Source organism: Syzygium oleosum, unplaced genomic scaffold (assembly GCF_021117445.2).
Source record: "Syzygium oleosum isolate NSW1041296 unplaced genomic scaffold, Sole_v2.1 Sole_v2.24, whole genome shotgun sequence".
In the NCBI taxonomy this organism is placed as follows: domain Eukaryota; kingdom Viridiplantae; phylum Streptophyta; class Magnoliopsida; order Myrtales; family Myrtaceae; genus Syzygium; species Syzygium oleosum.
The window spans coordinates 3,315,441-3,603,798 of record NW_026607508.1 but is presented as its reverse complement, the minus strand read 5'-3'; the positions used below and the strand labels follow the sequence as shown (position 1 = coordinate 3,603,798).

Here is a 288,358-nt window from a genome sequence, read left to right as displayed (position 1 = left end):
AATGGTTTTTTTTTCTTTTTTTTAATTCGTAACGATCAAACTCGTCCTTGGTAGATGAAAGTTTCCATATCCGACTGTTCAGGTAAAGAACTATTTACCTGTGCAGCGCTTTTCACGTCATGCGAATTGTACCGGTAATTCCATTAATTTTAACTGTTGTTGATGTGCTTGACTATGTGGAACACATCAGTATCCATTCAATTGATTGAGAGATTGACTCTCGTTCTCACATTTAAACGCGTGCCCTCCTCTCGATCTGGTAGTAAGAGGTCTTAACTGAGCAAGTAAGGAAGGGAAAGGGCTTGACGAAGGAAGTCCCATCTAGCGCTAGATCTCTCATGAATTGGGTTTTAGAGTAAGTCAGTCCCCGCGGGGTTCCTCATGTTTTTGCCTTTTTTTCGTTTCGCTTTTACCCTTCTTTTTCATTTCTAGAAATCTCGAGATGACTAAATACACAATCAAGAAATGTGTGAATTGGTTGATTTCGTGAAGCGCGTATAGTACGTGTTGATGTAGAGGAATTTAGTCATGCAGAAGCTGCATCTTCTATTGATAAAATAGTAAATGAGTTAAAGGGATAGAAGATATGCAAGACAGATTTTTAGTGATTTGACCTTCCATTTGGCCTACTCCAATCTCCCAACTTTGACAGTCACAAATGATGCTACCATCTACTAAGTAATCCTTTTGATTTAATAGTTTGGAGACAATACTGCTTCTACATGAAGCTCAGTAGATGATCCTACAAACCCAAGCAACTCTCGCAACTCTCTCTCTCTCTCTCTCCCTAAATTACTTGAATTCAGCCCTCAACAGAGAATTACAATAAGAAAACACTCAGTTTTTCACAAGTAAAAGCGAGAGAATATGATGCGATGCAACAAAGTGAGAATGAGAGTTCTTAATATCCGCCAATCTTCCAACCACCTTTAATATATTTAAAAAGAACCCCAATCTTCAGAGTGTCCATTGGAAATTATCACGGAGTCAAAGAGCCTATAGTTTGCCTTCTCTAGCCATAGGCTCCACCTATATAAGCCGGTGGTTCAGCCCAAAACAACGTTATGATAACAATATGCATGCACCCCTCAACGGGTTATAATCATAGCGATTTGAGCATAATCCACTCACATCATTTTCCAATAAACCCACAAATCAAATCCATAATCTAACTCAAAACTCAGGTTCACAAGACTAAATCATATAACATTTCACGATTCAATTCATCAAATTATGGCACCTTTAACAAATCATATTCATAAAATAGGGACTTTTCGTAATTCTTTCATAAAAGGTTTCGCAAACCATTCGGCTGCAATCAGCTCAAACAATAATCAAAAGATATCTTGCCAAATAGACAAAATTGTAGTAAATGGTTAATCCAGTTTTATGCATCCAATATGTCCCAAGCACCACTTTTTCTTTTCAAAGGAATCATACCATGCGATGCCATAGTATATTTAGTTCCTATTATTTTCAAGACATGAGTTTTACAAAACCAAAGAAGAGATAAGTACCACTTACTTGAAAAATTGGAAACTAACTTAAAAAGGTCACTCGAGCCAACAAACTCATATTCCTATCCATTAGTCGAAAAACAATATCAAATTCAAGTAGCAAGCTACCTTGCTACTACTCGACTAAACTAAACTTAATCGCTCACAAAACGATTCCTATGCGCCAACAACACACTTTTTTAAACACAATTATTCAAAGCCATCCGTTACGCGGAGCTTGAGTGCAAACTTCATAAATTTGTTTCAATCAAACTGTAATTTGGAATCGATTTTCGTTAAACCTTACGGTTTCACAACGCCCTAAACTATCATTTCCACAAAACTCCACAACTTAACAAATCCTTATTCAAACCATGCAATTCAAAATTCGTGTAGTTTTGAATTTATGACTTAACTTTGAAAATTACTCCGAGTATATGGACAATGAGTCCAATCAATTACCAAGCGCTGTGAAACGAAACTAATCCGGCTTGTTGTGATATCCGAGGCACATAAGCGTAAATTTCTTTCTTCTCTCTACAGTTTTTTTCTTTCCTTTTTATTTTCTCTTCGGCTAGGACGCTCTCTCAATTTCAAGAATCAATTCTCCTCTATATGCCAAAGGGAGCTCTTTTAAGAAAAACAATGTCTTCAAGCGGTCAACTTAAGCTCAGTCATGATGACGTGTCCAATAGATCAAAATAGTCAACTTTCTCTTTTTCTTGGTTTAGCATGCAAATAGGATTCGTGTCCTATTCCATGCACTAAAGCTAACTTAGATATTATTAGTTTTCTCCTTAGTTTAAGTTTAGTTGCTACAATTCGACTACTAACATTGTACACACCGGTCCTTCTAAACATATTGACATCCTCATGTTCTACAATGTTTTTTGCCTTCTACTGGTTCATCTAGGCTTTAATAAACCCTTGTTCTGCAACTTGTTCAACTTCTACAAAAGGTCTTTCCATTTTAGACACATAATCCGTCCAATATCTTGTTTTCCTTTTGTAGAAGCATAGCATTACCATGCCTTTAGACATCCTATTATAAAATCCGTCGGCATATCTGTGCAACTATATTATACAAATACCCACATTTGTAACTTTTGATTATTTTGTCATGTTCAATTATATGAGATTTTCTCAACACTTGATTCTTGCACATACCTACAACCATTGCACTGCCACCCCCTGCTCCACTGTTGTCATCGAGGAGTCTAGGCACACTTCAACCAATGTCGCACCACCTCTCTCCTTCACCGCCTCTCACATAGATCAGAGGAGCATGCCCTTTGATCTGTGCTTGCCAACTATCGAGAACCTCAAGTTGGAGCAATCGTGGACCTATGATCCGTAGCCATCCTGCACCGGAGAATGTCATATATCAAGGAGGGTGGCATGCAATGGTGCGGCTGTGTAGAGGCAACGCCGGCTGAAAGCTTATCGACGGTGGTGGATTAGGCGATCGGCTACTTGGACCGAGAGGAGGGAGACTCGGCAAATTAGGACTAGATCCTTTTTTATCAGGTGAAACTGGAGTATTGGTTCCATTGCTTGCTAATGTGCTGAATTTCAAATGATAAATGTAAGTTTTAAATTTTTCAAAAAATTAATACCAATACTTTGCAATATATCATGAGAGCAAACGGTTCTCTTTGTTTTTATCCATGCCATGACTAAACACATGTATTCTCAAATGAAGACATTAGTGCTAGCATGGTTCACTGTAGGCTATTTCCACAGCCTTAAAGGCTGGATACACAACTCTTTTTGTTCATCGACCAAAATGTCCTTCAGTTTTTATATTCCAGTTGTAAATAGCACAGGCTTCACAACCTTCTCTATCTGCCCTCTCTCTTTTCAGACTTCCCAAAACTCCTTCCTTCTCACCGATTCTTCGCTTCACTGCACTAGAATCTGAGTGAAAAGCAGCATTGCACTTCGCTGGCGAGACCCAAAACACTGGTTTTTGCGGATCTCTCGAAGCCTGCCTCATCCTCACTGCTGGTCCACCGAGCTCCACGACCGCTTTCATCAACACCGTCACCAGCAACTCTCTCCCACGCCCCCCCACCACCCACACCCCACACACCCCCCAAGCGCACTGTTTAGACCATGACTTAAGAAAACAAAGAAGTCTTGGCAAGAAAAGCAAAAAAAGGTAGCACGGAACATTCCAATAACGCAGGTCTAGTCTCGAAGAGAAAATTTTTGAAGGCTGTTTCACCGGCTGTGCTCCAACCCTTTTTAGGCTATGAAAATAGCATTGCCCTTCACTATACTATCACATCTTTTAATTATATGTAGATCCTCTATGCCTTGTAACGCGAATGAGAGAAAATTTAATACAAATGCTACTACCCTTTATAACAGGCCACTCACATTGTACAGGCATTTGTACGTCATGTGAGAAAATAAACTTCTATAAGAGTTGAAAAGGTTTCTTATATAACAATGACACGGCGTGTAACAAATGCATAAAATGCTTTTATAAAAGGTTTTTTTTTTTTCGTCAAAGCTTTTATAAAAGGTTACGTACCCAGTTTGCTGCTCAGTAATATCTTGTGTTTCAAATAGGGTAACCTGATTAACGACAAATTCTTCGACCCAACCCTTTCGATTGCAGGACATGTATAAAAATTGTTACTGCAACTAACATACACTGAATATTATTCAATCGCTAATTTTTGTGTAAAGTTTATTCTCCGTGCGAAGCTTGAGAAATAAAACATTATCAGTAATCGGTCTATAGTGGAAGATATGCCGAAAGAATCACTAGGCTAAAGAAGGGTGACAAAAAGATGAAGTTCAAGCCAACTATAGGGGGCCTAATTTGGTGCAACGCGAGTAACGAATTCACGTTTGAGCTTCGAGAGAAGCCTCAATTTTCGAAGGACCACTTGCTTGATGGAGAAGCGTAATTTAGAGGGAAGCTGGGGAGGTAGTTCCACAATGACGTGATCCATCATTGGCAGGACCACTTTAGAACTCCCTTCCATGGCCTCAAGATGATTGGCGAATCTTCTTCCCCCTTGTCCTTGTTTTTAAGATTTCATCAGACGAGAAAGGATAAGAAAGGATAAGGAAATATAGAATGGGTTTGGTCCAGATTCGATCATCTAATTTGTTTTGCTTTCTGGTTTCCGTACTTCGACGTGCTCTTTCGATCAAGCTATCTAGCTTGCTTAATTGGTCCAACGTGGTCCTTCCGTCATCTTCTCTCACTCACTCCATCAAATGATCGATGTGGCGGAAACATAGCCGTAATGTTGGAGTGGCGCTTGCGTATCACCATCACAGAGACCAACCAAGAAAAAAAAAGTATGGAAAACAGCCTCAGAGATTGAGCGAGCTAGAGGATGCGATCTATGGTTGAACATGTCCAACGATAACCGATCGACCAGGGTTCATCGGCCATCATGTTGTCGCCGGTGGACCCCCACTTGACCCTTGCTCGTCAATCTCTTATGAGGTTCAGTTAACCATTGTTGTTGTTGCCGATGAGGATCAATAGTCTTCCAATGAGTTTGGTGAGGATCGCCAATAGTCTAAGCCCTAGCGAGGGTCGCTACCGTCGCTGATGGCTCGTCAACGATGGCTTCGGCATCCACCATCATGCTTAACCTGGCTCTCTCTCTCTCTCTCCCTCCCAAACTAAAGGGCTAACTTGTAGGGGTGCCAATTTCTAGTGAATACTGCAATGCCGACAACGTGTTGAATTAGTAAAATCACATATATATAAATATGACTTGAAATGTGTATTGAATGAAGTGTTGTGATTGGAGCGCATCATCATAAAAGTGTGGGAGATCATGGTGGCGGCAAGGATGGTGACTAGTGGCTGTGGGGCGGCGGTCGGTAATATTGGGTGAGGAAGAGCTTAAGGTAGGTTTGTGGATGATTTGATAATTAGGGTTTCTCGAGAAAGCAAAGTAGGAGTTTTATATGACAAACGCAACGGATTACTCACTTATGCTTTGCAGACGATTTGTTCTTATTTGCCCATGGAGATATAGATTATGCCTTTTGCCTTGTAGATGCCCGTGATGAATTTGCAGTTCTCACTAGATTGCGGTTTAATCCTAACCAAAGCCAAATCTTTTTCTCTGGGTTATATGAGAATGAGAAGCTCCTTATACTGGCCCATACACCTTTTTCCATAGGTACTCTCCCTATCATATGCCTGGGTGTTCCCATTGTTATTAGAAAACTCACTTACACAGACTGTAATCAGGAACTTCAATGGATGATTAGGGCAACAAAGGGTAAAGACTTGGCGGCAAGACTCCTCAAGGTATTTTTTCTAGCAATCATTTATAGCCTTTGGATGGAGTGCAACCGTAGACGATTTCAAAACAAATCAACCGAAATCCATATGATTTTGGCTGAGGTGCGTAAAAATATAAGAAGTAGAAGAAAGAATTGAACCTTCCCAGACATATGTTTTATTGTCTACTATGTGAAGATTTCCTACCTCCATCTTTTTGAATTACTAGACTAATGATAGACTGATGAATCGAATATGTGATCTTCGGCTTGCAAGTCAAGTTTTGGATCTCTTGACCAAATGTCAAGCACATATTCAGAATGTATAAATTTCCAGTTTACGCATTTAAAACTATATTTTCCCTTAAACTGTCCATCTGAAATATCGGAGAATCAGTCGACCACTTTAGGTCGATCAGGAATCAAATCAAGAAGATTACTTCAGGCGCAATTCATATTCCTTTGGAATGGATCGGTTCGCCTTTATTTGATTGATCACTTCGTATTTTTTGGGTGCTCATTAAATTAAATGATTTGGTAAAGAGGAAAGTAAATTGCAAGTATCCCGTGTGGACGTCATTTGAATTAGCCGCCCATGATTTAGTCACGAGGTTCATGAGCAAAGACTACCCACCAATTTGACTTGGTTCATGAGAGAGAGAGAGAGAGAGAGAGAGAGAGAGAGAGAGAGAGAGAGAGAGAGAGAGAGAGAGAGTTAAAGGATGCAGATGAGTATATATATCATCATCTTGTTAAAATGTGTGGAAAAAATCAACTTTATGTAATAAGTATTCTCTCATGAGTTTTCCTAAAATATTTCTTAATTAGGAAAAACTTGCACATTAGCCTATGACCTTAACATTTTGGGAAATATGATAGTATCTAGTGGCCTCTCTCCCTTTGCCTTCGTCATGAGAAAAATTACCAAAAAAGTCGTCAACCTATTGCAATTGTGTCCATTCAATCCATCAAGTGCTGACGTGGCAATTTTCTTAAAAAATTTTAAATTTTTCTATTTCTTTTTCTCCACAGTGGCAGGCGAGGCTTGCCAGCCACTGGGCAAAGGCCGCAAAGCCCTCACCCAGCCTTGCATGTGGCCCCCAGGCCTCGCCCAAATCTGGGAAGGCCATGGCCACCTTCACCCGCGTCGCCAGAGCCTCGCTAGCTGGGGGCAAAGGCGGCCATGGCCTCACCAGCCATAGGCAAGGCCGACCACAGGCAAGGCCGACTTCGTTGCCCTCGCCCAGTGGTAGGTTAGGCTCGCCGGCCACCAAGGGAAAAAAAATAAAAATTCAAAAAATTCAAAAAAAATTCAAAAAAATTGTATTAAAAAATTGACATGTCAACGACGGTCGGCATCCACGTCAGCGCCGGCCGGCCAAAATTGGCTTCTTTTTTTTTTTGGTCGAAAAAATTGGCTAGATTGACTTAATTGGCATAAATGCAAAAGGTGAATTAACGCAAAAAAAAAATGTTTAGAACTGAATTTGTACAATTGCAATAAGTTTAGGACTTTTTTTGTAATTTTCACCTCCGTCATGGCTCTCTCTCCATATATATGTGCATGTGCGCATACTGGAATTTATGAACACCATTCGAATCATTACTATACGTTGTGATCTTACATTTACCTTTCAAGCATATGCGATTGTACGTCCACGCGCGCAGATGGACGATAGACCGGTTGTGATCATGGTGGCCGATGGACGTTGGGTGTGGTTGGTGCGACGATAACGGTGGGTGGCCGGTGGGTCGCGGTAAGGATGATTAGGGAAGATGAAGAATAAGAACGGAAAAATATGCAAATGGAAAAAGGAAGAAAAAGAAATAAAGGAATGAAAAAATGGGAGGATAATATATCTCAACCCTTTAAAATAAAATATGTTGGTGTATCCTTCTCTCCAGCTAAGCAAATTGAAGATCCCTACATCTTAAATTCAGAGGAGTCATACCTATTATGATCATCACAATAGCAGCAGGCGAAATCAACACTCTTTTCACACATATGGCTAATATCACGAAAAACTCCAAACTGGTATATCAATAACAAATTTACCCCAAACTAATTTTTTGACCACCAAACTAGTACACTTGTGATAAATTTACCCTTCGTTAGTTTTCGTTAAATTTTACCATCAAATTGCTGAGTTAAATGACAAGTTGTAGTTGACAGGTGTACTAGTTTGAGGTTTTATCCTTCTGTTTGTTGTAGATTTACCAATTTGTATTTTTTCGCGGTTTTCATCCAATTTAACGGAGGGTAAATTTGTTACAATTGTATCAGTTTATGGTTGTTGGTGGTCAAAAAATTGGTTTAGGGAAAATTTCATTTTGGTACCCAAAGTGGGAGCCTTTTCTCAATTTGGTACCAAAAGTGGAGTGCCCATTCAGTCTCAATTTGGTACCTGAGTTCGCCAGCCGGTCAAATGCTCACCGGCCGGCAAGAAATTTACTGTTCCGGCTACCGGAACAGTATATTTTTTTTTACTTTTTTATTTTTTTTTTCCTTTTTCTGTTTTTTTTCTTTTCCTTTTCCTTTTCTTTTTTTTTCCTTCTTCCCTCCGCCGACCATAGCCGTGGTTAGCAGATGTCGCCGGCGTCGGCCCTCGCCGGATCTGGCGAGGGTCGCTCGATGCCGCGACCTCGCCAAGCTACCATCCATCGTCACCCTCCTCAAGTCCCGCAAGAACTCCGCCCACATCCACCGGTTGCACGCCCGGATCATCGTCATGGGGCTCGAGCAGGACCAGTTCGTGGCTTCCCACTTCGTCTGCCTCTCCTACTCCCTCTCTTCTCTCACCTACTGCTCTCGCTTCTTCGCCTGCATCCTCGACCCTCGCCCGGCGCGGGCGGGGCTACCCTCGCCCGGCCCGGGCGAGGCGACCTCGCCCGGCCCGGGCGAGGGCCGCCCTCGCCCGGCGAGGCCGAGGCCGCCTCGCGACTCCGGCAAGGCGACCCTCGCCGAGATCCGGCGATGGCAACCCTCGCCCTCGTCGGATCTGGCGAGGGTCGGCCCTCGCCCGCCTAGGCAAGGGTGGCCCTCACCCGACGCAAGCGAGGGCGACCCTCGCCAGCCCAGGCGAGGGCAACCCTCGCCAGATCCGGCGAGGGTCGGCCCTCGCCCGCCCAGGCGAGGGCGGCCCTCGCCCGACGCCAGCGACCTCCGCCGGCCATGGCTATAGCCGGCAGAGGGAAGAAGGAAAAAAGAAAAGGAAAAGGAAAAGAAAAAAAAATAGAAAAAGGAAAAAAAAATAAAAAAGTAAAAAAAAATACTGTTTCGGTATCCGGAACAGTAAATTTCTTGCCGGCCGGTGAGTATTTGATCGGCCGGCGAACTCAGGTACCAAATTGAGACTGAATGGGCACTTTGGGTACCAATTTGAGACTATGTCCACTTTGGGTACCAAATTGAGAAAAGGCCCCCACTTTGGGTACCAAAATGAAATTTTCCCATTGGTTTATGATAAATTTATCATAGATGTACCAGTTTTGGGTTTCTGCTGGTCAAAAAATTAGTTTAGGGTAAATTTGTCACACATATACCAGTTTAGGGTTTTTCATGGTATTAATCCTTTTACATATATGATACAACACGAGATGCTATTCTGTCAACATATTATTTTCTCTCTTCTTGTACATTTCTATTAATTACTTTCTTATTTGATTGACCTCGCGAAATTTTACCAAGAAAAAAATTTCATGTTTAGACCACAATCAAGATTTCGCTCTTACGTATTCTCACATTGTATATGAATTTAGTGACATATTTCATCTATATAAGGTGACGTTCCATGCAAAAAGAAAATGGTTAATACAATGAAAAACTGCAAACTGGTATACATGTGACAAATTTACCCCAAATTAATTTCTTTACCACTGAAAACTCCAGACTGGCACACCTTTGACAAATTTACCCCAAACTAATTTTTTGACTATCAAAAATCTCAAACTAGTACATTTGTGACAAATTTCCCTTCGTTAATTTCCTTTAAATTAGATTAATACCACGAAAAAATCATAAAATGGTACACCTGTGACAAATAGAGATAAAACCCTAAACTGACACACCCGTCAATTCTCACGTGTCATTTATTTAGTAGTTTAATGGTAAAATTTAACGGAAATTAACAAAGGATAAATTTTTCACAGACATACAAGTTTGAGACTTTTTGTGGAAAAAAAATTAGTTTGGGGTAAATTTGTTACGGGCAAACCAGTTTAAAGTTTTTCTTGGTACTAACACAAAAGAAAGATACCCATTATTAATTTTTTTCAATTATTCAAATGATAATCACGTATTGTCTATATCATCAGTATTTCGCTAATCACCTGTGGATCAAAACAGACCGATCAAGACATATAACTTTGTTGGCTTGGGACCTGCTTAGCTTAACCCATCCACACATAAAATAAATTATAACTTTTGTTCCAGCACATCATATTCACATGCGACCGTTTTTTCTTCAAAGTAATCTATTTCCATTTTTCCAGGGAAAATCTTTTGGTGCTTATCTCCTCGCAAAACCAAATTCGAATATCATATTCAATCACCAGCGACGTTCCCCGAGCTCGTGGGACTTGTCCAAAACAACGCAGTGCGATCTTGGGACTTTCCGAGGGGCATCCATGTGTAGAGCCAAAAACAGTCGACGAGGCCAAACCATCCACACAACTCCAAAACACTTTTCTGATTCGGACACGTTAGGCAATTGTGCCATGCGAGAACGTTCTCAATTTGGACTGCACAAGCAATAGGCACGAATCACACGAGAGGTCGGCGCAACGCACGGCATAAGGGAAGGGTGTCCCGGGGATATATATGGAGGGAATCGAACGGGATACCTGTGGCTTTGCTTGCGTTTTTGCATAAACAAACAACACCGGCCTTTTACGAATGAAGGAAGCGTAGGAATGGAAGGAATCTGTGGACTCGTTTTGTACTGCTAATGAAGTGGACAGAGCCAAATTAGGGCATGAAGACACGATAAAGAGCTCATGCGATGTTGGGGCGAAGTTTTGATCGGGAAAATTGTCCAAAGAGTCTTAAACCTATTGTATGGAGGCTGATTCAATTTTAAACCTTTCGATTATGTCAATTTAGTCCTAAACCTTTTGACGATTTGCCAATTTAATCATAAACCTTTTGAAGATTTGTCAATTCAGTCCATAAACTATTATTTGGATATTTAGCCAGAAGGACTATACTGGTAAATCGCGAAAAGGTTTAGGACTAAATGGTAAATTATCAAAAAGTTTATGACTAAATTGGCACAATTAAAAAGTCTAGAACTAAATTGACAAATCGTCATAAGGTTTATGACTAAATTGGCACAATTAAATGGTTTTAGAATGAATTGACTGCCATACAATAAGTTTTGGACTTTTTAGACAATTATCCTAGTTTTGATCTATACTCTTTCTTGAAATGGGGTTAATTTGGCTTACTGTAATGAGTGATGCATCGTCTTTTGATGTCATGGCATTGTGGTTAGATATCTTGAGATCGATTTCTGCTTCTGTTGACTTATGTGTTTACTTCATTTCCACGGTACGAATTCTTGCGCCCATACATCGTAAGCTCGTACCCTAAATGCTTATGTCATTCTACTGACCTTGCCTAAGATGGGTAATCCAAATTCGTAAAATTTTAAATAATTCGCAAAGTTATGTGACAATGTTTGGTGCTTAAATATTTGTCCCAAATTCTAACATCTCTTATAGTTTCATCTCATCAATTTGTAAACTACTAGCCTTATATTCTTTTTTTTTTGATAATGAGTTTATATTCTTATATTCTTTAATTCACTCTTTTATGAAACAGTGCTAGAAATACAAGGACTGGTAAAATTTTAAATTAAAAAGTTCCATTGAAGAACCCAAAAAGAGTTTATCATCTAAAAATGTTCTATAAAATGTCTTTGTAAAACCTCTTTTGCAGAATCAGTCTTCTTAAGTCTAACGTCATTTATCTCCCGAAAAATTTGTGACACCTGAAAGGAGCTCCCATTGGTCCACGTGGCATCCATGACAACGAATTGGGGATATACTGATATGAAGACACCAACACGTTTTCACCCAAAACCTGTCCTCTCAAAGGGGGGCCTTTGGCCTAATGACATACGGTTCCTCCCCGCATGGGGTGAGTGTCTCTGTGTGTGCAGATGATGGAGTTCCCACCAGCAAGAGCTTCCATCTCCATTACCACACAAGCATCATTACCACCATCTCCATTCTCTCATCACCTTGGTTCACAGATTTTGCTGTTTCGCAGAGCATATCGCACGATTTCGACTGAATCGCGCAGAGCGAACCTCCATGTCTGCCACTTCGGGCGGTACCCTTCCACCCGCTTCTATGCGTCGGGCTTTCGCCTTTCTTCCTTTTTACCGCTATTGATCAAACAGGATGAAAAGTTCCCTTGAATTTTCGCGCACTCTCTCTCTCTGTCTCTGTCTCTGCTCGCGCTCTTTTTCTTTTCCCTCCATAATGAAGCACTAAGTTGCATAACCCAACCAATTTCCTTCATTTTACCTTCATGGGTTTGGGTTTGTCACGTGGGAATCAAGGAAAGCACCTAAAAAGGTTGCCCCTTGCCCGTGTCATCGCTCCTCCACTTTCCCTATATAATCGCTCCGTAGGGACTTAACGACCGAACTCAAAAGTTTCACAGCCTCTACTGTAACCCAACAAAACTTCTTCCAACGGTTTTGTGTTGATGAGTTCCACATGGACAGCGTCGCCCCCGGCAGTTTCTTCTCCAGTGATCTCCTCCCGTCACTCGGAGCTCGAATCAATCAGACCACTAAGCTCCGGAAGTACATCATCTCACCTTATACCCCTCGATATAGGTGCAGATTCTCGCCGTCTCGAAGCATACATTAACTGTCCCCCAAAACCATTACTTCGACCGACTAATGTGTTTGCTGTGATCCTTCTATCCAGGGCATGGGAGATGTCGCTCATTGTTCTGGTCCTTTATTCAGCGTGGATCTGCCCATTTGAGTTCGCGTTTCTGACTTACAAGATCGATGCCCTTTTCATCGTTGATAATATAGTCAACGGGTTCTTCGCCATCGACATTGTTCTGACCTTTTTCGTGGCATACCTCGACAGCCAGTCCTATCTCCTAGTCGATGATCCAAAGAAAATTACTCTCAGGTAATGAAGATTACAACGACTTCAACCACTATTTCAAGACGAGTTTTTACTCTTTTTACAGAGCAAATACCTGAATAACCATTGCATCTAACGTTCAGGTACTTGTCTACCTGGTTCATTTTCGATGTCTGTTCTACTGCACCATTTCAGTCGATTAGCCTCCTCTTCACTAAACATAGCAGCGGGCTTGGTTTCAAGGCGCTCAATATGCTCAGGTTGTGGCGACTACGGCGAGTCAGCGCTCTGTTCGCAAGGTTGCTCATAAAAAAGAAAACGACTTCACTTTCCCACGAAGCTTCCGTGACAAATCCTGATACTCACGAGCCACTTTGCTTGTGTATAGATTGGAAAAGGACATTCGGTTCGACTACTTCTGGACACGGTGCATCAAGCTGATCTCTGTAAGCCATTCTGCAAAACTCTCTTTATCTTTTAGGGCAATAGGAAGATCGATTCGGTCCCCTCAATGCCCGGGTTTCTTTTGCCCTTTGGCTTGTTTAGGTAACTTTCTTTGCCGTGCACTGTGCTGGATGCTTCAACTATTTGATTGCTGATAGATACCCCAACCCGAAGAAAACTTGGATCGGTGCAGTAAACCCGGAGTTCAAAACAGAGAGCCTCCGCGATAGATATGTCGCCTCCATATATTGGTCCATTACCACATTAACCACGACAGGCTACGGAGACTTGCATGCGGAGAACCCCAGGGAGATGTTATTCGACATATTTTACATGCTTTTCAACTTAGGACTGACATCTTACATCATTGGGAACATGACAAATCTCATCGTGCACTGGACCAGCCGCACCAGAAACTTTGTATGGCTCATTCCGTTGTTTCCTTTTCCCCGTCGCAGTCGTATGATAAAATGTTACAGGGACTTATAATTAGGCCTAGGTCAGTCGAAACATTTCCTTATCGGAGAAAGATAAATGTATGCCTTTCGCATACAACAACTAAAATATTCGTGAACCAGGTCGAGAATCATTTCGGTTTTTCATTTGTCGTTTACACTTGATCAGTACAATCAGGTTCTGTTCTTTGTATTTGCTAACCGGAGGACTGCTTTTTCGCCATAGAGGGATACAGTCAGAGCCGCTTCCGAATTTGCTACACGAAATCAGCTCCCCTCGTGTATACAGGACCAAATGCTGTCTCACCTCTGTCTCAAGTTCAAAACCGAAGGCCTGAAGCAACAAGAGACCTTGAACAGCCTGCCTAAAGCCATCCGTTCAAGCATCGCATACCACCTCTTCTTCCCAATTGTTCAGAGTGCCTACCTTTTCCAAGGGGTGTCCCATGACTTTCTTTTCCAGTTGGTAATACTCGAACACATTTCAGACTTGCATTTTGTCATCAATATCTGTTGCCCCTCTTGGGCAACTCTGCTATTATTCATGACTGTCCTATATTTTATGGACGGACTGCTCAAGCCAATTATGCTTTCCTTCGTGCATACTACAAAATTGACATATGTATCTGCTTTTTCATCTAAAAGGTTTCAGAAATAGAGGCCGAGTATTTTCCACCCAAGGAAGATGTGATTTTGGAAAATGAGGCACCTACAGTTCTTTACATACTTGTTTCAGGAACAGCGGTAAGTACACTTATGCCCCTTTCCACGTCCTTTGATCCCAAACGATGCCTAATTTGACATTCCCAGTGCAAAAATCTTGGTTGCAGGATCTGATATCCAGCATCGAAGGACACGATCAAGTGAGAGCATGCGACCTTTAATGAAAGTAACTTCACTCACTCCACGAAGTTTCATGGGATGCTTAATGCGAATTTTGCAGGTCCTTGGGAAGGCGGTCACGGGGGATGTGTTAGGGGAGATCGGAGTTCTGTGCTATAGGCCACAGCCGTTCTCGGTTCGGACAACAGAGGTCTCGCAGATACTAAGGTTAACAAGCACTTCACTGGTGAACATCATGCAGGTGAATAAGGAAGATGGTCATGTCATCATGAACAACCTCTCCATGGTAATCTAGTGTACTCTTGGATACATAACCATATCTTCTTTTGTGAATATAGAGTCTGATTCGGTTTAATTGCATCCGCAGAAATTGAAAGGGTCAGAAAACTTAAGGTTTGCACGCCCACGAGATGATGGACCTATCCATGGCGAATGGCTTGACAGACGACAGCCTGAAGGGGCTTTCGTTTACTCCAAATATGAAGACAACCGACAGGAAGACTCGATAATGCCGGAAACGCGGGAATCAAATCTCATAAAACCAGTCTCCACCAACATCGTGAAACCGAAGAGCTGGGACCCGAGCATTGATGACATCTTAGTTTCTTCTTATGAAGATAAAAAGATACCAGAGGAGCATAGAATCAACTTCACTGGGCCCGAAACAGGAATGAACACAATAGATGCTCAATACAAGCACGGATCCATCGGGGAACCAAAGTTAGTGAGATTCGAGTCGAGAAAGTTGCCCAGAGTGCCCGAACCAAACAAAGAGAGGATCTTATCCAATGGTGTAGTGAAACAATCAACCAAGAAAAGAGTCACCATCCATATGCAGGTCCCAAAATATGGGAGTTCATCATTGAGACAGCCTGCAAAGTTGATAGTCCTGCCAGATTCGATGGAAGATCTGCTAAAAGTTGCTGGTAAGCTTTATTTGAATCATTTGATTTTCGACGATTTCTCGATGACGAACTTCAAAACTCGGTCTCGTAATACGTTTCTCATTACATTCTTCAAATTTGTTGAATCAATTTTTTATAGATGCATAGAAGCTACTATATCAGCAAAATTATGTAATTGTGAATGCATTGCTTGTTCTCTCTGTCTGTTTGTCATCCCGAAAACTTGTTAAAACTGCAGGAGAAAAGTTTGGATGCGACCACCGATCTGCAAAGTTAGTAAATGCAGAGAACGCAGAAATAGATGACATCGAAGTCATTCGAGACCATGATCATTTGTATTTCCTTGAAAACATGGACTATCCAGTGACATGAGAAATTATTGCCAGAGTGTATGCATCGCCATTAGCCTCCAGCTTGTAACCTTTAGGCAATGTGTCTAGTGATCGGTCCACAAAAATTTTACTACCTTCATGTTCGAGTATTGACCGGCCGGGCCAACTAATGTAGAATAATTTAGCCAACTCAATGAGAAGTACGCCCCTCTTCGTCGAGCGCTTCTCGTGTCGCATTCATATCTTGATAAATGGACAAGCATCCACTGCATTCCGAACCAAACTCTCTGTTGGGAGACGAACCAGTTGATTGAGAGAAGTTTCTCCTAATGCGAGTGATTTTGCCTATAGTGTGGTCATAGATGATGGATTATAGAACCAAGGTGAACTTTTGGAGGGTGGTAATATATGCTATCAGACTTTCAGTTAATGAGATAGAATGGTGCAAGAAGCACTTTACCTCGCTTCGTAAAGAAGAAGAAATTGATTGAATCTATCACCCGTTGAACGGGTTTGAACACTCAGTCCAGTACCTCATCCCGGGGATAGATCATCATTCAAAGAGAGTCCAAGACTGAGCCGATTAAGTATTCAGTTATATCATATTTTCACTCAAAATCTTAAGCGGACAATATATTGGCCAACCAGATATAGTAACTAGTACACACTATCGATCTTTTGATGTGGGACTTATTTCTTTTAAGATCCTCAATGGTAAATTTTCTTCTCACTTGTGATCCTTATATGTTTAGGCCCGCTCCCATTTAGTCCAAGTATGTATCTGTCTAACATATCTAAACTTGAATTTCCACATTGTTAGTCTACTGCAACAGAATTATCTCCAACCATCACACCTATAATCAAACATGGACTTGCCTGTGATGACACGACGAACCTGAGACTGCGTTATTACACCATAATAACTACCTTCATTCATGGGTCGTGACCACAAATTTTCATTTAATAATCATTTTGATCTATAAGATACCTTTTTGATAAGTTCACACGAATACACGTTGGGGGCCAACACCCAATTTGGCTTTGATACAATACATTGGAATACGCAGTAGAAGTGCAATACCTTATCCTACTGAAATTATCGAGAGGGAGTCTAAGCCTAAACTCAAGACCAACGACCCATTCGACCCATCTTCACTCAATGGATTATGAACCAACTAATATGTTAGCTGCTCTTTTCCGAGTGAGACTTCTTCTGCTTAGGACCTTTACACATGCACCTTGGTAAAAAAAAAAATAGAATAGTTGCTGGGCAAACTTTGGCGCACTTTGACTAGTAGCAATCTTAATGGCACATTCTCCCATATCGGACTAACAAAGCTTGAATCCAACACAATAAAAAGAGGAGCAAACTTTTTTGCCATCTAGGCCAACACCCTATTTGAGTGTCGCTAGAGTTTAGAAAGATGACATACAGATATTTTATCAATGACTAATAATAATAGATTAAAATCACATTGTGAAAGTAATTATGATGAAAATTAAAATGAAAACCATACATCATTCCAGTATAGTGACGATACTTAGACAAGTTTAATAGAAGTCAATTGATGGAAAAAATCTTAAATATAGAAAAATGGTTCCATAAATAGTCAGTTATGTTTATAATTTAGTCTTTGAGAAACAAAAGAAATTAAAACCTGTGCATCATTAGTAAGAGTCATTTGATTAGAACCAACAAGAATTTTGTTTGATGAGTTCAACTAGTACCTTTCAAATCTTTTTGCCTAGGGTCCAAATTCTTCTCTGGTGGGTTATACACCCACCCTGGCCTCTGCCAGACAATCCCAAGTGTAGAAATGTGCTGAGCTAGCTTTCCTTTGCAACGTCCTTTCCTCGGGATTATTAATACAACATTCCAGGCTCGTCGCCTTCCCATTTCTTTTATCTGATTAATAAGCACATGCGAAAATGTGTACAAACAAACTCCCAAACAAAATAATAGCTGGAAATCAGGGAAATCACAACATACAAAACACACTATTGCCACTTTACATAAACATATTCCACAAGCCCTTTTCTACGAGCCGTTCAACGTACAAACCATATCATAAGCGAAGGCCGAGGTTAATCCTAGCTCCTCTACATTAACCTCCATCTCGACGGATACACCAAAACGAACCAGCACTACAAAAAAACATCTTTTTTCCGACGAAATTTCCAACGAAAAATTTGAAAAAATTCGTTGGAAAACGAATTTCCAACGAATTTTCCAACGAAAAAAAATTCGTTGGTAATTCATCGTCGAAAATTTTTCCAACGAAAAATTTCAATTTTCGTTGGAAATTTGCGACGAAATTTTTTTCGTTGGAAAATTCGTGGCTAAATCCGTTAGAAAAACTACAAAATTTATTTTTTTTTTGGTCGAAAAATTGTGGCAAAATTAGTTGGTAATTATTTGTTGCAAAATTCGTCATGACAAAAATCGTGCGAGCGAGGGCCAGCCTCGCCGCCGGCGAGGGCCGAGCTCTCCATGGCCGGCGAGCTCGAGCTCGTCCAGATCTGGGCGAGTTCTGGGTGACCTCGAGCTCGCCGACCATGGCGAGCTCGGCCCTCGCCATGGCCGGCGAGGGCCAGCCTCGTCGCCCTTCGAGCCGGCCGACCGCCCCGACGACCTGGTCAAATGTTCGAGCCGTCATGACCGGGGATTGGGTGCCGGGCTGATTCATGAAATGGACAAGTTTGTGCATACACTAACTGGTTCACATTACTCACTTGCAAAGTATCTCTTTACACGGATACATAAGAAAATTCAAGAATTCTAGACATTCTTGCGTCCAAATCCATCCCAATTCTCAAGAGTCTTTTCCCTTTTCTTCTTTCAAAGATGCAGAGCGAAGAATCTCCGGCATTGATGATCGATTTCAACTACAGAGTGGGGCAAAGCGGAAGATGGTGAAAATCATTTGATGGGGAGGACCTTGTTGACGATGTCTTGGCTGAGGACGGCGATCTGGGAGTCGAGGGCCTTGATGGTCTGCTCCTTCTGGTTCTCCAGGGTGGCCAGCGCCTACTGCAGCTTCGCGTCCACCTTGCGCCGCCCCTCCAGCAGCTTCTGCTCCAACTCCGCCTGCGTCTCCTTCTTCATCTTGCTCAGCGTCGCCGATATCTCCGCCCGCGCCGCCCGCATCGCCGCCGCTGCCTGCTCCTCCAGCTGCTTCACCTCCGCCGACGTGTCCTTCACGCTGCTCAGCTTCTCCCTGATCGCCGCGTCCCGCTCGTCCATGAAGCGCCCCAGCGGGGAGAAGTAGATCTTGTCCAGCGCGAACATCAGCAGCAGGAACTCGCCCATGATGACGGGCAGCGTCAGGTTGAAGTCGAACAGCGCCGCCTTCTCGATCTCCGCCGCCAGCGCCGACAGCGGCGAGCCAGGAGGGCGGAGGACGCGGCGGCGGCGAGGAGGGGCAGGGATTTCACGGAGAGGGAGGCAAGGGGCTTCGGGAGCCTGAACTTGGGGACGGAGAGGGTGACTTGGGGTTGCTGCTTGGGCTTTGAGGCGAAGAGGGTAGGTGGGATGTGGGTCTTGCAGGAGGAGGAGGAGGCCACGATCATCTTGGCCATGGCTGCGATTCCGAGGACGGCGGCGGCGGCGGCGAGACTTTGTCTCTCTAGCGACGGTTCTTTGCCGACTGCGTTTTGGAGAGAGAAAGAGAGAGGGAGAGATGTTGATAAAAGGGAAGAAGAAGAAGACGAGAAGAAGGAGACGAGACAGATTTTTCGTCGGGAAAATGAAAAATTTTCGTGAGAAAATTTTTTGGAAATTTGCGATGAAAAATTTTTCGTTGGAATTTTCCAACGAATTCAAAAAAACCCGGTATTGTTCGGTATTTTTGAAATTCGTGGGAAAATTTGTTGAAAATTTCCAACGAATTTTCCGACGAATTTCAATTTTCAAGGCAATTATTTTAGTGTATACAATTTTCGTTGGAAAATTCGTTGGAAATTTCCAACGAATTTTCCCACAAAAAATTTTCGTTGGAAATTTCCAACGAATTTTCCAACGAATTAAAAAAAAACCCGGTATTGTTCGGCATTTTTGAAATTCGTGGGAAAATTCGTTGGAAATTTTCAACGAATTTTCCGACGAATTTCAATTTTCAAGGCAATTATTTTAGTGTGTACAATTTTCGTTGGAAAACTCGTTGGAAATTTCCAACGAATTTTCCAACGATTCAAAAAAACCCGGTATTGTTCGGCATTTTTGAAATTCGTGGGAAAATTCGTTGGAAATTTCCAACGAATTTTCATACGAATTTCAATTTTCAAGGCAATTATTTTAGTGTGTACAATTTTCGTTGAAAAATTCGTTGGAAATTTCCAACGAAAAATTTTTCGTTTGAAATTTCCAACGAATTTTCCAACGAATTCAAAAAAACCGGTATTGTTCGGCATTTTTGAAATTCGCGGGAAAATTCATTGGAAATTTCCAACGAATTTTCCGACAAATTTCAATTTTCAAGGCAATTATTTTAGTGTGTACAATTTTCGTTGAAAAATTCGTTGGAAATTTCCAACGAATTCAGAAAAACCCGGTATTGTTCGGCATTTTTGAAATTCGTGGGAAAATTCGTTAGAAATTTCCAACGAATTTTCCCACGAATTTCAATTTTCAAGGCAATTATTTTAGTGTACAATTTTCGCGAAAATTGTTGGAAATTTCCGAAAAATTTTCGTTGGAAATTTTCAACGAATTTTCCGACGAAAATTTTTCGTTGAAATTTCCAACTAATTTTGCCGACGAATTTTTTTTCGATTCCACAATTTTACTTTTCGTTGGAAAATTTGTTGCAAATTTGCGACGAAAATTTTTTCGTCGCAAAAATTCGTGGCAAAAATCCAGTTTTTTTGTAGTGCGGGGGTGCGGAGCTTATCCTAAAAACATGGAGAACAATGGGAGTGAGTTGAAAACTCAATGAGTAAATTCACTAATACTCGTGCAGGATGATGCCTCGTCGTCATACTAACACATACAATTATTTTTCCCGCCTTATGTCGATGGCAAATCAATAACAAAAACTTTGACCTTGCCCTTGCTATATTTACATGAAAGCTCACGTTTATCTGATCACATAAAAATGTACAAGAAAATTGACACGTGAAGCCTCGCAATCAATCGGCATGCAAAAATACCCAAAAATATTCACACGTGAATTCATTTATTTTACAGTCAAAATCCATCAGGGCATTCACCTCGTGGGCGACGAGTCGTCCGGGATCCTTCGGGCATTCGGAAACCTTCGGCTTATCAATAAAAACATAGACCGGGACACATATAAGATTCATTTATTGTCATCTTGGCTCAACCAGGGCATCCCGGCTCAACCGAGGCATCCAGCTTCATGCTAGGCATCCTGGCTCAATCAAGGCATCACGGCTCAACCGAGGCATCCCGGGGTTAGCTTACCGAGGCATCCGGGCTCAAGCTAGGCATCCTAGCTCAACCAGGGCATCCCGGCTCAACCGAGGCATCGCCGCCAACGCTATGTGACGACGGTCTTCTTCTTTCATTTAGTGACAACACATCATGGGTCGCACAATCCGGTTTATTATCCTCTATCTTAACCCACGCACATAAGGTCATAGTTGCTATGTATACATGAAAGGCTTACAAGCTCATAAATCAACAAGCATGGTTAAGAACATCAACATATCACACAAGCTACTGCATCCAAGTGTCATGCAACCATGCACAAGAACAAAACCGTTTCCAAGCAACAATAATTTCCCAAGCCACCTTCCAACCGTGTAACACACCGCCCTATCCAAGTGTTAGGGAATTCACTCACTTGTAAGCACAAGAAAACGTCTACGGGGGTTAAACGGGGAAATGACGGTCGGTGGCGGCAAACAGGCAAGAGAGAGGGAGAGTGGTGTTTGGCGTGAGGGTGAGGGAGAGAGAGGGAGACGTGAGAGTGAGAGATGAGAGAGGAAGAGGAGGTGGTGTGTGTAAACTAAGGGGGCGACTAAGCCTATGTATAGTATGGTCCACACTAAGCTATTCATGAAGAAAAGACAAATGTTATGATGAAATTGCCCCTAAAGTCTAATGCCATCATTATCTTGATCTTGAAAATCTTAGTTATTAATGAAGAAGAGCCAAAAAACCGTGATGAAATGGCCTTGAAAGTCTTAGTCATCATAATGGCTTCTTAAGCAAGATTTAATTCTAGCCACATAATCTTAACTTGAGCTCTAAGTCTCAATCTAGAGTTCATGATAATCTAAAGGAGCAATTAAGATCCTAAAACTTAGTCTTCAAGTTGCAATTGGCCCTCTATCTTTCTCTCTCTTTGGCCAAGAACCTCCAGGGTGAACGTGAGAGGTAGTCTTGGTCCTCAAGACTCAATTATTGAAGTCTTCCACCAGATTTCTATCCCTATTATTGATGGTCTTCTTGGTCAAACTACATTCTAAGGAAGTTGTCAATTATTGGTACTATATTTCAATTATTAGACAACTTCCAGAAGAAGTTGCTGATATGTCCTATAGTCCATTGCCTCTTCCTTGGGCGTGAATCACTTCCTATAGGCCACAATTATTGGCTTATGTAAGACAACTTCATCATTGGGGAAAGGTTCTCTATTATTGACCAACTTGTTCAAGAAGTTGGCAATAATGCATAAATAGACAAGTCACAACATATTTCAGCTTCTACCACCACATGTAAAGCCTCATTTCCCCCTTTGTGTGACCTCCAATCAAAGTTTAGCATATCTCATTTGAAAGCTCAGCATGTGCACATTAAATCACCAGAAGATCTCAAGTCTAAATTCCCAAGGTTTCACGTGAGAAATGGTGCATCTTTGAAATTGGGTAAATCTAGGCAGTTTTGCACAGTAATGGAAATTCCTTCAAAATAAATAATAGATGAACTCTAAAAATTCTAAACTTTGGATATGTTATAAAATACACCTGGATAAACATTTCTCATGGAGGACACGAAATATGAATCTTTCTGTAAACACAAATTTTTGTAACTCAAATACAGACTAAAAATAGTTTGCTGGAATAGAATCATTGCTTCTCAAAGTAAGCTCTTTTATAACCCAAATCATCTCCAAAAATTCCCAAATTTGTATATGTTATAGAGAAATGAGTTCTCAATAACTTTTCTAAAGGAAATTTTTTAAGAATCGTTCTAGAAAAACTCGTGGAAAATCAAAAAGGTGTAAAGGTTACATAAACAGCAACACTGGACGGTTCAAATCCGTTTAGAAAATGGTCTTTCGTACAAAATAAATCATCTTAGAAAAATATAAATTTAAAATATGTTATACTTCAAGATGTTGGGAACAACTTTGATGGAGAAATTTTCTCAAAATTCGGTTCACAAATATATCCACAAAAATAAGAAAACGAGGAGGTACAGAGGACCCGAAACTAGGATTTCCAGAACAAGAGTAAAAATTGGCTCCGATTGGGAAAACCATCAAACTTAACCCATAGCCATTTCCCGGGGACTGAAATTGCGGATGTTACAATTTTCCCCCTCTAAAAAGAATTTCGTCCCTGAAATTTAAAACGTACTCGGGGTTTAGTTTTCTTTTCCTACTTGAAATTCTAAAGGCTTCCGTCGCCTATCCATATAACCTTTTTGGTTTATTTTAGGCAATCCTAAGCCTATTTTCACTTAGCTGCATGGCATCAATCGTAGTTTGGACTAGCTCTGGACCAGTGTCCTTCCTTTTCCCAACCTCGTTTCAACAGACTGGAGTTCTGCAAGCTCGACCATTTAATGCTTTAAATGGAGCCACGCCCATGCTCTACTGGAAACTGTTATTATCGACGAACTTGACGAGATATAAGTGTTCATCCCCATTTCCTCTGAAGCTGATAATACAAACTCATAACATATCTTCTTGATTTCAGGGTTGTCTACGGTAACGCCCAAATGTTCAGAAGCATTTTCGACTTGACCATGCTTCCGCTACGCCACTCTGATAAAATATTCCTCAAAGATAGTTTACTCTTATATTGAGGTCAATGTCGTACAGGGCCAACACGACTAGATTTACTATGCCCTTTTATTTACTTATAACAATCCTACATCATTGGCATTCTATGGTAGACAATACTTCATTCAATGATGACAGTCTTGGAATTTTCTGCTCCCTCTTAAGTGATTGCATAAACCCTTCCCTAAGCTAGCGGACGCTGGAAATTGTCGTGTTGCAGTGCTCCATTTTGCTGCATCGTATGCGGCTGCTGCAACGGCATCATTTGTCGTCTTTGTGGGCAATCTCTGATGATGTGGCCCTGCTAACCATAATAGAAGCAAGCTCCCGATCGAGCCAAACACGGAGCGTTGCCGTGTCGTTTCCCGTAATTGCGGCATACATCACTTGGAGCGAAGGTCGGCCTCAGGGTCTTATTCTTCTTATTGGAAGCAAATAGACGTTCTTCTCCCTGTATCGGCCTCTTGTCACGATACTGATTGACTTGAGAGGCTGAATGATAAGGCCTTCCTTGTTTAGAGGTGGCAGCTTGTTCTAGGGAATCTTTCTCTACCAGCTAGGCTCGTTCGTACAGCTCGTTGTAGTCCTTGAGATTCAGCGGCACCAATTAACTCCAGATGTCTGGTTTTAAACCATTTCAGAATCTTTTTGCCCTTTCCACTGGGTCTTCAATCAATTTAGGGGCGTACCTTGATAGTTCTGCAAACTTGGCTTCATATTGATTAACGGTCATATTCCGTTGCTGGAGTTGCAGAAACTCCGCCATTTTCCGATCACGAGCACACTTGGAAAAGTATTTTCCGTTGAATGCTTCGACAAAAGCATTCCAAGTTACAACAGTGTTTTTTGGAAATACAATTTCCTTCGTCGCCTTCCACTAGTGGTTGGCGTTACCCTATAACTGGTACACCGCCAAAGTCGCATTTTCTTCTTCAGAGCGCCTTAGAAGTGCAAATATCTTCTATAGTTCATCGATCCATGACTCAGCTTCTTCGGGATCTCCTGTCCCGACAAATCTTGGGGGTCGTAACTCCGGAAATTGTTCAACCAACCCATGCATCGTACGGTCATCATTTCCGTTTCCATTTCCATTTGCTACGACATTTCCAGCAGCATGGTTTACTTGCTGCTGAACTTGTTGGCCCATTAATTCTCCAATGGTCATAAGAGCTTGCAAAATTCTATCTAGTCGGGGGTCTTCTTTTGACTTTTCTTTGGAACTCGACTGGCCCTGAGTCGACTTTCCTCTCGTGGCCACCTAGTCCGGAGCACTCATGTTGTCGACTAATAGTACAACCACCGAAATTCTAGGGAAACTTTTCTACAACACAATAAGGGTTGGTGGTTAAGATCTACCACCGAAAAACTAATCAAGTAACAATCACATGCATGGGGTGTTTTTCCTAGCTAACTATCCCATGACTCCCAGCGCACCTTATCATTCTAGGTAATAATCCCCGTTACAAATTTCAGAACCGTTCTCCCCAGTTCAGTGCATAGTTCGATTGGTTCCTCTTTCCCTCGACATCCTAGAAGCCTGCCAGGAGCCGCACCTTATTCAAGTATTTAACCTCAGCGTCCACTCTTGCTAGAAGCCGCACCTTGATCAGGCTTCTTACCCCGTCGTGCACTTCCTAGCCAAGAGCCGCTCCTTGATCAGGTTCTACTCCGGCGACCACTCCCCGCCCTCATAGGACCGGGTTATTTCAGGATTCAACAACCTTTACTTGGCTCAATTTTGAACTATCACTTACTAGAGGGGAACCTGCTCTAATACCAAATCAATATGCAACGACCTTACCTCGGGATTATTAATACAACGTTCCAGGCTCATCGCCGTCCCATTTCTTTTATCTGATTAATAAGCACATGCAAAAATGTGTACAAACAAACTCCCAAACAAAATAATAACTGAAAATCAGGGAAATCACAACAGGAAAAACACACTGTTGCCACTTTACATAAACATATTTTACAAACCCTTTTCTATGGGCCGTTCCACGTACAAACCACATCATAAGCGAAGGCTGAAATTAATCCTAGCTCCTCTACGTTAACCTCCATCTCGACGGATACATCAATACGAACCGGGGGTGCGAAGCTCATCCTAAAAACATGGAAAATAACAGGAGTGAGTTGAAAACTCAATGAGTAAATTCACTAATAATCGTGCAAGATGATACCTCGCCGTCGTACTAACACATACAATTATTTTCCCTGCTTTATGTCGATGGCAAATCAATAGCAAAGACTTTGACATTACCCTTGCTATGTTTACATAAAAGCTCACCTTTATCCGATCACATAAAAATGTACAAGAAAATTTACATGTGAAGCCTCGCAACCAATTGATATGCAAAAATACCCGAAAATATTCACACGTGAATTCATTTATTTTACAGTCGAAATCCATCGGGGCATCGCCTCGTGGGTGACGAGTCCTCCGGGATCCTTCGGGCATCCGGAAACCTTTGGCTTATCTCAATAAACACACAGACCGGCACATATATACGATTCATTTATCGCCATCCCGACTTAACTAGGGCATCCCGACTCAACCGAGGCATCCAGCTTCATGCTAGGCATCCTGGCTCCACCAGGGTATTCCTGCTCAACCGAGGCATCCAGCTTCGTGCTAGGCATCCCGACTCAACCAAGGCATTCCGAATTAACCGAAGCATCTTGGGGCTAGCTTACCGAGGCATCCATGCTCAACCCAGGCATCCTGGCTCAACCAGAGCATCTCAGCTCAACCGAGGCATCGCCGCCAACGCTATGTGACGACGGTCTTCTTCTTTCATTTAGTGACCACACATTATGCGTCGCACAAGCCGATTTATTATCTTCTATCTTAACCCACGCACATAAGGTCCTAGTTGCTATGTACACATGCAAAGCTTACAAACTCAAAAATCAACAATCATTGTTAAGAACATCAACATATCACACAAACTACCGCATCCAAGTGTCATGCAACCATGCACAAGAACAAAACCGTTTCCAATCAACAACAACTTCCCAAGCCACGTTCCAACCACGTAACACATCGCCCTATCTAAGTGCTAGGGAATTCACTCACTTGCAAGCACAAGAAAACGTCTATAGGGGTTGAACGGGGAAACGACGGCTGGCGGCGGCAAATGGGCGAGAGAGAGGAGAGAGGTGCTTGGCGTGAGGGTGAAGGTGAGAGAGAGAGACATGAGAGTGAGAAATGAGAGAGAAAGAGGAGGTGGTGTGTGTAAACTAATGGGGGGACTAAGCCTATTTATAGTATGGTCCACACTAAGCTATTCATAAAGAAAAGACAAATGTTATGATGAAATTGCCCCTAAAGTCTAATGTCATCATTATCTTGATCTTGAAAATCTTGGTTATTAATGAAGAAGAGCCAAAAACCATGATGAAATGGCCTTGAAAGTCTTAGCTATCAATTTGGCTTCTTGAGCAAGATTTAATTCTAGCCACATAATCTTAGCTTGGGCTCTAAGTCTCAATCTAGAGTTCATGATGATCTAAAGGAGCAATTAAGATCCTAAAACTTGGTTTTCAAGTTGCAACTGGCCCTCTATCTTTCCTCTCTTTGGCCGAGACCCTCCAAGGTGAACGTGAGAGGTAGTCTTGGTCCTCAAGACTCAATTATTGAAGTCTTCCACCAGATTTCTATCCCTAATATTGATGGTCTTCTTGGTCAAACTACTTTCTAAAGAAGTTGTCAATTATTGTTGCTATATTTCAATTATTAGATAACTTCCTGAAGAAGTTGCTGATATGTCCTCTAGTCCATTGCCTCTTCCTTGGGCGTGAATCATTTCCTAGAGGCCACAATTATTGGCTTATTTAAGACAACTCCATCATTGGGGAAGGTTTCTCTATTATTGACCAACTTGTTCAAGAAGTTGGCAATAATGCATAAATAGACAAGTCACAACATATTTCAACTTCTACCACCACATGTAAAGCCTCATTTCCCCCTTTGTGTGACCTCCAATCAAAGTTTAGCATATCTCATTTGAAAGAACAGCATGTGCACATTAAATCACCAGAAGATCTCAGTCTAAATTCCCAAGGTTTCACGTGAGAAATGGTGCATCTTTGAAATTGGGTAAATCTGGGCAGTTTTGCACAGTAACGGAAATTCCTTCAAAATAAATAGTAGATGAACTCCGAAAATTCTAAAATTTGGATATGTTATAAAATACACTTGGATAAACATTTCTCATGTAGGACACGAAATCTGAATCTTTCTTTAAGCACAAATTTAGTAACTCAAAGATAGACTAAAACAGTTCGCTGGAATAGAATTCTTGCTTCTCAAAGTAAGCTCTTTCAGAACCCAAATCATCTCAAAAAATTCCCAAATTTGTATATGTTATAGAGAAATGAGTTCTCAACAACTTTTCTCAAGGAAATTTTTTAAGAATCGTTCTAGAAAAACTCGTGGAAAATCAAGAAGGTGTAAAGGTTACAGAAACAGCAACACTGGACAGTTCAAATCTATTTAGAAAATGGTCTTTCGTACATACTAAATCATCTTAGAAAAATCTAAATTTAAAATATGTTATACTTTAAGATGTTGGGAACAACTTTGATGAGAAAGTTTTTTAAAATTCAGTTCACAAAAATCTCCACAAAAATAACAAAACAAGGAGGTACAGAGGACCCGAAACTGGGTTTTCCAGAACAAGAGTAAAAATTGGCTCCGATTGGGAAAACCACCATACTTAACCTATAGCCATTTCCCAGGGACTGAAATTGAGGATGTTACATCCTTCCTGTCCATAGTTGGGTGTTTTAGGAACTTCCTTCAAAGGAATGGAAGCCAGTTTAGTATGTACATAGCCGTCTTTCTTTAAGGACTCCCTTCAGAGAAAGAGAGGAAGTTGTGCTCAACATATGTCAATGAGAGTGCGATTTCTCCTATCAGCAACACCATATTTATTGACAAGTGATCACTTTACTCGTTCATGTAGGGCCTGACTAATAGGAGCAGTGATAAATTGGGTTATTCATCTATTGGGCCACACCTTTGAATCTATTGGGGTTATAAGAGGAGCTCAAGGGAGACGAGGGTAGCCCTACTTTTCTCAATTGATGGGCTGGGCAATTATCATGGCCAGCCCCAAGCTGTATGTCTTTTCTGGCTTTCCTTAGTTTTTCTCTTTAATATTATTTGGTCTCTCTTGTTTTCCTTTTTGTTTTTCTTTTTCACCTCAAGAATCATTCTATAGTATAGGTTCATCTCTAAATCTGGTGTTTATAATTTGTATGGTTGAGAACTCTTGAATATATGAAAGATTTTAGTTTATGTAAGAAAAGTGTATAGAAACTGAGATTGAGATGCTCTAAATTGAACATCCAATGAAAAATGCCCTATTGAGTACTAGACCAACCTAAAAATGATCGTCACCTCGTGTGATTACTCAGAATGCTCCTTTTAGGGTGTAGCCCATGTGAAATAGCTGGGATCATTAAAGATGGCATTGAAGCAAATTCCTCTCCAATAGTTGTGTCGTTTGTGAACAGACTAGGCTCATACCCAATCCGTCAAGTGTGGGGAACGATCGCCTGAGACTGAGATGATATAATGTGCGGCTCTTGGCAAGTTTCTAGAAAGATGGAGGGGGTAGGAATTACTGAACTACATAGTGAATATGGAGAGCATCGTCTAGCTCAAGAACTAGAGCATGTAAACTACTCTAGATCAGAGCTACCTACACAAATCCAAGGTTTGGACCTAACCGATTCATGAGACTTACTTTTTCTTGTAGAAAAATACTCATTATCAAAACGATTCCAATCTTCGTATATTTTCACTGCTTTTTTCACTTTGTGTCCACATATTTATTACTTTTCTCACCATACCATGCAGATTTGTGGGCTCTTTTACTCATATCTGCAAGTCCCATGTGCAAAAGAGAAGGACAAAAGGGTCAAGGATCGGGGTCGTCTTAAGTTTGGAGGATAAATTTACTTGGTAAAATTTCTCATAGAACTAACACTCCGTTCGTTTCGCAAAAAATATGATGTTTCTAGAAAATATTTTCCAAAAAGTCATTTTTCAAGAAAACAACAATAATTTCTGGTGTTTGGCTGAAAGATGAAAATGAACTGGAAAATATTTTTCGTTGTTTGATATGGAATATCGGATTTGCTTTTCCTCCTTACACTCATATTAATAATTTTTTTATTTTTTTATTTTTTAAAAAATTCTAATTTTAATTATTACCTAATTTTTCTTTTCTTTTTCTATTTTTTATTTTTAATTTTAAATTTATTTTCCCTTCTTCTTCGGCCCGTCACCAGCCACGGCGATAGCTGGCAATCGGACGCAAGCGAGCTAGAGCCTCGCCAGATCGGCGAGCTTCGAGCTCGTTAAAGGTTGGCAAGACTCGGGCTCACCTGTGGACGGCGATCAATTGAAGAAGAAGAAAAAAGGAAAAAAAGAAAAAATTAAAAGATTAAAAATTCGAATTTTTAAAAAATAAATAAATAAAAAATAATTAAAAGGAGTGCATGGAGGAAAACGTGCTAACTCTGGGTGAAAGAAAGAGGAGGAAATAATTTTCCCCACTTTTGAATGTGTTTTTTCATTGAAGGAAAATATTTTCCTTGACTCATTTATTTTTCATGAACCGAACGTTGGAGAAAATTATTTTCCGCAAAACGAACGGAGTCTTAGTATATTTTCGTTGAGCAGGCTTAGATCGGGCCTACTTGAGCCTGAACCCGTCCGCCCAGACGGGCCCACGCCGAAACTTACGAATAGGGGTAAGTGCCCAAACCTGTCTATCGGGCCACTTTTTTACATTTTATTCTTTCAAATTTCAGCTAAAAACTTAAATAAGTACGAAAAGAGATTTTAGGGATTTGTGTTGTTTATATTTTATTACTTTATTTTCGAGTTATATAATATTTTCATGCTACTTTAGAAATTTGGGCTTAATTTATATAATGAGTATTTTATGAATTTTAAATGCCAAAGCAAAATCATTAATGAAATGTAATTCTAATTATTTTAATAAATGTATGGGTGTGGCAGACCACGAGGCCCTTGCCTAGGCTCGACTCGCCCACTTATTGGACCTAGAAGTTTTTAGCAGGCATGCTGATCAAGTCTAGTTGTGATACACCTTTTGCAGCTTTTCTTTTAAGGATAAATACAGCGGAAGTCTTAAAATTTGTTGCAAAAGCGCGATTATGTTTTCAAACTTTTAAGTAGTGCAATAAAGTCCTCAAATTTATCAAATTGTCACAGTCGAGTACCTCTGTTTATTTCCTCCTATTTGAGTGATAGAAAATGCCGATGTGGCATTTTTTATTATTTCTCGAAAAAAGAGGCGCTGTGGTAGATACCAAATAAGCCAATTCAAGGGAAAAAAACATATTGGACCTTGTAATTCACTCATTATACTTTTTTGGTCCCAAAGAGACTAAGTCCAACGGCCGACTTCTATTGCACTTGTATTTGTATTTCGTCTGACTCTTGGTATTTTGGGTCATACTTGTACTTCCTTTCGACTCTACGATGGTGAACGATGTAATATCCATGATAATTTTCGAAATATTGTTTGACTTTTTTCTTTTTAGTACTATTTTTTTTCGGTTAAGGTCATCGACAAATGGCTAGTTATTGGCGTTGGCCAATTTATTTTTTCTGAACTTTTTTGGAAAATTCAACAAAGAATCTTATTTAATAGAAGAATGTCTTAGAATATGGAAATTGCAAACTCTTCGACTCTCCACACTCGGCACTCCAATTCAGGAGGATATTGCCGGTGTGAATGATAATTTACTCCATTTAAGTAATCAGCTAAGAAGAAGAAACTTCGACTTGTGGGAATTTTTCGAGATTAAAAAATTATCGAGGGAAAACTGTAGTATAGTTTTGCAAACAATTGTTGGAAAAGTTTTGCCTACAATGTAAAAAGAACTGAAAATATATTCTAAAATCCGGACATTAGTATAATAATGAAAACTTTTGACTTTTTATAAAAAGTTAAGGGACTAGACTTAACAAATTGAAAGTTTAAGAAGCTAAATTTAACATTTAAGAATAGTTCAAGGACCATATTAAATAAATTTAAAATTCAAGATGACATTTTGCATCGGTCGAAAGGATATGGATTATTTATGTCATTTTCTCTTGTTTCGGAGGGGGTTATTCACATCGCTTTTGCATCATTTCCTAGGTTTTTATTTTTTTGGTCCAAACGTCATTTCCTAGTTCAAATCCAGAAAGAAAGTGTTAAGATGCATGTATTGTTTAATATGATATCCGATGCATTATTTCAAGAGTTTCAAGAAGAGAGGATGGTTCGTGCGTTACTGCACCCTCCTCGCAGCACAAGTACGTACACTAAAGACCCCTAACAACGACCCTTCATTAACGGGTCAATCCAAATAAACAACTCTCTCTCCCTGCGATTCTCTCTCTAAACAGTGCCATAGAAACCCTAGTAGTGATCACAATCTCCAACTCTCTTGTTTCCTCCAACCCAATGCATCACCACCCGAAACCCCACATCCTCCTTCGATGGGTCAACAGAAGTTGAACTTCACATCATCTTTCCTCGTCTCGTTGGTCCTATTCTTGATCGTCGCTTTCCCTTCTCTTTCCGGCGGAACCCCATGGTCGACCGCCCCTTCGGGCGCGCCCACACCGGCTCGCCAGCAACAACTACAGGAGTTCCACGTCAAGAACAGGCCCCAACCTTCATTCCTGGACAGAGGACGCTACAAGAAGAGGAAGGCTATGAAGCGGAAAGCGCCTACCAATGATTTAAGGACGAGGCCGTTCTCGGTCATGCTTCCCAAGGGTTTTATCCCTCCTTCCGGTTCATCTCCGTGCCACAACGATGACCCTGTCGATTCAGTCACGGTGTACTGTAGCCTCTCAACCACGAAAAGCTACCGATCGAGGCCATGAGGAAAATCAGATGAGCCAATATGCAGAGAGGAAATAAGGTGGTTCGTATGCTGAACTAATTTTGTTTTATTTTGATGTTAATTGTCATCTTTCTTTTTTCCCCTTGATGCCTTTTTCTTTTTGGGTTCGCTCTTGCTCTTCTTCTCAACACATACTTGTGTAATCAACCCAGGATGGTTGGGTTGTACGTACATTCATCTGATCGAGTTTACAGTTGCTCCAAATGCAAGAAAGGGTTTTTTTCCTTAAGATACGAACAGTGCAATTTCGCCGCTATGATGAGATAATGAACATGAACTGATCGCAGCAAACATTTATGTCAACACTATGCTCTAAAATATGCAACAGGAGTGCAATCAAATTCTCCTTGTCATTCTCTAGTACTTCTAGAATCTCTTCTTGGTTGTCTCTCATCTGTTCTGTTTTGATTCACTTTCTCATTATCTTTTTCTTTTCTTTTCTTTTCTTTTTTTTTTTTTTTGGCTTTAGAACATCTCAACAGTCTCTCTGGACTTATTGAGTGCAAGAGTCCAAGTTTTACTGAGGTTGAATTCAATTTAACCTCACGACATATCTTTTCCTGGGCCAGCAGCTTCCTCTGGTTGACCAACAGTACACCTATTCAAGAAAGGCAAGAAGACCTCTTTCTAGTAGTTGTATTTAAGAGAAGGGTATAAGAGCTTATGTTTTGATACAATTGCACAAAGCTCATTTGGCTAACTAATAGACAAGTTCTCTCTTGGTTTTGCTTCAATATCGAAATTAGATTAGATAAGATTAACGATATCGACATTCAGTCTGCTCGTGTTCTATAACTCTCCAATCTCACGTCTGATGAGAAAGAGTTTGTGATTTGATATTTGAGCATTGAACCACCTTAATGGTCTCCAACTTGAGCAATTCTTTTGGGTCTTTACCCGTCAATATGGTCGCATATTTAAATTTTTATCCACGCATATGACCTCACCTATATATTTCGATTTACCTCTTTTCGACTTATTAAATTCACTTTCTACTTTACTTCCTTTTCCCATTTACCCTAAAATTGAAAAGAAAAGAACATGACATGGAGTTGGATTCTCCACAGTAAGTACAAATAATCCCACGTTTGAGCATCCAATTCAAATTTTGCTCGCACCTTGTCCGGTCCAGACAGTTAAGAAGTTTAGAATTTACCCATCTAAAACGAGTTTTCTCATCATAAAGAAAAAAAATACCAAAAAAAAAAGGCCATGTACCCAGATAAAAACTAGAAACCATATATTGCTAAGACAAGGGCATCGGAAGCAAAGGATTATGACTAATCACAAGGGAGACTGAATTCGTGCGGCGATAGTTTACAACTGGCAAATAAATATTTGTTTGGATATAAACCCTAAATCCCCTTTGAACGAGTCTGTACTCTGTTGAGTTTTCCAAGTCGTACCACGCCCACCGGCCCAGAAAAGAAAAATACGAATTTGAAGTTTTCTATGGAAATCTGACCAAGTCAAATGATAAAATAATTGATAAATAAGGGGATCTCTGCAGTCAAGTTCTTTTGACATTCCTCTTCTTCTCTCGCATTCTTGTTCAAGTCACTGTAATCTTAATGCCACGAAGGATGGGAGAAATCAAGAAAGCCAGCTGAGATGTCTGTTGCTTTTGACTTTCGAGTATCTAGTCTTTCAATAAAGTTCAACAAGTTTGTTGAGCCTGAGTATTAGGCGAGAAATCTGGGAATTAAGCATGTGAATTTGCATCGTCCGTTGGGTTTCTTGTTTCCTTATGAATGGTTCTTTTCGTGGCGTGTACTCAATGCAGGCGATGGGATGGCTCTCTTTGCAATGCTTTTTACACGGTTCACAATGCATCGGATCTATGTACTACGATCGAACCATGTACTCTCAATGTAGAGCATAACCCCCTCTTTCTTTGGCAATACATCAATCTGAGTGCACGTGTGAACACAAAAGAAAAATCTGGCATTTGGAATCAGAAGGAGCAATTGACATCCGATTTCAGTCAAGTTTTTGAGTATTGGACCCTTTTTGGCGCTTCCCCTTTCCACGAGAAGTTGGTATCACAGATGGCGTTTGAAGAGAATTGCTGCCACTGTAAATCGATATTTGAAGAATGGATCGTCACGGTTTGCCATCGACGTGCATTTCGATCCGATGTGGGAGAGAGCATGGAAGTCTGTTACCATAGCTTGAAGATAACTGGAGATTATGGTTAAGATGTGTCGATGCAAAAGAGTATCTTGCTTTTGGTTAAGGGAGAGCTGGTCCAGTTGCAGTGTACTCACACGTGAGGGTTTGATCTTATTAAGAAGAAACCCAAGTTGGATATGTGGAGTAGAAAGGAAAGGAATTAAAAGACAATATCATGAGTAGTAATATTCCTATTTTACTAAACAGGATGACAATTTCACCCTCTTGTATTCACGTCTTCTTCCTTTCTGTTGGGGTTTTTCTTGGTATTTCTGATTAATTTTTGGCTTACTAGTTTGAGAACTAATATATGGATCCACTTGGATATCGCCTTTCTCTTCGTTTTACATAGTAAGACGAAAAAAATAATTAGATCATGATGAAACGAAGTTAGAGAATATGATCAAATTATGCTTTATTATTTCATTGTGAAAATCAATCTCTTCGTTTTGTTTAAGGTATGGTACAAAAACAAATTGGCTTTGTTGGATGACAATTCAAACATAGAAAAGAGAGTCTATTTTGTAATTTGGATTGGCTACATCCATCGAGACAACTTTTAGGGACGGACACGTAGGGTCCGTTTGTTTCACGAAAAACATTTTCCGAGAAAACATTTTCTTCATTTTCCAGCGTTTAGTTCGCTCAAGAAAATGAATTAATGGAAAAGGTTTTTCTATCAAAACTTAGATTCAAGAAAATTATTTTCTCTTTAAAAGAACCGGAAAACGTTTTCCAAAATATGACTAGGTATCGGTATTTGGACACGAAATTCTACGCTTAGGCACAAAAATCCCAACGTTAGTTCTCGGGTCTCGGCATTCAGGACTAAGTTTCCGGCGGCTAGACCTCAGTCCATCGAGGTCGAGCCCAGGACCACGATGCTTCGGCCTAGGCCCCTGACGCCCACATCCGGGGCCATCAAGGCCGGGCCCAAACCCCTAGTACCCGTACCCGATGCTCTGGCACTCGAACTTAGGTCCATGAACGCCGTGCTCGGTCCCGACGCTCGAGCTCTAATCCCAACCTGTAGGCCTGGGTCCATAAAGACCGTGTGCGGGTCCTCGGCAATTAGGTTCCGGTCCTTGGTTAATAGAACATTTATTCCTATAATTTTTTTATTTTTAGTTAGTTTTAATTTTTTAAAATTTAACTTTTTTTTATTTTTAATTTGTCTTTTCTTTTCTTTTCTCTTCTTTCTTTTTCTTTTTTCTTTCCTCTTTCTTCCTTTTGCTTCCTCCTTCTTCCTCAGTCAGCTGCATGCCTCGGCAACAACCTGCAGCTAGGTAACTAACCAAGACGCGAGCAGGCGAGCTCGAGACTCGACCGATCCAGGCGAGCCCGAGCTTCGCTGAGGCAGGTGAACTCGCGGCTCATCAGATCCAAGCAAGCTAGAGCTTGCCAGCCCAAGCTTCGTCAAGGTTGGCGAGCTCGAGGCTCGGCAGATCCAAGCGAGCCGGAGCTCGCCGCTTGCCCAAGGCCGGTGAGCTCGAGCTCGCTAGTGGCCATAGCCGCCAGAGGAAAGGAGACAAGGATAGTGGCAAGGAAGCAAAGAAGCAATTGAGAGCAAGTAAGGAAAAAAGAAAAAGAAAAAGAAAAAGAATAATTTTAAAAATTCGAATTTTTTAGTAATTTTCTTCTGGAAAATCAAATCATATTCTTCACACCAAATAATGAAAAATATTTTCTAATTGATTTTCAGGTTTCAGCCAAAAACTAGAAAATAAAGTCATTTTTTCTGAAAAATGACTTCCTAGAAAATATTTCCTATAAATGGTATATTTTTCGCAAAACAAACAAACCCGTAGAGTTAGAGATTGTTGACACTTTTGGGGACCGTGATGGGGAGCTTTAGGCCATCTATATTGAAATCAGTAAACAAGGGGAAGAACCTGAAGGAGCCATTGGGGATGGGTGTGCAGTCCCTAATGTTGCATAGGGTGAGAATTGAAATTCAAAATGATCTTTCCCAATTCTAATCTAGAAATGGGATGATCAGCTCATTAACATGTTTGGTTAGGGAATTGAAACGCATGAATAGTAATACATTGAATGAAATGTCTCGATTAATCTTCCGATAAAGTATGGTGAGGCAAAGAATAAGATTGGGATAAGATCACCACAAGTGCCATAATTTTTCGTACGTCGCTCACTTGATTGCCATATCTTTTTTTTCGACCACTTAAGTGTCTTAACTTCTAAAACACGTTCACTTTAGTGTCATAACTTTAAATCTCATGATGTCATCTTCCCAAATAAGATTATGGGAAACATTGTTGCGTTGTTAGAACGATCTCTTATGTGTTAAATGATGTCCTTGCAATGGACGAGCCGTGGAACGAACCATCTTTCGCTAGTTAACCCTTTGATGCCTCGTTCACCTATTACTTTGCTTAATTAATTTAATGGGCTCTAAGCTCGCACTTTGAGAAAAGAAAAAGGAATTACACCTACAGACTTTCAATTTTCACCCAAAAAGGTTTGGAATATCAATTTATGGTGCATTTGTTTCACGAAATTAGGTTTGGAAAATATTTTTCGAAAGATGATTAATTACATTGCTTCGAAAAATAATCAATGAAAAATATTTTCATTGTCGATAACATTTACGTTTAATACCACGAAAAATCTCAAACTGGTACACCCGTGATAAATTTACCCTAAACTAATTTTTTTACTACCAAAAACCCCAAACTGGTCCACTTGTGACAAATTTACCTTCCGTTAAATTGAATTAATACCACGAAAAACTACAAACTTGTACACATGTGACAAACGTATGGTAAAACCCCAAACTGGTATACCCGTCAACTGTCACGTGTCATCCAACTCAAAAATTTGACAGTAAAATTTAACGGAAACTAATGGAGGGTGAAATTGTCACTGGTGTACTAGTTTGGAGTTTTTGGTGGACAAAAAATTAGTTTATGGTAAATTTATCATAGGTGTACCAGTTTGGAGTTTTTCGTGATATTAACCCTAACATTTATGCCTAACTATTTTTGTGGGTGATAAAAATATTTTTTATTCATTTATTTTTGTAAGCAATACAAAAGATCATTTTTCGGAAAATGTTTTCAAATCTTGAGTTTCCCGTGAAACAAACGCACCCTTGATATCGAGGTGATTCTTCGGTGAGATTTTCGGTGCTTTGGGAATGCCTCGTAAAGCAGTTTTGGGCCTCCAAAAGGCTTTTTAGTCAAAGCTTTAGTGTTTGGTGACATAATGTCAGAGCTCCTTGTTGTGAATTTTGCTTTAAAAATTAGGGGTAATTGGTTTTAAAGTGAGTAGGTTCCAGAGTTGAAATCTGAAACCTACCCTGTTATAACCGACTCCCAATTTTTGGAACCTGAAATCTACCCTATTTTTCCGGTCCGATTTCAGGGTCTACCCGAGAACCCGTTTTTCTTTTGTTCCTTTTTGTGGTTTCATTTTTCCTAGCGAAATAATATAAGTAGCAATAAAACGATTCAAAGTAAAAATAAATAATAAAAATCACTATCTGCCAAAAGCAACAATCTCAAAGATGAGCAATAAAAATTATTATCCACCAAAAGCAACAATCCAAAATATAGTAATAATATGATCTACGGATTTTTTTTTAACATAAGCTAAAAACCGATTCCAAAACAAGTCCAGGTGAGTCTTCACTTGGAACAAAAAACAGGACCAGTTACAACCGGTTCCCAAAAAATGGAACTGGTTTCTGGACCAGTTCAAACAAGAACTGGTTCCCGGAGTTGTTTTTCGGGTGATCCAGTCCGGCTCCCGAGTAAATCCGATTCGGTTGCACACCCTTATTAAAAATACTCAAAACTCAACACAAACCTCTTTTGATTTGGGTTTGAGATTTTTAAGGAAAACAACTCCCTTGAATTAAACTTTTTTTGTCCACTTTACCCGCATGAAATTTTCACAAATCCCATGTTACCCTCGTCTTTTTATTCAATTTGTAGGAAACGCTAAAAAAAATAACCTAAGGCGACAAAATTTTGTGTGACCTCAGGTACCTAAGGCGACGAAATCATAATTTTGTCACCTGAGGGTTAATCAAAGACAACATTTTATTTTGTCACCTTAAGGTGAACCAAAGGCAACAATTTTTTTACTCTCGCCTTTGGTCATACTCTACGGTCGCCTCAAGTAAAACTTAAGCGACAAAGACCATTGATTCAGTCAAAGATAGGACTTTTTTAAAACTACTGTGACAAATTTGGTAACTGTACTGACATAGTCACGTGAATGATTATGTCACAAATTAACCTCGTCACGGTGGTGATCACATCATGGCCACAGCAGCCATGGTGACAGCTCTAGTCCGGTCTTGGCGGGCTGGTTGCGATCGTGGTGACGACCCTAGTCCAATTTTGGTGTCCATCACTAGTCTTGCTCCTGTCCCAACATCGACCGGCCCGATTAATATCCAAACTTTCAATTATGGCCATTGTTAAAATGTAGATTCTATGCCATGATATATTTTGTGGAGCTATTTCGGATTGGTCTATTCATTGCGTTGTGTTTGTCGGACTTGTCTGTATTACTATATTCTTTGTGATGAACAATCTCGGTAACATGCTATAGTTAGAAATTTGCATGTTCGAGTGTGTTAATTTAAATCATATAGTTTATTTCGTTTATGATTATGCACTATTGAGTTTGATTTTTTGAACTAGCTGCGATTATACTAATATCAATATACTAGGCGTCGATCCCGCGAGTTGTGTCGGGAAAGAATTAATTTCCATGAACTTTTGAAGTATTAAAAAAATTATAGTTTCTAATTAAACATTATTTTATGAATATCTTATTTCTAGTATTCCAATAAAAAAGTATATGTAACACCCAAATTTTAAAAAGTAAGTCAAGAAATAGAGTAAATGATATATGTTGGACGATTCAATCATTTTTTAGAGGAAAGAGAAAAAATTAAATAAATAATGCTATATGCTTTTGCTAATGATGCGTAACAGACAAGTAATGTAAATTAATGCAAAGAAGAAAATCTATTGATTGCCAAATATTTCAAAACAAATGTGAACATTAATATGACGCTTCGAAATAAGGCAACAAAAAAATGTGTCTTAAATTTTGAGGTTATACTTAATTTTCAAACAATAATCTTTGAATAAAGTGGAATAACACAATCATGTTTGTTTCTGATTAAGAGTATGATTAAAAATGGTACTAGACCAAAAACATAAGTACAAATTTGCAAAAAGACGTCAATGAATGACACGATTGATAAAATAAAGAAATAGTCAACGATTTGGTTGACAAATGATAATAAGCCTACCAAGATTAATAAACATAATGCACGAATTGATACAACGAAATAAATCAAACCAAATAAAAGCGAAAGTACTCGTGACGAGATTATCAAATTAAAATTGTTCATGAATAGGTAAACTTGTATTGTCAAAGAGGAAAAATTAAATACATTAAGTAAGAAGGCAACTTATTATATATGAATACAATCACATTAATCAAAGTAATAATGGAGTATCTATTTTTATTTAAACTTTATGCTTATTAACAGTAAATTAGATAACATATATCAAAGTACTAGCGAAGTATCTATTAAGTTCGTTTGTGTTGTTAATATGTGCTAGTTAGCATGATTGTTTGCTTTCGATTTCATACCGTTTGTCGCAACCTCCCCGAAGTGCCTACTAGGGCATTAGGGTTTGAGGCTAATGGATTACTAAGTCTAAACCTGGGACTTAACTCGGACTCTCCTAAGCTCATACCAAATCGCAACTTACGGTATGAGTTTTTCACATGCAAGTCATTTTCATGTAGAAGTCACCACTAATCAATTTAGGGTGGGTCGATTAGATATCCAAGTAAGGCAATGGGAGAATTGCCTTACTTCTACTAACCAGAGATTCAGTGAGTCCGGAGACTTGATTACACTAATTACATAACAGTGCCCTTTCAGTACCTAACCTTTTTCAAATCTAGAAAATGTTTGTCAAGTAGATTTGGATTGATTTTGAACCTATCCACTAATATATGAGATGATCAGACGGGTGCACAATCATTAAACTCACAATTAGCAACCAGCTGTTGACACCTGATTTTTAGCTCATTTTTTTTTTCATATTTTCAAAAATTTCAAAATTAGGATTAGGAATCTTGGCCAAACCTAGAAACCTATTTCTAAACCAAAAATAAATTTTATAACATTTTCTTGAATTTTTCTATAATTTCTTTTAGTCAAAATGAGTGAGAAATTCAAGAAAAATAGCAAATGGAATCAGAAAATTCCATACAAATAGTCATTAGTCTTATTTTAAATCCAATTTCACTAATGCATCATCAATTTTGGAAAATCTCAATCGGGCATGTGTTTTTCCCAAAATTGGGCAAAATCAAATCTGAATTGAACCAAAAATGCAATTAAATATTTTCTAGTCATTTTTAAGTCATGGTGTCTTCACAACAAATGATCCTGGGACCTTGGATTACATAATGGTCGGTCCAATTGCGCAATTTGTCATAAAAATAAAAAATCCCAAAAATTCAATTGAAAATTAGGAATTTTGAGCCCAAATTGGGAATTGTGTCCAATTTGAAATTGTCGAACCATGAGACCATCATTTCTAGGGTTAATCTGATGTGGGTAATTTAATTTTGGCACCAATTTTGCCTAATCAGGTCATTAGAGCATCAAATTGAACAAAACCCCAATAACCCGAATATAAAAAGCTAAAAATTTTGGACATGATTATAACAAAAATTGGGGAAAAACACATATTTGGGTTCAAAATGTGATGAGGAATTCAATTTTGGGGTTTAATTTTGAAATTTGGGTCAAAATCAAGCTTAATTTGTGAATTTAGACCAACCCGAGTCTGCTGGGTCGACTGGGTCAAACCAACGCGACCCGGGTCGGTCTCCTTCTTCGCCCGACTTACCCAGAACACATTAAAACCCAGAAAATTCCAGTTCGTGCCCGAGACTTCATGAACTTATCCCCAGCAATTTAGCACGTGAAAATCAAGTTAGCCAGTTGGAGAATCTCCAGCTGGCGCCATAGAATCATCCCAACCGATTCAAGGTCGGTAAATAACAAACTTTGGGCGGGAAATTGATCAATAAAAAACAAGAAAAAACTGAATGTAGAGAGGAGAACGTGTTCCAGAAAATTTCAGAGAGAGAAAAGAGAGAGAAACAAAGAGAAAGAACGCGAAATTTAGAGAGAGAATAGGGAGTTGAGATCCCCTGATCGAGTGTCCAGCGCCGACGAACGGAACGGCGCCGGCGAATCGATCGTTCAAGGTGGACCTCCTCCTCTGTTGATCTGTGCCGAAGCTGGTCGTGAAGGTCTAAAAATCGAGCTCAGCCGGCGTGTCCAGACGTGCTCTGACGAAGCCGAAGTCACCAAATTGAAGTCCAAGTACTGAGGAAGAGCTTCACGATCGAGGATTGCTCTGGAAACATCATTTGATCACTCAACGAGACAGGTAAATATCGCTCATGATCACTATTTTCCAAAATTTCCAGAATTGAGTTCTAGTTCCAATGTGAATGTTCATGTGACTTCGTTGATGATTTTTTGCACTTTGATGTTTAAAACATGTTCCTGATCACGTTTTATGTCGTTTGATTGCATTTTGGTGGATAAACTTGCATAAATCGAACCGGTTGTCCATGAACCATCTCGCCGGAGCCCGGGAACCCTCACCGGAGAGTCACTGTGGCCACAAGGCCGTCCAAGTTAGCTTCTCCTAACTTTGTTTGATAGATTGATATTCATTTTGAGCGATTTAGATGGCTAAGGCGATTAGAATTAGGATTTGAAATTTGGTCACAAGGCCGTCCAAGTTAGGTTTTTCCGATCAGCTTTTCGCCGGCCGGCGAACGTCCGCCGGTGTTCCGAGTAGGCTAGACTGAAAATAGAACACATGGATATTACAATGGATCAATCGGAATGGGAAAATAGTCGCCGGAAGGTTGTCGGCGACGAGCCAAAACCGGCGGCCTCGAAAACGTTTAATACAGAATCATGCACACCACATGTTCGACCAAATGCCCCAATGAAAAAGGCATTAAACGGCGTCGTTTTGGGCAATGTGCTTGCCGGGGAAGACAATCGGCACCGGCACCGGTACCGGCGCCAGCAAGGCCCCGTTTGGCCAAGCGAAACCGGGTTGAACCGGGCCGATCCGGTTCGTTTCTCGGAGGGAAAAATAAAAAAATAATAATAAAAAAAAATCAATAAAAAAATCAGAAAAATACAAAAAAAAATTCAGAAATTCGGAAAATTTCAGAAAATTAGAAAATTCATAAAAATTCAAAAATTTTCAGAAAATCCATAAAAATCGAGAAAATTCTAAAAATATAAATAAAAAATGTGAAAAATTCGGAAAATCTAAAAAATTAGAAAATTCGAAAATTCATAAAAATTTTCAGAAATTCATAAAAATCAATTCTCGGTTAATGAAATTCTTAGAAATTCAATTTTCGAAAAAAAAATCGAAAATTTCAAAAATTCACAAGATGGTTCAAAAACACTGTGGCCAACCTTGGAAAGTGAAATTTGAATTTTTGGAAGTGCCCAAGTGGTATTTTTAGAAAATCTCAATTCAGGGGTTATAACCCCTAAAAAACCCTAAAAAGACACCAATCATGAAATGAACAAGCCTTTGGGGCTTCATTAGGATTTGGATGTTTTTGGGTGCATTTTCATTTTTAGAGACAATTTAGGATTGTTTGGTTTGATTGGTCTTGATTGATTTTTCTCGCAATTAGAATGGATAGGATTAGTGGGTAAGCCTCGGAAACTTGCATGACATGTTAGACATCGTATCGTTCTTAGGTACCGAAAGGGCGTTAGGGATCTCAATTTGGGATCATTAGCGTAACCAAGTCCCCGTACTCAAAATTTCTAGTTCGTAGAATCGTGGTATTTCTTCCATACCTCGATTAGGTTTCTAGTCAACCTACCAATAATGACTAGTGGCGACTCCAAAATCGAAAACTTAGATCAAATAGGAAATTACCATCCGCTCACGTGAGGTATGGTCTGGGAGAGACCCTTGCACGAAAATACCTCCTTAGCGCGTAAATCCCACAATTCCCAAAAAAGCGCGGCACGACAGGCTTGGCGACTCCACTGGGGAGTTACCTTTTCTAAGTGGACTTAGGCCTAGATAGAACGATACGCTTGTGATTTGTACTTGCAAGGATCCCAGGTACGTCCCGCTGACAATTGTGTTAAATGGTTTTGTAGACGGGAGGTATAAGGGGTGCAGTCTGTGTTAACCTTTGTTTTGCAGGATGGTGTTGGAAATGAATGTGAAATAATTGCTTAAGAAGTGTTGTTTGATTATAAATTGCTATGTGTGCATTTAAATAGTTTTAGCACTACACTATTAGCGCACACCACCCGTGGCCCAACCCCGGCTACAATTAGATCTACCTTTAGGAGGTATATGTTTAGGTGAAACTGTGAGCCGATTGCTCATGGGATCGTTTAAATATAATACCGATCACCGAGATGGAATAATATTCTTTCACTTTAGGCTGATTGCCTATTAGGATGGAATCCCTTATCCATTAAGGTGGTGACCTCAAGCCTTTAGAATACCTTACCCCTTTAGGCGTCAAAACCTCACTGGTTGCATTTGCTTGTCTTTGTGGTTGGTATACCTAAAACCAAACTGAAACATTTTGGTAAGCAAGTATCGCTCCATTTCCTTCTTTTATAATTTTGAAATTAGTTGGCACATTTTCAAAAAATGCCTAAATGGTGATCAATGATTGGTTTAAATGCCCTTTCGTATTAGAATGAATAATTAAGTCGTCGTGCTCCATTATGACCATTCTTTCATTTTTAGATGAAATGTACAGGTCCACGGCATTCAATTGTTTATCCATTCATTTCAATGTATTCGAAATTGTAAACCATAGTTTAGGACTTTATAGTCTAAATGGAGTGTGACGAAATGGACATTTACACCAAACATTGAATTCATCCCTGATTTCAACTATATGCTCTTTTAAGGCATAAACGGATTTAAAGTAACATTTGCATTACTTTTTTAAGTATGCAAGTATATTTTACCTCCATTTTACCTTAAAAGTACATATAATTGAAATAGAGATATTAAAATCAATCGGTAATCCATGGTGAATAATAATCAATTTCTTTTACGTGCTTTAGATCGAAATGGGGAAACTAGACATATAAGTCATTTCGATTCCAAGGAATGAGCTTTTGGCATGGTGGGTAAATATGACAAAAAATAATAAAGCATACGTAAAGGAAAGACTCGGGTATTTGTTCAAGCTCATCAACCTGGACTACCAAGTGAGCTTAATTCAAGCATTATCCCATTTCTGGGAAGTTACCATCGCCACATTTCAATTGGGCAAGCACGAGATGGTACCTACACTAGAAGAATATAAGGCAACAATTAGGATTGATTTTGAGTCAAGAATCGCTTAGTCCCCAATTGGATTAAAGCCCACAAGTGTTATAACCGAATTTTTAAACTTGAAGACCCCTCAAGTGGAAAAGTTGATCAAGTCAAATACTGGGAGATTTCCTCTATCCTACTTGGTGGCCAATTATTCCAAATTGCCAAAAAAAACTGGAAATACTTCCACAAAGGTTTTCATTCTTGCCTTCTTCAGATTCGTCTTATTCCCTACATTAAGGACTGGATTGAATCCTCTCGTTGCAGTGATTGCTAGGCAAGCTTGCCTAAAATGGGACTTCTCCAATATGCTCTTGGTGGAGACCATTATTTCATTGAACAAATACCAAAATCAGTAAAAAGGTATACTTCAAGCCTCAGCTGGGTTACTTTCTGTGTGGTTTATTTCCCATATCCGACCTTGGGAATGTTATATGCGCATTCGAGAGATCGACTCATCTACCAACCCCATTGAGAAGTATTTGAAACTCCAAGACAAATTACCAAAATACTCATTTCATGAGTGGGCAAACCTCATTAGAGCATTAACCCCCTACCAGTTTCAATGGAGAATTCAATGGTCGAAAATAGCGAAAGCTCAGATTACTTCCTAAGAAGGCAATTTGGTGCCTTTGCTTGGATTGAGTGGGGGGACCGCTTATTGCTCACTAAGAGTCGTACGGCAATTCAAAATGATGCAGCAAGTTCCACCTATTTGGCATCCTGAGGAATTCACATTCGAGATACCACAAAGAGCCCTATCGGAAAGGAAAAATAAAGAGTTGCAAACAAGGGTTGATAGGATCGTGAATTCCTTGGAAAAATCAACCGAGCAAATAGTGCAATGGCTTGAAGATTTCGAAGGAGAAATGAAGCTCTTCTTGACATCCAACGAGTACATAAAGTGGTTGAAGGCTAAACGACCAATCGACGTCGAACCATATGTACCCTTGAGTGTTACTACCCATTTCGATGAGCCGTATATTCCAGAATACATTGTGCCAAGCATGCCAGGTGTAGAGCCGTATGTTCCCGAAGAGGTTGTAATCGACGTGGAAGAATGGGAGACACGAGCCAAGGAATATGAAGAGGCTAAAGCTACCTTTGCTAGCAAGAAGCCTAGACTTGTTTAAGCTAGTGTTCCCCTATTCTGATATATAGCATTGTAATAGAAATTTTCAAAATTGAAACAATTGCTTAATGAACAATTGCTTAGTGCAGTTTCAAAGTACATTTTGCAAAAAGTCACCATGGATTACAATTCTTTGAATTGTATGATTATTTGAAAAAGATATCGATAAGAAGTTATATGCAAAGCCAAGGCTTGCATAAAAGCTCTTATCCTTGTTAATCATAAGAAATCATACAATTTAAAGAATGTAGGATTTCATGATTCTTTCACTATGCTAACAATGGGTCTTTTTGTGAAGCAGGTTGTTTAGCAACAGAAGGTAAAAGACCTCAAACTCGCTTGCAAATAAGAACGGCGGAAGAAGAAACTCGTACTCGACTAGCTGAGGTTGAGAACCAAATGACCCAGATGGCCGCCATGATGGCAGAAATGAAGGCTTTTATTCTCGCATCTCGAAGATCTTATCCTACTACTCCAAATGTGGGAACTTCAAATGCTACTGAAATACCGATTGAAGACCCAATCAGAAATAAAGAACCTGTTCAAGAAAATCCTCTAAAGACTATGCATGAGGTGGTAAATTTGGAAGAGGATGATCAGACCAATAAAACATCCAAAACAAAGGATGAAGAAGAGGCCAAGAGATTGGCCAAAATTGAAGAGTGCCTAGCAAGTCAAGGTTATGAACTTCAAAGGTTCGATAAATTCTCACCATATGCGAAGGTGATTATTCCATAAAATTATAAAGAACCGGAATTCGTGAGCAAGTATGATGGCATTGGTTGTCCCAAAAGCCATTTGAAATATTATCTCCGTAAGATGGCGAGATATTCAGATAACACGCCACTTCTTATTAGCACATTTCAAGACAGTTTGAGAGAAGCGGCCCTGGCATGGTACACTGCCCTCGGCATAGAAGACTTCATTGAATGGGACCATTTGGCGGGAGAATTTCTTCGCCAGTACAAGTTTAATGTTGAAGTACTCCCAACTAGAGAAGATCTCGTCAGAACTGAGAAACGGAAGAATGAAGGTTTAGAGCCTATGCTCAGAGAAGGAAAGCTGTTGCCTCACAAGTAAAGCCCGCCATAAGTGAAGATGAACTCATTGAACTCTTTCTAAAATCATTGCCAATTGAGTACTATGATAAGCTTCATGTATCAGGCTATCAAACATTTACCATGTTGGTAAAAGTAGGCGAGAGAATTGAATGGGATTGAAAGAGAAGAAGGCTCAAGAAACGGCAACACGAAGGCCTTACCCCGGGAGAAAAGACAAAGAACCCATCCGAGAAGTGGCTATGGTATCTAGCCCAAATACTCATCAAGCATCATTTCCAAAGCAATCAAAAGTCGCTTGGAAAAACCCAAGGGCTCGAGCCAAAGAAAAGGCCCGTGAGGCAATACACACCGTTGCCCCAACTTCTGTTAAAACTATTACCAATGCTTCCAGAAAGGCATTTGGTAGCCAAAGAAGTGCCAAGGGACAATCTCACAAGATTTTCTTGGTACGTTGAATCAAAAACCTGTACCTATCACATGGGAGAAAGGGGACATGATGTAGATAATTGTCTCACTCTAAAGTACAAGGTTCAATAACTCATTGACAAGAAGATACTGAACTTCCAAGAGCCCGAGCCGAATGTACATCAGAATCCTCTTCCTGAGCACAATATAGTAAACATGATCAAAGACGAAGAAAAATGATCAAGTCTGGCGATGAAGATGAATATGAAGTCAAGATTAAAGCTTCTCGATTAGGAGATGCTCGCTTTCGTCAAGAAGCGCTCCTAAAAGACGAGATTATAGACAACTTAAGAGAAGACTTCGGAAGGTATAACTTCCAAGTGAAATATACCCCACCGCCATGGGCATTCAAAAATGAAGTAATTGTGCCTGATGGCTGGGATGATATGGATGACGAAATAGGTCCTGAGGAGAAAACTCCGTCTAAGAAGGAAATGCTCTAAGATGAAACAGATGAGGATGAAAAGGAGAAAGAAAAAGTCTGACATGGTGAAAGGCGTTTCATCCAGAAATCATCTAGGGAAGGCGAAACCGTAGACTTACTCGGTCAAGACAGCGGTAGATACAATTACCGTGTTAAATATACTCCACCACCATGGGCGTTTAAAAATGAAGACATTATACCTTATTGATGGGGTGGCATGGACGAGGTCCCGATCAGCCAACTAAATCTCGAAAAGAATGAAGATCAAGAAGAGAAAAAGAAGAAAAAGACTCGCCAAGGTGATAGGCGATTTGCTCGCAAAGCATAAAGACAAGGTAAAGTTGTTGATTTTCTAGGTCAAGATAGTAGCCGGTATAATTACCGTGTCAAATATACACCCCTCCGTGGGCATTCAAGAATGAAATGATCACACCTGATGGCTGGGGTGGAATGGATGCTGACGAAGCCAATAAAAACATGGTATCCATGATTACACCATTTCTAATCAATCTTGATGAGGTAAATGAATATAAGGAGGAAGAAGGTTCTGTCGAACCGATCACTATCCAACTTCTCATTGATCAACTAAAGATTGAAAGAGAAGAAACACAGCATGTGATCATCACTGTCCCTCCAAAAGAAGAGTTTGATACTAGGCGTGTACCTTGGGATTACTCTCCTAAAGAAGTTGATTCCATAACCCAATCGGGGAGATGCTATGTCCCGAAAGAAGGTGAGCACGAAAAGAAAGGAGTAACCAAAGGAGATATCAGACAATTGCTTTCAGTCATGAAGACGAGCGAATTTAAGGTAATTGAAAAACTAAGAAAGATGCCGGCACAGATTTCTCTATTGGATCTCTTCAAGACTTTAGAAAGTCACAAAATAGTGCTTATGAAACTTATTAATGAAGTACACGTCCTGGAGACAATTAATGAAGTGCAATTGGAAGACTTTGTTGACAATATTTTTCTGAAAGATCAAATTGCCTTCTCCGATGAAGATTTCCCAATCGACGAGCGTTCCCATAATAAGGCTCTATATATTGCCGTCAAATGCTGGGGCAAAGAGGTATCATGTGTGCTGATTGATAATGGTTCCACACTTAATTTGTGTCCACTAAGCAAACTGTATAGCTTGGAGATTAGCGAAGAGCTCATCAAACCTTCTAAAGTAACTGTGCGCTCGTTTGACGGAATGAAGAAAGACGTTATTGGCGATATGGAGCTCGAGGTGAACATAGGCCTTGTGTCTTTCCTAATTGACTTCCAAGTAGTGGATATTTCGAGGACTTTCAACTTGTTACTCGGAAGATCTTGGATTCATATGGCTCGTGCTACTCCTTCAAGTCTCCATCAGAAGGTCAAGTTCGTCATTAATGGCAAGATGATCACTGTACATGGGGAGACGGATTTCACCACTTACAAACAGAGTGCAATACCGTATGTCAAACCCAAAATGAAAGAAAAATCAAGCTATCATTCCTTTGAAATGATCTCAATGGTGTAAATCCCTGCTGGGTACATCATAAAACCCCCAGAGTTCTCAACATCATCCATTATGTCTGGAAGGGTGCTATGCCAGTATGGATTTACTCCCGGTAATGGTCTCGGATTAAAATCCCAAGGAATCAAGGAACCTATCACTCCGCTTGCCACAAGAATGAAACACGGAGTAGGTTATATTCCAGATAGCTCTAAAGATCACCATGGAGGCCAAGGCCGAGGTCGAAAGAACCATGGAGGCTATGGAAGCTGAGATGATCGCATCATTAATCCATCCGTATGGAAGGGTAAAGCTAAAGAGCTTCCCTATCATCATATTCACATCAAAAAAACTTTTCCTGGACCTTCCAAGCTACTTCAAGAAGAAGACTTACATGCAGAGGAAGAATCTATTCTGCCTGGTTTATTCAAAGAGAATACCATCAACGTCATCATAACCAAAGCAAAAAATACCTACGCACTGGAGCATGAGCATTCGCATATTCATAATAGGTTCTTATGTAGCCCAAATCTTTTTAAGGAGATCGCTTGCGATATTGAAGAAGATAACGAGGATGAGGAATGGGTCAGAAAGGAATGGATTCGTCATGAAGAATCAAAGCCACTCACATTAGAGAAAACGATCACTGTTAATCTGGGCGATAAAGAGAATCCCAAAAAAGTTAAGATTGGAGAAAGTCTTCCCTCAGCAGAAGCAGAAAGAATCATAGATTTGCTCAGAGAATGTCAAAATATATTCGCATGGTCCTATGCTGACATGCCAGGCCTATCAAAGAAGAGTGACCAAATCCTTTAACCGAAAAGTGAAACCAAGGCATTTCAAAACAGAGAATTTAGTAGTGAAGAAAATCATCCTCAATAATTCAGATCCTCGTGGCAAATTCACTTCAAATTATGAAGGTCCATACATTGTCAAGAAAGTCCTTCCTAGAGGAGCATTGATTCTTGTAGATATGGCTGGAACAGAATTGGCCTATCCTGTAAATGCAGATGCTGTCAAGATTTTCTACCCATGAAGTGAAGACAAACATTCAGAAAGAGATTTGGGTCACTTTAAAACATGTGCATATCATGCATACCACGCATTTCATGAACATGTTTATCTGTTTTGCAGAAGAAAGCAAAAGGAGTCTGAACCAGTAGATGGTTTCAGAATCCCCAACGAAGTTGTCAAATAATAGAGGGAAGTATCACTTCTAATTCAATTTTTTCCGTTGATATTCCCTAATGTGCTTTTTTTTTTTATCATCCCCAAGGAGACAAAGAAAAGGGAGCAACAAAAGAAGAATCCCCAGTGGAACCAAAGCAAAAACATGCAAACAAAAGGGATCTTGGTAAGTTGATCAGACAGGAATCCCTAAATCGTGAGTGCATGTGTTAAAGAAGTTCCTTTCTAAGAGAAAATCGAAATTCTTCTTCCCCAAGCGAAATGACACTAAGACTGAGCAAAACAAAACAGATTGTTTTGAAAAGAAAATACCTTAGAAATGTTTAAAATCAAAAGTTTTGAAACACGCTTTCTTTGAGAATGCTTAAGTATCAAAATTCCCTAAAAGGGATAATTTGACAAAAGGCTTTGAAAAATTTCAAAGAAAAAGTTTGGATCAAATCGAATGGAAAGACCTTCAAATGATGAAAGGTAAGTCGTATCCAAACACGTCCCCTATACACTCAAAGTCAAAGTGAAGGAGTGAGTGAGAAAAAACTCATTCAAAGGAAATAGGGGATGTTCGCAATGATTACATGGATTGAAATGATGAAAAGCAGTCATTTTATTATCCCAAACACATGTTTATCCCTTGCAAACCAAATTTGAGCCGAAACAGTGAAGAAGTTTTTCCAAAACAACTCTGTTAAGAACCACCCCATATTAGGGCAAACCAGGAGGTTTGTGGTTGACAGCTATGGAGAATAGGATCAAGAAAGATTCTATTGCATACTCTTGCATCAATCTTTCTGTGATAACTTCAGATGAAGTCATATGAGAGCTCAAGACATCCCAAGAGGAAGAAGAGCACTTCATTTCTTATACCCAAACACATTACCTTTGGCAAAGCCCAATTGAGCTTGAATATTCATTTTAGAACCCTAAATTGGTGATCATCGCTTCACACTGGAGCATGAGCATATGATCCACTTTGAATAGATAAGAAACAAAAGGCATGACGCAGAGTCCTTAGAATTAAAAAAAGTCAAAGGCAAAAGAATTAAGGGCATGAAAAAGCAGTGTACCTAGTAAAAGTAACGCCAAATGCCCAAGAAAAATGAGAAAGAAAAAGAGGGTTCAAAAGAAAGTTCGAAATGACAAAAAAAAAAGTCATGACAAAGCAAAGCCAAGATCATGAGAGATCATAGATCACAATAAGTGAGAATGAGCAAAAGAAAAGAGATCGTAGTAAACGTTTAGGAGACTCTGATGTTCATAAAAAGAAAGATCCCTAGTGAACAAAAGAGGAAAGGGGTGGTGATGCCAAGAAGATCACCAATTTCATAAAAATCCTGAATTCAAACAAATGAGCCTTTTTTGAGCCTACCCAATACCAACAATACAACATCTCCCCAAAGACTCTTTAGATTGGGATGTTGAGAGTAGAAACATGACTTTATGACAAGAAGTCATCGCTCATTGAAGTGTATGCAATAATATCTTGTCTTGTCCTCGAGGTTCTTAACTTGTAAACCTGAAACAAGTTATGATGAAATCCTTTTTCTTGGCCTCAAAATGCCTATCCTTTGAATAGCCATTGACCAAGCCAACATCACAACCTTTTGAAAGACGTTATCGGATCAATTTGATTGTATACATTGCGAACATCTCCGAACACCTGAGGATTGGTTAAGAGAGATAAAATCGAGGGATATCAAACAACTCACATTTCAATCAGATAAAGAAAAGACCAAGTTCATAGATTGAGACAAATCCTTTCTAATAAAGGTCTTCCAAATGATCATTTTAAGCATTTCTTGAAAGATTGCAAGCACTTTGTTTAAATAATTCCTTGAAAAGGAAATTTGATTGTCTGAGATGCATTAATGCAAAGAATGCATGTTTCTAGACCATGTTTCAAAAGTTGTTGGTCAACCTAAAACCAAGTTTTCAAACAGTTTGTGGTAAGCTAAAAAAAAACTACACTTCAAACAGTTTTGATTAATTTCAAAACCACTTTCCAAAATAGTTTTTGGTCAACTAAAAACCATACAAAGGTTAGTGAAACCTTAAAATCACATAGCTCATGGTCAAGGCATTCATTGTTTGAAGCATTCCCAAAGTCCTACTGGCGAGGAGCTACTAGGCAATTCCCAAAGTCCTACTACCGAGGAGCCACTAGGCAAATTTCCAAAGTCCTACTAGCGAGAAGCCACTAGGCAAATTTCCAAAGTCCTACAGACGAGGAGTTACAAGGCAATTCCCAAAATCCTACTGACGAGGAGTCACTAGGCAAATTTTCAAAGTCCTACAAGCGAGGAGCCCCTAGGCAAATTTCCAAAGTCCTACTGGCGAGGAGCCACTAGGCAAATTTCCAAAGTCCTATTGACGAGGAGTCACTAGGCAATTCCCAAAGTCCTACTGACAAGGAGTCACTAGGCAAATTTCCAAAGTCCTACAGACAAGGAGCCCCTAGGAAAATTTCTAAAGTCCTAAAGGCGAGGAGTCCCTAGGCAATTTCCAAAGTCCTACAGGCGAGGAACCTCTAGGCAATTTCCAAAGTCCTACTGACGAGGAGCCACTAGGCAATTTCCAAAGTCCTATTGGCAAGAAGCTACTAGGCAATTCCCAAAGTCCTACTGGCGATGAGCCACTAGGCAATTCGCAAAGTCCTACTGGCGAGAAGCCACTAGGCAAATTTCCAAAGTCATACAGGTGAGGAGCCTCTAAGAAAATTTTCAAAGTCCTACTGGCGAGAAGCCACTAGGCAAATTTTCAAAGTCCTACTGACGAGGAGTCATTAGGCAATTCCCAAAGTCCTACTGACGAGGAGTCACTGGGCAAATTTCCAAAGTCTTACAAGCGAGGAGCCACTAGGCAAATTTCCAAAGTCCTACAAGCGATGAGCCACTAGGCAAATTTCCAAAGTCTTACTAGCGAAGAGCCACTAGGCAAATTTCCAAAGTCCTACTGGCGATGAGCCACTAGGCAATTTCCCAAAGTCCTTCTGGTAAGGAACCACTAGGCAAATTTTCCAAAATCCTACTGGTGAGGAACTACTAGGCATTTCCCAAAGTCCTACTAGCGAGGAGCCACTAGGCAAATTTCCAAAGTCTTACTGAGGAGGAGTCACTAGGCAAATTTCCAAAGCCCTACAAGCAAATCCAAATTGAACCAAAAATGCAATTAAATATTTTCTAGTCATTTTTAAGTCATGGTGTCTTCACAACAAATGATTCTGGGACCTTGAATTACATAATGGTCGGTCCAATTGCACAATTTTTCATAAAAATCAAAAATCCCCAAAATTCATTTGAATATTAGGAATTTTGAGCCCAAATTGGGAATCGTGTCCAATTCGAAATTGTCGAATCATGAGACCAACATTTCTAAGGTTAATCTGATGTGGGTAATTCAATTTTGGCACTAATTTTGCCTAATCAGGTCATTAGGGTATCGAATTGAACAAAACCCCAATAACCCGAATATAAAAAGCTAAAAATCTTGGACATGATTATGACAAAAATTAAGGAAAATCACATATTTTGGTTCAAAATGTGATGAGCAATTCAATTTTGGGGTTTAATTTTGAAAATTGGGCCAAAATCGAGCTTAATTTGAGAATTTAGACCAACTCGGGTCTGCTGGGTCGACCAGGTCAACCCAACCCGACCCGGGTCAGTCTCCTTCTTCGCCCGACTTGCCCAGAACACATTAAAACCCAGAAAATTCCAGTTCGTGCCCGAGACTTCATGAACTTATCCCCAGCAATTTAGCATGTGAAAATCAAGCTAGCCAGCTGGAGAATCTCTAGCTAACGCCATAGAATCATCCCAACCGATTCAAGGTCGGTAAATAACAAACTTTGGGCAGGAAATTGATCAATAAAAAACAAGAAAAAACTTAACGTGGAAAGGAGAACGTGTTGGAGAAAATTCCAGAGAGAGAAAAGAGAGAGACATAGAGAGAGAGCGCGAAATTTAGATAGAGAATAGGGAGTTGAGATCCCCTGATCGAGTGTCCGGCGCCGACGAACCGAACGGCGCCGTCGAATCAATCGTTCAAGGTGGACCTCCTCCTTTGTTGATTTGTGCCGAAGCTGGTCGTGAAGGTCTGAAAATCGAGCTCAGCCGGCGTGTCTAGACATGCTTTGACGAAGCCGAAGTCACCAGATTGAAGTCCAAGTATTGAGGAAGAGCTTCACGATCGAGGATTGCTCTGGAAACATCATTTGATCACTCAACAAGACAGGTAAATATCGCTCATGATCACTAGTTTCCAAAATTTCCAGAATTGAGTTCTAGTTCCAATGTGAATGTTCATGTGACTTCGTTGATGATTTTTTGCACTTTGATGTTTAAGACATGTTCCTAATCACGTTTTATGTCGTTCGATTGCATTTTGGTGGATAAACTTGCATAAACCGAACCGGTTGTCCATGAACCATCTCGCCGGAGCCCGAGAACCCTCACCGGAAAGTCACCGTGGCCATAAGGCCGTCCAAGTTAGCTTCTCCTAACTTTGTTTGACAGATTGATATTCATTTTGGGCGATTTAGATGGTTAAGGCAATTAGAATTAGGATTTGAAGTTTGGTAAAATCAATCTAAGATGATTACAAGTTAGGTTTTTCCGATCAGCTTTTCGCCGGCCGGCGAACGTCCGCCAATGTTCCGCGTAAGCTAAACTGAAAATAGAACACATGGATATTACAATGGATCAATCGGAATGGCAAAATAGTTGCCGGAAGGTCGTCGGCGACGAGCCCAAACCAGCGGCCTCGAAAACGTTCAATACAGAATCATGCACACCATATGTTCGACCAAATGCCCTAATGAAAAAGGCATTAAATGGCGTCGTTTTGGGCGTTGTGCTTGCCGGGGAAGACGATCGGCGCCGGCCCTGGCGAGGTTAGATTCGGCCAAGCCGAACCGGGTTGAACCAGGCCGGTTCGATTCGTTTCTCGGCGGGAAAAATAATAATAAATCTAAAAAAATCAATACAAAAATACAAAAATCAGAAAAATACAAAAAAAAATTCACAAATTCGGAAATTTTCAGAAAAATAGAAAATTCATAAAAATTCAAAAATTTTCAGAAAATCCATAAAAATCCAGAAAATTCTGAAAATATAAATAAAAAATGTGAAAAATTCAGAAAATCTAAAATTTTAATTTTTTTTCCTTTCTCTTTTTTTTTTCCATCACTTCGGCTAGGGGGAGGCTCGCCGGCGAGATGACCTCACTGACCACTCGAGAGGCTCGCCCTCACCGGCACTAGCGAGGTCGGAGCTCACCATGGCTAGGCGGGCTCTCGCCTACAACCATGGCGAGGCTCGACCTTGCCAGATCTGGGCGAGGTCGAGCTCTGCCCTCATCGCTGCTGGGCGAGCTCGACCTCGCCCAGCAACGGCGAGGCTCGCCCTCACTAATGCCGGCGAGGGAGAGCCTCCCTAGTGGCCGGCGAGGTCGACCTCGTCGGCCCTAGCCCCTGGCCGGTGGCCGGACCGGCCAGGGGGAAGAAGGAAAGGCAAAAAAAAAACAGAGAAAGGAAAAAAAAAGTTAAAAATAATAAAAAATAATTAAAAATAATATTTAAAAATTATCACGTTAGCGTTGGCTGGCCGGATGGATTGAATTGGCACAAAAAAAAGTTTATGACTAAATTGACACAATTGCAATAAATTTAGGACTGTTTTGATAATTTTCCCTTTAGATGGGAGGAAAATCGCAACAAGGGAAAAAAGAAGAGAAAAAAGATTCGAATGAAAGAGTTGTAATACTTTCCGACTACTCCCCGGTTGCATCAGCTGTTCATGTCCAAGCACACCACACGTGAAGCGGCGGCACAAGGAGGAGAACACGATTGGCGATGATGTCATGAGGCATCCGTTGGACGGTGAGGCGTGCAAACATTTTAGTCGAGAATTCTGGAGTTTGATGTTGATGCACTCGATGTAAGGTTCGGATTGTCAACTGATGTTCAATTTGTATTGTAACTTACAACATGTGGCCGGTGTTAGTTTATTCGTACAACTTGCCGCCGTAGAAATGCATGAAGGCGCCGCTCCTGGTGGAGATATGGATGTGTATCTTGAACCATTGTTTGATGAATTGAAGGTTCTATTGGAAGAGGGATTGTAACTTGTGGTCAGGATGACACTTATTTGGACACTTCATGACTATCCCCCGTATTGGCAGATCAAATTTAAACATGACAACAAAATTACTTTACAATATTTGAATGCAACAATACACGTCGGATCAAATTCGAAAGATAATGAGATGACATAACATGATAGCATTCGCAATGCAAAATAGCATGGCAAAACGGATTCAATCCTTCAATCATCCAATCATTGAATAATCACATCATTACAACAAATCATTACATCATTCATTCATCAATTGGATTATCAAATCATTTAATCATTAATTGAATCGTCAGTCGGTTAATCCACATGCAAACGGGGAAATTTGGGCATTAAACGAAGACAAACCATCCAAGTTGGAAAATTTGGACATGAGTATAGCCCCTATTGCTTAAGAATTGACTAAAAAGTTTGACATCCATTTCGGAATGCGCATTTTCATAGTTGTATCTTTTGAAAGTTGTTTCATCAGAAATTATCACCCTTGTCCAAGTGTGTTTGGTGTTCGTTCTTAAACTTTCGAGAGAGAATGGATCGTTTTACTACGTGGCACACATCAATTAGAACGGTCCTAGCGAAAAGGATGTAACTAAGGTAAGGCTTTGGGGCTTGAGAAACGAGAAGGGGCACCCTCTTTTACTAGGAATGTATTCTAATGTTGCAAGTCACTAAATCCATCACCTTTTGTCCTCTCCAAACTGCATAGTTCATAGTATCAATGATAGTAGCATGCATTCTAGCTCAATTTTCAGTACAGCCAACATTGTAACGACCTAATTCATATCAAAGATTCAAAACAGTCACTACAACGGCCTAATAACATGCATAATTCTCGCAGTATATCAGCAACATGACAATGTATTTTATGACTTGAGATTCAGCATTTTGATTGTCTTAAAACATGTTTTTTTTTTCACTATTCGAACTAGGGTTGTGCATCCCGGTCCGATTCTACCTAGGAACCGAAGCGGACCACCAATATAAACAAGTTCGGTTCCCGGCGCCAATGGAAACAAGTTCGGCACAATTACAAATTTTTGGAACCGATATTGTGTGGTTAAGTTCTAGGTTCTAGATGTTGAACCTGCCCACCCACCCACTTGGGAACCGGTATTGTGCGGGCAAATTTGCAAATGAAATTTTCCTCACTAGAGTCAGAAATTAGCGGTCTATTCTCTCAATAAGGTTAAGAGTCCATACTAGCTAAATTAATTGTGTACTTGATAAATGCTATATAAATAGTGCAGTTGAAGGTATTGTTGAGAGATCACCTCTAAGTTGTCCTTTGCATTTAGGGTCTGTTTAGTAACGTTTATGTTTCTTTGTTTTTCTGTTTTTTTGTTCCCCGAAACAGAAAAAGAACAAAAATCCGTTTAGAAAAAAACATCTACTTTTTTATTTCTGGAACAAAAAAGTGATCCTGGAATAGATTTGAAACAGAAACAAGAAGCAAAAAAAATCTACTTCTTTGTTTCTGGAACAAAAACAAGAAACGATTTTTTCTGGAATCCTCCAAAAACAAGAAACAATCCATCGGCCGCAACCCGCCACCGCCGCCTCTCGCCGTCCTTTGCCGCCACCTACCTCCCGCCTTCCGCCGCCGTCCACCGCCGGCCTCCTGCCCGCTGGCCGCCTCCGCCCGCCGGCCTCCTCTTGTCGTCGACCACTGTCCTCTACCGCTCAACGCTTATCGCCACCGGCCGCCGTCCTCCACCGCTGGCCGCCGTGCTCCATCGCCCGACCCCGGCCGCAACCCGGCGCTGGACGCCTCCCCCCGCCAACCACCCGACGCCAGTGATCACCCACCACCGGTCGCCGTCCTCCGCCATCGGCGACCACCCACCACCAGCCGCCATCCTCCACCGCCGGCCACTGTGCTCCAACGCTCGACTCCGGCGGTCACCCACCATCGACCGCCGTGCTCCATCAACCGACACTGGCCACCCTCCGCCGCCAGCCACCTCTCGTCGCCGCCCCCCGCTGCCGTCACCGCAGCCCAACGCCACCGTGCTCCGCTGCTGACCGCCGTGCTCCACTGCCTCCCACCGCCGACCGCCATCCTCTACCACCGCCGACCACCGTCCTCCGGCCCCCACCGCCACCTGCCGTCCTCCGCCCCCCACCGCCACCCGCCGTCCTCCGCCGGTAGCCCAGAAATGAGAAACTCGTCCATGGAATATAAATGGATCATTCGCGCCCTAAACACGTTTCTATTCTTTTTCTATTCTAGGAGTAGAAATTTTGTGCAGTTACTAAACGCTATTTTTTGCTCAGAAACTGTTCCAAGAAATAGAAATAGAAAAAACTATTTCTGATCAGAAACTATTTCTGGGAACAGAAACGTTGCTATGCAGACCCTTAATTGCAACTTGAGAATTATTTAAAGAAAATTTGAGCATGCACGGCAAACAAAGAGGAATTTCTGTACAAGCGGTCCTATGTACCATTAATTTGAGAGTTTTAACTATCTGCTCTCTGAGGTCGTCCCTCCCCTGTGGCCGGTCGCCAGCCGTCGACATGGCCGGCCACAGGCCGAAAATAAAGAAAAAAAAAGAAAGAAAAGAAATAGAGAAAAAATATAAAAATAAGTATAATTTCGATTTTTTAAAAAAAAATACATTTTTATAAAGAGGGAGAGAGTGTGTGTGGGCACAATGGGTGGGTTGAAAACAGGGGTGTAAAAAAAACCAGAGCCGACCTGGCCCGACCTGACCGGGCCCGGCCCGACCTGGCCCGGCCCTACCCGAAATTTTAGGGTATTTTGGGGTCAGGTCTTATTTTATCTGGGTATGAATTTTAGATGTGGGTATTTATTAGGAACGGGCCAGGCCAGGCCGGGCTGGGCTTTTTTTACCTGGCACCAAATATAACCCTTCCCCCTCTCTCTCCCCTTCGCTTCTTCTCTCTCTGGCGGCCGTGAACTTCTCTCTCCCCCCTTTCGCTCTCTCTGCTCCTCCTCGCCCTCGAGTTCGAGTTCGTGGCAATGGCAGCCGTGAAGTTTGCGAACATGGCCATGGTGGCTTTCGTCCTCGCCCTCATGGCGCTTGCTGTGATAGCCCAGGTCGAGGCCCCGGTGCCGCAACCTTCTTCTCTTCGCCTCCTTCCTTGGGACTCTCCATCCAGTTCAGCCTCGACCGCAGCAAGAGATCGGAGGACGACCTGATCTTCCTCGCCTCCCACACTACTGTCGGGATAGCAAAGTCATCGATCCCGAAGAGCCCCAGGTTCCGGCATACCCGATTGATCTCGCCCTCGCCCCCCTCGACCCGGAATCTCGTCGGCTCGAATAAGTCCAGCGACCTTGTGTGGAGCGAGGCCAAGGTGGAGGACGAGGAGTCGTTGGGCGAGTGCGACAGCGAGGACGCGTCGTAGTCGTAGTGCTTCGCCGCGTTCCGGCGCTCGAGCCGCCTCTTCGTCGACCCCCAATTCGTCCCTGACCCATCGGCTTCGCTCTAGAGAAGAATCAAGGCATGTGGCAATTGCATAAGGCTTAAGGTTTTGGGACCCTAAACCCGACCCCGGACCGACCCGACCTGACCCTATTCTTGGAGTATATGCTAAACAGGGTCTTGGGTTGGGTCGGGTCGGGTCGAGCGTGACCCTGTATATTTCGGGTCGGGTCGGGTATCATGAAAGCCCGACCCGGCCCGACCCAACCCGACCCATTGACACCCCTAGTTGAAAATGGGTTATAAACTCAACCCATTTAGATCCATTTATTTTAAGCTTTAAAATTTAAAACCCATTTAAGGTGGGCTATTTAAAATCGAAGTAATCCATCTATGAATCTATATTTTTTAAATGGGTCATATATGGGTTTAAGACCCATCTTGACAGGTCTAGCGAGCGGCTAGGCACATGATTAGGTCTACTAATAGTGTACGGGACTCTGCCTAAATCAACCATCATATCCAATTCTACGAGCCATTAAATCAAAAACCTACTAATAGGTACTCATTTTATATTGTAAGATGTTTCACAAAAGTTATTGACATATGTCGATGAAGTCAAAAATGTCTTAAACTGTTAAATATTCCGATAGTTAAATCTTTCACGACATTTTACAAAAGTTTACGATGTTTAGTCTAACACACTTCATAACACCATAAATATTTTGATATTTTTAATTTAGCACGATTTACAAAGGCTTACAGAAATTTATCGTAGCACGGTAGTAGAAGTTCTAAGTATTTAAAATCTTAATTTTTTTATAGCATGTTTTATAAAGGCTTACAACATTTTGTCATAAAATAATCCAAAGTGTCGTAAATATATAAATATCCAATTTTTCATGAAGGCTAATAGCTTTTCGTAGTATTAGACGGCGTGGATATTTTCATACCCTAATTTCCGATATTCTATGTTTTCCATAGGTTTACAACATTCCGTAGCAACGCAGCGCAAAAAATGTCATAAATCTTTAAATGCCCCTTTGTCAATTTTCAGAAAAACTTTAGGCTTCTATCACGTTATCTCCTTTTGTCTCTTGGCTTTGGCCTATAATGATTTGGAATCTATCGTTTTTCATATCAAATACATTGAAGACTTCATCAACCTTTTTATACTAGTATCTGAAACCAATTACAGTCTTGTCACGAGCTCCAAAATTTTTTATTACTTTTTCAAGCAAGAATTTCTTGTTAAGTGTGGAGCCCTTACTATGTTGAAGATGCATCCACATGATTCAAGAAAGCACTCCATTACTTATTTTTTGTGTGGAGATACGACGTTCGGGATGATATGTACTAAATGTTATCCCTCTCTTTAATTGCATGACGAGAAAGCCCACCTTTTAAATCGATTACGGATCAATCAAATATCCTCAAAAACTGCATGCGAGGTAAGATTTGAGCCAAAACTCAAGTTCGTGAACTAAATAATGGGATTTTTTTCTTTTCCAAATTCTCATTATTTATAAAATAATTTTCCCTAAAAGATGGCACTTTCAATCTTATTCACCTGTTAAGAGCATTTTGTGGCTTCGACCAAAAAAAAAGAGCATTTTCTGCATGGATTTTCTTAGTTTTTCAATTTTTACTATCTCACAGAATTTAAAGAAAATCTAGAAACTTACCCTTTTGGATAGAGCAAAAACAAATTTCCCAGCGAAGGTTGCGTATTGGGTATGATCAAACAAAGTTTCCTAATTAATATAATTATTAATCATTAAATCATTATAGTTTACGTTTATAAAATGAATGGATATTAATAAGAGGCCATTGTCTTTGAGACTATTATCAATTATTATTATTGTTAATAACATAACAAAACTATAATTATGTTCAAACAACAGTATGGTCTATAGTTATGAATAATGAATGATTAAATATAATATTATATAATCGTTGTTATTAAATAGGATATTAAATATCTAATGTTGTATTTATCATAAAAAGTAAATTAATATATAACTAATGATATGATAATGTCATATGCATATAGATGTAATATCTAATTTAATAATACCATTAAATTCGCTTGTAGGACAACTTAAATCATGGAATTAGATTAAAATAGCATGATTTTGAGTTTTGAATTTCTTATAGATATCAGTATCAATGTGATTTCAAGATGATAATCTAATATAAAATAAGATGTAGATTTTGATCAATTTGAATTTCATAAGAATTCAAATGAACCATTATAATCTATTAAGTTTACATATTTGTACGTGTATATCATAAATCAACTAGTATTTGTTAAAGATATTTTGACGACTTAAAAACAGGCTACTTTTTTTTTTATTAAAGTATAGATAATGCGTTACAAATATATAAACAAAGAAATATTATAATTATGTCGTCTAAATGTAGCTATAATATCTTATCTTATAGCATAGTAAGAACAATTCATGCCGCATAAAACATCTTGTGTATCATATTATGAAGGATATTGTATTAATCACCATTGCTTTACTTGTAGAGTAGTTGCCTCTTTTCTTTTTTCTTGTTTTTTTTTTTCGGTCGAAAGCTAGTTGCCTCTTTTCAAATTGCGACTTTTTTGAGAATTTTATATGGCTATTGTGTTATTATGAGAAACATTATTTAAGAATGTACAATGCGCTTTTAAATTAAATAATTAATAGTTATATAATTAGGAAGCTTTATTTTATTATACACAATTTTCAACCATAGCCAAAAAAATCCTTTTTTTTTTGCAATCGAAAAAGCAAGTATTATATTTTATCTTAATAAATTGAGATATTAAAAATTGAAAGGTTAAGAAAAGACACATAAATGCTTACAAGGTACAAAGTGCATTCTTTTTTATGTCATAAGGTACAAAGTGCTTTCAATAGGTAAAAGATTGAAATTGCCCTCTTTTAAAGAAAAAAATTGTAAAGTACATGTGTAATTGCCTCCACTTAATAATGTGAGAGTCAAACATGTACCGTACTGTCGAGAAAAATAAAATGATCGACTCTTGATTATTATCAACAAGTAGTAGGATTTGTCGGTGAGAACAAAGCTGGATCAAAGCAAAGGCAATAGATGAACAAAACAATTGACAACTTGAAGGGAATCGATCGCTCGATAAAGTCATCGATAGTAGACATTATATAGAAGGTACCGATGAGGACTTCATTAGTCAACGAGGTTCATCGACAATCATCCATTGCAAATTTTGCCAAGTGTTGGAGCTCAAACACAAAGCAATAGATTTTTTAAATCTTTTTTTCTTTTTTTGTTTTCTTTCTCTTTTTTTGTTTTTCTTTCCTTCTTCTCCTGGCTAGCGAGGGTGAGGTCGAGCCTTACCATGGCTGGGCATGGCTCCTTGCCCATGATAGTGAGGGCGAGCTCGACCTCGCCGGCCCTTGCCTCGGATCAGTCGCCGGACCTCGGTTACCAGCCATAGGAAGAAGGAAATGAAAAAAAAAATAAAGAAAATAAACAAATAATAGAAAAAAATTATGAAAAATTCTCCATGTCAGTGCTGATTGTTGGCCCATGCCACATACGATGGCCGACGGCCATGTCAATGCAGGCTAGCCAAAATTAGCCGGATAGACTGAATTTGCACAAATACAAAAGGATTAGGACTTAATTGGCAAAAAAAAAAGTTTACGATTGAATTGGCATAATTGCAATATGTTTATAACGATTTTGGTAATTTTCCATGTATTTTCGGTAAAACTACCAAGCATAAAATTACCCACTATCATTTCTGGTGGAATTACTATAGTATTGAAAGAACCCCGGATACTTACTCCATTGCCATGTAAAATAAATAATTAAGAAGAAAACTTCTTTTTCTAGACACCAGATTTAAGGACTTGATTACACACTTGATTATTCCTCGCGGGTACGTAAAGCGAAAAGAGGAAAGAAGAATGATGGCGACGAATTCATCAAAGGTGGGGCGGCGTGGAAACCCGTAGAGCCTCAACAAACACTTTAATGGGGAAGCCACCGGTCCTCTTCCAATCGAAGCTGCTCTGTTTCTCCCTGCTCTACCTCTTCGCCACCCTCTTCTTGGCCCTCTACACCTCCCTCTCCCCGGCCAATTGCCTCCTCCGATCCTCCCCCTTCGACCCCCTCCAGTCCCCTCTCTTCTCTTACCCTCCTTCCTACGGGGAGCACAAGTACGCCCTCCCCACCGCTCGCCCCTCCTGCTCCTCCCCCGTCCTCTTCTCAGGTCGCCTCTTCGAAACCCCTTTTCCGGGGGTTGGCCTTTTCCCGATAGGAAACTGCGGTTGTTTCGTCCTCGTCGCCGGCTGATCTCGTGTTTTCTCCCTCTTTGGTGGATCAGATTATTCGGAAGCGGTCAAGGAGATCAATGATTTGTGCGCGAATTCTTCGTGGTCGTCACCTCTGCAGCCGCCTCCCCTGAGGTACAAGCAGGGCGGAGATGATAACTTCGGTGGGACGTTCAGCGACCGAGAGCGGTTTTCTTATTTCGATCATCGGAACGAAAGCGTCGAAGTCCCCTGTGGATTCTTTAAGGAATTCCCAATCGGCATGGACGGTGAGTCTTGGCCAGCAATTATGGGAAATTTTCTTTTCCTCTTTTGTTTTTCTTTTGGTTCTTTGCTCCTCTGTTTTGGTACTCTGTTCCTTCTTGAATTCTGTTGGCTCAGATGCACAAAATGAGGAAAACGGGTTCAGAAAATTCAGTGGATTCTGTTGTGCTGCGTTGTTGGTTTCTACTGCTTCTTTACATCCATTGATATCTGTCTGAATCGTTTCATTCAGAATTTCCAAATCGAAACTGAGTTACCGAATTCTGCAGCAAGAATTGAATTTTATCGGGTTTGAATTGATTCCTTCCTTTTCTTCCTCGTGGAAATTTAGATAGGGAGGCCATGGAGAAATGCGGCGGAGTGGTCGTTGCCTCCGCCATATTCAACGGCCACGATAAGATCCGTCAGCCCAGAGGGCTCGGATCCCAAACCCTCGCCAGCGTATGCTTCTTCATGTTCGTCGACAGCGCCACCACGAAAGTCCTCGAGAACCACAACTTGATCTCACCGAACTCGAGAGCAGCGCGCAGGATCGGAGCGTGGAGGATCGTGGAAGTGGCGGGCGAGCGCCTGTACGGGAACCCGGCGATGAATGGGGTGATCCCGAAACACCTGGTGCACAGGCTGTTCCCGAACTCGAAATTCAGCGTATGGATCGACGCGAAGCTGCAGATGGTGGTCGACCCGGTCCTGCTGGTCCACTCACTGCTCGTGAGGGAGGGCGCGGACATGGCGGTGTCGAAGCATCCGTACTACGTGCACACCATGGAAGAGGCGATGGCCACCGCAAGGTGGAAGAAGTGGTGGGACGTGGATTCGCTGAAGAAGCAAATGGAGACTTACTGCGAGAATGGGCTTCAACCATGGTCGCACATCAAGCTTCCATATACTTCAGGTACATTACCTCCTCCGTTTAATTCACGAAAAATCAATAATTTTAAAAATGAAAAATTCCTAATCTTGATTTTATATAATGTTTAGGAAAATGAATTGGAAATTTTTCCTAATTTTTTTTAAAGAAATTTCCAAGAAGCTTGCTCTAGAAAAGTCCAAGAGAGAGGAATATATTAAAGTCGACAACTGGAAATGGTACTTAGCCAAAAAGCGCTCTGCAAGCCACAGAACTAACTTGTTTCACGATGGGCATCAAGGGTTTGTTTCAAGAAATATTAATAACTTACAAAATATTTTGCAAAATATGATTGTTTGCATGTTTGGAAAAATTAATTAGCGGAATATATATTCACTATCAATGATAATCAATGCCTAGACATTTTCGTCGATGATGACTCGGTGTGTCTACTGTTGTTGAGGTTAACAACGCGACAATTGGGCTAACAATTTCAAAATGAAAGAAGGAAAACAAAATAATGTACTTAGAGGGTCTTGAACGTCTAGTGAGAGTTCAAGTCAAACTAAAATACCCAATTAGAAAACAAGTATGGAAGCAAGCAAGGGTTGCTAGGAGGTGTCATTAGTAATCCCTATTCATAACAAAAAAAAATTATGCACTACGCATGTAGCCAAAAACTGTCTATGTCATAAAAACAAGAAACACAAATTAATGTTATCAGAAATCCTCGATACACTCGTACGTTGAACTCAAGCCATGTTCGCCAGAGCTCATAGCTCTAGCCCGTGATCCTGGCCACCGGAGCTCGGAGCTCGTGGCCATGACCGCCACATCTAGTGTCTCGAGACAAGGGAAGGGGGTTAACGGTAGAGGTGGATAGGCGAGTTAGCCACGGCATTATTCTATAAAGAAAAGAAAAAGTTAGATTGATGTATAGCCAATGCAATTGTACAAGTAGGATTGAACAAACTTGATTTTATAAAAAAAAAAAACTTGCCACATGCATTGCTTCGGAATGAACCTCTTTGATGTGTCGTCCTCAGTTAGTTGCTGGTCTCGGTGTGTTTTAGGATTGTTATCGAACCTACCGGACCGTCACCCTCTAGACCGGTTTGAATGTCTTCACCATCTTTTCTTATTATTTTCTTCATTTGGTCAACGCTGTTGTGCTCTAGAAAAGCCTGGCTTTTGTTTGGAAGCACAAAGTGTGGGAGGTGAAGAAAAACCTTGGTGAAAAATTTCAAGGTGGATTAAAAAAAATTAGGTGAAGAAGGGATTAAGAAATAAAGGGGAAAGTATATTTATGTACAGCGGACAATTTGATCCTCAACTTTTCAATTTAGTAAATTTAGTCATAAATCTTTTGACAATTCGATGTTGCATGGCATAGGACGGTCCCACATCGGTGTTTTTTGGTCAAAATTGGTCAGAAGGATTACATTGGCAAATCGTCCAATAATTTAGATTAAATTGGCGGAATTGAAAAGTTTAGAGGTAAATCCATACAATAGATCTGGGACTTTTTAGACAATCATCCCAGAGAAGATATAAGAACGTAATCTCATCTGATTTAGTAAATTTGAAAACAACCATGTTAATTACACGTGAGCAAAATAATTTATAGTCTCCCTTTTATACACCAAATCTTAAGTAATTTTTTTATTACAAATTATTTTTACTAAGAATGAACATAAGTGTGAAATTTGGGAGTACAAGGGCATTTTTGCAAAACCAGCATATTACACAGCTTTTCTTCTCAGTTTGGGGGGGCAGGACAACAATGGCGGGACCAAGATAATTTGCTTTACACCCCAAATTTTTACCAAATTACTCTCTAGGCCAAATGTGGGGATGCTCGACGTTGTTTTGAAGTTACGTTCTATTGTGCTCTACAAGATGACATGACGTCCCTATCTTGGAATTATCTCGAATTGGAAATGTTCACACTGTTCATTTTGGAATCTACGAAATCTGAATTAGTAGATAAAGAAGTCACTCATTATACAAAAAATAATTACTTAGCTATACTATTATTTTAAAAACAAAGAGGACCTCCTACTTTGAAGGGATCGCAATCTTCATTGTTTTTCCTTGGAATGTCCTCAACTAAGTATTTTATAGATTTTTAATCAACGGGTAAATGTGTAAATTCATAATTCTACCTTGCACATATTCTTTTTTCATTCAACCTCACCAGAAAAAAAAAGGTTAAATGTATTTATCTCTTTCCAGACATTTGCAAATCATTGTACCAGTAGTGCTTCATTCATTGATTAATAAAAAGTTCATAACTTGAAGACATGAAATTCAAATTTGAGTAATGCTAAAGATACAACAATTTTTTACTAAATTTTGTTGACCAAACTGACTTGAGGGTTGGCAAGATTCTATTGAGAACCAACCATTTTAAGGATGGGTCATGCTTGCCTAAAGTTCCAATGGGAATATTGGGAAGCCACTTAATATATAAGTTTCCAAACCAAAAATAAATAAATTTGAGTAAAAAATCTAAGTACCCTTTTATTGATCAAGCAAATTATTCTTGAATAGCCAGGAATAGGCTGTGGGCAGAGAGAGAGTGTCCATGCAATAATTTGTCCTTTCGATGGTCCACCCACATGCAAGTGATTATAGATGTGGACTCTACCATTAGATAATTGGGTAGTTAAACTATCAATTAACCCATTTAATAGCCTCGTGAGTGGTTCAATAATATTTATAGGGACCCATTCGAAAATAGGCATTGGCTGTTTGTAATGTTGGTGCTCTTCTCCCTTATTCACTAATAAATATGAATGATTGCTGGTTTTTCAACTAGTATATGTGTATGTATGTGTGCGCGTCCCTGCGCGCATGCGCAGGTGAAATTGATAAGACGCCTATGATCCTTACAGTCCGAGTCCCTTTAATTCAATTTTTTTTAGTGTATTGCATATATAATTATGAGTCGACTGTTCATGTTTTTACACTCCTCATATGTTAATCACAGATGGACTCATGGAATTTTTTACTTAATGCATATCATTTTTTCTATAAAATTGACGACGCCAATAAATTGATATTGCTCTTGTTATTTTAGAATGAAAAATTACCACACCTTACTATGTTGTGGTCCAACCATGAAAGCGAGAGATAGAATAATATTGGGGTCCTATACAATTTGTCCTTTAGTAGCGTGAAGATGCCAGGAGCCCCTCAAACATCGCATTCGAGTAGGAACAATTATAAGCAAGTCATTTACATTCTTCTGCATTTAGGAGATTGAACCGTAATTATTTTGTACTCTTTGCTCCCGGAATACAAGGCTATTTCCAATTCATGAAACTCTTAACTAAAAGCTCTAGCATTTATTGCAGATGTGCCGGACAGCGCCCTGATTTTGAGGCGACACATTCCGGCCAGCAACCTCTTCTCGTGCCTCTTGTTCAACGAGCTGGACGCATTCAATCCGAGGGATCAACTGGCCTTTGCGTATGTGAGGGACCTCATGAGCCCGAAGCCGAAGCTCCACATGTTCGATGTGGAGGTGTTCGAGCAAGTCGTGCTGGAGTACAGGCACAACCTGAAGCGCGGCAGCGGGGCCACCGGGGGGCCATGGAGGACGAAGAGGGCGGGCTCTCCGGAGTCGTCGGAGAACGGCAGTTTTGGCGGCGGGTGTGAGAAGTATCTGCAGGAGATGTGGGGGTAAATCCCATAGTTGATTCTCTCCAACTGATAACGTAAGAAAACAAACGAAAGGTGATCTGCCCAACCGCATTTCGCACGCGAAAAGCTGCCAGGAGATCACAGGTTGTCAGGCACATTCATGCTGTGCTCGTGCTCTCCTCGTTCTTTCCCCATTCATTGTCGTGCTGGAAAGTCTGGGAACAGGAACGGTGATGCGCCACGTGTCACGAATTGCATGAACTCTATGTTTTCGTCTTTTGGGTTTTGCCCGGTGAAAAAGGGCAAAAAGAGGGTTCAAAGGGAGGGAGGGGAAATTTTGTGCTGTTTGATTTAGAGAGGTATGAAGAATTTATGCTGTTTGATTAGGGATAGTCAAGTTTATACAAAGATCATGTGGTTTCATAAGCATGGTTATCAAATTTGATGTAATCTTTCCCGCGATTTAATAAATAAGATTCGATTCATTTAATTGAAGTCGTCAGCCAAAAAATCAAGGAAATGCAAGTATCTTCCATCTTGATTTTCCATTATTCAAAAAGGTGGATAATAAATGAATGTCCACAAGCAATGGTCCTCTTAAAATTGGACATCACAAAAATCATTTTGCATTTGAAATAATGTAGCATACATTACTACTGTAAAAGTATTTCTCCGCAAGCAATCTTATCCAACCTTGACTTTATGGTTAGTGAACGAGCGAAAAGTTAAAATCTGGAAATTAATGGTGGATAAAATCGTATCTGTAAAGATTATATGCATGTTTAGAAAAATTAGTCAGCGAAATATATTTTCACTGTCAATGACAAATCCATGCCTAGACATTTTCGTTCTTGATGACCCTGATGTGTCTTCTGTTGTTGAGGTTAACGACACAAAAAACTGGGCTAACAATTTCGAAATGAAAGAAGGAAAACAAAATAAAGTACTTAAGAGGATCTTAAACGTCTAGCGAGAGAGTTCAAGTCAAACTAATATACCCAATTAGAAAATAAGTAGGGAAGCAATCAAGGGGTGCTAGGAGGTGTCTTTAGTAATCCCTATTCATAACAAATAAAAATTATGCACCGCGCTTGTAAGAAAACCTATCCACATCATAGGAAAAAACGAAACACAAATTAATGTTGTTAGAAATCCCTAATTCACTCCAACACTGTACTGCAAGCTTAAGCTGGAAAGTTACGGTTGATTGATCATCATGGCCGATCATAGTTGACATCAGAGCGACGAGGGTTATCAACCCGTCTCCTCCCAGCTTGAGCTCGCACCATGGTCGCGCTAGATTTGGCATCTCGCAGCCATGGCCGCACTAAATCTTAGCTCTCACCATGATTGCTGGAGCTCAAAGCTCGAGCTACTGGCCATGGCCATCGGAGCTTGGAGCTCGCGACCATGGACGCCACATACGGCATCTCATGGCGAGGGAAGGGGTTAGCGGTAGTGGCGGAGAGGCGAGTTGACTACGGCGATAGGGAGGGAAGGGGTTAGCAATTATGCAATCACGGTTAACCTAACTTGATTTTATTAAGAAAAACTTGCCACATGCATTGTTTTGGAAAGAACCTACCGGACCGTCACCCTCTAGACCGGCTTGAATGTTTTCACCATTTTTTCTTATTATTATGTTCTTCATTTGGTCAACGCTGTTGTGCTCTAGAAAAGCCTGGCTTTTGTTTGGAAGCGCGTAGTGTAGGAGGTGAAGAAAAACCTTGGTGAAAAATTTCGAGGCGGATTAAAAAAAAAAGTGAAGAAGGGATTAAGAAATATAGGGGAAAGTGTGTATTTTTATATATCGGCCAATTTAATCGTAAACTTTTTAATTTAGTCAATTTAGTCCTAAACCCTTTGACGATCTGACGTGGCTTCGGCCTTCGGATGGTCAACTTCTACATGAGCATTTTTCAGCCAAAATTGACCAGAAGGACTACATTGGCAAATCGTCCAAGGTTTAGGACTGAACTAGCCGAATTGAAAAGTTTAAGACTTAATCGTCCGCGTGCAATAGGTTTAGAACTTTTTGAACAATCATCCCACAGAAAATATAAGTACGTAATCACCTTGGTTTTAATAATTTTGGAAACAACCATGTTAATTACACGTGAGCAAAGTAAATTATAGTCTTCCTTTTATACACCAAATCTTAAGTAAAATTTTTTATTAAAAGTTATCTTTACTAAGAACGAACGTACCTATGGCTATGAAGAAGACAAATAGGTGTGAAATTAGGGAGTACAGGGGCATTTTTGCAAATTCAGCATACAGCTTTTCTTCTCAGTTTTGGGGTGAACAATAGTGACGGGACCCAGATATTTTGTTTTACACCCCAAATCTTTAACAAATTATTCTCTAGGCCAAATTTGTGGAGGCTCCACGTTGCGTTGAAGTTACGTTCTATTGTGCTCTACAAGATGGCATGATGTCCCTATCTTGGAATTATTTCAAATTGGAATTGTAGAGGATTGGAAATTCCCAAACTGTTCTTTTTACTATCTACGAAATCTGAACTAGTAGGTAAAGAAGTCGTTCATTATACAAACACTAATTACTTATCTATACTATTTTTTTTTTTAAAAGTGACCTCCTATTTTTAAGAGATTGCAATCTTTATTTTTTCTTAGAATATCCTCATTTATTTTTATTTTTTTTGGTCGAAAACAAGATCATTTCATTTCATCAAGATAAGCTTCAGCACATACAAGGTTCCAAAGGGTTGCGGGAGGGTTAAAGACCCAATTATAGGGCAAAGATTTGCACCTTTGAGTCTTAACAATCCAGTCTGCCACCTGATTTTCTTCCCTATTACAGTGGGCTAAAAGAACATTAGGTAAATGGACTAGCAGAAGTTTGCATTCGGTAATAAGTGGAGTGGCTTCCCATGGAGAAATATCTAAGCCTAAAAGGCAATTAACCAAAATCAAGTTGTCAGATTCTAGCAGGTATCTCATTTTGTCTTTTTCCCTTCGTGCATGAAGTAGCTTCAGAGTTTCAAGGCAAGCAAGGGTTTCCACATTGAGAGCTGAATTTGCTCTCACCATTTTAGCAAATCCATCCACAATCTTCCCCGAGAAATCACGGCAAATACCAGCTATGGATCCTTCTGTTGAACCTGGAGTGTAGGATCCGTCAATATTCCACTTGAGAACCCCTTTCTCCGGTGGTCGCCACGATTTAAGTGAGTGGCTATCCTTTGAGTTGGTGTTCTTCTCCGGTTTAGTCCATCGGCAAATATTCTGGTGCATGGCCATGGCAGAACTCACCAGGTGTTGCGGATTTGGGGATTGACTTCGAAAAATGAAGTTGTTCCTCCATTTCCATATATACCAGAGAACCACCGCTAGCAAATCAAAGGAGATTGAGGTACTTTTGAAATTTAGTAGCCACTCTTCAATCCTCGTAAGTCCTTGACTAGAGATTTGAATATGCAGGGCCGGGTTCGACCACACCTGATTTGTCCATGGGCAGAGTAGGAATAAGTGCTCGGTTGTCTCAACCTGTTGGTTACACAGACTGCATGTAGGTTCTTGAACAATACTCCTTTTAAATAAATTTTCCTTGGTAGGCAAAGCATTTTGGCACAGTCCCCACAGGAAAAATTTGATTTTTGGAATGGTTCTTGCCTGCCAGATCCTTGTCCATAGTTTTCGAGGGGTCTGATACGAGGTGGACGCTGAAGTTGCGATCTGTTTCTCGGTTTCTCCCCTTAGTTTGTTGTACCCACTCTTAACTGTATAGGACCCTGATCTAGTGTTGTTCCAAACCAACTTATCCTCCGTTAGTTGAGATCGCAGCGGAATTGAGAGGATTTCATTGGAGGTTTGTTCATCAAATAGAGCATGTAGGGTCTGTGTATTCCACGTTGAATCTTGCTTTTGTATCAGATCAGCTACCTTCTCTGGCTCTTCTCTGTTTGGTGGTCCCCCTATAATTCCTCTGGGTAGCCATTTATCCTCTCTAATTCTAATCTTTTCCCCATTTCCAACTGACCACATAATAGAGGGAAGAATAGCATCTCTGCCCATTAGGAGGCTTTGCCACCCCCAAGATGGTCGTGTCCCCTTACCAGCATGTCTGAAATCACAATGAGGGAAGTAGAGTCCTTTAAGTACCTGACTCCACAAAGATGTTGGGTTCTGAGTCATTCTCCAGGCTTGTTTTCTCAACATAGCCTTATTAAAGGTGATGAGGTCTCTAAAGCCCAATCCTCCATTATCCTTTCTAAGTTTTAGCACATTCCAGTTTCTCTAATGCAATCCTGATTTGCTTGCCCCATTTCTCCACCAAAAAGCAGCAATTTTCTGTTCAATAGCACGACAAATGGAGATAGGAACTTTAAAGATGGACATAGCGTACTGTGGGAGAGCTTGAACCACTGCTTTAATGAGGATTTCTTTCCCTGCTTTAGATATCAACTTTTCTTTCCAGCCTTCTAGCTTCATATTGACTCTCGCCATAATCCACGCAAACATTTGCTTCTTTGACTCACCCCAGTCAGAAGGAATTCCCAAATACTTGCCAGTTTTCTCTATAATTGGCACTCGCATCTCCGCAATCATATTCTGTCTCAATCTTTGTGGGCAATCTTTACTAGCAAACAATCCAGATTTATTCAAATTAATAGCTTGACCCGAGGCATAGCAGTATTGATTCAAGATTGCAGCTACACTTTGGCACTCATTAATTGTTCCATCCGGGAAGAAGATTGAGTCATCCGCAAAGAGTAAGTGGGTCAAAGTTGGGCATGATCTATTTAATTGTATTCCTTTGATAATCCCATTCTCCAGTGCATTTTTCATCATAAAGGATAATACATTCACCACAATGATAAATAAATATGGAGAAAGTGGGTCACCTTGGCGAAGACCTCTTGAGGGATGAAAATAGGGCAATGGCTCTCCGTTCAACTTTACACTATAAGACACAGTCGTGATGCATTGCATAACCCATCTAACCCATTGAGCACTGAATCCCATTCTTAGCAAGCAAGCTTCCATAAAATCCCATTCGACTCTGTCAAATGCCTTTTTCATATCAAGTTTAAGGACAACCTAGAACTTCTTCTTTCTCTTTCTAATTCTGAGTTGATGTAGCACTTCCTGGACAATTAAAATGTTATCTTGCATCTGTCTGCCACTTACAAATGCACTCTGCTCTTTCGAGATGAAGTTTGGCATCCATGGTTTCAGTCTATTCGCCAAGACTTTTGAGAAGATTTTATAAGCAAAGTTACATAAGCTAATGGGGCGGTATTGTTCCAGCTTCTCTAGGTTAAGGATCTTTGGGATAAGTGATATGTGCGTTCTATTTAGCTCTGGGTTGAGAATCCCTCAGTTTAGAAAGCTTTGTACTTCTTTGAACACCCCATGTTTTAGATCTTCCCAGTGATGATGGTAGAATTTCCCATGTAGTCCATCATGCCCTGGTGCTTTAGTGGCACCTAGTTGATGAGCAGCTTCTGTAACTTCTTTCATTGTCAATTCTGCAGTTAAGACTTGGTTTATCTCCTCTCCCACTAAGTTAGGAACAAACTCCATTATAGGTTCAAAATGTCGAGGGCCCTCAGAGCTGTACAAAGTTCTGAAGAAATCCATTGTCTGCTGTTTTAGTTGACCTAAGTCACAGATCCAAACCCCTTCTGAGTTACATTGAGATCTTGTTCCGTTGCCTTCTCTGTATTGTAGTGGCATGGAAGTATTTTGTATTTTTATCCCCACACTTTAGCCAGCTGATTCTTGATCGCAAACCCCAGTACATCTCCTCTTGTATCCATATTTTCTCTATTTCCTTTTTTAGGTACCGCACTCTCTCTCCATCAATGAGGACTGTTTTGCTGTTAGTAAGTTCCTGAATTTCTTTCTTCATGGTCTTGATTCCCTTTTTTGCATTTGAGAATTTCCTCCTACTCCACTCTTGCAGAGCTTTTGAAACTATTTGTAGACGTCTGGATAGTTCCTCATTTGCTAGTTCAGAGGAATGCCAACTATTTCTAACAATCTGCTCACATTCAGCATCTTCTAGCCAAAACATCTCAAATCTGAATTCTCTTTTCCTTCTCACTGGTTTAGGAAATAAAGACAGCAATAAAGGACTATGATCTGAGCCAACTGCTGGGAGTGCAAATGCTTCAGCGTTGGGGAAGCTAACCCTCCAATCCATGGTACATAACACCCTATCAAGTTTCTCCTTAACAAAAGCCTCTCCTTCCCTGTGATTAGACCATGTGAAAGCACAACCTTTACTCTCCATATCCATCAACGAGCAAGCATGTAGGAAGTCTCGAAAAGCATTGAGTCTATAATGCTCGGCCATGCGTATCCCAACCTTCTCCCAATGATAAAGAATCTCATTGAAGTCTCCAATGCAAGCCCAGGGGAGGTGTTTCATGAGACTAATGCCATGTAATTTGTCCCATAAGAGAACTCTCTCATTAAACTGCGATGGTGCATGAACGAAGGTAAGTCGCATCTTCTGTTTACTCTCCTCGATCACACACTCTACATCTATAAAAAATTCTGAGTGTGACTCCACTTTTAAAGAAACTTGGTCGTTCCAAAAAATAGCCATACCTCCTGCAATACCCACTGGTTTTACTATGAAGCAATTCTGAAACTGTAGCTGTCTTTTTATTTGATGAAGCATTTGTTCCTGATTTTTAGTTTCCATCAGAAACACCAAATTAGGCCTTTCTTGAGCCACGAGGGCTCTAAGTTCTCGAACTGTCAGTGGTGTGCCCAACCCCTGACAGTTCCAACTTATAAGTTTCACTTGTAACCCAGAGGCTTATTAGGGCTAGCCTCCAAAGCCCATTCACTTGCTTCTGCTACAACATGAATAGGAGTTTCCATCAAATTTGTCTCATCCACGGTATGTTGATTTGCCATCTTGGAATCGTAAGGGCTGTAACGTCGCTGTTTTTTATTGGCCTGAAGCTTTGGTCCCTTACTATTCTTCTTCTGGCTGCCCACTACAGACTGTTCCACAACAGAGATTATGGACTTTTGTACCTGCACAGGAGCTGAAAGTAGAAGTGGTGCCAATGCAGATACATGGTCTTGCTGGTTTAGAGAACTACCTTCCCCTATAAATACACCTTTTCCCTTGCTCTGTTTTTGGGTATTATCCTAAGTTTCAACTTGCTAGTACCCTTGTTAGAAGGCACCAGTAGAGTAGAGCAAACTCGAGTTTCAGGGATAAAATCTTCTGTCATTCTCTCTTCCTCCAATTCCCCGTTAAATATCTTCCAATGTGGACTCCATTCTTTCTCTTCAGCTCTTAGCCAGCTCCCAAAGCGACATTCATCCATCTTTCCCTCATCAAAGGCTACTTCTTGACAAAATTTGGCATAGTGTCCTATCCTTCCACAAGCATAACAGAAGTGGGGAAGCCTCTCATACCTGAAATCTAACCAAAATTTCCTATCTCCATTATCAGTAAGAATTCCAGACTTTAGAGGCTTAGATAAGTTCATAGTTACTCTCGCTTTCCCTGTATTTTGGGAACCAGGACCTTTAGAGAATACTCGAACCTCCGAGACTTGGCCGCTAAATTTTGCTGCTTCATTCACTGCTTCTTCAGATAGCCAATTATACGGGAACCCATGGATTTGTACCCAGAACGAGCAGAAGTTAAACTCATATTCATGTGTTAGCATATTCGGTTCCCAGGGTTTGAGAATTAAAAGATGATTCGCAAAGGACCACGGACCATTATCAAGCACTCTTTTCTTCTCTATTTCGGATTTGAACATTACAGCAAACATACCAGCATCCAGCTCTTGGAAAGTGACAGAATCGGACCTCCATGTCCTTCGCATTGTATTTTGGAAGGCTTGAAAGCTTATGCTCGGATTATTAAAGATTTTCCCAAAAATGGTCAGATTACATTCTTTCAATTTTTCTGGGGAAACTACCCCTTTCATAATAGCAATATCCGAATCTGACCATAATGAACCTAGGCTCTTACAAAGGGCAGCCATTCGAGTTTCTTCATCGTTGATTTTCTCCATTGTTGCTTTATAGGAGCGTCGCACCATGGACAAATTACCACCAGGAGAGAAGCAGTATCAACAGCGAACACACAACAGTCAACCAGACATCAAAGTGTAAGAACCGTTCCCAGATTCTTACACTAATTTCACTCGGGCATATGATCAAACATGTGGCAGGCGTCTTCGTCGATTAGAAGCAATGACGAAGCAAAGATTCGGATCATACCACCACGAAATCATCATGCCTTCCTGTGATTCAGCGAACACCAAGAACAGGAGAGGAGCAGCATCAACAGCGAACACCAAGAACCAGACCTTGTTTGTGTTGTAGGCAAGTTACAGAGCTATTGCGGAGGGGACCGGTGAGTCATTATGCAAGGCTGAGTTGCGAATTTGCCCAACAGACATGGAGAGAGAACAGTCGCTAGAGGGCCCAAATTTGACCTCCAAAGACTCTTCCTCGCTGGTCATCCATCGGTTAGTGGGCATCAGATCCTTTAGAAGGGAATGTGTGTTTCTGGGTTTCTAGATTTCTTTGTGGGTAATGGGAAGAAGTGGGGGTGTGATGTTAGGGTAAAACAGGTTGGGAAGATTTAGGGTTCTGGGGAGGGGAGGGATTTGGGTTAGTTATCACCAATGGGGTAGGGAAGAACTCTTACCGGAGAAGAGAGAGAAGCCCTAACGAGAGAGCAGGGCATTTGCACTTTTCACTCCCTTTTCGGGGTTAAGCCTGTTTGAATGGAGAGAAAAGTTTCCTCATTTATTCTTGAATAGCCAGGAATAGGCCGTAGGCAGAGAGAGTGTCCATGCAATGATTTGTCCTTTTGCTGGTCCGCCCACATGCAAGTGATTATAGATATGGACTCTTACAATAGATTATTGGGTAGTTGAACTATCAATTATGGGTTAACCCATTAAATAGACTGATATATGTGGTTAAAAATATTTATAAAAACCCAATTCAAAAATGGGTATTGGCTGTTTGTAATGTAGGTGCTTTTCTCCCTTAATTACTGATTATATGAATGATTGTTGGTTTTTCAACTAGTATACGTGTACATATGCGTGTGTGTCCGCGCGTGCATCTCTGGGTGAAATTGGTAAGGCACCTATGATCCTTATAGTGCGATCCCCTTCAATTCAATTTTTTAAAAGTGTATCGCACACATAATTATGAGTCAACTGTCCATGTCTTTGCACTCTTATGTGATTCACAAATGAATTCCAGGGGCCGATAATATTTTTAGGAACCCAATTCAAAAATAGGGGGATAAGTACACTAAGAGTACCATAACTTTCGTACAGCGCTCACTTGAGTGCCATAACTTTTTTTTCACTCACTTGAACGCCACAAATTTGAAAAAACGATCATTTAAGTGCTATCAATGATTTGCCTCGCCAGAAAATCCAACATGGATGTCGGTCATCCTACTTAGCATTATCGGTGCTGACGTGAAAATTTAATAAAAAATTCAAAAATAAAAAAATTCCACAACGGAATGCAAAATTAATTAAAAAAAAATCCACGTAAGACGATTTGCCAAGAATGGCACTCAAATGATCGATTTTACTTCGATATGGCACTCCTACTGTCGTTATCCCAAATTTTTTTATTTATGAGTGAAAAGGTTGGGGAAGGCCAATCAATGCAGTTATCCCACTAAATTTTACCATAAGGTTCCCACATAGACAAATGTCTTGCTTTAATTAATTATTTATAAGACATATTAATAGAAGGGGTTAATATCACGAAAAACCCCAAACTGGTACACCTGTGACAATTTTACTCCGAACTAATTTTTTGACCACCAAAAACCCCCGAACTGGTACACTTGTGACAAATTTACCCCGAACTATTTTTTTTTACCACCAAAAACCCTACACTAGTACACTTATGATAATTTTACCCCGAACGAATTTTTTAACCACAAAAAATCCAAAACTAGTATACATGTGACAATTTTACCCCGAAACTAATTTTGTTTACCACTAAAAACCCCAAACTAGTAAATTTGATTAATAGTAAACACCAAAAACCCTCCATTAGTATATGTTAAATTGGATTAATATCACGAAAAATCACAAATTAGTAAACTTATGACAAACAGAGGGGTAAAACCCCAAATCGGTATACCCGTCAACTACCACGTGTCATCAAACTTAGCAATTTGACAATATAATTTAACAAAAATTAACGGAGGGTAAATTTGTCATGGATGTACCAGTTTGGGGATTTTGGTGGTCAAAAAATTAGTTTGAGGTAAAATTATGACAAATGTACCAGTGTGGGGTTTTTGGTGATCAAAAAAATAGTTCGAGGTAAAATTGTCACGGTGTATCAGTTTAAAGTTTTTTGTGTTCCAAAAAAATAGTTTATGATAAATTTGTCACAGGTGTACCAGTTTAGGGTTTTTCATGGTATTAACCCTTAATAGAAGTGGGGACCATATATATAAAAAAAACTAGGTACTTCTCATGAAACAGGCCTATTGCATATAAAATCCAAAATATTTTAAGGGTGTGTTTGTTTGAGGGAAAGTATTTTTCGAGAATACATTTTTCGAACTTTCGCCGAAAATGGTAAGTCAATAGAAAACACTTTCTGGTCAAGGAAAACATTCATGTATAAAATTAGGAAAGTAAATTTCCCAATCTAAGAAAGTGAAAACACTTTCCGGAATTGCTCATCTTGAATTTGTTAATATCTTTTCTTTCTTTTTTTGTTTTCTTTTTTAGGCCGGCAATTGGAAATAATTTAAAATATATAATTTTTTTTTAGAATTTTCACCATCAGATTTTCTTCACCAAACAACTAAAAATACTTTCCAAGTCTTTTATAAGTTTTAACCAAACACTGAAAAATGAACTCATTTTCCTGGAAAATGACTTTCTAGAAAGTATTTTCCGGAAATGGTACATTTTTTGCGAAACAAACACGTCCTAAAATATCATCAAAAAAATTATTATGTACTAGTATTAATTATAAATTACATCATTTGCCTATTATTTTTACGGCCCTTGACTCTAGAAACCCATCATACTCTCTCCTTATTTTACTCGCATCAACTCAAATATAAATAAGTAGGTTAAGTTTAACATTTAAACGAGCAATTATGTGAAAAGGATAAACACATAAAATCCTTTTTCCATCCATTTTTTGACTTCCAACGCCCCCTATTACCTTAAATTGACCATAATATCTCTTCCAGGTCCTAAATTTAAGATTATTTTTTGACTTTCTTTTCTTTTCTTTTCTTTGAAAATTCCGATGCATTTAGAATTGACAAAAAAATATGTATTTGCCAATGGTTTGATTTGATTGTCTTATAATGCAATTACAATTGTCATAATTTTCTTATCAATAGCTAATTTTTCACTTAATCAGCCTCACTATTGAGTTTTATCAAAACAATCCTAAACTTTTGGGCGATATTTCAATATAGTCTTTCTCGCCAATTGCCACAAAAATCGCTGACATGGCGTTTAGTCATCACTGGTCATCCTAAGTGGCATGCTAACGTGGGCAATTTGTTGATTTTCATATCGCAATTTGCAACGGCAATTGGCAGGAAAGACAACATTTAAATATCGTGCAAATGTGTAGCATGATATTGATAAAATTGGGAAGTTAAAGCTGAATTGACATATGTCCAATAAGTTTAGAACTAAATTGATAATTTTCCCAAATATTTAAATAATCACTCCTTCAATGGACACATATATAAGCATTTTTGGGATAAGTATACAAAGAGTGCCACAACTTTCGTATGGCACTCACTTGAGTGCCACAAATTTGAAAAATCGATCACTTAAGTGTCATCGGCGATTTGCCTCACCAGAAAATCCGACGTGTCATCGCCAACGCTAACGTAGACAATTAATAAAAAAATTCAAAAATAAAAAAAAATCCACGTTGGAATGGGAAATTAATAAAAAAAATCCACATAGGATAATTTGCCGGAAATGGCACTCAAATGATCAATTTTACTCCGATGTGGTACTTTAATGAGCGAAAAAAAAGTTATGGTACTCAAGTGAGCGCCGTACGAAAGTTATGATACTCCTATTGTTCTTATCCCTAAAAATAGGTAGTAGTGGTTGCTTGTAATGTTGGTGCTTTTCTCCCTTAATTACTAATTATATGAATGATTGCTGGTTTTTCAACTAGTATATGTGTATGATGTGTGTGCATCCGCGAGGTCAAGCGTGACTGAAATTGATAAGGCACCTATCATTCTTATAGTGCGAGTCCCTTTAATTCGAATTTTTTAGAGTGTATTGCATATATATATGAGTTGACTGTTTATGTTTTTGCACTCCTCATATGTTAATCACAGATGCACTTAGGGGTTTTTCTACTTAATACATATAATTTTTTTTGCAAAAAAAAACGATGGCGAGAAATTGGTATTGATCTTCTTATTTAAGAATGTAAAGTCACCACAAATTACTATAGTTGTGGTCCGACCATGAAAGCAAGATAGAATAATTTTGGGGTTTACACTATTAGTCCTTCCATTGCATCAATATGCCAAGAGCCCCTCAAACATTGCATTCAAATAGGAACAGTTTTTTACATCTAGGAGATTGATTTGTAATTATTTTGTACTCTTTGCTTCCGTAATTTTCAATACATGACTATTTTCTATCCAAGAAACTTTGAATGAAAAGCTCTTGCATTTGTCGTAAATATACCGGATCGAACCATGATTTTGAGGCGGCACACTCCTACCAAGAACCTCTTCTTGTGCCTCTTGTTCAACAAGTTGGACACGTTTAATCCAAAGGATCAATTGGCCTTTGCATACGTGATTGATCTCATGAGCTCGAAGCCCAAGCTCCACATTTTCGACATGGAGGTGTTTGAGCAAGTTGTGTTAGTGTACGGACACAACTTAAAGCGCGATGGGGCGACCTTGGCTCTAAGTGGTAGGGGTGAGCATGGTCCAGGTGGACAGTTCCCACCTTAGTACCGAGAACCGTCCATTAAGGACTGATTCAGAAAAATTAGAGCTGAAAATCGCCCGTTGGTTACATAGATCCACTCGGGAACCGTACCACCAGTTCGATCCGGTTCCCGAATAGGTCTATGGAATCGATCCCCAATCCCTACAAAATTGCATTCATTGATGAATACCATGATTAACCCAGTTTCTATGCATGTACTTTATTGCAAGGGAAAAGGTAATAATAATAAAGAATCTACATGAGGATCTTGCTTATCAAACACGAAATGGATACTCTGATTTGAGGATGAATGCTCACATTTAAACATTTTGTTCCATCTCTTGATTATCAATTGACAGAAAACCAAATGGACTTTGAAGAACCATTTGTTTCAGCTTAAATCTATCATCACAGTCTCAAGTGCTGTGCATATTCTTGCTTTAAATATCAAATTGAGTCAACCAAAATAGAATATACTCATCAATGCTCAGTAGCTATGACTGGATGTTCTAAGAGATGCATTTGTGAGTAAGTGGCAAGGGAGAGAAACAGAGAGGCTCAAATCGAGAAAAGCAGCATCCAAGTAGGAGACATTAATCTCGATGGATACACCTATGAGGGGGGCGAGAAAGACTGTAGGGTAAATAGCAACATCTTGATGTGTATTCCATTTTGAGGATCACGAGACGCAAAGTAGGGTAAATGGCAAAAGACATGCGAGCAAGACTCATTTTCATTGAAAGTGAGTTGGCTTTAATGTTTGAAAGTATGTCCTTTCTTTCCATAATTGTAGAATTCAATGTTTTTGAAGGGTTTTTTAAAGGATTTATTTTTGTCATAACTTTTTTTAATGTTCTGTTTATCTCTCTTTTTATTAAATTTTCTCCTAATCCTTTTAGCTTCATGTTCTGGAGGACATTTGCCTGAACATTTGGATTTTGAGGATTTTTGACATTTTAAAGGATGGGTCATATTGAACACAAAAATCTCCTAATCCTTTGTTAGAGTTCTTTTGTTCCTTTTCGACTTGTTTTTGTAAATATATATATTTATATATACACCGGTCCGGTCCGAATGGGCGGTTTCACGCCTGAAATTAAAAATCGGATTGATCCCCATGAAAATTGCTAATCTTAAACCGGTCCAATCGGATTTCGGACGGTTAAGGTGATTCATGATTTCTCTGTACATTCCTATTAGCCGGGCCGGGGGCCACGGAGGACCCAAAGGGCGGGCTCTCCAGAGTCGTCTAGGAACGGCAGTTTTGGAGGCGAGTGTCAGAAGTATGTGGAGGAGATGGCGGGGGTGAATCCCATAGTGGATTCTCTCGACTGTTAACGTAAGAAAACAAACAAAGGTAAACTGCCCCAACCGCATTTCCCAGGTGAAAAGCTGCCAAAAGATCACAGGTTGTCAGCCACATTCATGCTCTGCTCGTGATTCCTCTCCCCATTCATTGTCGGGCTGGAAAGTTCGGGAATAGGAACGGCGATGCGCCACGTGTCACAATGGCACGAGCTCTTTGTTTTTGTCTTGCAGAGTGGGGACCCACTGGGTTCACACATCCACAAAAAAAAAACAGGAAAAACCAAACAAGTCATGGAGACGGGCAAACCCGGCAAAAAGGGGTGAAAAAAAGAGAGGGAAACTGTAGTGATGGGGGCATATGATGCTGTTTGATTTAGATAGAAAAAGTATATATATGCTGTTTGATGGGTCTATTCAAGGTTATATAAACACCATGTGGTGTGATAAACATGGTCATGAAATTTTATGAAAACATTCCCCGTGATTTGGGAAATATGAGTCAAGTGTGCTTCAATAGTTGCTTCTACATATTTAAGCACCTCTCACAACACTATATAACTCTCTTTCCAAACTACAAGTTTTTACGCCATCAACAGAAATATGCCTGACCATCCTGCCTTCACGGTATGGCAAAACTATTCTGATAGTCTCCAGATTGCTATAAGCAAATGCCAATCTTTGAAATCGGCAACGAGACACATAATTGAATTCATATTAAATTGATAAAGAGTTTGGGTCTTCCTACCAAGATCATAGAGACTCTCGTGTCAACCATCTACATAGTCTGTAGCAAGAGTTGCCTCTAAAAAATAGTCCTTTTTGACTTCTCACAAGTCTTCACTGAGTGGCACGTTCACCTTCTACAAGCAGGTCCTTTCAAGCAAATTGACATCCTCGTGTTCTATAAATCGTTTTCCTTCTATTGGTTAATCCTAGCTTCAATGAGTCGTCGTACTATAGCTTGTTCACATACCACACAGGCCTTTCGGACTTTGACACATTTCACATCCAGTAACTTGTTCTCGTTCTGTAGAAGCAGGGCATAAAAAGTCCCCTCTTTTTTCAATCCTTTTTTCCGGTTTGCCCCCACTCAGTCGCTTGTTTGTTTTTTTCTGTATAGACCCAATGGGCCCCCCTCTGCAAGACAAAACACAGAGTTCATGCCATTTGTGACACGTGGCGCATCACCGTTCCTGTTCCCAGACTTTCCAGCCCGACAATGAATGGAGAGAGAAAAGGGAGGGAGCATGGGCAAAGCATGAACGTGCCTGACAACCTGTGATCTCTTGGCAGCTTTTCACCTGCCGAATGCGGCTGGGCAGTTGACCTTTTGTTTGTTTCTCACGTTATCGGTTGGACAGAATCAATCGTGGGATTCAACCCCACATCTCCTCCAGACACTTCCCACAGCCGCCACCAAAACTGCCGTTCCCGGACAACTCCGGAGAGCCCGCCCTCTTCGTCCTCCGTGACCCCCCAGCAGCCCCACCCGGAGCTGAGGCGGCCCCGCCGCCGCGCTTCAAGTTGTGCCTGTACTCCAGCACGACTTGCTCGAACACCTCCACGTCGAACATGTGGAGCTTCGGCTTCGGGCTCATGAGGTCCCTCACGTACGCAAAGGCCAGTTGGTCCCTCGGATTGAACGCATTCAACTCGTTGAATAAGAGGCACGAGAAGAGGTTGCTGGCCGGAGTGTGCCGCCTCAAAATCAGGGCGCTGTCCGGCACGTCTGCGAGAAATGCAAGAGCTTTTCATTAAAAGTTTTTTGAACCGGAAATAGTCATGTCTTCCGAAAGCAAAGAGTGCAAAATAATTCCGGTTCAATCTCCCAAGTTCCTAGTTGAATGCAACGTTTGACGGGCTCTAGGCATCTTCATGCTACCAAAGGACAAATTGTATAGGAACCCAATATTATTCTATCTCACTTTCATGGTTGGACCACAACTATAATAAGGTGTGGTGATTTTACATTCTTAAATAACAAGGGCAATACCGATTTCTTGCCGTTGGCTTTTTTTCAAAGAAAATCATTTTTATTAATAGAAAAATCCCTAAGTTCATCTTTGATTAACATACGAGGAGGTTACACACATGAACAGTCGACTCATAATTATATATGCAATACACTCTAAAAATTAAAGAGACTCGCACGATAAGGATCACAGGTGCCAAATCAATTTCACCCGCGCATGTGTGCGGGAACGTGCACACATAGTCTAGTTGAAAAACCAGCAATTATTCATATAATTAGTAATTAAGTTAACATTACAAACAGCCATTACCTATTTTTGAATTGGGTCCCTATAAATATTACCACTCACGAGGCTATTAAATGGGTTAATTGATAGTCCAACTACCCAATTATCTAATGGTAGAGTCCATGTCCATAATCACTTGCATGTGGGCGGACCAGCCAAAGGACAAATTATTGCATGGACACTCTCTCTGCCAACAGCCAATTCCTGTCTATTCACGAATAATTTGCTTGATCAATAAAAGGGTACCGAGAATTTGTACTCAAAAGTTATTTATTTTTTGTTTGGAAACTTATTTATCAAGTAGCTTCCCAATATTCCTTAAAATGGTGGGTTCTCTATAGAATCTTGCCAACCCTCAAGTTAGTTTGGTCAACACAATCTAGTAAAAAATTGTTGTATCTTTTTCTTTTTTTTTGGTAAGTTAAAATTGTTGTATCTTTAGCATTACTCAAATTGGAATTTCATATCTTCAAGTTATGAACTTTTTACTAATCAATGAATGAAGCTGCTAGTACGATAATTTACAAATGTCTGGAAAGAGAAAAATAAATTCGACCTTTTTTCTGGTGAGGTTGAATGAAAAAAGAATATATGCAAGGTAGAATTATGAATGACATTTACCCGCTGATTAAAAATCTATAAAATACTTAATTGAGGATATTCTGAGGAAAAAAAAGATAAAGATTGTCATCTCTTGAAAGTTGGATGTCCTCTTTGTTTTTAAAATAATAGTATAGATAAGTAATTATTTTTTGTATAATGAATGACTTGTTTATCAACTGATTCAGATTTTGTAGATACAGAAAAGAATGTGGAAATTTCCAATCTTCGACAATTCCAATTTGAGATAATTCATAGATAGGGACATGTCATCTTGTAGAGCACAATAGAACGTAACTTCAACGCAACGTAGAGCATCCGCAAATTTGGCCTAGAGTGTAATTTGGATAAAATTTTGGGGTGTAAAGCAAATTATCTGGGTCCCCCCATTGGTGTTCACCCCCAAACCGAGAAGAAGAGCTGTGGAATATGCTGATTTTGCAAAAATGCCCTTGTACTCCCAAATTTCAAACCTATGTTCATTCTTAGTAAAAATAATTTTAATAAAAAATATTACTTAAGATGTGGTGCATAAAAAGGAAGACAAAAATTTATATTTCTCACGTGTAATTAACGTGGTTGTTTTTAAAATTATTAGACCGGACGAGATTTCGTGCTTACATCTTCTCTAGGATGAGTGTTCAAAAAGTCCTACACTTTTTGTTCGGCGGCCAATTCAATCCTATACCTTTGGACGATTTGTCACCTTCTGGCCATTTTTGACCGAAAAACGCTAATGTTGACGCCGACTGTCCTACGCCACATTGAATCGTCCACAGGTTTAAGACTAAATTAATTGATCAAATTATAAAGTTTAGGATTTAATTTGTCGTTGCACATAAATATATACGTTCCCCTATATTTCTTAATCCCTTCTTCACCTATTTTATTTTTTTAATCCACCTCGAAATTCTTCACCAAGTTTTTTCTTCACCTCCCACACATTGTGCTCCCAAACAAAAAGCCAGGCTTTTCTAGAGCACAACAGCGTTGACCAAATGAAGAAGAAAATAACAATAAATAAAAAAAGAATGGTGAAGACATTCAAGCCGGTCTAGAGGGTGACGGTCCGGTAGGTTCCATAACACTCCCAAAACACACCGGGACCAGTACACTACTGAGGACGACACATCATAGAGGTTCTTTCCAAAGCAATGCATGTGGCAAGTTTTTTTTTTTTATATAAATAAAATCAAGTTAGGTCAATCCTACTTGTATAATTGCTTTGTCTATATATTAATCTAACTTTTTCTTTACTTTATAGAAGAATAATGTCGTGTGATTCACATAGTCTACAAGCGGTCTTTTTCTTTCACGTAGAAAATTGAGTTTCACGGATGGCGAAGAATTGGAATTGGCCCCCCAAACAGAAAAACATTTGAAGGGAATTTATTATGGTTTTGTTTAGACTCTTCGGGACTACATCGTTGAAGAATAATTTAGGGAAAATACCAAAAGCATGGCTTACTTCTCACGCAATGTCAAAAAACATATCTATGTTTTCTATCTTTAGACAAAATCCCTATTTTGAAAGACGAAGTTGCCCCTTTTGGTATCCTTGAACCACCAAACTCTCCTACAAACCCTAGCCTCCACCACCCGCTAGCACAATCCCATCTCCCTCCACAACACACCAATGTCCGAGGCCGTCTTCGACCTCCTACTCCGCCAGAGCGATCGCTGTAGCCGACTCGCCTCTCCACCTCTACCGTTAACCCCCTGATGTGGCGGCCATGGCCACAAGCTCCGAGCTCCTATGGCCATGATCACGAGCTCGAGCTCTGAGCTCCGGCAAACATGGCTTGAGCTCAGAGTACGGGTGTATGGGGGATTTCTGATAACATTAATTCGTGTTGCTTGTTTTCTAAGAGGTAGATAGTTTTGCTTACATGTGTAGTGCATAATTTTTATTTGTAGGGATTACTAAAGACACCTCCTAGCAGCCCTTGATAGATTCCCCACTTGTTTTCTAATTGGGTATGTTAGTTTGACTTGTACTCATACCGGATGTTTAAGACCTCTATGTGCTTTATTTTGTTTTCCTTCTTTCATTTCGAAATGTTTAGCCCAATTTTCGGGTCATTAACCTCAACAACAGTATTCGACCAAAAACAACAAAACCTCAACAACAGTAGACACACCAAAGTCATCGACGACGAAAATGTCTAGGCATGGATTGTCATTGATAGTGAAAATATATTCCTCTGACTAATTTTTCTAAACATGCCAACAATCATTTTTAGCCAAATGTTTCATAAATTATTGATTTTTATTGAAACCAACCCTTGATGCTCGTCGTGAAACAAGTTAGTTCTGCGGCTTGCAGGGCCCTTTTTGGCTAAGTACCATTTTCCAGTTGTTGCCTTTAATATATTCCTCTCTCTTGAACTTTTCTGGAGCGAACTTTTCGGGAATTTCTTTAAAAAAATTAGGAAATTTTTCCAATTCATTTTCCTTAACATTATACAAAATCACAATTAGCAATTTTTCATTTTTGTAATTGTTGATTCTTCGTGAATTAAACGGAGGTGGTAATGTACCTGAAGTATATGGAAGCTTGCTGTGCGACCATGGTTGAAGCCCGTTCTCGCAGTACGTCTCCATTTGCTTCCTCAGCGAATCCACGTCCCACCACTTCTTCCACCTTGCGGTGGCCATCGCCTCTTCCATGGTGTGCACGTAGTACGGATGCTTTGACACCGCCATGTCCGCGCCCTCCCTCACGAGCAGCGAATGGACTAGCAGGACGGGGTCGACCACCATCTGCAGCTTCGCGTCGATCCACACGCTGAATTTCGAGTTCGGGAACAGCCTGTGCACCAGGTGTTTCGGGATCACCCCGTTCATGGCCGGGTTCCCGTACAGGCGCTCGCCCGCCACTTCCACAATTCTCCACGCTCCGATCCTGCGCGCTGCTCTCGAGTTCGGTGAGATCAAGTTGTGGTTCTCGAGGACTTTCGTGGTGGCGCTGTCGACAAACATGAAGAAGCATACGCTGGCGAGGGTTTGGGATCCGAGCCCTCTGGGCTGACGGATCTTGTCGTGGTCGTTGAATATGGCGGAGGCAACGACGACTCCGCCGCATTTCTCCATGGCCTCCCTATCTAAATTCCCACGCGAGACAAAAGAAAGGAAATCAATTCGAACCCGATAAAATTCGATTCTTGCTGCAGAATTCGGTAACTCAGTTTCGATTTGGAAATTATGAATGAAACGATTCGGACCGATATCAATGGATGTAAAGAAGCACTAGAAACCAACAACACAGCACAACAGAATTCATTGAATTTTCTGAACCCGTTTTCCTCATTTTGTGCATCTGAGCCAACAGAATTCAAGAAGGAACAGAGTACCAAAACAGAGGAGCAAAGAACCAAAAGAAAAACGAAAGAGGAAAGAAAATTTCCCATAATTGATGGCCAAGACTCACCGTCCATGCCGATTGGGAATTCCTTAAAGAATCCACAGGGGACTTCCACGCTTTCGTTCCGATGATCGAAATAAGAAAACCGCTCTCGGTCGCTGAACGTCCCACCGAAGTTATCATCTCCGCCCTGCTTGTACCTCAGGGGAGGCGGCTGCAGAGGCGACGACCACGAAGAATTCGCGCACAAATCTCCGATCTCCTTGACCGCTGCCGAATAATCTGACCCACCAAAGAGGGAGAAAACACGAGATCAGCCGGCGACGAGGACGATACAACCGCAGTTTCCTATGGGAAAAGGCCAAAACCCGGAAAAGGGTTTCGAAGAGGCGACCTGAGAAGAGAACAGGGGAGGAGCAGGAGGGGCGGGCGGTGGGGAGGGCGTACTTGTGCTCGCCGTAGGAAGGAGGGTAAGAGAAGAGAGGGGACTGGAGGGGGTCGAAGGGGGAGGATCGGAGGAGGCATTTGGCCGGGGAGAGAGAGGTGTAGAGGGCCAGGAAGAGGGTGGCGAAGAGGTAAAGCAGGGAGAAACAGAGCAGCTTCGATTGGAAGAGGACCGGTGGCTTCCCCATTAAAAGTGTTTGTTGAGGCTCTATGGGTTTCCACGCCGCCCCCCCTTCTTTGATGAACTCGTCGCAATCATTCTCTTTCCTCTTTTCGCTTTACGTACCCGGAAGGAATAATCGAGTGTGTGATCAAGTCCTTGATTGTGTGGTGCCCAGAAAAAGAGTTTTTTCTTAAGTGTATATTTTATATGGCAGTGGAGTAAATCTCCGAGACTCTTTCAATAATATAGTAATTCCACCGGATATGATGGTGGGTAATTTTATGCTTGGTAATTTTACCAAAAAATTTAAAGAAAATTACCAAAACAGTCATAAATCTATTACAATTATATCAATTCAGTCATAAACATTTTTTTTTGTTGCCAATTGAAAACTCAAAATTTTGTATTTGTGCCAATTTAATCCATCCAGCCAATTTTGGCCGGCCCGCGTTGACATGGAATGGCCATCCTACGTGGTGTAGCCGGCACTCACATAGAGAATTTTTAATAATATTTTAATATTTTTTTCTCATTTTTTAAATTTTTTTTCTTTTTTTTTTTTTTTTGTCTTTCCTTCTCCCGATGGCCGGTCTCCGAGGTCCGTCGACCGATCTAAGGCAAGGGCCGACGAGGTCAAGCCTCGCCCTCACCGTTGTGGGCAAGGAGCCATGCCTAGCCACGGTGAGGCTTGACCTCGCTCTCGCCCTCACTGGCCAAGAGAAGAAGGAAATAGAAAAAAAAAAAAAAAAGAGAGAGAGAGAAAGAGAAAGAAAATTAAAAAAAAAGATAAAAAAATTGGAAAATATTATTAAAAAAATATCCACATCAGCATTATCCTAACGGATGGCGTCCATGTGAGCGCCGGCCATCCAAAATTGGGTGGATAGACTGAATTGGTACAATTGCAAAAGATTTAGGATTGAATTAGTAAAAAAAAAGGTTGATAACTGAATTAGCATAATTACAATAGGTTTAAGATTTTTTTGGTAATCTTCGTCGGAAATACATAGATGGTTATAGGATAATGTGCAAATATAATGATTTAAACCCATATTTTGGTTATCATTTGATAAATAAAAGGAAAATCCGTAATATGTTCTGACTTGTAAATGAACAAAGAAACGAAAGGGGGTTTCATAACTTGTCTATCGATTGGTCTCCCAACCCACTGCAATGCTACATGTTTCACCAGAAAAGTGAAAAATCTTTTAAAAGATTAACAAAATGGATGAAGTTTATGAGAAGGGTGTAAGACAGAAAATAAATTCATAAACAAGACTGCTTTTATTTAGGACTGCGCTATTTCCACCCCTGATTGGATCTAACACCCCCTATCACATTGAATTGACTACTTTATTATTTACAAGTCTCACTCTTAATTTAAGATGATTTGTGACCTTTTTTTGTCTTCTTTTTCTTTTGTTTCAATTTTACTAGAGACAAAATTACCCATGATCCTCTCAAATAACATATAAATTAATGTTAAATGTGGGGCCTACTTTTGATTTAAGATTATTTCTTGCCTTCTTTTCTTCATTTTTGGTTTTTTTCTTTTCTTTCTCCATTTGGAACAAAATTGGTGTCCCTCTTTTTTTAAAATAGTTTATTAGTAGATAGCTAACTAATTATTATGTTAATGAGTTGTATATTCTCTGTTTTTGCACTAGGAAACTATTTAAAAATAATAATATAAGCACAAGTAAGAGTAACAAAAACCATCTACCAGTTTTGGTAGGCCTTTCATTTACCTATAACTTATATATGTGTCATTACGTTGTAATCTATGTATTTTAACTGCTTTACTTTTATTTTATTAAGTGAATCTAATAGTCTAATTTTTAAGAATTTTTCATGCCATCATTGCATGATATATCATACATACTTTCAGAAAAAATAAAAAATATGACAAAGTTAACATAAAAAATTCTAAACATCCATTATTATCATGCAAATGTAAAAGAAAATGCTCCCTAAAACATTATTACATATAATACTATCTTTGCCTTGATTACAATGGTATAATTAACAGTTGACAAGAAACAATGGCAATTGTAATGGCATTATAAGACAATCCATTCAAACCATTTGCAAACACATTTTTGTCAATTCTAAATGCATGATGATTTTCATAGAATTATTAATGAAAAGAAAATTATCCTCAAAATACAAATGTGCTAAAAAATGACACTTAACAAAAGATATTGTCCGCTCAACTGGTTAGCTCCCCTAAAAAAGGTTACTCTCTCAAAAAAATATTTTACCTGATGAGACAAAAAAAAATTAATTACATTAATAAGAAAGTCATTATTCAGTTAAAACAATATATATCGAGGAATAATTTTAATGTGATAGTGCAAGAAGCTCCAAATGAACTTGTTGACATGATTGATTGATGCTCTCCGTTTGCAATTTTATCATCAAAAGATTCATTTAAGCCGTTTGGTTCATCTTCGATATTGTCATTCATAGTGACTCCCCTACGAAAATAATACAATGAAAGAAGAGTAAATTATGTAATTCATTCCTGAACCACAATATTCAATATTTGAGTAAATTCTTGTAAATTTGTACTGAAAATAGAAGTTGAAAAATTAACCATTATGAGGATTATTTGGGGAAATAAAATTAATAATTGGCAGAATAAGTTTAAAAGCGGACAAACATGAAGGACATTAAAATGTAGTAGTTGTGGAAGAAGCAACTAGAGTGAAAAAAAAAAAAAAAAAAGTTGTTCAAAAGGGATGTTAGTAGTTTTGTCTTTTAAAAAAATTGAAACATAAGAAAAAAAAAAGGTAAGAAATAATCTTAAATTAAGAGTGGAATCCTCAAGGAATAATGTAGTCAAATCAATGTAATAAAGAGTGTCAGGAGTCAATAAAAGGGTGAAAATAGCGCGAGCCTTTATTTGTTATGCAAGAGAGTATACAAAGACAACGTTGTGGACTTTTATATCCCATTTACAATAGTTATCACAAATGGTCATGAATTTTGTCCTTACTTCCGAGTGCTATCTATAGTTATTGATAAAAGTTGCACATTCTTAGATTCTAGCTAGCTACGTTCATCCACAAGGAGTTATAAATCCCAGGGTCATAGGCATAATAACCACGTAGGCTTGCATTTGTGTCGATCTACTTCTTTGTCTCTGAGCTCCAACACTTAGCAAAATTTGCAAAAATTTGCAATAAATGACTGTCGATAAACCTAGTTGATTAATGAATTAAGTCCTCACCGATACCTTCTATAATGTCCGTCGTCAATGACTTCATCAAGTTATCGAATCCCTTCGAGTTGTCGATTGTTTTTTTCATTGATTGCTTTTGTTTTGACTCACAAATCCTGTCACTTGTCGATAATAATCGAGAGTTGTTTAATTTTTTTGTGTCACAGTACAATACATGATTAATATACAATATCCTTCATAATATGATACACAAGATGTTTTGTGTGGCATGAATTGTTCTTACTATGCTAGTATAAGATAAGATATCATAGCTACATTTAGACGACATAATTATAATATTTATTTGTTTATATATTTGTAATGCATTATATATACTTCCATAAAAGGAAGTAGGTTCCTGTTTTTAAGTCGTCAAAATATCTTTAACAAATAGTAGTTGATTTATGATATACACGTACATATAATAGATTATAATGGTTCATTTGAATTCATATGAAATTCAGATTGATCAAAAGCTATATCTTATCATATTTTAGATTATCATCTTTAAATCTCATTGATATTGATATCTATAAGAAAATCACAACTCAAAAGCATGCAATTTTTCAACCAAAACAAAAAACAAAACCATGCAATTTTTATCTACTTCCATGATTTAAGTTGTCCTACAAGCTAATTTAATGGTATTATTAAATTAGATATTACATCTATATGCATATAATATGACCATATCATTATTTAAATAATAATTTACTTTTTATGAAATACAACATTAGACGTTTAATATGCTATTTAACAACAACGCTTATATGACATGATTATAGAAATTAATCATTCATTATTCATAACTACATATCATGCTATTATTCTAACATAATTATTGGTTTGTTATGTTATTAGCAACAATAATAATAATAATTGACAATAGTCTTAAAGACATTTGCCTCTTTTAAATATCCATTCATTTTAGAAACTTAAACTATAATAATTTAATAATTAATAATTATGTTAATTAGGAAACTTTGTTTTATCATACACAATACTCAACCTTTGCTGGGAAATATTTTCTTTTGCTCTATCCATAAGGACAAGTTTCAAGATTTTCTTTTAATTCAGTGAGATACTAAAAATTGAAAAATCAAGAAAAGCCTTGTAGACGCTTACATGGCACCAAATGCTCATTTAGGTAAAAAACAGTTTATAAATAATGAGGGTTCGGAAAACAGAAAATCCCTTTATCTAGTTCATCGACTTGAGTTTTAACTCAAATTTTACCTCGCATGCGGCTATCAAGGATATTTGATTGATCCGTAATTGATCTAAAAGGTGGTCTTTCTCGTTATGCAACTAAAAAAGGAGATAATATTTGGGACATATCGTTCCGTATGGTGTATCTTCACATGAAAATAAAGTCAAGTAGCACTTTCTTGAATCATGTGGATGCATCCTAAACCCCATAGTAAGGTTATATATGGGGGGAATTAACAAAATTCTTGCTTGAAAAAGTAATAAAAAAATTTTGGAACTCGTGACAAGATTGTAATTGGTTGCACTTGCAGATTCTAGTGTAAAATGCTAACGAAGTCTTCAATGTATTTGATATGAAAAAAGATAGATTCCAAATCATTAAAGGCCAAAAGTCAAAAGACGAAAGGAGATAACGTGATTGAAGCCTCAAGTTTTTTCTGAAAATTGACAAAGGGGCATTTAAAGATTTATGACATTTTTTGGGCTGCGTTTTAGTATGAGATATTGTAAGCCTACAGAAAACGAAGAATATAGGAAATTAGGGTATGAAAATATCCACGACGTCTAATACTACGAAAAGTTCTAAGCCTTCATGAAAAATAGGATATTTATATATTTACGACACTTTGAATAATTTTACGACAAAATGTTGTAAGCCCTTATAAAAACATGCTAAAATATAGCAACATTAAGATTTTAAATACTCAAAACTTCCCCTACCATGTTACGATGAATTTCCGTGAGCCTTTGCAAATCGTGCTAAATTGAAAACATCAAAATATTTCTGATGTTATGAGGTGTGTCAGACTAAACATCATAAGCTTTTGTAAAATGTCGTGAATTATTTAAAGATCGGAATATGTAACTGTTTAGGACATTTTGGACTTCATCGACGCCATATGTCAATAATTTTTGTGAAACATCTTAAAATATAAAAATGACTAATTATTAGTAGGTTTTTTATTTAATGGCTCGTATCTTTTGGAATTGGATCTGATGGTTGATTTAGTCGGAGTCCGGTACACTATCAGTAGACCTAATCATGTGCCTGGCCGCCCGCTATGTATCCGCCAACGCCAGCCAGAAAAACAAGAGCCAAAGGAGAACCAATAGTTATGGGCTTGACTGGGCCCAATTGGGCCCAAGTAAAGCCTGCCCGCTTGCCACTTCATTATATATGTTTTTTGCTCATGGGTGGTCTTAGGCCATCATTTTGGCCCGAATTGAGGGGCCTGAACGGCCTAGGCCCGAACAAGGATAACCTCTAACAATTATTTAGAATGGGATAAATGCACTAGAAGTCCTAAAACTTGTCACGAAAGTGCAATTGAGTCCTAAAACTTTCAAAAAGTGCAATCAAATCCTAAAATTTATCACAAAAGTACAATCGAGTCCTAAAACTTTTAAAAAGTGCAATTAAGTCCTAAAATTTATCAAATTGATGCAATTAAGTCTTTCAGTTAACACCATCAATTTATTTAATGAAAAATGCTGACGTAGCATTTTTAAATTATTTTCTCTCTCCTACATGGAATTTTTTATTTTTTTCTTCAAATATGATTTTCATTGGATTAAAAAATTTAATAAAAAAGCTAATTTTATTTAACAAACAAAACTGAAAAAAAAAATGGCATGGCAGGGTAGGGCCTCGCCGGTGGACGTTGCCGCCACCGCCACCCATCGCCGGAGGAGCCGGCGAAGGGCGCCGGCAACCCTCGCTAGGCCCGGGTGAGGGCGAGGCGTCGTTGGCCTCGGGCAAGGCGTCGCCAGCCTCGGGCGAGGGCTGGCAACCCTCGCTAGGCCCGGCGAGGCTTGCCCAGAACTGGATCGAGGGCGCCTAGATCTAGGCGACGACGGCCTTCATTTGGGGCCGGCGAGCCTCACTTGCCCTTGGTGAGGCTGGCGACGCCTCGCCTAGGGCGAGCGATGGTCGCCGGCCCTAGGGGAGGGCTAGCGTTGCCCAGATTTGGGCGCCCTCGCCCGGACCTAGCAATGGTCGCCGGCCCTAGGCAAGGCTGGCCGGTCCTCCTCCAACGATGGGCGGCGGCGGCAGCGCCCACCGGTGAGGCCCAGCCCTGCCTTGCCATTTTCTTCTTTCTTTTCACTTTTGTTTTTTAAAATAAAATTTTAGCTTTTTAATTAAATTTTTTAATCCAATGAAAATCAAATTTGAAGAAAAAAAATATAAAAAATGCCACGTAGGAGAGAGAAAGTAATTTAAAAATACTACGTCAGCATTTTTCATTAAATAAATTGATGGTGATAACTGAATGACTTAATTGCATCAATTTGACAAGTTTTAGAACTTAATTGCACTTTTTAAAAGTTTTAGGACTTAATTGCACTTTCGTGACAAGTTTCAGGACTTGATTGCACTTTTTGAAAGTTTTAGGACTTCTACTACACTTATCCCATTTAGAATTTATGACAAGTTTCCATAAAATGTTTATGAAGTTTTCAACGTGTTTCGTATGAACAAAATTGAATTCCAAATACTAAAAGTTAGAGTTGAAGCCCAAAGTCAAAAAGATGAAAAACAAATGCCAAGGAGATTATAGGATAGAAATATCAATCTCTCTTTATCTTACTGGTGAGGGTAAATGCTTAGCAAAACAAAAGAAATTAGATTGAAAGAAATTCAGTGTTCTTTTTTTACAAGATACTAATGAAGGGTTAATATTTCAGACCAAAAAAAAAAAAGATTAATTTGGAAGGCTCTATCATCAATATTAAAAACAAAATGTGAGGACCAAATTGAAAAACAAAGTTCAAGAGCGGATTGAATTTTGCCACCGGCGGTGCCTTTTATCGCGCTCTGGAGAGTTCGTCTCGGAGGTGTCGAACTGTTCGATTTCCCCCAAATCCCACACGGTGCCGAGCGCACAGAGAGAGAGAGAGAGAGATGGCGGACGAGGAGAGGAAGAAGCGGGTGGTGGTGGTGGAGTCCCTGGGATGGCTTACCGAGTCCTCCATCATGCCCAAGAAGCGCCGCGCCATCGCCGGCGTCGGCGCCTCCTCCATCCTGGAGCTCAAGGCCCAGCTCTACCGCTCCCAGGAGGAGTCCAAGCAGTCCAAGGACCTCTCCTCCGGCGACGCTTCCTACCACCGCGCCAAGATCATCGCCCCCGCCCCCGACTCCTTCTCCCGCAAGAACTCCGGCGTGGATGCTCGCGCTCACAAGTGCGTCTCTCGTCATTGGAGTTTTTTTTTCTCTTTTTCGTTGATTGCGATTGTCCGCTTTTTGGTGCTTCGCGGTTTCTGATCGGTTGATGAGGACCAGGTTTTGGGGTTTGTGGTTTTGTTGGTGTTTCCGAGCCCTAATTTGATCCGTTTCTTCCGTATGCCGAAACGATTTGAAGTATTGCGGCAGCATCCGAATTTCGGTATTAGCGATTGCAATTGTGGTGGGATTGGACTGGAACGTGCAGAGAGAATCTGGTGCTGCAATCTTATTTTACTCAGTTAATTATTGGAAGAGAAATCGATGGAAAGTTCCCTCCTTTCATTTTCTTCGTTTGGTTGGGACATGCATTCATCGTATATCGGATGCATTATGCTGTAAATTGTCCGTGTTTTCAATGAAAACTGGAATCTTTCTGGTGGGTCTGTAGTGATTGTAAATCTAGAGGACCGTTTCCTCAACTTTGAAAGAGAAGCTCCCAGAACAATCTATTATTTTTAGTCCCATTGTTGAAAACCGCAGCTTATGCAATGTTGTACCTGCTATAGAAGGTGATATTCACTTGTGTTTTGTTGATTTTCATTCAGGGACAAGCTTGAGCTGAAAGCTATTAATGATGGTTCGAAAAGCTATGAAGCACTAGAGAGGAAGGCTGCCTTATACGATAAGCTAGTTAAGGGAGAACTCTCTGATGAGGAGGACCAGGAAAAATATTGTGTGGATTTCTTTCGCAAGAACCTCGAGCAGGATGAGTCACATCAGCCACAAGGGCATGACATGCCTTCCTCAGAAGTGCTGGTAGATGGGGATAACGAGGCCGCGGTGTTACCTGAGACGAAGTTTATGGGACCCGGTCGAACAGTTGGAACAATGGATAATGACGAACATAAGCGTTTTGTGAGGTAGGACTCGGCTTTTTTCTCCTTTAACAATACTTTCTGGATTATGGTATTATGCATTCATGGACCTTGTCGATTTTGGGAAATAAAAGCTTGATCAACATATTTGTTAGGTTCATGCATGCATACTTGCTCATTTATCTTGTTCATGATCAATTATAGGGAAGTACATGAAGAGGTGAATCAAGCACGAGAAAAGGTGTCTGAGCTCAAAATGCGCAGACAAATGCAGGCAGATGCTCGGCGTGAGAAACTGAAGCAGGCTTATCTTCGGAAGCAGCTTGACAAATTGAAGGCTGCATCAGGTACAGAACAAGAATGTCCACTTGGAGAAAGACATATCTTGCTCATGCATGTGATAGATCTCCCATTTGCTTATGAAAAAGAAGAATACTTCACAACGATCATTCCAGTGTAGTTTTTGTATTATTTTACTTCTCTACAGATTTGATTTGGTGCCATTGTCTTGTATTATTGTTTCGTCTCATTATCTTTATGGTTACCCATGATGATATAGTAGCATAGGATCCTAATTATGGATAAGACAATTGAGTCCAACTTAGGCCTCCTTGTTGTACTAAGTCCATCCTTGCTTATCTACTGTGCCATACCAATCTCTTGTGAAAATGTTGAATTTAGAGATTGCTGGGTTGAAAATAAGAATACAAATTTCCATCAAACAATATCTTCAGAGTACAATAGCACACTAAATCTTCTTTGCAAGGTCGTATTGCTTGCTTCAAGTTGTTCTATAAACCATGAAAGACTACCTCTATTTATACTAGTTGGAAGTCTAAAGTTCTTGGATAGGAGAGGGCCGCATGGATTGGACACAAACTGGTCACATAGCAATTGAGATGATTAGCTGAAATTTATGGCTTTTGGTGAAAGGCCGATACCTAGAGAGGTTCCTTTCACATTGTGAAGTTCATCTCATCCTTAAGCAAGCCGGTTTGTCTTTGTTAACTCTCCCCTCAACACCAACTTCTTTAAACTTATTACCATGCCAAGTTGTTCTCTAAATGGTTTCAATCATGAAAAAGACATCCTTCGTAAACATGGCAGCAATTTGGCGTACTGTCTCTATAGATGTCATCTTTATTTCTCCCCCAAGCACCTTCTACTGGTCGGTGGACTTCCACATGTTTTATTTGAGCAGAGACACTGCTAAATGTTTAGTCCAATAATTACACAATAGGGCGGTATTGAGTAGTTAATCACTAGTTGTAAATCCCTCGTCATAGTCAAAACGGTACTCAAGTGAGCATTCTTGAGTAGTTAATCACTTGTCATAAGTCTCCCATGAATTGTACAATCCGTACTTTCTTGTTCTGCCATTGCTGCTACTCTGTACTGTACCTAAGTTGTTGATAAGGATAGAGTGACCGTCTTTTGGCACACCCGGATTTTGCTCTTACCCATGGTGAATACGTAAACCATTGATAAGTTGTCAATGTCACAATATCTCACCTGCTGATTCCACTCTTTTTCTGCAGAAAATGCTTAAGTCTAAAGTTCCCTTTGGATACCATAGAGTATGTTGAAATGTTTGCAAGTGAGACTTCTTCGATATTGTTACTTTTGATTCCAATGGCAGAAGAGATATTTGGCTGTGTCAATCGTAAGTACATCAAAATCCACAGTGTTGATAAACACTTCAATTATCCTAATCTTTGCCTTCAGCAGAGGAGAATCTTACATTAAGTTTTGTTAGAGTTTAAAGTGGCATGCATTCTAGGATACAAAATCCCTAGAAAAGCTTGTATTGAGCAGTCACGTTTTGCACTGCACTTTTAAGTATGAGAATTATTGAGCTCCCCGAGCTCCTTCTTTTCAACTTTTTATCGTAATGCATCCCATTTTACTGTGAGAATCTTTGAGCCAACCATTGAGCTTTCTGTCTCTCTATTGACCCATCAGGTTTTGTCTTTATTACGTAAATCTCCATTTACAGAACAGGGGTCTCACATCTTTCTTAGATTGTTTTCCTCTTTGGATTGGATCTCTACATCCAATTGCTCAAGGAGTATATTATGTTGCTTTCTCATGTGTCATCGCTTCCACACTTTCTTCTACAAATATTACGCTGGCATATCTAGGGTTTTATTTGTTTGGTCCAGTGGATATTCTGAAGTTGTGGACCCAATGAATTTTTTTCTAATATTTCCTGTTGACTTGTAATATACTTTGCTGGGATCCTGTATTTGACTTACTTTTTGGGTCCCTGTCATTTGTTTGGTGTTTCTTTTGACTCCAAACCTTGGTTATTCTTTCGCTGGCTTCATCTTTCATTACCTCCACTACATAAATTCCCATTCTTCTTCACTGTGTTTTCTTCTTTTTGACCATAGATCGTGTTGCATTGCCTTTAATAGATTTGTTATTGGATCTGCAACTTCTAGCATAATGGGCTTTCAACTGCAACATTAATCATTCTGTCGTTTGTTTTCTTTGAATTTGTAACTTGATTGCAACAATGTTGAGCTCCCCCTGCATGTAAGCCTTTAAAGGTGGTCTCCCTTTATTTCCTTTTTTGTGTGTTAAAGCTCCTGCTTGTTGGATAGCTTTTCAGACTGCTTTATAGTGCCTCCTCTTCACTTCTCATCAGCCATCTACATTATTCAGATTTTCTTTGTCAGCTAATAGAGTTTCTAAATTTTTGAGTGATGGTGAGATTGGCTACCGTTGGTTGACACTGATAAATCTTGATATTTACTTCTTTAGTCATGAAAGATTATTCTTTTCATTCTGTCATCCTCTAATGCATCTTCAAGCTGCTGTGATTTCATATCAATTTTCTTGGAAAATCAAGAGGCAAGGCTGTCCCAAAGTCTTGTTTTGTGTTGTAGCATAGCCATGTTACAGCGTTCTTTCCTTAATAGTTTCCTTGAAGGCAGCCACAGCTTGAACTTCACATTGCATCTTTTGTTTTCTTCACCATCTACTTTTGGCCCTGCAAGTATGATGTGATTGTTGTTAAACCATTTGATGTTGCCTACAGTTTGGAGATCTTCCGTTGTATATCTGTACTTTTCTGTACAAACATAACCCTGGCCTCTGACCAAGAACAACTAGAATTTGGACCAGACACTTGGTGAAATCCAACTCCAATTCGATATCTTCCGAGGATTGGTCGGTGCCACCTTATATCTACTCCACAGCGCCTGACTATTTTTGGACAAAATTTTTGTCAATGACACCAGACAAGACAGTCCCTAATTGCCTACCTCTCGTACTAATTAGTTGTATTTAGAGATTGGCAGGCATCAAATAAAAAATTGAATTTCCATTGAACTATGGCTTCGGAGGATGACACACTTACAAGATCACTTACACTACAGCACTTTTCTCACATGCACACAAAACTCTATTGGCTTCTCAAAAATGAACTCAGGTTTCTCTCTGAAGGGTTGTTGTTTCTGTTCTGCATTCCAGAAGCTTGCATTATAGTGGGCGGGGATGGATTATATGCTAAGTGGGTGCTGCGAGCTTTAGTGAGGTTTTGTGGGTGTGCAGAAAGTGAAGGTGTAAGCTTATTGAGCACATGAGCTCATTTATAGATAAGTCAAGAGTTTTTGTGCATGAGAAAATGTTGCATTGCAAGTGATGCAAGTGACTTGTGTGTTATTGTAGTATGAACTATTTATAGTGATGGAAATTAATCTTATTTACTGCCTGCTAATATCCGAATTAAGCGAAAAGCAGTTTCACTTTAATTTGAATTTATCCTAGTAGCTCATCCATCGTTTTGGTAATATATGGTGGGCTATCCAATTTTCGATGTATAAGTTGGGAAGAAGCATGGCTCCATGTGTTGGCTCAAGAATCCTGGTTTCGTACTGTCTTGTCTATGAGGCCGTGGATCATTATGAGTGTAGTTCGCTGCATATGTCCATTGATATACTTGCATAACTGATCGTTTGATGACTTAATGACATCAAGAAATAAATAGCCGGAGGGGTTGATGTTTTACAAACAATATTGAAGAAAAAAACCTGCTTCTGTCAGCCTCATCCACCTTATGAGACATATCTCTTCTATTTTGTTCTGTTTTTCTGGGTGTGAGCACACACATGGCAGGCAACAATTGAGAGAGAGAGAGAGAGAGAGAGAGAGAGAGAGAGATCCTTTCCACTTTACAGTACCATTCTAGGTTTATGATTCCCAATTCTGCTTGAACTCTTGTAAAATTGTACTTCTCATTTCTTAACTAAGCTCTTTTACTTTGCTTGTTCTCTGTAGGTGAGGAGAAGAAGGCATAGAAAATTGAGGGATGGGAATAGAGACAAGCAGCTCTCCCCCTTCAAATGAATTGGCTGAATGGACATTGACATCTGTAAGACATCAAGCTCTGGCGGCAATTAGGGAAACTTTCCAAATCCTGGTTTGGCAATTCTGCAGTGTCCCTGGAATGTGAAGTGGATGTCTCGAACAGCTTCAAATAGCTACAAAAAAATTGCATACTCAACATCGGTATTTTACAATTGAAGACACTGGAGTTAATTGCCCCTGCAGCGACAATGGAAAGTGAAGTAATGTGCATTCTCCTTCCATTGACGATCTTGATTTGAAGGAACTGCGTTGAGGTAAAGTGAAATTACCGTTAGGAGCTAAGCATTCTCGATGTAAGCTTCCTCCATGTAAGTTGTGCCCGATGTCAACATTTTCTCTTCCCATTTGTAGGATATATGTTGAGCAATTAGCAGAAAACGATCTCTCTGTCTCTGTCTCTCTCTCTCTCTCTTCCCATTGTAAGGGGATATATGTTGAGCAATTAGCAGAAAACTCTCTCTCTCTCTCTCTCTCTCTCTCTCTCTGTGTTGTAATGGCAAATCATTGAGGGTGACGTTCCGAAAAGATCTATAGGGAGGCTAGGAGACAGAGATCAACGGAAGGAAAGAAAAAACATTCTGTAGACTCCATCCATTGGTGGAATGGGGTTTCAGTGTGGAGGGAGCCTCCAGATCTTGACCATTCGTAGTACTCAAGGTCATCGGTCGGGTCGGAGCTGGGCCGGTTATCCAGAAAAATAGATGAACTTGGCAATTTCAGTCGTTCGCCCTTGAGGTTTGCCCTTAAGAGTCACAGAGAGAGAGAGGGGAGGCCTCTCACCCTGCACCTGCAGGTTTGGTGAAGAAGAGAGGTTAATGACGACTTCCAATCTGACTTTAGCTCGTTTCAGCTTCTCTTCGGACCAAAGTCCTCAACCGCTGTCATGTTAATTTACATTTACTAACTTCTCTGGAAGTCCTCTGGGATACACCAATGACCTAAAACCGTACCCCTAGGCATTCACAGTGCACGAATGTCAGAGCATAGAATACTTAGATATGTCGCTGATGTATTTGCTCGTCAAAGAATACCGACATATTTCTGCACTTTGTAACCAATGTACAATATGTAGCGTCACATACACAGACGTCGCTAGACTAAAGCGGATAATGCCTGAGAAAAATTTCCCTCTCCTGAAATTTATATTTCACCGCTGCTTAACAGAACCAAACAGTTCTTCAAATGAACGCTTGGGAGCATCCTCGCGGGCGACTATCTCGACAACTTTGTAAGAGGATTCCGGATAGTTTAAGGCCTCGACAGCAACTTCTGCAACTTGGTCTCTGGAAATAGAGCCTTCATACAGAGTATCCTGGAAAATAGAAGAGAAAGTAGCAAGCCAACTCATTTTGATCAATTTAAGATTTTGCTTATGGATAAATTTATTTGGCAAACTATTTTCAGTATATTCTTGGCAAGAAACAGCTCTTCAGAACAAACCTACATCTGAAATCAACTCATGTTCTCGATATTTTGACCAAGATGGATTTGAATAGTTGGGAAAACTTATGCAAGACTAATCAATATCTGAGAAAACAATGAACTTTAAACAGGAAAATGACAATGAATGGTACATCTAATCTTTAAATCACAATGTGCCAAAAGCATTTCTTGAATATTGTCAATTCATGGCCTAAAAGACCGGAAATGATCTTCTCCGGAGCAATGGTTATAAACACTTCCAACTGACTGCTGCAAGTACTAAATGAAACCAGAACAAATTGTCTGGGTGGAATTACCTCAGGCTCCATGACAATGTTACCCTTGGGAGGTTCGTTACGCAAACCACCAGGCCTTACTATAGTGTAGTTTATTCCGGATCTCCTGATATGTTGCTCTGCCTGAAGCTTGGCGACTAAGGTGAGACCGAAAACATTGAGGAAGATGTAAGCGGGATTGAGCAACTGCCCCATAGCAGCTCCGTTTACTAAGATAGAACTAATTAAGATGAATCTGTTCACTCCAAGTTTGCGGCAAGCTTCAACAAGATTGACAGTGCCAAAGTTATCAACCTGCAACAACAAAGCTTTCATCATTCCCCTGCTCTATGCAGAGAATCCTCATTATTTTCCTTAGCTAAGGTATGGCATTCAGGATCTGAACCTGGTAAAGATTTGTTCGTGAAGATGCACAAGATGCATACAGATATGGAGCTGTGTAATACTAATCAGATAATGTCATATATAAAAAAAACTCTTTCAATTTAACCTGAATCCATTCAAAAAGATCACTGAGAAATGTATCTTTTAGCATTCAATCAGATGCAGACTTTTGTTTAGGTGTTCTTTTTCCCTGCTTCTTTCTAGCCATGTATTCCATGGAGGCACAGACACAAAAAAACATGATTCCCCAGACTTTTAACTCCTTTCTCTTCCCCATTGTTTTCCTTTCTCCTACTCTGAATATCTTGAATTTCACCATCACAGACTTTTCATCATACAATAACATAACATTCAACATTTCAAGAAAAGCCTAAAATGCGATAGGTGCAGATGTTCAATTCTCAGAGACAAATTGAATTGCATGTCTTAAGTAGTGAACCAATAAAAAGTGTGACGTCATACTAGAAGCATCGCTGAAATTGTATAACACAGCCTTGGTATCAACTCTATAAAGAATAACAGGCGACGGAGGCATCTGCTAGCATTGGTTCTTTGAAACAGTCGAAAGTTCATTTTTCTCCATCGTAACAAGTGAATCTAGAATCAAACACCTAAACCCCATGGAAGATAACATTTGATACAAGAGATGCATTTCTCGCAATCAATGTACCTTTTCCTTTTCTTAGGAAGGAGAAAGAGAAAAAATGAAGTGGAAAAAACAGAAGGGAGCAGTATCTTTCTTTCTTAGCTGGAATGATAAGCAATTGGCCCTTCAACATTCAATTGAAAAGCTCATGACATCAACAGCATCAATGACTAGAAAAACTTCGTCGGCTTAACCGAAGACAAAGTTCAACTCCAAGGGTCGACGGAAATCAATAAGATACCGAAACATCCACGCTCAAATACACTACACGACACTACGGCAGGCAAGAGGAATATCCTGAATGCATAATTGCGACATTATCTTCGACTAACCTTCCAAGGAGCGAACAAATCCCACCCCGGCCTAAACCCAGTGGCACAAATCACAGCCTCGGAGTCACCGCCAATTGCTTCAGCCAGCTTCTCGGACCCTTCCGTCACATCAGCTTTCACCTTCAAATGAACTCATTAGATTACACTCCTCTTACAATTCAACCGACTATGCAACTTAAAATGCTCATAACACCTTCCTACTCGCTTCGTTTATTTCGATATTGCATTCATACTTGCTAGCTGCAACCTAAAAGGACGGCATTGCCTATATCTGAAAACCCAATTTTCGCAGAATGGCACCATAATTTTCCCCTGTACATTCGCTCATTCTTCCAAACCTCAGAAAGAAAGAAAAGGAAAAAGAACCCACAAATCGAGAAGAGCATGCATGACTCACAATTTGAAGGGCTGGATTGTTCTGGGGGAAGGCCGCCCTCGCCCTGCCGACGTCGCGGACCCCGGCCTTGACGGCGAAACCCTTGGCGAGCAGCTGGTCGACGATCCTCTTGCCGGTGCTCCCCGTCGCGCCGGCGACGAACACTCTCCTCGCCGGGCCCGCATTGGCCTCGGCCTTCCCCGCTGCCTCCTCCTCTGTAATCTCATTGCCCTGCTGCATCATCTACCACAGAGACAGAGACAGAGACAGAGAGATGGTGAGAGGAGCTGAGAGCTGGGGGTCTCAAGAACAAGAACAAGAAGAAGGCAGAGAAACTTGAGTGGGGGCACGTACCTTGATGGAGTTGAGGGAGTTTGAGAACGAGGGTGATGATGACTTGGGCTTATTAGCGAGAGAGAACGAGAAGGGAGGAGATGATGGAACAAGAAAGTGAGAGGTGGTCGCTCTGAGACTCAGAATCGAAGGAGTGGCCATTCGGTGGTGATCGTGGGCGATTGTGATATCCCCGCGAAAACCCAAGTAAGAAAAACTGCGACCACAAAAAATTCCCTCCCTCCACTCTGCTTTTGCCAGTTGCCCAGCAGTTGTCACGGTCTTGACTTCCCGTTCGAGTGAAGCTAATGTAATGGACCTGTTAAGGCTGACAGGAGACATGAGCGTCTTGTTTACCGTCCCGGCCGTCGGACAATCTAGAACTCCTCTGCTCTCCCCGTTATTTTTCCTCCCGAGAAGGAGGGAGTATCCCCTACGGGTTTTGACCTTAAGAGATGGAGCATGATGGGAGGATTCGAGATGGATAACGAGCGTAACTAAAGAGAATTTATGCTTGAAATCTGAGTGATGAGAGAAATTTCACGTGGAAGATGTTGGAATGTGAAGTTGGTGACATGCACACAATCGGTTCGTACCGTAACAAATCATAAACTCGCATATACCAATTTGGGCCTCGTCTTTTCTTTCAAAATTTGGGCCCAAACAACCGTTTGAGCGGGTCCAAGCTCCAAAGTCGGGTCGGGTCGGGTCGAGTCGAACGGGGATGTTAACAAATCATAAACTCGCATAAACCAATTTTCAAGCATTTGCAGAGTCGCAGACCTAGACATCCACCGAAAACATCGAAGCATGAAGGGAATGTATAAGAAGCGGTTTGCAAAAATGCTACGAAGACCGAAACACTAAACAAGTGAATGCTCAAATAAATTCCATAGCAAGCAATTCTCAAATGAATCTCTCCCAAAATTATTTCTCGAACTAGATTTCCTTGCTACCCAATCATGCCTGAAGATTGTCTAGTCATCAGCTTTCTGATCTCGGTCACTTTGCGCGCAACCTTTGTGTGTTCCTTAAAAATTGAAGCTGAAGCAACTACTTTGGAAGTAGTAAAAAGGAAAAGCAATGATTGGAATGGGAGGGTCAGAGTTGGAAAGAGGATTCTTCACTTCTTTTCCCACATTGAAAACCTTGCATGTGACTTTCACCTCACACGGTTTTTAAGTGATGTGAGAAAGAACTCATCTTCTTTCTCTATTGATAACCTTCCTCAAGTATACATAAGACCGAATTCATTCGATTTCTAAAAAAGATTATTAATCCTCAACTTTTCAATGGAATCCACCCAATTTCAAAGAACTCGCTCGCATACAATCACAAAGTTTTACTTTATTGATTTATTGCTCCAAAATCTAATCTTTCCATTAATTTTTAATTAAATACAATAAGCTACATATAAAATAGATAATTATTCATGTTTTGAAAATTCAGATTCAAATTAACTTTAAATGAAATGGATGACTTTACCATTACTTTCATAATTATACTACACAGGTCATGTCATTATAAAATGATGCTCAAAAATTTTTTTACCCATAATTTGAATTTAAACTCAAGGAGAGATTACTTTTGTGGTGTAACAATCAGTCTTCTTCTTAGGATTTCATTCTTTATAATAGAGTATTTCTGAAAAATTAAAGTTTGTGAGCAGCGTTAAAATTTACTTTAATTGTTTGATGAAAGTAGAAATGACTAGGATTAGGAGGTTGATCACCAGAAAATCTTTAGGCACGACATGACATTTAGATATCTAGTTTGTAAATTAATTTTTGTACAGATCTATTTTAGGAATCATTTTTCTAGAGAAATATTTTTTTTGCAAAAAGAGGGCAAAAAGTACTCTCTCCAATATCTAAAAAAATTCCTCCTACAGCATTAGCAATCAGATATTTTTTACAACTTATGAGATGCTCCCGACCTGATCTTCCTGCTGTAGATGCTGCGTTTTACCAGGACCGCTTGCTTCTGACGAAGCAGATATTGCTTCGTTAAGTCATGGAAATTAGCATGCCAAGAGTCGACCCAATGACCGAGCATTATGTACTTATCAAAGAAGAAATCGAGCCTAAGTTTTTCCCCTAGCACATCAATGGTCTATCGAGCAAAATGATACAAGACTTCTTTACATCGGCATGCAGGCGTGTGAACCGAAAACATCAATAAATATACCATGACATAGACTCACGACCTTCGTAACTTTCAATTTACAGTGACTGATCTAGGAGGTACCACTCTCAGATGATAGTAACTGCAATGGAAGGATAAATTAATCCACGTACAACCAAAGATAGTACTAGAAGCTCTAAAAGCAGTGTGATGGTAATGAACAAAAGATAAAGGCTCCAACAATATGGCTTTTTGCTATAAAAATGGACCTGGCTGGACAGTAGCTTATGAGCAGCAACTTGCAGATGAAGAGCGATGGTCCATAATTTTGGCACCGCAGATGTTCCTCTCTTAAGAGTCAGCTTATAACCATGTGCACGACATCACCAATTATCATCACTCTATTCTCACCTTCCAGTCGCTGATCAAATGAAAATAATCCATCAATCACAAGACCACACAATAGGGAAATCAGAGGTTAGACTAGGATACAAATGAATTCATGTACAAATGCATGGCATCTGAAGGCCTTCAAACCAATGGATTGGAGATGATTTTTCTCTACCTGCAGAAGTGACAATATCTGTGTACTTGAGTAGGGATTAGTTGCAATGCTGTTGATGATTGTCTCAATTTCCGCAATTGATATGCTCTCCAAGCGGTTCGCTCGCATATGTTGACCGAATATGGTATTAAATGCTTCGATTCTGCACAGAGTCAAAGGGGGCAATATTAAGATCTATGCAAGCAAATAAATCAGCACCCAAAGAAACATCCTTATCAATACCTTTCTTGAGACAGGGTTGCAGGTGGTGCCGGGGGTGCATCATCTACTTCCATGGCGTCAGTTGAGCTAACAAGAAGAAAGGACGAGAGAGTACAGAGAAGATCGTAAGTCCGGCCACATCAGTGGACAGAAGAACACGAGAAAGGAAAGAATCGGTTGAAAGCGAGATGAGAAGAAAATTCAGTTTACTAATGTGGTCAAAGGCTTTACTATTAACCCACTTGGATTTGCAGAGTAGGTCCTTGATCGCTCAGCAAAACAAGAATGAAAAGAAAAACGCAAAACTACTATGAAAGTTGTATTCGGTAGTGAGCTACATTAACTCAATACAGAAGAGACAGCTTACTCTTCTGAATGATGACAACCTAAAATGTATCAGGTGGTAAACAAGGATGAACAATTAGGCAACGTCAGTGACTACTTTCCCCAAATTCACCAAAATCCCCAAAAAAGACTACAATATCGTCAGACTTTCTCAGTGAAAACTGAAGAATCAGGGGCCTTTCAGCATAAAAAATCTCATTAGCTGCATGTTAATATGTCAGTGACGCACAAGAGTGAAGTAACTCGTAGCAGAGAGATGAGGAAACCAATGACGGGACCTAGATATAATAGGCTGCAGACTGCAGTGGCTAAAAATCCTAAAGCAGTTTTTGTCCTTTGGAAATAAAATAATGTGCAGAGTTACTATTGACCCTCCCTTTCACTTACGATTTATTGGAAAACAGAAATCTTAGACCAAATTGGAAGCTTATTAATCCACTCTTTTTGTTGATGGGATCAAATGGTAGGGTCAGATATAAGGGGGTCTTGATGTAACTTAGCAATTCCATTTGATACAAGAGGAAACTCTGCAATGTGGAAATGTTCATGCAGTAGCGGTAGCAAACAAAATAAACCCCGTAAAGAGAAAAGCACACCATGTGTACTTACCCTCCTGCATTGATGGTAGAGCCAAGATCATCTCCATTAGTTTGACCAGCATGTCGATCAGCCTGGCGTTTTCTTCCCAATTCTCTCTCTCTTTCTTGCTCACGCTCTTCCATATCAGTCAATTCTTTGTGATAAATAGCAAAATTTAATACTTTTAGTGCAGCTTCCACATCAGAATTTGTAACCTGATTATACATAAAATGATCCAGTTATTCACATAATAAACCTGCATAATTAATAAAAATGAACAAATTCAAGTACCTTTCTGCTCAATTTAAGCTTGGCATGGGCAGTAGATAGACGTATAATGGTTTCTAAAGTTCTTGCTGTGATCGGCAGAGTTCCTCCAGTCTGCAAATGGTTGGAAACCCAATAAGTCATGAAAATAAATTATTGACTTCCCAAATATGAGATTACTAGAGGTACCTGTGCATTCGAACTGGCATTGCGGAGCTCTGCGTATGCAGTAGCTATGTGTTCAGATGCCTGCAAAACTAAACCGTGAGAATAGCTCCTTACATTTCTGTAATATCAAGTTGGCTAAATACCACGGATAGTTGGTATTCATACAGTTTTCTCAAAGCCACTTTGCTTTCAATTACAATCGATTAACAATAAGAAAAAAAGAAACATCATAACCTCATCTGTCAGCTCTGGCTGAATTCTGTGCTTTGCATAGTGGATGTATTTTTTAAGGAACTTGATGGTGAGAGAGTCATTCTTCTGACGCTTTCCTGTTTTCCTCCCATGAAGCATACGGTTATACTTGACAAAAACAGATGAGTCAGCATCTGCTTCATCCTCCCTCCCATACCGTGAACTTCCATCGACTTCACCTATAATGCAAACATATATCAAGGACTGAAACTCTGAAATCTTAATTTTTACTTGTACAAATTATGACTTTTACCCCCATCAAATGTGGAACGGTATCGGTGTATGCGCAAGACATGGTCAGAGATTTGACGGTCAATATCAGGATCCATTTGATCCAATACAATGAAAAGTAGATCAAAACGGGAAAGAAGAGAATCCGGAAGGCCAATGTTCTTTGTAGGAGTCAAAGATCGATCATACTGCAGGAAAGAAAGCAGCATGAAGTTAGCAGGAGGATGAATTCTCAACATACATCAAATACTACATTGGTGTCGACATCCATCCTATTGAGAATTTAACAACACAAGCACTCTTACAGTTCCGTATATGGGATTGGCAGCAGCTACCACACTGCATCGAGCATTCAATGATGCATGGATACCAGCTTTGGCTATAGTTACAGTCTGCTGCTCCATGACTTCATGTATGGCAACCCGATCTTGGTCATTCATTTTGTCGAACTCATCAATACAGACAACGCCTCTATCAGCAAGAACCATTGCACCAGCTTCTAGCCTTCTTTCCCCTAACAAAAACAAAGGAATAGCATCACTTAACTCATCAAATGATGATATGTATTTGACAAATAGGTCTACCAGATGCACTACCTGTTTCTTGATCAGACGTAACAGCAGCTGTCAAACCAACTCCAGAAGAACCGCGACCTGTTGTTGATATGGCCAATGGTGCAATATTCATGATGGCTCTTAATAGTTGAGATTTAGCAACAGATGGATCACCAACCATCATCATGTTTATGTCACTAGTAGAAAGAAATATGCAAGAGTGACTCAGAAAGCAAGAAGAAGGGAACTAGGGGCCATGTCTATAATTGTAACTAATGCCAAATGTAAATCAGATATTACTCACCCTCGTAGATGGGTACCATTGTTCAAGTTCTTTTCAACTCCACCAAGCATCAGCAATATCACTGCTTTCTTTATCCATGAGTGACCATATATAGAAGGTGCCAGCGAATTGCCAAGTAGATCAAATGTATCATCTCTCCCTGCTATCTTTTTTATGTTTTTCAAGTCCTCTGGAGTGTAGATTGGTGCATTTGCCTCTTTATTGAGAAGGGAAACATTGTTAGCTACCAGGACAGTCCTGCAAAATAATTGCTTAGTCAAGCCTACAGAACACAAGAAAATGGGAGCATCAGCAGGCCAAGGTGGAAAAAGAGTGACAATGAAGCTTGCTTGAACACCTAAGATTACCTGAATACTCCATTTACACTGCCCTTGCTTTTCCCAGGGATGGCTTTGTATATCCCCACAATAGCCACACGGTCTCCAGGCTTGCAAGAATCAACCAAGTCATCTTCCACAATGATATCCACTGTTCGTGGAAGTTGACCAGGGGCAGAATTTTCAGGCATTTCTTGCATTGAGAGGGTCTGGTGATCCTTGTATCGACAGAGTCCATATTCCGTAACCAGTAAATTACCATTCTCATCCTGAAATAACAGTTTCATCATGAAAGGCCCTCTATAAATCATCAATAATAAGTTTTCCAAAAGGTATATATATGCCTTACCCTTGTTGGATAGACAGAACCTGTGGGTAGACCCATGTTGGATGTTATGTCTCGATATTCTCGCGTAGTGAACTTTTCAGTTGAGGGGCAGAAGTGTACGCTCTTTACCACCTTTGGTCTCACAAGAGAACCTGAAAAGAGTATTGAAGTTATCAGCTCTCGCAAATATGCGAAATTGCTGGGAGTGCATCTGACAGCTTGTTCAGATGTGCAATAGAAGTCAGAGAACAGGTTTGTACATTTAACGGCCGAATTCTGGTAAAGCGATTATTAGTATAATGTTGAGCTATTACACAAGAAATTACTTTCACTGGGTAAAACCCAATTGAACATATGAAGTATGCATCCAAAAGTACAGGTCCATACAGTCTTGAGCAGACGTACAACATCCAAAACTATGTATGGATGGACTATTTGATACTGTTAATGCGTTTAGTTCATGAGTAGTTCCATCTTAAATCATCTTTGCACATGTCCAAAACTTCACACGAGTTGCATGGGAAAAGTGTGGAGCACAGTCTAGGTACTGTGGAATTCATGAAGTCAAGTAATAAACAAGGCCAACTTATTAGTGCCAATGTGAAACAATCATATAAAGAAAGGCTACCAAAGTAAAGACTACATAAACAAAGGTTATGTCAATGCCTCAGACGCAGCAAGTCATGATATTAGCTAACCAAGTGAACAACTTATATTCATACCTGAACCTCTAGAATGTCTACTGTTTAGGAAAGCAACTATCAGCTTCAGCTAGGGAACCAAGAAACTTAAATAAATTTCAAGTAATTTCTCGAGTGATATGGGCTCTCAGAACCCCAAGAGGGGTTTGGTATCCCACCCTCAATGAAAGCAACAGTAAAAACAACAGTATTAGCCAAGAGAAGAGAACGTACATTTAGTCACAATGCCCTCGACGCAGACCATAGAGCCGATAAATTCGGAGAGAAGCTCTCGAGGAGTGACACGGCGAGAAACGAAGGGCCCCTCGAAGCCAACAAGGACAGTCTCTCCTTCCTTCAAGTACTTCCCATCGATTCTGTGAACCAGATCAGTAACCGCATCGGAAAATGCTTGCATGTATTCGCCGGGGTTTCTCAAGATCCTGAAAAAAAAAAATTCAATAGATAATCAATTGAATAATCAAGTAAAACAGACATGACCCGATTGAAGTAAGCAAATCAACGTTCTTGAACGATATAGTAGGAAAAGCAAAAACACCCCCCATTGCATCAAGCCCATGCATAACCAACAATTTAAGGATAATGAACACAATTAATTTGAATGAAAACCCTGAAAATGCCAAATCAATTGGATGCATAATGCTGCTTCGCTCACAAAAAGGGATCACGACCAAAACGTAATTAGGCCGTCCGTTCGCATTCACGTTCTATCCATTCCGAAATGGGAATTCGAGCCCGACAAAAAGACAAATCATCCTAATCAGCCCACCACACGGACTACACTCGACAAGCCATCCGCGGCCCCAGCAACGACAGCCTGACTCCCCACGCTCGGAACCTGTCGAAATAGAAGGAACGACCTGCAGGGAAGGGGAAGAGGGGGAAAGACAACAACACGAACCGGGGGGCCAAGTCGCGGAACGAGTGGAGATCGGAGATGTCCACGACGAGGCGGCGGCGCTTGTGGTTGATCATCGTCTTGATGTCGTCCATGTACATCCTCCCCACATCGTTCTCCAGGAAGGCCAGGAGCTCCCGCTTGTGAGCCCCCCTCACTTCCTCGCTGACGTCCATCGATCGTTGCTCGCTCGCTCGCTCGGCGAAGCCCCGTCCGGCGAAGAAGAAGAGCGCGATGGCCACAGAGAGAGAGAGAGAGAGCGAGCGTGCGCGTGTGGTGAACCCTAACTTGGATGCGATTTTGCCCCCCCTTCCCCTTTTCTCTTTCGTCGAGGTCGGAGATGGCGGGAAACAGGAGGGGAGAGCGGGCGATGGCGGGAAAAGCTGGAGAGGCCCTGCCCCGAGGGCCACCTCACGTGCGCGTCACGTGACTTGACCACTCCCCTCGTGCCGAACATCATTTGTCAAAACCGAAAAAAAGAAAGAAAGAAAGAAAGGGATTTCGACCAAAATCACGAAGAACGAGAAATGATGGCTATGTTTCATGTAGGGGGGGGGGGGGGGGGAGTTGGTCATGCTCGATCCGATGGCCGATGCTGACTGAATTTTGATCGGGGCTATCTACGTTGAACCGCCTTAATCCAAGGGTAAAGACACGCGTCGGGATGTTCTCGGACGAGCGTAGAACGGGGCCCATACTTGACCACGCCGCCCATTCTAGTTCATGCATCGAATCCTCGTACACGAAAAGGCCTTTTGGTTTTCCAATTAAAAAATCGATTTGAGTAAAATGCAAGCAATTACGCCACCACAAAAAAAAGAGTTACCCCTTTTCGAAAAAAAATCATCGCCGGTCTCCACTCCCCGCTAGCCCCCGCCATCACCGTCTCACGCGCGTCACGTGACTTATGGATCCATGGAACCGATCTTATGTTCGCCGCATGCTACTTCCACTTTGACCTTAATGCACGTGTACGATGTATCTTCAGTATACAGAACTGTCCTCTGGCATTTGATTTCACCAATTCTTTCTTGTCCAAGTGACAAGTGAGCCTTTCATCTAGAATGGTCCAATGCAGAAGTCACAGCAAAAATGCCTTCAAGATTTTCTCTGCCATCACCCCTTGCTCCTAGTAACCTGCTAGTACGTACAACCCTCCGAATAAGACGCCTAACTACATATCCTCTTCCTATGTTCAACAAGACCACTCCATCCGAGATGAGATATACAATTGCCCGCATATGGTCCCCAATAATCTGCGAAATAAGCACATGTATGAGGATCATCAACACTCGTTGAAGAAAAAGATGATCACCATCCTGATAATTAATTCAAAAGATTGAATGGCACTTAAAAATTGCTACCAATACAAACTTTGAGCTTCGAGTATTGAGTGAGTCATGTGCGTTTAGGGTTTTAGGATTTCTCTTTTTTTTTTTAATTAAAATAAGTAAAATATATAATATATTATTATATTACCGGTCCGGTTCAAGTAAGTGGGTGGGCGGTTCTACACTGAACAGGAACCGGAGGCTCCCTTAGGAACCACCGGTTCGAGCCGGTCCGATCCGGTTCGGGCAATTCCCGGTTCCTTTGCACATTTATATTGTGAACCACCTCCCTCCCGAATTTTTTGTGGGTCGGTTCCTTCTCCTCTAGATTCTAAAGTTCCGTTTGTTTAGCGAAAAAAATGAATAATTTGAAAATTATTTTCCTAAAAAAATTCGGCTGGATTGTTCACAATCGTCCAAGAAAATATTTATACATTAATTGGTATCGATAATGAAAATATTTTTTATTGACTAACTATTTTGGAACCTGGAACACATTGTATACCTTGGAACCTTCCGGGTCGGTTTCAAGGTCTACATGGGTTCTACTTGTATTATTAATTTAACGATTGCACTAAATCATCACCTTTAATGACTATCGCTTGCTGCTAGAATCCACTAACCATAACTTATATTTAGTCACACGAAAAATATGAAACATTAACAGAGTAAAAGTCTCGGTCATAAAATGGAAGTTCAGACTAGTGTCCAGATTATACACTCATCGTCAGACGTCATGAAATACCGTAGGATCATGCGAAGACATAGTCCAAGAAAAACACAAAAACTTGTTTTAGGTTCCAAATAACATCTTCCTAGTATCTGGAACACAAACTGGATGGTTTTTAGACTCCATTTGTTTCAAAAAATTGAATGATTTCGAAAACTTTTTTTTTTTTTAAAACGATCGCTTGAAATAATGGGTCAATAGAAAATATTTTCATTATCGATAAATTTCACAGACGGTGAAAATATTTTTATTTTCGCTCTTTTTTTAAAGAAAATATTTTCCGTGAAATAAGCGCACTCTTAATTAATTAATTTATTTTTTTTCTTTTATATGTTCAGCGAAAATCCAAGTATATGTCGGGAAAAAAAAAACAACCTTCCCGCTAAAAGATTCAAGAGACCCATCGAAGAGTTCGAAACCGCGTTCGAGCCGAAAAGTTCCGAGGCAGCAAGGCCCGAACACGGGACAGAAAGCCGATGATGATCGATTGGCGTTCGCATAACCACGAGATATTTTTAATTTTTTAATTTTAATTTTGTTCTTTTTTGTCAGTTTTTAATTTCATTTGTTATTTTTCTTTCTTTGTTTTTGTTTGTTTGGGGAAGAGTTTTATGATAAGAAGGGAAGGCGTTAATGGCGGAATCTTGGCATCAATGAATTATTTGGAAAATATTGCTTTTAGAAAACGATCGACTGCATCGCTCACAAAGATCAATGAACGAAAAATATTTTCATCGTCCAGGAAAATATTTAGACATGAATTGATGTCGATAATAAAAATATTTTTCATCGACTAACTATTTCAAGCGATATGAATGATTAGTTTTAGGAAAACATTTTCCAAGTTATTTATTTTTTGCGAACCGAAATGATTTTTTTTGGTCGGTTCCTTCTCCCGATTTTAAACCTCCGTTTGTTTCGCGGAAATTGAATGATTTTGAAAACATTTTCCTAAAAACGATTGTCTGTATCGCTCACAAAAATCAATAAATAAAGAATATTTTCATCGTCCACGAAAATATTTAGACTAACGGAGGGTAAATTTGACTATAAAATTTAATAGAGACTAACGGAGGGTAAATTTGTCACAGGCATACCAGTTTTGGGTTTTTGATGGTCGAAAAATTAGTTTAGGGTAAATCTGTCACAAGTGTACCGGTTTGGGATTTTTCGTGGTATTAACCCAATAATCTATTCATGATATTTTCAGTCTTTTATTTACTTAGGATTTTCAAAAACCTGGCGTTCTTCCTAGAAATTTTCGAGCACGATACGAAAATACTATAAATTTCGCAACCATATTATCTCCATCTATACATTACAAATGAAGTGTCATAGGGTACATTTGAAGTTTGTTCTGTTGTTTGTTACGGAACACCTGCGCAAGAAACCGCTAACGAGGTTTTAAGAGGTCAAACGAGTCAAATCCTACCAATTTTGCACCGTTGAAAATCGTCTGTTTCAATAGTTGTCCGATGCTAACAAACAAGAAAACATCAAACAGAAAGAGGAAGAAGATCGAAATTCCAGAACCTCAACGGTCGAATTCCAGTTGCAAACCCTGTGCCTCCGTTTGATCCTGATCAGGCGCATCTTTCCCTTTCGCGACGAAGAGGGTTTCGCTTCCGCGGAAAAGCCTCGCGCCCCAGGAGGTTTCTCCGGGATCGGAGCAGGGTTTTCACGGCGGCATCGCGATGGCGGCGAGCGGGTTCCTGAACAAGACCGGCACCTGTTATGTCGAGAATGTATTGAGCAGCAATGCTATCTGGCGGGAACCGGGCCCCCCCCGGATATCCGTCGGCATGCTCCTCAAACAGATCGGGATCATCATGTTCATGTCGCATGCCCTCTTCTTCGTCCTCAGACCTCTTCGCCAACCTCGGATCGTCTCTGAGATTCTCGTGAGTTCGAGCCCGTGATTAATGCAAAAAAAATGTTTCGCGTGATTTCGCCCTCATTGTTATGATTGTTTGATCCGATCTCATCTCGTCACTGTCATGTAGTGTGGTTTGCTGATCGGTCCGACCGCGTTTAGGAAGACCCCCTTGGCCGCAAAGATTTTTCCGGTGAGGAGTTTCGCAAAGGTCGAGACGATCGGATATTTCGGCCTGATGTACCATCTGTTCCTAGTCGGGCTTCGGTTCGACCCATCTGCATTGGCGTTGATCGGGAAGAAGGCCACCTTGATCGGGCTGGCGGCGTTCTTCCTTCCCGGGATCGTCGGGATAAGCACCTTCTACATAGTGAACAGCCTCAGCGTGCTCAAGAATGGAAATCCGCTCGGCATCGTGTTCTGGTTCCTAGCCCTGACGATCACGGGGTCGCCCGTCCTGTCGGAGATCCTCACGAGCATCAAGCTCCTCCACAGCGACATTGGGAGGACCGCAATGGCCATGGCCGTCATCAGCGACGTCTGCTCGTGGGTCCTCATCATAATACTGATGCCAATCATCCTCGGGGGCGCCGAAAGCTTTCATTTTCCGTTTCTCGCGGCCGTCGGATTCATATCGGTATCCCTTTTCGGAGTCCGTCCAGCTCTCGCGTGGATAATCAAGAAGACTTCCAAGGATAGAGATTACAGCGATCACTACGTGGTGATCATCCTGATGGGGGTCTCGCTTTTCGGGTTGATCACGGACATCATCGGCACGCACGCAGTGGTCGGCGCGTTCGTGTTCGGATTGATCATGCCGAGCGGGGACCTCGGGTCGAAACTGGTGCTGAAGATCGAGGAGTACACGGCCGGCATCCTGTTGCCTTTCTTCTACGTGGTGTGCGGGATCCGCGCGAATCTGTGGGAGCTCGGAAGGCTGGAGGATTGGGCACTGGCTGCTCTCGTGATAGGCATGGCCTGGTCGGCCAAAGTCCTGAGCACGCTGGGCATTGCCATGTTCTTCAACATCCAACCTCGGGAAGGTGCTGTCCTAGGATTGCTCATGAACTGCAAAAGCCTCTTGGGTTTGGCTCTGCTTGACGTGGCTTGGGACAACGCGGTACGATTTAGGTTTTTGGTGCAAACTTTCCATGCCATTTGCTAGTTTCATCGTGCAGATTTCATATACTATCTTGTGATTTAGAACTTGACCGTCCATCAATACACGATCCTGGTGCTGAGTTTCGTGATCATGACGGGATCGGTCGCTCCGCTCATTGACGTAGCCTACGGCCCGACCAAGCGGCTCATGCACTACACGCTCCGATCCGTCCAGGCGACTGGATCTGACACCGACTTCCGCGTACTCTCCTGCATCTACTCGACGCGCCACGTCTCGCCCATCGTCAACCTCCTCGAGATCTCCACGGGGAACATGCGGTCGCCCCTCACCGTGTTTGGGCTTCACCTCGTCGAAGTCACGGGTTGCGCCTCGGCGATGCTTATCATCCACGATCCGCACAAGCCGAGCAGGGCACACCGGCACGACCAAGCCCAGTCTGATCACATCATGAAGTGTTTGGAGAACTTCGGGTGCCAGAACCGGTCCGCGTCGGTCCAGCCCCTGACCATCCTGTCCCCCTACGAAAGCATGTGCGAGGATGTGTGCGGCCTGGCCGAGGACAAGCGCGTCTCGCTCATCATCCTCCCGTTCCACCGCCGGCCCGCGATGTCTGGGGCCATGGAGGACGCGGAGCCTGTGTTCCGGCCCATCAACCAGAGCGTGCTCGCGAACGCGCCCTGCTCCGTGGCCCTCTTTGTCGACCGCGGGCTCGCGGTGGCGGCGATGCGGCGGACGGAGTCGAACCGGGTCGTGGCCCGCCAGGCCGCGATGCTCTTCATCGGGGGCCACGACGACCGCGAAGCCCTCGCCTACGCATGGCGAATGGCGGGCCACCCCTCCATCAGCCTCACGGTGGTGAGGTTCCTCCCCGGCAGCGATGCCGTAGACATCGAGCCCATGGAGCTCCAGGAGCGGCACGGCATCCTGACCATCATCTCCAACATGGAGAGGCAGAGGCGGCTTGATGACGTCTACGTTGCCGAGTTCCGCCGGAACAACTCGGGCAACGAGTCGATAACCTACCGCGAGGTGACGGTAAACAATGGGAGCGAGACCGTGGCGGCCATAAGGGAAATGGACCGCGACTTCGAACTGTACATCGTGGGGCGGAGCGAGCGGTCCCTATCGCCCCTCACGTTCGGGTTGGCGGAGTGGAGCGAGTACCCGGAGCTCGGGGCCATCGGCGACATACTCGTATCGTCGAATTCCAGCACGAATGCTTCAGTTCTGGTGGTGCAACAATATGATCCGGAGTCCACAGCGACAGATGAAGATGGGATTGGGATCTTAGATAGCTTGGCGTATTTCAAGAAGTAGGAACTGCACATCCCATGATGGATGCTCAATTTCAAACATAGTCGAGACGCTAGTGGTTCTTGAATAAGGAAATTCCTGTATCGGTTGAAATTTCTTTTAATTCATTATAGTTTAGAGATAGCTATTATTTATTTCCATATCATCTCGAGGCGTGACGCTCTCTCAATGGACAGAATTTCGTTAATTGGGCGCCCCACGACCACTTGTTAAGCAACCCGATTAAAGGCATTTTGCAATTCTCAATACGCTGATATAGTTCGCATGATATTCAAAATCAACATTCTGAAGTTCGTATGTTTGATCGCTGAGCATGTTTAACAAATGTCTCGAGAGCATTCGCTAACAAGATCCGGTTAATAAAATTTGCTTTTCTATCTGCCCGCAGCCATCATGTTGGACTTTGTAACCCCTCGTAATTACGTGCATTTTTCCGGTACTTTCTATACAAAGTATAGTCTAATGTATAAGAACTCCAAATTTTTTAAATCAATGGCCAAGGTACATTATTTTGTGATCCAATGACTATCTACTCATTAAGGGACCGATTTCTCAAAGAAATTCTAGAAGGCACCTTGTCATCTGACTTATTTTAGAATAATATGAAAAAAAATTAAATTTAGAATCTATGAAACATATTTAAATTAGGGTTAATACCACGAAAAACCCCAAACTAATATACCGATGATAAATTTATCCCAAACTAATTTTTTGACCACGAAAAACTCCAAACTAGTACACCTATGATAAATTTACCCCAAACCAATTTTTTGACCGCCAAAAATCCTAAACTGGTACACCCACGACAATTTTACCCTTCGTTAAATTAGATTAATACCACAAAAAATCACAAACTGGTACACCTGTGACAAACGGAATTTAAAACCCCAAATTGGTACACCCGTCAACTGCTTCATGCCATCCAACTTAGAAATTTGATGATAAAATTTAACGGAAACTAACGGAGGGTAAAATTATCATGTGTGTATCCGTTTGGGGCTTTTAGTGGTCAAAATATTAATTTGGGGTAAATTTGTCAAGGTTGTACTAGTTTGGCATTTTTCGTAGTATCAACCCTTTAAATTATACTGTTATTATGCCAGGAAGTTTAAATTATCATTCTATCCATTATTTCACCGTAATACCAATTTGGATATCTTTGGAGGCTATAAACACATGTACCATATTTATTTTATAAGATAAGAGGTAAATGCGAAACAAGATTTTACTAGGTCACCATGATGTCAACGTGTGGGGCGAGAAGGCACTGAACCGACGACTTCGTGAAAATCATTCTCAACAATCATAGAAAATCTCTTCCTAATAGCTACTTAAATAGGATTTTGTTGTCCCGAAGTAATCACTATATCTAATCAATAGGATCTTGTGGTCGAGTTGTTTCGCCGAGAATGGCCTTGAACGAAAAATCTTTCACCGAAGGGGAAGATCTTCGGTTTTTTGTGAGTAACCGAGTCCTGTGTCGTTTCGGAAAGGAAGCGACGAATTCTACACTAATGGCGAACAAAAGTAAAAGGACGAATAAAAAACTGCGCGATAAAATGTAAATTCACAATAGCGATTGAATCAACAAAATTACAAAAGGTATGCGTTCTGCAGTCAATTTGGCCAAAAGGTTCCTCCTCCTGATTTCTTCGAAGCTAGTTATTGCTATTGCCGATGACTAACTGTCGAGCGGTTACCATCTTGACTCTGGATTATTCAATTTTCTTCCCGATTACCACTCCTTCTATTCTGCGATATTGTCGGCATCAGATATGGTAACTGCTCTTATCTTCATCCCGATGTCCCGAGTGATCATTGATGTCGAGTTCTCGTTATCCCAAATATTGGGTCTTGTGCGACTTCATTACTCAGTTTAATGTTTAGCAATTTGGGCCTGTTGTACGCTTTCTTTCTTCTAGCCAAATCAGCCAAATTTGAGCACCAACACGAGTGCATCACGAGCACTTGTTAAGCAATCGATTAAGGAAATTTTACAATTTTCAATGTACTAATCGGTGTGGCTATTTTATATAACTTCGGCACTCGTTAGACTTCCCGATTGTCATAAAAAGAAAAGCAAGGAGACCATAAATTAGTTCACAGGTGATCTCTAAGCAACCATATGCTTATCTTTATTATCTCCGACATAGGCCTTAATTCTATAGCTTAAGATAATTTCTCTAGAACCTAGAAAAGCCAGGGCTCGAAATTAGGCCTTCAGCTATTTTTGTTTATTTTTCATTTTCCTTTCCATCGTTAAATCGAAATAGTCTCGCCTCGCTGATTCCGGAGGAAGTAATTAAAGTGAAGAACTAATTAATAAATTTGGTGGAAAATGACATAAATAGTCCATGAACTTTGACCTAATATGCAATGTGATTCTTGAACTTTTAATTTGTTCAATGTGGTCCATGAATTTTAACACAATATGCAATGTGGTCCTTAAACATGGTGAGTCACGTAAATGGCACGAGGATTTTCCAAGATTTGGAAAAACAAGGCTTCATTAGCAGATGTTATCAGTGAACAGGGAAAAATATATAATCTGGTTTTAATGAATCATATTATTTGGTTTTAACTAAATCTAGTAACTTCTGGGAAAAAGACATTAAAGGGATACTTTTTTTAAGCAAAAGTTATTTATGGGGAAAATGCGAGATAGCTCGGAAGTAGCAATTCTCTCGATACTTTTTGCACGATAAAATTGTGGAAAAATGGACACCACAGGTGTCGAAACTTTCGTACAATGCCTACTTAGATATTATAGATTTTCAATTGATTACTTGAGTATCGTTAGGAACAAAGCATAAAGGCATTTGGAGGATGGAATTGAAAATAAAATTACAAGTTAAGGACCGAAAAAAATAGAAAAAACTCAACTCGGTAAAACAACTTGCACCCTTTTTTTTTTCTTCCTGACCTGAGGAAATAGGACGGACTCCAACAATCATGAATTCAAGGATTTCTATATTTCTTTTTTTTTGGCCGAAAGCACAATGTACGTTGATTATCCACTTGGCAATAGCCAAGAAAATATCTTCCAATAATTGAATGTTGTCCTAATAACTACTTAAATATCCGATGAGGATACTGTTGATCATTATTTTCAAACACTTATTGAACTTAGTTAATAAACAAATAATTCGATTTTCTTAAAATAACGGGTCGAAACTAAAAATTTTATTTTACTTTAACTACTTGACATGTGTCTCGAAGTACATCTTAATAGAAATCCATGTTCTAAATCAAGAATATATTCCGATGACTCTATAAGTCACAGGAGTTTCAGACAGATAAGGAAACGCTAGAATCTTAGATATACATGTGATCACAATTTAGGGAAATTGAAATTTCCTTATTAGGAAATATTTCACACTTGTTAGGATATCACTCCAAAAACACCAAGAGCAAAACCCAAGCTGTCGTCCTTGTGAGAGAGTAGTCAAGGCCATGGCGGAGGCAAAGAAGCAAACCCCAGGTCGCCGTCGAATCGCATGCAAGATCATCGAGGATAAAGCTGCACGCGAGGTCACGTTCTCCAAGCGACACCAGGGCATGTTCCGGAAGGCGAGCGAGCTTGCCATCCTATGTGGCGCCCAGGTCGCGATCATCGCCTACTCGCCCCACGGCAACCCCTTTGTCTTCGGCCACCCGTCGGCCGATGCTGTCATCGACCGCTATAACTCTGGTGGAGGTGGTGCCCAAGCAAGCGAGGCGGCGACAGCAGCTGCTCTCCGCGCTTTTGATGAGCACAAGAAGCAATACCGAGATGCAGTGTCGAAGCTCGAAGAGGCGAAGAGAGACGCGATCGAAGCCAGAGAGAGAAGAGCTGCTGGTAATTGTTCCGGTCATATGTGGTGGGACGGGCATGTTGATGATGGCGTGGGAGTGGAAGAGTTAGAGCATTATGTAGCTTCCCTGGAGAATTTGATGAAGAGGGTCGCTGATAAATTAGATATTAGAGTTTGTGTGTAAATTATGACTCATCGTTTTTTTTTATCACTTAATTTATTTATAGAAGATTATGAATATAATATTGCTTTGTAAACATTAATTTCATCGATGTATAGTTCTTTTGATGTGTTTTATATGCACGGAACGATTCAAAGTCGAAACCCTAGTTTAACACAAATCACGTTGCGAACCATGAAAGATCATGAGAGATAATTTGAACGAAAGAAAGAATGGAAACGAGGAACAATCCCAAATAAGTGCTCTTCTTTTTGTTTGGGTGTGGTTTATACTCCCCTTCCGACAGGAAGGCACGGGGGTCCTGCTTCCCGATGAGCGAACGACGATCCAGGGGAGTCGCAAGGGCAGTGCCCCCGAGCCGCCAGAGGACTTTTATAGTTTGAACTCATATCTTATTGATAGTTTGGGTTTGGACCCATAAATGACTACTGGGTATATATAATCTTTTTTTCTTGTAATTGAGGGATGTAATTGTGAGGTGCTAATTATAATGGAATCCTCAACTGGACGTAACTCTAATTTAGGGGTGAATCAGGATAAAAACCTTATATCTCGATAGCTTTTTCTTGTTTTTACTCTCCATTTCCTTGTGATTGTGTGCCGAATCCTAACACTTTTTTGGGGTAAGATTTTAACATCTCTTGTTTGCATATAGAAATTCTTGAGTTGCATTTCAGCACATTTGAGTTCACTCAGATCGAGTGGCATCTGTTTCGTCGTAATTTATCCGAATTGTTTGATATCTTGAGGCACTGGATTCTATAATGAAAACCCAAGTGCAAATTCCGCTTTTAGGCTTAAGGATCTATGCAGTTGTAGGTACTACAAACTCCAAACTGTGTTCTTGAGTTTTAACCTCGGGAGCGCATGCTCTTTCTCCTTTTCGATTTTTGTTGATTCAACTACATTGACATATGATCTGCAGGTTACCCGGAGGGCACTAACGAAAAATAAGTCTCAATCTTGGATTAGCGAACGGAAGCACATTCCATTTCCTGTATATTGCGGCTCTCGGCTCTGTTGTAGCTGCTCTTGCTGCTCTCATTCTTCTGACATTGATCCGCTTTCTGTACATTGCACATCGGAGTGAAAAACCGCACCATGTGAAATCTTGACACGAAAGGTGAAAGAAGAAATGTATAGGAAATTGGGAATTTCTTCTGTATTTCACTTATGATACCAATACATTCTTTACATGTATTTATAGTACAATGTATGGATAATAAAAGGAAATAATGAAAAATACAATATCAATTGTAATCACTAATTATCACTAATTGATTCAATCAATAGATCTAAATCCTGGATTGCATCTTCGATATCAAAACATATCTCCAACACTCCCCTCAAGCTGGTGGCTTGTATATGTCTAAGACACCTAGCTTGTTTAAGAGATATGTGTGTTGTCTACGACATAAGGGTTTGGTGAAAATATCTGCAGGCCGTTCTGATGTTCCAATTCCTTTGTCTCAATAATCCCTTCTTGAATTTTGTCCGAGTGAAATGGCAATCAACTTCTATATGTTTTGTTCTTTCATGAACTATAGGATTTGTTGCAAGTTTGAGTGCCGCATCATTATCACAAAACAAGGCGGTTGGTCCCTTAACTTGTACGCCCAAGTCCGAAGTAGACCTCGCATCCAAACTATCTCACATACGATCTTGGCCATGGCTCGTATTCGGCCTTCAGCCGAGGACAATGATACGATCGATTGCTTCTTCGTTTTCCATGAAAGCAATGATTTTCCAAACTTGATACAAAATCCAGTAATGGATCTTCTGGTCATAGGACAGGTTGCATAATCCGTATCACAATAGGCTGTCATCTCCATGTTACATTCTCGAGAGAGAAGTATTCCAAGTCCTGGACATTTCTTCAAGTACTTCACGACTTTCAGTGCTGCATTCATATGAGATTGTTTTGGATTATGCATAAATTGACTGAGTGTTTGTACTGCAAAACATATGTCAGGTCTTGTCATAGTAAGGTAGATGAGCTTTCCTACAAGTCTCTGATAACCGGATGGATCTTTGAGTAATGGGTCATCGCTTTGGGATGTTGTTCCCGCATCATAATCGACAGTTTTGGGAGGTCCTAGATCTTTAATATGAAAAGTAGAATGCAGATAATCTTTGAGATGTTTAATTGCAGATTCATCATTTCCCATAATGAGTATGTCATCGACATATATCATCAGATAGATAGACGACGCACCTTTTGCCCATGTGAAAAGTGCATAATCATCTGTCTCCGTAAACCCTGTGGAAGATCCATGTAGATTTCCTCTTCTAGATCACCATGGAGAAAAGCATTATGAACATCCATTTGGTGTAAATCCCAATAAACGAGCCTTGTAACGTTCAATGGATCCATCCGCTCTATACTTTATTTTGTACACCCATTTGCAACCAATTGGTTTTCGATGTGGTGGTAGGAGTACAATATCCCAAGTCTCATTCTCCATTAATGCATGTAATTCGCTTCCATGGCTTTCCGCCGGTGTGGATCATTGACTCGCTTCATTATAAGAAGATGGTTCGTTCCTCGGAGATACGACTAATGCAACACATATGTTCCAAAGATAGTCGATCAAATGAAACATATCTCTCAGAGTCCATAGATATAATATATTTTCATGGAATACGACATCCCTGCTTACGAAGAAATTCCCCGTTGATTGTTCCAAGACGTAATAACCTTTCGAATAGTCGGATAACCCATGAAGATGCATCGACGGGCACGGGGACCCATTTTGTCCCGAGGCCCAACAAGAGTTGCATAGTATAAGCAACCAAATACTCTCAAATGATGGATATCAGTTTCTTCCCAAAGAGTAACTCAAAAGGAGTTCGCCCGCCGAGAATCTGAAAGTAGGCATGCGATTGATCGGTAAGCCGCCGTGACCACACAATCTCCCAAAAGTTTTCCTCGGAATGGAAGCTTGAATTTGAGGTGCTCAGCGCAACTTCTAAGAGATGACGATGTTTACATTCAACAATTCCATTTTGTTGTGGAGTGTAGGTGCAAGAACGCTCATGAATAATTGGAAGGAACTTGACTCTTGGATTGCATGAGGACCCATGTGGCACGAAAAATCATCCACAATGGTAAGAAAGAAACGAGATCCATCACGATGTGCGGTGTGGTAAGGTCCCCAAACATCAACATGGATTTTTTGAGTTTAATGGAAGGAGTAAGGTCGACTGTGCCAATTTTTGTGACATGGGTGGAATTCCCATTTCAAGGCCTTCATGATTTGCTGGTACTGATCATTAGTGATTTCTTGATTTCCTTTGTCAGTATATTTCCTTGTGACTTGATAGGCCGAGATTTCCTTTTCTTTCTTCCCTTTTTCTCCGGGTCTCCCATGCAATTTCCAGCAAGTTTCTATTGTATGATGCGGGCGTTTACAATAATCACAATATAATTTACCTTTTCCTTTTTGATTTTGCCCATTCCCTTTCTGAAATGGCATGGCTGAAGGCGGTCCACTGGATTTGATGATGGGTGCTAACGTGGCCTCATAGAAGCCGTCAGATTCGGACGTGGGAAATGATGATCGTGAGCCTTTCTTTGAATCCTGGCCATCCATTTGCTGTAATCCAAAGAGGTAAGGCGCTGGCTTTCTTCCTGGACTGCAAGTTGGAAGATTCGGCCAAGTGATGGCATGGGATCCATTGCCAAGATCTGAGAGCGGAAAGGGAGATAAGTTTCATTTACATCTCTTCGCCAGACGTGAGACGCAGTGTACCCATACCCGAGATCCCTAGTTCTGATGCTTGATTCGCATATTGTACTCCAGACCCAGGTGTCGAATTCAGAGAACCTATAGTACCCTCACTGTTTTAGGCTCAGGTTAGCTAGTAAATGCTTTAGTTGTTAGCTTCTTTCTGGATTTCATTCCCTGTGAACTCATTGTAGTTATACTATGTATATGCATCGACTTTTGCCGGGGGGTCGCACTGCCGAGATGTTGAATCCCTTGTCTGTGTTGCAGAAAGATATGTCTGCACCTAGATTCTACATCGCGGCTGCCACTGACAATATGTCTCCAAAAAGCTCCCGTGATGAAGGACTCTCTGATTGATGTGGTAAAGTGCTAGTACCTTGTGCTTTAAGGATATGTCAACTTCATTTCCTGGTCTATGCTGATGATGCTTCTCTGTCATTGCCTTTATAGTTCATATGGCAATTCAATCAACACCATTGTTCTTTCAAAAGATGCTTCAAAACATGGATTTTGCAAATGAAGATTCACATCCAATTTGAGATTTTGATTGTGCCGAGTGACCTTCCTGCTTATGCAATGGGAATGTTGAATGAATTCATTTGTAGGTCATAATAGTGCATTGGCATTGGTAGCGTTTAGGGCAACCTCACATTGAAACAATCCATACCGACAAATTAATTGGATTCAGGTTTGTCTGTTTACTAACGATGATATCCGTCAAAAAATAAAATATTTTTCATTAACTGATTTTCGTAAACAATATAAACAATTAAAATAAAGAAAGCCTTTTCAAATTATCGATTTTAATGAAATAAACGGAGTTTTAGTTTCCTTTTCAATCCCAAGAACCCATGTATCATCGAGCTCGACATATCGCCGCCAAAGCCGGCGTTATAGGCATGAGCACCTCCTGCTTCGGATGCGAATGGGAAGTTCGTCGACAACCGTGGCGCTGCACGGAATTAGCATTTGATGGTTTCCGATCAAGTGGTGATTAGTTTAGTTGTTTAAGGGATTGGTCTTAAAATGCTTTTGACTAAATTGGAAGGAAAGGTGGCTTGTGGGAGCCCAACCAAAAGCCATGAAAAATAAAAGAAAAACAAAGGAACTATCCTTAAAAGCTCCTCCTTCCACCTAACTTTAATCGTTCTAAACCTAAATAATTTAAAAAATAAATTATCTCTACCATAAATATCATTGAAACGCTTACTTTGATTTTCGAAACAACCTAATCACAACTAAATTTTAGTTATATTAAAACATTCAGTCGATCACTTGAGCGCCGTTCCTTCGGAGGAAGAAAAAAACAATCACTTGCGTGTTTCTTTTCGCTAGAGTGTTCGACTACCGCTAATAGAACGAAAACAAAGGGGTTGTTTGGAGGACGGAATTGAAAATAAAAGCACGACTTAAGGACCAAAAAAAAAATAAAACTCAAGCACACGTCGGGCTATACTCCAAACGGACGGTGAAATCAATGCAAGGAACATCAAACTTCAAAGAGCAATTTTTTTTCCTCCTAATCTCTCATATAGGACAGGTTCCAACGATCATGGATTCAAGAATTCGACCTATTTTAGAACATATAAATTATAAAAGCAATTTAAATTTAGAATCAATGAAAGATAATTTTAATTTACATGATTATTATGTCGATAATTAAAATTACCATTTTATCCATTGTAACACCATAATACCAGTTTGGGTATTTATAATATAAACAGAAATGCGAAAACTCTCTCTCTCTCTCTCTCTCTCTCTCTCTCTCTCTCTCTCTCTCTCTCTCTCTCTCTCTCTCTCTCTCTCTCTCTCTCTCTCTCTCTCTCTCTCTCTCTCTCTCTCTCTCTCTCGTTGTGGAAACATGATTGTTCCAATTATTTTCGTAAATCATAGAAAATCTCTTACAATCTTTAAATATTGTTCTCTTATCTACTTAAATACCTAATGAGGACACTGTTAATTATTATTTCACATGCTTCTTAAACATAGTTAAAAATAGATATTTTTATTTTTTAAAATAACAGGTAAAAACTAAAAACTTTCTTTCCTCTAACTCCTTAATAAAACTCTGGAAACACTTCTAAATGGAGAAATCACTGTTCTAGATTAAGAATATATTCCATAGAATCAACAAAATTACAAGAGTTCAGACAAATAAAGAAACATTAGAATATTGGATATATATTTATGGGTGATCACAGTTTGGGATTGGAGACTTTCCTTTATAACTGACACATCATACCCAACGATTTTTCGCAAAGTGATGACGAAAGATCTACTTTGTACAAATCTTTCCATTTTGCAATTCGATCTGATCCATTAATCCGTAGAGCTATTTACACAATCACAAACATTTTTGGAACACCGCTAACGGAGGGAAAGAACTTATGGTCAACCTCTTTCCGATATTAATATGTTTGATTCATAAGGGAAGAACTTGTATCGGTATTTGCCACTACGTACAACCTCTTTCCCTCTATAATACTCTGTCACAATAACGACAACTTTAATTTTGCTTGAGTCACAAATCTACCCCCATTAACCCTCCATCCAAAATTTCTCGTGGACAACTGAGAGCATAAGATGTTCGAGCGTAACGACCACGAGCTCTCCGATCGTGAGAGATGGAACATTCCCAAGCATGAGAGATTGATGAGCGCAAAATCACTAAGGGCAATTTTGACGTAGGGTTAATGGAGAGCAGATTTAGGATTCGAATAAAAGTCGGTGATCTTTTATAAGACAAAAAAAAATTAGAGTGAAATTGAAATTGGACCTGATGCTGGGATTTTTTTATCAGACAAAAAAAAAAGTTTAGGGTATAATTGTTACTAAATCTAAAGTTGAGGGTTTTTTATGAGACCAAAAAGCTGAGGGTGAGGTATTGAGACTATACTTAAAATTGGGATTTTTTTATAGGACAAAAAAAATTTAGGGTAAAATTGAGATATGACCTAAAGTTGGAGGTTTCTTGCGAGAAATTTCATGATATTGGGGCAATTATTTCAGATAAAAAAACACAGAAAAACGGCTGCCCACCATCGTATATCTTCACAATCTCTCTCTCTCTCAAGAACTAATATCCGATTTCAAGAATTCACCCCCCCCCAAAAAAAAAAAGGAAAAAAAGAGAAATAGAAAAAGAAAAAGAAAAAGAAAATCAATTTCAAGAAAACTTGCGCAGACACAAGCAGTTCTCGAGAGCTCTCCTCCGTCCTTTCTCATCTTGCACCTTCCGTCCAGTTCGACGCTCGTCGCCACGTGCGGACAAGAAGAAAAGACGGTTAAACAGAATCTTAACGCTCTCTCTCTCTCTCTAGAGATTCCGAGGAAAGAAGAAGGAAACAAGAATATCTCCGAAAAATATAAAAAAAAAACATCTGCCTATTCTTGATGACGTCACGACGCGTGTATGCCTCCGTATCTATTTCAAGAAAGCTGCGCTCACCGCGTGTTCTTGCGCAGACATAAGCCCAGTTCAAGAGAGAGTCTCTCCTCTTCTCCCCTTCTTCTTCCTCTTCCTCTTCCTCTTTCTGCTCTTCATCTCTCTCTTTCTCTCCGCAATCTCGCTCCAAGAAGAGTGTAAAACACCCTAGAGAAACGCGGTGGTCGCCCGCGATGGAGGAGGCGAAGAGAGGGCCGAAGCGCCCGCGGGTCGAGTGCGGGCTCATCGAGGACGAGAGCGCGCGGGAGGTCACCTTCTCCAAGCGCCACCAGGGCCTGTTCCGCAAGGCGGCCGAGCTCTCCGTCCTCTGCGGGGCGGAGGTCGCCGTCATCGCCTACTCGCCCCACGGCAACCCCTTCGCCTTCGCCCACCCGTCCACCCCCGACGCCCTCATCGACCGCTACCTCTCGGGCGGGGCGGCCGGGCCCGCCGCGGCCGAGGCGGCGGCGGGGGCGGCGCACAGGGAGCGGTACGAGGACGCGGCCGCGAAGCTCGAGGAGGCCAAGAGAGAGGCGGAGAGGATCGCGGCGGAGGCCGGGAAGAGGAATCGGTGGTGGGACGAGGCGGTCGCGGACCGGATGGAGGAGGAAGAGCTGGAGCTGTACGTGGCGTCGCTGGAGGCTTTGAGGAAGTTGGTCGCCGATAGAGTCGAACAGTGCGGTGATTTGGGTTTCTACAGCCGATTGCTGGCGACGGACATGAGCATAAGCATGGACTTGGATACCGCGTTTCTCGCTGAACTGCAGTATTCTTGTTAATGGGGTCTTGATAGAAACCACTTTCTTAGTTCAAATAATTTGGGATTCTATTAAATTCCTCCGTAAATTTCTTCTTCTCTTTGGTTTTGCATAGTCTTGTTGCCTTTAAACTTGGGGCTGAAGTTTCCGGAGATGAGGCATAATGGCGAAGGGGAAATCGTGTTGAATGAATTCTTGTATTTCCTGTTGACAGATATGAATCGATCAAATTCGTTTACGCTCTTTCTTTCCTTCAAATAATCTCTCAAGATCTTTGGCTAGTATCAAATTAGGATTTCGACTTTGAGTCGTTGCATATATTTAAAGACAGATCAAAAGAATTATAGATCGATGAAATTGCTGTTTCTGATTATGTTCATAATTTTATGTCAAATCATTCTACACATAAAGCCTTGAAACTTCGCCAAGTTAAATTGTTGAAGAATGTATTTAAACCCTAGTTTTTTGAAGCAACATTATGGTCATAATTTTCATCAAGCCCTAGTTTTTTAATGTCCTTTAAATTTTCAAGCCATCAACTTTCAAATACTATATTTATTTAACTTGGTGAAGTTTCATGGCTTTATGTCCGGAAACGAACAAGAAACCTCTGGAATTTACAGATAATCAGGCAATAACATATACATTGATGTCCCTTTACAACATATCTGCCATCAACAAATGGATACTGTCCAGCAGATGGTAAATAGTCGCCAAAATCATTACCCACGAAGTTCTTGTTCATACCCGAATTCTGCTTATCATATTAGATTATGAAATCATCTAAAGAATGAGGGAAGGAATCACAAAGATCAGATTTGGATCGAATCTACACAAATGCTTCCCAAACACCCGGAATGCGAAATCAAAACAAATACAGAGGCACAACGTTCACCACATCAACACAACATATCCAATAATTATGTACTTGTAGCCTTTACGGTGTTCGGATAACCACCATATCCTTTTCTAATGACTTACTCAAGCTGAGCCGAATCCAGCCTCTCGAAAGCAAGAACTACCAGGTGCATAATTTGCTGCGTACCTTCCGATGAAATCTATTCAGCCCACCTTATTCCTTGGCAGGAACACTGTTAATAAGTCTGTGCATTTATGCCTCGGCCGCCTCATGATAGTTGCTCTTATTGAATATATGATGCTCTCCGTGTGCAAGACACAACGATATTAAACAACTACATAAGACGACCGACGTACTCAGCCCGGGGGTATTTTCTCCGCAGCTGTGGCCATTGCACGAAAAACTGATCAGCTACTCTTAATTTGTAGAGAAGCAATCCACTTAGAGACGGTCTTCTAACTCTAGCTATGCTCTCCACGTAAAACATAGATGACCATCTGATTCCCGAACCTGCCAAAGCTTCCATTGCTGTCTTTCAGTTCTCATGACAAACAGATCAAGAATGAATTCCTCAACATAATTCCAAGAGAGAGAGAAATCACTAACAGAAAGTGGAATTTCAAACCTTGTATAAGAAGGCAGTACACAGATTGGAATGCACATTCCAGGGCCATTACAGAGGATCTGCACCTCCAATGTTAACGTTATCGTGAAGTTCGCAAAGCAAATTTTATAACCAACAAAAACAAAGAAAAAATTAAACTTTATAGGAAGAAATTACCACTTCGGGTCTAAGTTGAATAATGAGGTATAGCGCATGAGCTGTGGCGACTAAAGTTGTCCAAACGGAAGTTACATAAGATTGATCGACTTCTCTGCTAAGGTATATCTACAATTACTTTGCAGTTTCCCCCACCTTGACCCCAGCCTGCACATGGAGGAGATTTCTCAATAAATTGTGTGATATATTACAAATGTCAGCTACAATCAACAAAAGATAGAATGAGGGATTGACATGGCTCCCGCTAAGCCAGCAGCACACGACTGCACTAATGGGAGCCACATGCTTTCTTACATTTAGGATCACATGCTTGTTCTGTATGTGTGTGTGTGTGTGTTTTCCAACTATACGAGTGATAGCTGTAATTGACACCCAAATCTATCATATAAAATGAAACCATGGAAGATTAAATCCTGCAAAAGAAGTATTCTTCATGTTCTTGTTAAGCAATGATGAGTCATGACAGGAAGATGATGGCACTGAGCCACACATGCTATAGACCTGCACATACAATAGAACAAAATGGAAGATGAAATCTCAAAAGTTTTTCTAGTTTCCTAAGGTTGTTTCAGGAAACTGGATTCTCTCTCCCCCCAACAAAAAGTCGACCATATTTTTTTTTTTTTTTTTTCCTTATTAATTTTTTCCCTACCCCCCCCCCCTAAAGATGATTGGACTCTCGCACAGTCATGCAAATGATCACTTCAGTATAATTTTATCAGACTGAATCCAGAAAATTAGTTGGTAGGGATTATTTCAATGTGAGGTTGCCTCGCTCCGTGAAGTCAGGCTTAGATAGGAGCATGTTATTACAAGAGTCAAAAAGGCAACATAGTTAGCAGTTACCATAAACCAGTTTACGAAGGAATCTTTAGCAAAAGGGCGTCATAAAACTTTGGTTGGATTTTGTGTATGGTTTGAGGGAGTAGTATATGTATCTGTTGACATTTGTTGGAAGTGTAAATATTCTTTTGATCAATCATAGAAACTCTAATATTGTTGGTTATATTTGAGGTTATGTCCTTCAGGTAGAAGTATGCCCACGTCATTCCCCTATTCTCATAGGATTCGGGGTGTGACACTAACTGGGAAGTAGCATGCCTTGGGGAAAATAATCCATCAGCAATTTTAGTGAATAATCGGATTAGAGGGATGACCATAGCCCACATTAAGTAGTTTCAAAAGAAGCCAACGAGACCACCTCAAGCCAAACTCAATAAAGAGAATGTTGAAGAGGTCCACGAGGGTTTACACACATAAAGGGTTTTAGGAGGGAGTAGAAGAATGCCATTAGGGTTGAAGGTGACGTAGGGTTTAGGATTGAACTACCAACAAAGGGTAGAAAGAAAGCTCTACAATCCGAGAGAGGGTAGAGCAAAGGGTTTGAAACAACTAAGATTACTGTTTTGAAACAAAAAAGGATCATTGAAAAATCCTCTTTGTTAAGAGAACGAAACGGTTACATTTGTCAATGTATTAAAGCTCATGAGTTTCGTGCCGATTAATGCATAAGAAGCTGCGAAAGTCAAGTTAAGTAAAAGAGGACAAAAGAGTGATGGCCCTGGTCAATATGGAGTCTCCGTCCCCCCACAATCTCCAATTTTTTCAAGAAAATGACGATCAAGTAGCACCTATTGTTGCAAAACGGTAAAGAATTCCAATGATGAAGAAGAACGCTACAAAAAGAAACCTTCAAACCATAAAGAATACTAATATCAGACTGATTATTTCAGATGACAGATTCTTTTAAATTCCCCAAAATAACACTGAATAATCATCATCTGATACCATCCTGACTATTTAATGCCATTGTGCCCCTAAACATCAAATAACCCTTTCCTAACCGAGCCTCATAGCTAGCTAGCGAGAATAATCGTCCACTCCCACTCTCCAACTCCTTCTCATGCACCACCACCACCACCACCACCACCATGACCACCATGCAAGGCTCTCAAACTCGTCCTCCTTCCCGTGCAAAGTACTTGCGAGACAATGGCATGTCGCAAGCATGCAAAGACTTGCTCTCCTCTCTCCCTTCAGAAGAAGACTGGGTCGCGGCCTCTCTCTGCCCATGTCAGGGCTTCTGGTTCCCGTCTCCGCTCTTGAGCGGCATCCCCGCTTGCCAAAACCACTTCCAAGCTCACACCTCTGACATCCTCCTAGTCAGCAACCCGAAATCTGACACCACCTGGCTAAAGGCCATTCTTTTCGCTCTCTTGAACTGTGCCAAGTACTCCAAGTCCGACTCACAACAATGCCACCCTCTCCTAACCCAAAACCCCCACGACCTCATGCCCTTCTTGGAGCTCTGTGTCGAGCAAGAAAATCCCGATTTTGCTGCTTTCGCCTCCCCGTGGCTCTTCGCCACCCACTTGCCTTATTCCTCGCTTCCACAGTCGGTGAGGGACTCCGAGTGCAAGCTGGTTTACCTGTGTAGGAACCCTAAGGACACCTTCGTCTCGCTGTGGCACTTCTTCGACAAGCTGAGTCCCGAGAAGGGCCAGATTCCTCTCCCGGATTGCCTTGACAACTTCTGTCGAGGGATGAGCTTTTACGGGCCTTACTGGGACCATGTGCTGGGTTACCACAGGACGAGCTCGGAGATGCCCGAGAAGGTGTTGTTCATGATGTACGAGGAGATGAAAGAAGGCCCGCATTCTCACGTGTGGAGGTTGGCCGATTTCATGGGATGTCCATTTAGCGAAGAAGAACTGAGAGACGGGACTGTGGCGGGAATACTGAGGATGTGTAGCTTCGACAATTTGAGCGCATTGGAGGTGAACAAGAGCGGGAAGCTGTCGACTGGACAAGAGAACAAGTTGTTCTTCAGGAGAGGCGAGGTTGGAGATTGGGTGAATCACATGAGTGCTGAGATGGGGGAGAAAATTGACGGTGTCATGGAAGAGAAGTTGCGCGGTTCTGGTTTGAAGCTCTGAAGTTCTATTAAATAGAAGTATCTACAGACCATAGAAGTTGCATGGTCTCGTGGGTTCATCTCATCTCCATAGTGAGATGCTTCAAAGTTATGATTTAAGTCTTCATTTATGTTGTACTATTGGCATTTTGCAGGTGTTTTCTTGCCAACACATAGTTGGCTAATGATGAAAAGCTGCCTTCCTTCTCGCCGGAAGGTTATGGATTTATTTATCTCCTGTTATTCTTTTCAATTCCCCTTTTTTTTCTTTTTGCTATGTGAAGCTTCGTGGCGAATGGTCTACTATACGTGTTGTTGTTGTTTAAAGAGTATTCTAGTTCTTGTTTGTTTGTCGTCAGATGGATTGAGTTGCTAAACAACGTAAATGTGCATTTCAAAGGAAAAAAGAATCTCTGTTTTGTTTCGTTTCGTTTCCAAGCTTTCTGAAAAGGAAAAGGTCAATGATAAAGAAGTAAGTCCCATCAAACAATTGACACATACGGACTGATCCCCGTAAGGTCTGTCAAATGAGTGGGGCAAATCGGATTTAGATTGTAAAACGAGCCTCATCCAAATTCATACGTTTAACGTATATGTACTCCAATCTTAACAATCCATATCCAATCCGAGATCCATCCCATACCCATACTCATCCCAACACAACCTAACATATTCTAAACCTCACCATATCCAATACAAATGGCACCTAACCCTAATCTCTCTCTCTCTCTCTTTTCTTCCTCCCTCCCTTAGCCACCTCCATACTCGACTGCTGCACCTTGGCTGCCCATCATCACAGTCTGCGGGGATAAGAACAGCACAAACTCTATAATTTTCATACGGTGCTCACTGGAGTGCCAAATTTTTTTTTAAATCGTTGACTAGAGTGCCATTGGCGATTTGTGCGGTTTGAAAATCCAACGTGGCATTAATTTATTATAAATAGGCTGACGTGGCTGGCCAAAAATAATCAAATCAATAAAAACTAAATGCAACGACGTTGTTTTGGCCCTATTGATAAAGAAATATAAAAAAAGACCAAAAAAAAAGGGAGCAGATTAATTCTCTATTTCTCTCTGTTCTTCTCCATGGTTGAGCAATGGAGCTTAGTCGGTCAACATTAGTGTACAATTGACGAAGAGAATACACACGAGAATCAAAATTTAAAAAAAGAAGGGTTAATACCACCAAAAACACCAAATTTATTTATCCGTGATAAATTTATCACAATCTAATTTTTTGACCACCAAAAATCCCAAATCGGTACATTTGAGACAATTATCCATCAGTTAGTTTTTGTTAAATTAGATTAATACCACGAAAAATCACAAAATGGTACATATGTGACAAACATAGAGTAAAACCCCAAATTGGTGCACTCGTCAACTGCCACGAGTAATCCAACTCAACAATTTTGATAGTAAAATTTAACTAAAATTAACGGATGGTAAATTTGTCACAAGTGTACCAGTTTATGATTTTTCGTTGTATTAACCCAAAAAATAATGAGTAGATTCGGTGGAGGGGTTTTTTGCAAGCGAAAACCGTGAACTCGGCAAAATTTTCGGAGGAGATGCTCAGGCGAAGAGTTTTAAAAGGGGGAAAACGTGAATTGATGGAGGGAGCAGTCAAAGAAAATCAGAAAGAGGGCTGAACTGGAAACAAGATGAGTCGGCAAAATAGAGGGAAAAATAATATAATAAAAGGATTAATACCACGAAAAACTCCAAACTCAAATTTACCCCGAACTAATTTTTGGACTACCAAAAACCTTAAACTAGTACGCATGTGCCAAATTTTTCCCAAATTAATTTTTTTACCATCAAAAACTCTAAACTGGTACACTTGTGACAAATTTACCCTTCGTTAAATTGGATTAATACGACGAAAAATCACAAATTGGTAAACATATGACAAACAGAGGGGTAAAACCCCAAATGGGAACACCAATCAATCACCACGTGTCATTCAACCCAGCAATTTGACGATAAAATTTAACGGAAACTAACAGAGGGTAAATTTGTTACAAGCGTACCAATTTGGGATTTTTGGTGATAAAAATATTAGTTCGAGGTAAATTTATCACGAGTGTACCGGTTTAGGGTTTTTCGTGGTATTAACTCATAATAAAAAGCGGTATTGGCTAGATGCTGGTGATTTTCCACTAATGCAGCCAATGTGGCATCTCCGTCACCTTATTTCTCTGCGATTTCTTAAATTTCAGCCAATGCAGCCAAGTTGGACTTAAATTTCTTTAAAAAAAGCCACGTCGCGGTAAAAATTTAATTTAAAATGCCACGTGGGACAATTCCCGGAATAGGCACCCAAGCGATCGAAAAAAAAAAGTTATGACACTCAAATGAGTGCCGTACGAAAGTTATGACACTTGTGTTGTCTTTATCCCTTATTTGTGACATCCAAAATTTTCTAAATTAGTTAATAATATTTATAATATAAAGATAATAAATAATTTACGTGGATTTTTGGATGATGTTGTCTAGGTCATCAATTTTATGACGTGTAGAAAATTTAAAAGATAACCCAATCAAATATGTCCAAGTGGACTCCAAAAATAAAATAACAACTATCTTTTTTATATATATATTTTCAACATAACAACTGTCTTACTCTATTTTTTTTTTTTTGCTAAAAACTATCTTACTCGATTAATTATCTGAATAGTTGAGCCAGATCAAGATGACTCATCATGGAGATCCGACAATATTATCCAAGTCCAACAATTCACTAGTATAAGCATAGATGCAAAATAAGATTTAACAAGTCTTAACAAGTCAACATGTCATAGACAATCTCTTCCAATCATTGAATGCTGTCCTAATAACAACTTACATATCTGACGTGAATACTGCTAACCATTGTTTTCCGACAATTATAAAACATACTTAATAAAAAAAAGGGAAAAAACCACCAAAAACCCCAAACTTTGTCACATGTGACACATTTACCCTGAACTTTTTTTTGTGACACCAAAAACCCCAAACTATGCTATTTGTGACACATTTACCCCAATGTACTTTAGTCCATTGGCATTTTTCGTCTTTTTTGTTTTTTCTTTTTTTTTTCCCCTTTTTTTTCCTTTCCGACAAGGGGGGCTCTCATCGGCGCCGGATCTGGCGAGGGCCGCCTCGCCCAGGCGAGGGAGGGCGGCCCTCGCCCGACTCAGGCGAGGGTGACCCTCGCCGGATCTGGCGAGGGCCGCCCTCGCTCGACGCCGACGAGGGCCGCCTCGCCTGGGCAAGCGAGGGCCGCCCTCCCTCGCCTGGGCGAGGCAGCCCTCACCCAACGCCGGCGAGGGCGGCCCTCGCCAGATCCAGTGCCGGCGAGAGCCCCCCTCGCCAGAAAGGAAAAAAAAAGGGGAAAAAAAAAAGAAAAAGCAAAAAAGACGAAAATGCCCATGGACTAAAGTACATTGGGGTAAATGTGTCACAAATAGCATAGTTTGGGGTTATTGGTGTCACAAAAAAAAGTTCATGGTAAATGTGTCACATGTGACAAAGTTTGGGGTTTTTGGTGGTTTTTTCCCTTTTGAAACTAAAAAGTTTTCTTTATATTAACTGCTTAACAAGTGTCTCCATACCCTTCTAAATAGAAATCGCGCTCTAAATCAAGATATATTCCGAAGAATCAATAAATCACGTAAGTTCATACAAATAAGGAAACGTTAAAATTTTAGATATACGTGTGATCCCAGTTTGGGAAATTGATACTTTTGTTATTAGGAAGTATTTTAGACACTTGTTAGGACAAATCACGCTATAAATACACCATGAGCTTTTCTCTATGTTTTTCTCGACTCATGCTTTCAATCTCAACAATACTTCTCACTCCATAAACCCCAAAAGCAAAAACCAAAGCTATCGGTATCGTGAGAGAGTTAGCCAAAGACTCAAGGCCATGGCGGAGGCAAAGAAGCAAACCCTAGGTCACCGTCGAACTGAATGCAAGATCATCGAGAACAAAGCCGCGCGCGAGGTCACGTTCTCCAAGCGCCACCAGGGCATGTTCCGGAAGGCGAGCGAGCTCGTCATCCTGTGCGGCGCCGAGGTGGTGATCATCGCCTACTCGCCCCACGGCAACCCCTTCGTCTTCGGCCACCCGTCTGCCGATGCCGTCATCGAACGCTACATCTCCGGGGGAGCTGGCACCCGAGCGAGCAAGGCGGCGGCTGCTCCGAGCCACGCTCTTGACGAGCACAAGAGGCAATTACAAGACTCGGTGTCGAAGCTCGAAGAGGCAAAAAGGGTCGAGGCCGAAGCCGGAGAGGGAAGAGCTGCCGGGAATTGTTCTGGTCAGATGTGGTGGGATGAGAACGTTGGTGATGGCATTGGAGCGGATGAGTTGGAGCATTATGTGGATTCGCTGGAGAATTTGATGAAGATGGTCGCTGATAGATTAGGTATTCAACCTTGTGTTTGATTTTGAATAGCGACTCATCGTTTGTTTTTTGGTCACTTAATTGTTTTGTTCAATTAACTCGATCGGGATCGATCGGTCCAAGTCATAATTATCGCTTGTTGCTGCAATGTACAATTTTCTTTAATGGTAATAGAATAAACTCGTGATGAAAAAACATTATGTTCATGTACCATGCATATGATTATTTGTGCAGCAGAAGTTATAAAAGATAACACTTAATTCCAAAAAAAAGTGCTAACCTTATCTTGAGTGACAATTTTGATCTAAATTTTTTTGTCTCATGAAAAATCACCAACTTTCACTTAAATCTCAAATGTGGCCCAATTGACTTGGAATCGTTGATTGTCCAACGTGATTATTCCACCTTGGTAATAAATCTACATCGCTTGCTAGCTGGATTTAAAGTACTATTTATTATCTTCTTTTCCAAGTTATAGCTTGAAAAATAACAGTGAAATTGTCCATGGTTTCCTACACTTCACTGGCAAGTAAAAAAGATCTCCTAATTGAATTTTTCCGATTAGCCTCCACCGATTCGTCGTAATCCGAAGTTGTGGACCATCACTCGTCGAGAAATGCCATGGACGAGATCTACCAAGTTATAAACAAGCCCATGCCCTTCCCCTAGAACTTTGAAGTCTACGTCGCATGGACATTAATCAATTTATCTCATTTAATATATCGGGTTCTAGTTATGAACATTAATAAATAGATTTTGTTGGGAAGTAGTAAAGGAGATTACCAAAGTGTTTATAACAATCTATAAGATGTCAAGCTTTGGTTAACGAGGGTCAGATTTGGGACTCGAGTTAAACCCAGTGATTTTTAGCGAGACAAACAAAAATTCGGATCAGAATTGTCACTCGAGGTAAAATTGACGTTTTTTCTTTTTTAAATTAGCCCTAAAACAAAATAGAGAAAGTTGATGAATAAGGTGGTAAAAGAAGGGAAGAAAGATTAAGTTGGGGAGTTGGTAACGTGATGACCGCATGCATGCAGTTTTCTATTCTCTCTGCCGAAGCACAAATCAAACTTCGCCGGCGATAATTGATAATTAACATCCTAAAAATCCCAAATTTCATACTTAAACCCTATTTAGTAATAGGTTCGCACTATTAACAAAAGAAGCTACGAATCAATAGATAATTAATGATTGGGATGATGTTGATTAACTATTTGAATATGCCGATCAAATTGTTCAGTTCTATGGCAGATTTTCAAGAAATACGATTGAAAAAAATTATTTTCTCGCCACTTCCTATTTTTAGCAATAATATAAATGAGTAGTCAATATCATCTTGACCATCAATTATTCATGAACAAAATATAAGATTCCCAAGCTCTCTTTTAGATAAGAATAAAATCTCGAACCTCATACCAAACTAGCCCAATGACTTGGTTGATTTCTGTCACTCGCTAAAGAATTCGAGCAAAGAAAGAGGAAATACGAATATATATATATAAAAGAAAAACAGAAATGTTTTTTTTTTTTTATGACCTAGGGAACTCCCGCACGGCCGACAGCCGGGAGGTAAACCCTGGGGGCGACACGTGCTAGCCACCACACACGTGCACCGGTTAAGTCACCCTGCGGCACCCGGGATTCGAACACTCAACCTTTTGTGAGAGGAAGAGTGCGCGCTCCAGCAGCGCCACTCAGGCGGGTGGTAAAGAAAAATAGAAATGTTAATACCATCAAAACTCTTAAATTGTACACCCGTGTCACATCTATCTCAAACTAATTTTCATGTCACAAAAAATCATAAACTAGTGCCCTCGTACCGTATTTACCCCAAACTTTTCATGTTATAAATAATTTCAAACAAAAACTCTCTACCATGTTAAAGGCTAATGGATTATGCTTGAGATCCGAGAAGTGAAGCAAATAGGCAAGAAGACGAGGTATTTGCGAACGATCCAATAGTTTTCTAAAATCGAAGTAATCAACAGATTCCATTTCTAGCAGAAAAAATGGCGTAAACACTCGTTAATAAGGTTAGACTTAGGAATACAACACTCTATGGATATTGGAACGATGAAGGAATCACAAAAATCGGATTCGGATTGGATTCGAACGAATGCTACCCAAACACCATTGTTTCCCCCGAAAACGGCACGCAAAAAAACATATACAGAGGCACGATTCTCACCATCTCGACGCCACATATCGATAATATGCACTTACAGCCTTTATGCTGTTCGGATATCCTCTTCTAATGATGTATTCGAGCCTGCTGAGCACATCGTCTTGAAGGCAAGAATGCGTCATTTGATGCGCGCACCTTTCGCCAAAATCTATCCAGCCCACCTTATTCCTTAACAGGAACAGTCTGCATTTATGCCGCCGCCGCCGCCTCATAAGTGTAGCTTTAAATTAAACACATTATTCTCCGCAGCTGTGGCCACTGCACCGAAAACTGATCAGCTACTCTTGGTTTGTAGAGAAGAAATCCACTTACAGAGAATCTTCTCACTCTAGCTATGCTCTCCACATAAAATATACATGACCATCTGATTCCGAAAACCTGCCACTGTTTCCATTGCTGTCTTTCAGTTCTCATGACAAACAGATGAATAACATGAATTCCTCGACATAATTCTGAAAAAGAAAGCACTGACACAGAGGAGAATTCAAAACCTTGAATAAGGCAGCAATAGCACAGAGTGGAATGCACATTGCAGGGCCGTTACAGAGGATCTGCACTTCCAATGTTAATGTTATTGTCAAGTACACAAAGCGAATTTTATAACTAACAGAAACAAGAAACTAATTAAACTTTATAGGAACACATTACCACTTCCGGTCTGAGTTGAATCGTGAGGTACAGTGCATGAGCCGTCGCAACTATAGTCATCTAAAGAGAAGTTAAATGTGATTGACCGACTTCTCTGCTCCAGTATATCTGCAAATACTCTCCTCCCGAGGGTATAGTAGCCCAACCGCTACCAATGCCAATGCTCTATTGAGACCTATAGACCTCATTCTACATTCCTATTCCAGAAACAGGAAGGTCTTGGCCCAATTAAAATCTCAAATTGAATGTGTACTTATATGCCGCCACCGCCTCATAACTGTTGCTTTCAATCAAACATGTGATTCTCTGCGTGTCAGACATGAATCTTAATTGCCTACATACAACAACTGACATACTCAGCCTGAGGGTATTTTCTCCGCAGCTGTGGCTATTGTACGAAAAACTGATCAGCTCCTCTTAGTTTGCAGAGAAGCAATCCACTTAGAGACAGTCTTCTCACTCTAGCTATGATATCCATGTAAAATATAGACGACCATCTGATTCCCAGAACCTGCCACAGTTTCCATCTGTCTTTCAGTTCTCATGTCAAATAGATCAAGAATGAAATCCTCTATATAATTCCAAAAAGGAAAGCACTGACAGAGAGGGGAATACCAAATATTGAATAAGAAGGCAATTGCACAGCGGAATGCACGTTCCAGGGCCATTACAGAGGATCTTTCACTTCCGATGTTATCATCATCATAAAGTACGCAAAGCAAATTTTATAACCGACAAAAACAAGAAAAAGATTAAACTTTATAGGAAGAAATTACCACTTCTGGTCTGAGTTGAATTATGAGGTATAGTGCATCAGCTGTGGCAACCTGTGGCAGCTAAAGTTGTCCAAACAGAAGTTACATACGATTGACCGACTTCTCTGCTGCAGCATATCTGCAAATACTTTGCAGTTTCCCCTACCTTGACACCAGCCTACACATGCAGGAGATTTATCGATAAAGTGTGTGGGATATAACAAATGTCAGCTGCAATCAACAAAAGATAGAACAAGGGAATGACATGGCTCTGGCTGAGCCAGCAAAAGACGACTGCACTAATGGGAGCCACATGCTTTCATACAATAAGGATCACATGCTTGTTGGGTATGTGTGTCTTTGTGTGCATATCTGCACGAGCGCGCATGCACGTGCGTGTTTTGTCCAACTAAACTAGTGATAACTGAAATTGACACCCCAAATCAATGACAAAAAATGAATTCATGGAGGGATGAATCCTGCAAAAGAAGTATTCTTTCATGTTTGTGTTAAGCAATAATCAGTCATGTCATAAAGATGATGACACTGAGCCAGACATGCTATAGACCCTGCAGATACAATAGAACAAAATGGAAGATGAAATCTCAAAAGTTTGTTCTAGTTTCCAAAGGTTATTCAAGAGAAACTGGATTTAGCACTATTAAACTAGCAAGTCGAGCATAATGTTTTCTTTATCTTGTTCATTAATCAATCTTTGCCTTACTACTTCCCACTAAAGATGATTGGACTCTCGTAAAGATGATTAATCAATCTTTGCCTTTCTATATGGTATGAGAGAGAATTTAAATCTTTCCAAACCCCCTATTTGCTTCCCCAATTAGCCCTAAGTCCTGGCTACATGTGAGGAGGACTGTCAGCTAAAGCTTTTGCATTGGACAAAAAAAAATTTCCATCAAAAAATACTTCGCATGCATTTCCCTTCAGTCAGAAATTACAATCGAGATAGAATCAAAAAAATTTCTGCTAATAGAACGAGAAAATGAATAATACCATGTGCAACTAAACCATACTTCAATCATCATCAGCATCACTACTTTCATAGTTTTGAAGTACTGAGCTCAGACCACTATTCTTATCTGCTGCATCTTCTTTAGCCTTTACAATTGTAGCGCTAATGTTGTAGATTGGAGCAGCTTTCTTTACCACGACAATTGGCACCAAGGAAGTAGCTTTTGTCAATGAATCTGTTGGCTTGTCAAAAAATTCCTCACTAAGTCTTCTCTTCTTGAGAGTACTGTTTACTGGTCGAGTCAAATCTTCCTCATCCTCAGAATCTTCATCTTTGATCTTACGGACAAAATCTTTGGATGTACGGAATACAATTGATTTGAGAAGGGCTTCATCGTCTTCCTCTAGCTTCTTTTCCTTTGCAGCAGAAGTGCATTTTAGAACCTCCAGCATTGCATCTACCTCCACATTTGCACGTCTCGACTTCATTGATATCATCTCATCGAGAGAGGCCAGGACATCCATCTCTCTCTTGGTATCAAGCGCCTTATTCTCCAAGCACTTCATCGCGTCGCCCGTCTCTTCAGCCGCCCTCTTCCTCTTCTCATTCTCTGCCACCTCATCCTGCTTACGCCAGGGCTCGAAATTCCTTGTCGCCCCTAACTCCACAATGTAATCCGAATTCTGCGGATCGGTTTTGATCGCGATCTCAGCAGAGCACTTAGTGCATTCGAAGTAAAATCAGAATATCTGCATCCCCAAATACATCTCACTGACAACAACCTCCTTCCTAGAATTGAACTTTATCCCCTTGTAGATGTAATTCCCGCAGGTGTTGCATCGGATGCTCATCGGAAGCATCATCCGGACCTTAATCTGTTGATTTCTTGGCCTCCCCCCAAACCTACGCAGCTTGGAAGGGTTGAAGTCTGGGGGGTAATACTTGTTCACCACCTTTCGTTCCGCCATATTCTTTCTTCTCTCGACTCCAAACCAAGACAAAAGCCGATGTCGCAAAGGTTTTAAAGAAACAGATGCCACTCGAACTGGACGAACTCAAACGTGCAGAAAAGCAACTCGAGAATTTCTATATGCAGACAAGAGAAATCAAAATCGACCCCCCATAAAAAGAAGAGCACTAAACTAATGGGGATTGTTCCTCGTTGTACCGACGGATGAAACAAAAGAGGGGTCGGTCAGATTCAGGGAAATCGAGGGCAAGAAAAGGCACCAGCTGAACTGACGAACCCCAAGAAGACCAACAACAACAAGACAAGTCAAGAACCCTATCCCGTGAACTGAAATCGCTCAACAGGGAAAGTAAAAGCGCTGACCGAAAACCTGCGGGAGAAGATGCCGACGATCCGCAACGCCGTCGCTGCCGACCTTCAAGCGAGCCTGCATCCTCCATCAACGAAGAAGACACGTTCATGGCTAAAAAGGGAGAGCGAGACGGAGAGAGAGAGAGAGAGGACTGATGTGATTGACATTCCAAAGATAAACCCTAACCTCGTATTCAAACCACGCTCTCTCTCTCTCTCTCTCTCTCTTTCGGAAGAGTCCGAGGAGAAAACGAGGAAACCAATGTTATATTCCCGAAAAAACGGAAAAAAAACGGAAAAAACTGTCTTGTCTACAACGGATACTGATGACGTCACGACGCCCCCGGATGCTTTCGTGTCTCTCTCTCGATAACCAAGATTCAAATACAGGAAATCGCCCAATAAAAAGGGGAAAAAAAGAAAAAGAAATCTATTTCAAGAAAGCTGCGCTCACCGCTAATGTTGAATGATATTCTTGTATTTTCCGATTCTCTTTTTTTTTTCGGAATAATCTCTCGTCATTTTTTTTATTGTTTACGACGTGATTGGTATTATTAAATTATGATTTCGGCTTTGATTCGTTCCATATGTTTACTACAAATCGATAAAGTTACTCTTTTTGAAGCAATATTATTATGTTAATATTTTTTTGTAAAATAATTGTAGACATGAATAGATGCCAAGGTTAATTTGTTTATGAAAAATAAATTATATGTACAATTTTTTTTAATGTTTATGTCTAAATATGTGAAGATAGTAGGAGTATAGATATTAATTTACCTAAACAGTGTTCTCAAGTTGAATTTGGGTGATAGCGGATCTACATTGCAACTCGATCATCCGACCAAAAAAAAAATGAAGCAAGGACTCGTTTGAGGACCAACATTGGATGAAATTCATAGAACAGCTTGCATCTTTTTTTTATCCGGACTGCTGGATATATTGGTCAATCACCCACTAGTTTCCTTAGTTTTGATTTTCTACTAGGACGAATTGCAAAATAAATCCATCTCAACCCCGACCAATTTGTTAATTTTCTTAAGCTCAATTTTTTCATGAAAAATCGAAATTTCGAAAAGTAATTTTCTTAATTTGTATTGCTTAAAAACTGATCTGATAAAAAATGTGATAATGAGGGTTGGAATCACAAAGATCGGATTCGGGTCAGATTTGAACAAATGCTACCCAAACACCATTTTTGCCTCTAGACCAACATGCAAAATTCAAATGAATACAGAGGCACAATGTTCACTACATCAACACAACATACCATTGACTATGTACTTCAGCCTTTACACTGCTCAGATAATTACCATATCCTCTTCTAATGACATACTCGAGTAGAGCCGAATACATCCTCTTGGAAACAGGAACTACCAAATATGCTTGCTGTGCACCTTCTGATGAATTATATTCAGCCTAACTTATTCTGGAGCAGGAATACTGCTAATAAGTCTGTATTTATGCTGCTGCCGCCTCATAACTGTTGCTTCGAATTAGACATACGATTCTCTCTCTGTGTAAGAGACATCTTAATCACCTACATAAGACAACCAACATACTCAGCCCGAGGGTATTTTCTCTGCAGCTGTGGCCATTGCACGAAAAACTGATCGGCTACTCGTAATTTGTAGAGAAGCAATCCACTTAGAGACAGTCTTTTCACTCTCGCTATGCTCTCCATGTAAAATATAGATGACCATCTGATTCCCAGAACCTGCCACGGTTTCCATTGCTGTCTTTCAGCTCCAATCCGATCGATAATGAATTCTCAACATATTCGGAAAAAAGAAAGCACTGACAGAGTGAAATTCCAGACCTTGAATAAGAAGGCAATTGCACAGAGTGGAATGCACGTCCCGGGGCCATTACAGAGGATCTGCACTTCCAATGTAAACTTTATCCATCAAATATGCAGAACAAATTTTATAACTTACAAAAACAAGAAGAAAATTAAACTTTATACTTGACATTACCACTTCTGGTCGAAGTTGAATCATGAGGTATAGCGCATGAGCCGTGGCAACTAATGTTGTCCAAACAGAAGTTACATATGATTGACCGACTTCTCTGCTCCGGTATATCTGCAAATACTTGGCAGTTTCCTCTACCTTGACCCCAGCCTACACATGAAGGAGATTTCTCAATAAATTGTGGTACATCACAAATGTCAGCTGCAATCAACAAAAGATAGAACGAGGGAATGACATGGCTCCAGTTGAGCCAGCGACAGACAACTGCACTAATAGGAGTCACATGCTTTCCCACATTTCGGTGGCACATCCTTGTTGTGTATGTGTATGCATGCATATCTCTGTGTGTGTGTGTTGTCCAACTAAACTAGTGATAATTGAAATGCGACACCCCAAATCTAATATATGAAATGAACCCATGGGGATTAAATCCTGCAAATAAAGCATTCTCCATATCTTTGTTAAGCAATAATGAGTCACGACAAGATGATGACACTGAACCAGACATGCTGTCGACGCTGCACAGATAATACGGCATTGGAAGATGAAATCTCAAAAGTTTGATCTAGCTTCCACAGGTTATTCAAGCGAAACTGGATCATCTAACTAGCAAGTCGAGCACAATGGTTTCTTTTATCTGTTTCATCAATCAATCTTTGCCTTACTATTTCAGACAAAAGACAATTGGGCTCTCACAAAGTCATGCAAATGATCACTTCAGTATACTTTATTCAGATTAAACCCAAATAATTTTTCAGTATGTATTATTTCAATGTGAGGTTGCCTCGCTCTATGAAATCAGGTTTAGATGAGTATGCTATTACACGATTCAAAAAGTCATCAACAGGTGACATATATAGCATTACCATTAAACAGTTTATAAAGGAATCTTTAGAAACAGGGTTTCCTGAAATTTAGGTTGCAAGGCACTAACTATTCTATGCTCTGTTGGAGGACACTATTGAGTTCTTTGATATCTAAAGTCATATTCCTTGTTTGCACATACATTAATCAAATGCACTCAACCGACTACCATGCCACTCGGTTCACAAAAGACCCTCTTCCAGTACTTTTTACACAGATACGTGACGTGTGGATTCTGATATGAAATACTCTAACACCATCACCATCCCTAGCAAAAACTTCAGGATAGTAAAGGTATCAAACTATGTACTGGTAATCTCAAGTTCGAATGCACATCACAAATCATCAATCAGCAAACAAGTATGGTAACCAAGACATTGATATATTACTACTTCCCTCGAAATGTAGCTAAAACATTTAACTTGAACTTATCTGCCCACTGATTCTTTCCCCAATGATTTAGTGACTCTTCTATAGCGTCCAAGCAGGAAACTAACTAAATTTAGCTCCTTTATCCCAAAAGCCCTCATATAGCTATAGCTAAGTCTATTTCAAGAATTAAATCTCTACTACAAGTTGACTCAAATACAAGTGAAGGGTCTATGAGATGAATACTATTTTCACATCTTGAGCTAGAATTGGTTTCCACTCTCCTCGACAAGCTGGTCCTTCCAAGGGTGTTGTTTCTCAACTGCTACCAATGTCAATGCTCTATTATGACCCACAAATAACCTCATTCTACATTCCTACTACATAATCAAGGTCTCGGCACAATCAAAATCTCAAATGTGAATCCTCATTCGCAAAATCCATGTTCTCAAGCATCTTTTGAAAGAACAATTGAGTGATTGAAGTCCTATAAGAACAATAACGGCAGTGATAGAGAATTATCACAAGCATAAAGCAGGAAACTCAGTTGACATATCCTTAAAGCACAGCTATTAGCACTTTACCGCGTCAATTAGAGAGTCCTCCATCACGCGAGCTTTTTGGAGACTCATATTGTCAGTGGCAGCCGCAATGTAGAATCTAGGTGCAAACCTATCTTTCTGCAACACAGACAAGAGATTCAACATCTCGGCAGTGTGACCCCCTGCAAAAGTCGATGAATGGACATAGTATAACCACGATGAGTTCTCAGCGAATGAAATCTAGAAAGAAGCTAACAAGTAAACCATTTACTAGCTAACCTGAGCCTAAAACAATGAGGGTACTATAGGTTCTCCGAGATTTCCCATGGCGCGATTTTCCACCCCAATGTACGATGTATAGAAAGCGGATCAATATCAGAAGAACCAGAGCAGTAAGAGCAGCAACAACAGAGCCAGAAGCCATAATCTACACAGGAAATGGCACGTGCTACTTCAAGATTGAAACTTATTTCCCCATGTCAATTTAGTTGAATCATAAAATCGAAAAGGAGAAACAAAACATGCCCTGCCAAGATTAAAACTCAAGAACACACTCTGGAGTTTGCAGTACCACTACAACTGCACAGATCTTTGAGCCCAAAAGCAAACTTAGCACTTGGGTTTTCATCTTTGAAACCCAGTTCATCAAGATACGAAACAAGTTCGATAAATTACAACGTGACCGATGCCACTTGAACTGGCGTGGACTAAAGTGTGCAGAAATGCCACTGGAGAACTTCTGTACGCCAAACGACAGGAATCAGAACCGACCCACCAAAGAAAGAAGAGTACTGCTATGTGGGATTGTTCCTCGTTGCAGCGACGGAGAAACGAAAAGAGGGGTCGGTCAAATTCAGGGAAATCAAGGGGCAAGAAAAGGCGCGAGGTGAAACCGACGAATCCAAGAAGATACAAGGCAAGTCGCGAACCCTGTCCCGTGAAATGAAACCGCTCGATAGCGAAAGGGAAGTAACGAGTGACAAGACCTGTCGGAGAACAGGCATCGGGTCCCTACGGATGCCGATCTGCAACGCCGCCGCCGCCGCCCGGTCCGACGGAGGAGCCGAGGAGGTGCGCGTATGGCCGGCCGGAGTCAGAGTCAAGCCGTGAGCGAGCGCGGCTCACACGTGCGCACACGCCAGACAACGCTAAACAGAGCAAATAGATTAGGCAAACAAAAAAATAATAAAATGTAACGGAGTATGCTCTCTAAGGTCAAATACGTAATTTCGGATGCTATCTGTCTACTTATTTGAAGAGAATGAGATGGGATCCGGACCAACACAATTTAATAACGAGCCTATATACCCTATCCAAGTCTATTTATGATGTAGGTTTGTTTCGAGAAAAATAAATAATTTTTTTATCAGATAAAAATAAATAATTTTAAAATGGTCGTATGTATCGCTTATAAATATGAAGGAATGAAAGATACGTCGTCCACAGAAATATTTAGATATAAATTATTGTCGATAATAAATATTTTTTATCGACTAATTATTTCAAACGGCATGAGCGGTCATTTTTAGGAATATATTTTCCAAATCATATATATTCTGCGAAACAAACGAAGCCGGAAACATTAATAATTTTTTGATAAAATCGATTGCATTTCGATGGATCTTGATCCACTGAGTGGGCAATTTGGGCTAAGAACGCGATTTCTTACTTGTACTTTTCAATTTTGCCCTTCGAGTCGACCGGGTTTGTTTGGGCTACTTACTTGTTGATTAGGTCTAATCACGATTCACAATGATCGATTTAAATAAACAAAATGAAATCGAGATGCGTGTGTGAATTGATATGGAATTTTCCCTATTGCTTCAAAAGTATGAGTACTAATTTCTTTCGATGACGAATCGTGACACTCTTCAATATCTTATTAACATGCTTGATTAACTTAATGTAATCCATTAGCTAAATAGTCCACCTTCACGTAATTATTGATATGATATATATTAATCAATTTAATTATTAATAATCTATTTTTTTAGATAAGTAAAAATTTCGTCAACTAGCAAAACGTATCTCAACAGAATGTTACATATGACGTGCTGTAATTATAAGAGAAAAAGAATATCAAGACTCGAGAAAAATTCCGAGTTTAAATAATAGATTGCAATGAACTTCAGATGAATAAGTAAATGTACTTTTATGTATGTTCATTCTCGTTCTAGTTATTAGAGTCAATCAATTTCATCTGTATATAATTTGGAGCTCTCACCCGTAGAGCATAAAAAATAACAATTAAAAACTTTTTTCCTAATCATTTATACAAAATACCAATAAATAAATGTACTTTAAATGAAATTTCCATTTGATCTTAATGACTTAGTGATCAAAAGTCAAGAACGTCCCTCCTTGTTCCTTATTTAAATTTCAATATACGTTTAAGATTAAAAAAAAAAAGAGCTGTTGAACAATAAACTAACGCATTTATTTTTTGAATAAAAATATCTTCATTTTATTTTTAAAAATGATGTTATTTTAGATGATATAAGCGACAATAGATAAATAGCTTTAAAATTGGAAAATAAAAATAAATGAAACGTAATAATGCACGTTTCAAATAAGTTGTTGATTTTATTTTCTCAAAGTTTTCGTGAGTTGATTAAAACTATATCATTTGTTTCAGTCTTAGTTAGTCAAGTTTGGGTTTGTTTAAGGAAACTATACTATTAGAACAAAGATTTGTATCATTCAATAAGTTTTGCTGAAGGAAATAAAATACACCCTTTATTTCATTCTTGGTTAAATAGAAAACTACACCATTTTTTTATATATTCCGAAAAAATGTTTAAGACTAAATTATATCGATTAAGAAGATATCTTATGTATTTTCTCCTCATCAATTTATTTTTGGAAATTTAAACTCAACATATAGATGTTTGAAAATGATAAATCACTAAACTTAATAGTCATTGGTCGAATGTGGACCACGTGGCAGAAACATACCATGTGGCTTGCCATGAGACAATCATAAAGGCAAAGTGAAGTGTCATGTAATGAGCACATAAATGAAAATTCTCTTGGGTCCAAAAATAAATATATAAAAATTTCGCCAGACTCAAGTATCTCGGTAAGTGTTGAATGGTTATAGCTCAAACTAAAAATTTCGTGACAGGTTGCGAGTTTTGGCCACCTCTCCTCTACCCTTTTTGGTGTAAAAGAAAAAAGGTAAAATTGAAAATCTGCATCACATATTTGCTGGTCCGCCAAATGGTATTTACTACATAAATAAAAAAAATTAATAAATTGACATAATTATATATACATAAAAACTCCAAAGAAGAAACGAGCAAAATTTTGATGATTATGAGTGTGAAATAAAGGTGATGATTCCTGTATATTATCATATCCATGTTTTTCTTTTTCTTTTTTTTGCTGTAATTATCATGTTTGGTTATTAGATTTAGTGCCATTTTGCGTGTATGACCCAAATGCTTCAACTTCTTTAAAATCCGCCTTTTTTTTAATGAAAATTGGTGAAAACTAGCCGGTTCATGACACTTTTTATCTAAGCGTATCGTGTCGGATCATATTTAGTTCATGTTCGAGTTCAAGTTTCTCTTCAAAAGTTTATATCGCGTTTGAATAGTGTTCTCATTTCGTGTCGTGTTGGACCATGTTTAGTTTGAATTTGGATTCAGGTTTCTCTTAGCAAATTGATATTGTATTTGCATAGTGTTCTCGTGGCGAGAACTGTTATTCGAACCATATTCGTTCTGTTCCCTACATCACATTGTAATTTGCCCTTTTGTCTTTTATTTTTTTAAAATTATAAAGAGATCAGTGAGCTTATTTTTCAAACTCGCAAATCAAAATATTATATGGGCGTTTGATAGTTAATTTTCTTCTTTTATGAATTCTTATGAATATAATATGTATCAATTTTACTACTATCTAAGATATGCGGTTCAATTATCACATGGGCTATTTTTTTCCTTTATTAACGTCATTGGTTTATTTCTTCATATATATAAAACCCCGTGGTTCTCTCCAACAACTAAACGGGTGGCACCTATCGGACCGTCACTCACCGAAAGTAATGGTGATGTCACGGTAGCATTGCCCTCTTACAAAATAATTAGTTTCAAAGTTCGACCAGCATAACACTTAGCAATCTTTAATTGTGGACCAAAAATGTTTTAAGAAATGAACTTCACAACAATTTATAATTATTTATTATTAGTTATTTTGTGATCTAATAGAGGTTATTAATCTCACGATTAGGGGTGATCGGTTCACGGTCCGGTCCACCCAGGAATCGGGAACCGAACCGGATTGATGGTCCTGTCTTGTCCAATGGAATCGGTCAAAGAGTGAGAGAATTTTTGAAGAAATATATATATTTCTATATAGTCATGCTCCATTAATTTATTTTCTCAAGTTCTTATTTCTCTTTGCCCTCATCTGGTTAAATTTCTTAGAGGCAGAATTTGTCGACACCTGCAATTCCAGATTTGAATGCAGAGGAAGTGGTTTTGCTGCGGTTGAATCGGACCCATTGCCAAGGCTGAGGTTAGCCAACAATAAGAAAGGATACGGTACGAGAATGTTGTAAGGTGACTGCTATACGTAGTCATTTATCTCTTACTGATGATTGACTCAATTGTTTGAAGAAATAGTATATATACATATACACACATCGTCGATCCAATCCGATCGGTCCGGGAACCGAACTGTCCGAACACCGATTTTACTTTTAGGAACCGGGAATCGGACCCAACTTGCCGGTTTAGTTCAGTCCGGGCGGTTCCCGGTCCAATCGATCCATCTTACTCACCCTTACTCACGATGGATTAAAGACGAGCACTTAACCATTTTTCTTAATTTCATGTGTATAATAATTAGCAATTTAACCCTAATTTTTCTGAATTAGGCTATTCTCAGGTAGCAACGAGTAGTGTACCTGTCCGTTGCCCTGCGAGCAATGGGCAATTTCCATATCAACGACGGTAGACCAGCAATGAAATTTGGAAGAGAACACAAAAGGGTAACAACATTCTCAACTCATCATTAAGTAATTTGCATGAATTTACACGAGATGAGGAAGCACAAGAATCGTCACAATATTAACCCTCTCGTTTACATAGGATAGGGCCCTCACTTTCCGGGGACGAAGTTGGTGGCGTAGGCCCAAGCGTTGTTTTTAACCGGGTCGGCGAGGTGGTCGGCCAGGTTCTCCAGCGGCCCCTTTCCGGTCACGATGGCCTGCACGTAGAACCCGAACATGGAGAACATGGCGAGCCTCCCGTTCTTGATCTCCTTCACCTTGAGCTCCGCGAAGGCCTCGGGGTCGTCCGCGAGTCCCAGCGGGTCGAAGCTCCCTCCCGGGTAGAGCGGGTCGGTGACCTCGCCGAGGGGACCGCCGGCGACGCGGTAGCCCTCGACGGCGCCCATCAGGATGACCTGGCAGGCCCAGATGGCCAGGATGCTCTGGGCGTGGATCAGGCTGGGGTTGCCGAGGTAGTCGAGGCCGCCCTCGCTGAAGATCTGGGCGCCCGCCTTGAACCACACGGCCTCGCCGAACTTGACGCCGTTGCGGGCCAGGAGCTCCGGGAACACGCACCCGAGGGTCCCGAGCATGGCCCACCGGGCGTGGATCACCTCGAGCTCCCGGTTCTTGGCGAAGGTCTCGGGGTCGGCCGAGAGCCCGGCGGTGTCCCACCCGTAGTCGCCGGGGAACTCGCCGGTGAGGTAGGACGGGGGGTCGCCGGAGAAGGGGCCGAGGTACTTGACGCGGTCGGGGCCGTACCACGGGCTCCCGGACGAGGGCCGTACCACGGGCCTGCCGCCGGTCTTCCTCATGGCGACTCTCCCGTTGCCGAAGAGCTCGGGGGCCGACGGGGAGAGCTGCACGGCCTTGCCGGCGAGCGAAGGGGAGGAGAGAGCCATGGTGGAGGCTGCCATTCTTGCTTTGAAACAGAAGGAAAGCCTAGTTCAACTTGGTGAGGTGAGGAAGTGTGAGAATGATATGAATTGGCAACGTTTGGTGGAACATAAATACTGGGATTGGAGTGATATGAGCCTTATCATGTGATATCTCTATCTCGCATTTGATTGGTCGTTCAAGATTCCATCCTTGCCTTCGCTCTTATCCTACGTGGCTCGCCCTACTCCACCAGTTCGTGCGGTTCATACGAGCGTTCCTAGATTTTTTTTTGAAGTTTCTTCGATGACTACATGCGATGTCTTGGTTGATTGGTCCGCATGCAACTTCCGAGGATTTTTCGCGTTTCGACACTTGAGGGAGGACCTTGATAGGTCATCACCATCGATCGGTCAGATATTTATTTGGAGCTTTTGGTTCACCCTATCACGGGTGACAACTCGTGCCGTGTCATCTTATTTGCATCATTCTATGTCACCACGAGAATAAATTGACGTGATTATCGATTATTTATAACTGAAAACGGGCAAACATGTGTCGATTATGTTAGTTTGGAGTTAAGATGTGTTGTGTCGTATCGCGTTCGAATATCTTTTTACTGAATTTCTGTTGTCTTCAAATTGTGTTTTCATTTCATATCGGAAATTGTAGCTCAACAATCCACCGGCGAAAAAGTTGGTGCTTCTCTTGGCTATGCATTTTTGTGATTTAATTTTTTTTAAATTTCTTCTTTGTGAAAATAAAATGATTCGAGTTGAAGCAGACAACTCTTATGGAGAAAAAGGATCTAATCCGACTGATTTACATTCATTTTATATTCTTCTACTCTTCTAAAAGCAAACTTAATTGGAATAACTGGTGCTATAAATTATAAGATTTCCCTAACTAGCTATGCCCAGTCATCGATGACGCCTCCACCCGTTAATAATGTTAATGCCATGCGGGATGGAGAAAATAACGGAAATGAACATATAAGCAGTTTTCGTTATCTTAATTAGACGAAATTAAAGAAAGGTGATTGCACCAATTTGATAAATTTGAGGATTTAGTTGTACTTTTTAATAATCTTGCAATTCATTTGCAATTCGATGATAAAGTTTTGAAACTTTTAATGCAATTATTTCATTAATAGTCGAGCTAAAAGCTAATCTTCCATCTCAGGATCGGACCAAGTCCTCCGATAGGACAATGAGATAAGGGCTCTATCCAAGAACCCGCGGTGTCATTGGTGGGAGATTTCTTGGTGAGATGATAGTGGCCATGAGGTTGCCAAGTAAGACCCACAAATTGCAAATCTAAGGTTAAGACCTTTCAGATATAACAATCCTTTTTTGCCCTTTTCTATATTGTTATATTAAACAAATAATATCTCTTATTTTTAAGAGATCACAGTTGTTTTTTTTTTCAAGAATATTATCTAATAGTTATGTTATAAGTATTCTGTCAATGGTCGAATGTGTAAATTAATAATTTTATCTTATCTCTAATGTACTTCAATTTAAAATTTTCAACTTTTTTCTATCTAACAAACAACCTATAAAAAAAAAAATGTAAGTGTTGAAGTGTTTATATCTTTTCACTCATACGTATACATCATCTCCGGCAAAAATTTTTCTTTCTAGTAATTAATAATGCATCGTCTTAACGAAATTTTTCATTTTAAAAGTGTGTTCTATTTATCTTTTAGTTCCCTCACATGCGCTCTGTGCATCCTATTGGATATCGAGGTGGGTGATTTCTTTTACACTAAAATAGGGATAGAAATACGAATTTCAAGGTAGATTAAGTTGAACATATATATTGGAGATTTGTTCGGTAACTATTCAAGAAAATTGGGTTTTCACCAGTAAAATTAAATTTTTTTTTCTTCAATCTTTAATATTGAGAAGAACGACACTTTTGTTATTTAAAGGGGATACCGAATTTGAAAGTTGGCTTTTTCCCCAGTGCAAATTCAAATATTTCATTTCAACCAAAAAAAAAAAATCCAAATACTTCATACTAAGGCGATTTTGCAAAATCTTTTAAATTAATTTTTTGACACGCGCAACGCAAGGGCATTTATACTAGTATAGACTAAAGTTACCTATTATTTCATATTATTATTGGACAAAAGCTCACATGAAAGGTGAAACACACATGAAATTGTGGCGTCACGGACTTCCCATATTCAGATGGGCCAATCTTGTGAACCCCAAAATCAATATATGTCACGAGACCAACAAATAGTAGTTTGCTTATGTGATCACCAATAATACTGCGTAACTAAGATATTGTGTAAGTACAATGCCAAAAGGCCCAAAATTGATCCTTAAATTCTTAATCGATATTCAATTTGGCATTTAAACTTCAATTTTAGTCATATTGGTCCGCGTATGTTTTTATTTAAGCTGAGTTGGTCCTTTTAGCTGACATGGCCATCCATTCATCACATAGACCCCACATTTGTTGACGTGGCTATCCACGTGTATGACCACATCAATAAACTCAAAAAAAGTTTAAAAAAAAAAAACAGAGAGAACAGAAACATGGGGAAGGGGAGAAGATAGGGAGGGGGAGATAAAGGCGTCACCCTCCACCGGTGCTAGTGAGGCCGATAGCCGTGCAAGGGCCACGGCCTTTGTTGATAGCTAGCGAGGGCCATAGGCCACCGTGTACCATCACGGAGCAAGGGTCAGCTTGTCCTCATGAGGTCCGATGACCCTACTCAGCGTGGCTCGCGATGGTACCGCCCCCGAGCATGAGGGCTTTCGCCTTTGCTTGTTCAGGGGCAAGCTCCTATGGCCCTCACATGACCACCTGCGAGAGCCAGCCACCCTGTCGAGACACCGATGAGGTTCACTGGCCCTCGCCATCGCAAGTGGGCAGAAAAAGAGAAAGTTAATTAGGCCTATGTTCTCCTCTTTTTACATATATATATTTTTCAAATTTTGCTAAGGTGGCCATACATGTGTACAGTCACATGTACAGAGAATATATATATAAGAGACACACGACTTCGCTAAGGCTGTCTGCAAGTCGGAGGTAGTATCATGCCGACTCGACGCGGCTCGTTTCATCGGAGGTCATGATTAGAGTGGGAGCCTTAAAACCTAGATGGCACCCATCTCTAATAGGCATTGAACCTCACAAGTTCGTGGGAGTGTCTATGCCGATATGATATCACTAGGTTTCCTTTTGTTTCGTACTGTTTGCTTTTCGCACTTCTGTCCTTGCACGTTTGAATTGCCCAAATGGATCCATCCCACAATGAGTTTTAAGAAATTGCATCGGGGCTCGTCATGAGACAAATGGCCCATTTTCAGGGAAAAAAAGAAGGTTTTCGAGATTGCATTCGTCCAATTCATGAAGTGTAATTGGGCCTTCTCATGCAAAAGCCTTAAAGTTGCACGAGCCGAGACCTGTTTGATGCAAGGCCCATTTTCTTAAAAATGTCGAGATCGCATTCTCAGCTAGCGAGAAAATTGTCCAAAAAGTCCTAAATCTATTACACTTTTGCCTCTTTAGTTCTAAACCTTTCAATTTTGTAAATTGAGTCCATTCGACCCCAATTGGCAAAACTTGAAAAGGTTTAGGATTTAATTAGCAAAAGTGTAATAGGTTTAGGACTAAATTAATTAAAGTGTAATAGATTTAAGACTTTTTAAATAATTTTCTCCCCAGTTTGCTTAAGACTAGTGAATTGGGCTTTTCAAACTTGCATTGGGCCTTCTGACCAAAAAAAAAAAAACTTGCATTGGGCCTTCATACATTTCGTGTAGTTTTACCAAAAGCTTTTAGGGCTCTAAACTACCTTGGGCAAATGTAAGTATCGTTTGGCAATTTTTTGTTGAGCTTTGGGATGATGCAATTGTATTTCTAAAGCCCTCTAAAGTCCCTTAACTTAAGGCGGATCCAAATTTTGGCTTTAGCATTTTCGGAATACTGATACATTTTTTCCAATTTTGCCCTTGTTAAAAATGTTCAAAATTTCGAAAATTCCCCCACCATTTTCCATCGTGCAACTTTGCCAGTGACCCAAATCTAATCGCCAGAGAACTAGATCTAGCACTAGCGACCCCTCACCAAGGTCGCACGACCCCAGGCAAGGGTCATGCGACCCCAACTAGGGCCACCTAAGGTCACATGACCCTAGTAGCCTCGCAGAGGGTCGCTTGAGGTGACGACAGTCGGTGTGTAGATCTATCTTATTGGCATTTGGTGAAGAGTTTGACTTTAGTTTTTTTTTTTAAATAACAAAAGTCCTTTATAAGTGAATTTTTTTCAAAACATCATTTAAACCAAAGTTGCTTTTCAATGCACTTTTAAATTACATTTTACCAAACACTATTTGCATTTTGAAATATCTCTTTAACCTAAAGTTCTTTATATTTTGCCAAAGACTTAAAAAATCCAACAAAACGGAACACAAATCCTTGCCTAGTTAGACAAAGTTGACATTAAACCCTAGTTTTGAAAGCCAAATGTCCATCTAAAGATAACAATTTCATACCCTTCGAAAAATTCTTGCATGCACTCAAAGCATATAGACCCACTCCATTTTAGCCATTGAATAATTTGAGTTTTGATTCACATGATCTAATGAATGAGATGGAATTGAGTGATATGCATTATATGCATGCAATACTTACTCCTAACCTTCAAAGTTATTTATTTCAAGAGATAGATGTTTATTTCATCGTTGATCAATAAACAAATTTGTGGGATCACTTAATAATATGTTTGTGAAGTGTTTAGTGGTTTTATGATGAAAGTTGTAAAAGCAAAAAGAAACTTGTATACTATAATGTAACACCCTAACTTCATTTTTTAATTATCATTAAGCTTTCTTGATTCATATTATGTCGTGACTTATGTTTTTGTCTTTTTAGTGTACATGTAAGCACTTTTCTAAAAAGATCATCCATTCTAACAATGCTTTTACTTAAGCATGCTTATTATTAGTTCCAATGCATAATGCCATTACATAAAAAAGGCAACTCTTTTGAGTTAATTTCAATTTCAAAGAATACTTCCATTTAGGGTGCGGTTCGACACAAGGCGAGCCTAAAGGGTAATATTGGGCTGGCTCCGATAAGGCGATTTGGTGAAGAGTTTGACTTAAGTTTTTTTTTTAAAAATAACAGAAGTCCTTTATAAATGTAATTTTTCCAAAGATCATTTAAACCAAAGTTGCTTCCCAATGCACTTTTAAATTACACTTTATCAAACACTATTTGCATTTCGAAAAATCTCTTTAACCTAAAGTTCTTTATATTTTCCCAAAGACTTTTAAAAACCCCAACAAAACGGAACACAAATCCTTGCCTAGTTAGATAAAGTTGACATTAAACCCTAGTTTTGAAAGCCAGCTAAAAATAACAGTTTCATACCCTTCGAAAAATTCTTGCATGCACTCGAAGTATATAAACCCACTCCATTTTAGCCATTAAATAATTTGAGTTCCGACCCACATAATCGTATGAATGAGATGGAATTGACTGACATGCATTATATGCATGCAATATTTACTCCTAACCTTCAAAGTTATTTATTTCAAGAGATAGATGTTTATTTCATCGTCGATCAATAAACAAATTTGTGGGATCACTTAATAATATGTTTGTGAAGTGTTTAGTGGTTTACGATGAAAGTTGTAAAAGCAAAAAGAAAGTTGTACACTACAATGTAACACCCTAATTTCACTCATTTAAGGCATCGTTCGCTTCGGTTCATATTATGTCGTGACTTATGTTTTTGTCTTTTAAGTGTACACGTAAGCACTTTTCTAAAAAGATCATCCATTCTAACAATGCTTTTACTTAAGCATGCTTATTATTAGTTCCAATGCATAATGCCATTACATAAAAAAGGCAACTCTTTTGAGTTAATTTCAATTTCAAAGAATACTTCCATTTAGGGTGCGGTTCGAGCCAAGGCGAGCCTAAAGGGTAATATTGGGCTGGCTCCGATAAGGCGATTTAGTTAGGATGTCAAGCTTAGCCCCTTTAGCTTCGAGCTGAACCCAACCCATCTTGAAGAATTATGCATAAAGTTTTTAAGATGCGTAGGCTTGAATAACGATTTAAAACCCGTGCGGGGGTTCCCTGGGTTATCAAAAAAAAAAAAAATAACGATTTAAACCGGACTTCATGGCCTGCTTTGGTTTGAGTTCGCCCGATGATCACTTCAAGAGCCGCCCCCTCGCTCGGAGTTCAGAATCTCCACTAGATTAGGGATGGAAGCCAGATATGTCACCCGCATTTTTTTTAATTCCCAGGTCCATTGAACAAGTGCTCCTTTGGAACTGGATCGGACCGGTCCGGTCTAACCGCCAGTCCCAAGGCCAGTCGATCTGGTCTCCGGTCTTGGAAACTGAAAACCGGTGCTCCCTCCCGATCCAGTTCTTGAGTCCTGGATCGGATCGAGCCGGACCGGAAACCGACCACTCTCACCCACTTTCCGTGCACGCCCCCGGCTACTATCTTCTCCATAAGGCTCACTCTCCGTCGCTTGGAAACATGAAAAAGGAAAATTCACTCTCCCTCCTCTCCGACTTCGCCACTTCCCGGTGAGCGTGAGGAATCCAGCCACCGCCGCTCGGCGCTCACCGGCGATGAACAAGCCGAGGACTCTCGGTCCGCCGCACCACCACCACCACCACCACACCCCCTGCACTCGCACGCACCAGATCGGCGCCCTCCTCCTCGTCGTCGCCACCTTCTTCCTCACCAGGCTCTTCGACCACGCCTTCGCCCCCTGCTCCACCGCCGCGGCGATCGGCCGGGACGGCGCTCACGACTCCGCCGTCGCGCGGTTCGACGGCGGCAGCGGGTCCCTCGCGTGGCCTAGCGGAGGGTACGGGACTCACCTGTCGCTCAGGATCTACGTGTACGAAGAGGACGAGGTCGACGGGTTGAAGGCGTTGCTGTCCGGGCGAGACGGCCGGATCTCGCCGGAGAGCTGTGTTAAGGGTCAATGGGGCTCTCAGGTACTTGATTTCGGTTTTTCGATGTCATTTGAGTGCTTTTCCGGCGATTTCGAGTTTCGGGTCTCTGTTTCCAGGTTCAAGTTTTCTGCTCCCTGATGGGTATAACGTGCAGTTACAATTGTGAACTGATGATGCTCAGGATTGGTCATGTGGTCTTGTTAGGCAGGAGAAGCCTGGTCCTGTAGCTGCAGAAGCATGCTTTTGTTGCTTAGTGTTTCTTAATTTTGGTTTCAGTGTGATTGATATTAGCGTGTCTGAGCGATTGTTGCAACTCTCGAGGATTTCGAACTGTTTTAGTTTTTGGAGGCGCATTTGGGACTCTTTAGTACATAGATTGCTTCAAGATTATTGTTTGGACCTTCATCAGAAAGAGGAAATGTGATTCAATAACGTGGTGTTTCCGGACCATGTCTCTGAGAGCATTGATCATGTAGGAACTTAGCAGTCTTTTGGGAGGATTTATGAGAAGGATACAATATTTGGAGCTATTGTGTTTGGTGTTCTCTGTAGTTTGCGAATGTTTATGGGGCTTTGTAGTTTCTTAATTATGCATGCCATTGATGCTAATTATTAGAGTTTCCTCTAACAATGCAGGTTAAAATACATAGGCTCTTTCTAGAATCCAGATTTCGTACAAGAAAGAAAGAGGAGGCGGATCTTTTCTTTGTGCCAGCCTATGTTAAGTGCGTTCGGATGATGGGAGGCCTCAATGACAAAGAGATTGACCGGACATATGTGAAGGTGAATACTTTGTTGGCGTTCGGAAGAGTTCTGTGTTTTTTTTTTTTATCAAGAAAACACTTGTGAGAACAAAAACAGAAATTAGTTGCAGTTGTTTGTAGTTCAAAATGACTATGACAGATTTTGAGGATAGTAATTTTGATATGTCTCATTCTAGTTCGAAGAGATAATTGGTTCTGCATAAGATGTTTAGAGATATCTAGGTGACAATAATTGAAAGCAGCAGTTTATGTTTCTGAAAACAACCTTTGTTTCAGAAGCAATTTTCGGAATAGATTGGCAAGGAACTAACTTTCAAAGCACACTGTTCTGAAATAAGTTAACTCATTTTGGAAAAGAATTCAAAAAAGGGTCCGTTGTTGTTTTTCGATGGCTTTATGTTGACGTGGTTGTTTGGATGCATATTGCTCTTTTTGTTTAGTTGATCCTTGCCTCGTTCAGTGCAGGTTCTGAGTCAGATGCCTTATTTCAGGTTTTCAGGAGGTCGCAACCACATATTTGTCTTTCCAAGGTACCCTTAGTTCTTTGCATTCTGTGTGAGGCAACTGGTTGAGTTTGTAGCTCAAAGATGTATCATGGATTGAAACTCACCTGTAGTATTTATCTTGCTTTCCTGATCCTTGACATTTAGTCATAAAGTTTCTGTTTTCTCAATGTTCAATTTGGCAGTGGTTCATGAATTTGCTTTGAAACTAAAAAAGATCTAGACTTACTTCACTAATGATCCAGCCTTCAGTGAAATTTGACAATAGTATTCAATTATACAGTTTTGCTAGCTTCCTCATGTGGTGATCAATTGTTGTTCTTTTGTGCAACTGCAGCGGTGCTGGAGCTCACTTATTTCAATCTTGGGCGACATACATTAATAGGTCTATAATTCTCACCCCTGAGGTACATTACTTAGTCTCCAGGATATGTTGCTCTGGAATGATTTCCACAGTTAGGACTTGTGATAGGATTCAGAGGCAACATGGTTGGCTTCTTGTACGTCCTTTATGTTTTAGAATTTACTAGCCGTGCAATGAAGTATAATTTTCTCCTTCAAAATTATAGCGTCTGGGTTGAGACATAGATTTTGTTTTCATGTGTCTGGTGGACTTAGCTTATGTGAAATGACATCCTTTATTGTTGTGAAGCATTCTCTTTATTATCCCTACTCTTGACCAAGGTGTATAATGCCCCAAAATAAGGATACTCATTTAGTGATCTCGGAATCATACCCCAGAATAAGGATACTCATTTAGTGATCTCGGAATCATACTAAGGCAAAAGAAATGTGAACCAATGTGTAAACATGGATAATTCACTTTCTGCTGGTTGTGTTTTGTGGTGGACATATTCTCGTGAACATACTGGACACATGGTTTGCTCTCTTTGTTGTTCTTAAGGCAACTGAAAGGGACATGAGAACACTTTTTTGTTAAAGTTGAGTTCCACCTTCCAATTTTTTTCTTTTGTGACTGCTTAGTACTGCCTTTGATGCTCTCCCTTGTAGTTTGTCGGATGAATTTTAGAATGAGCAATGATGCATGTGCTAAGAAATCTTACTCTTTTTACTCAGCGATATGGCAATCTTTATTGGGTTAAGAAGCCAATGATTCAAAGCACAGGCCTCACTTATTTCAATACCTAATCTAAATTTGCCACATATTTTAGTGAGATTTCTTAGGGAAACTAGTATTTTCTTTTTAGAATAAGTGCACACAGCCTTTTCCTGTATTCAGTGTACAAGGAGGACACGAAGTTGATAATAGTAAACAGGATTTTTCGAATTTCCTCCATTTTATACTTCTACATTCATCAATGTTCTGGGAAATTATCAGATCTTGGTTTTTTCTACATGCCAGACCATGATCATCTTAATGCTTCTGTTTTTGTAATTGTCCTTGTTCTACTAGATTTGAGTAGGTGACATGAAGAAAGAAAATACAACTGTTTCTTTTGTGCTTTTCAAATATGAGAATGCTTGAAGAGATTTATCTTCGGTGATTTTTTTTGAGAGATTGTATATTTAGAAGTACTGGAATATGTGGTCGAAGTGATTGACTATCACACTCAGACATAGTTGATTTCCTTGAAAGGCATTGCACTTCGACGATTTTAGTGATTCTAAAGTAATTTTACTTAAGATGAACCAACCAAATATTTGGCAGACCTGAGTTTTGACAATGGAAATTTTGAATCTACCTGTTAGTGCAGGGTGATCGGACTGATAAGCGGGACTCAAGTGCTTTTAATACTTGGAAAGATATCATCATTCCTGGCAATGTTGATGACAAGATGACCAGTGAAACTGTGGTCCAGCCATTGCCTTTACGGAAGAGGAAATACTTGACAAACTATTTAGGTCGTGCTCAGAATAAGGTTGGCCGTCTTCGGCTGATAGAACTTGCAAAGCAGTTTCCAGATAAGGTAACTCTTCTGCAATATCCCAGTTGATGATTTGTAGAATCTGGATTAGGAAATCAATGTGATGTATACCAAAATTATTTGTTGTTTGGATTGTCTCATGTCTTCTGTTTCATCACTTCCTTGTAGACTTCAGAGTATCTTCACCTGATAGTTTGTACTATGGGCGGTGGACTAAGAATATCAGTTAGGTAAAACATCGTCATGATTAGGGAACTTGAAGCAGGACACCTCCTTAGAAGATTGCTAAGAAGTTGACAATTTCAGTGGATAATTATGTAATTGTCCATCATAACATTTTTAGGGTACATATTTTAATATGGATAGATTTCTTATAGCATGAAAAATCAAAAGAACCATATGAAGTGGCTTGCAATTTTCAGCTATATTATTGAGGAACAACTGAAAACTTCTTTTGCTGTGTTCCATGTGCATATGAAGTTGTTGTGCAACACAGAATAAAAAGCTCCATATGCATAAAAGAACAGCAAAAAGAGCTCCATTCAAAATTTTTATGATAACCAAGGAACGCAGGTATATGTTGCATTATGACTATTCATTTCATAAGCAGCTTGAATGTCCAGAGTTGAAGTTCAAGGGGCCAGACAAATTGGGCAGGCAAGAGTATTTTGAACACCTACGGGATGCTAAGTTCTGCCTTGCTCCACGTGGGGAGTCATCCTGGACTCTTCGCTTTTATGAGGCTTTTTTTGTGGTAAGTTCTCTCTCTCTCTCTGTGAGTGCACATGTCCACGCCAACAACACACTGGCACGTGGCATAGATTCTAGCATTTGCAATATGTAATGTAGACAATCTCCATGATTTGGTTACTAGGAGTGTGTCCCAGTGCTCCTGTCAGATCAAGTAGAACTGCCTTTTCAAAATGTTATTGACTACAAGAAGATATCGATCAAGTGGCCATCTTCTCGAATAGGGCCCGAGTTGTTGGAGTACTTGGAATCGATACCAGGTTGGCGTCTCACACCTTTTTTCAGGTCTCCCCCCTCATAATCGATCATCAGTTAATATTGATTCTATTTCCTGTCAGATAAATCCATAGAAGAGATGATAGCCAACGGGAGGCAGGTAAGGTGCTTGTGGGTCTATGCTCCTGAATCGAATCTGTGCTCAGCAACTAATGCAATTTTGTGGGAACTTCAAAGAAAAGTGAGATATTTCCACCAGTCTACCGAGACATTTTGGCTGCACAATGGATCATTTGTTAACAGAGACTTGATTGAGTTCTCCAAGTGGAGACCTCCCATGCCTTTACCCTGAATACTATCCTCCATAGTTTTTTCTTTTCTCATGAGCCATTTATAGTGTTAGCCTACGTGAATATAAGCGATAATTATTCATGAACCATGAATTCTTTGTGCTCCAAAATCAAATAGCCATTTCCCTATTTTCGTTCTCTTGGCATTCTGGTTACTTTCTTCAATGTTCAGGCGCGCTTGCTAATGGCCTATTTGATGAAGTTCATGTTTGCTGAAGTTGTGGTCCGTCTTCCTAATCAACCTGCTGGTCTTGGTTTATGATGGTTACACAACATCAGTGGAGATGATGACATTGAATTTCATGTGTTATCTTTATGTGTCAACGGATGCATCTCCTTTAAGCTCACTTGGATGAAGAACTTAGTGTCTTGACATGAGTGTCGTCCAAATTAAATGGCAACTAATGTAGGTTTATATGCAAACACTATTCTACAATAAATAATTGGTCATGCAAAATAAGTAAATAAAGCAGAAATACTGAAGAGTAGTGATGCAAAAGTCTGCTCAAGTGACTTATATGGTTTGAACTTTGCCTACAGCATTCTCCAAAATTTGCTCGACAGGATCCCCAAATTCCACCAGAAGCTGACTCTTCGATTGCAAACCCAACCCAAAATCACAAAAGCTATTCTCTCTAGTACAATCACATCACTTGCTGACTAGTGACTACTAGAGCAAATTTGAGTATAAGAGGATTCAACAATTCGCACATGCAACATTCTTTGTGGTTCAAACCCCCCTGGGGACCCTAAGGCATGCTTTTGACAAGAAGATAGCAAAAACTAGGAGTTACCTGACCCCAAATGGTCAATTTCGGACGGCCATACAGATTCCGGTGCTTGAATAGAGGTCGAGGCTTACTAGCCATCACTTGGGCACCCAATTCACTGGAGGACTAGGTTTCGGTGCGGGCAAGGACCGAACACTGCGTTCAATCAAATTGAGTGTCTGGTTCTAACTTTCTCGGCACTTTTGAAGAGTTGCTGAAGGCAAAGTCAATACCACTAAAACCACTTTTTGCAATATTTCCACGAGTGCCGCTAAAACGTTCATGTTCGTTGTCTGTCATTATTCCATGTCCATTTCAATTTCAACTCAATCTAGCTCGAGGGCATGAACAAAAATCACTAGCAAGTCATGATTTTGTACTCATCAAAGCCTACAAGATTGGCATTGAGTACATATTTGCGTCTAAATAAAGCATGGTGAGTGAATGCAGCTCTTCATGCGACTTGGCCGTGAGTGTTGAGGAATAGGATGTACTGATTGATAGCCATCCGAGAGAGCCAACTTGTTTGACAAAAGAACCCAATGCACATGCATTCGGTTCATGTTATGCACAAACTGCAAATCAATTGAAGCTCACAGATATAACCCAATGCAATATTGGAAAGAAAACAAAATAATTATGCTATGTATACTCAAACTAGTTTACAAAAGCAACGAGGCAAAGTCTGGGTATCCAATATGGTTTGCCTATTTGAAACCACACTTGCATCGTGCCACCTAGTATACCTAGCATTACTCGGAAGAAAAGAAAGAACTGCCCATGTAAAAAAGCTTCTACAAAGAATGAATCGAACAAAACACATACGGATAGAAAACGTACCCATCCGTCATCTATCTTACCAAAACTGATCCATAATCCAAGTTAAAGCGAAACTTTTGCGGGACCAACGCCTCTCCTTCAATCCTACTCAGCAATATGATATACCAGTGTTGTAAGAGCAACTAGCCGTCGTAATCTTCAATGAAGGTGAAGCCAAACTGGTAACTTGTCAATGAGCATATGAACTGGGAACTCGAGTAGTATGATTGCAGAAGCACCACCTTCTATGACTTGATTAGGCCCGTAATATTGACTTCCCACCGATTAGGATTTCAAGACTTCTCTTGCCTCGTGTCTTGTATCGTTCGATCAGCTGGTCAACTAGGAACAACCGCGTCAATGGTGACTTTCCATGAGATCAGCAAGACTGATCTTCCCACAATTGCCAGTGTCCAGTCTGTCAAACGTGTTGCAGATCCGCAGTATGTCTTTCTCTGATACCTTCCCCATTTCCTTAAGCTTGTATATGACATATTCAGATTTACTGCAGAACACAACAAAGACAAACTCACATTAAAGGCAGCTCCATACAGGATCCAGAACGAATACAGCGGAAAGACTCTCGGAAGATGTAAGAGGATTATGATGAAAAAGAGGACTTAATCATACAACAGTAAAGTGAAATAGGGTATAAGTAATTGGGTGACAACCACAAAACATACTCACTACCCGGGGACTGCGAATGCTGGATCAGGTGCATCTAAACCATTGATCATACAGGTTCCACGTGTGGCCCATATGACCGACGGCTCAAATAGATCCAGTCCAATGGAGCCGGGTGCAGGCAAGGTTTTTCCCCACATTACTTGGACAGAGTGAAATAGTGGAAATGTGGAAGCTGCCTCAAAAGCTGCTGGTGCAAATCTCAATTAATGAAAATGGGAAACATCTGAACTAATGGAGTTAGCAAAGTCCAAAGATTCTCCTGCGCAACTATATACCCACTTCTAGAGAGCCATTCATGCCAAAAATCAGATTTTCCTCTTGTTCTCTTGTTGCTACCTTTCATATCTCTACTCACCCAGAGTCATATAAAAGGCATCGCCGTTGAAGATAAAGTGACGCACTGTCAGTAAAGAACTTATGATCTCTCTCTACGATCAAATTCAACACATTCATGAAACCCTAATACTTTCTTGGGGGGAAATAATACTTCTATTCAATAACATATCATCGATAACTTCCTCATCTATGAAGACAAAAAGCCATAGAAGGAAAGCCTACAGATAGACACACATAACTACAACCTGTCTAAAAGTAGTAATGGAAGTTCAAATTTCATAATCACAAACAAACGAAGAGATAATAGTCAAAAACTAGAATAGCTGAAATTCTAAAAGAATCAATGTATAGTATACATAGAACAGATGTAACAGAAGACGAAGTGAAAACTTTGAAGTTATTCAACAGTTCAAACAACCATGGACAATTAACTGTACCAATTAAAGGTAAGTCCATTGGCATTAAAGACACTACGAACATCTTATTTTGACCATCTTCAGTAAGTATGTTATTTACCTGAAAAACAAATTGCTAAAAATGCAAATTGTTTCAGATAAACAGTAGGCACTTATCAAAAAGAAAACGGCAAACACATCATCCGTTCATTTGAGATACTGTTCATTTCAATGTCATAATAATTCTGCTCATGGTGAACTCATCTCAGATAACTCGACCACTCCAAGAGAAGGGAAGGTGGGATGGAGTGAGGAGGGAGATTTAAGAAAGTCAGCAGCACTTTGTTGGAAAAGATGCAAAAGAGCGAAATTAACTGAAAACATATTCTTAAACTGGATTATATAAGAACTGAGGCATTTCTCTTCATGTTCAACTTTGCATAAATCCCATGAATATAGAGTGCAATAATCTGCACCTTTCTTAAATGATGAAACTATCGGAATTGGTGACGCGAACTTCTAAATAGTGATCGTGATATTAACAAAGATATACAGAGTTCTAATAGAAATTCAAGCTTTGTAAAGCATGAAATAAAAGGAGATTTCAGGTAGCTAGTGTGACCAATTATCAAATAGGGTCGTTTGCTAAATAAACTTTTCCCAGAAGATATATTTACTCCCTACTCAGACGAAACTCGACTCAGAATGTGCATGAACTTGCAGAGTAATAAACATTTTCATGGATATAAGAGTGAACAATACATTACACAAGCACACAAAAACGAAGTGTCAAGAATATTTTCCACAAACTAAACCAAGGCAAGCAGGATACAAATGTGTTCTAGTACAATAACTTAATCAGAACTATAAACTATTCCCAATTGCCTTTTGAGAATGACCCTTAACGCTAGATAATGCTCAAACGTGAAAGCAGACTTATGAACACGTTGTTGATACTTAGTAGAGGAATTCATAATGTGCCATAAGGTTTTATCAAGATAAAGGGAACAAAGCATACCGAACAAAGCCATTGTTGTCAATGTCGGCTGCCAGGAACTCGGCTATGGTCATATCATGACCAAGCACCCACTTTGCAATTCTCCTTTGTCGCTTATCAACTCTTGCCTCAGCCAAATAGAGAAAAGCCCGCGCAACCGCTAACGTCGATACTAGTAACCAGATGGAAGCAAAAATACGACCAGTTAATGATGTGAACGCACGGTCCCCATACCCGACCGTGGTGACAGACATTACCGAGAAGTAAAAGGAATCTGACCAGCCAAGCCTCTCAACAAAATGCATCGCAGCCACACCAATTCCAATGCAAAGAAACACAACACCTAAGGCCAATGCCACTTTCATCCTTATCCTCATCCTCCCCTTTTTCAAATCGATTAAATAGGATCCTCCGGAATCTTTCTTTTCCTTCCTATCCTGTGCCGCCTTCAGCAAGTAACTCTCTTGCAAATCAAGGACATAACTAACCATCCCAGACAACAATATATCGATAAATCCGAACCCCACCAATACAAACATTACAGAAAACATCTTGGTTGCAGGGCTATTTGGCGTAATATCACCATACCCAATCGTGCACATAGTGACAATGCAAAAGTACAGAGCATCCACAGCAGGGTGAGTCTCAATAGCTGCAAAGTTATGACGGTTGCACCAGTATATAGCCACACCGAACGACAAATAAGCAACTAAAAGTATCACCGCCTGACGGACAATCGTTTGCGAACTGGACTGAGGCTTCGGCGGAGCAGGTTGGCGATTAACGTCATTCAAAACCGCCATAGCTGGCGCCGTCTTGGCGCGGTGCAAATGGGATTTCGGGCACGCCTCATTACAATCAGCCGGGCGAGACTCTTGCGCATAAAAAGACGGTGGTGCGCGCTGGTCTTGAGAAGAGGATGGTCTGGGCGAACTCACGGACAGAGTCAACGCATCGACGATCTGCGAAGTGTCCTCTGGGGACGGAGACGGCCCGAAAATGAGGCGGTCCTTGAGCTCCGACGGCGTGAGGGGAAGAGCGATGGAGATCTCGTCGTCCTCGGAGAGCGACGAGAGGGACGGCGGCCTCCTCCTCCTGGGGCTCGAATACGGAAGCAGAGGCTCCTTCTCCATGCTAGTATATTATTACCACCACCCAAGATCACGTCCACACTACAATGCCGATCGAATTAAGGCCAGACCCATCAAACCACAAGGCTCGAGCTCGTCACGCGGAGTGTGGAAACAGGGGAAAGAGACCAGGAAACAGAGCTCGCCCCCCAAACCAACGCCGAAAACGAAGCGTGGAACCGGGAGGAGAACTTGGGAAGGATCGAAATACGCCAGACCCATCAAACCAAAAGGATCGACCTTGTCACGCGGAGTGTGGAAACAGGGGAAGGATCAAATAACACCCAAAATCACATCCACGCTACTATGCCGATGGAATTACGGCCTGACCCATCAACCCAAAAGGATCGAGCATGTCACGCGGAGCGTGGAAACAGGGGAAGGACACCAGGAAACAGAGCTCGCCCCCCAAAACAACGCCGAAAACGAAGCGGACAGCCGGAGGGGGAACTCGGGTCGACCGATGTTCTTGCTCTGTCGCGGGCGATACGGTGTCGAGAGCGACATTGGATTCATGGGCTTCGACAAGAAGAACGCGCGCCGAACGAACCGAAAGCACTCACAAGCATGGATAGGAGAGAGAGAGAGAGAGCGCGATGATCGAGGGTGATGAACATGAAGCGCCGAATGATCGTGTATTCAATTAGTGTGAAGAGTGAGAGTGAGAGAGATCGGGCTTTTTGTCTGTTTGCTCGTAATGATGAGAGAGAGAGATTCGGGCTTTTTGTCGGTTTGTTAGTTTCGGGGATTCATATGACATTGCCTGAAAAAGTGGAAACAGACTTTATAGCAGGGTGAACATAGGTCTAGAGTAAGATCCGGCGTCGAATCAGACCAGATCGATCTTAAAAATTAGTTCAGTTTTTGGTTGCAGGACTCCTCGATCTGGTTTATCGATTTTCGATTCCTGGATAGGAATCAAATTGAATTGAATTGGATTGGGAATCGGAGAACCTGTACTGAACCAAGGTAACTCTAAAACTATCCATGGATTTTTTCACCGATTTTGTTATTACTATTGTCAAACTTTTAGAATTTGGAACACCATTCTATTACTAATGTTATTTAATGTTCTTCCAATGGTAGGTATAGTTTCAAACTTATTTTGGTACGGATGGATATGTACCCTTTAAAATCCAGGTGCAACATATATGTATATTCATTGCAGGAGAAATCTAGTATACTATGCACTTTGAAAACCTCAATTAACTAATCACTACTCTTTTATTCGTGTTTCTAGTTTAATCTTGAATCAACCCCTTTCATTTACTCTACATGACAACATAATATGATTTCTCTTGTTAGGTTTGACAAATTACTTCACATATAAATGGTTCTATTTGGGATAGGCAGTCTTGTTGATGAAACTCTATCTATCTGAAGGGGAATTTTTGTTGTTGCTTTGATTTTCATTTTGGTTGACTAAAAATAAAGCAAGAAAAAGAAGGAATAAGAAATTGAAACAAAAAGGAAGAAGAATTGGCTGATTCCTGAATAGACCTTAAAATCGATAGGGTTGGCTCCATGTTTCGAGTGAAACTTGGATCTACCGAGGAACTCCTCACCTCTACTTTGTAGTTCGGATTTCGGATCGGAAGGCTCGCACTTGTCATGGCGCGTGTGCTGACATCGCTTGTAAGGCTCGGATTGGTTGGTCTCTCTCTCTAACTCGAACTTTGGCCTAGCTATTTGGTCCGATCAAGCAAACCAAATTAGACAGAAAAGGAAGCTTTGAGAATCTGATGCGGGAGCATCCGACTTAGCTCCATCGAACAAATCGAAACCATCGATGCTTATTCAAGCCAATAAAGAATTTGGGCATCATGTGCTTCGATGGGTCATTTCCAACAATTCTGAATGAAACAAAAACCTATCGATAACATATCGACGCATTGAAAAATGTCGATAACTTGTCGATACTATCGATACGATGAAGAATGTCAATAACTTGTCGATACTATCGATAACATATCGATACGATGAAGAATGTCGATAACTTGAAGTATATCGATGACATATCGATGGGAGGCTATTATGGACTATTTCAAAAGAGCATTTGAAGAGTTTTCAACAAAATTATCTTCTGGTCAAAGGGGGAGCACGAATTATGCAAAGATAAAGACTCAAGAATGCAAGTTCCCATGCTATTAATTGCATTTCTAAGTCCTAGGTGTCTTTACTATTTTACAAGTTTCAAAGAGTCAAAGTTTGTAGAACCTAAGTGCTTTATTATATTTCTTAGTCTCGAGGTTTTTTTTTAATATTTCGATTGATTCCTAGGTTTCGTTTCTCCTATAAATAGAGGACGAATTTTCATTGTAAAAGGATGATTTGGATGAATGAAAATTTGTGAGATTTCCTCTGCTTGAGTGAATATCTTCGGAGAGTGGATAACTCCTTTCGGTCTCTTTATCCTTGGAGCGTGGATTACTCCTTGGTAGTGAGCCAAGAAGCCCTTTATCCTTGGTTGGTGGTATCTTTAGGCCTTGGTGGTGAGCTTCTCCTATCCCGAAGTCCTTTATCCTTGGCTGGTGAAATCTTTAGGCCTTGGTGGTGAACTTCGTAGATCCCGATCCTCATCCTTGGTTGGTGGCGTGGCCTTTATACCTTGGAAGGAGATCGTTCTATATTATTTTATTTCTGCATTTTTCCCTTCAGTTCCATCCTCATACACTCCATTCCATACACTTATCTAGAAAATTCCAAAAAGAAAATACCCGTTCCGGAATCACTCGCCCACCCACGCATCAAATTGGTATCAGAGCTCAAGGTTGAACTTGTTTGAGTGATTCCTTTCTGTTTTCCAATCCTTATTCAACATGGATGATCGGGTTCCAAGAGGCTTGACTTTGGAACAAGCACACAATGAAAGGCGGGATCGTCCTATCCAAAACCTTCAGCAACAAATAGAGCGAGTCCTCAATCTTCTAGAGGATCCGGCGAGACAAGGCCAACCGGAGAGGCGTCCGAATGATCGACGTCAGCGTGATGATTCAGAATCTCGTCAAAGTTCTAGTGGCGATTCCAATTCCACTGGGGGCAACTCTAGTGATTCCGATTCTCATATCCGAAGACGAAGAGGGAGGCATAAGGAGAATGATCGAGACATCAAAGTGGAGGTCCCTGAATTTGAAGGTAGTCTCAATCCCGATGACTTTGTGGATTGGCTACATACAATCGAACGGATTTTTGACTTCAAGTCCTACTCGGACGAGAAGAGGTGCAAGGTTGTTGTCCTAAAGTTGACAAAGTATGCTTCTCTATGGTGGGAAAATCTAAAGCATCAGCGAGCAAGAGAAGGAAAAGGCCGAATCAAGTCTTGGGAAAAACTCAAGAAGTTGATGAAGAAGAGGTTCTTGCCCGACAACTATAGGCAAGATCTTTTCCTAAAACTGAATTCCCTAAGACAACAAAGGATGAGTATTGAAGAATACATCCGTGAGTTTGAACAACTCAAAATGAGATGCGACGTTCCAGAAGTTCCGGAGCAAACCGTCGCTTGTTTCCTTAGCGGCATGAATAGAGAAATTGCTGATATGGTTGAACTTCAACCGTATTGGTCCTTTGAAGACGTTTGTAAGCTAGCCATAAAAGTTGAGAAGCAACTGAAAGGCAAGAGGTTTTCCTCCAGAACCTCAACCAAGACGACATCCTATTTTAATGGTGCTTCCTCAAGCAAGGTCGAGAACACATCGATCAAAGACAAAGGAAAGGAGAAGAGTACAGAACCTTCCAAAGAATTCCAGAAGAAACCTGAAGGCGATGCGAGGAAATGCTTTAAGTGCCATGGTTTTGGGCATTTTCAAGCAAATTGTCCAAATCGGCGAGTTATGACTCTTCAAGAAATTGAGGAGATCAATTCGGCACTTCAAGAGGCTGAAAGCAATCCGGATCAAAATGGTTCCGAATCTGAAAAGGAAGAAGAAGTTGTGGAGAAAGCAGATGATGGCGAAATGTTGATCATACGAAGAGCATTGCATGCTGAAGTTTCTCTTGATAATGACCAAAGGGAGAACATCTTTCACACCCGTTGCACTATTAATGGGAAGGTATGTTCGGTGATTATCGATGGTGGGAGTTGCACCAACGTTGCTTCGACAACCCTTGTCGACAAGCTGAAGCTTCCAACAACGAAACATCCTCAACCGTACAAGCTCCAATGGCTCAATCAAGGAAATGATCTCAAGGTAACCAAACGAGCTCTTATATTGTTTTCTATTGGGAAGAACTATCGAGATCAAGTTCTGTGTGATTTGATTCCCATGGATGCATGTCACTTGTTATTGGGAAGACCTTGGCAATATGATATGAATGCTGTGCATGATGGTCGTAAGAACACATACTCTTTTCGGAAGGAACAAAAATGCATCACCCTTTTACCCTTGAATCCTTCATTGATACATCGAAATCAACCTGGGGAGGGAAACACTGGTAAGGAAAGTTTGTTCTTAAATGAAACACGGGTTGAGAGAGCCATTAGCAAACAAAAGAATGTATTTGCTTTGCTTATGGTAGAGAAAAAGAGTGAGATAGAGCGACCCATTCATCCAAAGATGCATCGCTTGTTGAAAGATTTTGCAGATGTGTTCCCGGAGGATTTACCACCTGGATTACCTCCCATAAGAGGTATTGAGCATCAAATTGATTTGATCCCCGGCGCTCCTCTACCGAACAAACCAGCTTATCGATGCAATCCGGAGGAAACAAAGGAGTTGCAAAGACAAGTCGATGAACTTATCGACAAAGGATATGTTCGAGAAAGCATGAGTCCATGTTCTGTTCCGGCTCTACTCGTGCCCAAGAAAGATGGTTCATTCAGAATGTGCGTTGATAGCCGAGCCATCAACAACATCACCATTAAGTATAGGTACCCTATACCTAGACTTGATGATATGCTTGATGAATTGTATGGTTCTACTGTCTTCTCAAAAATAGATTTGCGGAGTGGTTATCACCAAATCAGAATGCGAGAAAGTGATGAATGGAAGACGGCTTTCAAAACCAAGGGAGGCCTTTATGAGTGGTTGGTAATGCCATTCGGATTATCGAATGCTCCAAGTACCTTCATGAGACTTATGAACGAAATTCTTCGTTCCTTTATTGGTCGATTTGTCGTTGTTTATTTCGACGATATTCTTGTTTATAGCAAGAACGAGGAGGAGCATATCTCTCATTTAAAACAGGTCTTTAATGTCTTGAGAGAACAGAAACTCTATGCCAAAATGGAGAAATGTGAGTTCTTCTCTCTAAGCATTGTGTTTCTTGGTTATGTAGTTTCCAAAGATGGAATTTCCGTCGATCAATCCAAGGTGGAAGCTATGAAGACTTGGCCGGTTCCGAAGTCCATTTCTGATGTAAGAAGTTTTCATGGACTTGGTTCTTTCTATCGACGGTTTGTTAAAAATTTTAGTACCATCATGGCTCCTATAACTGAATGCATGAAGAAGGGAGTTTTTGAATGGACAAAGGCTGCTCAAAATGCTTTTGAGGTAATCAAGCAAAAACTTTGTGAGTCCCCTATTCTTGCCCTTCCTGATTTTGATAAAGTATTTGAAGTTGAGTGTGATGCAAGTGGAGTTGGCATTGGTGCTGTTCTTGTGCAAGCACAAAAACCTTTGGCATATTTCAGCGAGAAGCTGACTGATTCGAAAAAGAATTATTCAACTTATGATAAAGAATTCTATGCCATTGTCCGAGCTCTTGATCATTGGAGTCATTATTTGAGGCCAAAGCAATTTGTCCTTCATTCTGATCATGAAGCTCTCAAATTCATTAGCGGCCAACGCAAGCTTAATTCGAGACATGCAAAATGGGTAGAATTTCTTCAATCCTTTTCTTTTGTCTCAAAATATAAGCCTGGACACACTAATGTTGTAGCAGATGCTTTATCGAGGAGATATTATATGCTTGCTGTTCTGGACTCTAGAATTCTTGGATTTCAATGGATGAAAGAACTTTATTCTGAAGATGCTGAGTTCTCATCAACCATGGACAACTGTAAGCGAGGAGTTCAAGGTACATATTCCTTATAAGATGGGTTTCTTTTTAAAGGAAATCGATTATGTGTGCCGAAGAGTTCTTTTCGCGAGTTGCTAATTCGAGAAGCGCATGGTGGTGGAATGGCTGGTCATTTTGGAGTTAACAAAACTCTTGAGGTTCTACAAGAACATTTCTATTGGCCAAAGATGAATGGAGATGTGCATGCTATTATCTCGAGGTGTGCAACTTGTCAAAGAGCAAAAAGTCATTTCCATCAAGGGTTGTATACTCCACTCCCGGTTCCATTACAGCCCTGGGAAGATGTTAGCATGGATTTCATTGTGGCTCTACCGAGAACTCAAAGAGGAAAAGATGCCATCATGGTGGTTGTCGATCGGTTCTCTAAAATGGCTCATTTTGTGCCATGTCACAAAACCGATGATGCATCTCATGTTGCTGACTTATATTTCAAAGAGATTATTCGTCTCCATGGAGTACCAAAGACCATTGTGTCGGATCGTGATTCCAAGTTCTTAAGCTACTTCTGGAAGACACTATGGAGAATGCTTGGTACCAAACTCTTATTCAGCACTGCTTGTCATCCTCAAACCGATGGCCAAACGGAGGTAACCAACCGTACTCTTACCACTCTTCTTCGTGGCATGGTGAGTAAATCTTTGAAAGATTGGGATTTGAAGCTTGCGCATGCTGAATTTGCTTACAATCGATCACCAAGTTACACTACTGGTCGATCACCATTTGAAGTTGTTTATGGAATTAATCCTCTCACACCCATCGATTTGATTCCAATTCCATCTAACTCTCAAGTAAGCTTTGATGGCAAAGATAGAGCTGAATCGATGAAAAAGCTTCATGAGCAAATTCGATCAAAGATCGAGAAGGCCAATGAGTCTTACCAAAAGAAAGCAAATCAGTTTCGGAAGAAGGCCCAATTTCAACCGGGTGATCTTGTGTGGCTTCACTTAAGGAAAGAGAGATTTCCATCTCGACGCAAGAACAAGCTCATGCCGAGAGCTGACGGTCCGTTTAAAGTTATCGAGCGAATTGGGGACAATGCTTACAAGATTAATCTTCCTGGAGAGTTTGGAGTTTCGACAACTTTCAATGTGGGAGACCTTTCTCCTTACTTGGAAGATGAAGACTTTTCAGATTTGAGGACAAATCTCAAACAACCCGAGGAGGATGATGCGGGAGCATCCGACTTAGCTCCATCGAACAAATCGAAACCATCGATGCTTATTCAAGCCAATAAAGAATTTGGGCATCATGTGCTTCGATGGGTCATTTCCAACAATTCTGAATGAAACAAAAACCTATCGATAACATATCGACGCATTGAAAAATGTCGATAACTTGTCGATACTATCGATACGATGAAGAATGTCGATAACTTGTCGATACTATCGATAACATATCGATACGATGAAGAATGTCGATAACTTGAAGTATATCGATGACATATCGATGGGAGGCTATTATGGACTATTTCAAAAGAGCATTTGAAGAGTTTTCAACAAAATTATCTTCTGGTCAAAGGGGAAGCACGAATTATGCAAAGATAAAGACTCAAGAATGCAAGTTTCCATGCTATTAATTGCATTTCTAAGTCCTAGGTGTCTTTACTATTTTACAAGTTTCAAAGAGTCAAAGTTTGTAGAACCTAAGTGCTTTATTATATTTCTTAGTCTCGAGGTTTTCTTTTAATATTTCGATTGATTCCTAGGTTTCGTTTCTCCTATAAATAGAGGACGAATTTCCATTGTAAAAGGATGATTTGGATGAATGAAAATTTGTGAGATTTCCTCTGCTTGAGTGAATATCTTCGGAGAGTGGATAACTCCTTTCGGTCTCTTTATCCTTGGAGCGTGGATTACTCATTGGTGGTGAGCCAAGAAGCCCTTTATCCTTGGTTGGTGGTATCTTTAGGCCTTGGTGGTGAGCTTCTCCTATCCCGAAGTCCTTTATCCTTGGCTGGTGAAATCTTTAGGCCTTGGCGGTGAACTTCGTAGATCCCGATCCTCATCCTTGGTTGGTGGCGTGGCCTTTATACCTTGGAAGGAGATCGTTCTATATTATTTTATTTCTGCATTTTTCCCTTCAGTTCCATCCTCATACACTCCATTCCATACACTTATCTAGAAAATTCCAAAAAGAAAATACCCGTTCTGGAATCACTCGCCCACCAACGCATCAGAATCTAATCGATCTTTGGGTCAAGTAAAAAACAAACAATTGTTTAACTACTACAATGATTCTTGGAGGATATTAGATCGATTGGCTTTTATTTACAAGGGATTGCGATGCAGTTGGATAATACTGGACACAAGCTATTTGCTAAAAACTCTATGTTGTTTGGCTTCAAAGAACATTACAAATGTCGTAACTTTCGTATTTGATATCATAACTTTTTTATCGACTCTTCGAGTGTTGTAATTTTTAAAAAATGCTCACCTGAGTGAAGTGGGCGGTTTCTCTTTTTGAAAAATCTGGCATGGCGTCAACAATAACAACATTTGTAGTGAACGTTTTTTAAATTATGTACTTAAATAATCGATTGAAAAGTTATGACATCAAAGTAAGCACCGTATGAAAAAATAGCACTTGTGGTGTCTTATGCCGCATAAATTGAAAGGAAAATAGAGGGGAAAGAAAAGAAAGGAAATGGAATGAAAATAACAAAACTGAGTCTGTAATTACCAAATATTGCGTGGGTGTAGTTAAATGAAAATGATTGAGAAGGAACTAAAGCTCTTTTTTTTTTTTGGAAAACTGAAGGCAAAAGAACACTACAAGTGCCATAACTTGTGTACGGCGCTCATTTTAGTGCCATAACTTTTTTTTGGATCACTTTAGTGCTAAATTTTTTGAAAAACGATCACTTAAGTGCTAAATTTTTTGAAAAACGATCACTTAAGTGCCAACTCCGGTGCCGTACACAATTTTTCATCGGAAATCTGACGCGGCATTTTTTTATATTAATTTCTGAAGCTGACGTGGCTCGCCGGAGTCTCGCCGGAGATTGACACTTAAGTGATCGTTTTTCAAAAATTTTAGCACTTAATTGTTCGTTTTTCAAAAATTTTAGCACTTAAGTGATCGTTTTTCAAAAATTTTAGCACTAAAGTGATCCAAAAAAAAGTTATGACACTTAAGTGATCGTTTTTCCTCCGACTTGGCACCAAAGTTATCCAAAAAAAAGTTATGGCACTAAAGTGAGCGCCGTACACAAGTTATGGCACTTATAGTGTCATTTTGCCGAAAACTGAAGGAAATAAAGTTACTAATTTTATTAAAGTATCTTTGTCATTTTAGATTTGAGAAAGAGGGATAGTTATTTAAGAACAAAAGGTTGTGAAAAATCCATTTCCTCTATTTCCTTTCGATAAATAAAAGTGTCGAATTTTTTTTTTTTCGGGTTTCACGGAAAATACTTCCCTCTCATTCAAATTTACTTTCTTTCACTCCCATACTCTTTCTTTATTAAACAAAATCAAGGTTTTATTTCACTCCACTTCCCTTTTGTTTTGTCCTACCAAACTTGTACGAAAGTCTATCCTCAAGTTCAATTCGTGCTTCATCGACCAACCCATCCGCTATTCATGCAAGCGAAAGCCAATTTTTCCACAATTGAATTGTGTGGTTTCAAGGATGAAGTTATTGATTATGCGGCATGGTGTTGGTTTACACAACTTGTTGTCGATTTCGAGACTCCTTGTCAACTACCTAATGATTGGAGTCTGTTCTGGTCAATTCCTATTGATTGTTTGATGACCTTCTACTATGATTGTTTTGCTCTTAAGAGTGGTCCACGAATTTAGAGGGTTTTATCAAGTTTCAAGTTTCCATGCATTGACATAGTTAAATGCATTTAGTCGTAGTTAGTGAGTCTTTTAATTCACACCTTTTTATTAGTCTTTATTGTAGTGCTGCTCTAAAGAGTCATAATGAGATGAATTCCCCAAGATTCTATTCAGCTTTTGGGAATTCAAAGAGTCTTCTCTTTTATTTAATAATATCTCTGTAAATAGAGGTGCAATGTCATTTGGAAGGAAAACAAGACTTGAATATTGACAATATATGAATTTTTCTATGTGAGCGAATATCTTTCCCAGTTCTTTATCCCTGGAAGATGGATTCTTCCTTAGTAGTGAGCCAATAAGTCGTTTATCCTTTAGATAGTGGTTTGTCCTTTATGCCCTTGGTGGTGAGTTTCTCCTATCCCAAAGTCCATTATCCTTGGCGAGTGGTTCATTCGTTAAGTCTTTGTGGTGGACTTCGTCAATCTCGATTTTTATCCTTGATTGGCAGTGCGTCATTTAGGCCTTGGTGGTGATTGTATTCTATTCTGCATTTACATTGCCATTGATAACTTGGTATTTTATTTATTTATTTTTTCAAAAACTATCCCTTGTTTTGGTTTTTTTTATTTTTTTTAATATAATAAATAAGGATGTACAATAGATAAAATCCTAAGTAAGAACATTGAAAAATTAAGCAAGTAAAAGAAAGGCCTTTTTATTCTATCCATCGATATTCATCCTCATACACTCTGATATATCCGTACTTCCTTAGACATCACTCACGACATCACTCGCCTACCCCACAATTGCATCATATGCTGGTTCAGCCTTACATTTTCAACATTTGGCAATTGACCAGCCTGTCAACTAGTTTGATTTGCCAAATTATTATTATCAATTTGGTTATTTTGACCAACATTAGCCCCCAAAAATGGAGAGGGACTAGGAACGTACCTTATTTTACCACTGGATTTGTTTGTAATGGTTGGTTGAACAATCTTAGATTTGACAGGGCATCATTCATAGCATTGATGATGATTGGCTTGATCATGCTAGATATATGACTCATAATGTGTTCGGCCATATCATTCTGCTTCCCTTCAAAGGTTCTTCTTATGGTTGACGCCATGTTGAAATTTGGTGCAACATCTCTTAACTACTCTTCAATGTGATGTATCAGAAGATCAACTTCCTCATGTCGATTATCTTTTACCGCTCTCCCAACGGCCGAAGTATCATAATGCGCGACCGTCTCATTATCGATTTGTGATAATAAGTTGTTGTTTGTCACGCCCCGAACCCCAACGGGCTCGCGATGTCACGCCCCGAACCCTACGGCACGCGACAACCCAACCGAGGTCGATTCAAGTGCGATGTCCCAGGACGCGTCGCCGACCCAGAACCCAACACAGAGAACAATGCACATGCGGAAGCAACATAACACCCGTACAATATGAAACAACATGACCAAGGATAGCATTAAATACAATAAATACAACTTGCATTGATCACAGGGATTTACAATATCCATTCACAGCAATATACACCAGCTAAAAATGGGTCAATAGCCACTAACGTAAAAAAGGGGTACGTGGCTCGAGCGGTTAGGCATCATCTAAAAATGGCTCCTATCAAAAAGTGTCGGCCCTACCTAACTATAGTCAGGACTAAACCCTAGGGCAACCAGTCCGGGTCGGATCTTGAGGACTCAGACGAATCGTCAAACGACTCAGACTCAGAATCCATCGAATTCGGCTCGGACTCGGCCTCCACTGACTCCGCCTTGGAATCATCCTCCGGCTCTAGCTCCTGCTCCATGGGCTCCGGCTCCGGCTCGATGTCGGACTCCCAGTCCATTGGCTCCTCTCCCTCAGACTTGGTATCCATCTCAACGATGACCGGCTGGGCGCCGGAATCGTCCTCGGGCGTGGCAGCGGGGCTCATGACCTTTCATCACGATTCGATGTCGAGAGCGACATTGGATTCACGGGCTTCGACAAGAAGAACGCGCGCCGAACGAAACGAAAGCACTCGCAAGCATGGATAGGGGAGAGAGAGAGAGAGAGAGAGAGAGAGAGAGAGAGAGAGAGAGAGAGAGAGAGAGAGAGAGAGAGAGAGAGAGGGTGATGAACGTGAAGCGCCGAATGATCGTATTCATTAAGTGTGAAGAGTGAGAGAGAGAGACATCAGGCTTTTTGTCTGTTTGCTCGTAATGATGAGAGAGAGAGATTCGGGCTTTTTGTCGGTTTGTTAGTTTCGGGGATTCATATGACATTGCTTGAAAAAGTGGAAACAGACCTTGCAATGGCACTCAACATGGGTCTCGGGTAGAACCGGCCACCAAATCGGATCGCTCCTAAAAATTGGTTTGATTTTCGATTTTAAGACTCCTCAGTCTAGTTCTCAATTTTAATTTATGCGATTCGGTGCTTGATTTCGGGGCGGAAACTGAATCGAATTGGATTGGGAACCGGAAAACCAAATCGAATCAAAGTGACTCCAAAACTAGTAGTATCTATGGATAGTTTCACCAATTTTCATACTAGTAATATCAAACTTTCAGAATTAGGAACATCTTTTTATTAACATGTTATTCGACATGTTTTTCCATTACTAGGATTAGTTTCAAACTTATTGTAGTGCGGGTGGATATGCACCCATTAAAATCCAAGTGCAACATATATGTATATCCAATATACTATGCACTATGAAAACCTCAATTCACTAATCACTACTATTTTATGTGCGTTTCTAGTTTGCTCTTGAATCAATCCCTTTCATTTACTCTACATGACAACATAATATGATTTCTCTTGTTAGGTTTGACAAATTACTTCACATATAAATGGTTCTGTTTGGGATAGGTGGTCTTGTTGATGAAACTCTATCTATCTGAAGGAAAATTTTTGTTGTTGCTTTGATTTTCATTTTGGTTGACTAAAAATAAACCAAAAAAAAGAAGGAATAAGAAATTGAAACAAAAAGGAAGAAGAATTGGCTGTTCTTGAATAAACCTTAAAATCGATAGGGTCAGTTCCATGTTTCGCGTGAAACTTGGATCTACCATGGAACCTCTCACCTCTACTTTGTAGTTCGGATTTGGGATCGGAAGGCACGCGCTTGTCGTGGCGCGTGTGCTTACTATCGCTTGCAAGGCTTGTTGTAAAAATAAATGGCTTCGAATCAAAAGAGCAATCAAGTCGGACTTTGAGGCGTGATATCACTTTCCTTAAGGATTTATTTGCCCCACAACGTTGCTAATGGTCACCGGCAAAAATCCTCCAGGATACAACAAAGTCTCAAAATGAGAATATTAGATAGCAATTCTAGTATTTCTCTAGAGTCTCTCTAGGAAACAATTGAAAATGATGGCTGTCGTTTTCGAAAGAAGACTTGAAAACTTGATTTTTACTTCGTCTTGCCAAAAACTGACATATATAGAAATCGGTCTTAAAGAACATAGGCAACTCTTCACGAAAGGTTGCAAAGCTAACAAAGATATTCCTTCGGAAGAAGTTGCAAACTGAACAAATGCAACCCTTCGGGAAAGATTGAAAACTGAACAAGTATAATCTCCAAAAGTTGTCTAAAAAAGACACAAGTAAAATTCGGAATAAAATAAAATAAAAATATATATAAATAAAATTCCGAATTTTTTTATAATTTCGAAAATTATTTAATATACAAAAAACAACATTTCTACTAATAAAGATTAATGAGATAACCTTACGAAATAAAATAAAAAATAAAGGGATTAGTGCTAAGTGCGCCTAATAATCGGGCCAAAATCGCGTACCCGCACGCGGGTATTGTGTGGATTAGCACACACCCCATTGTCTTCACTCTAAAGAGCAAGAAGATATTCACAGTTATAAAGTGACCCACTTTCTCAAAACTTTCCTATGTGGGACAAAGGAAAGAGCATTATTTAGTTTGTTTTACAAACAAACATCCAACAAGGCTTGGATTGGTTGGTCTCCCTCTCTAACTTGCACTTTGGCCCAGCTATTTGGTCCGATCAAGCAAACCAAATTAGACAGAAAAAGAAGCTTAGAGAATCTAATCGATCTTCGGGTCAAGTAAAAAACAAACACTTGTTTAACTACTACAATGATTCTTGGAGGATATTAGATCGATTGACTTTTATTTACAAGGGATTGCAATGCAGTTGGATAATACCAGACACAATCTATTTGCCAAAAACTCTATGTTGTTTGGCTTCAAAGAATATTACAAATGTCGTAACTTTCGTATTTGATATCATGACTTTTTTATTGACTCTTCTAGTGTTGTAATTTTTAAAAAATGTTCACTTGAGTGAAGTGGGCGATTTCTCTTTTTGAAAAATCTGGCATGGTGTTAACAATAACAACATTTGTAGTGAACGTTTTTAAAATTATGCACTTAAATAATTGATTGAAAAGTTATGATATCGAAGTAAGCGCCGTATGGAAAAATAGCACTTGTGGTGTCTTATGCCGCATAAATCGAAAGGAAAATAGAGGGGAAAGAAAAGAAAGGAAATGGAACGAAAATAACGATACAGAGTCTGTAATTACCAAATATTGTGTGGGTGTAATTAAATAAAAATGATTGAGAAGGAAATAAAGCTTTTTTTTTGGAAAACTGAAGGAAATAAAGTTACTAATTTTATTAAAGTATCTTTGTCATTTTAGATTTGAGAAAAAGTGAGGAATAGTTATTTAAGAACAAAAGGTTCTGAAAAATCCATTTCCTCTATTTCCTTTCGATAAAGGAAATAGAGGAAAATCTAAACAAAAGCAAGGAAATAGAGGAAATGGATTTTTCGTGAAAAATCCATTTCACGGAAAATACTTCCCTCTCCTTCAAAGTGACTTTCTTTCACTCCCATACTCTTTCTTTATCAAACAAAGCAAGGCTTTATTTCACTCCATTTCCCTTCTGTTTTATCCTACCAAACTTGTACAAAGAAAATCAAGGGTGAAAGTCTATCTTCAAGTTCAATTCGTGCTTCATCGACCAACCCATTCGCTATTCATCCAAGCGAAAGCCAATTTTTCTACAATTGAATGGTGTGGTTTTAAGGATGAAGTTATCGATTATGCGACATGGTGTTGGTTTACACAACTTGTTGTCGATTTCGAGACTCCTTGTCAACTACCTAATGGTTGGAGTTTGTTCTAGTCGATTCCTATTGGTTGTTTGATGACCTTCTACGATGACTGTTCTGCTTTTAAGAGTGGTCCACGAATTTAGAGGGTTTTATCAAGTTTCGATGCATTGACATAGTTAAATGTGTCACGCACCGAACCCTAACGAGCTCGCGACACCCATCGATGGTCAATCATTGAATGCGACGTCTCAGGCACGTCGCCGACCCAACCCAAATATCAGAGGTTAGGCACGTGCGGAAACAAATTGAAACAACCCAGACAATTAATAACGACAAGGGGTGGCAATAGCACGAAACAATAACCGTAATTCCTACACTTGACAGATACATACAACGTTCACAAAAAGACAATCCCCAAGCTAGGCCACAACAACAGAACCACGTTCATTAAAAAGGGACAGTGGTTCGTAAAATTAACTCCTCTACAAAAGGGGGAAACTCAAAATACAGGGTACTTGACCTGTCCTCGATCTCCGAGATACCCTTGCAGCGTCTCCAATCACTCACGGTCGCGGATCTGAAATGGTTATATAATAACCGTGAGAACGAGTCTCAATAAGCAATACCCTAAACTCCACGTAGGCCAATGCGTACCTAGACAAGTCGTACATGCAATCTAGCCAACAACATAATGAGCTCACATCATTGTTCTTACCTTTGCCATCAGAACGTATGCCAACTCTGCACGTTAGTCCAAACGTGATAATGCAATAATAATAACTCAATAGCATATCATAATCACTCAAACACCAACCACACTTGCACTCAATCAATCCAACCAATTCAATCACACATTCAACCAGCCAATTCAATCACACTCAATTCGCATGTGTGGCTGAACATCTTTCTCACGACCCGCGCCACTGCGCCTCAGGTCCATTCTCACTGCCCGCGCCACTGCGCCTCAGGCCCAATCTCACTGCCCGCGCTACTGCGCCTCAAGCTCAATCTCACAGCCCGCGCTATTGCGCCTCATGCTCAGCCCTCCGATCAATCCGGGCTTTTCTCATGCACATGCACCACAACACAATTCGCCATTCTCGCAAGTCGTACCAATCAAACTCGAGGCATGCTCATCACATCACAACTCGCCATTCAACACGTCATACGAATCCAAATCACATCACAAGCCCATCACACTAGCCCACAAATCCGACATTCAAGCCGGCCACATACGAACATCAAATCCACCCACGAATGCCATAACAAGCCAATCATTGACCTACCAACATTAGCCACTAATATGCACCCAAAACCATCCCAATTTCCAAACCACGAGCTCACCAATCCGACATTCAAGTCGGCCACAATCAATTATCAAATCACCCACAAACACTACGACAAGCCGACCATTGCACCCGTATAATTTAACCACTAAACATGCCACATAATCACTATAATTCAATCCACCAATTAACCACATTTATAATTTGGCCCTAACCTAAGTTTAATCCCTAAACCGGTACTAATCACACCCTAAAAAGTCTAAAAATACCCATTATACTAAATAGGGTTTAGGAAGTCACTTACTTAAGTTTGGCCGGGAAAAATCGGCTATGGCCCGAAATGGCCCGGTCGGAGCGGCGGTGACTTAGCGCGGGTGAGGGCACAACGGGCACAGTGGCCGGCCACAACTCGGCACACCCTCGGCCACGGCCTGGGTCTCTCGGCCACGACCAGGCGAGTGGCCAGGCGCGCGGGCAAGCACGCGGGCATGGGCACGGCGAAGACGGGCAGCGGGCTAGGCGAGCTCGGCCATGGCCTGGGACGGTCGGGCAACGGGCTCAGCCACGGTCGGACGAGCGGCTAGGCCATGGGCGAGTGGCTGGGCAGCTCGCCCATGGCCCAGGCAGAGGCCAGGCGAGGGTGAGGGCGTCGGCGGCGGTGACGGAGGCTCGGCCACGGCCGGGACGGTCCGGCCAAGGCTGAGCTTGGGTGGCGTTGGGCGGATCAGGCGGGCACGGCGGTTGGGCGGGGGCCTTGCCGGAACAACGGCAGCTCCGACGGCGGCTGGCGGCGACGGGAATGAACAGAGGAGGGGGTAGCTGGCCGGAACAAGGAAGGGGGAAACAGTCGGGCCAGGGGGTTAGAAGTAACGGACGGCGGCTCCGGGCTGGGGTGCACAGCGGCCGGACGAACGGCGGCGGCGCACGGCGGACGGACGGGCGATGGGAATAGGACAGAGGATGGGGCGACAGAGGGAGGTCTCACCAGAATAGCAACGGCTTCGACGGCTAAGGGGGGAAAGCTGGGTGGCGGCGGTGAGCCGGCGAGGGCGGCGGTGGCCGAGCTCGGGCGGGCAGCGAGCAGGAAGCAGGAGCAGCGGTCGGGCGAAGGAAGGAGAAGGAAGAAGAAGAAAAGAAAAAAAAAGAAAGAAGAAAAGAAAAGAAAGAAAGGGAAGAGAGAGAGGAGTGGACGGGTCTGCATGGGGAAGAGGAGGGGGCAGACGTGCGCAGGGGGAGGTGATCGGGGAGAGAGAGAGAGAGAAGTCAACGCAATGATTGCGCGATCCAACGGCCCACGTTCAAACCCAAAATCGATCTAACGGTCCACGAAAATCCTAATTAATAAATAGGAAAAATGGCCAAAAGAAAATAACCCAACACATACTACGAGGGAGGTTTACTAGTCCAAATCCACACCCGGTCAAAAATCTACTTTTCACATATCCCAGGCAATATCGAGGCTGGCCACAATAATATCGACACCGTCCAATTAAATTCATCTCGGAACTCTGAGAAATTCGACACCAAAGTTTGGGCTCTAAATAACGGCTAAATTCAATTGAGTGCAATTCTAGCGAAATCTCTAATTTAAAAATAATAATCCAAGAGTGATCAGTTCCGGGCGAGATTTTATTATAAGCGCACTGACGAATTACACGTTTTATAAATCCCAAAAATGGGCCGAAATTCGGAATGTCACAAAATGCATTTAGTCCTAGTTATTGAGTCTTTTAATTCACACCTTTTTATGAGTCTTTATTGTGGTGCTGCTTTCAAGAGTCACAATGAGGTGAGTTCCCCAAGATTCTATTTAGTTTTCGGGAATTCGAAGAGTCTTCTCTTTTGTTTAATAATATATCTATAAATAGAGGTGCAGTGTCATTTGTAGGGAAAACAAGACTTGAATATTGACAATATATGAATTTTTCTATGTGAGCGAATATCTTTCCCCGTACTTTATCCCTGAAAGATGGATTCTTCCTTGGTGGTGAGCTAATAAGTCCTTTATCCTTTAGCTGGTGATTTGTCCTTTAGGCCCTTAGTGGTAAGTTTCTCTTATTTCGAAATCCATTATCCTTGGTGAGTGGTTCATTCTTTAAGCCTTTGTGGTGGACTTCGTCAATCTCGATTTTTATCCTTGATTGGTAGTGCGTCCTTTAGGCCTTAGTGGTGATCGTATGCTATTATGCATTTACATTTCTGTTGATGACTTGGTATTTTATTTATTTTTTTTCAAAATCTTTCCCTTGTTTTTGTTTTTTTTGTTTAATATAATAAATAAGGATGTACAATAGATAAAATCCTAAGTAAGAACATTGAAAAATTAACAAGTAAAAAGAAAGGCCTTCTTATTCTATCCATTGATATCCATCCTCATACACTATGATCTATTCGTACTTCCTTGGACATCACTCACGACATCACTCGCCTGCCCCACAATTGCATCATATGCTGGTTCTGTCGCCAATGGAGCCACTAGCCTCAACATTGAGCAATTGACTAGCCTGTTAACCAGTTGATTTGCCAAATTATTATTATCAATTTGGTTATTTTGATCAACATTAGCCCCCAAAAATGGAGAGAGACTAGGAACATTCCTTATTTTACCACTCGATTTGTTTGTAATGGTTGGTTGAACAATCTTAGATTTGACAGGACATCATTCATAGCATTGATGATGATTAGCTTGATCACGTTAGATATACGACTCACAATGTATTCGGCCATATCATTGTGCTTCTCTTCGAAGGTTCTTCTCATGGTTGACGCCAAGTTGAAATTTGGTGCAACATCTCTTAACTGCTCTTCAATATGATGTATCAGAAGATCAACTTCCTCATGTCGATTATCTTTTACCGCTCTCCCAATGGCCAAAGTCTCATTATCGGTTTGTGATAATGAGTTGTTGTTGCTAGTGGCATTATAGACTCTTCTTGGTTCTTGGTTCTTGCCATTGTAGTCTCTTCGAATCAACAAAATGTGTCCCGCGGACTTGTCAGTAAGGTGTTTCACTAACAAGTGTCAATGAAATATTCTTCAAGAATATAAATGGATCAATATGAATTGATAAAGGTTGTGAAGGATCTTTGTTAATTTTTGAATAGGAAAGTAAATGACAAGAAATTGCAGCCATTTAAATTGTAGGAAAGTTAAGATGAAGATAAATATGCTAGAATGTTAAGTTCTTGAGTTAATACCATGAAAAACTCCAAACTGGTATACTTGTGACAAATTTACTCCAAACTGGAACACTTGTGACGAATTTACCCCAAACTAATTTATTGACCACAAAAAACCCAAAATTGGTAAACCTGTGATAATTTTACCTTTTGTTAATTTTCATTAAATTTTTATTGTCAAATTTTTTAGTTGGATGACACGTAGTGGTTGACGGGCGTACCGGTTTAGGGTTTTACCCTCCATCTATCATAGGTGTGCCATTTTGTTATTTTTCATGATATTAGTCCAATTTAATGGAGGACGAATTTGTCATATATGTACCAATTTAGAGTTTTTGGTGATCAAAATATTGGTTTAGGGTAAATCTGTTCATGTATACTAGTTTGGGGTTTTTCGTAGTATTAACCCTAAGTTCTTTTATTTATTGCGCATCCTTTACAAAGAGTACAATGTGGCTATTCATAGCCCACAATCAATCATTTTAGCTTTTTATTTAAATTTGAAAGTTTGAATTGTTGTGGCCCTTTGATCTTGTCTTGATCTCCAAGATGGATTTGTGGCCTTTAGATCACACTTGAGTGGGGTAGGTGTATAGCTTGTACCTCTCTCTCTTTCTCTCTCTCTCTCTCTCTCTCTCTCTCCCACTCTTTTCTCCTTCCCTTGTCATGATCGTCCTCCCCCCTCTCCCTTCTATCTTTTTGCCGAGCTCTCCCCCTTCCTTGCCGCGCACGCTCTTCGGCCACCGCCCAACTGCCGCGCATCGTTCGCCCGAGCCGTCATCCAGCCGCTCGTCCCAGTCCCAGCCACCAGCCACCGCCATTCGCCGCCACCTCTGCCACTGACCGCGCCACCATCAACTTTCTTCCCCTGTTTCTTGCTCGCTGCCCTTGTTTCAGCCGTTCGCCACCTCTTTCGAGTTGGCTCGCTGTTTGTCCGTGGCCTCCGTGAACCTGCTGAACTCCCAATAGCTCCGCCGTTGCCGTTGCTATTCCGGCGAGACTTCCCTGCCACCTTGCTCCCCTGTTCCGGCGACCATTCCCCCTCTCCTTTGTTTCTCTCTCTCTCCAGCCTGTTACCGCCCAACCGGTCGCCGCCGTCGCCACTGGCCACTGCCGCCCTAGCCGGCTTGCCACCCAGCTTCCCCCTCAGCTGCCGCTGCGGCTACCCTATTCCGATCCAACAGCTCCCTTCCCCTATTTCTCCCTCTCGCTGCCCCTGTTCCGGCAGTTTCCCGCCGCCCCTGCCCCTACTCCGGCCACCTACTCGCCATCACTAGTCCGCCCTACTGCTTACTTGAGTAGCCGCCTTGCCATCGTCGCCACGAACTGCCGCACAACCGCCGGTGCTGCTGCTACTGTTGCGACTTTGTTCCGGCCCCCTAGCTGCTGCCCTTGCCCCATTTTCTTACTTTCGATTGAGGTAAGCGACACGCTAAACCTTGTCTAGGACTTTGGGTATTAATAGACTTGTTTAGGGGTTGTTTGGAGTGGAAATGTGGATGATTAGGGGCTGTTCGGGATTGTTTTGGTGGCCGTTTAGCGCGGTTTGGTGACGGAATTGTTGGCTGGTTCGGGGTGAGTGGATGGGTCGGAATGTGGGCTGAAACGAGGTGATTTATGATCGGTTTGTGGCTGGTTTTGGAGTTGATTAATGCTGGAAGTTGTGTCGCAGATAGTGATTGTTCGTGTGTGATTTAATGTTCGTTTGATGGTAGTTCATGTTGATGATTCATGATGGGGATAGCGCGCATTATGTGAGCGTTGGCTTAGTCTGATTGTATGAGGGGTTGTTGATGCTTGAATGTCGATATAGTGTGTGATTATCCCGTGTGGTCTAATGCTTGAATTGTGTTCATATGTGGTGAATTAATGGTGGAATTGTGGTTGTCTTGGTGTGCATGAGTAGCGAATGGTATTGTGGTTGATCGGATATCCTTGGGTGATGTTTGAATATGTTAGTGGCATTAAATTGATTAAATTAAGTGGCGTGTGTGTTTGCTTGACCAAGCCCGGATCGATCGGAGGGCTGTCAACCTGTGGGGTGTTGACCCAGGTTGTGAGAAAGGACCTGTGGGGTATTGACCCAGGTCGTGAGAAAGGTCCTAGGGCGTGTTGACGCGGGACAAAGCCCGGATTGATCGGAAGGCTGCCAGCCTGGAGCGTATTGACGCGGGTGGCGAGAAAGGACCTGTGGGGTATTAACCCGGGTCATGAGAAAGTTGGATGGACGCGCATGTGTAATGTATTTGGTTGAATTGGATGAATGCACGTGTGTATGGCACTCGGGTGATTGTGATATGTGCTTGGGCTATTATTGCATTAATGTGAATTGACTAATCTGTAGAGTTGACGTGTGAATTGAGGCGAGGTAAGTATGTTTGTGTGAATTCTAGTACGTCGAATGTTAGATTGCACGTGGAGACTTGTCTGGGTATGCATTGTCCTATGTGGGGTTTAGGGGTCTGCTTATTGAGATTTATTCTCATAGTTGATTTATAAACCATTTCAAACCCTCGACCCAGACCTTGATCATGCCGTCTCGGCTTTTTGGGATACCTTTGCATATCGATCATATGGTGACGGAGTATCTAGTGGGGGAGAACATGGTGTACTATAGGCATGCTAGTGTGGTGTATGTAGACGAGGGCTCAGTGAACTGGAAACCCATGGTGTTTTTGCTTGGCTGTATCGAGAGAATGGCGGAGATTTAGTGGGGCCGATACAAGGATTTGATGTTTCCCAAGGAGGCTTAGTGGCAGGGCTTGGGGACTGGGACCCAATGGAAGTTGTCCCTCCCGACAGTGAAGTCATCGATCCGGAGTTCGTCCCTGAAAACCCTGTCCTGAAGCCGGAGCCGATGGAGTCTGACCCGGAGCCGGAACCTGTAGTTGAACCCTATGAGTCCAAGCCCGAAAGGGAGCCTATGGAGTTAGAGCCCGAGGAAGAGCCGATCGAGATCAAAGTTGATACGGAGTCGGAGTCTACGGGGTTTGATTCGGATTGGGCACCGTAGGAGTGTTGGGTGCTGGGTGTAGAAGCTTTTTGATAGAGCCCTTTTTGTGTATTCCGTAGTCTACCCTACCACCTGTCCCTTTTTGATGACGAAGGTGGATGCTAACCCTAGGAGCCTATTGTATGAATTTATGACCTCAAGCTAATGATACGAGTTTATTGATTTGTACAAGTACTACCCTTTTGTCATTGTTTATTGTCTAGGTTGTTTGATTTCCGCTTCCGCTTGCGTTTGTCTTCGCGTATTTTGTTTGGGTCGGCGACGTGTCCTGGGATGTCGCGTTCAACACGACCATCGAAGGATGTCGCAAGCTCGTGGGGTTTGGGGCATGACATCCCAGTTGATTTGGTATCAGAGCAAGGTCAACTCGATCCAAGTTAGTCGAAACCTGAAGTGATAAGGAGTGATGACTTTGGGGTAGCCAGTTAGGGAGAGTAGTGTGCCATGCATACCCCAGACAGTGTGATTGTGGTTGATGAGTGAATTTATGCATTAATATGTGAGGTGCAGGTGTGTCAGGACTTGAGGTAAGTGCACGAACTCTGTTGGCTACGATTGAGTGCTGTATGTGATTGGCTCCTGCTTAGTGAATTGTTGTTGCGATTCACTGCCTAGGGCTTTAGACTGGTTTAGTTGGCCTAGGTCTCTAATTCCTGACTGGAATTACAGCAGGTAGGCGAGTGTGAGAACCCAGTGAGAATGATCAGTTGAGGAAGAGGTCGAGGTTGAGGTCGAAGTCATGTGGCCCCGCAAGCTAGAGTTATAGAGGATCCCCGGGTGGATGGAATTCTGAGGGTACTACAAGAAGTCGGAATTTTAATGAATAGACAGACTGAAGAGCGGAATGCTATTGTCGCTGCTGTTGCTGAGGCCGCTGTAGCCGCCGCTAATGGGGCTAATGGAAACGATGGAAATAATGGGAACGACGGGAATGGTGGACATCCTGCTCAAGGCTAAGTAAATGCAAATAGGCCGATGTCTAAGCTGGTTGAACAGTTCTTGAAACTGAAGCCTCTGAGATTCGATGGTAAAAGTGATACTGAGGCTGCACCTCGGTGGGTGGAAGAGCTAGAAAAAGCTTTCGAGGTGCTGGGATGCATTGAAGAGGAAAAAGTAACCTTGGCAGTTTACCAGCTTCAGAAAAATGCAAGCGATTAGTGGAGAGCCACAAAAGGTCAAGTGTTCCTCGCTGGTACTGCCCCGACTTGAGCTATATTTACTGAGATCTTCAATGGCAAGTATTTCTCGAAAAGTGCCCGAGAGCAGAAGTTGGCTGAATTCATGAGACTTCGCTAGGGTTAGATGTCGGTGGATCAGTATGAAGCCGAGTTTGCAAGGTTGTCTAAGTTTGCCCCAAGAATGGTAGAGGACCTAGTGGACAAAGCCAGGAGGTTTCGAGATGGACTCAAGCCAGACCTTCGTAGTCAGATGATATCGCTGAACCTGAGGGGTTACCATGAGATATATGATCGAGCTCAGGCAATTGAGCGTGATATGATGGATAGGGCTGCCGCCTCTGGATCACGGTAGGCCTCAGCTAAGGACAACAGTTGTTATCATGCCCCGTACCCCACGAAGCGCGAGCATCCCACCACAGGTCGATTTGAGTGCGACGTCCCAGGAAGCGTCGCCGACCCAACGCCCAACAGAGAACAAGCACAAGCGGAAGCAATCTAAATAAACAAACCCTGACAATAATATTAGTACGAGACAATGGATAGCCAACCAACAACCAACACAGCTTAAAATATATACACTTTATATATTACTAACGAAAGCTGTTTTTACAATATATACATATACAAAACAAACTATAAAAGATCAAACCAAGAACAGCCACTGCTTGACCAAAAGGGGCTAGATGGCTGGGTAAGTCTACCGATCCTACCGGGAGGACTATCATAAAAAAGGAACAGCCTCCACTCCTGTCACTCCACCCTACACTACGGCTCCCAGTCCGGGTCTGATGACTCGGTAGGATCATCTGACGACTCCTCGGAAGCCTCCTCACTCGACCTGACTCCTCCGAGTCCATGGCCTCTGCCGCGATCCTCTCATCCTCTGAATCTAGCTCTAACTCCGGGTCCAGATACCATCCTAACTCCTCATCGTCCTCAGCTCCTATCTCGACATCTGACCCTACCTCAGCGACTTCTCCGTCCTCATCCTGGTCTTGATCCATGGGCTCCGCCTCTGGTTCAACCTCCTCGTCCATCGGCTCAGGGTTCTCATACCATACCTCGGGCTCCTGATCCATGGCTACAGGCTCGTCTGCAATCTGGGTATCCACGATCTCGCCATCGGCCATCTGGGGTATCATCACCCCATCTATATCAACTGGGACGTCGAAGGTCCTGAGGGGTCGCCCAATATTTCCATCCGCGTCTCTGAGGCACCAGGCCACGTACTCCTGAGGCTGATAAAAATACTCTCCCACATTTACGAACACTATGGATCGGTATCTTACATACGCTTCCCCATTCCCTGAGGAGAAGACTCTCGTCGTACGATGAATCTGTACAGGGATCGCAAAAAAGTGGTGGCGGCATCGGCATGCTCAGGGCTGGAGGTCTGAAAAGGGGGGTTATTACAATTGTGAGACGAATCTCAGCGAGTATAACCCCTAAACCTAGGCTAGGCTAACATGCAATCTCCTGACAGGTATATCACAAACAACATAGCACTACAAATCACAATCATTCTCCGACCTGGGCCCTCGGGCCCCGATCACTTACCTGGCTGACCCTGCAGGTTAGACATTTCAATACACTGATCACTTCACATTCATGAACACGCTTCTCATACATACGTCATACGCATGATCACACTAATCAGTGTTCGTATCACATGCCATTCACCGAGTCTCGTACATTCGCACACTAGTCCATGCATTCCTATGCATGCATATGCGGTCGTCATGCCATAATCATGTCTCGGCTCACTAGCCCACACTGGCACACTGGCAAATGCTCAATTTATCATTTATTACAACCCGCGTAAAAACGCATCAGGTTCTTTTCTTAAACACAACACTCCGTGGCCAGCGTGAAAACGCTCTCGGCCCAGTGTCTCTAGCCCGCGTCAAAACGCATCAGGCGCAATACCGATCTCCTTACGAACCAGAGCCCGCGTAAAACGCATCAAGATGATCGTCTTCCGGACGTACCGGGCATCGTCCTGCGTAAAACGCATCAGGACGGCACACCCCGCGTAACACGCATCAGGGCGAATTGTGATCACACATACACACAGCCAGTTATTATCTGAACCCCGCGTAAAACTCATCAGGGTATTTTAAGTGATCACATGCTCATGGCAGTCACGCATTCTCGCACAATTTCGTCACACGCCTCATTCTCGGCATACTCAATGCGTGGCCATGAAATGCAACATAGTGCAATATGAGCATCAATAAAACACAGTCACTCAGTCAAATCAAGGTTACCACACAGTGCCCAACATTCACTTCACAATTCGGCACTCAATTCAAGCCACAATTGGCCAATCACATACCGCACCATTCTAACCACGCGAGCACACGTCATGGCATATCACAATTGAGTATAAATCAGCCATCAATCAATCAATCCGGCAATTCCCGGCAATATGACAACATAGACCTCAATTGGCCAATTTCGATCCGCCAATAATCCCACGTGGACAGCCACTATTTGGCACATCCTCGGCTTCAAATTCACCTTCAATTCAGCCTATAATTTTATCACAATCCACATATCAATATTCTTCGCCAATCGGTTCACCAATTTCACCCAATATCAACTAATAGTACCCAAACCAGTCCAGAAAATGCACTATCAGTCCTAATCCGGGTTTAGGAGGTACACTCACTTGAATCTAAATTAGGACGACGGGACCGGGTGGCCAATTGCCGATGAACGGCGAAATCGGCGGCGGCGTTCCGGCGGCGACAACTCACGGCGGCGTACGGACGACGGGTACGGACAGCGTACGGACGATCGTACGGGGACGGCGACGTACGGCGACGTACGGATGGCTGAAGCATCACGGTGGCAGCAGCTCCACTGTACAAGCTCCGGCGCGGCGGCGGTGAAGCTTCGGCGTTCCTTTGGCCGAGAGAGAGAAAACAAGGGATAGAGAGAGAGAGAGAGAGAGAGAGAGAGAGAGAGAGAGAGAGAGGGAGGAAGGGGGACGGACGGGATGGTGGTGAGGCGAGGTCAGGCGGAGCAGCGGCACCTGCGGACGGCGGCAGCACGGCGGCGGTCCGGCGAGCTCCGGCGTACGGCGTCCACACTTGGCCGAGAGGGAGAAACCGGTGAAGAAGGAGGGGCTAATCGGGAGAGGAGGAGGAGGACCGAATGAGAGGGAGGAGAGAGAGTGGGCTGGTCAGACCGGTCAAATATAGGGGCTTAGTGGGTGCCACGTATCGCCGATCCGGGAAATTTGACCAAAATGCCCTTAATCCGACGGTCTTGAATCATCCCTATCCAATAATTGATGGGCATAAGGGTAATTGGGTCCAATAATTCAGCTGGAAATCCAATATTAATTATCCCAATTAATTCCCAAAATTCGGTACCCAAAAATAGCCCAGGGGCAAAATGGTCATTTTTCCGGTCCAGAGGCGAAATTCCAATTTTTATCCATACTTACCCCAAATGTGTGTGGCCACTCAAAAAGGGTGTCGGATTCGTAAAAATAGCCTCCTAAGCCCTTGAAAATCGACTGCGAGTCCGGAGGAATAAAATAATATTTTCTTTTCACTTCCGGGTCAAAATTCCAATTTTTGACCGTAACCACTCCAAATATGCGTGGCCATCCTAAAATGGCATAGGCCAAACCAAGTCCGTCGTTTTTCCTAAGATCGGCCCACGTTGGCTCAAAATATTCCCTCATCATTTCTCAAGATCGGTGTCCGGTTCGCGATTGGGTCCCTGGTCCACGTACCATCTTCCTAGTTAGTCATACCCCTTTGGTTAGTATTCCTAGAGTGATCAGCTCTGGGCGAGACTTACTAAAATGAAATGCGAAATATTATCAATTTTATTGATCTCGGAATTACATCGAAATTCAGGCTGTTACAACTCTTCCCCCCTTACAAAAATTTCGTCCTCGAAATTTGCAATCTATCCTTATCTATTCAAATAACTGGGGGTGTTGACGTCTCATAGCCTCTTCACTTTCCCAAGTGGCACCTTCCGTTCCATGGTGCTCCCAGACAACCTTGACCATCGGAATCGTCTTGTTCCTAATCACTCGGTCTTTTCTATCTTTGATTCTGACTGGACTTTCCACGTACGACACTTTGTCGTCCACGTCTATCTCCTCGTACCTTAGAACGTGAGTCGGATCTGGTTCGTACTTTCTTAATATCGACACGTGGAAAACATTATGCACTTGGGATAGGTTGGGAGGCAAGGCAAGTCGATAAGCCATATCATCAATCTTTTCCAATATCTCAAATGGCCCGACGTACCTTGGACTGAGCTTTCCTTTCTTGCCGAATCGAGATAATCCTTTCATTGGCGACACCATGAGGAATACATGATCTCCCACTTGAAATTCCAAGGGTCGTCGTCTCCTGTCGGCATAACTCTTTTGGCGACTCTGCGCTGTCCTCAGTCTGTCTCTAATGATCCCGACGGCTTCAACCGTCTGTTGAACTAACTCTGGGCCTATTATACTTTGCTCACCAACTTCGTCCCAACATAATGGCGTTCTACAAGCTCTGCCGTATAAGGCTTCAAACGGCGTCATTTGAATACTCTGTTGGTAGCTGTTGTTGTAGGCAAACTCTACTAAATGTAACTGTTCTTCCCATTTGCCTTGGAAAATCCAATACACAGGCTCTCAACATATCTTCCAGAGTTTGAATAGTCCTTTCCGACTGGCCATCTGTCTGCGGATGATAGGCCGTACTGAATTGTCACTTGGTGCCTAAGGCCACTTGCAGACTCTTCCAGAAACTGGCCGTGAACCTTGGATCACGATCCGATGTGATCGTCACTGGCACTCTATGAAGACGTACTATTTGCCGCACATATAATTCTGCATACCTTTCCAACTCAAAGTCCTTCCGTACTGCCAGGAAGTGCCCTGACTTAGTTAAATGATCCACTATGACCCATATTGAGTCATGACCTCTCTGGCTTCGCGGCAATCCCGACACGAAATCCATCGTGATGTGCTCCCACTTCCACTCGGGAATTTCCAACGGTCTCAGCAGTCCTCCAGGCTTACAGTGCTGTGCCTTCACTTGTTGACACGTCAAACACTTAGCCACATGCTTAGCTACATCAGCCTTCATTCCGTTCCACCAATAATATTGCCGCAAATTCTGATATATTTTTGTGCTGCCTGGGTGGATACTGTAATTGCTCCTATGAGCTTCCGATAAGATTTCTTCCTTGAGCTCTGCGTCATCGGGCACGCATATTCTTCCTCGGAACTTCAAGATTCCATTCTTGCTCAACTGAAAATCTAATTTTCGCTTAGCAGCATCCAACCCAACAATCTTTTGGATTTCCTGATCGGTAGACTGAAGCTCTTTGATTCTAGATAGGAGCTCCGGTTCAATCCTTAATGCAGCTAGCAGGTTAGACATTCGGCTCACTTTAAATTTGAACTCTGAATCTCTGAGCCTTTTCAATAACGTCCACTCCTTAACCATCAAATGCGCCATACTAGACTTGCGACTTAAGGCATCCGCAACTCGGTTCGCCTTACCAGGGTGATACAAAATGTCGCAATCGTAGTCCTTTAGAAGCTCCATCCATCGGCGCTGCCTCATGTTCAACTCTTTCTGCGAAAACAGGTACTTGAGGCTTTGATGATCGGTATAAATCTGGAATTTCTCTCCACACAAATAATATCTCCAGATTTTGAGGGCGAAAACGATAGCAGCTAATTCCAAGTCATGCGTCGGATAATTCATTTCATGAGGCCTCAACTGACGCGACGCATATGCTACCACTTTTCCATGCTGCATTAAAACACATCCGAGCCCTCTTAAGGAAGCATCACTGTAGATCTCAAATCTTCCAGGTCCAGATGGAATGGTCAACACTGGAGCGGTTGTCAGTCTATACTTCAGCTCTTGGAAACTTTTCTCACATTTATCGTCCCACTCAAACTTAGTCTCCTTCTTAAGCAGCCTTGTCAATGGCATAGCTATTGATGAAAATCCTTCTACGAATCGTCTGTAATAACTAGCCAAGCCTAGAAAGCTCCTGATCTCAGTTACCGATGTTGGTCTAGGCCACTTAGTCACTGCTTCAATCTTTGCTGGATCTACAGAGATTCCGTCTCCCGAAACGATATGTCCAAGGAACCCTACTCGGCTGAGCCAAAACTCGCACTTGCTCAACTTGGCATACAACGCGTGATCTCTTAAGGTCCGAAGCACTTCAGTCAAGTATACTTCATGTTCTTCGGGACTCTTAGAGTACACCAGTATATCATCAATGAAAATTATCACGAATTGATCCAGGAATTCCTTGAACACCCGATTCATCAGATCCATAAAAGCAACTGGGGCATTCGTTAGTCCAAAGGGCATAACTGTAAACTCATAATGCCCGTATCTGGTCCTGAAAGCAGTCTTGGGAATGTCCTCATTTCTGATCCTCAACTGATGGTACCCGGTCCTTAAGTTTATCTTGGAAAACATTGAGGCTCCTTGTAGTTGGTTGAACAAATCATCAATCCTCGGCAGCGGATACTTGTTCTTCACTGTCACTTGGTTCAGCTGCCGGTAATCTATACACAACCTCAGAGTTCCATCTTTCTTTTTAACAAACAGGACTGGCGCTCCCCATGGAGACGCACTTGGGCGAATGAAACCTTTGTCCAGCAATTCCTGTATTTGCACTTTCAACTCTTTCAATTTCGATAAGGACATCCGATATGGTGCCTTCGAAATCGGCTCTGTCCCAGGAGCCAATTCAATTACAAACTCCACCTCTCGCTCAGGCGGCAAACCCGGTAATTCCTGAGGAAACACCTCAGGAAAATTGCATACTACGGGTATATCCTCCAACTTTGGTTCCGTCACTGTCGGATCTACAACATTAACCAGATATCCCTCATACCCATCATCCAACAACTTGGTCACCTCCAGCGAGGAAATCCAAGGGATGGAGGTTCCTCCTCGATTTCCTTGGAATACAAAACTAGGACGTCCATTTGGGTTAAATTGGATCGTCCTATCGCTGCAATCCAATACAGCTTTCTGTCGGACTAACCAGTCCATCCCAATGATCACATCAAAATCGAACATGGCCAATACTGCCAAGTCGATACTCTCTTCCTTACCCCCAATAACTATCTTACAATCAGGGCATTCAAAAGAGACTAACACCTTATCATTCATGGGTGTCGACACACAAAGCACATTCTCAAGCAATACTAGTTTCGGACCAACCAACTTAATAAACTGCTCGGAAATAAAAGAATGGGTTGCCCCCGGATCAAACAATGCATAAGCGGCATGATCACATAAGGAATTCGTACCTGTGACCACGCCCGGAGCATTCTCAGCTTCCTTGCGCGCCATGGCATAGACCCTTCCTTGAGCTGGTGGTCGCCCTTGATTGGCCGGTGGGGGAGGTCCGGCTTGATTTCCAACTCGCGAAGGTGGCAACCTGGGCGGTCCTGAGGGCTGCTGTTGTGGGCAATTCCGAATCTGGTGTTCCAAACTCCCATATCTGAAACATGCCCCAAATCTACTCGGCTGGGGGCTCGGCTTTCCTATATTTCACCTAACTGGGGGAACAAATCGCCGATTGCCAACCATTAGCTTCTTTCCAAAACGGCGATTATCTCTATTCTGGGCAAATCGCGATCCCGAAGCGGCAGCCCTTTCCTGCTGATCTCGCTCCATAATCTGAGCCCGTCTATATATCTCCCCATAATCCTTAATATCATGCGACAGAATCAGACTCTGAAGATCCGGCTTTAATCCATCCCGGAATCTTCGAGCTCTGTCTCGCGGATTTTCCACCATAGTCGGTGCGAACTTCGCCAGCCTAGCAAATTCCGCTTCATACTGGTCAACCGTCATCTGACCTTGGCGCAACCGCATAAACTCCATCAACTTCTTTTCCTGGGCGTTTTCCGAGAAATACTTCTCATAGAAATTCTCAACAAATATCGCCCAAGTCGGTGCCGTTCCTTCAGGGAATACTCTGCCTTCTGTGGCCTTCCACCAATCATTTGCGCCATCCTGCAACTGATAAACCGCCAATGTTACCTTCTCCTCATCAGTGCACCCCAAAACCTTGAAGGTTTTCTCCAGTTCTTCCACCCATCTCGGTGCGATCTCAGGGTCACCACGACCATGAAATTTAGGCGGCTTCAACTTTATGAATTGGTCTACTAACTGGGGCATCTGCCTAACCCCTACTGGTTGAGCCTGCCCTGGCTGGGATTGATTTCCTTCATTCCCAGCAATTGGCGCGGCCTCGGCAGCCTGGGCATAAGCTGCGGCCCTTTCTTGAGCTTGCAATCCCATGATATGCCCTATCTCTCGTAGGGTCTCCATCACTTCATCGAACCTGGGGTCCCTGGCCTCTTGGCCTCCCGTACTAGACTGACCCTGGGGTTCCTTTCCCCTTCTTCTACTCATCCTTGCAATACCAGCTATTCAACTACTTGCTATAATTCCACGAAGGAATTAAAGACTTAACCCAATCTATCCCAGTCTAAGTCCTAGGCAGGTATCAAAACAACAATCAAACAGCCAGCATGCGGTCTAACAACATAACACTCCACCCAAGGGATTCACATACTCACCTCAGGTCCTGCCGCACCTGCACGTTACGGGTGAAACAACCAAGCAATTCAAACACAATCACAAGCTGTCAGGAGATACATGTAGCACACGAGGTCAACCTACTGGCTACCCAAGGTCTCATCGCTCCTTATCACTCTAGGCTTCGACTGAATTGGACCGAGCTGACCTTGCTCTGATAACAATTCAAATGGGGATGTCACGCCCCGTACCCCACGAAGCGCGAGCATCCCACCACAGGTCGATTTGAGTGCGACGTCCCAGGAAGCGTCGCCGACCCAACGCCCAACAGAGAACAAGCACAAGCGGAAGCAATCTAAATAAACAAACCCTGACAATAATATTAGTACGAGACAATGGATAGCCAACCAATAACCAACACAGCTTAAAATATATACACTTTATATATTACTAACGAAAGCTGTTTTTACAATATATACATATACAAAACAAACTATAAAAGATCAAACCAAGAACAGCCACTGTTTGACAAAAGGGCCTAGATGGCTGGGTAAGTCTACCGATCCTACCGGGAGGACTATCATAAAAAAGGAACAGCCTCCACGCTTATCACTCCACCCTGCACTACGGCTCCCAGTCCAGATCTGAGGACTCGGTAGGATCGTCTGACGACTCCTCGGAAGCCTCCTCACTAGACCCTGACTCCTCCGAGTCCATGGCCTCTGCCGCGATCCTCTCATCCTCTGAATCTAGCTCTAACTCCGGGTCCAGATACCATCCTAACTCCTCATCGTCCTCAGCTCCTATCTCGACATCTGACCCTACCTCAGCGACTTCTCCGTCCTCATCCTGGTCTTGATCCATGGGCTCCGCCTCTGGTTCAACCTCCTCGTCCATCGGCTCAGGGTCCTCATACCATACCTCGGGCTCCTGATCCATGGCTACAGGCTCGTCTGCAATCTGGGGATCCATGATCTCGCCATCGGCCATCTGGGGTATCATCACCCCATCTATATCAACTGGGACGTCGAAGGTCCTGAGGGGTCGCCCAATATTTCCATCCGCGTCTCTGAGGCACCATGCCACGTACTCCTGAGGCTGATAAAAATACTCACCCACATTCACGAACACTATGGATCGGTATCTTACATACGCTTCCCCATTCCCTGAGGGGAAGACTCTCGTCGTTTGATGAATCTGTACAGGGATCGCAAAAAGTGGTGGCGGCACCGGCATGCTTAGGGCTGGGGGTCTGAAAAGGTGGGTTATTACAACCGTGAGAAGAATCTCAGCGAGTATAACCCCTAAACCTAGGCTAGGCTAACATGCAATCTCCTGACAGGTATATCACAAACAACATAGCACTACAAATCACAATCATTCTCCGACCTGGGCCCTCGGGCCCCGATCACTTACCTGGCTGACCCTGCAGGTTAGACATTTCAATACACTGATCACTTCACATTCACGAACACGCTTCTCATACATACGTCATACGCATGATCACACTAATCAGTGTTCGTATCACATGCCATTCACCGAGTCTCGTACATTCGCACACTAGTCCATGCATTCCTATGCATGCATATGTGGTCGACATGCCATAATCATGTCTCGGCTCACTAGCCCACACTGGCACACTAGCAAATGCTCAATTTATCATTTATTACAACTCGCGTAAAAACGCATCAGGTTCTTTTCTTAAACACAACACTCCGTGGCCAGCGTGAAAACGCTCCTGGCCCAGTGTCTCTAGCCCGCGTCAAAACGCATCAGGCGCAACACCGATCTCCTTACGAACCAGAGCCAGCGTAAAACGCATCAGGATGGTCGTCTTCCGGACGTACCGGGCATCGTCCCGCGTAAAACGCATCAGGACGGCACACCCCGCGTAACACGCATCAGGGCGAATTGTGATCACACATACACACAGCCAGTTATTATCTGAACCCCGCGTAAAACGCATCAGGGTATTTTAAGTGATCACATGCTCATGGCAGTCACGCATTCTCGCACAATTTCGTCACACGCCTCATTCTCGGCATACTCAATGCATGGCCATGAAATGCAACATAGTGCAATATGAGCATCAATAAAACACAGTCACTCAGTCAAATCAAGGTTACCACACAGTGCCCAACATTCACTTCACAATTCGGCACTCAATTCAAGCCACAATTGGCCAATCACATACCGCACCATTCTAACCACGCGAGCACACGTCATGGCATATCACAATTGAGTATAAATCAGCCATCAATCAATCAATCCGGCAATTCCCGACAATATGACAACATAGACCTCAATTGGCCAATTTCGATCTGCCAATAATCCCATGTGGACAGCCACTATTTGGCACGTCCTCGGCCTCAAAATCACCTTCAATTCAGCCTATAATTTTATCACAATCCACATATCAATATTCTCCGCCAATCGGTTCACCAATTTCACCCAATATCAACTAATAGTACCCAAACCAGTCCAGAAAACGCACTATCAGTCCTAATCCGTGTTTAGGAGGTACACTCACTTGAATCTAAATTAGGACGATGGGAACGGGCGGCCAACTACCGATGAACGGCGAAATCGGCGGCGGCAACTCACGGCGGCGTACGGACGACGCGTACGGACAGCGACGTACGGACGCGTACGGGGACAGCGTACGGACGGTCGTATGGGGACGGCGACGTACGGCGACGTACGGATGGCTAAAGCGTCACGGCGGCAGCAGCTCGGCTGTACGAGCTCCGGCGCGACGGCGGTGAAGCTTTCTTCGTTCCTTTGGCAAAGAGAGAGAAAACAAGGGAGAGAGAGAGAGAGAGAGAGAGAGAGAGGGAGGAAGGGGGACGGACGGGATGGTGGTGAGGCGAGGTCAGGAGGAGCCGCGGCACCTGCGGACGGCGGCAGCACGGCGGCGGTCCGGCGAGCTCCAGCGTACGGCGGCCACACTTGGCCGAGAGGGAGAAACCGGCGAAGAAGGAGGGGCTGATCGGGAGAGGACGAGGAGGACCGAATGAGGGGGAGGAGAGAGAGTGGGCTAGTCAGATCGGCCAAATATAGGGGCTTAGTGGGCGCCACGTGTCGCCGATCCAGGAAATTTGACCAAAATGCCCTTAATCCGACGGTCTTGAATCATCCCTATCCAATAATTGATGGGCATAAGGGTAATTGGGTCCAATAATTCAGCTGGAAATCCAATATTATTTATCCCAATTAATTCCCAAAATTCGGAACCCAAAAATAGCCCAGGGGCAAAATGGTCATTTTTCCGGTCTTGGGGTGAAATTCCAATTTTTGTCCATACCAACCCCAAATGTGTGTGGCCACTCAAAAATGGTGTCGGATTCGTAAAAATAGCCTCCTAAGCTCTTGAAAATCGGCTGCGAGTCCGGAGGAATAAAATAATATTTTTTTTTCACTTCCGGGTCAAAATTCCAATTTTTGACCGTAACCACTCCAAATATGCGTGGCCACCCTAAAATGACATTGGCCTCGAAAAATAATCTTATACGGCCTCAGAATCAACGTCGGGGTCCAGAGGGGCAAAATCGTAATTTTTGACTTCCGGGTCGAAATTCCATTTTTCGACCGCACTAACTCCAAATGTGTGTGGCCAGCATAATACGACGTCAGAATCGTGAAAATAACCTCTTAAGCCCTCGAAGATCGACACCGAAGTCCGGGTCCAATTTCGTGACCACAACTCGGTAAACTTCAAATTTTAAAGCCTCTGACTAACGGGCGGCATTTTATGGTTTACGCGTATCGACCTAGGGGTACTCGAGTCGAGACGGTCTTGATCGCCGAGAGAAAGAGAGGAATTATCGCTAGTTCCAGAGGTCGCGATCGTTCGGTTCAAGTTCGGGACTGGTTGGCCACGTGCACTTTCGGACGTACGGAATCACCCGCGATCCGATTGTACATCGTTGGCCTAGGCCAAACCAAGTCCGTCCTTTTTCCTAAGATCGGCCCACGTTGGCCCGAAATATTCCCTCATCATTTCTCAAGGTTGGTGTCCGGTTCGCGATCGGGTCCCTGGTCCACGTACCATCTTCCTAGTTAGCCATACCCCTTTGGTTAGTATTCCTAGAGTGATCAGCTCTGGGCGAGACTTACTAAAATGAAATGCGAAATATTGTCAATTTTATTGATCCCGGAAATACATCGAAATTCAAGCTGTTACAGTTATTTTGGGAAGAGACCTATGACGGGAAATAATCGTTTCGTCCCTCCTGTTCAGAGAAATATCAGGAAGCCGAATCGCTGTCAGAACGCCTCGTGTCGATTATGTGGAGGGAAACATGGGAATGGACCTTGCCCAAATAGGGGCGGAGTGTGTTTTATATGTGGTGGAATAGGCTATCAATTCAGGAAATGTCCCAATAACAGACAGGCTGGGTCGCCTGCGCTGCTGCCACCATCGCCCCGGAATAGAAATCAGTTCGGAGCTGTCCAACCGGCCAACCAGAATAGACCGCCGGCCCAAGGACGAGTATATGCAATGGCGAGGAGGGAAGCTGAGGACGTGCCTGGCGTGGTCACAGGTACGGTATCTCTCTGTGAGCATGCTGCATATGCTTTATTTGATCCGGGGGCGTCGCATTCGTTTATATCTGAGCAGTTCGTTAAATTGTCTGGAATTGAGTCGAAACCTCTTGAAGTTATGCTGTGTGTGACTACTCCGTTGAATGATAAAGTGCTGATTGCGTTTGGGTGCCCTGATTGTAAGATAGTGATTGGTGATAGGGAAGGAAGGATAGATTTGGCAGTTTTAGCTATGTATGACTTTGATGTGATTATTGGTATAGACTGGTTAGTTAAACAGAAAGCTATAATGGATTGTAGTAATAGGGTAATCCAATTTGATTCGGTTGGACATCCTAGATTCGAATTTGTGGGAAACTGAGGAGGAACCTCGATCCCTTGGATCTCGTCACTTGAGGTGACGAAGCTGTTAGACGAAGGGTGCCAAGGATTTCTGGCGACTGTAGTTGATTCGACGGCTGGAGAGCCGACTCTAGAAGACATAGCTGTAGTGCGCAATTTCCCCGATGTCTTTCCTCAGGAATTGCCGGGATTGTCGCCGGGATAGAGAAGCGGAGTTTGTGGTTGAGTTGGCCCCAGGAACAGAACCAATCTCGAAAGCGCCCTATAAGATGTCGTTGTCAGAATTAAAAGAATTAAAGGTCCAAATGCAGGAGTTGCTGGATAAGGGCTTTATTCGCCCGAGTGCGTCTCCATGGGGAGCACCAGTGTTATTCGTGAGAAAGAAAGATGGGTCTTTGAGGTTGTGCATTGACTATAGACAGTTGAATCATGTGACCATTAAGTATAAGTACCCACTACCAAGGATATACAACCTGTTTGACCAGTTGCAAGGAGCATTGATATTTTTTAAGATCGACTTGAGGACGGGTTACCACTAACTGAGGATTAAGAAAGAGGATATACCAAAAACGGCATTTAGGACGAGATATGGGCACTATGAGTTTACAGCAATGCCATTCGGATTGACAAACGCCCCTGCTGCCTTTATGGATTTAATAAATAGGATATTTAAAGAATTTCTGGATCAGTTTATAATCGTGTTCATAGCCGATATCTTGGTATACTCAAAGAGTTCAGCCGAGCATGGGTTACATTTGGAAAAGGTTCTACGGACTTTAAGGGAACATGCACTCTACGCTAAGTTCAGTAAGTGCGAATTCTGGCTTCATCGAGTGGCGTTCTTAGGACATGTGGTATCCGGAGAAAGAATTGCAGTGGATCTAACGAAGATCGAAGCCGTCATGAATTGGCTGAGGTCGACAATAGTAATCGAAGTTCAGAGCTTCTTGGGTCTAGCAGGTTATTAAAGACGCTTCGTGGAAAAGTTTTCGGCAATAGCGACGCTGTTGACGCGGTTACTAAAGAAGGAGACGAGGTTTGAATGGACGGATAAGTGTGAAAGGAGTTTCCAAGAGTTAAAGCAGAGATTGACAACTGCCCCAGTATTAACAATCCTGTCAGGTTCAGGAGGATATGAGATCTATAGTGACGCATCGCTAAGGGGATTGGGATGCGTATTAATGCAACACGGAAAAGTAGTGGCATGCGCATCGCTAAGACTCACGACTTGGAATTGGCCGCGATTATCTTCGCTCTTAAGATTTAGAGACACTACTTGTGTGGGGAGAAATTTCAGATTTATACGGACCATCAAAGTTTAAGGTACTTGTTCTCCCAAAAGGAATTGAGCATGAGACAGCGTCGTTGGATGGAACTCCTTAAGGACTATGACTGCGATATTCTGTATCACCCTAGAAAAGCTAATAAAGTAGCGGATGCACTAAGCCGGAAATCGAGCATCGCGCATATGATGGTCAAGGAACGGACTCTATTGGAGAGAGTTCGGGATTCAGAGTTTAAGTTTGAAGTGAGTCATGTCTCAAGTCTGCTTGCCGCGTTGAGGATTGAACCGGAAATCCAGACTAAGATTAAGGCTTTACAATCGATGGACCCAGAGATTCAAAAGATTATGAAAATGGATGTCACAAAGAGGAAATCGGACTTTCAAGTACCCGAGGATGGGATTCTGAAGTTCCGTGGACAGTTGTGTGTGCCCGGTGATGCAGGACTGAAGGAGGAGATTTTGTCAAAAGCTCACCGTAGCAATTACAGTATTCACCCAGGTAGTACGAAAATGTATCATAACTTGCGACAGTATTATTGGTGGAATGGCACGAAAGTAGATGTAGCCAAGCACGTGGCTAAGTGTTTAACATGCCAACAAGTGAAGGCGCAATATTGCAAACTGGGTGGAATGTTGCAGCCATTGGAAATCCCTGAGTGGAAGTGGGAATACATCACTATGGACTTTGTAATGGGATTACCGAGGAGCCAAAGGGGTCATGATTCGATTTGGGTGGCAGTCGACCGATTGACAAAGTCAGTACACTTTCTGCCAGTGTGAAAGGACTTCGTCTTAGAAAGGTATGCCGAGATATACGTGCGATAAATAGTCTGTCTTCACGGAGTGCTAATGACGATTACTTCAGACTGTGACCCTAAATTTACTGTCGCTTTTTGGAAAAGTCTTCATACGGCATTAGGAACGAAGTTACAGTTTAGCACAGCCTATCATCCCCAAATGGATGGCCAGTCTGAAAGGACGATTTAGACCTTGGAAGACATGCTACAGGCATATGTATTAGATTTTAAGGGTAGTTGGGAGGAATAGTTACATCTGGTTGAGTTTGCCTACAACAATAGCTATCAGCAGAGTATCAGAATGGCACCATTCGAAGCGTTATATGGCAGAACTTGTAGAACGCCAGTTTGTTGAAATGAAGTTGGTGAGAGGAGCATCACGGGTCTTGAGTTAGTTCAGCAGTCAGTTGAAACAATTAAGGTGATTCGGGACAGGCTTAAGACCGCCAGAGCTGCCAAAAGAATTATACAAATCGGAGACATAGGCCTTTGGAATTTCAAGTGGGGGACCACGTTTTTCTCAAGGTATCGCCGATGAGAGAATTGTCACGGTTTGGCAAGAAAGGGAAGTTGCGCCCGAGATACGTGGGTCCATTCGAGGTCTTAGAGAGAATTGATACCTTGGCCTATCGTCTCGCACTACCGCCGAATTTGTCCCAAGTTTACAATGTGTTCCACATATCTATGTTAAGGAAATACGAATTGGATCCGACCCACGTGCTGAATTATGAAGAAATAGACATGGACGATAGAGTGTCGTACGTGGAAAGGCCAGTAAGGATCGAGGATAGAATGGAACGAGTGTTACGGAGCAAGACAATTCCGATGGTTAAGGTAATTTGGGAGTATCATGGAACCGAAAGTGCGACATGGAAAAGCGAAGAGCTGATGCGACACCAATACCCCCATTTGTTTGAATAATTGGGTTAGATTGTAAATTTCGAGGACGAAATTTTTGTAAGGGGGAAGAGTTGTGACATTTCGAATTTTGACCCATTTTTGGGATTTATAAAGCGTGTATTTCGTTAGTGTGCTTATAGTAAAATCTCGCACATAACTGATCACTCTTGGGTTATTTTTAAATTAGAGATTTCGCTAGAATCGCACTCGATCGAATTTGGCCGTTCTTTAGAGCCCGAACTTTGGTGTCGAATTTCTCGGAGTTTCGTGACGAATTTAATTAGACGGTGTCGATATTATTGTGGCCGTTATCGATATTATTGTGGCCAGCGTCGATATTATCCGGAATTAGTGGAAAGTGAAATTTAGACCAGGTGTGGATTTAGACCAGTATACCTCCCTCTTTATTTAAATCATTTTATGTATTTTAGCCTTTTATTTAAATTTGAAAGTTCGAATTGTTGTGGCCCTTGGATCTTGTCTTGATCTCCAAGACGGATTTGTGGCCTTTAGATCACACTTGAGTGGGGTAGGTGTATAGCTTGTACCTCTCTCTCTCTCTCTCTCTCTCTCTCTCTCTCTCTCTCTCTCTCTCTCTCTCCCGCTCATTTTTCCCCCCTGTCACGATCGTCCTCCCCCCCTCTCCCTTTTATCTTTCTGCCGAGCTCTCCCCCCTTCTCCGCGCACGCTCTCTGGCCAACGCCCAACCGCCACGTGTCGTCCGCCCGAGCCGTCGTTCGGCCGCTCGTCCCAGCCCCAGCCGCCAGCCACCGCGGTTCGTTGCCACCTCTGCCACTGGCCGCGCCACCACCAACTTTCTTCCCCTGTTTCTTGCTCGCCGCCCTTGTTTCAACCGTCCGCCACCTCTTCCAAGTCGGCTCGCCATCCGGCCGTGGCCTCCGTGAGCCTGCTGAACTCCCAGTAGCTCAGCCGTCGCCGCTGCTATTTCGGCGAGACTTCCCTGCCACCTCGCTCCCCTGTTCTGGCGACCATTCCTCCTCTCCTCTGTTTCTCTCTCTCTCTCTCCAGCCTGTCACCGCCCAACCGATTGCCGCCGTTGATGCTGGCCACGGTCGCCCTCGCTGGCTCGCCACCGCCACCCAACTTCCCCCTCAGCCGCCACCGTGGCTACCCTGTTTCGGCCCAACAGCTCCCTTCCGCCGTTTCTCCCTCTCGTCGCCTCTGTTTCCGCGGTTTCACGCCCCTTGCCCTACTCCGGCCACTCGCTCGCCATCACTGGGCCCGCCTCGCTGCCCGCTCGGGCCGCCCGCCTTTGCCATCGTCGCCACGAATTGCCGCACGACCGCCGGTGCCGCTGCTACTGTTGCGGCTCTGTTCCGGACCCCTAGCTGCTGCCCTTGCCCCGTTTTCTTGCTTCGGGTTGACGTAAACGACACTCTAAACCTTGTCTAGGACTTTGGGTATTAATAGACTTGTTTAGGGGTCGTTTGGAGTGGAAATGTGGCTGATTAGGGGCTGTTCGGGGTTGTTTTGGTGGCCGTTTAGCACGGTTTGGTGACGGAATTGTTGGCTGGTTCGGGGTGAGTGGGTGGGTCGGAATGTGGGCTGAAATGAGGTGATTTATGATCGGTTTGTGGCTGGTTTTGGAGTTGATTAACGCTGGAAGTTGTGTCGCGGATAGTGGTTGTTCGTGTGTAATTTAATGTTCGTTTGATGGTAGTTCATGTTGATGATTCGTGATAGGGATAGCGCACATTATGTGAGCGTTGGCTTAGTCTGATTGTATGAGGGGCCGTTGATGCTTGAATGTCGATATAGTGTGTGATTATCCCGTGTGGTCTAATGCTTGAATTGTGTTCATATGTGGTGAATTAATGGTGGAATTGTGGTTGTCTTGGTGCACATGAGTGGCGAATGGTATTGTGGTTGATCGGATATCCTTGGGTGATGTTTGAATATGTTAGTGGCATTAAATTGATTAAATTAAGTGGCGTGTGTGTTTGCTTGACCAAACCCGGATCGATCGGAGGGTTGTCAACCTGTGGGGTGTTGACCCGGGTTGTGAGAAAGGACCTATGGGGTGTTGACCCGGGTCGTGAGAAAGGTCCTAGGGCGTGTTGACGCGGGACAAAGCCCGGATTGATCGAAAGGTTGCTAGCCTGGAGCGTATTGATGCGGGTGGCGAGAAAGGACTTGTGGGGTGTTGACCCGGGTCGTGAGAAAGTTGGATGGATGCGCATGTGTAATGTATTTGGTTAAATTGGATGAATGCACGTGTGTATGGCGCTCGGGTGATTGTGATATGTGATTGGGCTATTATTGCATTAATGTGAATTGACTAATCTGCAGAGTTGACGTGTGAATTGAGGCGAGGTAAGTATATTTGTGTGAATTCTAGTACATCGAATGTTAGATTGCTTGTGGAGATTTGTCTGGGTACGCATTGTCCTATGTAGGGTTTAGGGGTCTGCTTATTGAGATTTATTCTCATAGTTGATTTATAAACCATTTCAGACCCCCAATCCAGACCTTGATCATGCCGTCTTGGCTTTTTGGGATACTTTTGCATATCGATCACATGATGACGGAATATCCAGTGGGGGAGAACAGGTGTACTATAGGCATGCTAGTGTGATGTATGTAGACGAGGGCTGAGTGAACTGGAAACCTATGGTGTTTTTGGCTTGGCTATATCGAGAGAATGGCGGAGATTTGGTGGGGCCGATACAAGGATTTGATGTTCCCCAGGGAGGCTTAGTGGCAGGACTTGGGGACTGGGACCCAATGGAAGTTGTCCCTCTCGACGGTGAAGTTATCGATCCGGAGTTCGTCCCTGAAAACCCTGTCCCGGAGCCGGAGCCGATGGAGTCTAACTCGGAGCCGGAACCTGTAGTTGAACCCTCTGAGTCCGAGCCCGAAGGGGAGCCTATGGAGTCGGAGCCCGAGGAAGAGCCGATCGAGATCAAAGCTGATACGGAGTCGGAGTCTACAGGGTCTGATTCGGATTGGGCACCGTAGGAGTGTTGGGTGTTGGGCGTAAAACCTTTTTGTGTATTCCGTAGTCTACCTTACCACCTGTCCCTTTTTGATGACGAAGGTGGATGCTAACCCTAGGAGTCTATTGTATGAATTTATGGTCTCAAGTTAATGATATGAGTTTATTGATTTGTGCAAGTACTACCCTTTTGTCATTGTTTATTGTCTGGGTTGTTTCATTTCCGCTTCCGCTTGCGTTTGTCTTCGCGTGTTTCGTTTGGGTCGGCGACGTATCCTGGGACGTCACGTTCAATACGACCATCAAAGGGGTGTCGCGAGCCCGTGGGATTTGGGGCGTGACAAAGACTCTAGAAACTTGACGACATTAACTAGACTTTGAAATATATGAGAACTAAATGTAACCGATTGAAGGTCTCCATGATTTTACCATTTCCAAAGTGGCTGAATTAATTGCTTTCATCTTTTCAAGAAACCGAATAGCCTTCGGTATGTCGTGATCGATGAGTCGACTTGGAATTGACAATCGGCTTGTAAATTGGTAACTCTCTTGCATAATCGGTAACTTCAAGGATTGCTCCGACATCATCAAAGGACACTCTATCAGCCAAGGATAAAGATCAGGATTGACGAAGTTTACCACAAAGACTTAAATTACAAGCCACCCGCTAAGGATAAAGGACTTTGGGATAGGAGAAGCTCACTACTAAGGCCTAAAAGAAAAACTATCTGCCAAAGATAAAGGGTTTCTTGGCTCAACATGAAGGAAAAATCCACAAACCAAGGACAAAGAACCAGGATAGACATTCGCTCACACAGAGGAAAATCTCATATATTCATCAATATTCAAGTTTTGTCTCTACAATTGAGATCACACCTTTACTTATAGAGTGATTACTAAACAAAAGAAAATTCTCTTGGAATTCCCAAAAACCAAATAGACTCGTGGTGAATTCACCTAATTAAGACTCTTGAAAGCAACACCACGCTAAATGCTCATAAAAACTAGGACTAAATGCACTTAACTAAGATAGATACATTGTAAATAAGATAAGACTCCAAATTCGTGCACGAGCCTTGACAGTCAAATATCCCCCTTAGAAAATGAACAAATATCGAATGAAATCGATCAGAACAACCTCTAGTTGCTAGGAAGTCGATTGGTAGTCTCAAAGTCGAAAAAAACTTGTAAATCGACATATTGGTAGTCAATTGGCAACCATGTAATCGATAATTATTCTTTCAAATTGACAAACTAGCTTGTAGAATCGATATCTTCAAACTCAGACCCAGCGAATCAAACTGTACCGAAATTAGTCTTTGCCTGCAACACTAAAAATTGTTTTGGATCAGTAGGTGAAGTCTAAGTTGAGCTTGAGAGTTGATTGATAAAACCCGATGCTCCCGCATCAAACTCCCTAGATTGATAAAGTTCTATGATGGCCTCTCCAGCGAACTAAATAATACATCGGATTTATGCTAATACTTATCTTAAAGACTTTCTTAAAAGCTGAAAATAGATCAAATATATTTTGACAATTAATGAACAACTATACGAAATGGCAGTGGTAAGTAATGTCTCTGGTCGTTACAATCATTTCCTCTACATCTATAAAGAAAATATTAAGGGCAAAAAAATAAATTAATTAAATTCACGGTTCTATATTTGATACACAGAGGGTTGAGGTGCTTGCCCCCCAAAATCTCGGCTCCTCCACAGTACCGAGATCTCCCTTCATCCCCTGTAGAAGAAGATATCATGTAAAGAAAATATACAGGGCAAAAAAAAAATGTTGTCCGTTACATTACTAAAAGGGCAAAAGGACACAAGAAGTGCCATAAGTTATGTACGTAGGACATTTTGGTGCCATAACTTTTTTTCGGAACACTTTAGTGCCAAGTCGGAGGAAAAGAGATCACTTAAGTGCCAATTTGGCTGGAAATCCGATGTGGCATTTTTTATTAATTTCTGACGCCGACGTGGCTCGCCGGAGGATGAGTCAGCATGTACAGTCAGTATTTTTTATTTTGAATAATTTTTTTCCTTTTTTTTCTTTTTTTTTTTCCTCTTCTTTCCTTTTTCTTTTCTTTTCTCCCCTCGCTGGCCCGGCCACCGGCGAAGCCCGGGAAGGGCTGGGCGAGGGTGGCCTTGCCCATGGCCGGCGAGGGGCGGCCTCGCTAGATCTGGGCGAGGCGACCCTCACCGGCGACTGGCAAGGTGACCCTCGCTGGCGACTGGCGAGGTGACCCTCGCCCATGGCCAGCGAGGGGAGGCCTCGCCAGTCGCCGGCGAGGGTCACCTCGCCCAGATCTGGCGAGGCCGCCCCTCGCCGGCCATGGGTGAGGGGCGGCCTCGCCTGTCGCCGGCGAGGGTCGCCTTGCCCAGATCTGGCGAGGCCGCCCCTCGCCGGCCATGGGCAAGGCCGCCCTCGCCCAGCCCTTCCCGGCCTTCCCCGGTGGCCGGCGGCCACCGGTAACCGGCCGGCAAGGGGAGAAAAGAAAAAAAAGAAAAGAAAGGAAAAAGGAAAGAAGAGGAAAAAAAAAGAAAAAAAGGAAAAAAATATTTAAAATAAAAAATGTTGACTGTACACACTGACTCATCCTCCGGCGAGCCACGTCGGCGTCAAAAATTAATAAAAAATGTCACGTCGGATTTCCGGCCAAATTGGCACTTAAGTGATCTCTTTTTCTCCGACTTGGCACCGAAGTGTTTCGAAAAAAAGTTATGGCACCAAAGTGTCCTCCGTACACAACTTATGGCACTTCTGGTGTCCTTTTGCCTTACTAAAAGTCTAAACCCTGTACCGATAATATTCACGGTTCTATGTTTGACAAATAACCTAATATTACAAATACACAATATCAAGCTGTTATCAAATAATATTTTATATGCTTTTTCAACGCTAAAAATGATAAGCACTTAAAGATTCACTACTTAAAATTTTGCATGCACTTTTCTTGTAGGTTCTGTTTATTTTGCGAAAAATAAATAATGTGAAAAATATATATATTTTAAAAATTATCGCTTATATAGCTTTCAAAAATGAATTAAGGGAAAATATTTTCAATATCCATGAAAATGTTTATATGTAAATTGTGGTGAATAATGAAAATATATTCAATTAACTAATTATTTCAAGTAATTAAGCAATCATCTTTAGAGAAATATTTTTCAAATTATTCATATTTCATTAAACAAATGGAGTCTTAGTTTTTTAGAAAGGCCGCCAGTCAATTTGACTTGTCTGATTAGCCTGACTAACCATAATGGAGCAGATAATCCCTGAAGAATTACTTCTTTAGGTGTTGCCCTTAAAAGATTATAGTGTACCTTTTCTTACTAGACTTACAATTTGATTCTTTCATTTGCCTTAATACCCTAATGATTTGCATATGAATAACATTTGTTTCTTTCGACCATATGAGATATCTCAGATTCGAACAGTTGACCTCTCTCCTCCCAAAAAAAGGAGGATATTGAGACAATTGCTTGTTCAGTGCATAATGCACAATGCTTAATATGCTAGGTTAATGAAAGTTCACTTATTTGATGGTATGTCACAATGATATATATAGGCATAGTATATCTAACGCTAATTAGATCAACTTGCTATTTTATTTCATTTGAAAGTAGCCAATCTCTTAATATGACTAGACATTGAAGGTAAGGAGTACAAATCTTAGAACCTTTAATTCAAGAAATGACTTCAAGGCATACAACACATTTGGGTATTATTACCTACCCTTACTACACCAGATCTCACATTCAATCTTCTAAGTTTAGGAGATTATATAATGTTATCGAATATTCGCATCTTTTTTCGTCATATCAATAATTAAATGAAGCAAAAATAGTGATAAATCGGCAAAACCTCTGTAAAAGTAGTAGCTAATTCTTTTCGAGATACGGTGTCGTGATTTTCATTAATGACGTCTAAATACCAAAGGAGGCACCTCTAAATACTATATAAATCGGCCATATCGCCTATTGCTAACACAATAAAACTTTCCTCTATACTTCTTTTCATCCTAGAACAGATCAAGTATACTGTAATTTCAGCATGGTGATTTAGGTAAGTTTCAAGGCTTAATTTCATTTGAAATTATTTATGCAATGAAACTGTATGGATAACTAATTTCATTTGAGTTGCTTTCTGTTTTCAATTTTGTTGTATAGTGATAAAATAGATTAGTCTTTGGAGAGAGCCATCATCAGAGCAAAGTGGTATAGTATTGATACATCATTACTTTGTTCATATTGTGTATAATATTTATGCTTTCTAGATATCAAACCCATCAAAACTATTCACCATGAAAAAGAAGTTGCCCCTTTGTTCTTCCATAAAAAATTTAAATTTGAATCGATGTAAATGAATTTATTAATGTCTTCTGTTGCACCATGAGAAGGCTGCGAGAGCCTTTAGTGTTTACAAGTTTGCAAATTTTGATGGAGTTTCTCCAATGAGGCCTCTTATGAAGTCCTTACATTTTAATTATCATTTTCCACCACATAGTGCATTTTTTCAATCATTTTCTGCCTCACATTTCCTATTATTTATGCTTCAAGCCCATTGAGAAATCATTTCTTCGTTATGTTGCTTAATAAGTTAAAATGGAACAGTTATACTAAGCCCTGGAAATTTAAATCATCAATAATTTCGATTTTCGTAGTGTATTTCAAACTATTATAGATATACTTGACAACGGATTATTACTCTACCGTCCTGTATAACTACTTTAACTTTCAGATAATAATAGTATTGCTCAGTATAGACTATAGAGTTATATTTTAGCTTTAAAAATCTTGTAAATCTTTCATCTTTATTTCTAACTCCTCTCATCACTATTTTCTGGTGATCCATTATAAGGTCATGATCAAAGCATACATACTATAAGAAACTTCTGATCAGTTATGTTAAATGGAAAAGACTACTATAGATTCATTTTATCAATTTTTAATAAATATAATGGTAACATTATTAATTAAAGGTGTTTCTTAATTGTTGTATTACCTTTGGTCATGACCCAAAAACTATAACAAGGGTTGCCAGAAAATTGGGATGGAAAGAGTTGAAAATGAAGGTGGGAGACTTATCATTACATTCTTTAAGTATATACATACAATCTGCTATAGACAAATATTTTTATAAAAAAAGACCGCTATTCAGTTTGACTAATCTAGTTAGACTGACTATCCATGAGGGGAGTAGATAATCCTTAAAGAATTGCTTCTTGTGTGTTGCCCTTAAAAGATTATAGCATATATTTTCTTACTAGATATACTATTGGGCTCTTTTATATGTGGCGACACCCCAGTGGTTACCATACAATAACTAATTTTCTTCTTAACATACTCTTAGATCTCATATTCGAAAACCGGACCTCTCCCTGCCAAATAAAGGGAGACATCGAGACAATTGCCTATCGAATGCATAATGCACAGTAGAAAATTTTTATTTTTCATTTTTTGTTCCAAACCTATTTCTGGACTAAAAATTTATTCTAGAAATTGAAAAATGAATTTTCTTTACCAAACGAATTTTTGTTCTAAATTTGTTCCAGAAACAGAAAAATAAATTTGGCAAGAAATTAAATGGTTATCATATGCGCCCTCAGTCTTTATAATCAATGATTGAATCAATAGTCGTCCGTCTAACCGTGACATTCCAACTCGGTTAGAGAACGGTAATTTTCTAAGTACGTGAACAACCACATCAGCACAATTTGAAACCAAATTAAAAAGAAAAACACAAAGAGAACAGCACGAGAGAGAGAGAGAGAGACGGGGAGAAAACCTATGTTTCTGTCGATTGAGAGGAGGCAAGAACAGAAAACTTCTAGTTGCTAAAACTTCACGGGATTACATCTCAGTCCTGACGATGGTGACAGCAACCTGATAATTTAATGACAATTAAAGAACTTGGTTCCATCAGCGCGCCAACTCTGAATCCTGAGATAAGCAGCATACTGGTGAAGTAGTTGAGCGGTGTGCTTGGCCGACATATTTGTCCTTAAGAGACCGGCGAATCTGCTTTGCTGTCTTATAGCGTACGATTTGGACATACATCATAAGATCCTGGCGTACGATTCCTCTATCGGCTGTAATAACAATTGGACGAACCTTTGCTGAGGCTATCCAATGATATTATTTTTATTTGATGACAATTTATTTGGCATTTATGCAGCTAATGTCATTAATTGAATTTCTGAATGTTGATTTGAGATATGAAATTTGATTATTGCAAGTCCTTGCATTAGGAGTGAAATATTACATTTGCATCAATCCTGTCATGACTACGCACGTCCTTGAATGGTCGATGACCTGGATGTTGCACCTATGAGGAAAATCCGAATTGGACTCGTTGTTGACTTGTATAGGTCGAGTCAAATTCGTATGCAAAGCACCGAAGTTCATCTTCGTGTTGGAATTGGGAAAAATAAGGTTTCTTGATTCTATATATTAAGATCAATATCGGCTTTCTTTCGCTCTTCAGGCGCCGTTTGAGTGAGTGGACTGCTTGTGAGTCCTCGAGTTGTGGCACTTCTTTGTGGCATTAATGTGCGAGGGTCATCGTTGATTGATTACATTCCGAAAGCAATTCAAGAATGTTTCAAAGCCAATAAATATTGTGTTAAAATTTGTGAATTTCTTTGTGAGATTGAGAAATTATTTCACGATGTGAGGGCTAAACATTATATGAGTTATTGGGTATAACTGGGACAAAAGGAAATACTGAGAGCATTTGAGTAACTCAAGTGTAATTGTAACATTTCTTATATTGCTTGATCTATAGAAGAATTATCTAAAAAGTTCTAAGCCTATTATACCATTGTCAAATCGATCCTAAACTTTTTAATTTAACTAAGATAATCCTAATCCTTTTGACAATTTTTGTAACGTCCTGAATTCGCCCACGTCCGGGATTAATAAAATAGATGATTATTTCTCATTTCGTTTTAGTGAGTCTCGCCCGAAACTGATCATTCTCGGGATACTGACCATTAAGGAATGGCTAACTAGGAAAACGATGCGTGGACCTAAGAACTCGATCGTGAATCGAGTCCGATTCCGAGAAACGACGATGGAATATTTTGTGCCAATGTGGGCCGATCTAAGGAGAGTGACGGATTCAGTTTGGCCAACGACGTACGATCGGATCGCGGGTGATTCCGCACGACCGAGAGCGCGCGTGGCGAGCGACCCCGAACTTACTCCGAACGATTGTGACCTCCGGAACTAGCAATAAATCCTCGTGTTCTCTGGAAACCGGGACCGTCATGACTCGAGTAACCCTAGGTCGATACGCGTAACCCCTAAACAGCCACCCGTTAGTGAGAGACGCTAAAATCGCAAATTGAACGAAATCGATCATGGAATTAAGTCCAGATTTCGGTACCGAATTTCGTGGGCGTACGCGACTATTTTGGAAGGACAACGTCGTATAAGTGTGGCCACTCATATTTGGGATCAATAGAGTCGAAAATTGGAAGTTTGACCCGGAACTGGAAAATTACCGTTTTGCCCTTAGGCCTAATTATAGTGTTCCGAATTTTGGGATTATTTGGGGAATATTTTAGGGTTTTATATTAGCTTGTTTCAGCCCAATAATGCTGGAAATTGAGGGACCATAGTGCCCTAGAGTTTTAAGCTAGACATAACCCCAACCCCTTGATTTGAGGGCTTGATGAGTCGTTTTTGTGGGAGGTGGTTCACCAACCCCACTAAGCCCATTTGTGCATAAACACTCTAGTCTCTCTCTCTCTCTCTCCTTCCCATTTCCTCCTCCCCAAGTCAGCTCACTCTCCCTATAATTTCCCCTCTCCCTCTCGCCTTGGTGTTCTCCCTCTCTCCCTTTTGGCCGCGCGCCGCATGGGCTGCCGTGTAGGAGGCTGCGCCGTGTGCCGCCGTCCTCATCACCACCCCTCACCCGACCAGCTCTCTCTTTCTCTCTCTCCCTTTCTTCAGCCGCGTGAGTAGCCCCCAACGTGGACCGCCGCCCGCAAGCCGCCGCTCGCGCCGTCGTGGAGGCCGCTCGTCGCCGCCGTGGAATCAGCTCAGCCCGCCCATTTTCCCCACTTGTTCAACCTTGTTGGGAGCTTAGGAATCCAAGTGAGTACAACCCTAAACCCTAGTTAGGCTAATCTACATTTCTAGATGAGTTTTAGGGGTTAATTAGGATAATTTAGGGGTTAACTTGTGGAGGATGTTAGGGGCTGATATTGTGGCTGATTTAGTAGCCTAGTGTGATATTTTTTTTCGAGGTTTAGTGGCCTATAATATGCTGTATGGTGGCTGAGCTTAGGCGCCGTGATTCGAGCAAAAATGCGAAATTGACAAGTGTAATTTGTAGGCCGAGTAGTGGCTGTTTTCATGGCAAAATTGAGGAGCCTAATGTGATAATTTGGAAGTGATTTAATGGCCTAGGGTGGATTGTTTATGGCTGATCTGGTATCGGGTTAATTCAGGCCATAATTGATTAATCGAGGTTTTAGGGTGAATTGCTTAGGGAACGGTGATCGGCCTGTGAGGATGCTAAGTTAAACGTGGCTTGAATGTGATTGTGTAATGCTCTATGAGGTGCTTGGCGTGGCCAATTTATGAGATGCTTGGTAGGCGATCGGCATGTGTGGTTTTGGTGTTTAATTGCGTGAATTTGGGTGCTAAACTATATGTTGTGACTGATTTGGATTGGTTGGTTCATTGGGCATATTGTGATGCAAATTGAGTATGTAGCCAAATCATGTTGAGTGCCCATATGGAATTCACAAATGCCGAGTGTGATGTTGTAGCCATGAGTGTGCGTCTCAAGCATTGGCATAACATGTGCATATACGAGTGTGCACGAACGGCATGAGCATGTGATCACCTAAAATGCCCGGATGCGTTTTTACGCGGTTCGAATAATAACTAGCGATTGTGTACGTGTGATCATATAAAGCCCCGATGCGTTTACGTGGGGTATTGAACCCGTCTCGAGGCGTGTTATGCGGGGACGATGCCCGACTATATCGGAAGATGACCAACTTTGATGCGTTTTACGTGGGTTTGTGTCAGGAGCCCGATGCGTTTACGCGGGCAGGAGATCGATCTCGAAGTGACGGACCGATGTGTTTTACGCGGGTCGGACCCGATACGTTTTACGTGGGTCGGAGGAGAATTGGTAATTGCAAGTGCGCGAAAATGCATTGATGAGACATGAGCATAGGTGTGAGCATAAGCATATGCATGACATGCGTCGTGGGCGAGTGATGTGCGTATATGTGCCGTGGTTGAGTTCCGTGGCCATTATTGCATATATATATAAAGTGCCTAACCCGAGTCCAATTGAGTATTGGATTTGGGCCGAGGGCCTAAGTCGCTTATATTCCATTTGTATGTTATTTAGTGTCCGTCGGAGGCGTGCATGTTAACTTAGTTTAGGCTTAGGGCCTACTCACTTTGAGATTATTCTCACTATTGTATAAACCCAATATTTCAGACCCTGGGCTTTGAGATGTCCCTCAAAAGACTCTATTCGCTTTGGGATCCTTCTTACCCGGGATAGACCGGAGGGAGGTGTGCACCCCGGGGCAGGGAACGGGGATTTCTATGTTAGATATCTATCTACGCTTTGGGTTGATGCGGGCGAGAGCTTGACCGAAGCCACAGTGTACATAGGGTGGTGTATCGGGGACCTTTGCGGACCGGCAGCCCTTCTGATCTTTTGAGGTCCCATTTAGCGAGTCGGGATGTTGACCCTCAATGTCCCGATGGGGATTTGGCGAGCCCCGACCCGCATCCGAGGAGAGCCTAGTGCCGACTCAAGTGCGGGGCGGATAAGCCTGCGAGATGGACGAACTGCAACAGTGGAGGGAGAGCCGGAGGATAGGGCCTGTGACTGCAGCCGATGGATTCGGAGGATGAGCGCGAGCGTGGAGCCGGGACCTCGAGCCGGAGGTGCATGAGGAGGACGATTCAGCCTCGAGGAGTCATCCGGATCGATACCGATTGGAGTCCATGGAGTCCGAAGCGAGCCATCCGAGAGTTCTTTTGACTTGCGAGCTCGACTCGACCTGGGAGCCCTGTGAGTAGATGTTAGACCCAGTTAGATCTGGCCGCGCACTTTTGATCGGTGCCCTTCTAGTCTTAGTAACCCTAACCGCCCGAGCCACTTACCCCTTTTGTCACGAGTGGCCATTGACCCGCTTTGATTTTTGAAATACGTAAATGAATAAAGGTATATGTTCACCCCTATTAATGCAAGTGTATATTTGTAATCATGTTGATTGTTCTACCCTTGGTCTCGTGGTTGATTTGTATGGGTGTTTGGCGTTGCTTCCGCATGTGCCTAAGGCTCTGCTTGGTTGTTAGGTCACATTGTGTCCCAGGACGTCGCACTCGAATCGACTCCCGGCTGAGGATGCTCGCAGCCGTAGGTTTTGGGGCGTGACATCCCCCATTGATTTGGTAGCGTGAGCAAGGATTGCTCGGTCCAATTAGGTCGAAGCCTGGAGTGATAAGGAGTGATAACCTCAAAGGGTAGCCGAGTAAGGGTGACCTTGTGTGCTAGGTGTACCTCCCGAATGTCCAGTATCTTGATTGATTGGTAGTATAAATTGACCCATAAAGTCACAGTGGCAAGGACCCAAGGGCACGCGAATCTCCTTGGTTGAGATGTCAGGTCAGCTTGTGTAAGGCCGCATGCTGGTTGCTTGACTGTCCGTTATGTATACCCTGCCAGATCTTATACCGGTTTAGCTTGGTTTAGGTCTCTAATTCCCCAATGGGATTATAAAGAGTAGTGAACAGTGCAAGTCAAAGATGAGAGCTGAGGAAGAGGTGTAGAGGTCGAGGCCGTGGTAGAGGTTGAGGTCGTGAGCAAGACCGTGTAGAACCGCAAGTGAGGGTTGCTGGGATCCACAAGTCGATGGGATTTTAAGGGCTCTCGAGGAAGCCGGAATTCGGGAGGTAGCTAGCCCAAGCAGTAGATGCCACTATCACCTTCCGGAAATCTTATTCTTACTGCCAACGGGGCCAATGGGAACAATGAAATAATGAAATCGGGGGATCAGGAGAATCCACCCCAGGACCGGTAAATGTGATCGGCCGATGTCTAAGTAAGTAAAAGTTCTTGAAATTAAAGTTTCACAAAGTTCAATGGCAAAGGTGACCCCGAAAATGCCGCTCCCCGTCACCGGGTCGAGGGAACCTGGAGAAGGCCTTGAAATGTTAGGGTTCACCGAGGCCGAAAAAGGTGACATTATGCTATATCGCCTCTATAAAATTTGTAGGACAACGCAAGCGATTGGTGGAAGGCCACCAAAATAAGAGTATTTCCCGAAGGAACCGCCCCGAACTTAAAGCCGTATTTTCCGAGAACTTCTTTGGAAAATTCTTCTCCTCGAGAGCGCTAAGGAGAGAAAGCTAAATGAATTCATGAGACTCCGCCAAGGATCGATGACCGGTGGGATCAGATTTAGGCAATTTGCGAGGTTGTCGAGGTTCGCGCCAAGGATGGTGGAACACCCGAGGACAAGGCGCGGTTTCGGGATGGATCAAAGCCGACATTCGCAGCCGGCTAATACCAAGAATTTGAAGACTTAAGAGGACTTATATGAGTAGGTGCACCCGAGGCTATAGAACGGAAGCAGAGGCCCTGATGTGGCACTGCCTACAGTCAAGGGGTTCGCCTCGACTAGGGTTAACCGCGTCTCGAAGCAGCAATATGGCGTGAAATCGGGCGATTCAATGTCCCACTCGATCGGGAAGAATATGGGAAAGCCGAGATCACCACGGCCCGAGGAACGGGTTTGGGGCCGCTTCCAAATGCGGGAGTATGGACCATCAAATCAGGGAAATTGCCCCCGACGAACGCCCCGCGGACCCGATGCAACTATAACAACCTCGAGTTGGGAATCGAGGCCCGGGGAATCCTCCGCCGGCTAATTTGAACGATGTGCCGGCGGCACAAGGACTCGTGTACGCCACAAAGCGCGGGGAGGAAGTAGAGAATGCGCCAGGCGTGATCACAAGTATGGTTTCTACGTGTAACTAAGTTGTTGGATGAGGGTGTCAAGGTTATTTAGCTAGCAAGTGTCGTTGATTCGTCGGCAGGAGAGGTGCGACTAGAGGATATAGCAGTGGTGTGCAATTTTCCCGATGTCTTTCCCCAGGAATTGCCGGGATTGCCACCCGAAAGAGAAGTGGAATTTGTGATCGAATTGGCACCTAGGACTGAGCCAATTTCGAAGCCGCCCTATAGGATGTCATTGTCAGAGTTGAAAGAACTAAAGGTTCAGATGCAGGAATTGCTAGACAAAGGCTTCATTCGACCGAGTGCGTCTCCATGGGGAGTGCCGGTATTATTCGTTAGGAAGAAGGATGGGTCGTTGAGGCTGTGTATCGACTACCGTCAACTGAATCAAGTGACAATCAAGAATAAGTATCTCCTCCCAAGGATTGACGACCTGTTCGATCAGTTGCAAGGAGCCTCGGTATTTTCTAAGATTGACCTAAGGATAGGGTATCATCAGTTAAGGATCCAAAATGAGGATATTCCAAAGACGGCATTCAGGACGAGGTATGGGCACCATGAGTTCACGGTTATGCCGTTTGGGCTGACTAATGCTTCTGCTGCTTTTATGGATTTAATGAATCGGGTATTCAAGGAATTCTTGGATCAGTTCGTCATTATCTTCATAGATGATATTCTAGTGTACTCGAAGAGTCCCGAGGAGCATGAAGTACATTTGGAAAGAATTCTACGGACGTTAAGAGAACATGCACCGTATGCCAAGTTTAGCAAGTGCGAGTTTTGGCTGAACTGAGTTGCATTTCTTGGGCATATAATTTTCGGAGAAGGAATCTCCGTAGATCCGGCAAAGATCGAAGCAGTGATGGATTGGCCGAGACCGATGACAGTTACTGAGGTTTGGAGTTTCTTAGGACTGGCAGGTTATCATCGGAGATTCGTGGAAAGATTCTCAGCGATAGCTACTCCATTGACAAGGTTGCTTAAGAAGGAAACACAATTTGAATGGACGGAAAAGTGCGAAGAGAGTTTTCAGGAATTGAAGCAGAGATTGACTACGGCGCCAGTGCTAACGATCCCTTCAGGACCGGGAGGATATGAGATTTATAGCAATGCTTCGCTTAAAGGATTGGGATGCGTGCTAATGCAACATGGAAGGGTGGTTGCTTATGCATCACGACAGTTAAGGCCTCATGAGATGAACTACCCGACCCATGACCTGGAACTGGCAGCGATCATTTTCGCGCTCAAGATTTGGAGGCACTACTTATGTGGATAAAGGTTTCAGATCTATACGGACTATCAGAGCCTCAAGTATCTGTTTTCGCAGAAGGAATTGAATATGAGGCAAAGGCGTTGGATGGAATTGCTGAAGGACTATGACTGTGATATTTCGTATCATCCAGGAAAGGCCAACCGGGTGGCGGATGCCTTAAGCAGGAAATCGAGCATCGCGTAGTTAATAGTCAAAGAGTGGATTTTACTGGAAGGAACGCGAGACTCAGAATTTAAGTTCGAGGTAGGACGCCTCTCCAGTCTGATGGCGACATTAAGGATTGAACCGGAAGTGCAAGCCAAGATTAAGGCGTTGCAGTCTACGGACTTTGAGATTCATAAAATTTTGAGTATGGATGATGGTAAGAGGAAACCGGACTTCCAAGTGTCCGAGGATGGAATTCTTAAGTTTCGAGGACGTCTGTGCATGCCCGATGATTTGGAACTCAAGGAAGAGATTTTGTCGAAAGCTCATAGGAGCAATTATAGTATCCACCCGGGCAGCACGAAGATGTACCAGAACCTTCGACAGCATTATTGGTGGAACGGAATGAAAGGGGATGTGGCCAAGCATGTGACCAAGTGTCTGACATGCCAACAAGTGAAGGCACAGCATTGCAAACCTGGCGGAATGTTGCAGCCATTGGAAATCCATGAATGGAAATGGGAGCATATTACCATGGATTTTGTAATGGGACTACCAAGAAGCCAGAGGGGACACGATGCCATTTGGGTGATCGTAGACAGACTAACCAAGTCAGCGCACTTCCTGACAGTGCGAAAGGACTTCGAGCTGGAAAGGTACGCAGAATGATATGTACGACAGATAGTCCGTCTTCATGGAGTATCGGTATCAATTACTTCGGACCGTGATCCCCGGTTTACTGCGAATTTTTGGAAAAGTCTGCAATCGGCCATGGTTACCAAGTTGCAATTCAGTACGGCCTATCATCCTCAGACGGATGGCCAATCTGAGAGGACTATTCAGACCTTAGAGGACATGCTGAGAGCGTGTGTATTAGATTTTCAGGGCAAATGGGAAGAGCAGTTGCATTTGGTTGAATTTGCCTACAATAACAGTTTTCAGCAGAGTATCGGAATGGCCCCATTTGAAACACTTTATGGCAGAGCGTGTAGAACGCCATTATGTTGGGATGAAGTGGGAGAAAGAAGTATAACGGGTCCAGAGCTAGTTCAGCAGTCGGTGGAAACAGTAAAGATTATCAGGGAAAGACTGAGGATAGCTCAGAGCCGTCAGAAAAGTTATGCGGATCGACGGCGCAGACCGTTAGAGTTTGAGGTTGGCGACCATGTATTCCTTAAGATCTCACCGATGAGAGGATTATCTCGGTTTGGCAAGAAAGGAAAGCTGAGTCCAAGGTATATAAGCCCGTTTGAGATTTTGGAAAGGATTGGAACGTTGGCTTATCGTCTTGCCTTGCCGCCAAATTTGTCACAGGTTCATAACGTCTTCCACGTGTCAATGTTGAGGAAGTACGAGCCGGATCTGACCCACGTGCTAAATCATGAAGTAATAGACGTGGACGACAGGGTGTCGTACGTGGAAAGACCGATGCGGATCGAGGACAGGAAGGAACAAGTTTTGAGGAGCAAGACGATCCCGTTGGTCAAAGTTGTCTGGGAACATCACGGGACGGAAGGTGCCACCTGGGAAAGCGAGGAAGTAATGCGACGTCAGCACCCCCATTTATTTGAGTAGTTGGGTTTGGATTGTAAATTTCGAGGACGAAATTTTTGTAAGGGGGGAAGAGTTGTAACGTCCTGAAATTCGACTCACTTTTGTGATCAATGAAATTGATGTATTTCTCATTTCATTTTAGTAAGTCTCGCCCGAAACTGATCATTCTCGGGATACTGACCAATAAGGAACGGTTAATTAGGAAAAACGGTACGTGGACCCAGGAACTCGACCGTGAATTGAGTCCGATTCCGAGATACGACGAGGGAATATTTTGTGCCAATGTGGCCCGATCTAAGGAGAGTGACGGATTCAGTTTGGCCTACGACGTACGATCGGATAGCGGGTGATTCCGCACGACCGAGAGTACGAGCGGCAAACGATTCCAAACTTATTCCGGACGACCGCGACCCCTCGGACTAGCGATAAATCCTCGTGTTCTCTGGGAAATCGAGACCGACACGACTCGAGTAGCTCTAGGTCGATACGCGTAACCCCTAAACAGCCGCCCATTAGTGAGAGATGCTAAAACTGCAAATTGAGTTAAATCGATCATGGAATTGAGTCCGAACTTCGGTGTCGAATTTCATGGGCGTGCACGACTATTTTACAAGGACGAAGTCATTTTTGTGTGGCCACTCATATTTGGGGTCAGTAGAGTCGAAAATTGAAAATTTGACCCGGGACCGGAAAATTACCGTTTTGCCCCTAGGCCTAATTATAGTGTTCCGAATTTTGGGGAATATTTTGGGGTTTTATATTAGTTGTTTCAGCCCAATAATGCTGGAAATATTAGTCCATAATGCCCCTAGATATTTTAGATGGAATTACTCTCTACCCTTAGATTGAGGGCAAGATGGTCACCAACCCCACTATCTCACTCACTCTATACACTCTCTAGTCTCTCTCTCTCTCTCCCTCATTTCCACCATCACCACCGGCCATCCTCTCCTCCCTCTCCATCCCGTGAGCTCCTTCTCTCGGCCGCGTGAGGCTCGCCGGAGCAAGCCGCTGCTCGCCGGAGCCGGCGTCGCCGCGGCGTGCCATCATCCCCCTCGCCTCACCACCATCCAGCCGCCTCTCTCTCTCCCTTTCCCAGCCGTGTGATCAGCCCCCACCGTGGACCGCTGCCCGCAAGCCGCCGCCGCACGCGCCGCCGTGGAGGCCGCCCGTCGCTACCGCTTGCGCCGCCGTGGAATCAGCTCAGCCCGTCCATTTTCCCCACTCGTTCAGCTTAGTTTGGTGCATAGGAATCTGAGTGAGTACAACCCAAAACCCTAATTAGGCTAATTTACATTTCTAGATGGGTTTTAGGGGTTAATTAGGGTATTTTAGGGGTTAAATTGTGGAGATTGTTAGGGGCTGATATGGTGGCTGATTTCGCGGCTTAGTGTGATAATTTAATTGAGGTTTAATGGCTTAGAATGTGCCCGGTGGTGGCTGGAAATATTGGTTTGAATCGGCCCAAGTTTGGGTTAAGTTCGGGTTCAATTGTGGAATATTGTGCGCGTCTAGTATGGCCGACATGGTGGCTGATTTGGGTGATGTTTTGGGGAGCCTAATGGAGTAATTTGAGGATATTTATTGGCCCAGAATGATCTGTTTAGTGGCTGTCCATGCCGGGATCGAATTGGACTAAGAGCGATCAATTTGGGGTTTAATGGTGTAATTACCGAAAATGTTTGGATTGACTGATTGAGTGGCTGAATTGTCCTTGATTGCGATTAATTTTGTGATGCCATGTCATATGCCTAGTGTGACCAAGGTTGGAGTAGCTTGGCGGGCTTCGAGTGCGCAAATTCATGTTAATTTAATTTCGTGATTTATTGTGCCAAGTTTGTGCCATGGTTGGACTGGATGATTTGATTAGTTGGGCTTATGGTATATTGAATTGAGCATGTTGTATCGTGAATTGAAAACGTGGTGTTGTGCAATTGGATGCTCATTGTGAATTCCTCGAATGCCCAAATGTGAACATTATAGCCATGAGTGTGCATCTCAAGCATTGGCACGGCATGTGCATATACGAGTGAGCACGAATGACATGAGCATGTGATCACCTAATCGCCCTGATGCGTTTTACGCGGGGTTCAGATAATAACTGGTGTATGCGAAAGTGTGATCACATAAAGCCCTGATGCGTTTTACGCAGGGTATTGAACCCGTCCTGAGGCGTATTACGCGGGACGATGCCCGGACTACCGGAAGATGACCACCCTGATGCGTGTTACGCGGGTTTTGTGTCATGAGCCTGATGCATTTTACGCGGGCCGGAGATCGATCTCAAACTGATAGACCTTATGCGTTTTACGTGGGTCGGAGGAGAATTGAGAAATGGCATGTGTGCAAGAATGCAGTGTGCGAAAATGCATTGATGAGGCATGAGAATGAGTGCGAGCATATGCATATCATGCGTTGTGACCAAGTGATGTTATGCATGTGTCACGATTGGGATTCTATGTTATTATTATGATTTATAAAGTGCCTAACCTGCAGGGTCAGTTAAGTGTTGGATTTGGGCCCGAGGGCCTAAGTCATTTATGGTTTAGGCTGTGTGTTGTTTGGTGCTCATAAGGAGATGCATGTTAGCCTAGTTTAGGTTTAGGGAACCTACTCGCTGAGATTTATTCTCACTATTGTATAAACCCAATTTTTCCAGACCCCCAGCCTTAAGATGTCCGCAGTACCTGTTCGTTTTGGGATCCCTTACCGGATAGACCGGGAGGAGACGGTGTACCCCTGAGGAAGCTTGGGCTGATGCGAGTTGATGCGGGCGAGGAGCTTGACTGTGCAGGGATTTCTTTGTTAGATACATCCAGGCGGAGAGTCATCCGAGAGTTCTTCCGATTCGTCGAGTTCGACCCGCATTGGAAGCCCTAGAGTAGATATTAGACCCTAGTTATGTCGGGCCAAGCACCTTTTGACCGAACCCCACCTAATTTTAGCATCCTCGACCACCCGGCCACTTACCCTTTTGTCGCAGAGGGCTATTGACCCGCTTTGATTTTTTGAGCGCAAGCCGTAAATGGATGTTGTATATGGTTCCCAATATCAATGCAAGTGTATATTTGTAATCATTTTTTTAGTTTTACCCTTGGTCTCGTGTTTGTTTTGTACGGGTGTTTACGTTGCTTCGCATGTGCCATGCCTGCTCGGGATGTCTTATGCAAAACAACTGTTGTAATATTTTTAAATTTTCTAAATTCTTTCTTCTTTCTTGTTTCCTTTCTTACTTTTTCTTTTATTTCTTTTCCAATTCTATTGTCCATCTTTTTCGTCCATTAGTTGCCGAGGCGGCGGCGATGGCCGGCAAGGTACTGGCCACCCGCCGGAAAATTAATGCAAGGGAAGGTCACCGAAGCTCTCACTAGCCATAGGCGAGGTTCGGCCTTGCCAAATCTGGTGAGTGGGGAAACCCTCGCCTATGGCTGCTGGCTGTGAACCCGCTCTAGATCTAGTTGCCTTGCAAAATTAATTGGCTGACCTTCTTAGAAGTTTTCTTACACTTTAAATTGACTTAATTATTTGAAAATTAAGAGATACTGGTTAAAGTTTTCTAAACTCTAATTTCGAGTTCATGTTAATTTTGATCTATTACGCAATTTGAGTTTTGCTTTCCAAACTACATACAAAATAGATCCCTTTTATTAAGCTAAAAGAGTCCTAAGAGAGAGACTTTAGCTGATTTTTTAGGGAAATTAAGAAGAAAATGTGGTTCCTTCTTCACAATGATTCCAACAAAATTGAGATTTTTGAAACATTTATTCTCGAATGAGTGTCTTTATGCTTTTTTTTTTATGATATCAATATGAGTTTCCTGGTATTTTCCAGGGGCCAAAAGAGAAAATTGAAATTGCTCGCCGATTGAAATAGTACACTGAAGAAAATTGCATGCTATCATTCATTGCGCACCGATATTGCAGAAATCAAATGCTGATTCTGTTGGGATTTGATTTGTCTCTATCATTTGTTTATTGGTTGATTTGGCATTGATCTATGTCCGCTTAACTGAATACCTTTGTCGAGCTAACTTGTTTCCAATTGATACACATCCTGCACTCTCTGCCCGTTGTGTGGAGCTTCGGAGGAAAATTCAGTACATTTGTCTGGGCTCAAGATGTCCTCTAGCCCAAATTTTTGTGGAGATAGAGCCCTGTGGGGTATTATTTCTGGCCTCGCTTGGAACTTCAGGTCTCTGAAGAGATGGGTGTGAGTCACTTTCTTTGATCCAGGGAAAATAGTACAAAGAATGGGGGAGGGGATTGGTGTGTTCTTTCACCTCTATGCAAAAGAATTCTTTGTACCAGAATGTGACATACAGGAATGCAAAGATACACATGATCGCATTATTCAGTTCCTTCCCGTGCCATTCAGATGGTCATACAAGACTCCTCGAATTTTCAAATTTGTTCCGTGAGCGACAACAAAGTTAAGTTAAGCGAGGAACCAGGTTTTATTGGGGTAAGGTCAAACTCTTGGATTCTCCATCAAACCAAGAGTTGAAATTTAATGTAGATGGAGCGTGGAAAGATAACAGAGGTGCCATAGGTATTATTGCATCGATCAGATAGAGGCTCAAATGTCCAAGCCTGGACAAGACGAGGAAGATGGAACTCGGCAAAGGGAAGTGGAAGCCGTACTTTTCTTCTAGCATGCAAAGCTGCTCACTCCCTTGGCATCCACAGTTGTTTTTGTGCGATCAGCGTTAATCTGGATGCTATTCAACAAAAGCTGCATCTGTCCTGGTATATTCATCCTTTCGTCTCGGATCTCGCATTACTGGGCAACAACCTGCATTGAGTTTGAAGTGGATAAGTAGGATCTAGTAACGCTTGCTGCCGCTTAGCCAGTAAACAGCTTTATCGCTAGAACCGCATCATTTTTTTTAATGATCTCCCATCTAAAGTAAAAACTTGGTATTAGCGGAATCTACTTTTAATTTATCATGTTGAAGGCTCTAGTTTTTCTGTATAATATTTGACTTCTCTTATGCAATGGAAGGTTTGTTTTAGCAAAAAATCGACCTGTGTGGGTATGAAGGCCGAGCGGTCTTTGATCAGAGAGAAAGAGAGGAATTATCGCTAGTTCCGTAGGTCGCGATCGCTCGGTTCAAGTTCTGGACCGTCGGCCACGCCAAGTGACTATGACGCACGGAATCACCCGCGATCCGGGACACATCGTTGGCTCAGCCAAACCAAGTCCGTTCTTTTCTAAGATCGGCCCACGTTGGCCCGAAATATTCCTCATCATTTCCTCAAGGTTGGTGTCCCATTTGCGATCGGTCCCCGGGTCCACGTACCATCTTCCTGCTTAGCCATACCTTCTGCTAGTATTCCTACGACGCCCCTGCCAGACTTACTAAAACGGTAAATGCTAAATATTGTCAATTTTATTGATCCCGGAAATACATCGAGTCTGGGCTGTTACAGTTTGGGGAAGAGACCTATGACGGAAATAATCGTTTCGTCCCTCCCCCGGCTCGAGAAATATCAGAGCCGGGACCGCCGCGAACGCCTGTGGCTTCATTACGCAGGGAAACATGGGAATGGACTCTGCCCAAATAAAGTGAGGTTTTATATGTGGTGGAATAGGCTATCAATCTCAGAAATGTCCCACAATGTAGACAGCCGGGTCAGCCGCGCCGCCACCATCGCCTTAGTTTAGAAACTTACTTGAGCCACCCAACCTACGCAACTGTAATGTAATCGCTTCCAAGGACGAGTATATGCAATGGCGAGGAGGAAGCCAGACGTGCCCGGCGGTCAGCTGTGCATCGCATTCTCCTCGTGAGCATGCCGTATATGCTTTATTTGATCCCGGGGCGTCGTATCTGCTTATATCCAGCCAAATGCAATTGTCTTAATCGAGCCAAAACCCTTGAAGTGTCATGTGTGACTACTCCGCTTGAATGATGCGTTGATTAAGCTGGGGGCCCGATTGTAAGATAAAGGATTGGTGATAGTGGAAGGAAGGATAGATTTGGCGCTGAAGCATGACTTTGATGTGATTATTGGTATAGACCGGCATAAACAAAGCCATAAAATGGATCAGAGTGGTCAGGTAATCCAATTTATCTGCTGACATCCTAGATTCGAATTTGTGGAACCGAGGAGGTGAAACCTCGATTCCTTGGATCTCGCTACTTGAGGTGACGGTCGGGCAGGGGATTTGGTTGGAAGCAAGGATTTCAAGATCAGAAGGATCTGATTTACTGAGAAACACTTAGAAGACATAGCCGTAGCGTAATTTCCGATGTCTTTCCCTCGTGAATCACGGATTGTCGCTTTGATGTGGTGAAGCGAGCTAGGCTGGAGTTGGCCCTAGGAATCCACCTCAAAAGTTTCTATAAGATGTCGTTGTCGAATTAAAAGAATTAAAGGTCCAAATGCGATATGGATGGCGGCTTTATTCGCCCGGGTTGCCTACGGAGCACCAAAGATATTCGTGAGAGAAAGAGGAGATGGGCTCCGAGGTTGTGCATTGACTATGCATGCTTGAATCATGTGACCATTAAGTATAAGTACCCACTACCAAGATATACAACCTCGTTTGACCAGCCAAAGATATTGATATTTTTAAGACTGATTTGAGGATCAAGTTACCACTAACTCGAGGATTAAGAAAGAGGATATACCAAACGGCATTTGTGGACGGTGATGGCACTATGAGCGTCATGTTACTGCTTATCTGGATCGACAAACGCCCCGCCGCTTTATGGATTTAATAACAGATATTTAAAGAATTTCCTCGACTGGCTTTATAATCGTGTTCTCATAGCCGATATCTTGGTATACTCAAAGAGTTCACTGAGTACGGGTTACATTCTGAAAAGGTTCTAATGGACTTTAAGTGGAATGACTCTACGCTAAGTTCAACAAGTGCGAATTTCTGCTTCATCGAGTGGCGTTCTAGGACATGTGGTATCCGGAGAAAGAATTATGTGATCTAACGAAGATCGAAGCCGTCATGAATCGGGCCGAGGTCGACAATAGTAATCAAGTTCGCAGCTGGGGTCTAGCAAAAGTTATTAAAGACGCTTCGTGGAAAAGCTGCAATAGCTGACCTGCGACGCGGTTGGCTGTGCTACAAGGAGACGAGGTTTGAATGGACGGATAAGTGTGAAAGGAGTTTCCAAGAGTTAAAGCAGTAGATTGACAACCGCCTCTGCAATATTAACAACTCGTCAAAGTTCAGGAGGATATGAGATCTATGACTTTATCGCAAGGGATCGGGATGCGATAATGCAACATTGAAAAGTAGTGGCATGCGGACGCTAAGACTCACGACTTGGAATTGGCCGCGATTATCTTCGCTTCTTAAGATTTAGAGACACTACTTGTGTGGGGAGAAATTTCAGATTTATAATGGACCATCAAAGTTTAAGGTACTTGTTCTCCCAAAAGGAATTGGAGCATGAGACAAATATTGGATGGAACTCCTTACACTATGACTTAAGCTCGTATCACCCAGAAAAGCTAATAAAGTAGCGGATGCACTAAGCCGGAACTCAGCACGCGCATATGATGGTCGTCAAGGAACGGACTCTATTGGAGAGAGTTCGGATTCGAGTTTAAGTTTGAAGTGAGTCATGTCTCAAGTCTCGCTTGCCGCGCTGAGGATTGAACCGAAACTTTAATAAGATTAAGGTTTCTTTACAATCGATGGACCCAGAGATTCAAAAGATTATGAAAAATGGATGTCATTAAAGAGGAAATCGGACTTTCAAGTACCCGAGGATGGATTCTCAAGTTCGTGGATGCAGCGTGCTCCTATGATGCGGATCAAGGAGGAGATTTTGTCAAAAGCTCACCGTAGCAATTACAATATTCACCTGTGTAGTACGAAAATGTATCATAATCATGAGGCGGTATTATTGGTGGAATGGCACGGTAAAGTAGATGTAGCCAAGCACGGGCTAAGTGTTTAACATGCAACAAGTGAAGGCGCAATATTGCAACTCGGTGGAATGTGCATGCCCATTGAAAACCACGAGTGGAAGCTGGAATACATCACTACGGACTTTGTAATGGGATTACCGAGGAGCGAAAGGGGTCATGATTCGATTTGGGTGGTACGACCGATCGACAAAGTCGCATGCAGCTACGCCAAAGGTGAAAGGACCCGTCTTAGAAAGGTATGCTGTAGATATACGTGCGATAAATGAGTCTGTCTTCAATGAGTGCTAAATGACGATTTACTCAGACCGTGACCCTAAATACTGCTGTCGCTTTTGGGAAAAGAATCTTCATCTGGCATTAGGAACGAAGTTCTAATTTTAGCAAGTGCCCTATCATCCCCCAAATGGATGGCCAGCCGAAAGGACGATTTAGACCTTGGAAGACATGCCTAGAACATATGTATTAGATTTTAAGGGTAGTCGGAGAATAGTTACATCTGATTGGAGTTTGCCTACAACAATAGCTATCACAGAGTAGGTATCGAATGGCACCATTCGGGTGTGACGTTATATGGCGAGAACTTGTAGAACGCCGCTTGTTGAAATGAAGTTTAGGGAGGAGGAGCATCACGGGTCTTGGAGTTGAGTTCAGCGGATCGCTTGAAACAATTAAGGTGATTCGGGACACTTAATACCGCTGTAGCTGCCAAAAGAATTTATAAGCAAATCGGAGACATAGGCCTTTGGAATTTCAAGTGGGGGACTACGTTTTCTCAAGGTATCGCCGATGAGAGAATTGTCACGGTTTGGCAAGAAAGGGAAGTTATGTACGCAGAATACGTGGGTCCATTCGAGGTCTTAGAGAGAAGTGATACCTTGGCCTATCGTCTCGCACTACAGCCGAATTTGTCCTTAAGTTTACAATGTGTTCCACATATCTATGTTAAGGAAATACGAATCGATCAGACCCACGTGCTGGATTAAGAAGAAATAGACATGGACGATAGAGTGTCGTACGTGGAAAGGCCAGTAAGGATCGAGGATAGAATGGAACGAGTGTTACGGAGCAAGACAATTCCGATGGTTAAGGTAATTTGGGAGTATCATGGAACCGAAAGTGCGACATGGAAAAGCGAAGAGCAGACACACACCAATACCCCCATTTGTTTGAATAATTGGGATCAGATTGTAAAAATTTGAGGACTAAATTTTTGTAGGAAGAAATAGACATTTCGAATTTTGACCCATTTTTGGGATTTATAAAGCGTGTATTTCGTTAGTGTGCATATAGAAAATCTCGTATATAACTTGATCACTCTTGGGTTATTTTAAATTAGAGATTTCGCTAGAATCGCACTCGATCGAATTTGGCCGTTCTTTAGAGCCCGAACTTTGGTGTCGAATTTCTTCGGAGTTTCGTGGACGAATTTAATTAGACGGTGTCGATATTATTGTGGCCGTTATCGATATTATTATGGCTAGGCATGATATTATCCAGGAATTAGTGGAAAGTGAAAATTTGGACCGGGTGTGGATTTGGACGAAGTATACCTCACTCTTTATTTAAATCATTTTTATGTATTTTAGCCTTTTATTTAAATTTGAAAGTTCGAATTGTTGTGGCCCTTGGATCTGTCTTGATCTCCAAGACGGATTTGTGGCCTTTAGATCACACCTTGAGTGGGGTAGGTGTATAGCTTGTACCTCTCTCTCTCTCTCTCCTCCCTCTCTCTACCTTTTCCCTTTCTCTCCCGCTGCATTTTTCCCCGTCACGACATCACCGGCCCTCCCTCTCCCTTTATCTACTCGCCGAGCTCTCCTCCCTTCTCGCCATGTACGCTCGGCTAACGCCCAACCGCCGCGTGTCAGTCCGCCCGAGCCTTCGTTCCGGCCGCTCGTCCAAATTTCCCCGTACCACGGCCTTGTGGTCAAGGGTTACCCCCACGCGACCGGGCCGCGCCACCACCAACTTTCTTCCCACAGTTTCTTGCTCGCCGCCACTTGACTTCCAACCGTCCGCCACCCTCTTCCAAGTCGGCTCGCCATCCTGGGCCGTAGCCTCCGCAGCCACAACTCCCAAAGAGCTCAAACCCTCGTTGCCGTACTATTTCGGTGAGACTTCCCCGCCACCTATTTCCCTGTTCAAGCGACCATTCCTCCTCTCTCCTCTCGTTTCTCTCTCTGCCAGCTCCAGCCGTCACCGCCCAACCGATTGCAGCCGGTGATGCGCCACGGTCGCCTGGCGAGCTCGCCACGCGCCACTCCCAACTTCCCACTCGCCCGCCACCGTGCCGTACCCCTGTTGGGCCCGGCAGCTCCCTTCCGCTGTTTTCTCCCTCTGTTGCCCTCTGTTCTCCGCGGTTTTCAAAGCCCTGCGAGCCTACTCCGGCAGCTGCTTCGCCATCACGATCCCGCCCAGTGCCCGCTCGAGCAGCCGCTCACCCTCGTCGCTACGAATTGCCTGTAAGCCGCCGTGCAGGTGCAGCGCTGCATTGCGGCTTTACGTTCCGGACCCTCAGGCTGCTGCCCTTGCCCCGTTTTTTTTGCCCGGGTTGACGTAAACGACACTTTCTAAACCTTGTCCCCAGGACTTCGGGTATTAATAGCTTAGACTTGCTTAGGGGTCGTTTGGAGGGAAATGTGGCTGATTAGGGGCTGTTCAAGAAGTTGTTTGGTGGGTTGGGTTTAGCACGGTTTGGTGACGGAATTGTTGGGTTCGGCGGGGTGAGTGGGTGGGTCGGAATGCGGGCTGAAATGAGGAGTGATTTATGATCGGTTTGTGGCTGGTTTTGCAGAGTTGATTAACGCTGGAGATTGTGTCGCGGATAGCCATGGTTCGTGTGTAATTTAATGTTCGTTTGATGGTAGTTCATGTTGATGATTACGTGATAGGGGATAGCGCACATTATGTGAGCGTTGGCTTAGTCTCGATTGTATGAGGGGCCGTTGATGCTTGGAATATCCGATATAGTGTGTGATTATCCCGTGTGGTCTAATGCTTGAATTGTGTTCATATGTGGTGAATTAATGGTGGAATTGTGGTTGTCTTGGTGCACATGAGTGGCGAATGGTATTGTGGTCGGATCGGATATCCTCGGGGGGTGATGTTTGAATATGTTGAGTGGCATTAAATTGATTAAATTAAGTGGCGTGTGTGTTTGCTTGACTTCAAACCCGGATCGATCGGAGGGCTGTCAACCCGTGGGTGTCAATTCGCCGGGAGAAAGGACCTAGCTGGGGAAGTTGACCCGGGTCGAGAAAGGTCCTAGGGCGTGTTACGCGGGACAAAGCCCGGATTGATCGAAAGGTTGCTAGCCTGGAGCGTATTGATGCGGGTGGCGAGAAAGGACTTGTAGGGGTATTGACCCGGGTCGTGAAAGAAAGTTGGATGGATGCGCATGTAATGTATTTGGTTAAATTGGATGAATGCACGTGTGTATGGGCGCTCCGGTGATTGTGATATGTGATTGGGCTATTATTGCATTGGCTGTGAATTGACTAACTGGGCAGAGTTGACGTGTGAATTGAGGCGAAAAAGTATATTTGTGTGAATTCTAGTACATCGAATGATTAGATTGCTTGTGGAGATTTGTGCAATGCATTGTCCTATGTAGGGTTTAGGGGTCTCGCTAATATTGAGATTTATTCTCATAGTTGATTTATAAACCATTTCGTAGACTGATCCGACCTTGATCATGCCGTCTTGGCTTTTTTTGGGATACTTTTGCATATCGATCACACTGATGACGGAATATCCAAATGTAGGGGAGAAACGGGTGTATTATAGGCATGCTAGTGTGATGTATGTAGACGCAGTGGCCGAGTTGAACAGGGAAACCTATGGTGTTTTTGGCTTGCTCCTCTCGAGAACGGCGGAATTTGGTAGGCGGGGCCGAAGGATTTGATGTTCCCGAAGGGGAGGCTTGAGTGGCGGACTTGGGGACCCAGGACCCAATGGAAGTTGTCCTCTCGACTTAAGTGAAGTGCTCGATCCGGAGTTCGTCCCTGAAACCCCGTCCCGGAGCCGGAGCCGATGGAGTCTAACTCGGAGCCGGAACCTGTAGTTGAACCCTCTGAGTCCGAGCCCGAAGGGGAGCCTATGGAGTCGGAGCCCGAGGAAGAGCCGATCGAGACAAAGCTGATACGGAGTGGGTCTACGAGTCTACAGTGGTCCGATTCGGACTTGGGCAAGCTGTTAGGAGGTGGGCGTAAAACCTTTTTGTGTATTCCTCGTAGTCTACCTTTACCACCCGTCCCTTTTTGACGACGAAGGTGGATGCGCTAACCCTAGGAGTCTATTGCCTATGAATTTATGGTCTCAAGTTAATGATATGAGTTTATTGATTGTGCAAAAGTACTACCCTTTTGTCATTGCTTTATTGTCCGGGTTGTTTCATTTCCGCTTCCGCTGCTTTTTGTCTTCGCGTGTTTCGTTCCTTTGGCCTGGCGACGTATCTCGAGCGTCACGTTCAATCGACCATCAAAGGGGTGTCGCGAGCCCGTGGGATTTAGGCGTGACAAAGACTCTAGAAACTTGACGACATTAACTAGACTTTGAAATATAGAGAACTAAATGTAACCGATTGAAGGTCTCCCATGGATTTTTACCATTTCCAAAGTGGCTGAATTAATTGCTTTCATCTTTTTCAAGAAAACCGAATAGCCTTCGGTATGTCGTGATCGATGAGTCGACTTCGAATTGACAATCGGCTTGTAAATTGGTAACTCTCTTGCATAATCGGTAACTTCAAGGATTGCTCCGACATCATCAAAGGACACCACACGCCCAAGGATAAAGATCAGGATTGACGAAGTTTACCACAAAGACTTAAATTAATGCTTTCACCCGCTAAGGATAAAGGAGCTTTGGGATAGGAGAAGCTCACTACTAAGGCCTACAAAGAAAAACTATCTACAAAGATAAAGGGTTTCTTGGCTCAACATGAAGGAAAAAATCCACAAACCAAGGACAAAGAACCAGGATAGACATTACGTCCTTACGTAGGAAAATCTCATATATTCATCAATATTCAAGTTTTGTCTCTACAATTGAGATCACACCTTTACTTATAAAGTGATTACTAAACAAAAGAAAATTCTCTTGGAATTCCCCCAAAAAACCAAATAGACTCGTGGTGAATTCACCTAATTAAGACTCTTGAAAGCAACACCACGCTAAATGCTCATAAAAACTAGGACTAAATGCACTTAACTAAGATAGATACATTGTAAATAAGATAAGACTCCAAATTCGTGCACGAGCCTTGACAGTCAAATATCCCCCTTAGAAAATGAACAAATATCGAATGAAATCGATCAGAACAACCTCTAGTTGCTAGGAAGTCGATTGGTAGTCTCAAAGTCGAAAAAACTTGTAAATTGACATATTGGTAGTCAAGTGACAACCATGAAATCGATAATTATTCTTTCAAATTGACAAACTAGCTTGTAGAATCGATATCTTACAAACTCGAGACCCAGGAATCAAACTCAGACCTAAATTAGTCTTTGCCTGCAACACTAAAAATTGTTTTGGATCAAAAGAGGGTGAAGTCTAAGTTGAGCTTGAGAGTTGATTGATAAAACCCTGGAGCTCCACATCAAACTCCCTAGATTGATAAAGTTCTATGATGGCCTTCTCCAGCGAACTAAATAATACATCGGATTTATGCTAATACTTATCTTAAAGAACTTTCTTAAAAGCTGAAAATAGATCAAATATATTTTGACAATTAATGAACAACTATACGAAATGGCAGTGGTAAGTAATTTCTCTGGCCGTTACAATCATTTCCTCTACATCTATAAAGAAAATATTAAGGGCAGTAAAACTAAATTAATTAAATTCACGGTTCTATATTTGATAAGGCGAGGGTTGGGGTGCTTGCCCCCAAAATCTCGGCTCCTCCACAGTACCGAGATCTCCCTTCATCCCTGTAGAAGAAGATATCATGTAAAGAAAATATACAGGAGCAAAAAAAAAAAATGTTGTCCGTTACATTACTAAAAAGGCAAAGGACACAAAGAGTCTGTCGAGTACATGTACGTAGGGCATTTTGGTGCCATAACTTTTTTCGAACACTTTGAGGACCAGAGTCGGAGGAAAGAGATCGCTTAAGTGCCAATTGGCTGGAAATCCGATGTGGCATTTTTTAGTATTTTACGACGCCGAGCGAAGCTCGCAGGACGATAGTCAAGACAGATAGCGATCAGATATTTTTATTTTGAATAATTTTTTTCCTTTTTTTCTTTTTTTTTCCTCTTCTTTCCTTTTTCTTTTCTTTTCTCTCCCCTATTGGCCCGGCCACAGCGCGAAGCCCGGGAAGGGCCACGAGGTGGCCTTGCCCATGGCCGGCGAGGGGCGGCCTCGCTAGATCCGGGCGAGGCGACCATCGGCGACCGGCAAGGTGACCCTCGCCGGCGACCGGGCGAGGTGACCCGCCCATGGCCAGCGAGGAGGCCTGCGCCCGGTCGCGAGGGTCACCTCGCCCGAATCCGGCGAGGCCACCCTGCGCGGCCATGGCCAGGCCGCCCTCGCCCGAGCGCCGGCGAGGGTCGCCCTACCCGGGGATCCGGCGAGGCCGCCTCGCCGGCCACTGGGCAAGGCCGCCTCGCCAGCCCCTTCCCGGCCTTCCCCGGGTGGCCGGCGGCCATCGGCAACCGGCCGGCAAGGGGAGAAAAGAAAAGAAAAGAAAGGAAAAAGGAAAGAAGAGGAAAAAAAAAAAAAAGAAAAAATATTTAAAATAAAAAATGTTGGTGTACACCGACTCATCCTCCGGCGAGCCACGTGAAGGTCAAAAATTAATAAAAAATGTCACGTCGGGATTTCCGACCAAATTAAGACTTAAGTCGATATGCTTTTCTCCGACTTGGCAATCAAGTGTTTCAAAAAAAGTTGTAAGCGTACCAAAGTGTCCTACAAACATAACTGTAAGCATTCTCCTACACCTTTCGCCTTACTAAAAGTCTAAACCGCATCGATAATATTCACGGTTCCCATGTTTGACAAATAACCTAATATTACAAATAATAACAAATATCAAGCTGTTATCAAATAATATTTATATGCTTTTTCAACGCTAAAAATGATAAGCACTTAAAGATTCACTACTTAAAATTTGCATGCACTTTTCTTGTAGGTTCATGGTTATTTTGCGAAAAATAAATAATGTGAAAAATATATATATTTTAAAAATTATAAACTTATATAGCTTTCAAAAATGAATTGTTAAGGGAAAATACTTTACACTATCCATGTGAAAATGTTTATATGTAAATTGTGGTGAATAATGAAAATATATTCAATTAACTAATTATTTCAAGTAATTAAGCAATCATCTTTAAGAAATATTTTTCAAATTATTCATATTTCATTAAACAAATGGAGTCTTAGTTTTTTAGAAAGGCCGCCAGTCAATTTGACTTGTCTGATTAGCCTGACTAACCATAATGGAGTAGATAATCCCTGAAGAATTACTTCTTGCAGGTGTTGCCTTTAAAAGATTATGGTGTACCTTTTCTTACTAGACTTACAATTTGATTCTTTCATTTGCCTTAATGCCTAATGATTTGCATATGAATAACATTTGTTTCTTTCGACCATATATGAGATATCTCAGATTCGGAACAGTTGACCTCTCTCCTCCCAAAAAAGGAGGATAATGAGACAATTGCTTGTTCAAGGCATAATGCACAATGCTTAATATGCTAGGTTAATGAAAGTTCACTTATTTGATGGTATGTCACAATGATATATATAGGCATAGTATATCTAACGCTAATTAGATCAACTTGCTATTTTATTTCATTTGAAAGTAGCCAATCTCTTAATATGACTAGACATTGAAGGTAAGAGTACAAATCTTAGAACCTTTAATTCAAGAAATGACTTCAAGGCATACAACACATTTGGGTATTATTACCTACCCTTACTACACCAGATCTCATTCAATCTTCTAAGTTTAGGAGATTATATAATGTTATCGAATATTGCATCTTTTTTCGTCATATCAATAATTAAATGAAGCAAAAATAGTGATAAATCGGCAAAACCTCTGTAAAAGTAGTAGCTAATTCTTTTCGAGATACGGTGTCGTGATTTTCATTAATGACGTCTAAATACCAAAGGAGGCACCTCTAAATACTATATAAATCGGCCATATCGCCTATTGCTAACACAATAAAACTTTCCTCTATACTTCTTTTCATCCTAGAACAGATCAAGTATACTGTAATTTCAGCATGGTGATTTAGGTAAGTTTCAAGGCTTAATTTCATTTGAAATTATTTATGCAATGAAACTGTATGGATAACTAATTTCATTTGAGTTGCTTTCTGTTTTCAATTTTGTTGTATAGTGATCAAATAGATTAGTCCTTGGAGAGAGCCATCATCAGAGCAAAGTGGTAATAGTATTGATACATCATTACTTTGTTCATATTGTGTATAATATTTATGCTTTCTAGATATCAAACCCATCAAAACTATTCACCATGAAAAAGAAGTTGCCCCTTTGTTCTTCCATAAAAAATTTAAATTTGAATCGATGTAAATGAATTTATTAATGTCTTCTGTTGCACCATGAGAAGGCTGCGAGAGCCTTTAGTGTTTACAAGTTTGCAAATTTTGATGGAGTTTCTCCAATGAGGCCTCTTATGAAGTCCTTACATTTTAATTATCATTTTCCACCACATAGTGCATTTTTTCAATCATTTTCTGCCTCACATTTCCTATTATTTATGCTTCAAGCCCATTGAGAAATCATTTCTTCGTTATGTTGCTTAATAAGTTAAAATGGAACAGTTATACTAAGCCCTGGAAATTTAAATCATCAATAATTTCGATTTTCGTAGTGTATTTCAAACTATTATAGATATACTTGACAACGGATTATTACTCTACCGTCCTGTATAACTACTTTAACTTTCAGATAATAATAGTATTGCTCAGTATAGACTATAGAGTTATATTTTAGCTTTAAAAATCTTGTAAATCTTTCATCTTTATTTCTAACTCCTCTCATCACTATTTTCTGGTGATCCATTATAAGGTCATGATCAAAGCATACATACTATAAGAAACTTCTGATCAGTTATGTTAAATGGAAAAGACTACTATAGATTCATTTTATCAATTTTTAATAAATATAATGGTAACATTATTAATTAAAGGTGTTTCTTAATTGTTGTATTACCTTTGGTCATGACCCAAAAACTATAACAAGGATTGCCAGAAAATTGGGATGGAAAGAGTTGAAAATGAAGGTGGGAGACTTATCATTACATTCTTTAAGTACATACATACAATCTGCTATAGACAAATATTTTTATAAAAAAGACCGCTATTCAGTTTGACTAATCTAGTTAGACTGACTATCCATGAGGGGAGTAGATAATCCTTAAAGAATTGCTTCTTGTGTGTTGCCCTTAAAAGATTATAGCATATATTTTCTTACTAGATATACTATTGGGCTCTTTTATATGTGGCGACACCCCAGTGGTTACCATACAATAACTAATTTTCTTCTTAACATACTCTTAGATCTCATATTCGAAAACCGGACCTCTCCCTGCCAAATAAAGGGAGACATCGAGACAATTGCCTATCGAATGCATAATGCACAGTAGAAAATTTTTATTTTTCATTTTTTGTTCCAAACCTATTTCTGGACTAAAAATTTATTCTAGAAATTGAAAAATGAATTTTCTTTACCAAACGAATTTTTGTTCTAAATTTGTTCCAGAAACAGAAAAATAAATTTGGCAAGAAATTAAATGGTTATCATATGCGCCCTCAGTCTTTATAATCAATGATTGAATCAATAGTCGTCCGTCTAACCGTGACATTCCAACTCGGTTAGAGAACGGTAATTTTCTAAGTACGTGAACAACCACATCAGCACAATTTGAAACCAAATTAAAAAGAAAAACACAAAGAGAACAGCACGAGAGAGAGAGACGGGGAGAAAACCTATGTTTATGTCAATTGAGAGGAGGAAAGAATAGAAAAACTCTACTTGCTAAAACTTCACGGGATTACATCTCAGTCTTGACGATGGTGACAGCAACCTGATAATTTAATGACGATTAAAGAACTTGGTTCCATTCCATCAGCACGCCAACTCTGAATCCTGAGTTAAGCAGCATACTGGTGAAGTAGTTGAGCGGTGTGCTTGGCCGACATATTTGTCCTTAAGAGACCGGCGAATCTGCTTTGCTGTCTTATAGCGTACGATTTGGACATACATCATAAGATCCTGGCGTACGATTCCTCTATCGGCTGTAATAACAATTGGACGAACCTTTGCTGAGGCTATCCAATGATATTATTTTTATTTGATGACAATTTATTTGGCATTTATGCAGCTAATGTCATTAATTGAATTTCTGAATGTTGATTTGAGATATGAAATTTGATTATTGCAAGTCCTTGCATTAGGAGTGAAATATTACATTTGCATCAATCCTGTCATGACTACGCACGTCCTTGAATGGTCGATGACCTGGATGTTGCACCTATGAGGAAAATCCGAATTGGATTCGTTGTTGACTTGTATAGGTCGAGTCAAATTCGTATGCAAAGCACCGAAGTTCATCTTCGTGTTGGAATTGGGAAAAATAAGGTTTCTTGATTCTATATATTAAGATCAATATCGGCTTTCTTTCGCTCTTCAGGCGCCGTTTGAGTGAGTGGACTGCTTGTGAGTCCTCAGAGTTGTGGCACTTCTTGTGGCATTAACATGCAGAGGGTCATCGTTGATTGATTACATTCCGGAGGCAATTCAAGAATGTTTCAAAGCCAATATATCTTATGTTAAAATTTGTGAATTTCTTTGTAAGATTGAGAAATTATTTCACGATGTGAGGGCTAAACATTATATGAGTTATTTGGTATAATTGGGAAAAGAGGAAATACCGAGAGCATTTGAATAACTCAAGTGTGATTGTAACATCTGTTGTATTGCTTGATTTATAGAAGAATTGTCCTAAAAGTTTTAAACCTACTATATGATTGTCAATTCGATCCTAAATTTCTTAATTTGGCTAATATAATCCTAATCCTTTTGACAATTTTTGTAACGTCCTGAATTCGCCCACGTCCGGGATTAATAAAATAGATGATTATTTCTCATTTCGTTTTAGTGAGTCTCGCCGAAACTGATCATTCTCGGGATGCTGACCATAAAGGAATGGCTAACTAGGAAAAACGGTGCGTGGACCCAAGAACTCGATCGTGAATCGAGTCCGATTCCGAGAAACGACGAGGGAATATTTTGTGCCAATGTGGGCCGATCTAAGGAGAGTGACGGATTCAGTTTGGCCAACGACGTACGATCGGATCGCGGGTGATTCCGCACGACCGAGAGCGCGCGTGGCGAGCGACCCCGAACTTACTCCGAACGATTGTGACCTCCGGAACTAGCAATAAATCCTCGTGTTCTCTGGAAACCGGGACCGTCATGACTCGAGTAACCCTAGGTCGATACGCGTAACCCCTAAACAGCCACCCGTTAGTGAGAGACGCTAAAATCGCAAATTGAACGAAATCGATCATGGAATTAAGTCCAGATTTCGGTACCGAATTTCGTGGGCGTACGCGACTATTTTGGAAGGACAACGTCGTATAAGTGTGGCCACTCATATTTGGGATCAATAGAGTCGAAAATTGGAAGTTTGACCCGGAACTGGAAAATTACCGTTTTGCCCTTAGGCCTAATTATAGTGTTCCGAATTTTGGGATTATTTGGGGAATATTTTAGGGTTTTATATTAGCTTGTTTCAGCCCAATAATGCTGGAAATTGAGGACCATAGTGCCCCTAGAGTTTTAAGCTAGACATAACCCCAACCCTTGATTTGAGGGCTTGATGGTCGTTTGTGGGAGGTGGTTCACCAACCCCACTAAGCCCATTTGTGCATAAACACTCTAGTCTCTCTCTCTCTCTCTCCTTCCCATTTCCTCCTCCCCAAGTCAGCTCACTCTCCCTATAATTTCCCTCTCCCTCTCGCCGGTGTTCTCCCTCTCTCCCTTTTGGCCGCGCGCCGCCGCCGTCGCCGGAGGAGCTGCCGCCGTGTGCCGCCGTCCTCATCACCACCCCTCACCCGACCAGCTCTCTCTTTCTCTCTCTCCCTTTCTTCAGCCGCGTGAGTAGCCCCCAACGTGGACCGCCGCCCGCAAGCCGCCGCTCGCGCCGTCGTGGAGGCCGCTCGTCGCCGCCGTGGAATCAGCTCAGCCCGCCCATTTTCCCCACTTGTTCAACCTTGTTGGGAGCTTAGGAATCCAAGTGAGTACAACCCTAAACCCTAGTTAGGCTAATCTACATTTCTAGATGAGTTTTAGGGGTTAATTAGGATAATTTAGGGGTTAACTTGTGGAGGATGTTAGGGGCTGATATTGTGGCTGATTTAGTAGCCTAGTGTGATATTTTTTTTCGAGGTTTAGTGGCCTATAATATGCTGTATGGTGGCTGAGCTTAGGCGCCGTGATTCGAGCAAAAATGCGAAATTGACAAGTGTAATTTGTAGGCCGAGTAGTGGCTGTTTTCATGGCAAAATTGAGGAGCCTAATGTGATAATTTGGAAGTGATTTAATGGCCTAGGGTGGATTGTTTATGGCTGATCTGGTATCGGGTTAATTCAGGCCATAATTGATTAATCGAGGTTTTAGGGTGAACTGCTTAGGGAACGGTGATCGGCCTGTGAGGATGCTAAGTTAAACGTGGCTTGAATGTGATTGTGTAATGCTCTATGAGGTGCTTGGCGTGGCCAATTTATGAGATGCTTGGTAGGCGATCGCCATGTGTGGTTTTGGTGTTTAATTGCGTGAATTTGGGTGCTAAACTATATGTTGTGACTGATTTGGATTGGTTGGTTCATTGGGCATATTGTGATGCAAATTGAGTATGTAGCCAAATCATGTTGAGTGCCCAGTATGGAATTCACAAATGCCGAGTGTGATGTTGTAGCCATGAGTGTGCGTCTCAAGCATTGGCATAACATGTGCATATACGAGTGTGCACGAACGGCATGAGCATGTGATCACCTAAAATGCCCTGATGCGTTTTACGCGGGGTTCAGATAATAACTAGCGATTGTGTACGTGTGATCATATAAAGCCCTGATGCGTTTTACGTGGGGTATTGAACCCGTCCTGAGGCGTGTTATGCGGGACGATGCCCGGACTATCGGAAGATGACCAACCTGATGCGTTTTACGTGGGTTTTGTGTCATGAGCCTGATGCGTTTTACGCGGGCCAGAGATCGATCTCGAAGTGACAGACCTGATGTGTTTTACGCGGGTCAGACCTGATACGTTTTACGTGGGTCGGAGGAGAATTGGTAATTGCAAGTGTGCGAAAATGCATTGATGAGACATGAGCATAGGTGTGAGCATAAGCATATGCATGACATGCGTCGTGGCTGAGTGATGTGCGTATATGTGCCGTGGTTGAGTTCTGTGCCATTATTGCATATATATATAAAGTGCCTAACCTGCAGGGTCAATTGAGTATTGGATTTGGGCCCGAGGGCCTAAGTCGTTTATATTCTGATTTGTATGTTATTTAGTGTCCGTCAGGAGGTGCATGTTAGCTTAGTTTAGGTTTAGGGGGCCTACTCACTGAGATTATTCTCACTATTGTATAAACCCAATATTTCAGACCCCCGGCTTTGAGATGTCTGCAGTACCTATTCGTTTTGGGATCCTTTACCGGATAGACCGGGAGGAGACGGTGTACCCCGCAGGGAACGGGGATTTCTATGTTAGATATCTATCTACAGTTTGGGTTGATGCGGGCGAGGAGCTTGACCAGGCCACAGGTACATAGGGTGGTGTATCAGGGACCTTACCGGGACTGACGGGCCCCTTCGATCTTTTGAGGTCCCATTTAGCGAGTCAGGGGATGTTGACCCTCAGTGTCCCGATGGGGATTTGGCGAGCCCTGACCCTGCATCCGAGGAGAGCCCTAGTGCTGACTTAGGGTACGGGCCAGATGTTTGCGAGATGGACGAACCAGAACAGATGGAGGAGGAGCCGGAGGATGGGGACCCAGACCCAGAGCCGATGGATTCGGAGGATGAGCCAGAGCCGATGGAGCTGGACCTCGAGCTGGAGGCAGTGCATGAGGAGGACGATTCAGTCGAGGAGTCATCCGGGATCGATACCGATTTGGAGTCCATGGAGTCCGAGCCGGAGCCATCCGAGAGTTCTTTTGACTCGTCAAGCTCTGACTCAGACTGGGAGCCCTAGAGTAGATGTTAGACCCTAGTTAGATCGGGCCAGTACCCTTTTTGATCGGTGCCCCTTCTAGTCTTAGTAACCCTAACCGCCCGAGCCACTTACCCCTTTTTGTCAGTAGTGGCCATTGACCCGCTTTTGATTTTTGAGCGTGGGCTGTAAATGAATAGTGTATATGTTCACCCTATTAATGCAAGTGTATATTTGTAATCATGTTGATTGTTCTACCCTTGGTCTCGTGGTTGATTTGTATGGGTGTTTACGTTGCTTCCGCATGTGCCTAGTGCTCTGTTTGGTTGTTAGGTCGGCGACGCGTCCTAGGACGTCGCACTCGAATCGACCTCGGTAGGGATGCTCGCGAGCCGTAGGTTTGGGGCGTGACATCCCCCATTGATTTGGTATCAGAGCAAGGATTGCTCGGTCCAATTAGGTCGAAGCCTGGAGTGATAAGGAGTGATAACCTTGGGTAGCCAGTAGGGTGACCTTGTGTGCTAAGTGTACCTCCTGAATGTCTGTATCTTGATTGATTGGTAGTATAAATTGACCCATAAAGTGCAGGTGTGGCAGGACCCAAGGTAAGTACGCGAATCTCCTTGGTTGAGATGTTGTGCTGTTTGTGTAAGGCCGCATGCTGGTTGCTTGACTGCTGTTATGTATACCTGCCTAGGATCTTATACCGGTTTAGCTTGGTTTAGGTCTCTAATTCCTGAATGGGATTATAGCAGGTAGGTGAGCGTGCAAGTTGGGAAGATGAGTAGCCAAGGAAGAGGTAGAGGTCGAGGCTGTGGTAGAGGTTGAGGTCGTGAGCAAGACCGTGTAGAACCGCAAGTGAGGGTTGCCGGGGATCCAATAGTGGATGGGATTTTAAGGGCTCTCGAGGAAGCTGGAATTCTGGGAGGTAGGCTAGCCCAAGAGAGAGATGCCACTATTGCCGCTGCTGGTGAGGCTGCTGTTGCTGCTGCCAATGGGGCCAATGGGAACAATGGAAATAATGGAAATCAGGGGGATCAGGAGAATCCAATTCCAGGACCGGTAAATGTGATCAGGCCGATGTCTAAGTTAGTAGAGCAGTTCTTGAAATTAAAGCTGCCAAAGTTCAATGGCAAAGGTGACCCCGAGGCCGCGCCCCGTTGGGTTGAGGAACTGGAGAAGGCCTTCGAAATGTTAGGGTTCACTGAGGCCGAAAAGGTGACATTGGCGGTATATCAGCTGTAGGACAACGCTAATGATTGGTGGAAGGCCACCAAAATAAGAGTATTTCCCGAAGGAACCGCCCAGACTTAGGCCGTATTTTCTGAGAACTTCTTTGGAAAATTCTTCTCTGAGAGCGCTAAGGAGAGAAAGCTAGCGGAATTCATGAGACTCCGCCAAGGATCGATGACTGTGGATCAGTACGAGGCAGAATTTGCGAGGTTGTCGAGGTTCGCGCCAAGGATGGTGGAACACCCTGAGGACAAGGCGCGAAGGTTTCGGGATGGACTGAAAGCCGACATTCGCAGCCAGTTAATACCAGTGAATTTGAAGACTTATGAGGACTTATATGAGAGGGCTCAGGCTATAGAGCGAGAACAGACTGATAGGGCAGCCGCTTCTGGGTCGCGGTTCGCCTCGACTAGGGTTAACCGCCGTCTCGGGAAGAAGCCGATGGCAGGAAATCGGCGATTTGTCCCACCGATCAGGAAGAATATCGGAAAGCCGAATCACCAGCAGAACAGGTTTGGGGCCTGCTTCAAATGCGGGAGTATGGACCATCAAATCAGAAATTGCCCCCAGCAACGCCCCGCCGGACCCCCGATGCAACTATAACAACCTCGAGTTGGGAATCAGACTGGGAATCCTCCGCCGGCTAATTTGAACAGGCCGCTGGCACAAGGACGGGTGTACGCCATAGCGCGGAGGGAAGTAGAGAATGCGCCAGGCGTGATCACAAGTATGGTTTCTCTGTGTAATCACGTCGCATATGCTTTGTTTGATTCGGGAGCGTCGCACTCATTCGTGTCTGCGCAGTTTGTTGAATTGGCTGGATTAAATCCTGTTTTGTTAGAAGTACGTTTATGTGTGACTACGCCATTGAAGGATAAGATATGCATATCATTAGGATGCCCGGATTGTGAGATGGTAATTGGTGGTGTAGAAAGCAGGATGAACCTAGTAGTTTTGCCAATGTATGATTTTGATTTGATTGTGGGCATGGATTGATTAGTCAAGCAGAATGCCATAATAGATTGCAGTAGCAGGGTGATCCAGTTTAGCCCGGTTGGACACCCTAGATTTGAGTTTGTAGGGAGTCGGGGAGGGACCTCGATCCCTTGGGTTTCCTCAGTAGAAGCAACTAAGTTGTTGGATGAGGGCTGTCAAGACTATTTAGCCAGTGTGATTGATTCGACGGCGGGAGAAGTGCGGCTTGAGGATATAGCAGTGGTGTGCAACTTTCCCGATGTCTTTCCCCAAGAATTGCCGGGATTGCCACCAGAAAGAGAAGTAGAGTTCGTTGTCGAGTTGGCCCCTGGGACTAAGCCGATCTCGAAGCCGCCCTACAGGATGTCGTTGTCAGAGTTGAAAGAACTAAAGATTCAGATACAGGAATTGCTAGACAAGGGCTTTATCCGACCGAGTGCGTCTCCATGGGGAGCACCGGTATTATTCGTTAGGAAGAAGGATGGGTCGTTGAGACTGTGTATCGACTACCGTCAGCTGAATCAAGTGACAGTCAAGAATAAGTATCCCCTCCCAAGGATTGACGACTTGTTCGATCAGTTGCAAGGAGCCTCGGTATTTTCTAAGATCGATCTGAGGACAGGGTATCATCAGTTAAGGATCCAAAAGGAGGATATTCCAAAGACGGCTTTCAGGATGAGGTATGGACACTATAAATTCACGGTAATGCCGTTTGGACTAACTAATGCCCATGCTGCTTTCATGGACTTAATGAACCCGGTATTCAAGGAATTCTTAGACCAGTTCGTCATTGTCTTCATCGATGATATCCTAGTGTATTCAAAGAGTCCCGAGGAACATGAGGCACACTTGGAAAAGGTTTTAAGGATGCTAAGAGAGCATGCACTGTATGCTAAGTTTAGCAAGTGCGAATTTTGGCTGAACCGGGTAGCGTTTCTTGGTCATATAATTTCCGGAGAAGGAATCTCCGTGGATCCGACAAAGATTGAGGTAGTAATGGATTGGCCGAGACCGACGACAGTTATTGAGGTTCGGAGTTTCCTAGGACTGGCAGGTTATTATCGACGATTTGTGGAGGGATTCTCAGCGATAGCCACCCCATTGACAAGGTTGCTTAAGAAGGAAACGAAGTTTGAATGGATGGAAAAGTGCGAAGAGAGTTTTCTGGAATTGAAGCAGAGATTGACGACGGTGCCAGTGTTGACGATTCCTTCAGGACCGGGCGGGTATGAGATTTATAGCGATGCTTCGCTCAAAGGATTGGGATGCGTGCTAATGCAATATGGAAGAGTGGTTGCTTATGCATCGCGACAGTTAAGGCCTCATGAGATGAACTACCCGACCCACGATTTGGAGTTGGTAGCAATCATTTTCGCGCTCAAGATTTGGAGGCATTACTTATGTGGAGAAAGGTTCCAGATCTACACGGACCATCAGAGCCTCAAGTATTTGTTTTCGCAGAAGGAATTGAATATGAGGCAAAGGCGTTGGATGGAGTTGCTAAAGGACTATGACTGTGACATATTGTATCATTCCGGAAAGGCCAACCGGATAGTGAATGCCTTAAGTAGGAAATCGAGCATCGCGCAGTTGATAGTCAAAGAGTGGATTTTATTGGAAGGAGCGCGAGACTCAAAATTTAAGTTCGAGGTAGGACACCTCTCCAGTCTGATGGCGACGTTAAGGATTGAACCGGAAGTGCAAGCCAAGATTAAGGCGTTGCAGTCTACGGACTCTGAGATTCAGAAAATTCTGGGGATGGATGACACTAAGAGGAAACCGAACTTCTAAGTATCCGAGGATAGAATTCTTAAGTTTCAAGGACGTCTGTGCGTGCCCGATGATTTGGAACTTAAGGAAGAAATTTTATCGGAAGCTCATAGGAGCAATTATAGCATTCACTCGGGCAGCACGAAGATGTATCAGAATCTTCGACAGAACTATTGGTGGAACGGAATGAAGGTAGCCATGGCCAAGCATGTGGCCAAGTGTTTGACGTGCCAACAAGTGAAGGCCCAGCATTGTAAACCTAGTGGAATGTTGCAGCCGTTGGAAATCCCAGAATGGAAATGGGAGCATATTACAATGGATTTTGTAACGGGATTGCCAAGAAGCCAGAGGGGACACGACTCTATTTGGGTGATAGTGGACAGACTGACCAAGTCAGCGCACTTCCTGGCAGTGCGAAACGACTTCGAGCTAGAAAGGTACGCAGAGTTATATGTGCGGCAAATAGTCCGTCTTCATGGAGTACCGGTATCGATCACTTCGGACCGTGATCCCCGATTTACTGCGAATTTTTGGAAAAGTTTGCAATCAGCCATGGGAACCAAGTTGGAATTTAGTACGGCCTATCATCCACAGACGGATGGCCAATCTGAAAGGACTATTCAGACTTTAGAGGATATGCTGAGAGCATGTGTGTTAGATTTTTAGGGTAAGTGGGAAGAACAATTACATTTGGTTGAGTTCGCCTACAATAACAGCTTTCAGCAGAGTATTGGGATGGCACCGTTTGAAGCACTTTATGGCAGAGCGTACAGAACACCGTTGTGTTGGGACGAAGTGGGAGAAAGAAGTATAACGGGTCCAGAGCTAGTTCAGCAGTCGGTGGAAACAGTAAAGATTATCCGAGAAAGGTTGAGAACAGCTCAAAGCCGTCAGAAAAGTTACGCGGACCGAAGGCGTAGACCGTTGGAGTTTCAGGTTGGCGATCATGTATTTCTTAAGATCTCACCGATGAGAAGACTGTCTCGGTTTGGCAAGAAAGGAAAGCTGAGTCCAAGATATATAGGCCCATTCGAGATTTTGGAAAGGATTGAAACGTTGGCTTATCGTCTCGCCTTGCCGCCGAATTTATCGCAAGTTCCTAACGTCTTCCACATGTCAATGTTGAGGAAATACGAACCGGATCCGACCCATGTGCTGAATCACGAGGTAATAGACGTGGACGACAGGGTGTCGTACGTGGAGAAGCCAATGCGAATCGAGGACAGGAAGGAACAGGTTTTGAGGAGCAAGACGATCCCGTTGGTCAAGGTTATTTGGGAACATCACGGGACAGAAGGCGCCACCTGGGAAAGCGAGGAAGTAATGCGATGTCAGCACCCCCATTTGTTTGAGTAGTCGGGTTTGGATTGTAAATTTCGAGGACGAAATTTTTGTAAGGAGGGAAGAGTTGTAAATTCCTGAATTCGCCCACGTCCGGGATTAATAAAATAGATGATTATTTCTCATTTCGTTTTAGTGAGTCTCGCCCGGAACTGATCATTCTCGGGATACTGACCATTAGGAAATGGCTAACTAGGAAAACGATGCGTGGACCCAAGAACTCGACCGTGAATCGAGTCCGATTCCGAGAAGCGACGAGGGAATATTTTATGCCAATGTGGGCCGATCTAAGGAGAGTGACGGATTCAGTTTGGCCAACGACGTACGATCGGATCATGGGTGATTCCGCACGACCGAGAGCGGGCGTGGCGAGCGACCCCGAACTTACTCCGAACGATTGTGACCCCCGGAACTAGCGATAAATCCTAGTGTTCTCCGGAAACCGGGACTGTCATGACTTGAGTAACCCTAGGTCGTTACGCGTAACTCCTAAACAGCCACCCGTTAGTGAGAGACGCTAAAATCGCAAATTGAGCGAAATCGATCGTGGAATTAAGTTCGGATTTCGGTACCGAATTTCATGGGCGTACGCGACTATTTTGGAAGGATAACGTCGTATAAGTGTGGCCACTCATATTTGGGATCAATAGAGTCGAAAATTGAAAATTTGACCCGGAACCGGAAAATTACCGTTTTGCCCCTATGCCTAATTATAGTGTTACGAATTTTGGGATTATTTGGGGAATATTTTTGGGTTTTATATTAGCTTGTTTCAGCCCAATACTGCTGGAAATTGAGGACCATAGTGCTCCTAGAGTTTTAGGCTAGACCTAACCCTAACCCTTGATTTGAGGACTTGACGGTTATTTGTGGGAGGTAGTTCACCAACCCCACTAAGCCCATTTGTGCATAAACACTCTCGTCTCTCTCTCCTTCCCATTTCCTTCTCCCCAAGTCAGCTCACTCTCCCTCTCATTTCCCTCTCCCTCTTGCCGGTGTTCTCCCTCTCTCCCTCTCGGCCGCGCGCCGCTGCCATCGCCGGAGGAGCCGCCGCCGTGTGCCACCGTCCTCATCACCACCCCTCACCTGACCAGCTCTCTCTTTCTCTCTCTTCCTTTCCTCAGTCGCGTGAGCAGCCCCCAACGTGGACCGCCGCTCGCACCGCCGTGGAGGCCGCCCGTCGCCGCCGCTTGTGCCGCCGTGGAATCAACTCAGCCCGCCCATTTTCCCCACTTGTTCAACCTTGTTGGAAGCTTAGGAATCCAAGTGAGTACAACCCTAAACCCTAGTTAGGCTAATCTACATTTCTAGATGAGTTTTAGGGGTTAATTAGGGTAATTTAGGGGTTAACTTGTGGAGGATGTTAGGGGCTCATATTGTGGCTGATTTAGTGGCCTAGTGTGATATTTTTTTTCGAGGTTTAGTGGCCTATAATATGCTGTATGGTGGCTGAGCTTAGGCGCCGTGATTCGAGCAAAAATGCGAAATTGGCAAGTGTAATTTGTAGGCCGAGTAGTGGCTGTTTTCGTGGCGAAATTGAGGAGCCTAATGTGTTGATTTGGAAGTGATTTAATGGCCAGGGTGGATTGTTTATGGCTGATCTGGTATCGGGTTAATTCGGGCCATAATTGATTAATTGAGGTTTTAGGGTGAATTGCTTAGGGAATGGTGATCAGCCCATGAGGATGCTAAATTAAACGTGGCTTGAATGTGATTGTGTAATGCTCTATGATGCGCTTGGCGTGGCCAATTTATGAGATGCTTGGTAGGCGATCGCTATGTGTGGTTTTGGTGTTTAATTGCGTGAATTTGGGTGCTAAACTATATGTTGTGACTGATTTGGATTGGTTGGTTCATTGGGCATATTGTGATGCAAATTGAGTATGTAGCCAAATCATGTTGAGTGCCCAGTATGGAATTCACGAATGCCGAGTGTGATGTTGTAGCCATGAGTGTGCGTCTCAAACATTGGCATAACATGTGCATATATGAGTGTGCACGAACGGCATGAGCATGTGATCACCTAAAATGCCCTGATGCGTTTTATGCGGGGTTCAGATAATAACTAGCGATTGTGTACGTGTGATCACATAAAGCCCTGATGCGTTTTACGCAGGGTATTAAACTCGTCCTGAGGCGTGTTACGCGGGACGATGCCCGGACTACCGGAAGATGACCAACTTGATGCGTTTTACGTGGGTTTTGTGTCATGAGCCTGATGCGTTTTACGCTGGCCAGAGATCGATCTCGAAGTGACAGACCTGATGCGTTTTACGCGGGTCGGAGGAGAATTGGTAATTGCAAGTGTGCAAGTGTGCGAAAATGCATTGATGAGACATGAGCATGGGTGTGAGCACAAGCATATGCATGACATGCGTCGTGGCTGAGTGATGTGCGTATATGTGCCGTGGTTGAGTTCTGTGCCATTATTGCATATATATATATATATATATATATATATATATATATAAAAGTGCCTAACCTGCAGGGTCAATTGAGTATTGGATTTGGGCTCGAGGGCCTAAGTCGTTTATATTCTGGTTTGTGTGTTATTTAGTGCTCGTCAGGAGGTGCATGTTAGCCTAGTTTAGGTTTAGGGGGCCTACTCACTGAGATTATTCTCACTAATGTATAAACCCAATTTTTCAGACCTCCGGCCTTGAGATGTCTGCAGTACCTATTCGTTTTGGGATCCCTTACCGGATAGACCGGGAGGAGACGGTGTACCCCGCAGGGAACGAGGATTTCTATGTTAGATATCTATCTACAGTTTGGGTTGATGCGAGTTGATGCGGGCGAGGAGCTTGACCAGGCCCACAGGTACATAGGGTGGTGTATCAAGGACCTTATCGGGACTTACGGGCCCCTTCGATCTTTTGAGGTCCCATTTAGCGAGTCAGGGGATATTGATCCTCAATGTCCTGATGGGGATTTGGCGAGCCCTGACCCTGCGTCCGAGGAGAGCCCTAGTGCTGACTTAGGGCACGGGCCGGATGTTTAGGAGATGGACGAACCAGAACAGATGGAGGAGGAGCCGGAGGATGGGGACCCAGACCTAGAGCCGATGGATTTGGAGGATGAGCCCGAGCCGATAGAGCTGGACCTCGAGCTGGAGGCAGTGCATGAGGAGGACGGTTCAGTCGAGGAGTCATTCGGGATCAATACCGATTTGGAGTCCATGGAGTCCGAGGCGGAGCCGTCCGAGAGTTCTTCTGACTCGTCGAGCTCTGACCCAGACTGGGAGCCCTAGAGTAGATGTTAGACCCTAGTTAGATCGGGCCAGTACCCTTTTTGACCGGTGCCCCTTCTAGTCTTAGTAACCCTGACCGCCCGGGCCACTTATCCCTTTTTGTCAGTAGTGGCCATTGACCCGCTTTTGATTTTTGAGCGTGGGCTGTAAATGAATAGTGTATATGTTCTCCCTATTAATGCAAGTGTATATTTGTAATCCTGTTGATTGTTCTACCCTTGGTCTCGTGTTTGATTTGTATGGGTGTTTACATTGCTTCCGCATGTGCCTGGTGCTCTATTTGGTTGTTGGGTCGGCAACGCGTCCTAGGACGTCGCACTCGAATCGACCTCGGTAGAGATGCTCGTGCGCCGTTGGGTTCGGAGCGTGACAATTTTCCAATGCAGTTCATTCGGCTAATTCAAGACAGAAATCACCAACCCAGTAGTCCAGTCAGTGCTCGATGTCTTATGCAAAACAACTGTTTTGTAATATTTTTAAATTTTCTAAATTCCTTCTTCTTCTTTGTTTCCTTTCTTACTTTTTCTTTTTATTTCTTTTCCAATTCTATTGTCCATCTTTTTTCGTCCATTAGTTGCCGAGGCGTCGGCGATGGCTGGCAAAGGTAATTGGCCACCCTCGCCAGCCACGTGTGAGGGTCACTGCCCTCACTAGCCATAGGCGAGGTTCGGCCTTGCCAAATCTGGTGAGGGAAACCCTCGCCTATGGCTGTTGAAGGCTGTGAACCCTCGCCTAGATCTAGTTGCCTTGCAAAATTAATTGGCTGACCTTCTTAGAAGTTTCTACACTTTAAATTGACTTAATTATTCAAAAAATTACAAGATATTGGTTAAAGTTTTCTAAACTCTAATTTCGAGTTCATGCTAATTTTAATCTTTTACGCGATTTGAGTTTTGCTTTGCAAACTACATGTGCAAAATAGATCCCTTTTATTGAGCTAAATGAGTCCCGAGAGAGAGACTTTGGCTGATTCTTGAGGGAAATTGCAAAGAAAATGTGGTTCCTCCTTCACAATGATGCCAACGAAGTTGAGATTTTTGAAACATTTATTCTCGAATGAGTGTCTTTATGCTTTTTTTTATGATATCAATATGAGTTTCCTGGTATTTTCCAGGGGCCAAAAGAGAAAATTGAAATTGCTCGCCGATTGAAATAGTACACTGAAGAAAATTGCATGCTATCATTCATTGCGCACTGATATTGAAATCAAATGCTGATTCTGTTGGGATTTGATTTGTCTCTATCATTTGTTTATTGGTTGATTTGGCATTGGATTCATGTCCGCTTAACTGAATACCTTGTCGAGCTAACTTGTTTCAATTGATACACATCCCAGACCCCTCTTGCCCGTTGTGTGGAGCTTCGGAGGAAAATTCAGTACATTTGTTCACAAGATGTCCTCTAGCCCAAATTTTGTGGAGATAGAGCCCGTGGGGTATTATTTCGTCTGCTTGGAACTTCAGGTCTCTGGAAGAGATGGTGAGTCACTTTCTTGATCCAGGAAAAATAGTACAAAGAATGGGGAGTGGATTGCAAGCTCTTCACCCTCTATGCAGCAATTCTTTGCACCAGAATGTGGCGTTACAGGAATGCAAAGATACATGATCAGACTATTCTAGTTCCTTCCCAGGCCATTCAGATGGTCATACAAGACTTCTTGGAATTTTCAAATTTGTTCCAGAGCGACAACAAAGTTAAGTTAAGCGAGGAACCAGGTTTTATTGGGGTAAGGTCAAACTCTTGGATTCCTCCATCAAACCAAGAGTTGAAATTTAATGTAGATGGAGCGTGGAAAGATAACAGAGGTGCCATAGGTATTATTGCACGATCGTATAGAGGCTCAGCTGTCCAAGCGTGGACAAGACGAGGAAGATGGAACTCGCCAGTGGAAGTGGAAGCTGCAGCTCTTCTTCTAGCATGCAAAGCTGCTCAGTCCCTTGGCATCCACAAAGCGGTTTTTGAAAGTGATTGTAAGGTGTTAATTGATGCTATTCAACAAAAGGGCATCTGTCCTTGGTATATTCATCCTTTCGTCTCGGACTCTCGCGTACTACTTAGCAACAACCCAGAATGGAGTTTGAAGTGGATAAGTAGATCTAGTAATGTTGTTGCTCATGAGTTTGCAAAATGGGCTTTTTTATCAGTTAGGAACTGCATCATCTTTCTTTTTTAATGATCTCCCATCTAAAGTAAAAAACTTGGTATTAGCGGAATCTACTTTAATTTATCATGTTGATGTAGGCTCTAGTTTTTCTGTATAATATTTGATCTTCTCTTATGCAATGGAAGGTTTGTTTTAGCAAAAAAAAAAATGTCCGCTTAACTGAACGTTGTTTTTATATGGAAATTGCGAAGAAAATGTGGTTACTCATTCACAATGATTCCAATAAAGTTGAGATTTTTCAAACATTTTATTCTCGAAGGTGTGAGTTTTTTATGATTTTTTTGATAATATCAACGTGAGTTTCCTGGTATTTTCCAGGGCCCGAAATTTCGAAAGACGCTTTGCCAGTCTTGCAAGTGGGTTGCCAATCTCCACATGAAACTAGGAAGTGTTGACATCTTTGTGTGTGCACATGCGAACACATGAATGTACGAGCTTATTTGTTGTTAAATTTGGATATGTGCAGACCAAAGCAGCACAAGCAAATTGACTATACAAAACATACTTCGGTGCTTTCTCCTTTGCCTTCACAAGAGGGTCAGACAGAGACTTGTGTATATTATCAGGAAAGAGAAAGGGCAGGTCCATCTTTGTTTCTCAAGGAAGTTCATTTTCTCTCCTACCTCAAACCAGCTCGATTGGGTTAGACTTATCAGTACTTGGGTCCACGTAACCTGGGTCTATCAAAGCCATTAATCATATATATTTCACATGAACTTCACAAAAATCAATGGATGTGATTGCATACAGTCCACACACCATAATTTATGCAACTATTTCCGTTCTGTGATTCCTTGATGGATCAATTCCTGTCATAGTACGTTGCAAGTATATGCAGAGCATAATATTTTCCAATGCCAACTGTAGTAAAATGTAAAAATTGAAAAGTCTTGATGTCACGGCTAAGATCCATTATTTTGTGATTCGACAGTTTCCGGTCCTCTTAGAATGCTTCTTCGAAAGTTGTAGAAGTATTCGTATAAGGACCGAAGAGTTCTCAATTACTTCCTTAATATATTTTCTTCTTTTCGTTAGCATAATTTTCTTTCTTATTAATGGCCAGCTCAAACCTTAAGCTAATTATGGTTAAATTGACTATTCTTCACCAATATAAGGAATATAATCCAAGTGATGATGGCTGTAATGGATCGATGGCATTGAGTGTTTGATACCATTGTACTATAATTGCGATTGGTTGCCCAAATTATGCAACCAAATAAAAGAAGATAGAATATAATGGAAAATGATAAGGCTCTGTTCGTTTCGCAGTAAACAACTTCTAGGAAAACGTTTTTCAAATTTTCTCGCGTTCAGTTTGCGAAAAATGAACTAGTGAAGGAAAATATTTTTCATCAACGGAAAGAATCTTCTAAAATAGAGGAAAATGTTTTCCATTTTTCCTTACTCACTCTCTCTTATCTCACACTCTAGCGCGGCCTTGCTAGCCCCCTCTTCTATCTTTTTTTTTTTTTAAAAAAATTCAAAATTTTAATTATTTTTCTTTTTCTTTTTCTTTTTTTTTTTTCTAACATGACTCCGATTAGACAAGCCTGTGCATGTTATCAGGTCCTGAACATGTTATTATGTAATATATAACCTGTACTCTTGTGCCTCAACATATTCATGATCATTTGAGTTACTCCGATTAGACAAGCCTTATAGTAAGACTCTTCCAAGCTAAAGAAGAAAAAAAAGAGTCGAGAAAAACTCACTGTTACAATACTGACAGGTTGTGCATTTGAGCATAGTTCATCAAACGCTTTAATTCAATGATAACAAATAATGTGATTGAAATAGTGCAAAATTTCATGAGAATTTCATTAATATGGAGTTTCTAGAAAATAGATGATGGACCGTACCGTTGAATTGCCAAAGAGATTGTATTGCCGGAGAGATTGTTGTACGCTAGCATTACTCGGGCTCATAATTTTCAATGTCCCTCACCAATGCCAAATAGTGAGTGCACGGTTTGTTAGGCTTTGTAGTTTCTGAAATGAACAATGTTTGGGTAGGGGCAGAGTTAATTATAATCAGAGACGAAAGGTTTTAAAGATTTCCGCAGCTTTGGTCGATTTTTGCTAAGGGGTTAAATTGTCTCCTCACTTTGAGCTGCTCAAAGCCAAAGAAGCCGTGGAAATAGCAGCTGCTGCCAAAAGGCAATCTTTTCATCCCCTTTTCTTCGATTTTCTAATGCAAAGGGATCACCCCAGCAACTGCTCACTGTTGGAAATTTGTGACTGAAAATTGAAAAGCCAACCTGAGCATGTCATCTTATTGATTTGCTCACCAAGATGAATATCCTATACACGTTGCATAACCCGTTACGAGAATGTTACTGCAAGGATTAAGCACATTATTGGATTCACAAAGATTAATAGTCATATTAACTATGAGGACAGGTCGACTACTCAGAGGAGGTATGCTAATAAATGATGTACTGATGTACAAAGATCCATAATAAGCAACTAGCAGAATCCCCAGTTGAATTTTTTGATTGAGATGCACAATTGTATTTTTGGGGAGAGATGATAGAATCAAAGAATGAAAAAATGTGAACGGAGTCTTTTCTTCTTGGCATCTGAGATGACAGGCTCGCCTCTGAAGAGAAGAGTCTGTTATGACTGCCTTTTTACCATGCTGATCACCCTCTCCGCTTGCAGCTGTCCATCTGACGGCAGAACTTGATGAATCGTTGATTATGATTAGATAGATTAGATCACGAGCTATAGCCAAGTCCACATCACTGGCCAAAGCAAGCTGCATAAGGGCATTGAAGCAGACACTTTGCAAAACTTTAGTGATGCCCAATTGTTGCTATTTTAATGTTGCCATTTTAACTGCCTGATTATACTGAATTGGAGTAATATAATTAAATGAATCCACCCAATACATTCCTTATTAAATCCCAAAAAAAGAAAAAAGAGAGAAGTCAATGTCTTAGAAAGGTTATTATAAATGATACCCAATGGTAAGTTTGAGTCCTGTTTTATGGAATCAGCTATAGAGGCCTTTTACATTTTTTTTCAGAGCCACATCACTAGGTGTTAAATCTACCAGTCTAAAGGTCCAAGGTTGGAAGTGATTTACACTATTGGACATCTAAACTTACCTGAGCCTCACCTGAGCGGGTTGTAGATCCAACCCAAAATGCCTTTTACAATGTTTTCTGCTAAATGTGCCGTGTCAGATGCCGTATGTTCTAAACTGGATCTTCAGCTACTCAGATTGAATCTGTTTCTAACTCTCTTTTTTATTTTTTTTAACAATTCTCTGTTCGTATGTAATCTTTCTGATGCATCTTCTCGAAAAGTAAGATTGCAGATATATAGTTCTTTAACAAGTAATGTCATAATTTTCTATCTCTACAACTTGTTTCGGACCACGTCAGAGATGAAACGCTAAAGGCAGGCACTGGCAGATGGATGGAAGCTAAGTTTCTACCTTCCTTGATAAAACTTTAAGGATATCCAGTCTCTCCTGTATAGAAGAAAAATCACAGAACAGAAGTCTTCGAGCCTGCCAGGTCTCAGAGGTGCAGCATCAAGTAAGTCTGTTATCCTGCTTCACATCAAATGCAACTCGATTAGAACTAAAAGAACATAACTGGAATCCCAAGAAAGAAAAGTGAATTAGAGTTATTAGGAGATAGATGAACCCATGATCCCTGAGGAAAACCAAAGACCACCTCATGCGGCAAAGATGTTATATATAAATGAGAATCGCACTATGCTCGATGTCAAAAGACTGAAACGATCAGCATCAGTTGATGGCTGTTGAAGAGGCTCAAGACCAGCTTAATACACTTCTTGTAAGCTACTTCAGCAACTGAAAAGTAATTCATGCAATCCCATCTTTTGTTACCTTCTTTGATACATATGTAGTTTATCCAATATTGTGTATCCGAAGTTAAACAGTTCTAAATCAAGGAAAAGTCATGTCTAACATTTTATAGTCTACCTTGAAGGTCAGGTCATTACATTGTCTCCAGACTAAATGCTTCGTAGAAAATGTTTGTCAAAGCATTTATAATAGCCGTGCAATTTCCAATAGTAGTTTACAGTTAGTGTGCTAATGGAAGAGAGTACTTTATGTTACCATGAAAGACGAAATTATTACCTTATCCCTGCTAACACAAACACAACGATTAAAACTTCAACACCATCTAATTCATTGAAAAACTGCACCAATGAATAACATACCATTAGTGAGTCATACCATCAAAGAGATTTCACATTACCACCTTATAAGTGCTATTGAATGTAGGAAACTAACTTGATTGACGACACGGTCAGTGACCCCCGTATTATCATGCCCCCTCTTCGGAGCAATGGAATCAAATTCATCGAAAAAAAGAAGGCAAAGTGCTGCAGCTGTGCTGCCTTCGAGAATATATCCAGAGCCTGTAATTTTCTAATTGCCGTTACTCTCAAATATTCATAATCTCTTTAGTTTGCCGACAAAATCAATGCCATCAAAGTGCAGATACAAAATCCAGTAGAAATTTGATCATCAATTTCAAATTTCTAGTAGAGAAAAGCTTCAAGCATTTTACATCTTAATCTTTCTCTTAATCAAATGGTCATAGAGGATCCTCCCATTCATGCGTGAGGAGACTCATCAGCCGTTTTATCTTGGCCACTTCAGTGGTTATATGGGAGGATCCTTGTCGCTGTTGTTGAACACAATATAATTAGAACACCTCGGCTGCAGCAGGAGGATCCTCATTGCTGCAGCTAGTTATCCTATTTCGACTGCTAACATACTTGAAGGGACCTCTATTAAATGCATACAAAAGCAACAGAAGAAAGCACAAACTTGTGAAATGTCTAGAAATAACAAAGCTTAATACAAAATTGCACAATGGACTTCAATCAACATCAGTGAAGTTGAAAAGAAGCCTCTTACAGCTTGCTCACAAGTACCAATGTATATATTCAACAGCTTAGCCCTTTCACTGATATGGATTGAAGAGAAAAGCTGCTGCTGCAGCACCAACAATGTGTGCCTTGCCAAAGCCCAAACGTCCATGTAAAAGAACATTTGACCATGCCTTGTGCGCAAAAACATTTCATCAGCAAATGTAAGAATGATAGACACGAAGATCAAATAGGTTTATTTGACAAGTTAACAATACCCACATTTTAGAAGAGAGAGAGAGAGATGAGGAAAGGTGAAATAAGTCACCAGAAACAATAAACAAAAGCTACAGCTCAGACACAACCAATGTAATTTAATAAGCTTTCTCTTGAACAAAATCCATGCATAATCTCGCTCACTCACAAGAATGCATTAGGGAAACAATGGTAGGTAGTTAAGCCCTACAATCCCAGGTAATCCTATCATCTCATTGAGATTTTGCAGAGCCTGACCATAAGCTCCCTTCCCTAGATTGTCAATCTGCAAAAAGAGGTTTAGACAGCTTACCATCAAAAGATGACTTTGATGTTACACATAAAGTAAAGCACTTAATGGAAAAAGACATTTGGCAACCTACTACATAGATTAGTATTGCTCGTCCATATACTCAATCAGGAAAGACAATCATAAAACAATAATAGGATCCTCGCATATGTTGAGTATGAGGAACAACTCCCTTCTCTAACAAAATAACAAATTCCTCATGCAGCAAGATAAAGTGAATTAAGCGATCAAACAGCATGAAGTACTGAAAATAAGTACTTCAACACACAAAAGCTAAGGTTAATACTTAGAACATTAAGCCATTGGATGCCTAAGCGGGATAGGACCACGATCCATGGATGTGATTGCATACGATCTGTGGACCACGATCCATGCAACTATTTACCTTCTATGATTCCTTGATGGATCAATTCCAATCAAAGTTCGTTGTATGTACACGCAATTTATTATAGTTTCCAATGCGTATTGTTGTAATATATAAAAACTATTAAAGTATTGAATTCACGGTCGAGGTTCATTATTTTGTAATACAACGGTTATCGGCCCTCCTAGAATGCTTTTTCGAAAGATTGTAGAAGCATGCATGTAAGGACCAAAAGAGATCAATTGTTTTCTGAATCTATTTTCCTATTTTTGTCAATATAACTTCTCTCTTATTAACGCCAAGCCCAAATTGACCTATCTAACTCGTTTTGACCAATTTCCATGCAATACAAATCTAATGACCCATACCCGATCCAATTTATATTTCTAAACACTTTTATATTTAACCAAATCTAAGAAAAATCATACCGAAACTAAGGTGAGAGCATGGAGTGAGTGAGTACGAGATCAAGTGAGGGTAAGAAAGAGTCGAAGAGGTTGGGTCTGAGTAAGTTGTAAATCAATTTAACACTCATATTATTTTGGGTTTTACCATTCTAAACAAATTTACTAAATATAAATAATTCATATAACAATCAAGCCCATCAAATATGGATTAAGAAATAGGTTTATGACCCATTTTGATAGGTCTAACGAGAAGTGGGACGAAAAAGAGTCGCACGAATCAATAGCATGATCGGGCCGGGACATATGCATAGCCCATGAGCCTCCTCCTAGGCCCACTTAATCATTAGAGTACATTTTCTCCTTTCCCGATTTTTACGAATTTAAGGCATATAAAGGGAAAAAGGTAATATGCAAGCCTCCTGTGGTTGACCTCGTAATTGAAGGGAAAGGCGATTATGAAGACTGAGTCTGTCGTCGGTCCGTGCCTGAATTCTTTTCTCAAGATTCTACTTTGTTTGTCCGTGATGCATGACGACGATCTCAGAATGGTCTACGCTGATGGGAGCCGATTGAGCGTCCCTCTCCCGATTCAATTCGACAGCAGCCCTAATAAAATCGAGAGATTGAGAGAGAGAGAGGGGATTAATCGTACCTAGACCATCGTGTCCTCCATTTCCGTCGAACTTAAGTATCGCTAGAGAGAAAAACAAAAACTTCTTTACAGGAAGGTTTCTAATTGGACTTCTTTTCTGGAGTTAGTGCGAGTTAAACAGTGTGTAGGAGAAGTTGAAGAACTACGCCGTGTGGGCTTCTTTATGAGGCGTTGTGGTCTTCGTCTTGGTCTTCCTAGGGTAAACGGTTAAAAATGATGACATGGTCTTTCCAATTCATTCCCTAAATATTTTGCCTCGACGTGATCGTTCCACTAAAAAAATACAGATGAAAAGAACTGCTTTTTCATCGGTCCATATCGTCCTTACTTTTTTGTCCAATTCAATCCCTAATCTGTTTAATTTTGCCTCGACGTGATCCTTCCATTAAAACTCGGACGGTGATGATGATGTTGTTAATTTAGACACGCTTGAATCCATGTGGAGTCCCCGTCACACCTGTCTTGCTTTTAGTTCACCTAAAAAAGAATTAGATAAAGAACCGAAGATAGAAATTCGATCACTTTAGAAATTTTTACGTAATCATCAACATTCAAGTCTGGTCTTACATGCGAGATCACTTCTCTATTCATAAAGAAACTTTGCTTAGGAACTAAACATATGTAAATGACTGTGGAATCTATGACTCTTGGAATCTAGCGACCAATAATGACTCTGGACCAAATTACACTGACATACAATTTTGAGTCATGAAAACTGATAACATATTTAAGATGCATAATAACTGGGACTAGAAGCATAGTAACTAGGATTTGACCCTCCAAATTGTCCACCAATCTTGTAGTCGAACAACGATCTTGGGAGATTGATAGACATTCGTGGGAATCGACCAACAGACACTCAGTAGTCGATCAATACACTTGGTAGTTGACCAGAACACTTGAAATGGACAACTTGTCTTGTGATTCGACAACTACCATTTTAGAGTCGACATCTTCAACATTAGACTCATCGAATTATGTTGTGGTCGAAATTTGCTTTTGCTTGCATGAGTAATGATTAGGCTGGATTAATCGATAAAACCTGAGCAGGGCTTGAGGGTTGTTTCATCGGAGTGGATGCTCCACTTGGCTCCTCATACGCCACCAACATAATGGCCACCTAAGATGAAAGATTGGTACATGCTTGTGGCATACAGGAGTTTAGTGCAATATCTCATGGAAGTAGCCCAAAATTTGGCTTGACCACAAAGGAAGTATAATGGGTCCCCCTTAATCTTTGTGTTTGTTTTGTTTTTGGTGAGAAATCTCTTCCTTCATTTCTAGGCCAGAAAATTCAGAATTTTTTTTCTTCACCCGAAAATTCAAAATTTAATTGCTTTTGTTTTGCTCATCGTATTAAAAAGGATTTGCTTTTCTCAGCTGGAGCCAGAATTCCATTCTGCTTTTGCTAAGCCAAACAAAGCAGATCTTCTCATATTTAATCTAAATTCACACTAATTGGCATGATCAATTGATTCTTTAACAACTTGGTCCGAGAGGGCGGGGAATGGTCGCCGGGGCCATAGAGCTTGGACAAGGAGCAGTTGCTAGCAGGTTTCTAGGATGGCTAAGGGGGCAGGAATGAACCGAACTGTGCACTGAACAAGGGGAGAATGATTATGAGATAAATACGTAAAAATTGGAATTAACTCACAGAGGAACCTTGTAACATAACAGTAAGTTTTGCTTTAGAACTCCAAAGTTAAGCTAACTCAGGGTAGAGCACTACCGGGATATGTGATCTCCTAGGAAAGTGCCTGCCTGTATGCCAAAGGATAAAACCATAAGTCCTTGTATGGGACGGGCCAAAGCAAACACTATCTCGAGTAAGTTAATTCAAGAATGTCATAATATGTAATAGAGCGAGACCCCCTCTAGTAGGTGTATGGTTCGGGAACGAACCACGCAAAAGCTGATGGGTCAATAACGACCCAGTCCGACGAGAGCGAGGAGTGGTTGCCGGGGCCAGAGGACCTGGACAAAGAGTGGCTCGTGGCAGGCTTCTAGGATAACGAAGGGGATAGAAATGAACCGAACTGTACACCGAACAAGAGGAGAGCGATTCTGAGATATATATGTGAAAAATGGAATTAACTTATTGATGCACCTTTTAACGGCAAGATTTGTTTTGGAATTCCCAAGTTAAGCTAGCCCAAGCTAGAGTACTACCAGGATAGGTGATCTCCTAGGAAAGTGCCAGCCTATACACCAAAAGATAAAACCGTGAGGCTCGATTTGGGACAGGCTGAAGCGAATAATACCTCGAGTGAGTTAATTCAGGGATGTCACAGATTCTTGCCTCTATTCCACTTACTACTCTTTCTCTTTTTTCATGGCAAAATGGTGCAATGTGAAATCTGCACGAGGTCGCTTTCTGCACCCAAGAGTCATAGGTCAACAGTATTACACGACGTGTGTAACTTAGGGAAATGTATGTAACCCTACTAAGGAAGAGCTTACATTACATAATATGGATTTCGATGTCTGAAATACTATACGGCCCATAAAAATCCTTATCCAATGGACTTTGCGTGCCTAGCAACTAGGGGTGAAATTGAGTCTTAATTACTTAGGAGCATCTCAAGCTCGACTGAATGATTACTTGAAATCGACTCTCTTAGTTTCGAGCCAAGCTCAAACTGGAGCTGCTCTAGTGTCTCGTCAAGTCAAGATTGAGCTCATTAATACTCTATCTCTATGTGAGACAGTGCGATCCTAAACGAGTTTCTATTTTCAAAATATATTCAACAGTTACAACGATAGAGGGGAAGATATCTATAAGTTGTAGTATGTCTATAACCACATAAATGCATATGATAATATTTGAACTTATCGAGCTCGAGCTCATTTTAGAACTTGATTGTATCAAGTTGACTCAAGCTTGAACATCTCCATTTTATGTTCTGGTGAGGCTTAAGGTGGAAATTTAATACTCCATAACTCGAGTGGAGTTTGGAGCATCAAATATTTGATAAGATTTGAACTCGAGGTGGCACCACTATAGTGGCTCGACTTGAATTGTAACTAATATATAGTAAATAATCATAATACTTAGACATTTATCTTTAGTAATTATATTATTGGTTAATTACTATTGGATAATTAATAATTGGTTACTTACTTTTTGAAAATTAAATACTGTAATTATCTATAAATTGTTGTAGCTTTCCATGTCTATTCTTTAAAAATGATATTAAAGAAGTTAGACTTTGATTACATATCATCAAATGCTCCTATGGGTTTACTATTCCTAACTTATTCTCCATGCTATTATGGTAAATCAAATAACAGAATGGTTTTGAAATTGACTATTCAATTCTACATAGCAAAGTACACAATAGCTATTCCATTCCTATTTCTATACTATTGTATTTTCGTAAAATAAGTCAAAATCACTATTACTTTCCTTTTTCATATATTAATTTTTTTTTTCATTTTTGCAAGCATACAAGCAAAAGAAGAAAGAAAACCGTTGTTCGAAGTATCCTAAGAAATTGGATAAAGTGTTATATGATGAGAAAGAAATATTTAAATTTGAAATTTAAACCTAATTATGGGCTTGCCAACGCGCGGGCCTGTCTGGAGTCTGCACCTCTCTGCACTACAAGGACCAAAAATCAATTTTGGCGGGCTTTGGCAAGAGGCTTCAGTTGCTCAAGTGACCTCAAGTCAGGTCGACCCAATTTAAAAACATATTATATTTATTAAGTTGGGTAGGTAGACCGCAAATCCGATCATGAGACTCGACTAGGCTTGAGCGCGCCTATTGATCATCTCTACTGGAGTCTATGAGCAAATTATGCAATAAAGATCACATTTAAATTGAACCTTCTAAATCACCTTTATCCATTGTTAAATATTATATTGTTATCGTTCATCTTAATGTAGGCATGAACTTTAGGGATTTTTTTGGGACAAAAAGTCGAGATGGAAGGATGACCTGAGTTTGCTTTATAATATAGACATCGTGATGTGTTCTATAGATTTGAAATAATAGTGAATAAATTTCTTCTTTAGGCGTTGTTTCTTGGCCAAATTGTATGGAGAATTTTCTCACTCAGTTTGAAAGCACATCGATATACTAGTCTTTCGAGGATAAATTGCTTTTTTAATCAAGTTTATGGCGAGTGTGACACATGCATCCTTATAATAGAAGACATTAATCGGTCTCACTTTATAGATCCGTGCTCTTTAAAATTTATTCGAGATATTTCATTACATTTAACGCAAAATACATAAGAAATGAATAACTTGGGCAAATTGCAACATCTTTCTATGGTAATCTAAGATGGGAGAGGGAATGAGCAGACAGGAAAACAGAAGAGAAGAAATATGCAATTTCACTCTCTTCTGGAGACAAACATAAAGAGAAATGATGTAGAGGAAATTTGAGTTAGTTGATTGTTCAAATAAAATTTTGTATACCATCTTCGTATATCTGACATTATTTAGATAATTTTATGGATTAAAGGGAACAATTATATTCATTCCTTTCCTCATCATGATAACCCATAAGAAATTTCAATGTTGACAATATCCAGAACTAAACAAGGTAAGCCAGTCACTTAATTCTTTTAATAAAGCAAAAAGATGCTATTATTGACTGTCTTTGCCAAACAAATGATAAATACTTTATCCGTCTTTGTAGAGCTGGTAAGGGCCATCAAAATCACGTAACCTCGGGCATCCATTTATGGTGAGACGGCACGATGTTTTCGTGTATGGCACATCTGGCACGTTCTCTAGCGATTCACACCCATAGATCGCCATAGCATTCAGATTCTGCAAATTAGACAGATCAGTTTCGGTTAACCTTTTAATGGAATCGCAGTCTTCAATATACAACTCCCGCAATGATTTCAATTCTCCCAAACCCTCAATTTCAATTAGCTGAGGCAATTTCACCAAGCACAAACTCGAGATCTCCCTCAAACATGGCAAAAGGGGCAGCTTCTTGAGCAATGGACACTCACACATTGTGAAATCATCGAATCTCCTTAGCTTTCCAAGCACATCGAATTGAATCTCTCCTAGCCGATATCCACTAAGAAACAGCATTGACAAATTCTCCAAATTGGAAAAAAGTGACCAATCTATCGGTGATTGGACATCTCTTAAAATCAAATCTTCAAGGCTGGCTGGAAGCCCAGTAAGAGATTGGGGGTCAACACAATTTATATAGAGGTATTTTAGCAGACAGAGGGAACTCAAGTCGATTGGAGGCAAGGTCATACCTTCCACAACCAGGGTCAAACTCCTCAGAGCACATAGCCTTACAAGCCAATCTATGTTGGGTTCTTGCACTGGTCTTCCGTGCATTACAAGACAATCTAAATTGGTCAGATTTGAGAGATCGGGAATTGTGGTCAGTGATGTGAATGAAAAACTTAAAAACTCCAAACTCTTAGGAAGCTCTAGCAACTCTTCAATCCAATCACAGTAACCTAAACGAAGTTCTTGGAGATTTGTAAGTCGATTGATGGTTGTCGGCAATCTACTATATCTGCAAGATAATAAATCTAGAATTCTCAACGAGGATAGTGACCCAATTTCACTTGGAATTTCCCCCTCTAGGCATTCACACATGGAGGTACGCAACTTTTCCAGATTTCCCAACATTCCTATGGTTTTTGGAAGTTTGCTTATGAAGGTAAAACCCATATTTGCTACCTTCAACCTTTTGAGATTTCCGATACAATCAGGTAAACTCACGATCTTTGAGTTTTGCAAATCCAACTCGAGCAATGAGTGGAGCTTCCCAACTGTGTCTGCTAGCTTTTGTAATTGGCAATTCCAGAGCTTTAAAACTTTCATTCTTTCAAGGTTTCCAATGGAATCAGGTAGTTCTCTGATTTTTGAAACTGGGACATCCAGCTCAAGTAGTGACTCCAATTGTCCAATAGTGTCAGGAAGCTTTCGAAGCTTCGGACATATAAATATTAGACACTTCAACTTCACTAAATTACCAATCGAGTGAGGTAACACTGAAAGCCTATCAGAATCGATTCTTAGGTAATCAAGACGGTGTAGATTGCCAATGGACTTGTCAATCTTTCTTAGTCTGGTGCATTTTATAAGAATCAATCTCTCCAATGCTGACACTGTAGAGAACTCGGGCGTCTTTGTCAAGAACGGACAATCCACGAGTTTTAGGACTTTCAACTGTTTTGATACCTATAAAGAATTGAGTTGAAACTCAGAAAGGATGAAGAGTACATGCAATGCATAAGTATGTCGTGAAATCTTACCATGATTTGACACCATCCTCCCCAGTCTTCAGTAATGTTAGCCCCAGAAAGCTCGAGGACCGCTAGGTTCTCCAATCCAAAGTTGGTAGCTCGGAATTCCAAAGGGCAATTGCTCCAAGAAAGCCATTTTAACTCAGAAAAAAAATCCTTAAAGTTTCCTTCAAAGTTTCCATGGTCCAATTGGAGGAACCTAAGGTTGACCATCCTCAGAAATTCCTTGCGTTTAAATATGTATGTCGCATCGGGTGTAGGCATCCCAAGATTGAGTGCTACTATGTTTTCAGTTCCCTAGAATATAAACGTAGCAACTAGTGAGTACATGTATCAATTTGACCGGAAGTTAGATAAAAAAAGGTGACGATGCTAATGGATGGAACAAAAAAAATTATAGGCAAAGATTACCTTTTGTTTTTGCACTACATGGAAGGCATCCTTGGGAGACCACAATCTGCTACCTGTTAGATGGGTTTTGCAGCTTTCTGGGTGGACGAGATCCCTTCCGAGGTCTCTAAGTTGGTCGTGCATCCACAGTTTGTCATTGTCGACGATCTTTATCAAAGACATACGTGCAAGGATCTTCACTTCAATTTCGGTGGGATACCCAAAAACTGCATCCCAATATTTAATTGCAGTTGTTTTCTCTTGGCTGATGAAGAAACATGCGATATCAATATAAATTTGTTGTTGACGATATTCTAATGCTTCGTAACTTATCATCAATTTCTTCTTGACATCCTCATTTATCACGTTCTTTAACTTCTGTAGGACGCCTTCCCATGTACTTTGGCATTTTCCACGAAGTGTGGAACCTATGACATCGAGAGCCAATGGAAGTCTTCCAAGAGCATTGATTAGCTTACGTGAAATATCCACGTAATAGGTGGAGGCTTGGCAAGTCCCAAGGCACGCTCAAAGAAAAGTTGAAGAGCATCATTATGATCCATCTCCCGCATTTCGTAAAATGAAATATTTCCATAAAGTGAGGTTGGAACATTGTCATCTTCTCCTTCGGTTACCAAGAATTCAATATTCCTTGTCGTTATGATAATTCTATTTCCCCCACCAAACCAGTTGGGCTCACCTACAATTCTCATGATTTGGTTCAATTTGTCGATGTCATCAACTACAATGAGGACTTTCTTACCCCAGATCTTCGTCCTGATCATGTCAGCCCCTTCATCAATGTCAAAGAGGTTTCTGCAAGTGAGATTGAGAATGTCGTATAATAATTTTTTTTGTAAGTTCAATATATCATGAGTCCGGACATCTGAAAGAAAGCAGCAATGACCCCGAAACTGAGGGGAAATTTGCCTGAAGACAACCTTGGCCAGTGATGTCTTTCCGATGCCACCCATACCATGAATCACGATAATCCGTACATCTGAAGCTCCTTGATCTAACAGCTTCATAATGTCATCCTTTCTATGCTCAAGTCCCACCAAATTATCAGTCACATCTGTTCGTCTTGTCCATAACAAACTGGAAACCTCCTCCACCGTGAGATTTATAAGTTTATGTAGGCTGCCACATACAAAACATGCAATCATCTCAATTTTGGAAAAAACTCATATGGAATCCGTGAATGCATTACATGGCACTGGAAGGTTATCATCAAAGTTATTTGCTTTGAAAGCAACCAGCATAAAAAAGAAGTGATCTTTCAAGCTATGAGGCATTTGAAAAAGGATAAAAAAAGATTTACGCAAGAGGAGTTGGAGGAGTTGGAGGGACCTTATTCACAATTGAAAGTTACTGATTTGAGTTGCGAATAAACATTTATCCGAATGAGTTAGGTTGCGAATTCTTCAGTAATGTTAACTTAGTTGGTAATTTAATCGGTATACCTATTAGTAACTCAAACTATGGTTGGTACTTTCAAAATAGAGTTTCAAACCTAAGAAATTGGTGAGATATTGACAAAAGTTGTTAATTTATTTAAGTTGGATATACCTTAACACTAATATTTCCAAAACTGTAAGATTGGACAGCAGCAAACTGAATCTAAATTTCTGGAAAAAGTGTTATAGGAATAAGGTTTCGAGAATGACAAAAAGAAAATAAAGTCAATGGAAGAAGTTGACAATACCCGTGATCTTTTAGGTTCCTTCCCTTAATTCTGGCAACCTCTCTTAAAGCCTCCTCCCACTGCTTTGCTAAATCCTTCCCAGAGTCGCTCTCGTGCTTTTGGAGGGCTTTCCGATATAACTTGGTTTTAAGCTTGACATCATCCGCGTCCACATCGTAAAATATAGGGAAGATCACTTTCTCATCCTCGTCTCTCGATATTCTGCTTGTGCACTCCACCATGTGCGCGAGCTCACGGAGACACCACTTACTCGAAGCGTAGTTTTTGGAGAAAATCGGGATGTAAATTCTAGAGTTGTTAATCGCTTGCAAGAGGCCACCTCCAATCTCTTCGCCGACTCGGAGCTCCTCATCGTCTTTGAAAGTGTGGATCCCTGCACGGGTCATGGCTTCATAGAGAGAATCCACCGCAATAAAGTGAGTGTCGGGCCCTCTAAAGCTTAGGAACACCTCGTAGCCCCTCCCCGATCCGCCATCATGGCTACTGCTTGTCGGAGCTGCCGTCTCCATCTCTTCTCCCTCCCTGTTTCTCTTCATTCCTGGAGGACGGTGGAGAGATTGATCTCCGAATAGACTCTGCCTGGTTACTTGGAAAGTCTGAGTCTGATCCTCGTAACAAACTTGCAGAAGCAGCAGAGATAGGTCACTCACTTTCACGGCGTTTGCCTGGAATATGTTATTGCACCTTGATGAACAGTTAGATGCTGGGTATCTGGAGATTCGCATGGAATATGCGCAATGTTATGGCAAGCGGTGGAATTCTCGATGCAGCGAATGGACTATAAAGAACGTCCCTTGTGTTTTTACTTAAACAAAAGTTGTTTGTTTTGGGGGGAAATTACCGAAAAAGTCCTAAACCTATTGTAATTGTGCCAATTCAATCTCATACCTTTTAATTTGGCCATTTTAGTCCTAAATCTCTTGACGATTTTCAACAAAAATTGGCTGGGTAGACCAAATTGACAAATTGCCAAGAGGTTTAGGATTAAATTGACTGAATTAAAAGGTTTAGGATTGAATTGACTGAATTAAAAGGTTTAGGATTGAATTGGTATAATTGCAATATATTTATTATGTTTTTGGTAATTTTCCCTTGTTTAGGTGGAGCAAGTGGGCCAAGAAGGCCCTCTTTGATTGGAGGGGCTCAGTCATGATATTCGCTAGGGGTGAGCATGGTCCGGGTGGGCGGTTCCCACCTTAGAATCGAGAACCGGCCGCTAAGGACCGGTTCCTAAAAATTGGAACCGGGAACCGCCCGTTGATTCTATGGACCCACCCAGGAACTGGACCGCCGATCCAGTTCGGTTCCCGGATGGGTCTATGGAACCGGTCCCATCAACCTTCATACGTCCGCATTGTAATATGTTACACAAGTTCAACCTGCTGTTCAGACATTGCTCTTCAAGTTAGGAACTTCCTAATAAGCCAGAGCCAAAGACTGGAAAGTGGAAACCTTCACCTATTGTTCAAAATTTCTAAATATGACCGCATAAAGACATTTGTGTTAAGAACTTCCTAACAAGCCAGAGCCAAAGACATTGCAATAGCTACAGTTAGGAGTGTAACTTTCCACTCCTTTTTCATGTGAAGAAGCCAGACAGTGGACTTCAACAATTTTGGTCTTCATTCCTTCCATAAGAAGAGCAGATGACTACACAGACACTAGCATGAAATGTTGTAACATGGAGGACAGGAAACTGTCATAGGTAATCAAATGTATACTGCTCGTCACTCGGTGTATTAGTACAATCTCTATTAAAGTGAGTTGTGAGATTTCTCTAGAACTGATAGATAAATGAGGACGCAAACACAGGCAGCCGAATTCCTGTTTTCACAGCATCTTAGAGGCACAATCTCTTCCAAGTCACTTGAGAGAAAACGGAAATCGAGAGTGAGAACCGCACGACGATGCCGCATCTAATTGCAGATTTTCCTAAAATTTCAAAGCCTACTCATCTCTGTCAATACTTCACGAAAAAGTTAAATCGATCTTTAGATTCAATCCTCAATAGAACTAGCAACGCACAGTTGCAAGCTCCAAATTTCAGCTAATGAAGTCATTCGTAATCTAATCGCAATCATTTCGTATATTTTTCCGCCAAAAATAGACAGTTCAGAAGCAGCAAAATTCCACAAAACTGGAAGATTCACACCGTCATCCGCTCATCACCAGACCGGGTATGCTCATGGACTCAGATCAACATACAACAGTAGTTCCTTAAAGCTACGGAATCAAGGATTTCTCAAGACGAAGCAAGAGGACGATCGATTGCATGAAAGGAAGAGAGGGAGAGAGAGAGAAAGAGCGCGTGCGGGCGACGAAACTAGCGTGAGGAGGGAGGATGGAGATGGAGCTAAGGTCGCAGGCGCAGTTGATCTTCATCTTCATCGCTCGATCCACTTCGTGAGGAGACGGAGACGGAGACGATGAGAGTCGGAGAGGAGAGAGTATCGAGTTATCCAGTATCGGAGAGGCGTCGACCGAAGAGTGAGATTGTGAGAGACTTAGGTTTACTAGTTTAGTTTAGGGTTTTGGATTTTTCTTTTTTAAATTAAAAAATAAAAAATATATATATTATATTATGTATATTTTATTACCGGTCCGGTCCGGGTAGACGGGTGGGCGGTTCCACACCCGGAACCGGGAACCGGACCGGTACCCATCGGTTCCAATAAATTAGAACCGGCAATCGGACCGGTTCCCTTAGGAATCACCGGTTCCGGGCGGTTCCAGGTGATTCCCGATTCTTTTGCACACCCCTAATATTGGCTCCTGTTTGGAACCTGAGTCATTGAGACCATCGAACAAGGGGATTGGTCTAAGTTGATCCCCAAAAGTTAACAAAAGCAAACCTTGGAAAAATGGACACTGAAAGAAACAACTTTTGTTTTTTTTTTGGGTGACAGCTTCACAAGAAGTAAAAAATCAACCACGGTGCTCAGATGGGTAATGTTATACACAATCGAGGTTGATATGTTAGGTGCAAATCAATACCGAGGCAAACATAACACAAAGTGAATGAGTTTAGATTTTTATGATCAATTTATGGCTACATTATGGTCGTCAGTTTACTTCATTCTACATAGCTTGTCAGATTTAAATATGCTCATAACTTCTGTACAGCATGATGCATCACGAGTTTCTTCTAATTTTTCCGAGAAAAGAAGAAGAAACAGTTCAAAAGAGAATTACCACCGCCCTCAGCGGCTGCGCTGGCTTCGGGCTCCCCTCTCCCCACGAAGGGTAGGAGTTCGAATCCCAGCGCTGGCGTTAGGGATTCTTAAGCGTAACGTCGTGGTGGTGGGTCCTGCGCTAGCGTCACCCCGGGTTTACCTCCCCGGCTGTCGGCCGTGCGGGGGGTTCCCGGGTTACCAAAAAAAAAAAAAACAGTTCAAAAGAGAATTTGGGTTGTAACCATTGAGCGACTCTTTATTTTTGTTTTATTAGTAATTTAATGAAATTTATATATCTCAAGAACTCAAAGAGGGACTAGATAATAATTGTATTTTAGTGTACACACCATCCTTTCATACAAATGTTTTTCTGTTGCTAACAGGCAACGGGGTATAGATAGTATATATCTTTTGATAATCTAGGGACACATGAATAGGGATCTAGTTACTTTGTGAACGGAGTATACTTTTGATTGTACCAAATAACGAAAAATTTTTACCGCTATGTCACGATGGGAAATGGCTTATGGATTACTAAGTTTACATCTAATTCGGGCTCTCTTAAGCCCAAACAAATTCACAACTTGGGTTTAATTTGAACATGCAATTTGATTTATTTAGGAGTCGACACTAATCAATTTTTTACGGTTCGGTTAGAAACCCAAATAAAATATGGGAGTGTACTTCACTTCTACGAACTAGAAATTTAATGGATTCGGGGAAATACGTCATATTATTGCATGTTGATGAACAATTAGATTTTGGATGTATCAGGACAATTGCATGGACCATATGCAATGTTATGGGAAGAGGTGAAATTCACTATGCAATGATTGGACTAGAAACTATGTCTCTTGTCTTTTGTTTAAACAAAAAGATTCTTGTGTTGTGAAGAAACCAAGGGTATGGGCTCTTGTTTGAAACCCGAGTCATTGTGATCATCGAAGGAGGGGATTTGTCTAAGTTGATCCCAAAAGTTTGCAAAAGCAAAACCTTGTTAAAATGGACACTTAAACCAACAACTTTTGGTTTTTCGGGTGACAGCTTCACAAGAAGTAAGAAAATTAACGATGGTACTGAGATGGGTAATGTTAAACTCAATCGAGGTTGATAAGTTAAGTGCAAATCAATACCGAGTCAAACATTACACGAAGTGAATGAGTTTAGATTTCGCTGATCAATTTATGGCTACATTACTGTTGTTAATTTGATTCATTCTACATAGCTTGTCAGATTTAATATAACTTCTGCACAGCATGATGCATTACAAGTTTCTTCTAATTTTCCAAAATAGTAATAAAAAAATAATACGAAAGAGAATTTGGATTGTAACCATTGGGCGACTCTTTATTTTTGTTTTGTTAGTAATTTAATGAAATTTATATATCTCAAGAACTCAAAGAGGGACGAGATAATACAGAAGAGACTTTATATACATCATTGTATACAACATCCTTTCATACAATTGTTTATTCCATGCTAACGGATAACGGGGTATGAATACTATATATCTTTTGATAATCTAGGGACACATGAACAGCGGTCCAGATACCTTGTGAACGTAGTATACTTATGATTGTACCAAATAATGTAAGAAGTTTATGTCTGCTGATTTCTCAAATATAATGTGATAGATGTTTAATCTTTGAGATGAAACCTCATCCCGGTTGACTTCTTGTCCTGTAAAAGGTTTGGAAATCCTAAAATCCTTAACAGACTGCCACATCTCAAGTTTAGAGGATGTTAACGATTCTCCTAACATTACGGTTATTCTTCCTCTGCTTTGTTGGCCTTGAGATACACTAATCGCTCTAGATGCTCCAATAGGTTTTACCATAGTCCAACTCCGAGGCCATGTTAATTCCGAGGGGATTAACTTCTCGCATATGGAATTGCCTATAATTGTGTGAACCTTCTTTGAATAATCCTTTATTCTAAAAAAAGTTCCTCACCTCAAGATTTGGGGTATATTCCAGTCTGTAAATTATCCTAGGGTGATATGTTGAGCTTGGGGGTACTAGTGCTATATTGACTTAACCTTACAGGTATATAATTGGACGTGCCTTTCGATCTTACTCTTGTTTCTCCAATCTTTTGGAGATTTAGCAGAGGTACATTTGGAGTTTCAAGTTCGATACACAACACTTGAGCGTTGACTCTCATTGTGAGACATCCATGACTGATTTTAAGTTATGAATCTGTAAGCCGCCTGATATCTACAGCACGCAACCTCCATTCCAGAAATGATCCTGAAGGATCGTCATATTGTAAAGTTGATAGCTGAGATGTTTCGCTCCAACAGCACCATATCATCTCACCTGCGTTCATCATGAATAGTTCTCTGGTCCACTGGTTTGAATCGTCTTCGTTTGTCTCATAATGCGATAGGATGTCATAGATAGATTCAATCTCAGAGTGTAAGTTTTCAAGTTCCCGCTCATCTGCAGGTTCAAAAGCAAGTTCGACATAAAGACTGATGAATATTTCTATGGAGATCTCTGTTCGCTGATTCTTTTGTAGAAAAGCATGAGCCTTGTGGGCTTTTGATCCACAAACCCAACAACAGTAATCGCTCCGAAAGGTTTACCCAAAGGACACCGAGGTTCGCTTCCATGTTTCCTTTTAAGGGCTCTGATTCTCTCTTGGTCCTTAGGTTAGTCTTTTCCATATAACTCGAAGGCTTTCCAAATTATAAGGTCTAAGTTTTTCCTTTGCCCCAATTTGAAACTTCCTTCTTTGAACAACTCTATCCAAATTGAAATTTAGGGTCCGTTTATCTATGGAAAACTCAAGATTTGGAAAATATTTTTCGAAAAATAATTAATTATATAGCTTGGAAAAATTAGTCAACGGAAAATGTTTTCACTATCGATAACAATTCATACCTAACTATTTTCGTGGATGATGAAAATATTTTTCATTCATTTATTTTTGTAAACAATATAAACGATTCTTTTTCAGATAATATTTTTCAAATCTTGAGTTTTCCGTGAAATAAACACACCCTTAAAGTCCATAGGTATAGTTGTCAAAATAGCACGTCACAAATCTGTAATTTTTATCAGAGCATTTAAAAGCTACTCTTCTTATAGAAAGTGAAAACCCACATATTTATCGGCCTACGATTGTCAATTCACATAAATTGAAACGTAGCATTTGGAGTATATACTCTAACTTTTGCTGGTTGTGACATTCCGAATTTCGACCCATTTTTGAGATTTATAAAACGTGTAATTCGTCAGTGTGCTTATAGTAAAATCTCGCCCGAGAACTGATCACTCTCGGATATTATTTTTAAAATTGAGATTTCGCTAAAATCGCACTCGATCGAATTTGGCCGTTATTTAGAGTCCAAATTTTGGTGTCGAATTTCTCGGAGTTCCGGGACGAATTTAATTGAATGGTGTCGATATTAATGTGGCCAGTCTCGAGATTGCCGGGGTTTGTCGGGAAAATGAAATTTGGACTGGGTGCGGATTTAGACCAGTACACCTCCCTTTTTATTTAAGTCTATGCATTTTAGCCTTTTCTTTATTTGGGTTGTGAGATTTTATGTGGACCCTTGGATGCTAGCTTGCCCAACAAGGTGAATTTGTGGCCCTTGGATCACACTTGAGTGTGTTAGGTGCCTAGTGTGTACTCTCTCTCTCTCCTCCTCTTTCCCCGCTGCCCCCACATTGCTACTGGCTCGCCCACCAACTCCTCTCTTTCTCTTTCTTCTTTTCTTCTTTTCCTTCTTGGCTTCGTGTCTTCTGCTTCTTTCTTCTTCACTTCTGTTTTTGGTTCTGCTTCTTCTTCGGCTTCTCCATTTCATCCCGCCAGACCAGCCCCTTGTTCAGCCTTGTTCCGACCAGCAGCCGCCGTCTAGGTCACCGGAAACTGCCGCTCACCGCCGGAGACCGCCGCTGCTCACCGCACCATCATTTCTTTCATTTCTTGCTCGGTTTTCTTGGGTTTTTCCAAGTAAGTGCTCCTTAAGCCTTGGTTAGGATAATGGGTTACTAATGGACATGTTTAGGGGTGGATTAGGGCGGTGGATAGTTGGTTTAGTGGTTGTATAAGCTTGATTTGCTTAATGGTGCAAGTTTAGTGATTCTCGGATTTCTGGTTGTTACTTTAACTCTGCGCTTTGTTATTTTTTTGGTGATCATTGTGGGCCGAATCTGAGGAAGTTTTCTCATGGAATTTGTTCCCAACATCTTTAAATATAACATACTTTAAATTCAGAATTTTTCGAAGTTGTTTGGGGCCATTCCGAAGTCGGTTTTCAGACCGTCACAAAACTGCCCGATTTACTGTTCACCGACCTTCTTGTCTTTCCGAATTTTTATAAAATTTTCCAGACCTTATTTCAACAAACTTCCTGCACAGAAATTGTTAAAAACACTTGTTTCTATGAAATATAAAAATTTCAAGGCTTTTCAAAGTGATTTGGGTACTGGATGAGATGCATTTTGATGGTCAGGCGGCCTGACCAGATGGGTTGAATTTCGTCTGATTTCAAGTGACAAAAAGAGGTGTTTAAAGTTGGAACTGGGTTTCGAGTTCTTCACGGAAAATGTTTATCAAGATGTTTTATACAACATATCCAAATTTCATAATTTTTGGAGTTGAATTACTATTTATTTTAAAAGAGATTCCAGAACTGTGCGCTGACCCATAATTGCTCCGAATCTGTGTATTCGGTTTTCCCTTGTTCTTTGTGGCTGAATGTGGCTGTTTATGGCTGAGTGTGG

The 288,358-nt window shown here is 41.5% G+C and overlaps 19 protein-coding genes and 3 pseudogenes across 22 annotated transcripts; 11 read left to right on the top strand and 11 right to left on the bottom strand.

The window, feature by feature from the left end:
* Window positions 1–11,894: 11,894 nt before the first annotated feature.
* On the top strand, window positions 11,895–16,090 carry LOC115693300 (potassium channel KAT3-like). 2 transcript variants are annotated; one of them, XM_030620268.2, is made up of 11 exons: window positions 11,899–12,610; window positions 12,705–12,920; window positions 13,019–13,174; window positions 13,264–13,321; window positions 13,422–13,739; window positions 14,001–14,240; window positions 14,420–14,518; window positions 14,605–14,637; window positions 14,718–14,903; window positions 14,985–15,543; window positions 15,761–16,090. In XM_030620268.2, the coding sequence occupies exons 1-11, from the start codon at window positions 12,489–12,491 to the stop codon at window positions 15,892–15,894; spliced, it is 2,121 nt and encodes a 706-aa protein (XP_030476128.2). In that variant the 5' UTR covers window positions 11,899–12,488; the 3' UTR covers window positions 15,895–16,090. The 2 variants fall into 2 exon arrangements, with proteins under 2 accessions (XP_056158482.1, XP_030476128.2); XM_056302507.1 differs by lacking the exon at window positions 13,422–13,739 and having other exon boundaries at window positions 11,895–12,610.
* Window positions 16,091–18,561: 2,471 nt separating this feature from the next.
* LOC115693303 (ATP synthase subunit b', chloroplastic-like) lies at window positions 18,562–19,566 on the bottom strand (annotated as a pseudogene).
* Window positions 19,567–32,185: 12,619 nt separating this feature from the next.
* Window positions 32,186–33,002, top strand: LOC130134804 (uncharacterized). Its single transcript, XM_056302510.1, has one exon. It carries the CDS (start codon window positions 32,361–32,363, stop codon window positions 32,751–32,753), a length of 393 nt encoding a protein of 130 aa, XP_056158485.1. The 5' UTR covers window positions 32,186–32,360; the 3' UTR covers window positions 32,754–33,002.
* Window positions 33,003–64,649: 31,647 nt separating this feature from the next.
* LOC115664647 (alkaline ceramidase TOD1-like) lies at window positions 64,650–70,205 on the top strand. The gene is made up of 4 exons (XM_030586546.2): window positions 64,650–64,887; window positions 65,002–65,217; window positions 65,544–66,107; window positions 69,422–70,205. The coding sequence occupies exons 1-4, from the start codon at window positions 64,650–64,652 to the stop codon at window positions 69,751–69,753; spliced, it is 1,350 nt and encodes a 449-aa protein (XP_030442406.2). The 3' UTR covers window positions 69,754–70,205.
* A 14,826-nt stretch (window positions 70,206–85,031) lies between these two features.
* LOC115663938 (alkaline ceramidase TOD1-like) lies at window positions 85,032–90,892 on the bottom strand. Its single transcript, XM_030585901.2, has 4 exons — window positions 90,584–90,892; window positions 90,256–90,471; window positions 89,366–89,929; window positions 85,032–85,696 (listed from the first exon to the last, which is right to left on the bottom strand). The coding sequence occupies exons 1-4, from the start codon at window positions 90,819–90,821 to the stop codon at window positions 85,344–85,346; spliced, it is 1,371 nt and encodes a 456-aa protein (XP_030441761.2). The 5' UTR covers window positions 90,822–90,892; the 3' UTR covers window positions 85,032–85,343.
* A 7,179-nt stretch (window positions 90,893–98,071) lies between these two features.
* Window positions 98,072–104,018, top strand: LOC115662087 (uncharacterized protein At4g18257-like). The gene is made up of 4 exons (XM_056302596.1): window positions 98,072–98,408; window positions 98,997–99,311; window positions 99,471–99,613; window positions 103,551–104,018. Exons 1-4 carry the CDS (start codon window positions 98,131–98,133, stop codon window positions 103,568–103,570), a joined length of 756 nt encoding a protein of 251 aa, XP_056158571.1. The 5' UTR covers window positions 98,072–98,130; the 3' UTR covers window positions 103,571–104,018.
* A 634-nt stretch (window positions 104,019–104,652) lies between these two features.
* On the bottom strand, window positions 104,653–107,786 carry LOC115661537 (uncharacterized protein At2g34460, chloroplastic). Its single transcript, XM_030583783.2, has 5 exons — window positions 107,451–107,786; window positions 107,118–107,339; window positions 106,721–106,840; window positions 105,380–105,652; window positions 104,653–104,952 (listed from the first exon to the last, which is right to left on the bottom strand). Exons 1-5 carry the CDS (start codon window positions 107,769–107,771, stop codon window positions 104,788–104,790), a joined length of 1,101 nt encoding a protein of 366 aa, XP_030439643.2. The 5' UTR covers window positions 107,772–107,786; the 3' UTR covers window positions 104,653–104,787.
* A 1,817-nt stretch (window positions 107,787–109,603) lies between these two features.
* LOC115661546 (DNA replication licensing factor MCM3 homolog 3) lies at window positions 109,604–115,527 on the bottom strand. The gene is made up of 15 exons (XM_030583793.2): window positions 115,267–115,527; window positions 114,579–114,787; window positions 113,686–113,816; window positions 113,367–113,605; window positions 113,020–113,256; window positions 112,758–112,912; window positions 112,467–112,675; window positions 112,184–112,349; window positions 111,913–112,109; window positions 111,700–111,759; window positions 111,535–111,624; window positions 111,274–111,458; window positions 110,341–110,406; window positions 110,119–110,260; window positions 109,604–109,974 (listed from the first exon to the last, which is right to left on the bottom strand). The coding sequence occupies exons 1-15, from the start codon at window positions 115,437–115,439 to the stop codon at window positions 109,912–109,914; spliced, it is 2,322 nt and encodes a 773-aa protein (XP_030439653.2). The 5' UTR covers window positions 115,440–115,527; the 3' UTR covers window positions 109,604–109,911.
* Window positions 115,528–119,018: 3,491 nt separating this feature from the next.
* Window positions 119,019–120,362, top strand: LOC115661541 (cation/H(+) antiporter 15-like). Its single transcript, XM_030584919.2, has 2 exons — window positions 119,019–119,225; window positions 119,328–120,362. The coding sequence occupies exons 1-2, from the start codon at window positions 119,019–119,021 to the stop codon at window positions 120,360–120,362; spliced, it is 1,242 nt and encodes a 413-aa protein (XP_030440779.2).
* Window positions 120,277–121,637, top strand: LOC130134828 (cation/H(+) antiporter 15-like). Its single transcript, XM_056302530.1, has one exon. The coding sequence runs from the start codon at window positions 120,450–120,452 to the stop codon at window positions 121,635–121,637; it is 1,188 nt and encodes a 395-aa protein (XP_056158505.1). The 5' UTR covers window positions 120,277–120,449.
* Window positions 121,638–125,087: 3,450 nt separating this feature from the next.
* LOC115662829 (agamous-like MADS-box protein AGL61) lies at window positions 125,088–125,612 on the top strand. The gene has a single exon (XM_030583784.2). The coding sequence runs from the start codon at window positions 125,088–125,090 to the stop codon at window positions 125,610–125,612; it is 525 nt and encodes a 174-aa protein (XP_030439644.1).
* Window positions 125,613–132,940: 7,328 nt separating this feature from the next.
* Window positions 132,941–133,760, top strand: LOC115665905 (agamous-like MADS-box protein AGL61). The gene has a single exon (XM_030587719.2). The coding sequence runs from the start codon at window positions 132,959–132,961 to the stop codon at window positions 133,541–133,543; it is 585 nt and encodes a 194-aa protein (XP_030443579.2). The 5' UTR covers window positions 132,941–132,958; the 3' UTR covers window positions 133,544–133,760.
* Window positions 133,761–137,090: 3,330 nt separating this feature from the next.
* On the top strand, window positions 137,091–138,109 carry LOC115665906 (cytosolic sulfotransferase 12-like). Its single transcript, XM_030587721.2, has one exon. The coding sequence runs from the start codon at window positions 137,094–137,096 to the stop codon at window positions 138,096–138,098; it is 1,005 nt and encodes a 334-aa protein (XP_030443581.2). The 5' UTR covers window positions 137,091–137,093; the 3' UTR covers window positions 138,099–138,109.
* A 3,882-nt stretch (window positions 138,110–141,991) lies between these two features.
* Window positions 141,992–142,513, top strand: LOC115661539 (agamous-like MADS-box protein AGL61). Its single transcript, XM_030583785.1, has one exon. It carries the CDS (start codon window positions 141,992–141,994, stop codon window positions 142,511–142,513), a length of 522 nt encoding a protein of 173 aa, XP_030439645.1.
* Window positions 142,514–144,544: 2,031 nt separating this feature from the next.
* LOC115661544 (uncharacterized) lies at window positions 144,545–148,535 on the bottom strand (annotated as a pseudogene).
* A 1,066-nt stretch (window positions 148,536–149,601) lies between these two features.
* On the bottom strand, window positions 149,602–153,241 carry LOC115661999 (UDP-N-acetylglucosamine transferase subunit ALG14-like). Of its 2 annotated transcripts, none has more exons than XM_056302505.1 (6): window positions 153,089–153,241; window positions 152,382–152,529; window positions 152,145–152,284; window positions 150,331–150,477; window positions 150,174–150,251; window positions 149,602–150,071 (listed from the first exon to the last, which is right to left on the bottom strand). In XM_056302505.1, exons 1-6 carry the CDS (start codon window positions 153,104–153,106, stop codon window positions 149,895–149,897), a joined length of 708 nt encoding a protein of 235 aa, XP_056158480.1. In that variant the 5' UTR covers window positions 153,107–153,241; the 3' UTR covers window positions 149,602–149,894. The 2 variants fall into 2 exon arrangements, with proteins under 2 accessions (XP_056158480.1, XP_056158481.1); XM_056302506.1 differs by having other exon boundaries at window positions 150,174–150,233; window positions 153,089–153,234.
* Window positions 153,242–157,097: 3,856 nt separating this feature from the next.
* On the bottom strand, window positions 157,098–158,059 carry LOC115661995 (chlorophyll a-b binding protein of LHCII type 1-like). Its single transcript, XM_030584177.2, has one exon. The coding sequence runs from the start codon at window positions 158,013–158,015 to the stop codon at window positions 157,209–157,211; it is 807 nt and encodes a 268-aa protein (XP_030440037.1). The 5' UTR covers window positions 158,016–158,059; the 3' UTR covers window positions 157,098–157,208.
* Window positions 158,060–164,574: 6,515 nt separating this feature from the next.
* Window positions 164,575–169,521, top strand: LOC115661543 (probable beta-1,4-xylosyltransferase IRX10). Its single transcript, XM_030583788.2, has 8 exons — window positions 164,575–164,965; window positions 165,560–165,706; window positions 166,153–166,217; window positions 166,528–166,597; window positions 167,906–168,118; window positions 168,687–168,830; window positions 168,951–169,086; window positions 169,165–169,521. The coding sequence occupies exons 1-8, from the start codon at window positions 164,591–164,593 to the stop codon at window positions 169,392–169,394; spliced, it is 1,380 nt and encodes a 459-aa protein (XP_030439648.2). The 5' UTR covers window positions 164,575–164,590; the 3' UTR covers window positions 169,395–169,521.
* A 1,262-nt stretch (window positions 169,522–170,783) lies between these two features.
* Window positions 170,784–175,135, bottom strand: LOC115662086 (two-pore potassium channel 3-like). The gene is made up of 2 exons (XM_056302639.1): window positions 173,418–175,135; window positions 170,784–171,486 (listed from the first exon to the last, which is right to left on the bottom strand). Exons 1-2 carry the CDS (start codon window positions 174,527–174,529, stop codon window positions 171,339–171,341), a joined length of 1,260 nt encoding a protein of 419 aa, XP_056158614.1. The 5' UTR covers window positions 174,530–175,135; the 3' UTR covers window positions 170,784–171,338.
* Window positions 175,136–205,633: 30,498 nt separating this feature from the next.
* LOC130134827 (uncharacterized) lies at window positions 205,634–206,503 on the bottom strand. Its single transcript, XM_056302529.1, has one exon. It carries the CDS (start codon window positions 206,501–206,503, stop codon window positions 205,634–205,636), a length of 870 nt encoding a protein of 289 aa, XP_056158504.1.
* A 61,597-nt stretch (window positions 206,504–268,100) lies between these two features.
* On the bottom strand, window positions 268,101–270,930 carry LOC115693899 (peroxisomal ATPase PEX1-like). Of its 2 annotated transcripts, XM_030620959.2 has the most exons (4): window positions 270,552–270,930; window positions 269,544–269,671; window positions 269,388–269,449; window positions 268,101–268,829 (listed from the first exon to the last, which is right to left on the bottom strand). In XM_030620959.2, the coding sequence occupies exons 1-4, from the start codon at window positions 270,559–270,561 to the stop codon at window positions 268,709–268,711; spliced, it is 321 nt and encodes a 106-aa protein (XP_030476819.2). In that variant the 5' UTR covers window positions 270,562–270,930; the 3' UTR covers window positions 268,101–268,708. The 2 variants fall into 2 exon arrangements, with proteins under 2 accessions (XP_030476819.2, XP_056158650.1); XM_056302675.1 differs by lacking the exon at window positions 269,544–269,671 and having other exon boundaries at window positions 270,177–270,930.
* Window positions 270,931–276,747: 5,817 nt separating this feature from the next.
* LOC115693898 (disease resistance protein RPV1-like) lies at window positions 276,748–280,985 on the bottom strand (annotated as a pseudogene).
* Between the last annotated feature and the right edge of the window lie 7,373 nt (window positions 280,986–288,358).

Excerpts from the sequence above, each read along its gene's own strand:
- LOC115693300 (XM_030620268.2), top strand. The coding sequence starts at position 12,489 with ATGGACAGCGTCGCCCCCGGCAGTTTCTTCTCCAGTGATCTCCTCCCG. Across the intron at positions 12,921-13,018 it reads CCAAAGAAAATTACTCTCAG|GTACTTGTCTACCTGGTTCA; the intron begins GTAATGAAGATT and ends TCTAACGTTCAG. Across the intron at positions 13,322-13,421 it reads GGTGCATCAAGCTGATCTCT|GTAACTTTCTTTGCCGTGCA; the intron begins GTAAGCCATTCT and ends TGGCTTGTTTAG.
- LOC130134804 (XM_056302510.1), top strand. The coding sequence starts at position 32,361 with ATGGGTCAACAGAAGTTGAACTTCACATCATCTTTCCTCGTCTCGTTG.
- LOC115664647 (XM_030586546.2), top strand. The coding sequence starts at position 64,650 with ATGGGGAAGCCACCGGTCCTCTTCCAATCGAAGCTGCTCTGTTTCTCC. Across the intron at positions 64,888-65,001 it reads CTCCCCCGTCCTCTTCTCAG|ATTATTCGGAAGCGGTCAAG; the intron begins GTCGCCTCTTCG and ends TTGGTGGATCAG. Across the intron at positions 66,108-69,421 it reads CAAGCTTCCATATACTTCAG|ATGTGCCGGACAGCGCCCTG; the intron begins GTACATTACCTC and ends CATTTATTGCAG.
- LOC115663938 (XM_030585901.2), bottom strand. The coding sequence starts at position 90,821 with ATGGGGAAGCCACCGGTCCTCTTCCAATCGAAGCTGCTCTGTTTCTCC. Across the intron at positions 89,930-90,255 it reads ATTCCCAATCGGCATGGACG|ATAGGGAGGCCATGGAGAAA; the intron begins GTGAGTCTTGGC and ends GTGGGAATTTAG. Across the intron at positions 85,697-89,365 it reads CAAGCTTCCATATACTTCAG|ACGTGCCGGACAGCGCCCTG; the intron begins GTACATTACCAC and ends CATTTCTCGCAG.
- LOC115662087 (XM_056302596.1), top strand. The coding sequence starts at position 98,131 with ATGGCGGACGAGGAGAGGAAGAAGCGGGTGGTGGTGGTGGAGTCCCTG. Across the intron at positions 98,409-98,996 it reads GTGGATGCTCGCGCTCACAA|GGACAAGCTTGAGCTGAAAG; the intron begins GTGCGTCTCTCG and ends ATTTTCATTCAG. Across the intron at positions 99,312-99,470 it reads GAACATAAGCGTTTTGTGAG|GGAAGTACATGAAGAGGTGA; the intron begins GTAGGACTCGGC and ends GATCAATTATAG.
- LOC115661537 (XM_030583783.2), bottom strand. The coding sequence starts at position 107,771 with ATGTCTCCTGTCAGCCTTAACAGGTCCATTACATTAGCTTCACTCGAA. Across the intron at positions 106,841-107,117 it reads ACAATCCAGCCCTTCAAATT|GTGAAAGCTGATGTGACGGA; the intron begins GTGAGTCATGCA and ends GTTCATTTGAAG. Across the intron at positions 104,953-105,379 it reads ACATTGTCATGGAGCCTGAG|GATACTCTGTATGAAGGCTC; the intron begins GTAATTCCACCC and ends TCTATTTTCCAG.
- LOC115661546 (XM_030583793.2), bottom strand. The coding sequence starts at position 115,439 with ATGGACGTCAGCGAGGAAGTGAGGGGGGCTCACAAGCGGGAGCTCCTG. Across the intron at positions 112,676-112,757 it reads TACGTCTGATCAAGAAACAG|GGGAAAGAAGGCTAGAAGCT; the intron begins GTAGTGCATCTG and ends TGTTTTTGTTAG. Across the intron at positions 110,407-111,273 it reads TCTACCATCAATGCAGGAGG|CTCAACTGACGCCATGGAAG; the intron begins GTAAGTACACAT and ends TCTTCTTGTTAG.
- LOC115661541 (XM_030584919.2), top strand. The coding sequence starts at position 119,019 with ATGGCGGCGAGCGGGTTCCTGAACAAGACCGGCACCTGTTATGTCGAG. Across the intron at positions 119,226-119,327 it reads GGATCGTCTCTGAGATTCTC|TGTGGTTTGCTGATCGGTCC; the intron begins GTGAGTTCGAGC and ends ACTGTCATGTAG.
- LOC130134828 (XM_056302530.1), top strand. The coding sequence starts at position 120,450 with ATGACGGGATCGGTCGCTCCGCTCATTGACGTAGCCTACGGCCCGACC.
- LOC115662829 (XM_030583784.2), top strand. The coding sequence starts at position 125,088 with ATGGCGGAGGCAAAGAAGCAAACCCCAGGTCGCCGTCGAATCGCATGC.
- LOC115665905 (XM_030587719.2), top strand. The coding sequence starts at position 132,959 with ATGGAGGAGGCGAAGAGAGGGCCGAAGCGCCCGCGGGTCGAGTGCGGG.
- LOC115665906 (XM_030587721.2), top strand. The coding sequence starts at position 137,094 with ATGACCACCATGCAAGGCTCTCAAACTCGTCCTCCTTCCCGTGCAAAG.
- LOC115661539 (XM_030583785.1), top strand. The coding sequence starts at position 141,992 with ATGGCGGAGGCAAAGAAGCAAACCCTAGGTCACCGTCGAACTGAATGC.
- LOC115661999 (XM_056302505.1), bottom strand. Across the intron at positions 150,252-150,330 it reads TTCAACTTCGACCAGAAGTG|TTTACATTGGAAGTGCAGAT; the intron begins GTAATGTCAAGT and ends TGATGGATAAAG. Across the intron at positions 150,072-150,173 it reads CAATTGCCTTCTTATTCAAG|GTTCTGGGAATCAGATGGTC; the intron begins GTCTGGAATTTC and ends AAACCGTGGCAG.
- LOC115661995 (XM_030584177.2), bottom strand. The coding sequence starts at position 158,015 with ATGGCAGCCTCCACCATGGCTCTCTCCTCCCCTTCGCTCGCCGGCAAG.
- LOC115661543 (XM_030583788.2), top strand. The coding sequence starts at position 164,591 with ATGAACAAGCCGAGGACTCTCGGTCCGCCGCACCACCACCACCACCAC. Across the intron at positions 165,707-166,152 it reads TTGACCGGACATATGTGAAG|GTTCTGAGTCAGATGCCTTA; the intron begins GTGAATACTTTG and ends CGTTCAGTGCAG. Across the intron at positions 168,119-168,686 it reads CAAAGCAGTTTCCAGATAAG|CTTGAATGTCCAGAGTTGAA; the intron begins GTAACTCTTCTG and ends TTTCATAAGCAG.
- LOC115662086 (XM_056302639.1), bottom strand. The coding sequence starts at position 174,529 with ATGGAGAAGGAGCCTCTGCTTCCGTATTCGAGCCCCAGGAGGAGGAGG. Across the intron at positions 171,487-173,417 it reads GACAACAATGGCTTTGTTCG|TAAATCTGAATATGTCATAT; the intron begins GTATGCTTTGTT and ends TGTGTTCTGCAG.
- LOC130134827 (XM_056302529.1), bottom strand. The coding sequence starts at position 206,503 with ATGAGTAGAAGAAGGGGAAAGGAACCCCAGGGTCAGTCTAGTACGGGA.
- LOC115693899 (XM_056302675.1), bottom strand. The coding sequence starts at position 270,338 with ATGTTTTTGCGCACAAGGCATGGTCAAATGTTCTTTTACATGGACGTT. Across the intron at positions 269,450-270,176 it reads TTGGTACTTGTGAGCAAGCT|TTTTTCAATGAATTAGATGG; the intron begins GTAAGAGGCTTC and ends TCATTGGTGCAG. Across the intron at positions 268,830-269,387 it reads TTTGTGTTAGCAGGGATAAG|GATAACAGACTTACTTGATG; the intron begins GTAATAATTTCG and ends GATGTGAAGCAG.